Source organism: Ovis aries, chromosome X (assembly GCF_016772045.2).
Source record: "Ovis aries strain OAR_USU_Benz2616 breed Rambouillet chromosome X, ARS-UI_Ramb_v3.0, whole genome shotgun sequence".
Classification (NCBI taxonomy): domain Eukaryota; kingdom Metazoa; phylum Chordata; class Mammalia; order Artiodactyla; family Bovidae; genus Ovis; species Ovis aries.
In genome coordinates, this window is record NC_056080.1 from 76,719,111 (window position 1) to 77,007,468 (window position 288,358).

Sequence of the window (288,358 nt, forward strand, 5' to 3'; positions counted from 1 at the left end):
AGAGAAAAATCAAGTCAGTAAAATTAGAAATGAAAATGGAGAGATCACAACAGACAACACAGAAATACAAAGGATCATGAGAGACTACTATCAGCAGTTGTATGCCAATAAAATGGACAATGTGGAAGAAGTGGACAAATTCTCAGAAAAGTACAATATTCCAAAACTGAACGAGGAAGAAATAGAAAATCTAAACAGACCCATCACAAGCACGGAAATTGAAACTGTAATCAGAAATCTTCCAGCAAAAAAAAAAGCCCAGGTCCAGACAGCTTCACAGCTGAATTCTACCAAAAATTTTGAGAAGAGCTAACACCTATCCTACTCAAACTCTTCCAGAAAATTGCAGAGGAGGGTAAACTTCCAAACTCATTCTATGAGGCCACCATCACCCTAATACCAAAACCTGACAAAGATGCTACAAAAAAAGAAAACTACAGGCCAATATCACTGATGAACATAGATGCAAAAATCCTCAACAAAATTCTAGCAATCAGAATTCAACAACACATTAAAAAGATCATACACCATAACCAAGTGGGCTTTATCCCAGGGATGCAAGGATTCTTCAATATCCACAAATCAATCAGTATAATTCACCACATTAACAAATTGAAAAATAAAAGCCATATGATTATCTCAATAGATGCAGAGAAGGCCTTTGACAAAATTCAACATCCATTTATGATAAAAACTCTCCAGAAAGCAGGAATAGAAGGAACATACCTCAACATAATAAAAGCTATCTATGACAAACCCACAGCAAACTTTATCCTCAATGGTGAAATTTGAAAGCATTTCCCCTAAAGTCAGGAACAAGACAAGGGTGCCCACTTTCACCGCTACTATTCAACATAGTTCTGGAAGTTTTGGCCACAGCAATCAGAGCAGAAAAAGAAATAAAAGGAATCCAAATTGGAAAAGAAGAAGTAAAACTCTCACTGTTTGCAGATGACATGATCCTCTACATAGAAAACTCTAAAGACGCCACCACAGTTACTAGAGCTAATCAATGAATATAGTAAAGTTGCAGGATATAAAATCAACACACAGAAATCCCTTGCATTCCTATACACTGATAATGAGAAAGTAGAAAAAGAAATTAAGGAAACAGTTCCATTCACCATTGCAACGAAAAGAATAAAATACTTAGGAATATATCTACCTAAAGAAACTAAAGACCTCTATATAGAAAACTATAAAACGCTGATGAAAGAAATCAAAGAGGACACTAACAGATGGAGAAATATACCATGTTCATGGATCGGAAGAATCAAAATAGTGAAAATGGGTATACTACCCAAAGCAATCTATAAATTCAATGCAATCCCTATCAAGCTACCAGCGATATTTTGCACAGAACCAGAGCAAATAATTTCAAGATTTGTATGGAAACACAAAAAAAACCTCGCATAGCCAAAGCAATCTTGAGAAAGCAGAATGGAACTGGAGGAATCAAGTTGCCTGACTTCAGGCTCTACTACAAAGCCACAGTCATCAAGACAGTATGGTACTGGCACAAAGACAGAAATATAGATCAATGGAACAAAATAGAAAGCCCAGAGATAAATCCACACATATATGGACACCTTATCTTTGACAAAGGAGGCAAGAATACACAAAGGAGTAAAGACAATCTCTTTAACAAGTGGTGCTGGGAAAACTGGTCAACCACTTGTAAAAGAATGAAACTAGATCACTTTCTAACACCACACACAAAAATAAACTCAAATTGGATTAAAGATCTAAACGTAAGACCAGAAACTATAAAACTCCTAGAGGAGAACATAGGCAAAATACTCTCCGACATAAGTCACAGAAGGATCCTCTATGATCCACCCCTCAGAATTCTGGAAATAAAAGCAAAAATAAACAAATGGGATCTAATTAAAATTAAAAGCTTATGCACAACAAAGGAAAACATAAGCAAGGTGAAAAGACAGCCTTCGGAATGGGAGAAAATAATAGCAAATGAACCAACTGACTAACAACTAATCTCAAAAATATACAAGCAACTTATGCAGCTCAATTCCAGAAAAATAAACGACCCATTCAAAAAATGGGCCAAAGAACTAAATAGACATTTCTCCAGAGAAGACATACGGATGGCTAATAAACACATGAAAAGATGCTCAACATCACTCATTATTAGAGAAATGCAAATCAAAACCACAATGAGGTACCACTTCACACCAATCAGAATGTCTGCAATCCAAAAATCTGCAAGCAATAAATGCTGGAGAGGGTGTGGAGAAAAGGGAACCCTCCTACACTGTTGGTGGGAATGCAGATTAGTACAACCACTATGGAGAACAGTGTGGAGATTCCTTTAAAAATTGCAAATACAACTGCCTTATGACCCAGCAATCCCACTGCTCTGCTGGGCATACACACCAAGGAAACCAGAATGGAAAGAGACACATGTACCCCAATGTTCATCGCAGCACTGTTTATAATAGCCAGGACATGGAAACAACCTAGATGTCCATCAGCAGATGAATGGATAAGAAAGCAGTGGTACATATACACAATGGAGTATTACTCAGCCATTAAAAAGAATACATTTGAATCAGTTCTGATGAGATGGATGAAACTGGAGCCGATTATACAGAGTGAAGTAAGCCAGAAAGAAAAACACCAATACAGCATACTAACACATATATATGGAATTTAGAAAGATGGCAATGATGACCCTGTATGCAAGACAGCAAAAGAGACACAGATGTGTACAGCGGACTTTTGGACTCAGAGGGAGAGGGAGAGGGTGGGATGATTTGGGAGAATGGCATTGAAACATGTATACTATCATGTAAGGACCGCCCCCTGGATTGAGTTTTTAAAACATGTAGTTGATAGGCATAGGTCCAAGGAATGAAGAAAACATAATAAATGATCATAAAAGTCAGATCAGCTGCTTGGGCAAGCTATCTACTTCTGATGTCATCTTCTTCTCATCCACTGTAGTTTAGTTTCCTCTGTTTGAGCATTGTTTTAAGGTGAGTTTGAGGTCATCATACCTCTCTATGGACCAGTCCAGCTTAGGGGCCTTTGGAAGTGGCAATTAACTGAAGAGTCAATTTCCCTTCAATTTCACTGGGCATGAACTAATTAAGACTACCTGATAGAAAAGTTCTTCCACACAGGTTAGAGACAGTTCCTTAAATTATGTCTTCTTCCAGTCTTGACTGAAGGTGATGTGTGAGGCATCTGGTCTTCATCCAAAGAGAGATTACTGAGATGAGTTTCAGAAACAACCCTAGAGTGTCCTTTAATAATTCAATTAAATTTTACATTAATATACCCTAACAGCAAAGAACTATCCGGGAAATGAGTCTTAGTAGATACAGACCTTCATTAACAAACTGGGATTTAACATTCATTGAAATATATTTTTCTCCCTAAAATCACCATCATTTTTACCAAATATAACAAATTAAGACTTGTTTGTAATACAGGTCTGGTAGCAATAAACTTGACTTTATGATTTATATAACCATAATTGATCATAGACTTTTTTGCTTTGCTGAGACTATAAAAGTCTCATACTGATCTTTTAAAATAAAGCTTTTCAGGGCGAGGAAAGTCATGCCAAAGGTTTATCACAGATTTTGTCTAACATATCTAAGTAAATTCTTCCCTTCTCAAGGTCTCAGATTCCTTCAAGTTCCTTCAGATTTCTTGCCTGTTAGTGTGATAACCTTCCTAACTTTTCTGATAAAGTTACTGGAAACAGAGTTTCCAATCTCTGGAGGGTTCAGATAGAAAAGATAAATGTTTTGATTTGTTTATAAAATATAATTTTACCAAATTACCATCATAATTAGTTTGAGGGGAAGGTTTTTCTTAAACTTGGAAAACTAGAAACCATAAAAGTAATAAGCATGTTCAGTTATAAGCATTCATTCAGTCCTTTTGTTAACCCTTGTGACATCATCAGGTTTTTCATTAGAATCTTTACCCAGTTCAGAAACTGGTGCTTATCCAAAAGTCCTTTTTATAAATCTTGAAGAGGAAGCATTTTTTTGAAACTTGGTTAATGCTATGACAATATTTTGAGATAGCATCTAGAATTATGCCTGATAGCATTTTACCCAAACATCAAAATTTTAGGAACTCCATACAGTTTCTAGGATATATATATATATTCATAACATTTACCATACAATATAACCTGAGACTTATTACTCACTTGACAATATCCCCCATGTAATTTTGGACACAAAATGAACCTAATTAGTGTAATATCTCTCTTTGGGATGTTTCAGGGGCCCTCTGAAGCATCCCAAAGTTAGCTAGAAATCTTTATTAGAATGATTTAGGAAGCTTTGTCAGCAAATATCAAAAACGTTTAGAACACTCAGTCAGATAGGACTATAGGTCATTGTGAAACAATAGCTGTTCACCTAGCCGAAGTCACAATAAAGAATTTCAGAACAGATCATTTAAGAGATAAAGAAACTTAAATCTATTATCAAAGGCAGTCCAATATCTGAAGACAAAGTGTCCTCTTAACAGAGAAAAGCTAAATTCAAGTTTTTGCACCAGCTTACTTTACTTAAAAGGTAAACAATTAACTTTATTTTAAACTTAGTCCTAACCATATACAAAACTCTTTCCTCATGTTTCACTTTTTACAAACATTATCACTTTCTGTACCCATTACTGTGTTCTTCCATCCTAAAAAGCCACCTGTAAGGCAGGCTTACTTCTTTTTTCCTTTAACAAAAAGGTAATTCCATTCCTCATACCTTCTTTACCGAAAAGACACTTCCTACTTCCATTAAGCAACCAAGAAATGACTTTTACATCAGATTTTATAGATTGTTGAGCACAAATACCAGTGATAATTTCTAAAACCTTTGTTTTCTTGGAGATAACATTTTAGGATGGCACCAAACATCTCTTTTTGATCCCAAATCTCTTTAGTTTCTCTGTAAGAGGTAGTGTTTAGTGTTTAGTAGTAAATGTTTCAAAATCTTAATATTTATTTTATTTGTAAATGACTTAGCTATTCAATAGGCTTCCAACACTTAATTTAGCACAACCCTTAGAAGTTCAAGTTACCCCAATCTGGATAGACTATTTTAGACAGACATTCCTAAAGTATAATTATTCTTAATAGAGTTTGTCTAAAGGCTCATATCTCATTTACGGTTTTTTTTAGAAGTTTCTTCACTCAGCAAGGTAATTTCCTTGCTGACAAACTTGTAACAGATATAATACTTAACTTATATTAAACCTAGGTACAATAAAAATATTCTGCTTAATGTTAATTACTCTTAGACATGTCTACATTACTCAGATCAACAAATAAACATTAATATCAGGTGTTTAACAATGAATATTTTCCAATTCACATGAACCTGAAATTCATTTAGGTAAATTTCTCTTGTATTTAGAATTATTTGATTTGTAAGCATTTACTTTTTTTAAGGCCAATTAGATTAGAGCTCATTTACAAACTTATCCCAGCAATCAGCAATATTATCAAAAGAAATAAAGACACACACTGAGACATAATGGAGTCTAAGAATATTATGACCACATTGTCAAAAATTATGTATTTTTTTGTGTGTGACCATAGTTTTATAGCCAAAATTTAGACCAGGTAGTACTCAACTTGGCCCTGAAAACAAGGGCAGATTGGTCCCAGCATGGATTGTCCCTCTGAAGAAGTAGGGGTCTTAGTTTGATCAGCCCCAGGCTGTTGATTACAGGAGGAAGTCCTGGACAAAAGGGAACTTCAGTTCATTTTCCTATCCTATGTCAACAGAGATCTAATAGTTTTAGGCCATTTTCCTTGTCATTGGATCATAGCTATAGATTGACCAATCATCTAAAAGAATTTTCCAAAGGGATTCCCGGGTAGAGTGTGGAACCTTAGAGAGAAATTCATGTATTAACTCGAACAGTTTTTACCAGATGTCTGTGCACTCAAACTAAACCAACAAACCAAACCGAACCAGAATTTCACCAGCCAAGAGTCACTTCAAATGAAACAAAAGGTAAAGAGATGCCCAGAAATCAAAAGCCAAAAGGCATAAATGCCAAACGTGACTTCCCAGTTCAATTAGACCTGTGACCTGGCAAAGTCACTGCTAGCAGCCTTGTTTTAGTTTTGATATAGTTTCAAGCAATTTCTTGTTGATTTTCTGCAAAGTCACTCTATCATTTTCTGTTTTAGAAGCTTCTAGATACCAGTCAAACATGGCCGGCCTTTTCTAATTGTACACACAAACATATCAATTTTAGAACATCAAAAGAACTTAAAAAAATAAAAAATAAAGATATACCCAGGAGGTTTCTCTTCTGGCTTAAAACAAACAAACAAACAAAAGAACCCAAATTTGGCCATTTTAGGTTGAGATCTCTTGTAGTATAATTTCTCCAATTAACTAGGTACTTGCAAGTGTGAGCTCCATATGTATTTTGCATGAATCTGGCTAGACTGTTAGTCAGAGGCTGGCTTTCTGACACCCCTTTATGTCTTGTTGAGAGATTCTGTTTCCCATTTTAAGCTGAATTTGTTCAGGGATAAAAATCACTAGTGAAACTGTGTAGTGGGCCAGTGTGCTGCTTGTGAGCTTAACTCCTCCAGGAGTCACTCCAGAGTCATTTCATCTCGTCTTATGTGTCTCGGACTCTGCCTCTGGCACTCTAAGACCACCATGGCTGCTCAGGTCACTGAATGGCCAGTTCTTACGTGCGACACCCAGATGAGCAAGTGTTTTAATTGATGAGTGTGTTTCCCTATGGGACCACTGCACTGCATGAGGACTAGGCCTCCACTACTCCCGTAAATTTCTCAGTCACCTGAGAAAACTGAAACCAGCCAGGAGTCTTGTCCCTTTTCTTCAGACCAAAGCTCTCATGTATTTTCCTCACTTTTATCCTGACAAATTCTATAATGGCAGTCAAACTGAGGAAAAGTGTCAGATCAGCCTCTTACTTAACCACTCAGCCAAGACCATTCAGTCCCCTACAACGGAACAACCTTGGCATCTTTCAGCTGAGCCCCAGCTATTCTTCATCTTATTTTTTTTTCCAATGGAGCAACACCCCCCCCCCCGCCCCACACCCACACCCAGTACTTTTCCACTGTATGGGCAATTCTCCTGGCATCTTTCAGCCAGCCCCCCACCCAGCATCTTTTAACTGGGTGGGAATTCCACGAGTCCCACTCAGTGTCTAGGCCATGAATGTGTATGCCCCAGATGTTTCACCGAGGTCCCCCCTAGTATCTTTCCTACTAGGAGGGGGCAGGTAACCTTCTCCACTGCCAAATAAAACTCACAGTCTCAACCAATATGGGAGATTCAAGAACCAGGAGAGACTTACCCAAATTCATCTGCCCTCCCCAAGGAGGCAGATGGGCACAAGGGGCCACTGCTGATACCAAAGCTCCAGTTCCTCTTGGAGTCCAGTTGAAGGAAGGAAGTCCACTCTGGGTCACTTCATCGGTCGCCATAACTGTCGACTAATAAAGATGTACAACTTAAGAGTTGTGAGTTAAGTTTTATTTGGGGCAAAATGAGGACTGCAGACCAGGAGGCAGCATCTCAGATAGCTCTGACAGACTGCTCCAAAGCAGCACTGGGGGAAAGTCAATATATAAGGTTCTGGTGAAGGGGGAGTTCAATAACATGAAGCACTCAACTTACAAAAGGCTTTTTGTTAGTCATGAGGGTCTGATGTCACCATGAAGGGATTTAGTGCTTCTTTAGATATGCGGAGATGCAAGGATTGAGGTCATAAAATCTGCTCCTAAAAACATCCAACTATCTAAAGACCTGTCCCACAAGATTCCCTGGAGCACAGAGTGCCTCACTACACTCTGAACTCCCTCAGGGGTTATTGAAGGTCACCAGCTATAGCAGCATGGTGTTCAATCTCAGTAGATGTAAATGTGAAATACCTTGTTGTTCAGTCATTGGCAATGCTCTTGGTAATTGCCAATTTGTAGTTGACAATGGCAATTCCATCCTTTCATTTGCTTAGGCCAAAAACCTAAAGTCATCCTTCAGTCCTCTTTTTAAAAATACAATCTCTTTCTTGTCCATCAGGAAATCTTGTTGGTTCTGCCTTTAAAAAGATAAGCAGAAATCAACTGCCCTTTCAGTTCAGTTCAGTTGCTCAGTCGTGTCTGCCTCTTTGCGACCCTATGAATCACAGAATGCCAGGCCTCCCTGTCCATCACCAACTCCCGAAGTTTACCCAAACTCATGTCCATCAAGTCAGAGATGCCATCTAGCCATCTCATCCTCTGCTGTTCCCTTCTCTTCCTGCCCCTAATCCTTCCCAGCATCAGGGTCTTTTCCAATGAGTCAACACTTAGCATGAGGTAGCCAAAGTATTGGAGTTTCAGCTTTAGCGTCAGTCCTTCCAATGGACACCCAGGACTGATCTCCTTTAAGATGGACTGGACGAATCTCCTTGCAGTCCAAGGGATGCTCAAGAGTCTTCTCCAACACCACAGTTCAAAAGCATCAATTCTTTGGCACTCAGCTTTCTTCACAGTCCAACTTTCACATACATACATGACCACTGGAAAAACCATAGCCTTGACTAGATGGACCTTTTTTGTCAAAGTAATATCTCTGCTTTTGAATATGCTATCTAGATTGGTCATAACTTTACTTTCAAGGAGTAAGCGCCTTTTAATTTCATGGCTACAATCACCATCTGCAGTAATTTTGGAGCCCCCCAAAATAAAGTCAGCCACTAATTCCACTGTTTCCTCATCTATTTCCCATGAAGGAGATGGCAAGAGTGAATGTCATCATTCTAGGAATCAGTGAACTAAAATGGACTGGAATAGGTGAATTCAACTCAGATGACCATTATATTTACTACTTTGGGCAGGAATCCCTTGAAGAAATGGAGTAGTCATCATGGTCAACAAAAGAGTCCAAAATGCAGGACTTGGATGCAATCTCAAAAATGACAGAATGAAGTCTTTTCATTTTCAAGGCAAACCATTCAATATCACAGTAATCCAAGTCTATGCCCCAACCAGTAACACTGAAGAAGCTGAAGTTGAACAGTTCTATGAAGACCTACAAGACCTTTTAGAACTAACACCCAAAAAGATGTCCCTTTCATTACAGGGGACTGGAATGCAAAAGTAGGAAGTCAAAGTATGAAGTCAAGAAACACCTGGAGTAACAGGCAAATTTGGTCTTGGAATATGGAATGAAGCAGGGCAAAGGATGAGTTTTGCCAAGAGAATGCACTGGTCATAGTAAACACCCTCTTCCAACAACACAAGAGAAGACTCTACACATGGGCATCACCAGATGGTCAACACCGAAATCAGATTGATTATATTCTTTCTAGTCAAAGATGGAGAAGCTCTATACAGTTAGCAAAAACAAGACTGGGAGCTGACTGTGGCTCAGATCATGAACTCCTTATTGCCAAATTCAGACTGAAATTGAAGAAAGTTGGGAAAACCACTAGACCATTCAGGTATGACCTAAATCAAATCCCTTATGATTATACAGTGGAAGTGAGAAATAGACTTAAGGGATTAGATCTGATAGATAGAGTGCCTGATGGACTATGGAATGAGGTTTGTGACATTGTACAGGAGACAGGGATCAAGACCACCCCCATGGCAAAGAAATGAGAAAAGCAAAATGACTGTATGGGAGGCCATACAAAAAGCTGTGAAAAGAACAGAAGTGAAAAGCAAAGGAGAAAAGGAAAGATATAAGTCTCTGAATGCAGAGTTTCAAAGAATAGCAAGAAGAGATAAGAGAGCCTTCCTCAGCGATCAATGCAAAGAAATAGAGGAAAACAACAGAATGGGAAAGACTAGAGATCACTTCAAGAAAATTAGCGATAACAAGGGACCATTTCATGCAAAGATGGGCTCGATAAAGGACAGAAATTGTATGGACCTAACAGAAGCAGAAGATATTAGGAAGAGATGGCAAGAATACATAGAAGAACTGTACAAAAAAGATCTTCATGACCAAGATAATAGAGCCAGGCATCCTGGAATGTGAAGTTAATGGGCCTTAGAAAGCATCACTATGAACAAAGATAGTGGAGGTGATGGAATCCCAGTGGAGCTATTTCAAATCCTGAAAGATGATGCTGTGAAAGTGCCGCACTCAATATGCCAGCAAATTTGGAAAACTCAGCAGTGCCCACAGGACTGGAAAAGGTCAGTTTCCATTCCAATCCCAAAGAAAGACAATGCCAAAGAATGCTCAGACTACCACACAATTGCACTCATCTCACACGCTAGTAAAGTAATGCTCAAAATTCTCCAAGCCAGGCTTCAGCAGTACGTGAACCAAGAACTTCCAGATATTCAAGCTGGTTTTAGAAAAGGCAGAGGAACCAGAGATCAAATTGCCAACATCTGCTGGATCATTGAAAAAGCAAGAGAGTTCCAGGAAAAAACATCTATTTCTGCTTTATTGACTATGCCAAAGCCTTTGACTGTGTGGATCACAATAAACTGTGGACAATTCTGAGAGAGATGGGAATACCAGACCACCTGACCTGCCTCTTGAGAAACCTATATGCAAGTCAGGAAGCAACAGTTAGAACTGGACATGGAACAACAAAGTGAGTCCAAATAGGGAAACGAGTAAGTCAAGGCTGTATATTGTCACCCTGTTTATTTAACTTATATGCAGAATACATCATGAGAAACTTTGGGCTGGAGGAAGCACAAGCTGGAATCAAGATTGCCAGGAGAAATATCAATAACCTCAGATATACAGATGACATCACCCTTATGGCAGAAAGTGAAGAGGAAATAAAAAGCCTCTTGATGAAAGTAAAAGAGGAGAGTTAAAAAGTTAGCTTAAAGCTCAACATTCAGAAGACTAAGATCATGGCATCTGGTCCCATCATTTCATGCGAAATAGATGGGGAAACAGTGGAAGCAGTGTCAGAATTTATTTTTGGGGAGGCTCCAAAATCACTGCAGATGGCGATTGCAGCCATGAAATTAAAAGATGCTTACTCCTTGGAAGGAAAGTTATGACCAACCTAGATAGCATATTCAAAAGCAGAGACATTACTTTGCCAACAAAGTTCTGTCTAGTCAAGGCTATGGTTTTTCCAGTGGTCATGTATGGATGTGAGAGTTGGACTGTGAAGAAAGCTGAGCGCCGAAGAATTGATGCTTTTGAACTGTGGTGTTGGAGAAGACTCTTGAGAGTCCCCTGGACTGTAAGGAGATGCAGCCAGTCCATCCAAAAGGAGATCAGTCCTGGGTGTTCTTTGGAAGAAATTATGCTAAAGCTGAAATTCCAATACTTTGGCCATCTCATGCGAACTGTTGACTCATTGGAAAAGACTTTGATGCTGGGAAAGATTGGGGACAGGAGGAGAAGGGGATGACAGTGGATGAGATGACTCGATGGCATCACTGACTCAATGGTTGTGAGTCTGAGTGAACTCCGGCAGTTGGTGATGGACAGGGAGGCCTGGCATGCTGCAATTCATGGGGTCGCTACAAGTCGGACATAACTAAGTGAACTGAACTGAACTGAACTGAATTTCAGTATTGACCATCTGGTGATGTCCAAGTGTACAGTCTTCTCTTGTGTTATTGGAAGAAGGTGTTTGCTATGAACAGTGAGTTATCTTGGCAAAACTCTGTTAGTCTTTTCTCTGCTTCATTTTTTACTCCAAGGTCAAACTTGCCTGTTACTCCAGGTATCTCTTGATTTCCTACTTTTGCATTCCTGTCCCCTATGATGAAAAGGACATCTTTTGGTTTTAGTTCTAGAAGGTCTTGTGGGTTCTCATAGAACCATTCAACTTCAGTTTCTTCATCATTAGTGGTTGAGGCATAGACTTGGATTAATGTGATATTGAATGGTTTGCCTTGGAAACGAACAGAGATCATTCTGTCATTTTATAGATTGCACCCTATGACTGTATTTCAGACTCTTCTGTTGACTGTGAGGGCTCCTCCATTTCTTCTAAGGGATTCTTGCCCAGAGTAGTAATATAATAGCCATCTGAATTAAATTCCCTCATTCCAGTCCATTTTAATTCACTGTTTCCTAAAATGTCAATGTTCAGTCATGCCATCTTCTATTTGATCACTTCATATTTACTTTGATTCATGGACCTAACATTCCAGGTTCCTGTGTAATATTGTTCTTTACAGCATCAGACTTTACTTCCATCACCAGTCACATTGGCAATCAGGCATTGTTTTAGCTTTGGCTCCATCTCTTCATTCTTTCTGGAGTCATTTCTCCACTTTTCTCCAGTAGCATGTCAGGCACCTACCAACCTGGGGAGTTCATCTTTCAGTGTCATATCTTTTTACCATTTCATACTGTTCATGGGATTCTCAAGGCAAGAGTATTGAAGCGGCTTTCCATTTCCTTCTCCAGTGGACCATGTTTTGTCATAACTCTCTGCAATGTCCCATCTGTCTTAGGTTGCCCTACATGGCATGGCTCACAGTTTCATTGAGTTAGACAAAGGTGTGGTCCTTGTGATCAATTTGGTTAGTTTTCTGTGATTGTGGATTTCATTCAGTCTGCCCTCTGATGAATAAGGATAAGATTTATCTTATATTTATCTCAGTAGCACACATCCTCTAAAACAGAAGACTTATATGGATCTCTTTAATTCACTGTACCTTAAAAAAAGTTCTAAAGTAAAAGGTCTGGATATCACAACAAACCACAGGTATAAAAAGAAGCAGAAATGCTTTTATTGTTTTAAATATAACAAATAGCTTGTAAGATACTTCAAGATCATCTTTTTGTTATGGTATATTAGACCTAGAATATGCCCAGTTATGGGCTTCCCTTGTGGCTCAGCTGGTAAAGAATCCTCCTGCAATGCAGAAGACCTGGCTTCAATCCCTGAGTTGGGAAGATCCCCTGGAGAAGCGAAAGGCTACCCACTCCAGTTTTCTGGCCTGGACAATTCCATGGGCTCTGTAGTCCCTATGGTCCCAAAGAGCTGGACACAATCGAGCGGCTTTCACCCACTCACTCATGCACAATTATGATCTCTATATTTTAAGGAAGACCTACTTTGAGACTAAAGAACATAAGTCTTAGTACAATTCTACATATGTTCTTGATTTGGTATCTTCTAAATAGTATCAAGGTCAGTGAAAATTAAAACTCATGAAAAAGTTAAGACAAAAAGTTGATAAAGGATAGATAAATGAAGGAGAGTGGTCAGAATATTTTTATTTTCTATTAAAAATCAGAACAATTGAATATTGGGACTTAAAAGTACTTTGGATGAATAGACTATAGTGAATAATGTTGATATTATAAAAGGCTAACTCTACTGTTGTTGCTGTGGTTCAGTCATGAAGTCATGTACTCTGTGACTCTGTGGACTGCAGCACGCCAGGCTTCCCTGCCCTTCACTATCTCCCAGAGTTTGTTCAAACTCATGTCCGTTGAGTCCGTGATGCCATCCAACTATCTCATCCTCTGTCACCCACTTCTCCTTCTGCCGTCCATCTTTCCAAGTATCAGGCTCTTTGGCAGTGATTCAGCTCTTCGCATCAGGTAGCCAAAATATTGGAGCTTCAGCTTCAGCATCAGTCCTTGCAATGAATGTTCAGAGTTGATTGCCTTTAGGATTGACTGGCTTAATCTCCTTGCTATCCTAGAGACTCTCAAGAGTCCTCTCCAGCACCACAGTTAAAAAGCATCAATTCTTTGTCACTCAGCCTTCTTGATGGTCCAACTCTCACATCCATACATGACTACTGGAAAAATCTAGGTTTGGACTACACAGACCTTTGTCAGTAAAGTGACCTCTGCTTTTTTAATATGCTGTCCAGATTTGTCTTAGCTTTTCTCCAGAAGAGCAAATGTCTTTAAATTTCATGACTGCAGTCACTGTCTGCAGTGATTTTGGAGCCCCCCAAAATAAAATCTGCCACTTCTTCCACTTTTTCCCTATTTGCCATCAAGTGATGGGACCAGATGTCATGATCTTCATTTTTTGAATGTTGAGTTTTAAGCTAGCCTTTTCACTCTCCTCTTTCACCTTCATCAAGAGGTTTCTTAATTCTTTTTCACTTTCTGCCATTAGAATGGTATTATCTGCATATCTGAGGTTTTTGATATTTCTCCTAACAGTCTTGATTTCAGCTTGTTATTCATCCCGCCCAGTATTTCACATGATGTACTCTGTATATAAGTTAAATAAACAGAGTGACAATATGCAGCCTTGACATACTCCTTTCCCAATTTTGAACCAGTCTGTTGTTCCATGCCTGGTTCTAAGTGTTGCTTCTTAACATGCATACAGGTTTCTCTGGAGATAGATAAGGTGGTCTTTTACCATCATATCTTTAAGAATTTTCCAGTTTGTTGTGATCCACAGTCGAAAAGGCTTTAATGTAGTCAATGAAGTAGAAGTAGATGTTTTTCTGGAATTCCCTTGGTTTCTCTATTATCCAATGAATGTTGGCAATTTGATCTCTGGTTCCTCTGCCTTTTCTAAATCCAGCTTGAACATCTGGAAGTTCTCAGTTCACATACTTTTGAAACCTAGCTTGAAGGATTTTGAGCATTACCTTGCTAGCATGTGAAATGAGCACAATTTTATGGTAGTCTGAACATTTTTCAACATTGCCCTTCTTTGGGACTGAAATGAAAACTGACCTTTTCTAGTCCTGTGACCAGTGCTGAGTTTTCCAAATTTGCTGGCATACTGAGTGCAGCACTTTAGCAGCAACATCTTTTAGGATTTAAAACAGCTCAGCTGGCATTCCATCACCTCCCACAGCTTTATTCGTAGAAATGCTTCCTATGGCCTTCTTGACTTCACGCTCCAAGATGTCTGACCCTAGGTGAGTGACCACACCATCGTGCTTATTCAAGTCATTAAGACCTTTCTTTGTATAGTTCTTCCATGTATCCTTGCCTCCTCTTCTTAGTCTCTTCTACTTCTGTTACGTCCTTCCCATTTCTGTTCTTTATTGTGCCCATTTTTGCATGAAATATTCCCTTGCTATCTCCAATTTTCTTGAAAAGATCTCTAGTTTCTCTCATCCTGTTGTTTTAATGCTGTCAAATTGTTTTAATTGTCAGTTTTTCCTTTCAGGTGCCCGATTAGTCTGTAGATGAATCCTATGTGTTAGAAAAAGTGAGCAGGGAGATGATGCCTTTTCACTTCTAAGGACTCACTTGTTCTTAGCCTCCATAGTTACTTCAGCTACCCACCTGTTTTTCAGATCTCCTTCTCTCCTCACATTATCCCCTTTTTACTTAATGGTGTACAAGCTCTATTAGTGGGTACAATTCAGGAGAGCCAAATATAATGCACATCATTTAGGCTATATTCAATTAATGTTTCTCTCCCATTTCCAGGTCTCATATTCCCAAAGCTAAATCCCTACTTAGTTTCTGTTATATCTATCTGAATACTTCCACTGTAGACACTTTCTCTTCATTGCTGTGACCATCTCCTAAATTTCCCTTTACTGGGGATGCCACAAGTGAACTGCTATGCCTCGTGTCAATCTACCATTTTCTTCTCTTCCTTATGGTAGAGTCGGGGAATTAGGAAGAAGAAATGGACTGCGGTGGACAATTTAATAGAGGACTTAGGAAACTTTCTGACTGAGTTAAACTTTTTAGAAAGGTGTACAGATGTACTGTGCTCTGAATGTACATATAAAATATTGACTTTGACGTGTGAGACTTTTCAGAAGCTAAGGCCCAAATCAGATTTCCACAGAATTGAATAATGCTTTTTCATGCAAAGTCATCACTATATTCTTTATGCAGGTAGTTCACACACAGAGAACCAGGAACTAAAAGGCAGAGCCTGAGTTAATTCTTGAGTTGTCAACATTAATCTTTTCTAATCGACTTAACAATTAGATTTGAGGGACTGGAGGTTAGACTACTACATACTAGCTACCTCTTCTTCACTTCCACCCACTTTTACTTTTACCACAGAATAGTTTGTGGGTTTCAAAGCTGTTACAATCCTAGCATAAGCATATACCTAGAAGTCCTAATATATTCTGTGAATCTCTAGCAGGAAAGTATGTGGCATAGTTTAGTCCTGTGAGAATTCACCATTGCCTTTGTTGTTTATTTTTGGCTGTTGTTCTGATAATATTTTTTTACGTTTATCTGCCTTTAAAGCCAAGCTTATATGACATGATTCAGCGACATCACCTTGTGAAAATATACAGCAACTATGTCAAGAGAAAAAGAAACAAAACAACCCTACATTTGTTAAGAAACTCAGGGATAGTCTGAAGAGCATAGAAATAAATACTGGTATGTAATTAAAATATTCTTTAGACACATGAGAATATCATTAAATAATTTTTCATTAGAGGTTGTTAATATCATCTTGAAACAGCTAAATGTTATCAAACTCTACTACAGATAGCACTGGGCAAACTGATAATCTCCAGACCATTGTTACATTTTCAGTCTGCATTATCATTGAACATGTTATATTCAATAAGGTATATTATTCTACCTTATCAGTAAATGATTAGTCACAGTCTTCTGAATGTTTACATAGTTAAAACCTTATATTGTGTCACTATCCAATCCATGAAATTAATTTGTTCAAGACAACAAATAAAATTTAAATGAACTGGAAATCAGCAAGGTAGAAATAATACGATTGTGATTAGTTTTTTCAACAATCCAATAATCTGGTAATTGGCTAGAAACACTAAAGGAATCTTAGTAATTGAAAAAGGAATATTATTTTGAGCATTTTAAACTTTATTTTATTTTTACTTTTTATATGATTTTAAGGATTACTTTCCATTTACAGTTATTAAAAAACATTTGCTATATTCCCTTTGTACAATGCATCCTTGAGCCTGACACTCAATAGTTTTTATACCTCTCTCTCTTACCCTTTTATTGCCCTTCCTCCCCCATTGGTAACCACTAATTTGTTCTCTATATCTGTGAGTCTACTTCTTTTATGTAGATTATTCAGGAATTTGTTGCACTTTTTAAATTCCACATATAAGTGATATCATACAGCATTTATCTTACTCTGACTTGTTTCACTTAGCATAATATCTTCCAAATCCATGAATCCTGCTACAAATGGGAAATTTTTATTCTATTTATGGTTGAGTAGTATTCCATTGTATATCACATCTTTATCCATTCATCTGTTGATGGACACTTAGATTGTTTCCGTGTCTTGGCTATTGTAAATAACGTTGCTATGAACACTGAGGTTCATACATCTTTTTGAATTAGTGGTTTCAAAGAAAACTATGTTTTGACTAAACTCATAAGCTTCCTAAATTTTTGTTTCTGTTTCTTTGCCGTTTTATTTAAGACTATCAAGCATCCATATTTTCTGGAATTTTTTAAAGTTATATGCTTTATTGAAGATAAAGTGTTGTTCACTCCATGTAAGTGATTGGAAACTGTAGATGGGATAGAAATGATGCTCAGGTCCAGCATCATCTCCTCTAGAAAGGATTGATTTCCCCTCCTTGGTTAGTTTCCTCCTACTGGACTTCCACAGTCCGCTCTGTATTTACCTTAGTTGTTGCACTTGTACCACTTGATTTTAAAAGTTTGTTTATGGGATTGTCTTTCCGCTAGGCATTGACTGACTTGAAAGCAATAAAATTTTTTTATATTGTTTTTCACTTTATTTCTCTTCCCATGTTTATATATATATACATATATATATAATTTTTAATGGAAGGATAATTGCTTTACATAATTTTGTGGTTTTCTGTTGTACATCAACGTTTTAAGTTGTCATACATCAACATTTTAAAAATTCGTTTCAAAAGGAAATCATCCAAGCCACAAGGGCAAGTAGCTAGATGAAATTTCCACCTTTACCAGTAGATGGCAATGATTAACCATTAAATACATCTTTGTAGGCCATCTGGTTTGGACAGGAAGAGGCTTTGTGAAAATTCAAAAGCAGAAAACCTGTAGTTAAGCATTCAGGACCAAATCATTGAGAGGATTTGCCATCAGTATCGAATCATGGCGATCCTGATAAAATCTTAACTGATTTGTGTCACACTAATAGCATTGTAAAGGAAGCATTAATCAAGTGAAAAATGGGAAGATAAAAATGTATTGCTGAAGGATTACAACTCTCCTTTTTCTAACGTATACATATATGATGGAAATACTTTAGCCAAAATATTAAAAATATTTTTCTTTATGTAGGAAACTATAGGTTAATTTTCTTTAATATATAAAAACTTCATATACATGAAGTGAAAGATCAACATTAAATGGAGAAATTAGATGAACTGACAATTCATTGAAGAGGAAATCCAAATGGCTCTTAAACACAAAAAGATGTTAAGCTTCCTTCATTATTGTGATAGAAATGTGACTACTGAAATACCACATTTGCCTATCATTTTAGTAAAGAACCAAAAGCTTGACAATATATTCTATTAGAAAGGCTCCAATTACAAATGCCATATATCATTTGACCTAGCAATATGCCTTCTGAGACTGTACATCCTTTAAATATATTCCCATAGGTGCAGACTGATACATTTGCAAGATTTTTTATTGCAGCATCAATTACCATAGGAAAGGACTGGAAACAACACAAATGCCTATCAAGAGAGGCTAGTTAAATAATCTATAGTATATTTATATACTGGAATGTTTAGGGGCTTTACAAAAGAAGAAGTTATCTCTGATATAAAAAGCCCTCCAAGAAAGGTATAGTAAAATAAAAGGTGCCAAAGAATGTATATGACCTGCTTCCTTTTGTATAGAAAAGAGAGGAAGTAAGAATATATATTCATGTTTGCTTATATTTACATAAAGAAACTTTGGATTAACACACAAGCAACTATAAAAATAACTACTGTTGGGGGGTTAAGGGGTGGGAACTTAGTGGTTAGGGGGACAGGGTGAGAAAAAGAAAATCATTGTTTAAATTACTAGCCATTCAAAAAGTTTCATTGTAATTTGCTTTTAGTGATGGAATAAATAAAACCTTATTTAGTTATATTTAGATAGTTATGTTAATTAGTTATAGTTATTAGTTAGTAATATTGTGCCATTATTCTTTTCCTGATTTTGATAATGTACTATAGTTATGTACATATAGTTATGTACAGTAGGCCTTATAAATAGCTGAGAAAAGAAGAGAAGCTAAAGGCAAAGGAGAAAAGGAAAGATATACCCATCTGAATGCAGAGTTCCAAAGAATAGAAAGGAAAGATAAGAAAGTCTTAAGCGAATAATGCAAAGAAATAGAGAAAAAAATAGAATGAGGAAGACTAGAGATTTCTTCAAGAAAATTAGAGATATCAAGGGAACATTTCATGCTAAGATGGGCACACAAAAGGACAGAAACGGTAAGGACCTAACATAAGTAGAAGAGATTAAGAAAAGGTGGCAAGAATACACAAAAGAACTGTACAAAAAAGGTTTTCATGACCTGGATAACCACGATGGTGTGGCCACTAACCTAGAGTAAGACATCCTGGAGTGTGAAGTCAAGTGGGCCTTAGGAAGCATTTCTAGAACAAAGCTAGTGAAGGTGATAGAATTCCAGCTGAGCTATTTCAAATCCTAAAAGATGAGGCTGTGAATGTGCTGCACTCAATATGCCAGCAAATTGGAAAACTCAGCAGTGGTCACAGGACTGTAAATGGTCAGTTTTCATTCCAATCCCAAAGAATGTTCAGACTACTGTACAATTGCACTCTTTTCACATGCTAGCAAGGTAATTCTCAAAATCTTATAAGCTAGGTTTCAACAGCACGTGAACTGAGAATTTTCAGATGTTAAAGCTGAATTTAGAAAAGGCAGAGGAATCAGAGATAAAATTGTCAACACTCATTGGATGATAGAGAAACATATCTGTTTCTGCTTCATTGACTATCCTAAAGCCTTTGACTGTGTGGATGGATGACAACAGACTGTGAAAAATTTGTAAAGAGTTCAGAATACCAGATCACCTTACCTGCCTCCTGAGAAATCTGCCTGTATGCAGGTCAACAAGCAGCAGTTAGAACTGGACATGGAACAACGGACTGCTTCCAAACTGGGAAAGGAGTACATCAAGGATGTATATTGTCACCCTGTTTATTTAATTTATATGCAGAGTACATCATGTGAAATGCTGAGCTGGAAGAATCACAAGCTGGACTCGAGATTCCCAGGAGAAATATCAATAACCTCAGATATGCAGATGGCACCACCCTGATGGCAGAAAGAGGAACTAAAGAGCCTCTTGATGAAAGTGAAAGAGGAGAGTGAAAAAGCTGGCTTGAAACTCAGCATTCAAAAAACTAAGACCATAGCATTTGGTCCCATCACTTCATGGCAAATAGATGTAGAGAAATGGAAACAGTGACAGAATTTTATTTTCTTGGGCTCCAAAATCCCTGCGGATGGTGACTGCAGCTATGAAATAAGGACACTTTCTCTTTGGAAGAAAGGCTATGACCAACCTAGACAGCAATTAAAAAGCAGAGACATCACTTCGCTGACAAAGGTCTGTGTAGTCAAACCTTTGGTTTTTCCAGTAGTCATGTATGGATGTGAGACTTGAGCCATAAACATGGCTGAGTGCTGAAGAACTGATGTTTTTGAACTCCAGTGCTGCAGAAGACTCTTGAGAGTCCCTTGGACAGCAAGGGGATCAAGCCAGTCAATCCTAAAGGCAATCAATCCTGAATATTCATTGCAAGGACTGATGATGAAGCTGAACCTCCAATACTTTGGCCTAATGGGAAGAGCCGACTCATTGGAAAAGACCCTGATGCAAGGAAAGATTGAGGGCAGGAGGAGAAGGGGCTGACGAAGAATGAGATGTTTGGATGGCATCATGGACTCACTGGACATGGGTTTGAACAAACTCTGGGAGATAGTGAAGGGCAGGGAAACCTGGCATGCTGCAGTCCATGGAGTGGAAAAAGTCGACCACGACTTAGTGACTGAACAACAAATACTTATGTAAGATGTGAACACTGGAGGAAGCAGAGTCAAAGTAATCCAGGACTTACTGTGCAATTTTTTCAACTTGTATGCAATCTGAGAGGTGAGAGGGGGATCCAGGATTGGGAACACATGTACACCCGTGGCGGATTCATGTTGATGTATGGCAAAACCAATACAATATTGTAAAGTAATTTGCCTCCAATAAAAATAAATAAATTTAAATTTTAAAAAATAAAATAAAATAATTTCAAAATAAAATGTTTTAAAATAAACATTGGTTGAAAGTCTTTTCAGTCCAAAATCTTTTTTTTTTAAGTGTCACAGTCTGGGTTTATTTTTTTATTTTTTTAATATAAATTTATTTATTTTAATTGGAGGTTAATCACTTTACAATATTGTATTGGTTTTGCCATACATCAACATGAATCTGCCACATGTATAAAAATCTTGATGCGATGTGTGAGAAGACAGATGAACATCATTATCCCTGGTATCCAGGGAGATTATAAAGATCCATGAAACAATGGACGGGTCTTAATCAGGTTCCTTTGCTATACCCTCTTTCAGGAAGTTGTGTCTCCCTCAGTAACACATCTGTGTTATATATATATATATAGTATATATATATATATGTATATAGGTATATATATATATGTATATATATGTATATATATAGTATATATAAGTATATATATGTATATAGGCATATATATATGTGTATATATATATATGTACTTTGCACCTATGTTCTCATCTGGGTGGTTATTTTTTTAATGTTTGCATCCCCACTAGGGGCAGGGAAATATATGTACATATTGTACATGATAGGTGTCTTAAAGCATATGTAGGGAATGTAAGTGGAAGAAAGATTATGTTTATTTTGCCTAGTTCCAAAAGACAGAACCAAAACCAATGGTGGAGATTAATGGAGGCAAACTTCAGTTCAATGTAATATATCTATTTTCTAGCAGTTAGAGCAACTAAATAATTAAATAGATTGGTCTAGTGAGGGGTGCATGCCTCAGAACTGGAAATATTCCAAAAGAGGGTAGGATGAGACAAGAGTGACATCTTCAGGTGGCATTAAAGACTGGATAACAGATAAGATTCTATGATAGTCACTGCTAAGATTTTATATCCTTTCTGGCATATTACACTTTTTTTTTTAGTTTTTTCTTTTTTAAATTTTAAAATCTTTAATTCTTACATGCGTTCCCAAACATGAACCCCCTCCCACCTCCCTCCCCATAAATTTGCTTCAGCTTCCTTTATATTTGAAGAATCAAAGGAGCTCTTACTTATTTTGCTATCCTTCAACTCTGTGTTTTCAGTATGTTAAATGCCAAGGTTATTGTTTGAAGCCCATTTTCTAATAAATAACATTTAGCTCATTGAAGCTTATCTGTTGAGTCCTACCCACTCACCTAGCCTTGGGAGATCTCCAGGCAGATTATCCTTGTCAGCTTGGCAGTTCATTTTCATGAAGGTCAGCATCAGATGTTAGTTTGGGAGGAATTTTTGAGACCAACTATTCAATGACAGACACTTTTAAATTCCTTTGATGTGGAAACTTATAGAAGTTTTTTGCAAGTCTAAACAAGTTATAACCATTTCAACTCCCTTACTAAAAATGCTCGAAAGACCCTAGTTGATTTTGTCAGTCATAATTTTCCTTATAGAAATCATGATCACTTTTACCTAGTAGGTTATGCTTTCTTAAGCATTTGATGATATTGCTGTTAATCTTCCACCTCACCCGCCATGTAAGAATAAGAATTATTGGTCTATAGTTCTCAGAATTCTATCCTTAGGGATTGGAGTGGCCATTTATTTAAAAAATATCTTACAATTTGTGGTTATCTACTGCACAGTTTTAACTGTGAGTTCCTTCAAACTAAGAAATATACTCTGGTTCTTATGATCCTCCTACATCTAGTACATTGACTTAGATTTGACAAGTGATTTCAAATATCTTTCTGCAATGACAGAAATGTTCTATAAATCTATGCTGTCCAATATGTCAGCCACTAGCTACATGTGGCTATAGTGGAATTAAAATTCAGCTAGTATGACTAAGAAATGAGCTATTTTATTTTAATGAATTTAAGTTTAAATAAATCTGGCTAGCAGCTACTATATTGAATAGAAAAGGCATAGACCATTTAAACATTTAAAATAATTTTTTCTGATACATTTGATTTGCTAAACACTTTCAGGAAAGCTTTATTATTAATTTCCCTCAGTAAAAAACAAAGAAAATAATTCATGTAATATTTTCTCTAATCATACTCTTAATTCTAAGACCTACTTTTATGTCTTCTCTCATTTGTCTCTTTGGAGGCATATGATCAGAGCATGAGAAATGATTCTGTGGTCTTTTTACATGTAGAATTTATAAAAAATCTGAACCTGTTGAATCATGGTAATCAAATAGTTCAAATGATTTTTTCCAACCTTTTATTTTTTATCTTTTATTCTTTATTTATTCTTTATTTTATTATTTTTATTTATTCCTTATTTATTTATATCTTTTATTCCTTATTTATTATTTATTCTTTTATTTTTTATCACAACAATCAAAACTATATTTGTAGACATTTTCAGACTCGTAGTGCATTTCCCTATCCTCTTTAATTTCTCTACTTTGTACACATACAAATGGCCCACAAGCACATTAAAAGATGTCCAATGTCACTAATTAATAGAGGAATATAAATCAAACCTACAATGAGCTACCACTTTACAGCAGTCAGAATGGCCATCATCAAAAAATTTATAAACCATAAGTACTGGAGAGGGTGTAGAGAAAAGGGAACCCTATCGCACTGTGAGTGGAAGTGTAAATTAATACAGCCACTATGGAGAACAGTATAGAAGTTCCTTAAAAAGCTAAAAAATAAAACTTCTATATGACCCAGCAATTCCACTACTGGGCATATACCCTGAGAAAAATCAAAATTCAAAAGACACATGTATCCCAGTGTTCATTGCAGCACTATTTACAATAGCCAGGACATGGAAAGAACCTAAATGTCCATTGACAGAGAAATGTATAAAGAAGTTAAGGTACATATATACAATGGAATATCACTCAGTCATGAAAAAAGAATGGAATTGCATCATTGTAGTGATGTGGATCAACCTAGAGTCTGTCATACAGAGTGAAGTAAGCCAGAAAGAGAAAAACAAATATTGCATGTTAACGCATATATATGGAATCTAGAAAAATGGTGTAATGAACCTATTTGCAGAGAAGCAGTAGAGATATGGAGATTCAGACATGGAGAATGGACTTGTGGACACAGTAGGGGAAGGAGATAGTGAACAAATGGAGAAAGTAACATCTACATATATACACTGCAATGTGTAAAACAAATAGCTGATAAGAAATTGCTATATAACGCAGGCAACCCAGCCTGGCTCTCTTGATCATTTAGAAGGGTAGGTTCAGAGGAGGAGACAGAGGCTCAAGAGGGAGGTGATGTATGTATAATTATAACTTATTTGCATTGTTATATAGCAGAAACCAATACAAAATTGTAAAGCAATTTTCACCCAAGTAAAAATAAATTTAAAAAAAGTAAAGTTAAAAAAAAATTAAAGAAAGAAAAAAACAAATAGTGTATATTAATGCATATATATAGAAAATGAAAAAATGGTACAGATGAACCTATTTGCAGGGCAGGAATAGAGATACAGACATAGAGAATGGACATGTTAACACAATGGGGGAAGTGTAGTATGGGATGAATTAGAAGAGTAGCACTGACATATATACACTATCAGGTGTAAAATAGATAGCTGGTGGGAAGCTACTGTATAGAACAGGGAACTCAGCTTGGCGTTCTGTGATGACCTAGAGGGGCGGGATGGGGATGTGGGAGGGAGGCTCATGAGGGAGGGGATATATGTATACTTATAGCTGATTCACTTTGCTGTTCAGTAGAAACTAACACAATATTGTAAAGCAAATATACTCCAATAAAAATAAAACCATAAAAGAGTCTATAAATAATAAGTGATAGGAGAAAAAGGAAGCCTCCTACACTGTTGATGGGAAAGTAAATTGGTGCAACCACCAAGGAAAACTGAATGGTTGTCCCTTAAAAAAACTAAAAATAAAGTTAACATAAGGTTCAGCAATTTCAGTCTTGGTCATATATCTGGAGAAAACCATGATTTGAAAGATCCATGCACCCCAATATCCATAGCAGCACTATTTGCAATAGCTGAGACATGAAAGCAACCTAAATGTTCATAATAGAGGAATGGATAAATAAGATGTGGCATTAAGCACTAAAATAATTTGTACCTTTTTTCTGGATTTTTTTAGTATGTTTTAAATGCATAACACTCAAAGCAAAAGTGTTTTTTAAAAGTTCTAGACCTTTTAGACTCTTCTAGAAATTTCTGACCCTTACTCTATTATTGTAAAAAGAAAGCAAACTAGCACAGAATTCTAATAGTTCTAATTTGCTCATCCAAAAACTACTATGAGTCTCTGAAATTCCTCACATATGTTTTTAGTATATGCTGCTGCTGCTAAGTCACTTCAGTTGTGTCCGACTCTGTGCGACCCCATAGATGGCATCCCACCAGGCTCCACCACCCCTGGGATTCTCCAGACAAGAAAACTGGAGTGGGTTGCCATTTCCTTCTCCAATGCGTGAAACCGAAAAGTGAAAGTGAAGTCCATTTATTATTTCTTTGGAAATAAAGTTTTACCTTTATTGCACCTAAAAATTGTAGTATAAAAAAGATATTTGAATAAACTCAAAATGGATTAAAGATCTAAATGTAAGACCAGAAACTATAAAACTCCTAGAAGAGAATATAGGCAAAACATTCTCCGACATAAATCACAGCAGGATCCTCTATGATCCACCTCCCAGAATACTGGAAATAAAAGCAAAAATAAACAAATGGGATCTAATTAAAATTAAAAGCTTCTGCATAACAAAGGAAAATATAAGCAAGATAAAAAGACAGCCTTCTGAATGGGAGAAAATAATAGCAAATGAAGCAACTGACAAACAACTCATCTCAAAAATATACAAGCAACTTATGCAGCTCAATTCCAGAAAAGTAAACGACCCAATCAAAAAATGGGCCAAAGAACTAAATAGACATTTCTCCAAAGAAGACATACGGATGGCTAACAAACACATGAAAAGATGCTCAACATCACTCATTATTAGAGAAATGCAAATCAAAACCACAATGAGGTACCACTTCACACCAGTCAGAATGGCTGCGATCCAAAAATCTGCAAGCAATAAATGCTGGAGAGGGTGTGGAGAAAAGGGAACCCTCCTACACTGTTGGTGGGAATGCAAACTAGTACAGCCACTGTGGAGAACAGTGTGGAGATTCCTTAAAAAATTGCAAATACAACTCCCTTATGACCCAGCAATCCCACTGCTGGGCATACACACCGAGGAAACCAGAATTGAAAGAGACACATGTACCCCAATGTTCATCGCAGCACTGTTTATAATAGCCAGGACATGGAAACAACCCAGATGTCCATCAGCAGATGAATGGATAAGAAAGCTGTGGTACATATACACAATGGAGCATTACTCAGCCATTAAGAAGAATACATTTGAATCAGCTCTGATGAGATGGATGAAACTGGAGCCAATTATACAGAGTGAAGTAAGCCAGAAAGAAAAACACCAATACAGTATACTAACACATATATATGGAATTTAGGAAGATGGCAATGACGACCCTGTATGCAAAACAGCAAAAAACACACAGATGTGTATAACGGACTTTTGGACTCAGAGGGAGAGGGAGAGGGTGGGATGATTTGGGAGAATGGCATTGTAACATGTATATTATCATGTAAGAATTGAATCGCCAGTCTATGTCCGACGCAGGATACAGCATGCTTGGGGCTTGTGCACGGTGATGACCCAGAGAGATGTTATGGCGAGGGAGGTGGGAGGGGGTTCATGTTTGGGAACGCATGTACACCCATGAGGATTCATGTCAATGTATGGCAAAACCATACAGTATTGTAAAGTAAAATAAAGTAAAAATAAAAGACAAAAAAAAAAGATATTTGGTCATAAAAATACACATGAAAGTACAAACAATATATATGTTTTAATCCAGTGGAAATATGGTACTCTCTTTTTCATACTTTCCATAAAATAATTAACTACTAAATTTTCAGGTTGATGTGGGTTTAAAGATAGTTTTACATGTCTGTGAGTGAGGTGGCATGTGGGGAAGTGGAAAGATTTCAGGAGATGGTTAGGAAGAGTTACGTGTGTGTCTTAATGTAAGGAATAAAAATAGTCAATATTTTAAAAGGGAATGTCTAAATGAAAATAATTGTTAATATAAATTAGCCACAGCCTTTTTAATGCTTTTGAACTGTGGTGTTGGAGAGGACTCTTGAGAGTCCCTTGGACTGCAAGGAGATCCAACCAGTCAATCCTAAAGGAAATCAGTCCTGAATATTCATTGGAAGGGCTGATGCTGAAGCTGAAACTCCAATAATTTGGCCACCTGATGAGAAGAACGGACTCACTGGCAAAGACCCTGATGCTGGGAAAGATTGAAGGCTGAAGGAGAAGAGGATGACAGAGGATGAGATGGTTGGATGGCATCACCAACTCGATGGATAAGAGTTTGAGTAAACTCTGGGAGTTGGTGATGGACAGGGAAGCTTGGTGTGCTGCAGTCCCAGCAAAAAGTCGGACACAACTGAGCGACTGAATTAAACTGAACTGAGGTTTTTCAAACACGTTTATACATGTAAAACAGTACATTTTAAAAGAAGATACTATAAAATATTGGAAGGAAATATCTTCACTACTTTTCCACTTGGATTGCAAATTTCTTAATAAACTGAATGTGGCAAAATTCATCTTGAATTTCCCTTATGCTTATATGGTTGCTATGTACCTCATGAATGCTCAATTAATATTATCTAATGATGTTAAAGGACAGATATTTAGTAAAAAGTGTACTTATCACTTCTAGCTCTCATACTGTATTAAAGGAAAGCATTATTTACATCAATAGTTACCCAGCTGGTCACAAAATTTTTGGATTTTGTATTTCAGTGTAAAGAACAAATTGTTGATCATGCAATTAATTAACTCACATATGCAGCAATAAAATTCAACCATTGAAAGTTAAAGTGTTATATGCTCAGTTGTGTATGACTCTAGGCTGATCAAGGTAACCATAGCAAATTCTTTCAGGCTCAAGTGATTTTTGTCATATCAGCCAAACATAAAAACTATGAAGCTTCATTTCTGTTAGCTTTGCTAAAATGTTCTATCTTTGAAAGTTTCTATCTCTGGTTCTATGGGCATGATGTCTCAGAAAACTTGCTATTAAGGGGATCCTTTTTGGAAGGAGACAAAATTTTGATGTGGAATTTTGTTGTATCCAAAAGTCTTCATCCAGAATTCAACATGGAAGCTTATGGAATTATGAATATGTGTAGAAATCATTTTAGATTCCCCACAGTCCAAGGTTCAAAATGTTGTTCTTCAGTTGCTAAGTCATATCTGACTCATTATGATCCCATGGACTGTAGCATACCAGGCTTCCCTGCCCTTCACTATCTCCCAGAGTTTGTTTTAACTCATGTCCATTGAGTCAATGATGCCATCCAAACATCTCATCCTCTGTCGCCCCTTCTCCTCCTGCCTTCAATCTTTCCCAGCATCAGGGTCTTTTCCAATGAGTTGCATCAGGTGGCCAAAGAATTGACGTTTCAGCTTTAGCATCATTCTTTCCAATGAATATTCAGGACTGATTTTTTTTTTTAGGATGGACGGGTTGGATCTCCTTGCAGTCCAGGGGACTCTCAAGAGTCTTCTCCAACACCACAGTTCAAAAGCATCAATTCTTCAGCATTCAGCTTTCTTTATAGTCCAACATTCACATTCATACATCACTACTTGAAAAATCACAGCTTGACTAGATGGACCTTTATTGGCAAAGTAATGTCTCTGCTTTTTAATATGCTGTCTAGGTTCAGTTCAGTTCAGTTGCTCAGTCATGTCCGACTCTTTGCAACCCCATGAGTTGCAGCACGCCAGGCCTCCGTGTCCATCACCAACTCCCAGAGTTCACTCAGATTCACTTCCATCGATTCAGTGATGCCATCCAGCCATCTCATCCTTGGTCGTCCACTTCTTCTCCTGCCCCCAATCCCTCCCATCATCAAAGTCTTTTCCAATGAGTTAACTCTTCGCCTGAGGTAGCCAAAGTACTGGAGTTTCAGCTTTAGCATCATTCCTTCCAAAGAAATCCCAGGGCTGATCTCCTTCAGAATGGACTGGTTGGATCTCCTTGCAGTCCAAGGGACTCTCAAAGGTCTTCTCTAACACCACAGTTCAATCGCATCAATTCTTCCATGCTCAGCCTTCTTCACAGTCCAACTCTCACATCCATACATGACTACTGGAAAAACCATAGCCTTGACTAGATGGACCTTAGTGGGCAAAGTAATGTCTCTGCTTTTGAATGTGCTATCTAGGTTGGTCATAACTTTTCTTCCAAGGAGTAAGTGTCTTTTAATTTCATGGCTGCAGTCACCATCTACAGTGATTTTGGAGCACCCCCCAAAATAAAGTCTGACACTGTTTCCACTGTTTCCCCATCTATTTGACATGAAGTGATGGGACCAGATGCCATGATCTTCATTTTCTGAATGTTGACCTTTAAGCCAACTTTTTCACTCTCCTCTTTCACGTTCATCAAGAGGCTCTTTAGTTCCTCTTCACTTTCTGCCATAAGGGTGGTGTCATCTGCATATCTGAGGTTATTGATAGTTCTCCCGGCAATCTTGATTCCAGCTTGTGTTTCTTCCAGTCCAGCGTTTCTCATGATGTACTCTGCATATAAGTTATATAAATAAGGTGACACTATACAGCCTTGATGCACTCCTTTTCCTATTTGGAACCAGTTTGTTGTTCCATGTCCAGTTCTAACTGTTGCTTCTTGACCTGCATACAAATTTCTCAAGAGGCAGGTCAGGTGGTCTGGTATTCCCATCTCTTTCAGAATTTTCCACAGTTTATTGTGATCCACACAGTCAAAGGCTTTGGCATAGTCATAGCTTTTCTTTCAAGGACAGGCATCTTTTAATTTCATGACTGCAGTCAAAATCTGCAATGATTTTGGAGCCCTCCCAAAATAGTCTCTCATTGTTTCTACTATTTCCCGATCTATTTGCCATGAAGTGATGGGGCTGGATGCCATGATCTTCGTTTTCCGAATGTTGAACTTTAAGTCAACTTTTTCACTCTCCTCTTTCACTTTCATCAAGAGGCTATTTAGTTCTTTGATTTCTGCCATAAGGGTGGTGTCATCTGCATATCTGAGGTTATTCATAGTTCTCCTGGCAATCTTGATTCTAGCTTGTGCTTCACCCAGCCCAGCATTTCACATGATGTACTCTGCATATAAGTTAAATATGCAGGATGACAATATACAGCCTTGATGTACTCCTTTCCCATTTTGGAACCAGTCTGTTGTTCCATGTCCACTTCTAACTGTTGCTTCTTGATCTGCATACAGATTTCTCAGGAGGCAGGTAATTTGGTCTGGTATCCAATCTCTTGAAGAATTTTTCACAGTTTGTTGGAATCCATACAGTCAAAGGCTTTGGTCTAGTCAATAAAGCAGAAGTAGATGTTTTCCTGGGACTCTCTTGCTTTTTCAATGATCCAACAGATGTTGGCAATTTGATCTTTGTCTGCTTTTTCTAAATCCATCTTGAACATCTGGAAGTTCACAGTTCACATACTGTTGAAACCTGCCTTGGAGAATTTTGAGTACTACTGTGCTAGCATATGAGATGAGTGCATTTGTGCAGTAGTTTGAGTGTTCATTGACATTGCCTTTCTTTGGGATTGGAATGAAAACTGACATTTTCCCATCCTGTGGCCATTGCTGAGTTTTCCAAATTTCCATTATACTGGGTGCAGCACATTCACAGCATCATCTTTTAGGATTTGAAATAGCTCCACTGGAATTCCATCACCTCCACTAGCTTTGTCCATAGTGATGCTTCCTAAGGCCCACTTGACCTCATATTCCAGGATGTCTGGCTATAGGTGAGTGATCACACCATCATGCTTGTCTGGGTCATAAGGATATCTTTGTATAGTTCTTCTGTTTATTGTTGCCACCTCTTCTTAATATCTTCTGCTTCTGTTAGGTCCATACCATTTACGTCCTTTATTGTGCCCGTCTTTGCGTGAAAAGTTTTTTTGATATCTCTAATTTTCGTGAAGAGATCTCTAATCTTTCCGATTCTATTGTTTTCCTCTATTTCTTTGCATTGATCACTGAGAAAGGCTTTCTTATCTCTCCTTGCTATTCTTTGGAACTCTTCATTCAATGAGTATATCTTTCCTTTTCTCCTTTGACTTTAGCTTCTTTTCTCAGCTACTTTTAAGGCCTCCTCAGAAAACCATCTTGCCTCTTTGCATTTCTTTTTCTTGGGGATGATCTTGATCACTGCCTCCTGTACAGTGTCTTGAACCTCGTCCATAGTTCTCAGGCACTCTATCATATCTAATCTCTTGAATCTATTTGTCACTTCCACTGTGTAATTGTGAGGGATTTGATTTAGGTCATAACTGAATGGTCTAATGGTTTTCCCTACTTTCTTGAATTTAAGTCTGAATTTTGTGTGATCATGATCTGAGCCACAGTCAACTCCCAGTCTTGTTTTTGCTGACTGTACAGGGTTTCTCCATCTTTGGCTGCAAAGAATATAATCAATCTAATTTCAGTATTGACCATCTAGTGATGTCCATGTATAGAGTCTTCCCTTGTGTTTTTGGAAGAGGGCATTTTCTGTGACCAGTGTGTTCTCTTGGCAGAGCTCTGTTAGCTTTTGCCCTGCTTCTTTTTGTAGTCCAGAAAGTAACAGTCCTAATTTGCCTCTTACTCCAGGTATCTCTTGCTTTCTAATTTTTGTATTCCAGTCCCCTATGATGAAAGGGACATTTTTTGGGGGGTGTTAGTTTTATAAGTTCTTATATGTCTTCATAGATCCGTTCAATTTCAACTTCTTCAGTATTACTGGTTGGGGCATAGACTTGGATTACTGTGATATTGAGTGGTTTGCCTTGAAAATGAACAGATATCATTCTGTCATTTTGAGATTGCATCTACGTACTGCATTTTGGACTCTTTTGTTGACTTATGAGGGCTCCTCCATTTCTTCTAAGGGATTCTTGCCCACAGTAGTAGATATAATGGTCATTGGATTTAAATTCGCCCATTCCAGTCCATTTCAGTTCACTGATTTTTATGTTGATGTTCACTCTTGCCATCTCCTGTTTGACCGCTTCGGATTTACCTTGATTCATGGACCTAACATTTTAGGATCCTATGCAGTATTGTTCTTTATAGCATCAGACTTACTTCCATCACAGGAAGTTCATATCCCTATGAATTATTATTCATATGCACTGCTCATATCCATTTGAATATTTTTATTCACATCTGCCCTAACTCAAAGAATGTTAAGGAAGGCTTCCCAGAGATAAGTACAAGTTAAACAGGCAAAGAAGCAGAATGTATAGTCCAGGTACAAGAGTCCAAAATAAGTCCAGTGAAATTGTGGCTTATTTGAAAAACTGCACGCAATATATGCATGTTTCAATATATCTAGAACATAGGGAACACAAGGGTGAAAAAAAGGCATGGTCTTTTTCAAAGACTGATCTAATTCATGTTGAAGGATTTTCTAGAAGTTTGTGACAGGGTGTAGAAAATTGGGGAATAAAACTGAAGAATTTTAAATAAAAGACTGTCATGATTAGATTTGCATTTTAGAAATATTATTGGTTATTGTGTGCAGAATGAATGGGAGTAAATAGTTGACAAGATTGGAGATAGAAACAAAAATTGTAATCAACACAAAATGTATCATAGCCTGAACTGATTTAGTAGTAATGAAGGTGAAAAAGATGTAAAACCTAGAACTGACAAGTCTGACGGGATGTGTGTGTTAAACACAAAAAGAGGACCTAGAATAAATCCTTAGATTTCAGATTTGGGTTGCTGGGTGTTTGGGCTACCTATTTGAATACTGGTATTCTGTTTAGTCTGGAGAAGGCAATGGCAACCCACTCTAGTATTCTTGTCTGGAGAATCCCATGGACGGAGGAGCCTGGTTGGCTGCAGTCCATGGGGTCGCTAAGAGTAGGACACGACTGAGCGACTTCATTTTCACTTTTCACTTTCATGCATTGGAAAAGGAAATGGCAACCCACTCCACTACTCTTGCCTGGAGAATCCCAGGGACAGAGGAGCCTGTTGGGCTGCCGTCTATGGGGCCGCACATAGTCGGACACGTCTGACGCGACTTAGCAGCAGCAGCAGCATTCTGTTCAGTAAGCCTGGGGCAAAGAAGGAGCAGATTTGGAGATAGTTTTGGCCCTATTAAATCTGAAGGAAGTGGATCATGAAAGTGGAGACATATTAGACAGTTGAATGCGTAGATCTGTAGCTTAAGAGAGAAGTCTTGACTATAAATATTGATTTGGGAGACATCACCAGAGAAATGATAGTTAAAACAATGGCAGGAAATGACTCCAAAATCTTTGCTTTTAGCTCAGGCTTTTTTTTCTTGTCTCAAGACTCAGAATAAGTCGTATTCTCAGTGGACTAGTGGAGAGAAAGCAGATTGTAATAGACTGAGAAGAGAGCAGGTAGTAAAGAACTAGAGGTACCATGGTCCACACTTTTAAGAAGATTGAATGTGAAGAGCTCAAGAAGCAATTTTATTCCTTGAGACAATTTAGGACCAAATAGTTGATGATAGGACTTGGGTTTCAGAAAGGACTATCTTCCATTGAAAGGGGGGCAAGCAGATAAGGATGTGTCATATGAAAATATTTTGGCTGTGGGTACTTAGAAAATCCAGGGCATGTCCAGAACCACATTTTGCAATACATTTGTGTATATTTCTCAAGGCTGAAGAAAAATAAAATAGAATTTTAGATCTTAAAAGAACAATCATAGCATAGTCAATATCTTCCTAAAAAACCCATACTAGTCATGAGATTGAATATAACTTCAGGTTATATTGAGCTTGTGGTTAAAATTGAGCAGGATACAAGATCAATATAAACAAATCAATTGTATATACATTAGCAATGAACAATCCTAAAATCAAATTAAGAAAATAATTCCATTTACAATAGCATACAAATAAAAACACTTAGAAATAAATTTAACAAAAGAAATACAAAATTATAAACTATAGAACCTTGTTGAAATAAAGAAGACCTTAATAATTGGAAAGAAATTCCATGTTCATGGATTGAAGGACCTGTTGTTGTTTAGTCGCTCAGTTGTGACTCTTTTGCAACCCCATGGACTGTAGCCCACCAGGGTCCTCTGTCCGTGGGATTTCCCAGGCAAGAATACTGGATGCAGTAGGCTGTCATTTCCTTTTCTAGGGGATCTTCCCATCCCAGGGATTGAACCCACATCTCTTGCATTGGCAGGCAGATTCTTTACCACTGAGCCACCTGGGAAGCCCAAAGACTTACTCTTGTTAAGACGGCAATATTCCTCAAATTGATATACAGGTTCAGTACAAGTTCTAGCAAAATTCCACTTATTATTGTTTTTTTGTTTGATTGTTTATTTTGGAGAAAGAGTAAGACCATAAAATGTGAAGAAGAAACTATGAAAATGCAAAGGAAACAGAAGTCAAAATAATAATGAAGAACAAAGCTAAAGTTCTCACTTTCCAACAAAGCTACTGTATAATCACGATGGTGAGGTACTGACAAAAGGATAGACATATCAGGGGAATAGAATTGAGCATTCAGAAATAAAACTTCACATTTCAGTCAATTGATTTTTGATAAGGGTACCAATATAATCCAATAAGGGAAAGAACAGGCTTCTCAAAAATTGTGCTGGAACAACTGACTGTTCATATGCAAAAGAACAGAATTGGACACCTATCTCACAACATATATAATAATCAACTCAATTATTAAAATAGATCAAAGACCTAAATATAAGAGCTATTAATAAAACTATACAACTCTTAGAAGGAGGAAACAGGTGTAAATCTTCATGACTTTGTTTTAAGCAATAGTTTATTAAATATGACACCAAAAGCACAACTGATGACACACAAAAAATAGGTAAATTCAAAATCACAAAAATATAAACTTTTGTGCTTCAAAGAACACCATTAAGAAAGTAAAAAGACAGCTCAGAAAATGTTGGTAAGTCATATATCTGATAAGAGACTTTTATCTAGAATTATATAACACGTTCCTCTAACTCAAAAGCAAAAATTTAATAACATAACTAAAAATTTGGCAAAGTATCTGAATAGAAATTTCTCTAAAGAATATATATAAATGAATAGTAAGCACATAAGAAGATGTTCAATGTCATTAGCCATCATGGGAAAGCAAAATGGGATTCTGCTTCACACCCACTAGGATGGCTATAATAGAAAAGACAGACAATAAGTGTTAGAGACGATATGGAAAAATTGGAACCCTCTTACATTGCTAGTGTAAATGTAAGATGGTGCAGCCACTTTGGAAGAGTCTGACAGCTCCTCAAAAAGTTAAACATAAAATTGCCATATGGCCCACAATTCCAGATATTTACTCAAGAGAACTGAAATCATATGTCTAATCAAAATCTTGCACGTGACTGTTTATAGCAGCCTTATTTACAATAGCTAAAATGGAGTTCAACTCAAAATGTCCATCAATTAATGAACAGATAAACAAAGTGTGGTGTATGTATAGAATGGAATATTATTTGGCTTAAAAAATGAATTAAATATTTATACACTCTACAACATGGATGTAACATTGTGCTAAGTGAAAAAAAAAAAGCCAGTTACAAAGAACTCTATATTGTATGATTTCATTCACCTGAGAAACCTAAAATAAGCAAATCCATACAGTCAGAAAGTAGACTGACGGTTGCTTAGGGCAGGGGTGGGAGAGCATTTGGGGAAAATAATGAATGGCTGCTAGTAGGTACAGAGTTTCTTTTGGGAAGTGATGAAAATGTTCTAAAATTAGAGTGATGGTTGTGTAACTCTGAATATACTAACATTGAGTTATACACTTTAAATGGATGGACTTTATGGTATGTAAATTATATCACAAAACTTTAAGTGAATAAGTGTAAATGACCAGGATCATCTTACTACACTGCTGCATTTCTCATTTTTTAAATATTTCATGCATGTTTTCCCACTCAATCCTTTATCATCCTTTGGAGACAGAGGCTAGACTATTGACTCTTTCTTTCCCCCAAACTATAAGGTCTGTGTCTTATCCCTGTGTCCAGATTCTTGACACATAAAAATTGCTTTATAAAAAATTATGGCACAAATAATTGAAGAAGGTGTATCTCTATATTAAAAATTTTCTTTCAGACAAACCCAGTGAAAAGATATGCCTTGGCAGGCATTGTTCTCAGCACTTTATACACATTATATCCTTTAATGCTTATAACAGAAACCTATTAAGCAGATATTATTAGTCCCATTTTTAAATGAGGAAATTGGGGCTCAGAGAGGATAAATAATATATATCTGGTAGTCAAACCCTAGGAGTAGATGTAATCACTAAAGGAGAGCAAGCACACGGATAAAAACGAGAGTAAAGATAGAAACTTCCCCTTGATCCTCAGTTCATTCCACTAAAATTGAGTTCTCTTATTCATCACTGATTCATGAAGGAATTTCTTTAAAATAGGGGAAAATACATAAATACTAATTATATTTTCTGATTTAAAGATAAAGACATATGGTCAGAAAAAGTTTGTTATTATTATTTTTTTAATCTGCTGTCAAAAGAACACACAAGGGCTATAGCCCAGGAGACAGCTTCTCAGATAGCTCTGAGGCACTGTCCCCAAGAGGTAGGGTAGGAATCATGATGTATATGAAATATTTTGGCAGGAGAATGTATGTGATCAAACGCCCATCTTGGTAACAGATTGCATACATGTGCAAGCTCAGTCACTTCTGTCGTGTCAGACTCTTTGTGACCCCATGAACTGTAACCCAGCAGCCTCTTCTGTCCATGGGACTTTCTTACCAAGAATACTGGAGTGGTTGCCATGCCCTCCTCCAGGGGATCTTCCTGACCCAGGACTGAACCCATACCTCCTGCAATGCAGGTGGATTCTTTACCAAGGAACCATCAGGAAAGCCCAGTAGGTAAAAGATTCAGTTCAGTTCAGTTCAGTTCAGGCACTCAGTGGTGTCCCACTCTTTACAATCCCATGGACTTCAGAACACCAGGTTTCCCTGTCCAACAACAACTCCTGGAACTTGCTCAAAATCATGTCGATTGAGTCAGTGATGCCATCCAACCTTCTCATCCTCTATCATCCCCTTCTCCTCCTGCCTTCAATTTTTCCCAGCATCAGGGCCTTTTCCAGTGAGTCACATCAGGTGGCCAAAGTATTGGAGTTTCAGCTTCAGCATCAGTCCTTCCAATGAATATTCAAGACTGATTTTCTTTAGGATGGACTGGTTGGATCTTCTTGCAGTCCAAGGGTCTCTCAAGAGTCTTCTCCAATACCACAGTTCAAAAACATCAATTATTCAGCTCTCAGCTTTCTTTATAGTCCAACACTCACATCCATACATCACTACTGGAAAAATCACAGCTTTGAGTGGACGGACCTTTGTTGGAAAAGTAATGTCTCTGTGGGAGAAGGCAATGGCAACACACTCCAGTACTCTTGCCTGGAAGATCCCCATGGATGGAGGGGCCTGGTAGGCTGCAGTCCATGGGGTCGCTAGGAGTTGGACATGACAGAGCAACTTCACTTTCAATTTTCACTTTCATGCACTGGAGAAGGAAATGGCACACCACTCCAGTATTCTTGCTTGGAGAATCCCATGGATGGGAAAGCCTGATGGGCTGCCATCTATGGGGTCGCACAGAGTCGGACATGACTGAAGTGACTTAGCAGCAGAAGCAGCAGCAAAGTCTCTGCTTTTTAATATGCTAAGTTGGTCATAGCTTTTCTTCCACAGAGCAAGTGTCTTTTAATTTCATGGCAGCAGTCACCATCTGCAGGGATTTTGCAGCCCCCCAAAAATAAAGTCTGTCACTGTTTCCATTGTTTCCCCATCTATTTGCCATGAGTGATGGAACCAGATGCCATGATCTTAAGGTTTTTGAATGTTGAGTTTTAAGCCAGCCTTTTCACTCTCTTCTTTCATTTTCATTTTCATCAAGAGTTCCTTTTCACTTTCTGCCACAAGGATTGTGTCATCTGCATATCTGAGGTTATTGATATTTCTTTTGGCTGTCTTGATTCTATTTGCACTTCATCCAGCCTGGCAGTTTGCATGATGTAGTTTGCATATAAGTTAAATAAGCAGGGTAAGAATATACATCCTTGACGTATTCCTTTCCCAGTTTGGAACCAGTCTGTTGTTCCACGTCCAGTTCTAACTGTTGCTTCTTGACCTGCATACAGATTTCTCAGGAGGCAGGTAAGGCAGTCTGGTATTCACGTCTCTTGAAGAATTTTCCAGTTTGTTGCGATCTACACAGCCAAAGGCCTGACTGTAGTTTGAACATTATTTGCCACTGCCCTTCTTTGGGATTGGAAAGAAAACTGATCTTTTCCATTCCTCTGGCCACTGCTGAGTTTTCCAAATTTCATGGACCTACATTCCAGATTCCTATGTAATATTTCTCTTTACAGAATTGAACTTTACTTCCATCACCAGTCACATCCACAACTGGGTGTTGTTTTCACTTTGATTCCATCTCTTCATTCTTTCTGGAGTCATTTCTCCACTTTTCTCCAGTAGAATATTGGGCACCTACTAATCAAACTGATCACATGGACCACAGCCTTGTCTAACTCAATGATGCTATGAGCCATGCCGTGTAGGGCCAACCAAGATGGATTGGTCATAGTGGCGAGTTCTGACAAAACATGGTCCACTGGCGTAAGGAATGGCAAACAACTTCAGTATTCCTCCTTTGAGAACCCCATGAACAGTACGAAAAGGTAAAAGATTACTGCTAATCATAAAACAACAACAAAAACAATCAGAAGTTAATGACTTTAGTGCTTTTCTATGTATAGGAGGATGTAAGAATCTAAGATCATAGAAATTCTTCCTTAGACATGCATTTTGACTGTCTAGGAGCCCTGTATATCCAAAACAGAATGCTTCCTGTTTGCCATTCTAAATTCCTCTCAAGGAATACTTCAGTTGAGATTGCAGTGGGTTTCAACCTAATCCTTATAGAACTGGAAGGTCAGGCAACATTATATGTTTACAGCATGTATTTATTTTAATCTACATAATTTTTAAACAGATATGGTGTCATATTTATGTAATATGTTTAGCAAATTTCCATTATTGGAAAAAAGTTACATGAAGTCAGTGTTGTCCCTATAAAAAGTAAAGACATATGGTCTCTCTGTTAGGTATAGGGCTGATTGAGGAACCTGTGACATGAATCATGCTCTCTCAGGATTTAAATTACTCAACCATTGTAAAATGTATACCTTTGGCAGATGCATTAACTCTTTCTGGTCTATAATACCTTGGGGCTCTATTTTGTAGCACTAAATAGAAACTAAAGGAAGTGAATGCACTTTAATGTAGCTTCCAATGCACTCACATGAATGTATGCTTGTTTGTGTATATGTGTGCATGTGTGTGCATATGTTATTTAGATCAAAAGAAAGAAAGATTTTACCCAGAACTTTAAAATACCTTAATTTCACTAGATTTCTGGCTAGAGAGAATTTAAACACAGCCTAGGAGAATGCTAACTAGTATGAATTTTTAAATTAATTAATTTATTTTAATTGGTGGCTAATTACTTTGCAAAATTGTGGTGGTTTTTGCCATACATTGACATGAATCAGCCATGGGTGTACATGTGTCCCCCATCTTGAATCCCCCTCAAATCTCCCTCCCCATCCTATCCCTCTGGGTCGTCCCAGTGTATCGACCTCGAGCGCCGTGTCTCGTGCATCAAACCTGGACTGGCAATCTATTTCACATATGGTAATATACATGTTTCAATGCTATCCTCTCAAGTCATCCCACCCTCGCCTTTTCCCACAGAGTACAAAAGACTGTTCATTACATCTGTGTCTCTTTTGCTGTCTTGCATACAGGATCATCATTACCATCTTTCTAAATTCCACATATATGTATTAATATACTGTATTGATATTTTTCTTTCTGACTTACTTCACTCTCTATAATAGGCTCCAGTTTAATCTACCTCATTAAAAGTGATTCAAATGCATTCTTTTTAATAGCTGAGTAATATTCCATTGTGTATATGTACCACTGCTTTCTTATCCATTCGTCTGCCGATGGACATTTGGGTTACTTTCATTGTTACTAGCTATTATAAACAGTGCTGTGATGAACGTTGGGGTACACATGTCTCTTTCAATTCTTGTTTCCTCTGTGTGTATGAACAGCATTGGGATTGCTAGGTCATATGGCAGTTCTATTTCCAGGTTTAAGGAATCTCCACAATGTTCTCCATAGTGGCTGTACTAGTTTGCATTCCCACCAACAGTGTAAGAGGATTCCCTTTTCTCCAAACCCTCTCCAGCATGTATTGTTTATAGACTTTTTAGTAGCAGCCATTCTGACGGGCATGAGATGGTACCACATTGTGGTTTTGATTTGCATTTCTCTGATAATGCGTGATGTTGAGAATCTTTTCATGTGTTTGTTAGCCATCCGTATGTCTTCTTTGAAGAAATGTCTGTTTAGTTCTTTGGCCCATTTTTTGATTGGGTCGTTTATTTTTCTGGTATTGAGCTGTATGAGCTATTTGTATATTTTTGAGATATATTCTTTGTCAGTTGCTTTGTTTGCTATTGTTTTTTCCCATTATGAAGGCTGTCTTACACCTTGCTTATAGTTTCCTTCGTTGTGCAAAAGCTTTTAAGTTTAATTAGGAACCATTTGTTTAGTTTTGCTTTTATTTCCATTACTCTGGGAGGTGGGTCATAGAGGATCCTGCTGTGATTTATGTCAGAAAGTGTTTTGCCTATGTTTTCCTCTAGTTTTATAGTTTCTGGCCTTACATTTAGATTTTTAATTCATTTTGAGTTTATTTTTGTGTATGGTGTTAGAAAGTGTTCTAGTTTCATTCTTTCACAAGTGGTTGACCAGTTTTCCAGCACCATTTGTTAAAGAGATTTTCTTTTCTCCATTCTATATCCTTGCCTCCTTTGTCAAAGATAAAGTGTCCATAAGTGCATGGATTTATCTCTGGGCTTTCTATTTTGTTCCATTGATCTATATTTCTGTCTTTGTGCCAGTACCATACTATCTTGATGACTGTAGCTTATATAGCCTGAAGTCAGGCAAGTTGATTCCTTCAGTTCCATTCTTCTTTTTCAAGTTGGTTTGGCTACTCAAGGTTTTTTGTATTTCCAAACAAATTTTGAAATTATTTGTTCTAGTTCTGTGAAAAATACCATTGGTAGCTTGGTAAGGATTGAATTGAATCTATAGATTGCTTTGGGTTTTATACTCATTTTCACAGTATTGATTTTTCCGATCCATGAACATGGCATATTTTCCATCTATTTGCACTATTTTTGATTTCTTTCACCAGTGTTTTATAGTTTTCTTGATATAGGTCTTTTGTTTCTTTAGGTAGATTTATCCCTAAATATTTTATTCTTTTCATTGCAATGGTGAATGGAATTGTTTCTTTAATTTCTATTTCTGTTTTCTCACTGTTAGTGTATAGGAGTGCAAGGGATTTCTCCGTGTTAATTTTACATCCTGCAACTTTACTATATTTACTGATTAGCTCTAGTAATTTTCTGGTGGGGTCTTTAGGGTTTTCTATGTAGAGGATCATGTCATCTGCAAACAGTGAGTTTTACATCTTCTTTTTGAATCTGGATTCTTTTTATTTCTTTTTCTTCTCTAATTGCTGTGGGTAAAACTTCCAAAACTATCTTGAATAGTAGTGGTGAGAGTGGGCACCCTTGTCTTGTTCCTGACTTTAGGAGAAATGCTTTCAATGTTTCACCATAGAGGATACTGTTTGCTGTGGGTTTATCATGTGTGGCTTTTATTATGTTGAAGTATGTTCTTTCTATTCCTGCTTCTGGAGGGATTTTATCATAAATGAATATTGTATTTTGTTAAAGTATGAATTTTTAAAGGAGATTGAGGCTCTATTATGCTTGTTTCAAATACCCATTTAAAGACTGTATCTTGTGTTAATATAGACATAATTTTAAGTTGTACTCTCAATGAATTAACTCCATTTATATATACTTTCTATATATTTATGGATGTGTGGCTTTTTTTATGGTTGTGAAACTTTTCTCTGAGTTTCACGGGCCAGTCTAGCAAGTTAAAAATTCATATCACAACTGACCCAAAAAAGCTCTAAGGGAGCCTAGAGTCACTATTTTTGGTGCACAAGGCTATTATTTGGGGGCAGAAGCCAGTAATGAAACAGTTCCTTTATGATTATTGGAGTAATCTCAGAGCGAGGGCTAAAAAATACTTAGCTCTTTCTCTTTCTTCCATTTCTTTGACTCACTTATTGCCTAGATAGGTGATTAGTGTTCACCAGATCTTAAATTCTCAATGCTTTTAATCGTCTTTACTCCTGATCAAAAAGTAAGCCAAAGGGAAATGTGGATATATTAAATCTTTAAACAAAAAATTAATCAAATATCCTTTCAGAATATTTTTCCTTCTACCAACTTTTGATTAATGCTGCTGATGTTTGACAACAAATTGATGAGTTTGAGGATCAAATTTTATTTTTCACTATTATTCACCTTAGGAGGGCATAAATGTCCCAACAGACAAGCAGTAAGGATAGAGAAGTAAAGGATCCTATGTAATCAATACACAGGTTCTGATTGGGAGCCCTCTATGCCTTATTATTGTTCAGATTATTCCTGATTTGGGCTTGATGCTCTTTCAAGATAGATATATTATGAAGCCTTTAAAGTATAAGGTCACAGCATAGGGATTGCAGATTTCAAACAGGAAGGATTCAATGTTTCATTTTGGCTCTTAGCATAAAAATGCACTCAGTAGTGCTCATTAGATATCATTATTCATTTATCCACTCAATGAAAAATTACCAAATGCCTACTATGTGCTTGGAATTGTTCTGTACTCTAACAATACAGTGGCTTTTGAGACTAAGTCTTGCCTTATTGATCTTGCATTAGAGAAGGGAGAGTAGGCAGGTAATAAACAAATAAACAAGTAAATAAGATAATATTATGTTCAATTCTGTAAGTACAATAAACAGAGTGATATAGTAGTGATTTGTATTGGGGTAACATTAGATAGGAAAGTTAGAGATAACTTTTTGAAGATTGGATATGTAAATTGAGACTGAAAGTTGAGAAAAACCCTTCCATACAAAAAGTCAGGGAAAGAACTTTCTAAGCAGAGAGAAAAACAAATACAAAAACCTTAAGGGAAAAACAGGCTCGATGTGCTCAAAGAGAAATTCAACATAGTTGAATTGATGAGGTAAGCACATCATATTGGGCTTTGTAGGATATGGTGAGATATTTAATTTTGTTATTAGTTCAGTGAAAAGTCACACTGGAAGACTTTATTCATGAGAATGATTCTGAATACTGTGCAGAGGATGATTTGGAAGGGTTCACAACTGGAAGAAAGAAGAGATCAAAATCTGACTGAAGTCCAAGAGAGAACTATTTCTCGAACTAGGGTGGTAACAGTGGAGATAAAGAGAAGTGATCTATTTTACAAGTATAACAACCAAAATTTACTGATAGATTATATATGGAGAGGGAGGTAAAGAGAAAAATGAAACATGAATTCACAGATTTTGATTTAAGCAACTGGGTGAATGAGGAATACTGGAGGAAAAGCAGGGTGTTTTTTTCAGTGAAGAAGGGATCACATTTTTGGTTTTTACATGATTAGTTGGATATGTCTATTAGACTTCTAAGAAGAGGTCTTGAGTGGGCAATTGGATATATGAATTTAGATCTCAGTGAAAGTGAAGTCTCTCAGTCGTGTCTGACTCTTTGCAACCCCATGGACTGTAGCCTATCAGGCTCCTCAATCCATGGGATTTTCCAGGCAACAGTGCTGGAGTGGATTGCCATTTCCTTCTCCAGGGGATCATTGCAGGCAGATGCTTTACCGTCTGAGCCACCAAGACAAGTACAAACTAGAGATATAAATTTGATAGTAACCAAGATATGGCTCCTATTTAAAGTCATGTTACTAGACTTAGAGTATAGATATTGAGGGAAACAGTCAGTAAAAAGTCCTCAGGTGTTCTAACATTTAGAGGTCAAGTTGCAAAGGAGAAGCTGGGCCAGCAAAATGGCCTGGGATAGATCATATAGAGCAATAGGAAAAAAGCCAGGGCAGTGTGATATCAAGGAAGCAAAGAGAGAAAAGAAAGTATTTCACGAATCAGGGAATAACTCATTATATTAAATGATATTGAGAGATAAAATCAGATGAACACAGAGAAATAAGATTGAATTTGGCAATACGAGGTGGTTGGTAATCTTGACAAGAGCAGTTTCAGTAGAGTGGTGGGGACAGAAGAAAGACTGACATGGACTGAAAAATGAAAGAGAGGTGAGGGAACGGTTACAATTAGGGTGACAAACTTCTCTGAGATGCTTTACAGTGATAAGAAGAAGAAAAATGAGGCAGTATATAGAAAATGATGTGGAGTTAAGAGAGTTTTGTATAATGCAAACCTGCATGTTAATAGGAATGATCCAGTTGAGAGGTGAAAAAGTGATACTGTAGGATAATAATAATAATAGCATGACCAAAAAAGCCATGGGAGGGCAAGAAGAGGGATCCTGAGCATATTTGGAAGAACTGTTTTTTGATACAAGAAGAGACACTTCATACAGAAGAAGGTGGGTTGATAAATTTGGTGGTTGGAAAATGAAATAGTTGTTAGCGAAATAAGATGTGAGGTCATTAACTGGGAATAAAGAACATGGAAGAGAAGTTGGAAATTTGTGGAGAGATGAGATGGTGAAATAGTTGTCTCAGAGAATAGGAGAATAAATTAGGGAATTGTAGGATTGCTAGCCAGTGCTATTGGGCTCTTTGGAGATTTTTAATCATACATTTTAAAATCTGAGATTTATCTGAGAAACTAAAATCTAGCCCTCCACTGGTGCCATCCACTCTTGTTCCATGTACCGCTGCCCTAGAAAGAGCTTTGATCTGTAACAACTGGAAAAAACTTTAATGGCATTGGAGAGGAAAATTAATATGACAACTGCCTCTCTCAATACATGGGGCCCCTAGTCAGGCTGTTCCAAATATATTAGATAGAACTGTGTGTCTTCCTACACACAAATTTTCTTTGGAATGTCATCAGGGAGTTCCAGAGACTTCTCTTGATTTCTTTAATTTTCCCAAACCTCAGATGATGTTTTGCTCTTTGATCATAGATTTAAATGAGAATCTGCTCACTTTTCTACATTTATTAGTGTTTCCCTCCATATGGCTTTTTCTTTGTCTTTTGAAGTTGTCAAGGTGGACCATGGCTTAATGCTTTGGTTCCACAATGGCTTAATTTGGAATATATCAGTCCCACACTCTCACAAGGTCAACCTCGTTGTGAGTACTGAGAAACATAATCAATGATTGTGCCTACATAATACCAAATGGGGTATTTCAAGGTTTCCTGAAGCAAGATATGGAAGAGGAATTTCTTTTGGTATAAAAAATGGAAGCTGTATTGACTGCATTTCTGAAAAAACAGTTTGGAGGCTCATTTTTCAGTCCAACAACTTGTGACTTCAAGGGAGGGTGATGAGGATAGTCTCACTTTCTGTTGGTTGTTCCAATGTAAACATGGTTTCCCCTGTCATTCTCATTTCTAATTGTTTTGGTTTGGGCAATAAATTAGACTACCTCAAGAGGCTGGTACAGCACTGTTTCTAGAGAAAAATGTCTTCATAGCTAGCTGCTATTCTTCTTTCTGGACCCCCATGGGCTCATAAGAGTAGAGTGTCATACTGCAATCACATAACCATCACCACTACCTCTAGTATCTGATCTTTAAACAAAGTCACCATGTCAATCTGACCCCACCTTCAGGATTGATTTCTTTTAGGATGGACTGGTTGGATCTACTTGCAGTCCATTGGACTTTCAAAAGTCTTCTCCAACACCACATTTCAAAAGTTCTCTATTCCTTAGGTTTTGCCTGAAACACTTTTATACATCTATCTAGTTGAATCAAGGCCCACGTCTGGCTTAATGAGTTTAAATAGGCCAAAAATGGACAAGTGGGAAATACAGAAAGAACATCCCTCTATGTGCTAAGACTCACCTACTGCTTCCTATGGGATTCTTTTCCCCAAATATATCTACACTGCTAAAGCTAGAAAATCTGGTTTGTGGTCCCCAAATCCAAAATTTAGATAGGTCTCATTCCATTGCTTCAGACATGCTATTCTCTCTAGCCTGCTAGAGAAAAAGTCCTGGACCAATGTAATTAAGACCGTGGATGGAAAAGGTAGCCCCTTTAAGAAATGATGCACAGAATAATCAGGAGCCCGTGATTCTGTCTACTATGACATCAGGCAGCAAAGACAAGAAGGACTTGCTATAGACAAAAGAGAAACTTTCTTGCCAAGCTTCACTGAAATCACACTTTCAAGAGTCATGGTTTTCTTTTTATGTTTTGTGGTGGCCTTTTATTTCATTTTAAAGAAGATTGCAAAAACAAAGCAGAAGAGGAAAGCCCAAAGACAGAAGAAAAATATTTAAACAACGGAGGAAAAATACTGGGTCTGTTTCGTTCTTCCTGTTTGTATCAGTTTCTCTTTCCAGATGATCTCATGTCTAATATTATTACCAAACCAAGATTCCCTCCTCTCCAGAGTGGTTGTGGATGGACATGTACTGAAACATAGGGATGAGTTTTGGTGTATATTTCACATCCAACTTAATCTTTTGTTAATCAGAAAGCACAGTGAATTATTTTTAGCCTGTATCAAATTTCCCCCATGTCAAAATACCTCTGTCAAAGTAGCTATGTTAAAATATTCTTGATTTCAGTATGGCTCATCAGAATGGCTATGTCACAATGTTATGAACCCACTCATAACTAGCATGGCTATAAGAATAGGCTCTGAGTAGATCTGGTCTGGACCCACTTATATGCCTCATGTCTGTGTTATAAGGCCAATTTCAAAGTCCATTATTTCTAGAATTTACTCTTTGCTTATGCACTTACTGAAAGTATGGTCTTTAAGAACAAAGTTTTTATCAGTTAAGGTTTATATGTATTAGCTTCCCTCCAAAACTCTGTTGTATATTGTATCTGTTTAATGCTGCAACTCTCTATATTCAGCTTCAGTATTCTCTAAGTTACTTTTTGTCAACTTTGTCTTCTCTGGGGATAAGCATTTTTCACACTATAACAATGGGAATGGGGGTTTATATTTAATTCTTTTGGCTTGAAAGTTCACTCATTTCTTACAGTAACAGCTGAAATGAATCTTCCATTTGCATTTCCCCTTCTATAAGCCATTCTATATCATAGGAAGATAGATGAATATAAATAGATGACAGATAGATACAAAGACCTGCTAAGTTACTATCATAATACCCAAACATTTGCTTTTTAATAATATCTTTGTTTATTTGTCATCATTTAGGGACAGGCCTAGAGATATCTTGATATTTACATATTTAGCATGTGGTATCAATATGGGTCACCTTCCCTGGTGGCTCATTGGTAAAGAATCTGCCTACCAAGCAGGAGACACAGATTTTATCCCTGAGTTGGGAAGATCCCTTGGAGAAGGAAATGGCAACCCACTCCAGTATTCTTGCCTGAAGAATTCCATGGACAAAGGAGCCTGCCGGGCTACAGTCCACAGGAGTCAAAAAAGAGTCAGACACAACTAGATGACTAAACAACAACAATCAATATGGGTCATTGTATTTCCAATCTCCTTAAAATCATGGCGGAACCTTTCCTTTTGCCCTTAAAAAAATCTATGTGCAGAATCTCTGGAGCTCATCCCTTCAAAGTGTCTTTCCTAGAAGTCCTGCATCTCCACCACAACAGCTCTCTGGACGAAATTACAAGTAAGCAATCCGTTAAAAGAAAAATTAAAGCTTGTAAATACTGCGGGCGGGGGGGGGGGGTGCGGTGGCACAGGCAGGGGCGCGAAGAAAGCAGAATCTTACTTGGAAATAATTTTAGTCGAAACTTTTATGTATTTATTTCTCAGTAGGAGGTGGGGTTGCAGAGAGGGAGGGGCATTGTCAGAGATAACAATGTTTCTAACTATGAATATATACATAATTTTGTTTATGCCGGAAGATAACTCTAATATATTTCCTGAGTAAAAAAGCATTGACCTAAATTAATCTGTAAGATTTTTAAAATTGTATTTTCTTCATATATCTAAGTATCCTAGTGATTTCTTAGATACTCTTAAACACAGTAAATAGTCCCTAACAAAAACCTTAGTTTTAGTGAGGAATAGAATAAAAGGAGAATGATTTCTTTGTTTTCTGAAAGATGCCATTATATCAATATATCTGTCATCTAATGTGCTTTCTGGATGATTTCATTCATTTGCTTCCTAGAGAATATATGATCGGAGAAGGCAATGGCAACCCACTCCAGTACTCTTGCCTGGAAAATCCCATGGACAGAGGAGCCTGGTGGGCTGCAGTCCATGGAGTCGCTAAGAGTCAGACATGACTGAGCAACTTCACTTTCACTTTTCACTTTTATGCATTGGAGAGGGAAATGGCAACCCACTCCAGTGTTCTTGACTGGAGAATCCCAGGGATGGCAGAGCCTGGTGGGCTGCCATCTATGGGGTCACACAGAGTCGGACATGACTGAAGCGACTTAGCAGCAGCAGGAGAGAATATATGATAACAGTCTAGGTGTGTTTGATATTTTTTAATATCCTAAAATATTTCATGTTCATTTTTTCATTTAAAATAGCATTATGACTCATGAACCCAAAGAGGACAATTGTTATATCTACCCGTCTTTTAACTGTGATGGCTTCCTGGAAACAGCTAAACCTGAAGCAAACTATGAGGGCAAGTACTCCTTGGCAATGCACACGAAGCCACTTTTTGTGTGTATCATGTATTTCAATTTCTATATATAACTATTATCACAATTCATATAAAAGTATTATAATAATACTAAGGCTTTGCTATAGCAAAAGTATTATGACAGAATCAGTTAAGATAAAGATATAGAAAGTTTAGCTTATAAGACTATCACCACTATTTCATTTTGTAAAATGGGATTAGGAAATATGAGTCCAAGGTATAGTATATGTAAGACTTAATATGAATTAATATGCTATATATATAACAAATTTGTAATATTTAGAAAGGAGATTTGAGATCAAAGGAATACTAGTTAAATTTCATAAGAATAACTCAGAGGTCAGACTGATATTATGATAATCATTAAACTGTCATAATTAAACAAGACAGCTGCTATTTGTGTTTTAGTGTTCATAATACATTAAATAGCACATTGCTCAAGCTAATGCTGAATACTAGCTAACTGCTGATCTCTAGTTACATGTTAACAACTAACATGAGGCGCAAACTGTTGCTTTGTGTGTGTTTAAAACCAGAAATCAAAAAAGATGAAACATTATCACCTGAAAGTTATCTTTATAAATGTTCTTGACAAATGCAATGAATCATATAAAACTGAAATTATTCATCAAAAATGAATATCTGATGTTTGTTGACATATTGAAGTGTTGCTTTTTGTGGGGATAGGGTCATTTTTAGTTGAGTGACCACTGACAAAATGACCTCCCCCAAGAAACCCACACTGGGGAGACTGATATCACCAAGATGGCAACATATGTCATTCTTGACTTCACTCCTCCTCAGAAGAGCTAATGTCTGTTTAAGAATATGGCACAACTGAGAGAATTCTAGAAATAGGGGTGAGATTAGAGCATCCCCTGCACCACAGAGACCAAGAGATACTGCATTAGAAGGATAAGAGGAGCTGCTCCACACTGACTGCATTGTCCCTCCTATTGCCAGTAGCACCACTCAGAGAGGTCTCTGTTTCCTCCAGTGGGAAAGGAGAGCCCAGTGAGTCAACCAACCTCCTAAGCTTCGTGGGTTGCTTTGTGAGAGCCCCTACTCTGGTCTCACCACATGGGGATGTCAGGGGAACTTGCAGGGTTCAACCACTGGGAATCTGACTTATGGAGAGGAGGGAAGGGGCTTTCAACAAGGATCTTGGCAGACCAAATTCATAGCTGCAGTGCCCAAGTAGTAACCCTAATTAAATGGCTTTGCTCATTTGCAGAACCGAGTCAGTGGTGCACTTTGACCAGGCTTAAGTGAACTGCTCAGCAGTTCTCATCAGGATGTAGATATGCCTGATTTGGGTACTCAGATGAGGAGTTTTTCTGGCCATAGTTCCTTGGCCAAGGAGTCTGAGGCAAGGAGCTGAGTCCACTGGGATCCATCCACTGGGGAGAGTGTCTCCCAACCCCATATGATCAGAGAGGCTGGTGAGAGCACCTGAAAGCTGTGTAGCCTAGCAACACTCCAGCTGAGAGACATGCAGAGCTGACTGCTTCCAGAGTAAAGTCAGTGGTCTTGGAGGGTTCCTTTGCTAAGCCCAGGCTAGGAGATTAACTCATAGCCAAGGCTGAGGGTAACTCCTAGTCCCTCCAATCCAGAAAACCTGCTTGGAAAAACATGGGCATTGCCTACAGTGACACTTCACTGTCCCACTCAGGCCAGTGACCTGAAACATAGCCCCACCTACTATGAATCCAGAGCTCCATCTGACCAGAAAAGCTGGCAAGAACACCTAGAAACTGTGTAATCAGCAATGCTTGGACTAAGAGGTGGGCTTGCCCAGTCAAGGGAACTGAGACATATCCCCACCCACTGTGAAGAGTATCTCCCACCTCATCTGATCAGAAAGGCTAGCAAGAATATCTGGAAGCTGTGCAGCCCAGCAACACTCAAGGCAAGAAGCAGGCAGACAGAGCTGATAGATTGCACAGCAAAGCCAATGAACCTGTTTGGCCAGAGAACTTGGAGTACGGGTTGGCTTAAGACAACAAAGAGCTTTACTAACTTTAGGGCTGCATCTGTCACTGCACCCAAGCAGAGAAACTAATTCATGGCCCTGCTCATTGCTGAATACAGCCTCTATCTTGCCTGATCAGGAAACCTAACTAGAGCACACAGGAAGCTGCATAGTCCACCCAACACCCCTGATTAGAGTGGCACTTGAACAAAAAGCATAATCCATATCTGTCTCTATTTTCAGAAAAAAAAAAAAACTGGTGTTCTCACCAGTGCACACTATTGCCTGATTTGGGGTCCCAAACAATAAAGCCTTACAGACTCTTGATACCCTCCCAAGGAGGGAAACTAATCAATAGGTCCATCTACTACAAAATATAGTACCCAGTCTCAGTCATCTAGTAAGCCTGACCAGAGAATCCAGGGAAGTACAGCACCACCTAACAGCCTTACTTGTGTAAAGAACCAAGAGTCAGTGGCACACCTCTCCATCCCCAAACTCAGAGCTTGCATACTTGCCTCCCTCCACCCTCAACATAACAGCAGACCACACTTGCCTAAGGACATTACCAACAGATATGCCTAGAAACCCAAACTGAGTTGATTGGTGAAGATCCGCCTCTGCCTAAATGTGCACTAAATGTGCCTAAATGTGCACTAAATGTGCCTAAATGTGCAGATACCAATGTAAGAAATCAAGGATAACAAAAACCAAGTAAATATAACATCAACAAGGGAAACTAATAAAGCTCCAAGAACTGACCCTAACAAAATTGAAATCTGCAAATTGTCACACAAAGAATGGAGAACAATCCTCTTGAGGAAATCTAGCAGAATAAAAGAACACAACATAGACAACTAAATGGAATTAGGAAAACTGCTTTTGTGGATGGATGAATGGATGGATGGAGGTCAGGCCTGCAGTCAGAGGGAGATGTTGTTCTGTGGAAAGGGTGCTCCACAGGAAAGTGAGGAAAGTGAAGTCACTCAGTTGTGTCCTACTCTTTGCGACCCCGTGGACTGTAGCCCTACCAGGCTCCTCCATCCATGGGATTTTCCAGGCAAGAATACTGGAGTGGGTTGCCATTTCCTTCTCCTGGAGATCTTCCTGACCCAAAGATTGAACCTGGGTCTCCCGCATTGTAGGCAGATGCTTTACCATCTGAGCCACCAGGAAAGTCCACAGGAGCACACCAAGATATCAGAAAAAGCTAGAGCTGAAAAAGTACCCTGCAGGTCATCTAGTCTAACCCTCTAATTTTACAGTAAGAAGCCTAATGTTCTAAGAGGAATAGGGCTCTCCAGGATTTAATTATTGGCAGAGCAGGAAAATTCCAGGTTTCTTAAGTCCTGCTTGACTTTTTTCTACCATTAACTTTGGTGAGTGCAAGGCTATCTTGGGGAAGACAAGCAGCTTTGCCCAAGTTATATAGCATATATCCAAAGCATATGCATAGATATATTCAAGTGTTGTAATTGTTATAAAGCCTTAATACTTTGACCACTTGATGCAAAGAGCTGACTCATTGGAAAAGACCCTGATGCTGGGAAAGATTGAGGGAAAGAGGAGAAGACAGCAACAAAGGATGAGATGGTTGGATGGCATCACTGACTCAATGGACATGAGTTGAGCGAACTACAGGAACTTCCAACTCTGTCTACAACTTAAATAGTACTGTTTTTTCATGGTTCCATCTTGCTGGTAAATTTCAAATCTAATTTCAACTCATAAAATTCTCTCTAGATCTAGACCAGTGATTCTAATACTCTATAGTATATTTGTGTGCTTATATTTCCAGCAGACTCCTTAAAGACCTATTATATTATCTCTTCACTCCACCCTAATCCTCTCCTATATTCTGTATTATAGTGAATGGTGCCACTGACCCAATCATCTAAGACTGGAGTCTGTGAACACAAGGAAGTTCTTTTCTCTCCTTTACTGCTCCCTTTAAGTCTAATCATGCATGAAGTCGTGTGTTGTTCTTTTTTCCCTTAAATCTAGGGTGACCAACTCACTACAATTTTCTTGGGACAGTCTTGGTTTTAAAAGTGAAAGGCCCACATTCCGGGAACCCCTTCAGTTCTGGGACAACTCATTCCCTGTCACTGACTTACTTCAGGTCTTCAGCATGTCTCTTCTAAATTGTTGGTGGTGATTTAATCACAATGTCCAACTCTTGTGATCCCATGGACTGTAGCCCACCAGGCTCCTCTGTCCATGGGATTTCCCAGGCAAGAATACTCCAGGGGATCTTCCTGACTCAGGGATCAAAGTTACATCTCCTGCTTGGCAGGTGGATTCTTTACCACTGAGCCACCTCTTCTAAATTATGGCCAACTAATTCCTTTGCCACCTCTGTCTCTATTTCAGGTTTACCTATCACACTGCTGCCTAAGTTATCATCTTAAAACCAAATATGATCTTATTGTAATCTAGCTTAAAAGACCATGCTTGATCCTCATACAAATAGGTCAAAGTTCCTCAAGTAAGCATAATATGAAGGAGTTTAGCCCTCCTCATCTCTCCAACTCTCTACCTCCATCTCTTGCTTATCTTAGTCTTCCACTCTATGTTCCAGCCATACCAAATTTATGACTTCCCAAATACAAATCCCATGGACGGAAGAGCCTGGTGGGCTACAGTCCATGTGGTTGCAAAGAGTCAGACACGACTGAGCGACTTAACTAAATACATGGTTCCCAAGCAATTATGGCTCTATGTCTGCAAAACTTCCAGTCATCCTAGTATATACTTTGGGTATCACATTCATGAAGCCTTTCCCAAATCTTTAGGTAGAGGTAGTGCTCTATTCTCTGCTCTCCCAACAGTACTATTACTGTCTTCATTCTTATACTAAGGTATCATGTTATAAATATTTATCTGCCTGTCTATAGTATATGCGTCTTTTAATTCATCCAGATCAGCAACCATCACTTATTCATTATTGTATTGAGTGCCAAGCAGAATGCCTGCTACAGAGTGATAGTCAACATGTGTGCATGTGTGTGTGTGTTTATCTTTGAACCATTTTCTTAAAAATGGGGAAGGTGATTAGTATAATGTTTTCCAATAAAAATAGAGAACTCTCAAAATAAAGGCCTACAGCATTCATTCCTTTCTCAGATCTGTTTTAAAATAGTATTTCTATTTTTTTTATTTTTTAAATTTTAAAATCTTTAATTCTTACATGCGTTCCCAAACATGAACCCCCCTCCCACCTCCCTCCCCACAACATCTCTCTGGGTCATCCCCATGCACCAGCCCCAAGCATGCTGCACCCTGCGTCAGACATAGACTGGCGATTCAATTCTTACATGACAGTATACATGTTTCAATGCCATTCTCCCAAATCATCCCACCCTCTCCCTCTCCCTCTGAGTCCAAAAGTCTGTTATACACATCTGTGTCTTTTTTCCTATCTTGCATACAGGGTCGTCATTGCCATCTTCCTAAATTCCATATATATGTGTTAGTATACTGTATTGGTGTTTTTCTTTCTGGCTTACTTCACTCTGTATAATTGGCTCCAGTTTCATCCATCTCATCAGAAATGATTCAAATGAATTCTTTTTAATGTCTGAGTAATACTCCATTGTGTATATGTACCACAGCTTTCTTATCCATTCATCTGCTGATGGACATCTAGGTTGTTTCCATGTCCTGGCTATTATAAACAGTGCTGCGATGAACATTGGGGTACATGCGTCTCTTTCAATTCTGGTTTCCTCGGTGTGTATGCCCAGCAGTGGGATTGCTGGGTCATAAGGTAGTTCTATTTGCAATTTTTTAAGGAATCTCCACACTGTTCTCTGCTGGGAGCCAGTGTGAGGAATCCCGCCCGTGACAAGGTCATGAGGAAGGAAGCTGACATACGCAAGGCATGCTCAGACTTCAGGGGCCCCTCTGGAAATTTTTAAGCATGTACCCCAACAAAAATCTGCCGGCTTTTGTGCTCTGCTTTTCCACTCTTCTGACATTTTCTGGAAAAAGTCAATTTAGGGCTTTAGTCTTCTGCATTTGAAAGAGTGTTTCAATCCAAAAAACCCTCTGATGGCTTTCTAGCCTGCCTGCAGGACTCGTACAGCTGCGCATGTGATTGTTTGAGGCCTCCTGACCGCAGGAGGCACAGGAAGCTTAAAACATCCTAGGAATGTAGGAGCTTCCAAGGAGTCAAAATCTTTAAAATAGGACTGATTAAAAGTTTCATTTGTTGAATCAATGCTTGCTGCCAAATTTTCACATCCTTTATTTGTAGATATAGTTGGTATACAGAAAAACAAGTAGTAGACCTTGTATTAGCAACATTAGATCTTTGAGTTAAGTACCTTCTTTGTTATATCCCACTGCACCTTTGTTCTATAGAGATGTAACTTTAATGCTTTAAGGAGATGTAGATTAAAGAAAAACACTTCAGGGGAAACAAAATTAACATTCATTAAGGAAGAGAGCCAAAAAGTGTTAACAAGCCTCTTGGCCAGAAGATAATGTAAATCACCTGAGACCTTTTGTATACAAAATGATATACGGAAACAATCTGGGTTGCGAACACTACATAATTTTGTGTTTCCCATTGATCTCCGTGTTTTATCAAAAGTATAAAAGGCCTTCTGAACAATAAAGGATGGGGCCAGCTTCTTGGACCAGTTTCTCGGACCAGCTTCTTGGACCAGTTTCTCGAACTAGTCTCCCGGCCTGGTTTCTTGGGACTCTGGCTCCCCCCATGCCTTTCTCTCTCTTTCTTCTTCTCTCCCTTTCCTTCTCTCTGCTCTTTACTTTAACTTCAGGCTGAATCTCTACCTGGAGCGCGGAGGCTCGCCAGGTCTACTTACTTGCCCTGGCTGTTAAGACCCGCACGAAAGGGAGCTTAAGGCGAGGCACCCTTAGATATTCAAGCGGGCGCCGGTGGCCCAACGTAGATGGTGCAAATTCCTTGTCTGGAATTTTATTGGCCTTCTGTGTAAACCAAGCTATTCAGCCCTCTTCCTCCACTTAATCTTCTTACTACACTATAGTTTCTTAATCTAATCTTATATTAATAAATAAACAAGTCTTTCCACGCCAACGCCGTCCACCCTTCAAATTCCCTGGATCCACCGGGGCTGGACCCCGGCAAGCGGCGCCCGAAACAGGCTATTCGAAGGTAGGTTCCTCAGAGCAAAAGCTCCCCCCGGAGCACTCTCTGCTGCTCCCCCCGGAGCACTCTCTGTTGCTCCCCCCAGAGTGACTTAATCACTCCCCCCGGAGTACTTTCGGGTACTCCCCCAGTGTTGAGTGTTCGGGACGGCTAGGACCCCACTCAGGGTGCCGCGGACCCCCCTGTAGGATAGACAGGGTGAGGAGGAGTGGGAAATGTTCAAGGGTTTAAGACAAACCTGGTGCTCTAGAGGTTAAAAAGAAACCTGCTCTCTTAGGGTTAAAAACAAAACCCCCCTCGCCAAAGGTAAAACCTTTTGTTGAGGTGGACTTTTCTATAACTCTTAATTTTCTGACACAGGTAACAGTGACTCAAAACAATGACACCTCTTTATACAAGTAATTTTGTAACTGTTAAACAAAAAAGACAAATTAAAGATTAAAAGGCTAGTGTTACGAGAGCAATGTCCTTGGTTTCCAGAAAAGGGATTTAGATACTTGGGTAAAGCTAGGAAAACAGCTAAAAACTTATTATACTTTGCATGGGCCTGTAAATGCTTTTGCTCTGTAAAACATGATTACAAATGTTCTGGACCCCCGTCATGAGGCTGTTAGTTAGATAACATATGGGAGAGGCTATAGCAGTTGATGGTAGTGGGTCTCCACCTTCTACGCAGATCATATTTTCTGCCATTGGCAAACAAAAGGAGACAGACTGTACTCTTCCTCCCGAGGAAGGAGGGTGCTTACAGGACGCAGTTCTCCATAGTGGCTGTACTAGTTTGCATTCCCACCAACAGTGAAGGAGGGTTCCCTTTTCTCCACACCCTCTCCAGCATTTATTGCTTGCAGATTTTTGGATCGCAGCCATTCTGACTGGTGTGAAGTGGAAAAATAAAATAAAATAAAAGAAGGGCAAAAAAAAAAATAGTATTTCTAAATGCTCATGAACATGTTTCTCAGGGTCTCTGCAATAGAAAAGAGTATCTGTGAGTAGAGATTTTTAATTGTTAAAAAGTAACATGTTATGCAGAGAAAGTGAGGTTTCAGTATGACCCCTATCATAAAACAATGTTATAGCACTGACAAAAGTCTGGGTTACTATGATATAAACAATGTTGTTATATTAATAATAACATATGATTTGGAAACATTAGTGATGTAGCTTAATATTTGTCAATATGATTATACAACAAAAGAATAGTGAGATACTTCATAAAAGCAACAAATTTAATTTGTAGTTATATAGTACTAACATTCACCCCTGCAAGATTAGAGTGTGGACTTTTTATAATTTCAGGAAAAAAAAAAGAGGTGTCTGTTTTTCTTAGGTAAATTTGCTCTTGTAATATTAGATTCTTCTTTACTATGGAGATTCTGGATTGCACTGTATCTAAACTTGTCTAGGGAAACTGTACTACAAGTACCGTATTTAATGGTTATTTAAAGGCAGCCAACAATTCATTTGCTAAAAAATTTTGTGTGCATTGTTTTAAATAATTAACATTTATAATGGTGATTAAACAAATTCTTAAAATGATTCAGATATTGCATGTCCAATTTTCTTATATATGAGTATATCTAAACAAGAATAGAGATTTTATTAAGTATCATTTAATTATGTTTGATATTTTTAACTTCCTTGCAGAGTTTGTCCATCCCAGGAGGTTCAAAATCAAGCTACATTCAAAGAGAGAGACAATAAATTGGAAATCCAAGCTCTGAGGATCCAGAAGTCCCTTATAGGATAGGATGCATGCAGATGAAACCCAACTATTAAGTTTCCTGCAGAAAAAATTATATAAAATCATCTGTTCAACCTCAAAGCATACTTGGAATATTTTAAGAAAGCTATGGGTATGAGTTTCCGATGCTATAAATTATCCTTTACCTTTCTTTCTCTTTTAATGCCATCAATTCTTATCTCTAAAATTTTTAACTTTTCCTTCCCCCCACCCCTCTCTATGACCACAGAGCAAAACTTTTATTTTCGGTTACCACCTTCATTAATTCACCAGGGATGGGAAGTACTTGTTATCTCCAAAATTTAGCTTAACATTTGCTTACTGATTTATGACATGTATCTTTATAACATGCTCAGTGAAATGCACAGGAACTTGGCTGCAAATTGCCTACAGAGAACATTTAATATATTTTAGTTACTAGATAAACATATAGAATTTCATCAAAGCATCAGCACATAAAAATGTATTTTCTTTGAAATGTGTGGCTTGATTATAAATTAGTCTCTTAAACTAAGAATTACTAAATAATTTCTGTAACTGAGTGGCATTGTGGAATGATTCCAAGATCTGGGTTCTTTCTTACCCTTTTCCTTTCTTGCATTATTCCTACTTCTCTTCCTTTATCCCTCCTTTATTTATTTTTTATGAATTTTTATTGGCGTATCTTGCTTAGTTGTTCAGTCATATCCAACTATTTATGACCCCATGGATTGTAGCCCTCTGAACTCCTCTGTCCATGGAATTTTTCAGGCAAGAAAACTGGAGTGGTTGCCATTTCCTTCTCCAAGGCAACTTCCTGACCCAGGGATCAGCCCACGTTTCCTGCATTGGCAAGTGTATTCTTTACTACTGAGCCACCAGGGAAGCTCTTATTATAGTTGCTTTCCAATGTTGTGTTAGTTTCTGCTGTACAGCAAAGTGAATCAGCTGTACTCATAATACAGCCCCTCTTTTTTGGATTTCCTTCCCATTTAAGTCACCACAGAGCATTGAGTAGTTTCCTGTGCTATACAGTAAGTTCTTATTAGTTATCTATGTTATACATAGTAGCATATACCTGTCAATCCCAATCTCCCAATCCAGCACAACTCTCCCCATCCCTGCTTGGTATCCATACATTTGTTCTCTGTGTCTGTGTTTCGATTTCTGTTTTGCAAATAAGATCATCAATATATTTTCTTTAGATTCCACATACATGTGTTAATGTACGATATTTGTTTTTCTCTTTCTGACCTACTTCACTCTGTATGACAGTCTGTAAGTCCATCTACAACTTTACAAATGACCCAATTTCATTCTTTTTTATAGCTGAGTAATATTCCATTGTATATATGTACCACATCTTCTTTGTCCATTCCTCTGTTGATGAATATTTAGGTTGCTTCCATGTCCTGGCTATTTTAAATAGTGTTACAATGAACATAGGGGTGCATGTATATTTTTTTAATTTTAAAAAATTATGTATTTATTTTCATTTTTGACTGTATTGGATCTTCGTTGCTGCATGTGGCCTTTCTCTAGTTTTGGCAAGTCAGGGCTACAATTTAGCTGCAGTGTGTGGGGTTTCTCATTGCAGAGGCTTCTCTTGTTGTGGAGCATGGGATCTAGGCACATGACCTTCAGTAGCTGCAGTTGATAGGCTTAACCACCAATATGTGAATCTTCCTGGACCAGGGATAGAACCTGTGTTGCCTGCACTGGCAGGCAAATTCTTAACCACTGGACCAACAGAGAAGTCCTGTATGTATCTTTGTGAATTATGTTTTTCTTTGGGTATGTGTCCAGTAGGGTGATTGCTGTGCCATACGGTATTCCATTTTTAGTTTTCTAAGGAACCCCTATAATATTCTCTACAGTTGCTGTATCAATTTACATTCCCATCAAAAGCGCAAAAGGGTTCCCTTTTCTCCACACCTTCTTCAGCATTTACTGTTTGTAGATTTTTTGATGATAGCCATTCTGACTGGTGTGAAGTGATACTTCATTGTAGTTTTGATTTGCATTTTTCTAATAATGAGTGATGTTGAGCATCTTTCTATGTGTTTATTGGCCATCTCAATGTCTACCCTCTTTTCTTTAAAAGGCACTTATTTCACACCAGTTGTGCGTCAAGCACTGGTTAGTTGCAAAGATACGAAGATGAATCTGAGATAGTCCCTGGAGCTCAGACTAATAGAAAAGCCAGAGACAAAAGCCACTTATTTTTATCCAATGTGATCTGTACAACAATAAAAAAATGTATATAAGAAAGTAGGAACCCAAAGAACAATTAACCAATAAACCATTAGGGAGAAGTGTGATAATACTGGTGAAGGAAGAAGGCCATAAAAGAAAGTGATGGCAAAGCTCTCATAAGAGGTGAGAGAGAGTTAGCTTTATAAAGTGAGCTTGGGAGAGTTTTTAAGACAGAGGGAAAGCAAAAAGTGGAGAAGTGAAAACCAACATGGAGTATGCAGGAAACTTCCACATACTGCTGGTGTGTAAAAGTGAGAAAGGGCATAAGATAAGAGATGAGGCTGGGGAGGTAGCCAAAAATTATGTCATGGAGGCTTTCATATGCCTTGTTAAGGAGTTTAGACTAAATTTTACTGGTTATGGGGATACTTTGAAGGATTTAAAATAATCATGACTGAAAGTTGCTCAGTCATATCCAACTCTTTGCAACCCCATGGACTATACAGTTCATGAAATTCTCTAGGCCAGAATACTGGAGTGGATAGCCTTCCATTTCTCCAGGGGATCTTCCCAACCCAGGGATTGAACCCAGGTCTCCCACATTGCAGGCAAATTCTTTACTAGCTGAGCCAAAAGGGAAGCCCTTAAATAATCAAAATCAGATTTAATGTTTAGATTGATCACTCTGATGGTTATGTGCAAGATGGATTTAAATGAGACAAGATGAGAGGCAAAACAACCAGTTAGAAGGCAGAGATGAGAAATCCTATCACTCGAGCAGTGAAAGAAAAAGATTGAGAGGAAAGGAAGTCTGAAGCAAATTTTAACAAGTAAACTGACAGCACCTGGAGGCTCGTGAGATGTTACAGATGGGAGGGAGAAATGATTATGGTTGAAAAGATATTGGCGGCATTCATGGAAGTAGGTTGTTAACAGATTAACAGGCCAATGAACAGACTGGGTGAGGGGTAAGAGAATGAAAGAGCTGGGAGGATCAGTTCAGTTCAGTTCAGTAGCTCAGTCGTGTCCGACTCTTTGCGACCCCATGAATAGCAGCATGCCAGGCCTCCCTGTCCATCACCATCTCCTGGAGTTCACTCAGACTTGCGTTCATTGAGTCAGTGCTGACATTCAGCCATCTCATCCTCGGTCGTCCCCTCCTTCTCCTGCCTCCATCCCTCCCAGCATCAAAGACTTTTCCAATGAGTCAACTCTTTGCATGAGGTGGCTAAAGTACTGGAGTTTCAGCTTTAGCATCATTCCTTCCAAAGAAATCCCAGGGCTGATCTCCTTCAGAATGGACTGGTTGGATCTCCTTGCAGTCCAAGGGACTCTCAAGAGTCTTCTCCAACACCACACTTCAAAAGCATCAATTCTTCAGTGCTCAGCTTTCTTCACAGTTCAACTCTCACATCCATACATGACTACTAGAAAAACCATAACCTTGACTAGACGGATCTTAGTCAGCAAAGTAATGTCTCTGCTTTTGAATATGCTATCTAAGTTGGTTATAACTTTTCTTCCAAGGAGTAAGTGTCTTTTAATTTCATGGCTGCAATCACCATCTGCAGTGATTTTGGAGCCCACAAAAATAAAGTCTGACACTATTTCCACTGTTTCCCCATCTATTTCCTGTGGTGTGATGGGACCAGATGCCATGATCTTCGTTTTCTGAATGTTGAGCTTTAAGCTAACTTTTTCACTCTCCTCTTTTACTTTCATCAAGAGGCTTTTTAGTTCCTCATAACTTTTTGCCATAAGGGTGGTATCATCTGCATATCTGAGGTTATTGATATTTCTCCCGGCAATCTTGATTCCAGCTTGTGTTTCTTCCAGTCCAGCATTTCTCATGATGTACTCTGCATATAAGTTAAATAAGCAGGGTGACAATATACAGCCTTGACGTACTCCTTTTCCTATTTGGAACCAGTCTGGTGTTCCATGTCCAGTTCTAACTGTTGCTTCCTGACCTGCATACAGATTTCTCAAGAGGCAGGTCAGGTGGTCCGGTATTCCCATCTCTTTCAGAATTTTCCACAGTTTATTGTGATCCACACAGTCAAAGGCTTTGGCATAGTCAATAAAGCAGAAATAGATGTTTTCCTGGAACTCTCTTGTTTTTTCCATGATCCAGCGGATGTTGGCAATTTGATCTCTGGTTCCTCTGCCTTTTCTAACCAGCTTGAACATCAGGAAGTTCACAGTTCACGTATTGCTGAAGCCTGGCTTGGAGAATTTTCAGCATTACTTTACTAGCATGTGAGATGAGTGCAATTGTGCAGTAGTTTGAGCATTCTTTGGCATTGCCTTTCTTTGGGATTGGAATGAAAACTGACCTTTTCCAGTGCTGTGGCCACTGCTGAGTTTTCCAAATTTGCTGGCATATTGAGTGTAGCACTTTCACAGCATCATCTTTCAGGATTTGAAATAGCTCAACTGGAATTCCATCACCTCCACTAGCTTTGTTCATAATGATGCTTTCTAAGGCCCACTTGACTTCACATTCCAAGATGTCTGTCTCTAGATGAGTGATCACACCATCATGATTATCTGGGTCATGAAGATCCTTTTTGTACCCTTCTGTGTATCCTTTTGTATCCTTCTGTGTATTCTTGCCATCTCTTCTTAATATCTTCTGCTTCTGTTAAGACCATATCATTACTGTCCTTTATCGAGCCCATCTTTGCATGAAATGTTCCCTTGGTATCTCTAATTTTCTTGAAGAGATCTCTAGTCTTTCCCATTCTGTTCTTTTCCTCTATTTCTTTGCATTGATCACTGAAGAAGGCTTTCTTATCTCTTCTTGCTATTCTTTGGAACTCTGCATTCAGATGCTTATATCTTTCCTTTTCTCCTTGGCTTTTCGCCTGTCTTCTTTTCACAGCTATTTGTAAGGCCTCCCCAGACAGCCATTTTATTTTTTTACATTTCTTTTCCATGGGGATGGTCTTGATCCCTGTCTCCTGTACAATGTCACGAACCTCTGTCCATAGTTCATCAGGCACTCTATCTATCAGATCGATGCCCTTAAATCTATTTCTCACTTCTGCTCTGTAATTGTAAGGGATTTGATTTAGGTCATACCTGAATGGTCTAGCAGTTTTCCCTGCTTTCTTCAATTTAAGTCTGAATTTGGCAATATGGATTTCATGATCTGAGCCAGTCAGCTCTTGGTCGTTTTTGCTGACTGCATATAGCTTCTCCATCTTTGGCTGCAAAGAATAAAATCAATCTGATTTCAGTGTTGACCATCTGGTGATGTCCATGTGTAGAGTCTTCTCTTGTGTTGTTGGAAGAGGGTGTTTGCTATGACCAGTGCATTGTCTTGGCAAAATTCTATTAGTCTTTGCCCTGCTTCATTCCGCATTTGAAGGCCAAATTTGCCTGTTACTCCAGGTGTTTCTTGACTTCCTACTTTTGCATTCCTGTCCCCTAGAATGAAAAGGACATCGTTTTTGGGTGTTAGTTCTAAAAGGTCTTGTAGGTCTTCATAGAACCATTCAACTTCAGCTTCTTCAGCATTACTGGTTGGGGCACAGACTTGGATAACTGTGATATTGAATGGTTTGCCTTTGAAACGAACAGAGATCATTCTGTCGTTTTTGAGATTGCATCCAAGTACTGCATTTCAGACTCTTTTGTTGACCATGATGGCTACTCCATTTCTTCTGAGGGATTCCTGCCCACAGTAGTAGATATAATGGTCATCTGAGTTAAATTCACCCATTCCAGTCCATTTTAGTTCGCTGATTCCTAGAATGTCGACATTCACTGTTGCCATCTCCTGTTTGACCACTTCCAATTTGCCTTGATTCATAGACCTGACATTCCAGGTTCCTATGCAATACTGCTCTTTACAGCATCGGACTTTGTTTCTATCACCAGTCACATCCACAGCCGGGTATTGTTTTTCCTTTGGCTCCATCCCTTCATTCTTTCTAGATTTATTTCTCCACTGACCTCCAGTAGCATATTGGGCACTTACAGACCTGGGGAGTTCCTCTTTCATTATCCTATCATTTTGCCTTTTCATACTGTTCATGGGGTTCTCAAGGCAAGAATACTGAAGTGGTTTGCCATTCCCTTCTCCAGTGGACCACATTCTGTCAGACCTCTCCACCATGACCCCCCCGTCTTGGGTTGCCCTGAGGGCATGGCTTAGTTTAATTGAATTAGACAAGGCTGTGGTCCTATTCTGTGAGTATGGTTTCAGCGTGTCTGCCCTCTGATGCCATCTTGCAACACCTACCATTTTACTTGGATTTCTCTTACCTTGGGCATGGGGTATCTCTTCACGGCTACTCCAGCAAAGCTGGGAGGATAGGGGCAGATTAATGCCACTGGTTTACATGACCAGACTCAACCGGGCACATTAACACTGTCCAGCCATTTGAACACAAGATAGGTCACTCTCCAACTCCCCACAGTGATTATTTTATGCCTTTCCTTGAACTCTGACCCACTCTCACACTCATACTCCCATTCTCAGGAAATGACCTCAACTTGTAATGTTTTTTCCAAACTTTAACCTTTTTTTTTTTTTTTTTGTATTGGGGAATAGCTTATTAACAATGTTGTAATTTAAAGAATAAATAGAAACCATGAGATTAGAACTCCCAAACCAACAAATTCTCCTACATCCACCCTCTTCTTTCAGAGCATCTCACATCTCATCTAAGGGCAATAAATTTTACTCTGACAGATCCTGTCCTCCCCAGCCTTTACTTGGACCTTGCTGCATCAATTATCTTCCTTTTATCCTGGGTATCTTCAATCTCTCTCTCTCTCTCTCTCTCTCTCTCTCTCTCTCTCTCTCTCTCTCTCTCTCTCTCTCCCCGCCCTGGCTCCATCTAATAAGCTTAAATATGCATGAAATTTTTTTAAAAAGCCATAAAAACCCATCTGTGAAATCCGTGAAAAATGTGTCTCATAGATCTCTAACCAAGGGTCCGTATTACTATGTTCTGAAATCCATTCCTACATTTTGCCTGGAGACTATGCTTCCCCCATGCTACTCCAGCTTATGCCAGAGACAAAGAAGAATGCTAATGTGAGTTCATTTCTGAAAGTCATGGGACTACTATGATGACTGACTTTGGCTTGAGCACTCCCTAATGGCTTTGTTGAACCTTCCTTAGACTTCACAGCAGTCCAAGACATTTCTCCCAACTATCCTTCCCTCTCTCCTTCACTCAGGATCATACTTTTTCAGCCTTTTCCATATTTCTCCTCGTTTTCTCTCAACAAATGTTTCCTCTAATTAAAAAAACAAACAAACAAACAAAAAACCTTGCACAGTCTAATCCCATCTTGATGCTTGCTTCTGGGAGGGCCTACTTAAACACACTCCCTTAACAACATTTTCCCCTGCAACTTCTCTGTTATTTCCTTCATTGTTCAAGTTTCTGGAATGAGTTGTCATTACTCCCTGCCTTCATTTCTCTCTCTTTGCTCATCCCTCAGTTCACATCAATTTAGCTTCAACACCTAGTACACCTACTATTTCACCCAAAATGCTCTTACTAGTATAACCAATTACCTCTGTCACAAAATCTAATATATAATTTATAGTCTTTATTTTACTAGTCTAACCATCAGCCTTGATTACCAATGACCCTCCTTGAAACACTCTCTTCCTTTGGTTTTGTGAGGCTTGCTCTCATTTTATCATGCCTAACTCTGCTCCTTCTCAGCCTCCTCACTGGCTTCTTCTCCTATTCAATTCACTAACTATTGGAGTTAAGTCCTTTCTTCTAAACTTATTCATTCCCCATAAGCAATTTAATTTGCTCCCATTGTTCTAATTATCATCTGTAGTAACTCTTAATTCTGCATCTGTAGTTAAGACATCTTCCTGACTTTTTCATGTGGTCATTTGCCTACTGTAAAAGCATTGAAAACTCAATATTTGTAAAAGTTAGCTCATCTATCATGTTCCATCTTAGTTTCCTATGGCCACTATAATAAATCACCAGGAACTTAGTTGGTTCATAACACTCACTAATTTATTATCTTAAGATTCTGTAGGTCAGAGTCTGAACGTTATTCTCACTGAGCTAAAATCAAAGTATGGACATGGCTGCATTTCTTCTGCTCTATGGAAAAATATGTTTCCTCTACTTTTCCAGCTTCTAATATACTCACATCCCTCTGCTTATGGTCTCTGTCAAAGCCAGCATTGGTGGGTTGAGTCCTTCCTACACTGCATTACTCAAAATACCTTCTCTGCTCTCCTTTTCTACTTTAAAAAAATAAAATAAAATAAATTGGACCTACCCAGATAAATCCAGAGCAGTGTGCCTATCTTGACATTAGATATTACCAACCTTTATTTCATCTGTAACTTTAATTTCCATTTGCTATTTAAGGTAATATTCACAAGTTCCATGGATTATGACATGGATATCTTTGGAGGAAGGCCTTATTCCATTATTCAAGACTTTGATCACATTGCTTTGATAAAAATGAAGGTTTTGTTGGCAAAAGGAAAGGAGAAAATGGATATTGGACTGGCAACTAAAAGTGTCTGTCAGATTCTCCAAATGCAGTTCTAACACATGCAGCACTCTTTTTCTCTTACAGAAAGGCAGATGGGGATGGGTAGATGAGAGACTGGCTTAACTGTTTCTCCAGTTAAATTGTTATTCAAAAACTGGAGAGAAGGGATTCATATGATTATTCCAAATTTGGGAGAATTTAGCAAATTCCATGATATCTAATGTTGAATGTAGAATCAGCTCAAATTCTGTAGATGCAGTGGGGAGGAAGAAAATACAAAGGTCTTCCAGTTGAAGTTGCAGTGAGGCAAGTTCTTTAGATTACCTAAAATCAATTTCTTCACCCAAACTAATATTGTATAAGGGTGCAATTGCCCCCCCCACCATGAATTTAAGATATACTGTAAAGATACTAAGAAAAAAGAAAATTATAGTCCAATATCATTTATAAACATAGATGTAAAAATCTTTAACAAAATATTCACAAACCAAATTCAACAATACTTTTAAAGGATCACATATTATGATCAAGTGGTATTTATCCCAGGAATACAAGGATGGTTCGATATCTGCAATAAATCAATGTGATGCACCACTTTGACAATTGAAGACTAAGATGCAGAACAAAGCATTTAACAAAACTTAACATCCATTGATGATAAAAAGAAACTCAACGAAGTGAGTATAGAGGGCACATACCTCAATATAATAAATGTCATATATGAAAAACCCGCAGTTAACATACTCAAGGGTAAAAAGGTGAAAGCATTTCCTCTAACATCAGAAATGAAGCAAGGATGCCCACTCTTGCCACTTTTACTCAACATTGCATTAGTAGTCTTAGCCATAGTAACTAAACAATAAATAAATAAATAAAAAGAATCCAAATCAGAAAGGAAGAAGAAAAACTGTCACTCTTTATAGATGACATGATATCATATATAGAAAGTCCTAAAAATACCATAAAATATACTAGAATTAATAAATGAATTCAGTAGTTATAGGACACAAAATTAATGTACAGAAATTCATTGCAATTCTGTACACTAACAATGAACTATCAGAAAGAAAAATTAATATTAGAGAAATGCAAATGGAAACTATAATGAGATACCACCTTACTTCTGTCAGAATGCCTGTCATCCAAAAGACAACAAATAACAAGTGTTGGCAAGGCTGTGAAGAAAGGGAACACCATACACTGTTGGTGAAATTGAAAATCAGTGCAGCCATTATGGAAAACAGTATGGATATTCCTCAAAAAAATAAAAATAGAACTGCTATGTGATCAATTAATTTCACCTCTGGATATTCATGACAAAAGAACAAAAACATTTTGCAAAGATATATGCACTCCAATATTCACTGCCGCATTATCCACTATTCATAATAAAAAAGATTGGAATCAACCTAAGTATTCATTGATAGAGAAATGAATAGAGAAATGTGATACTGTGTGTGTATATATATTGCAATACACAATGGAATATTACTCAACCAAATATAAAATGAAATCTTGCCAATTGCAACAATATGGATGGATCTAGAGGGTATTATGCTAAGTGAGATAAGTCAGACAAGAAAAGACAAATACTCCATGATCTAATGGATATGTAGAATTTAAAAATGAAAACAAATAAACAAAGTGAAAATAGACTAATAGATAAATAGAACAAATGGGTGGTTGCCAGAAGGGTGGGGGATGGAGGTAGGTGAAATAGTTGAAGAGGATTAAGAGGTACAAACCTCCAGTTATATAATACATAAGTCGACAGGATATAATATGCAGCATGAGGAATACTGTCAAAATATTGTAAAAACTTTGTATGAAGACAGATGATTATTAGACTTATCAAGGTGATCACTTCATAATGTATGCAAACATGAAACCATTATGTAATACACCTGAAATCAACATATTTTATTTCATCTATATTTCAATAAAAAGTACAAATTAATGTTGTTACTTCTCTTCTTAAAAACATTCAATATCCTTCAAATACCCTAGAACAAAGAGTATTCAAATTCTTACCATAGTTTACAAGGCCCTCCAAGACTCTAAGATCTAGGGTCTCTGTCTGTCTTTCTATCTACCTATCTATCTATCTACATCTGTATCTATCAAGTATGTGTTCATATTTAATATTTATAGAATACTTATTATGTAATTTTATATGCATTTTTATAGAGTCCTCATAAAGTCCCTATGAGGTAAGTGATCTTATCTTTCCAGTTTTACAAATAAGGAAATTGAGTCAGTCAGTTCAGTCGTTCAGTCATGTCTGACTCTTTGCCACCCCATGGACTGTAGCATGCCAGGCTTTCCTGTCCATCATCAACTCTCTTCAAGTAGTTTAGTAATTTGCCCAGACCACATCATTAGTATCAGAGCTGGGATTCAAACTTATATTCTTCCCAGTTTCTTCACACACCACATTCCAGAAGACTCTCTGTTTTGATCTCACTGACTTTCGGGTTCTCTTTGAGGGCCTTCAAACATATAGTTGGTGGGTTACAGTCCATGGGGTCTCAAAAAGTCAGACACTACTGAGTGACTAAGAACAGAAACAAAACAAAACATGTAGTTTCCTCTACCTTGATAACCTAATCAGAAGTAAGTCCCTGGCACACAGACACTTCTGTGGAAGATGTGGCCACAACCTAATTTAGAAGCTGGTCCTGAAAGAGTTTCTGAGAGGTTTAATGTTTTGTGTCATATGCCACATAGTCCTGAATATCAATGGGCTTCAGGTTGTTGAAAACCTTCTTTAGTCAACCTGAAAGTCTTGTAGGAGTATACCCTGTAGGTGTTTAATACCACATAAGAGTAGATTCTAGCTGACTCCTATAGTTCTCAGCAAAAAAAAAAAAAAAAAAAAAAATCTGATCTCTTCATGAAAAGTCTGGCATAAAAACGTCATCTGTGCAGTTAGAGATTTTGTCTGTATGCACTGACACATTCCCAAATTGTCAGAAGCTTCTACTGCAAGTGCTAGAGTCAGAGCAGGAAAAGACCCAGGATAATTAAAGGCATGGTTTATATACTAGAGATAATATAGCACAGTGGTTAACAGCCTAGATAACTTTGTAGTCAGCCTCTGCATTAAAATCTTAGCCTCTCCACTTATTAGTTATGGAACATTGAACTAATGACTTATCTTTTATGCTCTTGGCACTTTAAGGAACAAATATCACATTTCAAATTTCGATATGTCCTAGATTATACCTTCCTTAGCTGATTTTGCTGAACTTTTTATACAAACATACATACACACATAAAAACTTTACTCTTTCCAATTCTGTTTATTCCCTTGGTATATATGACCGGGATTGCCTGAATTATGAAATTATATTCAGGTCTTTTTTTTGACTCCTACATCTACCTCACAGTGACAGAAGCAATTTGTTCTTTAATTGCTTCCTGCTAGGCACAAGGATGATTTTGGTTTGCCTTTCTGAAACTCAAGCAATGAAAAAGTCCTTATATCCTTTGTTCCTCATGACTGAAAGAGACAAAAAATAACACAAATAGCAATGTAAGAAAGCTAAGTACCCCTATGAATAGGTTCTCCTCAGGTAGGACAGAATATTTTTACTGAATTCTTATGGAATAAAAGAGTCTATTTTACATTAATTTTCTAACTAAAAGTCTCTAGCAAAGATTATTTTTAAGTTATACACAATAGCTTTGTTTTAGCTATCCTTGAAATGTCTACAACTTTATGACCTTGTATACAAAGTTATTCATTCTGTTTTCTAAAGGAATATTCATCCCTTTGGTATTTTTAACAGTTTCAGAGGAATTTTTTTTTAATTTTTCCTCTACTGTTAAGCTCCTATCTTAGTAGATGTTTTGAATACATTGTATATTTAGTTATGATTTGTCTAGGTAGTACACATTCAAGGTTCATGCCTTCATATCATGTGGTTGAGATATTATCACAATAAAATATTTTACCTTAAGAATTATCTCATGTCTTTGCCCACAAAGTTTGTGTTATGACAGTTGTAATTCAGAGACTTGAAAGGATTGGGAGAGTACCTGGCTGGGAATTTTATTAGACTGTAAGAGTGATAATATTTTGAGTAAGGCAGAAGAGAATTTCAAGGAGGTCATCTAAGACCAAGAGAAAAAGACAGATATGACATTGCCAGAGAGGAAAAAAAAAAAAAAAAGAGGTCAAGTATTTAGTTTACCCCTCTATAAAATGAAGTTAGACTAGATGGCCTCTCAGCTCACTTCCAGACATTAAGTTGCATCATCCAAATCCTGCAGGATGAACAAAAATAAGGTCCAGAAAGTGGATTAGATCTAGGAAAACAATTAGCAGAGATCAGAAACCCAGGCTTGCTGACTGGGGAACAAAAATCCTAGACCAAAAATATCAGGGCCACAAAAAGCGGCTATTTAAGGGATCTGAGTGATATACACAGGGCGTCAGCAACAAAAGGGACACTTGATACTGAGCCAAACACATTTTCAGGAGGAATTTCCTACATAGCTCTTGCCCAGGGTCACTCAGAACAGTTTGCAACATATGTGCAGACTTGAATCTATAGACACAAAAATAGGAGTGATTGTCTGAAGTAATGGCCTACAGGAGCAGGGGAAAGAATAATTCCAGATAAAAGGAATCATAGCAAATATCTTTGCCAGGGATTGGGGATGAATTCAAAAGGAAAATTCCTACTTAAAAATTAAATCCTGCAAAATTATCTTATTTCTAGTAAGAAAACAATTTCCTTTCTTTTAGCAATAACATTCTATTGAAATACATTACAAGATGCTCTGTATTTTCATGTTCTTAAAGCTGCATCCAATCTTGTGGTAGGCCATTATGAATGGATTTGAAAAGACTGGAACTTTCAACATTAGTAAAGAAATAAGAGGATATTTTGTCTTTTCAAAAAGTTCTTTGAAACCCTGAAGTCTTGATAAACTTACCAGGATTTCCCTTCAGTGTTAAGTAAGACAAAGGTCCAATTACAGTCCTCAGATGAGAGTCAAAATCTGTGTTAGTCAGAAGCCTGCAATTCACAGAATTGTTTTCCTTTTAAGAAAGCTGACATCTGGCAATATCTTGTTTACTTTCCAAACACAGGACTGGAGAATATGTTAAGATTTCTGATGGAAACTCCAAATTTTAATAGTTTAGTATCTGATTAGGTACATCCATTTGACATCAGCTATAATACATGTATATTATCTGTTTTTGAATCATATAATTAAAATGAAGTATGATACTATATGGGGCTTCCCTGGTGACTCAGTGGTAAAGAATTCGCCTACCAATTCAGGAGATGCAGGTTCAATCCCAGAGTTGGGAAGATCCCCTGGAGAAGGAAATGGCAACCCAATCCTGTATTCTTGCCTGGGAAATCTCATAGACGGAGGAGCCTAGTGGGCTGCAGTCCGCGGGGTTGCAAAGAGTCAGACAGAATTTAGTGACCAAACAATAATTATACTGTATATTAAATTATCTTCTTGCATAAGGCTCCTTGAAATAATACTAACTCTTATTGGTGAACTCATTACTGATATTGAGGAGCTCCCTTGGTAGCTGCAGTATTTGTAAACTAGTATTTCAATGCTCAGAGACTTAACTGAACAGATATCAGATCTGTCACTACATTAACCTTGTGATATTTTCCCTGTCAACACTGGAAAACTATGTATTCAGGCTGAGAGTAAAATAATATATTCTTGGGGCTTCTCTGGAGGTCCAATTCTTAGCTTAAGAATCCACCTTCCAATGTAGGGGAAGTGGGTTTGATCCCTGGTCAGGGATCCCAACTGCTGCAGGGCAACTATGGCTCGGCACCATTAACTACAGAGTGCATGTGCTCTGGAGCCCATACCACTAGAGAGAAGCCCATGTGCCGCAATAAAAAGGAATGAGCTACTGATACATGCAACAACCTGGATGAATCTCCAAAGAATTATGTGTGAAAATGTGAATCCCGAAAGGTCCCAAATTGTATGATTCTATTTTAATAACATTTTTGAAATGACAACATTTTAGAAATAGAGAGCATATTCATGGTTGTCAGGAGTTGCTTTGCAGGAGGTAGAATAGAGTTTGCTATGGCTGTTAAAGAGCAACAAGAGGGATCCTGGTGGGATCCTGGTGGTAAAGGAATTATTCCATATCTTGACTGTGGTGGTGGACAGAAGAACCTACACATATGATAATATTGCACAGAACTAAACACACACACACACACAAATACAGATAAAACTGGGGAAATCTGAAAAAGATAGATGAACTATACTAATGACGACATTCTGGTTGCTATAGTGTATTATAATTTTGCAGGATGTTACCATTGGGGAAAACTTCTGTGTTATGTCTTAAAACTACAAGTGAATCTACACCATCCTAATAAAATATCAATAAAAGTTTAATGTTATGATGGTATATTTATAGAATGCTAAGGAACACAGTGGGAGGAAGTACTTAAAACTGCCTCAAATACAAGGGATAAGGGAAGATTTGTATTAAAATAGATGCCTAAACTGAGTCTTGAAAAATGAGTAGGAGCACTCCAGTTAGGTGGGGAAATTTTAGAGAATACTCCAGGAATAGAGACTTCTATAGAAGGCAACAAAATCTGAAAAAGCATACCAGACTGAGAAGCAAGTAAAAGAAGTATGGCTGAAGCATAAAGAGCATATGCAAAAAATATCACTTTTCCTTTTGGAAGTAGTCAAAAGGGATCCCTGGAATTCAACACTATGATACATAAGAACTGAAAGGGAATCCTAGCACCCCTTGTTCTCCAGGAGTTAGGAGGGGGCCATAACCCTACTCTGGTCGCCATCTTTCCATTACATAAATAATTTGCCCCATATCTTTATGTGTTCCTTGCAGGATTCCCATCTCTTCCTCACCACCAACACTCGCAACCTCACAATCATTATCTGCTTTTATATCATTAGGATCATCTCTTTATACCATTTATCTCTGTTTACTTCAGTCACCTAAAGAAATCCAGAAATCCCAAATCTCTAATCTGCATATAACTTTGCAAATTATCTTTTGACGCCCTTTCCCCACCTCTCACAACCTCCTGAACTTTTTCTACATTGTCTACTGAAGCTTACAATCCATTACCAGAAAAACTACCTATATTCTCAACTTCTTTTCTGAGTATTCATTTTACTTTTTTTTTTCAAAGATACATTCTTAACCTCTAAAGTTTAACATTATAACCTAAAATCTGGTAGAGACAGCCCTCTATATTTTTTTCAAAACAATCTTGGCTATTTTCATAGCCCTAGGTCAATGATTCTCAGTTAGGGGTGATTTTGCTCACAGTGGGATGTTTGTTGATGTTTCCAGATAAGTTTGATTGACATGAAAGATAACTTGAGGACACACACCAGAGATGCTGCTAAATATCTAACAATGCATAGAATGGCATTGTTACAATGCTACAATAAAAGCTAAACTGGCTTCAAGTGTCAATAGTACCAAAGTTGAGATGCCCTGCTCTAAATGAATTTTAGAATCTGTGTGCCTGGTGACACAACCAAGTTGGAAATTTGATTTCAATGCCACTAAAATTTTGGAGATATTTTTCACTCTTGATATTAAATATTTCTATTCTAAGCTAGCATATGTGTCCCAGGTCCTTAGGCACATAACTTAAGATCTTAAAATGTTGAGACTGGTGTTCAACATTTCATTAAATAATCATCAGTATCAGCCACACAATTTTTATCAGATTCTTCCTATGGGTTTATTATTTTAAAAAAAAATTGTGAAAGTTATTCATTTAAATTACATTAGCTACATTTATTTTTAGAGGATGCATTTGAATTTTAAACTTACTTTTAAACACCAATCTTTATACATGAACTTATAAATTCTAATAATTTATCTGTACATTCTATTAAATTTTCTGCAAGATTTTTGTCCTTTCCATATAGGTAACTTAATTTTTTTCACACTCATATGGTTATAGGTATTTTCACAATATATATTTGTTTCTTTAAAAAATTATATATTTTAATTGGAGGCTAATTACAATATTGTACTGGCTTTTGCCATACATTAACATGAATCAGCCATGGGTGTGCACGTGTGCCCCATCCTGAACTCCCCTCCCACCTCCTTCACCATCCCATCCTTCAGGGTCGTCCCAGTGCACTGACCCTGAGCACCTTGTCTCATGCATCAAACCTGGACTGGCAATCTATTTCATGAATTGTAACACACATGTTTCAGTGCTATTCTCTCAAATCATCCCACCCTCACCTTCTCCCACAGAGTCCAAAAGACTGCTCTTTATCTCTGTGTCTCTTCTGCTTTCTCGCATATAGGGTCATCATTACCATCTTTCTAAATTTCATATAATGTGCTAATATATTGTATTGATATTTTTCTTTCTGACTTACTTCATTCTGTATAATAGGCTCCAGTTTCACCCACCTCTTTAGAATGGATTCAAATACACTCTTTTTAAGAGCTAAATAATATTCCATTCTGTATGTGTACCACAGCTTTCTTATCCATTCATCAGCCGATGGACATCTAGGTTGCTTTCATGTCCTAGCTATTGTAAACAGTGCTGCAATGAACATTGAGGTACACGTGTCTCTTTCAATTCTGGTTTCCTTGGTGTGTATGACGAGCAGTGGGATTGCTAGGTCATATCACAGTTCTATTTCCAGTTTTTTTAAGGAATCTCCACACTGTTCTCCATAGTGGCTGTACTAGTTTGCATTCCCACCAACAGTGTAAGAAGGTTCCCTTTTCACCACACCCTCTCCAGCATTTATTGCTTGTAGACTTTTTGATAGCAGCCATTCTGACCAGTGTGAGAAGGTACCACATTGTGGTTTTGATTTACATTTCTCTGATAATGAGAGATGTTGAGCATCTTTTCATGTGTTTGTTAGCCATCTGTATGTTTTCTTTGGAGAAATGTCTATTTAGTTCTTTGGCCCATTTTTTGATTGGGTGGTTAATTTTTCTGGAATTGAGCTACCTGAGCTGCTTGTATATTTTTGAGATTCATTCTTTGTCAGTTGCTTCATTTGCTATTATTTTCTCCCATTCTGAAGGTTGTTTTTTACTTTGCTTATAGTTTCCTTCGCTGTGCAAAAGCTTTTAAGTTTAATTAGGTCCTATTTGTTTATTTTTGCTTTTATTTCCACTACTCTGGGAGGTGGATCATAGAGGATCCTGCTGTGATTTATGTCAGACAGTGTTTTGCTTATATTTTCCTCTAGGAGTTTCATAGTTTCTGGCCTTACATTCAGATTTAATCCATTTCGAGTTTATTTTTGTGTATGGTTCTAGTTGAAATGGTTCTAGTTTCATCCTTTTACAAATGGTTGACCAGTTTTCCCAGCACCACTTGTGAAAGAAATTGTCTTTTCTCCATAGTGTATTCTTGCCTCCTTTGTCAAAGATAAGGTATCCGTAGGTGCGAGGATTTGTCTCTGGGCTTTCTATTTTGGTCCATTGATCTATATTTCTGTCTTTGTGCCAGTACCATACTGTCTTGATGACAGTAACTTTGTCGCATAGACTGAAGTCAGGCAAGTTGATTCCTCCAGTTCCATTCTTCTTTCTCAAGATAGCTTTGGCTATTCGAGGGTTTTTTAATTTCCATACAAACTGTGAAATTATTTGTTTTAGTTCTGTGAAAAATATCGCCAGTAGCTTGATAAGGATTGCATTGAATCTATAGATTGCTTTGGGTAGTATACTCATGTTCACTATATTGATTCTTCCAATCCATGAACATGGTATACTTCTCCATCTATTTGCATCATCCTTGATTTCTTTCATCAGTGTTCTATAGTATTCTATATATAGGTATTTTATTTCTTTAAATAGATTTATTCCTAAGTATTTTATTCTTTTTGTTGCAATGGTGAATGGAACTATTTCCTTAATTTCTCTTTCTGCTTTTTCATTGTTAGTGTATAGGAATACAAGGGATTTTTTATGTTAATTTTATAACCTGAAAATTTATTATATTCATCGATTAGCTCTAGTAATTTTCTGGTGGTGTATTCAGGATTTTCTATGTAGAGGATCATGCCATCTGCAAAGAGTGAGAGTTTTACGTCTTTTCCAAACTGGATTTCATTTGTTTATTTTTCTTCTCTGATTGCTGTGGCTAAAACTTCCAAAACTATGTTGAATCATAGTGGTGAGAGTGGGCACCCTTGTCTTGTTCCTGACTTTAGGGGAAATGCTTTCAGTGTTTCACCATTGAGGATAATGTTGGCTGTGGGTTTATTATATATGGTTTTTATCATGTTGAAGTATGTTCCTTCTATGCCTACTTTATGTAGGGCTTTTTATCATAAATGAATGTTGAATTTTGTCAAAGGCTTTCTCTGCATCTACTGAGATAATCATATGGATTTTATCTGTCAATTTGTTAATGTAAAGTATCACATTGATTGACTTGCAAATATTGAAGAATCTTTGCATCCCTGGGATAAAGCCCACTTGGTCATGATGTATGATCTTTTTAATATGTTGTTGGATTCTGCTTGCTAGAATTTTGTTAAGGATTTTTGCATCTATGTTCATCAGTGATATTGGCCTGTAGTTTTCTTTTTCTTTTTTTGGCATCTTTGTCTGGTTTCAGTATTAGGGTGACAGTGGCCTCATAGAATGAGTTTGGCAGTTTACCATCCTCTGCAATTTTCTGGAAGCGTTTGAATAGGATAAGTGTTAGCTCTTCTCTAAATTTTTGGTAGAATTCAGCTGTGAAGCCATCTGGTCCTGGGCTTTTGTTTGTTGGAATTTTTTTTATTACAGTTTCAATATCTGTGCTTATGATGGGTCTGTTAAGATTTTCTATTTCTTCTTGGTTAAGTTTTGGAAAGTTATACATTTCTAAGAATTTGTCCATTTCTTCCAAGTTGTCCGTTTTATTGGCATATAGTTGCTGAGAGTAGCCTCTTGTGATCCTTTGCATTTGTGTTGTCTGTTGTGATTTCTCCATTTTTATTTCTAATTTTGTTGATTTGATTTTTCTCCTTTTTTTTTCTTGATGAGTCTGGCTAATGGTTTGTCTGTTTTATTTATCTTCTCAAAGAACCAGCTTTTAGTTTTATTGATTTTTGCTATAGTCTCCTTTGTTTCTTTTTCATTTATTTCTGCCCTGATTTTTATGATTTATTTCCTTCTACTAACTCTGGGATTCTTCATTTCTTCTTTTTCTAGTTGCATTAAGTGTAAGGTTAGGTTATTTATTTGATTTCTCTTGTTTCTTGAGGTAATCTTGTATTGCTATGTACCTTACCCTTAGCAGTTCTTTTAATGAATCGCATAGGTTTTGGATTGTCATGTTTTCACTTTCACTTGTTTCTATGCATATTTTGATTTCTTCTGTGATTTGTTGGTGATTCAGAAGTGTGTTCTTTAGCCTCTATAGGTTTGTGGGTTTTTTTAGTAGTTTTTTTTTTCCTGTAGTTGACATCTAATCTTACTGCATTGTGATCAGAAAAGATGCTTGAAATGATTTGAACTTTTTAAAATTTACCAAGGCTACATTTATACCCCAGGATGTGATCTGTCCTGGAGAATATTCCATGTGCACTTGAGAAAAAGGTGAAATTCATTGTTTTGTGGTGAAATGTCATTTAAATATCAGGTCTAACCAATCCATTTTATCATTTAAAGTTTGTATTTCCTTGCTAATTTTCTGTTTGGTTGACCTATCCATAGCAATGAGTGTGGTATTAAAGTCTCCCACAATTCTTGTGTTACTGTTAATTTCCCCATCCATACTTGTTAGCATTTGCCTTACTTCTTTCACTTTCTTGATCTAGGAACTCTAGTTGTCCCATGAAGATACTGCTTTACCTAAAATCCTATCAAGTGGCAGCTGTTTCCTTTTCCATATCCCCCATATCAATGTTCCTAGAAGTGGGTGAGATGTTCTACTTACAACACTTTTACTCTCTCTTCCCTAAAAGCTCCTCAGCTTTGAATTTCAAGTCATTCATTAATTTGCTTATTAATTCATATAATATTAACTTATTGTGCACCCTACTATGTTCCAGGTATTATCCTAAGACTTGAGGATAGAGTGATAAAAAAAAATATAGACAAAAACCCTTGCCCTTATGGAGTTTATATTTTACTACCTCTACTTATTGAGTTATACCACTCCTTCCTTGAGGAGTTTAGCTTCTGGCCCACTAACTGTCATTATGCTTAATAATGTCAATATCTATATTAATGAAATTTCCAATCCTTTGGCCTCTTTCCCCTTGACCTCCTCTCTTTCAGGGATCATTTTCCTTGTTCCACCTTAGCCACTTACTCCCATAGTCTTTCCCTAGCCAGAGTCATTCATTACTCTCTTCATAATCCCAATTTTAAGCTTTCCATTATCTGATCAAAACTTCCTATCCCTCTTGCACACTCTTCTTTTTAGCTCCTTGACTTCTTTAAATTCAACTGTTATAGAATGTACACTCCTTTGATTATATCAGCTTTTCATTATTCCTCATCATTCTCATGCCCTCTCTTTCCCCTTTACCTAGTTCAAATTCCACGGTTTATTATAATCATTCCCTTGTACATACCCTCAATATTCTTATCCTTTTCTTGCTAGTACTCATACTCCAAAACTCAATCCTGATTAAATCCAGTTCTTTATGAAATTAAAAGATGCTTACTCCTTGGAAGGAAAGTTATGACCAACCTAGAGAGCATATTGAAAAGCAGAGATATTACTTTGCCAACTAAGGTCCATCTAGTCAAGGCTATGGTTTTTCCAGTGGTCAGGTATGGATGTGAGAGTTGGACTGTGAAGAAACCTAAGTGCAAAAGAATTGATGCTTTTGAATTGTGGTGTTGGAGAAGACTCTTGAGAGTCCTTTAGACTGCAAGGAGATCCAACCAGTCCATCCTAAAGGAGATCAATCCTGGGTATTCACTGGAAGGACTGATGATGAAGCTGAAACTCCAATACTTTGGCCATCATGTGAAGAGTTGACTCATTGGAAAAGACCCTGATCCTGGGAGGGATTTGGGGAAGGAGGAGAAAGGGACGACAGAGGATGAGATGGCTGGATGGCATCACTGACTCAATGGACATGAGTTTGAGTGAACTCCAGGAGTTGGTGATGGACAGGGAGGCCTGGCATGCTGTGATTCATGGGGTCACAAAGAGTTGGACACAAATGAGTGACTGAACTTAACTGAACTGAACTATCTACTTCTACCTGAATCCAAGCAGCTTCAGGTTGCTTGAGTAAAAGCACACAACCACATCTATTAGTCTTATACCACATTCCTGATCATGAACCTCATCTGTGCTCTTAGTATGATTTCCTTAGTCCAATCATGTTCTCATTTTCCTAGATGTCTATTTAATACCTTCTCCTCCTCAAATCTCCAAATATCTCCTCTCTCTCCTCACATTAGCTGATGACATTCCTTCCTATTTCCCTGAGAAAACTAAAACAATAAAAATAAAACTTCCAACTGTATATTAGTGTAATTTTATCAGGAATGAGGGGAAGCTTCTTATTTTAGATGTATTCCAGCTAATTCTAGCAAGCCTTAATGAATTCATAGATCTAAGTAAAATTCATCTATTGCTGCTAACATCTTAACAAGAGAGACATCTAGACATATGTGCCTCCAGATGGTAGTACACAATGCCATCTATGAAATATTTTTGCAAAAACTTGAACCCATATTTCATTAAGCCTCTAGAATGCAAGTTAGAGAGAATAGAAGAAAATGTTAAAAGTCACCAAGAGGATACAAACAGAAAATCTAGACTCTGGGGGACTCTGTAAGACAAATAATTTAGTTGATCAACAAATTAAGGAAAACAGATGGAAAGAGATTCTATAGATTAAAGGGACTTAAGACACACATTGTTCAGTTGCATTTCATGGTCCTCCTTTGTATCTTGTTTCAAGCAAACATTGCTAAAGAGCAAATGGGGAATTTTGGATACTGACTGGATACTTAATGCACACGTGTGTGTTTGTTCAATTGCTCAGTTGTGCGCTCTTAGCGACCCCATGGACCATAGTTTGCCAGGCTTTTCTGTCCATGGGATTTTCCCAACAAGAATACCAGAGTGGGCTACTATGCCCTCCTCCTGGGGATCTTCCCAACCCAGGGACTGAACTCACGTCTCTTTTGTAGGCAGATTATTTTTTTACCACTGAGCCACCAGGGAAATCCATACTTAATGCTACTAAGGAATTATTATTAGTCTTTTAATCGGGGCAATGTGCACATGTTTTTAAAAGATCCATCTTTTAGAGACCTTAAGTGAAATTGTTATGGTTCATAAATCATAATATTTATAGTTCATATGGAACATATTGGGCCTGATGGCTCAGACAGTAAAGAATCTGCCTGCAATGCAGGAGACCCAGGTTCAGTCCCTGGGTTGGGAAGATACCCTGGAGAATGGAATGGCTACCTACTCCAGTAGGTAAGCAAAGGAGAAAAGGAAAGATATACCCATTTGAATGCAAAGTTCCAAAGAATAGCAAGGAGAGATAAGAAAGCCTTCTTCAGTGATCAGTGAAAAGAAGTAGAGGAAAACAATAGACTGGGAAAGATGAGAGATCTCTTCAAGAAAATTAGAGATATCAAAGAAACTTTTCATGCAAATATGGGGACAATAAAGGACAGAAATGGTATGGACCTAACAGAAGCAGAAGATATTAAGAAGAGGTGGCAATAATACACAAAAGAACTATACAAAAAAAGATCTTCACCACCCAGATAATCATGATACTGTGATCACTCACCTAGAGCCAGACATCCTGGAATGTGAAGTCAAGTGGGCCTTAGGAAACATCACTACCAACAAAACTAGTGGAGGGGATGGAATTCCAGTTGAACTATTGCAAATCCTAAAAGATGATGCTATGAAAGTGCTGCACTCAATATGTCAGCAAATCTGGAAAACTCAGCAGTGGCCACAGGACTGGAAAAGGTCAGTTTTCATTCCAATTCCAAAGAAAGGCAATGCCAAAGATTGCTCAAACTACTGCACAATTTCACTCATCTCACATGCTAGCAAAGTAATGCTCAAAGTACTCCAAGCCAGGCTTCAACATTATATGTACTGTGAACTTCCAAATGTTCAAGCTGGATTTAGAAAAGGCAGAGGAACCAGAGATCAAATTGTGAACATCTGTTGGATCATCATAAAAGCAAGAAAGTTCCAGAAAACCATCTATTTCTGCTTTATTGACTATGCCAAAGCCTTTGACTGTGTGGATCAGAACAAACTATGCAAAATTCTTAAAAAGATGGGACCACTTGACCTGCCTCTTGAGAAACCTGTATGCAGGTCAGGAAGCAACAGTTAGAATTGGACATGGATCAACAGACTGGTTCCAAAGTGGGAAAGGAGTACATCGAGGCTGTATATTGTCACCCTGATTATTTAATTTATATACAGAATAAATCATGAGCAATGCTGGACTGGATGAAGCACAGCCTGGAATCAAGATTGCTGGGAGAAATATCAATAACCTCAGATATACAGATGACACCACCCTTATGGCAGAAAGTGAAGAGGAACTAAAGAGTCCCTTGATGAAAGTGAAAGAGGAGAGTGAAAAAGTTGGCTTAAAACTCAGCATTCAGGAAACTAAGATCATGGTATCTGGTCCCATCACTTCACGGGAAATACTTGGGGAAAAAGTGGCACACTTTATTTTGGGGGGCTCCAAAATCATTGCAGATGGTGATTGCAGCCATGAAATTAAAAGACGCTTGCTCCTTGAAGGAAAAGTTCTGACCAACCTAGACAGCATATTAAAAAGCAGAGACATCACTGTACCAACAAAGGTCCATCTAGTCAAAGCTATGGCTTTTCCAGTAGTCATGTATGGATGTGAGAGTTGGACTATAAAGAAAGATGAATTGATGCTTTTGAACTGTGCTATTGGAGAAGATTTGAAAGTCCCTTGGACTGCAAGAAGATTCAACCAGTCCATCCTAAAGGAAATCAGTCCTGAATAATCAGTGGAAGGACTGATGTTGAAGCTGAAACTCCAATACTTTGGCCACCTGATGGGAGGAACTGACTCATCAGAAAAGATCGTGATGCTGGCAAAGAGTGAAGGTGGGAGGAGAAGGGGACTACAGAGGATGAGATGGTTGGATGGCATCACTGACTCAATGGACATAAGTTTGAGTAAGTTCTGGGGGTTGGTGATGAACAGGGAAGCCTGACATGATGCAGTCCACGGGGTTGCAAAGAGTCAGACATGATTGAGGACTGAACTGAACTGAACTGACCCATCCCTCTCACCAATGCAAGGATGTCATTTTAGTGTTTCTCCTTCATCACACCTGCATTATTAATTTTCCCCTTCTGACTGGATCAGCCCCAATCAGAATTTAAGCATGGTATAATTTCTCATATTAAAGAAAAATGTCCTCTTCAGACACCCCATGTTCTCCTTCCAGCTATTGCCACATTTTCTGCCCCATTTAGAGTAAAACCCCTTGAAAGAGTTTTCTACATTCATAGTTTCCAACTCTTCCCATTTCATTCTCTCTAGAGTCCATTCCATTCTCTCTAGAGTCCATTTCAACTAGGCTTTTACTCCTACCACTCCACTGGAACTTCTCTTGTTAAAGTCACCAATAACCCTGATGTTGTTAAATCTAGTGGTCAGTTTCTCAGTCCCCTTCTTACTTGAACTATCAGTAGCATTTGGTGCAGTTTATCACTCCCTTCTCAAAACACTTTCTTCACCTTGCACCCAAAATAACATACTCTACTGGTTTTCTTCCTTCCTTGGTATTCTCTCCTCAGTCTCCTTTGCTGGTTCTTTTTCACTTTTCTGGTTTTTAAACAATTCACTTGTCTAGATTTCATTCATTTCTTTTGTATCTATACTTTTTCTTGATCATTTCTAAATTTTATATTTCTATCCTGGACTTTTCCCTTGAAATCCACACTACATTTGGATATTTAACAAGCATCATAAACCTAACTGGTCCACAACTCAACTCACTAAAAACATGCTTCCCTTCTATAGATTTCTCCATTTCAGTTGTAGCAACTCCATCCTTCAGTTATTCAGTCTGAAAGCTTTGCAATCATTCTCTCTTTGTTTTAACCCCCTACCCAATCTATCAGTGAAATATATAATGTCTACTTCAAAAATATATCTAGAATCATCAGCCGCTGTTAGCACCATGGTCAAAGTTATCATTATCTCTCATCTGGATTGTTGTAATTGCTTCCTAAAGTTTTCCTTGCTTCATCCTTTGCACTGCTATAGTCTACTTTCAACACAGCAGCAAAGATGATAAACCATATGCTAAATCGTCACTTCCATAGTTGGAACTCTCCATTAAGGTTCCCATTTCCCTCAGAGAAAAAGTGAAAGTTATTATAATGATAAAATGCCCATGATCCAATCTAATTTATCTCTTACTCCAAGGACACTGTCTTGGCATTTAGTGATACACTAGCCAAATTCCTATCTCAGGATCTTTACATTTACTGTTCCCTCTATTTGGAATCAGAGAAGGTGATGGCACCCCACTCCAGTACTCTTGCCTGGAAAATCCCATGGACGGAGAAGCCTGGTAGACTGCAGTCCATGGGGTCGCGAAGAGACGGACACGACTGAGCGACTTCACTTTCACTTTTCACTTTCATGCATTGGAGAAGGAAATGGCAACCCACTCCAGTGTCCTTGCCTGGAGAATCCCAGGGACGGGGGAGCCTGGTGGGCTGCCTTCTATTGGGTCGCACAGAGTTGGACACAACGGAACCGACTTATCAGCAGCAGTAGCAGCTATTTGAAATATTTTCCTTTCAGATATCCACCGAGTTCACTCCTTCATCTCTTTCAGGTGTTAGCATAAATAATATATTATCAGTAAGGTTTTCCTTGAATATTCTATTTTAAATCGCAAATCGTCCCTGAAATTATTATCTTTCTTCCCTGTTGCATCACTGCCTATCACAGTGCCTATCACTCTACACATTTTATTTAATCATTAACCTTTAATGATATAACCTTTATTTAATCATTTAACCTTTTGTCCCTCTCCCTCCTCAACAGAATGAAAGCAATATAAAGTCATGGCTTTTTGTCTTTTTATTTTGTTCACTGATGTACTCCAAATTTCTAAAACAATGTCTGACATACAGTAGATACTCAATAAATAGTTTTCAAATTAATCACTGCAGGACTATAGAGTTATCCTGGAGCTAGATCATACGAAAAGTGGTGACATACTCATTAAGTAAAACAGGTACCATGCCTAGGGCCCATGATACCTATAAAGGTCATGAAAATGTTTTAACTGTATTTTACAATCAGAAGAAAAGAGGAATAATAATGAATATATAATAATGATTCCAGCCTGAATTATATTAGTCTTTATAACAACTCAGTCAGAAAATGTAAATTTTAGTACATTTTTATGGAGGAAGGAAGAAGTGCCTAGGGCTCATGAAAGTCATGATGTGGTCTTGCACTAGGTTTTATACGCCTGGTTAAGGAGTTGAACTTCACCTTGTAGAAAAAAGGGGAAACATGGAAAAACTTAAATAGGACAGCAGAGTGATTAGATTTGTATCTTAAAAAGATCTCTTTCATGAACATGAAAAGGATAAACCAAAGAAAGGGGGCAGACCTGTTAGGAAATTATTGCAGTAATCCAAGTAAGAGATGAATGATAGCGTGGAATATGGATGGAGAATACAAAAATTATTTAGAAAATTGAATCAATAGGATCTTTTAATGACTTCTCATTGTGAATAAAATAAAATATGAACTCACTACAGGGCCTTGAACAATCTAAGATATGCATGCTTTCAACTTCATCTTCCACTGCTCTCCCCTTCACCTACAACAATCCAGCCACATTAGCCTTGTTTCAATTTTTTAGGTGTATAAAGATTTTTCTGGTCTCAGGGTCTTCACATATGCTTGTTCTCTCTGGGATGCTCTTTCCTCAACTCTTCTTCTGACTAAAATTTTCTCAAATTTTAAGTCTCAGCCTAAATATCGCTTTCTTGGAGAGGTTTTATTTACCTGAACACTCACTCCTTTTCTCTCATAGCAGGTTCAACAAATTATATGTATTTCCTTGTTAGCTTGTTTTGTTTATTATCTGTATCTTTCAAGTAGAATGTAAGCTACAAAAGGTATCAAACACATAGTAGGCACTCAAAGAATATGAATGAATAAATGAATGAATGAATGATGATGACATTTTATTTGTTTCCAGTTTGGGGCTATTTTGAATAATGCTGCTATAAATGTTCTTGGATATACTTTTGTTGCTGTTATTGTTGTGCTTACATATGCATTTCTGATGGGTGTATACATCGGAGAGGAATTGCTAGCTATCAGGGTATTCATATGTTCAGCTTTAGTAGATAGTGACAAAGTATTTTCCAAAGTGGTTGTCACATTATGGAAAATAGTATTTTATTTTTTATTTATTTTTAAAATTTATTTATTTTTTATTTGAAGGATAATTGCTATACAGAATTGTGTTGTTTTCTGTCAAACCTCAACATGAATCAGCCATAGGTACTGATGATCACAAGTTGCCTAAATTTTACCTGGTCTGAAGTGGAATGGATTCCTATATAGGGATTCAAGATATGACAGGAAAATTTCAATTGTGTGCTAGAGCTATATGTACCGACTCACTAAGGTCATCTTTGGTACATTTCTTTCAAATCTGCATTCAGTAATGTCATACAAGGTTTCTATCTTCCCCCAGACTGTTTACCAGAACACCACTGGTGAAGCACAAAGTTTAAGCAAGTGTATGGCCACTCACAGATATTTAGCTTTGAATAAATCATTTCCAATTCCCAGAGAATGTAGGGTAAGGACATATTCAAATTGTTCTATTAGTAAAGATGTTAATAAGATTAATAAAAATAGCTAATATTTATTGAGTTCTAACTGTGTTTCAAGCATTGGACTGCAATTTATAAGGATTCTCTTTTAGTTCTCACATCAATTTCCACAACCCTATGAGGTAAAATACTATTTAAATCCACATTTTACAAATGAGGAATCTTGGCACAGAGTTTAAAAATTTTGTCCTTAGTCTCTAAAGTGGTAAGTGGTCCATATGAATTACTCCTCCTTAGGCTTAAATAGTGGATCTTTATAATCATGGAAGCTCCATGAGGGCAGAAACTGTCTTATACATATCTCTGTTGCCAGTGTCTGGAGATGCCTAGTACAAAATCCTTATTGAATAAATAGGTGAATAAATGTGTAAATATCTGCTTGACTGAATGAATGACTAATATTAGGCTTCTATGAATTAGGTTATTAAAGAATTAACTTAGTAATCTAATAGTTGTCCCTAGTAATTATATTTACTTGTTTTTTCATCTAATTCTGTCTTGAACCCATTCTAACCAGGCTTTTGTCCTAACCACTCTCACAAAAGATGATTGGTCAAGATCACCAATAACTTTCATACTGCTAAATCCAATCATCACTTACTAGCTTTTATCATAGTCAAAATGTCTGTCAAAAGCATTTGATATTGATACAGTTGAGCATTCCTTGCATTTTCTGTAATTTTTTAAAAATAATTTTTAAATAAATTTCAAACAATTTAAACATTTTTCTTTTTTTACCAAACTTCTGCTTCCAGGTAAGATGGAGTCAACACATTCTTTCATTTACCTCCTACTATATTAAAACATAAAATATGGACAGACAGCACAGAAAGCTGTTTGAGAACTCTGAAAAGCAAACAACAGCAAGAGGACCAGGGAAGAAAATCAGAGTTCAAAGTACCAGTGAATCAGTGATTAATTTACCCATTTTTACCCTCTCCCATATTCCCTGGCCTGCAGTTACTATAACTTGAAACTCAAAAGTGAGACCTGGGGATGCAGAGATAGAGAGCCATGAGCAATCCACCAGTTCTAGCTGGAAAGAGAAAAAGAGAATTCCTAAAGCTCAAAGAGAGTAAGGTAAAACACCATTTGTTTTCTTCTTTCTCTCATTTTCTTCATTCTTCATTGATCCTACCAAATCAAGTCTTTGTTAAAACAAACATGTCAGTGTTCTATAGGATATAAATAAGACCCAGAATCTCAATGTAGTATCACTCAAATGTACAGGACACAAACTATTCAGGATATGAAGATCCATGAATATCTCCATTTGCGTGGGAAATGAACATGTGCTACTCATGAGATGAAGATGTTGGAATTATCTAGTATTTGAAGCATCTTTAACAAAAATGTTCAAATAAGCAATCATAACACTCCTGAATCAAATATTAAAACAAGGCATCAGCAAACAAATAGAATGGGGCTTCTCTGGTGGCTCAGACAGTAAAGAATCTGCCTGCAATGCAGGAGACCTGAGTTTGATCGTTGGGTCAGGAAGATCTCCTGGAGAAGGGAACAGCTACCTAATCCAGTATCCTTGTCTGGAGAATTCCATAAACAGAGGAGCCTGGTGGGCTATGGTCCATGGGATTGCAAAGAGTCTGACATGACTGAGCAACTAATATTTTCACTCTCAAAGAAGTATAATATACAAAGAAAAACCAAGTGGGAATTTTTGAACTGAAAAACTGAACTGAACTGAAAAAGACATTAACCAAAACAATTACAAACCCACAAAATTTCAGTTTCTGGATTTAATAGCAGAATAGAGATGACAGAGTAAGGAGTTAGTGAACTTGAAATTAGACTAATATAAATTATCCAATTTTAACAAAAAGAAAAAAGATTGAAAAAAAATGAATGAAGCCTTAGGGACCTGTAGGACAGCACAAAGTGTCTAAACTTTATATAATCAAAGTTTCATCAGGACAAGAAAAAATTATGGTGCTGAAAGAGTACTCAAAGAAATAAAGACTGAAAATGTTCCAAATGTGGCCAATTATCTGACATAAATATACAAATAAAAAGAAGCTGAGTGGACCCCAAACAGGAAAAACGCAAAAAATCCAAGTCTGGTCACATTATAATCAAAGTGTTTAAAGCTAAATACAAAGAACAATTGGAAATCAAATTTAAAAAGACACAACAGTTCCTCCAAAGGACTTAAGTATATATCTAATAAGGTATATATCTAACAAGACATGTATAGAAGTTGAATTCTGAAAAACACAAAATGCTGATGAAATAATCCAAGAAGATGTCAATAAATGAACATACTGAGTTATACGAATTAGCAGAATCAATGCAATAAAGATGTCAGTTTTCCTCAGAGATCTATAGATTCACAAAATACCAATCAAAATCCCAGCAGAATTTTTTATAGATATAGACAAGTTAATGTTAAAATAAAGGAGAAAAGTAAAAAATATATAAGAAAGGAGCCTATCTAATATCATTTTGAAAAAGAAAAACAAAGAAACAAAGTTGGGAAAATTACACTACCCAATTTTAGAAAATATTAAAAAAGCCAAAGTAATCAGATCAGTGTGGCATTGGTAAAGAACAAGATACAGATCTATGAAACCTAATAAATAGGACAGATATAAACCTACATAAATATGGCCATTTGATTTTTACAAATGTCCAAAATCTCTTTGGAGAAAGGATAGACTTTTTAATAAATGTTGTTGGAATCTTTGGTTGTCAATATGCATAAAAATGAACTTACAAGTCACACTTTATCCAAAGACTAACCCAAAATAGATCATAGATGTAAATGTAAAGCCCAAAACAATGAAACTTCTGGGAAAAAAAAAAAAAAACCATAGGAGAAAATGTCTGTGAGCTGAAATGAGGCAAAGAATTCTTAGAATCCAAACTAAAGCACCATCTCTGAGCACCGAAGAATTGATGCTTTTGAACTGTGGTGTTGGAGAAGACTCTTGAGAGTCCCTTGGACTGCAAGGAGATCCAACCAGTCCATTCTGAAGGAGATCATCCCTGGAATTTCTTTGGAAGGAATGATGCTGAAGCTGAAACTCCAATACTTTGGCCACCTCATGCGAAGAGTTGACTCATTGGAAAAGACTCTGATCCTGGGAGGGATTGGGGGCAGGAGAAGAAGGGGACGACAGAGGATGAGATGGCTGGATGGCATCACTGACTCGATGAACATGAGTTTGAGTGAACTCCAGGAGTTGGTGATGGACAGAGGCCTGACGTGCTGCAATTCATGGAGTCACAGAGTCAGACACAACTGAACGACTAAACTAAACTGAACTGATACAAGAAAATATTGATAAATTGGACTTTATCAAATTAAAACATTTTTGCTCTGCCGAAGACATGGAAAGACAAAGAAAAGACCAGGTGACAATGGGTAGAAAATATCTGCAACACATATCTGATACAGGACTTATATCCACAAATATATATATATTGAAAAATATGAAACTCAACAGCATGAAAAGATGGGTAAAGAACTTGAAAAGACACTTCACCATAGAGATTATGGCAAATGAGCATATGAAAGATATTTAGCAATATTAGCTATCAGACAAATGCAAATTAACACTGCAGTGAGATATCAGTACACATCTATTAGACCAGCTGAAATAAAAAACAGTGATGGACTTTCCTGGTGGTTCAGTGGTAAAGAATCCACCTGCCAATACAGGAGACATGGGTTCAATCCCTGATTATGGAAGATCCCACATGCTGTAGAGCAACTAAGTTCGTGTGGCACAGTTAAGCCCGTGTGCCGCAACTATTGATCCTGTGCTCTAGATAGAGCCCAGGAGCTGCAACTGCTGAAGCCTGCATGCTCCAGAGCACGTGGTCCACAATGAGAAGCTAGCGCAATGAGAAGCCTGCTCATGGCAACTAGAGAAAAGCCCATGCAGCAACGAAGACCCAGCACAACCAAAAATACATAAATAAATAAATATTTAAAAATAAACAGTGATAATACCAAATGCCAAACATGATGGGGAGAAACTGATTAGAGGGTTCAGGTGATGACAACCTGAACTAATTTATAGTTTTCCATCCCGTCTTTCATCTAATATTTCACCCACTGATGATTACTTCCTGAATCTGTGACTTCACTAAAGGTTGTAAAATGGTGATTTTCTGCATTTATTTCTATGTTTATTCTATATTTATTATATTTCTTATGAAAAAGAACTTTCCCTCATCAACCTAGAGTTATTTGGTTGTACTGAAATAGTCTGTATAGGAAAAGCAGAATAAAATACTGAGTTCCTTTCTTTTGATAATTGTCAGAGTAAGGGGTTGATGTTTTATTTACTTAAAATGGTATCGAATGGGATTTTTATCTTTGATGGGGTTTGGCAGGGTGATCTCTCTTTCTCTTTCAGTATCTTTAATAAACTCATGAGTTTTTACATATTCTACATGTTTCAGTCACTTAGTAATCATGCGGTTACTATCATTATTTGATGCTCATGTATTTTTGACATGATCCCATTAGTCTTTAGTGGCTTTTTTGCTCACTAACACAATATAACACAGTTTCATCTTATTTATTTCCTTTCAAATATAGAATTAGCTATTACCCTCAAGAAGTCTTGATACTTTTTTTGTAGCATAGTATTTAGAGATTTTGTGCATCATTTTGTATATTTTTAATCACGTGTGTTCAGTCGTGTCTGACTCTTTGCAATTTTTATCATAGATTAAAGGAAAATATTTGTAGTCAAAGTTGATTTAAGCTGGTTTTCTTATAATGTTTTTGTTTAGCCGCTAAGCCATGTTTGACTCTTTTGGACTGATTGACCCAATGGACTGTGGCCTGTCAGGCTCCTCTGTCCATAGGATTTCCCAGGAAAGAATACTGGAGTGCGTTACCATTCCCTTCTTCAGGGGATCTTCCTGACCCAGGGAGTGAATCTGCGTTTCCTGCACTGCAGGTGGATCCTTTACCACTGAGCCACCAGGAAGCCCCATTATAATGTTACTTAAACATAAATAATAGTAGAGCTCTGTATAAATAAATTTCTTAAGCTAACAGTCCTGATACAATTATAAAACCAAAATGATAAACAACAAAACTAATAAATTAACAGCATTAATTTAATTTTATGCATTAGATTGTTGTGCTGAAACTAAATTACTTTTCATAACACGACTATGACTCTGCAATGGCATATTGAGCATAGCTTATCTTATTGTATGCTGTGGGATGACTCACTTCCCCTAGCACTTTATTCTGACTACCAAGAAATTGTATTATGTACCACATACCTGGTATAGGACCTGACCACATAGTTTACAAAGTCTGATTTGTTCATTGCATATCAAACCTGAAACAACTAAAGTGGTACATTGATGTGCCTGTAAATACAAATACAAGTGTGAGTGTTGATGATGTATGATAGTGTTCATTTACAAAGTGGTCTTCTAGATGATCCTGAATATGCTTATGTTAATTTATTTTAGATTATTTCCTTGGGAGATGGTCAGGTGCCAGTTAAAGCAAGAAGGCTGAGTTTTCATAGAACAAGTTGAGGTTAAAGGGAATATATCTGATGACAAACTGTGATTCCAGAAGCACATTAGAAAGAAGAGACAGCAACACATAGTTTCTAAATGTACTATAGCAAAACACTATTAGTTGGCCACGGCTACCAAAGAAAGTAGAGGGAGTGAAGTGAGCAAGTTATAAAACAAAGTAAGCTACAAAGTATTTATAGTACCTAACGAATATTATTGGTTAATGTGAAACAGTAAAAAGCTGAAGCATGAATATAAAAGCAGTACTTATTTAAAATAATAGCACAAACAGCCATCCATAATGTAGCATTTAATTTACCCTTCAAATAAACATTGACCAAAAAGCTAAAAGACATAACTTGGATGGTCTTCAACATTGTTGCCCAGCTGTGAGTCTTACAAGTCTCCTTCTCTCCTTGCTTGAATGTCATCCTTGACTTCTAGTGGGAATTTTACAGCAATGTTTAAACAGGGGAGTGAGATATCAGGTTTTTTTGTTTTGTTATGCAAGTGATCTCTGTGGTGATGTAGATTCTACATAGTAAAAGATATGACTTTTAGCTGAGACTTGTAGCATATTTCTGAAATGAGTTAGGGGGCTATTGCAGAGTCCTATTTGTTGAGGGTCTCAATTGAAGTGAAAAATGGAGTTGGGAGGCTTGATCTGAGACATTTTTTTTTTCTGATTTGGTTATTTCTGATTTCAGGATTTGATGAGCAAATGGAAAAGATGAACAAGTTAAGAAGGTGTTACAGTAATCCAGGTAAAAAGGGATGTGAACCCAAACAAGGTAATGAGATTAGGAATGGAAAATTTAAAAAAAACCAGGATAAACTACACAGATATTAAGGAAGTAGAAGTCTCAGGACATTTTGATGGAAGAGATACTTGGAGAAAGAGGGAAGAGCAAGAATGATCTTCAGGTTTTAAAAATTATCTACTACAAGTTACTGTTCGCAAAGGTTATTGATGTAAAAACCCCCACATCTTTCTCAGATTCTTCCATGTCCTATTAGAATTGTCACTGGGAGAAGATCTTTCAAATAGTATTTACCAGGGAACCCAATATAGAAACACATCACCTACAGGAATATACTCATAAAAAACAACTTTCTTTATCTAGGAGGGAAAATAAAAGTAAACAAATAACACCTACAGGGTCAGCAAACTACCATGCACAGGGCAAATCTGGATGGCTGCCTGTATTTTTAGTGGATTGAGATTAAGAATGATTTTTACATTTTTAAATAGTTTTTAAAAATTCAAAGAATAATAATTTTTCAAGACACTTTAAAATGACCAAATTCAAATGTCAATGCCCATAAATAAAGTTCAATGGGAACACAGCCATGCTCATTTGTGTACATACTGTCTATGGCTGCTTTGGGGCTACAGTTGCAGACTTAAATAGTTGACAGAGACCTTATAATCCTCAAAGCCTAAAATACGTATTACTTGGCTCTGCAAGTAGACAGTTTGTATACTCCCTGTCTTCTATTGCCCAGATACTGTGCCAGGGCTTTCATAGTGTGTCTCCTTTACGTTTCTAAAAACCTTTAATTGTATATTAGGTTATAGAGACCTGGAGAAATTATCTAGCTGACGGAGAAAAATAACATTCTTTGTTTGTAAAAATATTCAAATTATTTAGGCAAATGTATTGTTACCTTCTCTTTCTTTTTAAAGGAGCGTATCCTTTCCCACCTTAAACACTGTTACTCCAAATGCTCAAGGTACCAAAGCTAAATTTTCAGAACATAAGGCCCTTTGCAAATGTATTCTTTTAGTCACATCGCATCACTCTTTTACCCACCCGTTACCACTGAACTTCTCCCATTTTGTTCAGACACAAGCTGAAAGTGACATAATCAAGAGACATTCGGTATTCACTTCATTTTGGTCCCTTGTCTACTCTTCCTTTCTATGCTTTTCTTCGCTTTACTTTCTAGATCGAATTGTCTACCACTAGGAAATAGAAGAGAAGGAAATGGCAACCCACTCCAATATTCTTGCCTAGAAAATTCCATGGATGGAGGAGCCTGGGAGGCTACAGTCCATGGGGTCACAAAGAGTCGGACACGACTGAGCGACTTCACGAGGAAATATAAAAAGAATGAAGGAGGGAAACTGCAAAATACGTAAGAGTTTCATTTCGGGGAAGCATACTTCTTATCACTCAGGTCAGCCTAACTGGTCAAGTCCTCGAGGGTAGGACTGTTTGTTTTTTTTAAAACGTTATTCAACATCTACGAGAGGTTCAGTGGATGGCCATTCGGATACTGATTTCCCCACTTCCCCCTCTTCTTCTCCTTTAGAAATCCTGGAAAACAGAACATCTCCCCACGGAAACACCTCAGGCTCGCGCCAAGATCCAGGCTTGCGCACTGAGACTCGCCCAGCGCCGCAGCCTCGACTCGCAAGTCCGCGGGGTCTCCGGGCAGAAACCCAGCGCGGGCTTCTCGATCGATCGCGCGCGCGTGCGCGCTCCCCCCGCGGCCCCCTACCCTGCAGCAAGGGGAGCGTGACGTAATGCAACCTCAGCAAGTCAGGCGCGGTATAAAAGAGGACTAGGCGGCGCGCCTCCCAGACGCAGAGTAGCTTGTGATTGGCTCGAGCTGCGGAACCTCGGAAACCCGAATGTGAGGAGCTCGCTGATCCACAGCTGCCGCCCCCCCCCCCCCCGCAGAAAACCGGAGCGCGGTCAGAATCCATCTGGCGGCGGCCGCGGCAGGTAAGGAGACTCCTGAGAGAGTACAGGGACTTGAGTCGGCTGCTCTCAGTGTCGCTCGGTTGAGTTGAGGAGAGGCTCACACCCAGAGCGTAGTGTAGGGCGACAGGAACAATGGAAGTGGCGTCTAGTCCCTAAGCGTTCCCTCCCCTCGGCAGACAGTGTTTCTCCTCAGCAGCGGATGGCTGGGGGAATTGAGAGAATTACTTCTCTTTCAGCTGCCCTGTTTTCCCCCCAGGCCACAGCCCCCGGGGGCTAGAGCCGTCGTGGAGGCCGTCGGTGGTTTAGGGTGACGGGAAAATGGCGGAAAACAAAACGGTGAAGAATGCGGCGGCCCCCTGGCATTTTCTCTCGGCAACACTACCCCCCCCCCCCACCCATTGCTCTCAGCTGCACTTCCCCCATCTCGCTCCCGCCCCCGTCTCCGCCAGCAGCGGTTGGTAACCTTGGAAAGCTCGGGGGATAACGGCGTTTGCGAGAGGGTGGCACCGAATCTGGCATTTTAGGGGCTAGGGAGCCGTCAGAGCCTAAGGTGGGGGTGGAGGCTGTGTGCGGCAACTGTCGCCTTCGCTAAAACACCACCATTTTGGTTCCCTGCCGCCGTCTCCCTTATAGCGGGGCAAAGGGAGCAGGATGGTGAGGGGTTGGGCAGCACGGCGTGGGTAGTATCGGTGGCGACTGCTGCACCAAGTGAGGGAGGAGGGGAAAGGGTATTCTTGTCTCTTCGCTTTCTGCCTTTCCACTGCGAAGGTTCTCATTTGGTTGAAGATCCAGGGAGATGGGTAATGTATGGGAGGGCACGTGTGTGCGTTCTGTTCAGAATGATTGAAACTTGGCATGGTCGTGGGAAAGGGAGACTGATGCGGGAAGAGGGTTGCGTCCAAAGCTGCAATACTGCTAGTTGCCAGGGCTCCTTTGTCTCCTATCTCTGCTTATACTACTTTCACATTGTCTTGTTCTGCCGCCTTAGTATTTTTCTCCTGTCCCTCACCCTATTTACATCATCTAGAAGCTAGGCCCTGAAGAATCTGTTTAGAGGAGACGAATGAGAGTAAAATGTGTGTGTGTTGGGGGGGGGTTGTTTTTTTATTTTTGTCTTGCTTTGATTTTTGTTTTGTGATTTCTGCTCCACATAAACTGAGGGCAAGATGTTTTCTTGAAGAGTATTTGGTGGTTACTTCCATTCAATAAGGATGTGAAATATACTCTTCAGAATACTGAGAAGCCTAGCTATATTGGCTACTGAATCCTTAATACACTGCTCTCATACCCCATTCGTTATTGATCTTATTGAAACTTTTTATATGGGGAAAAAAAGGTGCTCCAGTTTATTTGATATTCTTACAGTGTGATAATTCCTGTAAGAGTTGCGCTATGTGTTAAAATTTTTACACTTCATTGAGCACTAGTGCAGATTTTTTTCCTATGGATTTGGCAAGAATAAAGCTTGCCCTTGGTTGGTTCTCTTACTTTCCAAAATAAAATGTTCCTAGTGATTTTTTAAATATGCTTTAGGAAAGATTTTGGTTTAATCAGATGGTCGGATTCTAAGTGAAGTAACGTTGTAGGTAGTTATTTCTGTTGGAATCCCTTTGGTTGCTTTTTAGGTTAATAGTTTTGAGCCAATCTCATCCTGTACATTAAAGTGTAAAGAAAAATTCTTAAGTTGTGTCAGAGATTTGGTTTAAAATGTTTTAAGATATCTAATTGTGAATGTATTTTTACAATAGGTAAAAAGAACGTTCTTCCAAAGAAAATAACGTAGTTCAGAAGGAAAAATAACAAAAACAAAATGCTGCAGATTTTATTTTACAATATGTAAGAAAATCTACAGTTTCTTCAGGATACTCATATTAAGGTGATTAACAAATTACTTCATGTTTTATTTAATAATTAAGCAAAATTAACTGTTTAAAACATTTTAAAGACATTTGTAATTGTTCTGTTGGTTATGTGATAAAGCAGTTATTCTAATTAAATTTAAAATAGTACACTGTTTTAAATGTTTGAAATAAGTCATTATGGCATTTTAATTTATCTCTCTGAAGACCCAGGTAGTTTGTGAACTCTCTTGACTTCATTTTGAAGGCAGAAAACAATGTGGTGTTTAAAAAAGATAACAAAAATACAGCTCAGAATGTGCTCACACATAAAGTAATTTTGTTTGAATCATTGTAATATACAGAGATGTCACCTACTGCTGTAGGATTTTGAGATACATGACTCAAAGGTTGATAAAGATTACTCTGTGAGACTTTCCTGCCTTCTGTACACCTATAGAACTTTGAGGCAAGGAAAAAAAAATCTTAGTGATCTCCTGTACTTAAGAATAGATTAAGCCAAATCTATTAAACATTTCTAACTAAAAATGAGGAAATGTTCTATAAAATTGACAGATTTTTTGGTTGATTTGCTTAGAAGCTTGTATCTGAGAGTAAAGTATACATATAGTTTTAAGAAATAACATTAAGGTACAACCTAATTTTAGGTTCCATACTATTTGGTGATCTTAAATATAGTATAAGTCATTTGAAATGAAATAGGTTGAGCCCTTGCTTCCAAAACTAGCATGAGGCTAGCATGGCTTTATTAATTATTAATGAAAAAATTTACAAGTTACAGTTACAAGTAAAAGCTATTCTGAAAGAACCAATTTGCTAAATGTTTGTATGTGATTGATCTTATCTCTACTACATTTAGGAAGCAGTCATGTTTCATGAGCCCTCAAAACTGTGAGCCAAGAGATTGTAGTAGAGTAAGGCAAGAAGTCCTTACTGGCTCAAAGAACTCCAGGGAAACTGGGATAGAACATTTTTCATTATAAGTAGAACCCCGGGAGCCAGAGGTGAAACACAAGTTTATCTGCAGAGCTACGCTGCAGAGCTGAGCTGGGTCTGGAAGAAATGGATGAGAGCCACTGGATGAAATGCACTAATACTAGACACCTGAGTCCTCTAGTAATGTATAAATACCCCAACTATTGTCTGTTGTCATCTTGTTCTTTTTCTTCCTATTTAATAACCTATATTTTAACTGGAACCTCAATACTACAATTTTGTTCTTTTGCTTGCGTCTATCACTTCCCTGTGGCTCATCACCCTTTGTGCTTCTTCTCCATTATCTTTGGTTTACTTCCACTGACCCTTCTTTTATTTATGGTTGTCACATAAAGCATAAAACAAGGTTTCTTTTGTTTGTTTGCTTTGTTTTCCTTTGTAATGAGATTTGCACACCTGGTTGAGAGGCACATTTTCAATTGCATTTTTCTCAAAACAATTGACTTTGACCTAAATGCATTTAAACTATTTTAAAAAAACACTTCTTTTACAGAGATTTGTGAATGAACTTTACTAAGTATGGATCCAGGTGGTGGAAGTCTTGGATTGCACACATCAGACTCTAGAATGGCCCATACCATGATTATGCAGGATTTTGGTAAAGCATTTTCTTTGTTGTATTTTTTTCTTTGTAACTAAATATCAAAACTCTATTGGGGAAGGGGATAATTACAATGAAAAATTGTTCCTTTACCAGGAAAATACATTTGTAGGGCTTATTTAAGTAAATCTATGTGCCAGTAGTCTAGTTAAAATCATTCTTATAATTTTGTGGGTAGATTGAAGTAAGGAAACTTGGAATATAGGGGCAATACATCATTAGAAATGAAAAACAATTTATATAAATATAGCAGTTCTCATGTTAGAAAATGTTAAAATATAAAATACATTTTAAGTTGCATTGTTAATAAAGCTGGAAATGGAAGTACTTTCATCATTTCAAAGAAGTTAGATGCTTATATAGTGAGAGGAATATCTTGCACTAGGTGATTAATTATATTCTGATGCCATATACTTAGAAAGTTCTCATTGATAGCATTACCTTTTTCTTTTCTTGAAAAAAAAAAAAAAATCCCTGTTTTTTTTGTGACCAGATTTTTCAGCGGCCTCTTAACAGTAGTCATTTTGATGAAAATGATAAGGCACCCTTAACAGCAAATAATCTGAATTTGGGCAAAGTCAGTCTGAATGATAGAAGAGAGAGGTATCTGAAGTATAAGTGGCAGTGATAGGGTGGTAAGAATTACAGAAAAGATCAAAGTGAGAGTAGAAGAGACAAATGGTAAATTGGGATAAAAAGTAAACAGAAACATGAGATATTGTGGAATGTTAAAGATATAATTAGAAATGGGAGACTACAAAGAGTGATACTTTGCTCAATTAAGAAAAGACTATACTATTTTTAGATAATATGGTTGAATATGTTATTTTGTCTCATGTTGTAAAGCCCATTGTAATGAGACTCAGAACTAGATTCTAGTCTTGGCAGTCCTATTAATTATCTATGTAAACTTAGGCAAATTACTTAATTCACTTTTATGAGTGGGTTGGGCTAGATAACATTTACTGTCCTCTCCAGATTTAATGTGGTGGTAGTTGTAGTTAATTGACGATACAAAAAGGAATCATGGATTTACTCTGCTTAAAGAATTAGAAATGAATTGTTTGACTATAGATGACCTAGAAGTGATTTTAGGTGGAAAAAGTATGGGAATGAACTCTAGAAGAAGGCAAAAGCCTGAGGTATAAGAAATTTTAAAAATAATTTTGTGAATTCCTTGCAAAGAGATAAGTTTTTCAAATTGTAGAACACTTGAAATTCAGTATAATAAGTTTATAATAATTTTCGGTATAATAAGCCTAACTTTTTACCTTTTAAAAATAAGGTATTTTTTAATCTTTTTGTTTTGGGGTATAGCCGATTAACAATATTGTGATGGTTTCAGGTGAACAGCAAAGAGAATCAGCCATACCTATACATGTTTCCATTCTCCGCCAAACTCCCCTCCCATCCAGGCTGCCAAATGGGCAGAGTTCCATGTGCTTTACAGTAGGTCCTTGTTGGTTATCCATTTTAAATGCAGCAGTGTGTATATGTCTATTCCAAACTCCCCAACTATGCCTTGCCTCCGTCCTTCCGCCCGCCCCAGCAGCCATAAGTTCATTCTCTTAAGTGTGTGAGTCTCTATGAGTGAAGTCAGACAGAGAAGGAGAAATATTATATGACATCTTTTATATCTGGAATCTGAAAATAAATGATGCAAAATAAGATTTTTTATGGAAGAAATACAGTATTTTGTCCATTTTATACAAAATCTTACTTACCCTGTGGCATCTGATAAAGTGCCAGAAACCCCTCCCATCCCCACTCCTGAAGAAGTTGCCTATTAGCAAGCAAAGCTTGATTCCTTTCAAAGATTGCAAAAATGTCTGGTGCTGGTAAATTTTTACTTGGTGTTCCTCTTAGCTTTCTTTCCATTGTTCCATCAGTTAATTGAGGCTTAATTAATCCCTTATATCTAATACTAAGGTTTCCAAATTCTAAAATTTGATTAGAAATTAGATACGTTCTCTTTAAATTTTTGCTAGCTTAAAAACTTAGATATCTACAAACCTAGAAATTAATGATACTTGTGAAACATGAGTGTAGCATACATAGATAGAGCTAGCTAAGTAAACACACAATGTGGTATAGGATCTCTAAATTCTCTCCATTTTTGGTTGGTATGAAATGGCTACTATATTAAGAGTCTGAACTGTTAATTTAATTCAGAAATTTATTGGACCAGTTTCTTTTCAAGGATACTTTAAATTTTACAATAGTATGCTTTATGTGATAACTTGTGCATGTCTCAGTATAATAGTTGTCCTTGGAATCTGTGCTGTTGAATCTAATTGTTTAGGATTTTATTGCTAAAAACAGTCCATACTGCTTTGGGCATGAGTGTGCATGTGTATTCAGTTGCTAAGTTGTGTCCAACTCTGTGACCTCATGGACTGTAGACCACCAGGCTCCTCTGTCCATGGGACTTACCAGGCAAGAATACCAGAGTAGGTTGCCCTTTCCTTCTTGAGGGAATCTTCCCAACCCAGGGATCAAATGTGGATTCATTACTACTGAGCCACCTAGGAAGCCCATACTGCTTTGAGACTTAGTAGCAAAATAGCGGTATATGGTGGCCAAAGACAAACCCCCCAGATACTAAATATTATGCTTTCTGGTGAAATTCAGCTATTCATATTTAATTTAAGCAACTTTAGTAAGAAGGGAAATGCTTAGAATAATGACTTGTTTCTTACTGTTATCTGGTCATCTTAATTGATTTCACACTTTTAAAAGATTTTTTTTTCATATTGTTTATAGTTTGCTACCTAGTAAGATAAAATTTTAATGCCTTTTAATGCTGCTTACTAAATGCCTTGAATTTTAAATAAGTCACTCTATGGTAGGTCTTTTTATTCTTTCTCTTTAATCTATTCCTTTAGTAGTGACTCACTTGATTAGCCCTATAAATTTCTTAAAAATCAGTCCCTAGGGTAAGTAAATTCTGTTCTCATTTAAGCAAGTTAAAAAAGCGAGTCTAGAGTAAAAAAAAAAAAAATGCATTCAGTTCCCAGCTTGAACCTTGGGCAAATTTATTTAATCTCTCTAAACCATCGTTTGTTTATGTTTAAAGTGGAGACAATAATACTCCCTTATTTCGAAGTTCTGGGGCTTAAATGAGATATTATATGTAAAATACTAGGTTGCTTGGTGCATAGTATTCAATAATAAATATAGCTAGTGTGTAGCTAAAATAAATAACTTTGTCTAGAAATTCAGTAGAATTTCAAATGAGTTGATAAGAGGAAAGAGCAAAATTTAATGAAAAGCATTTTGGATCATGGGCTTAGTTTCTGCCAGTACCCTGTGGGAACTCATCAATTCTTGGTCTAAGATTCTTAAATTATTTAGTTCAGGGTAAACAAGCATGTTTGTATTTCTTTGGTTTAGATCTGATTTATTTTGACATGTGAGTTCCTGCTAGGTAAACTGAAAAGCACTTATTCCATCTTATTAGAATCCTCCCAAACAGGTTAATCTGAACCCAAGCCAGCACTAGCATTATTCTGTCCTTCCATCCTTCTTTAGTGTCTACCTTTAGGAAACAAACTATCTTCTAGCTGTGTTCTTAAATAAATAGAATTTCCCACACTTTTAAGTCTAATTTATGAAAAAAATTTATACTGTATTAATGTTGTTATTCATATACATAGAATTTCAATACTGTGAATTTTATAGGCTTAGCATTTAATTTTTCCTTGCTAAAAATCACATTTTCAGTCTGGTTGAATACTAAATTTGAACCCTCACCATCTCCCTGTCTACAAAAATGACCAGTGGAATAAAAAGTGAGTAGAAAGTTCTTATTGTATACACACTCCTTTTGTCTACTGATTTTCAAGGCTGAGGCTGTGTCCTTTGGGTAATGTGGTTTCGGTGAGAATCTGAGAATAGTGAGAAAACTTCAGAAGGGTTGAAAAGTAACTTTCCCTTCTCACCTTATTTTTTAGTGTGTTTACTGGTCTCCATCCTAATTTACCAGCAAACTTCATAATGAATTGGTTAATAATAATGAACCATGTAACAAATTGCACTCTTTCAGATTATTACTGTATAGAAAGTAATCATTATGTAGAAAAGGCTTTGTACTGGATTCATGGAGTAATTTTCTTATAACTTGGTACATAAACTCTATTAATTTGTTTACTGCATCACTTCAGAGAGGCAGAATGTAACAGAATTACTCATGAAGGAATTTTACACTCTTATAATATTTACAAGAGGGTAGCAGTTGGTGTTTACCATGCTGCTCAAGATAAATGTTATTTAAAGCTTTATTCTTATAATTTACTAGATTAGAATTTAATACAATTCAGAGTCTATATAGTGTTTTTTTTAATAAACCAAATCTTTATCTAAAGTGACTTGTTTTCTTCTCCCCAAATCAGATGTTAAAAGATGCTTTACATTTTTGAATATAGTAATTCTTATAAAGAAGTTCAGAGACTTTCATGTTTATAATATGTATTGTCTAATGTATTAAGCTGTAATATTTTATTAACTCAATTTAACATATTGGCAACCTTTCATGGTTTTGTGTCCTTTTTATTTTAACTTTAACTTTTGAAATGCTAGACTCACAGGAAATAGAAAAAATAGTGTATAGGGTCCCATAAACCCTTTACTCATGTTTCTGCAATGTTGACATCTTAGTACAATATTAAAAACAAGAAATTAACATTGGTGCATTACTATTATCTAAACTACAGACCTCATTCAGTTTTCACCATTTGTGTATGTGTGAATGTATATGGGTCTGTGCAGTTTTGTTCCATATATAGATTTGTATAGACATCACCACAATGAAGATACACAGTGATCATGTATTTATGATGTCCATCACTGTGTATGTGCTATGCCAAAATAGTCACATACACCCCCATCCTTGGCAACTGCTATCTGTACTCCATCTCTATGCTTTTAGAATTTTGAGAATGTTATATAAATGATTCCAGTTATACATTATGCAGTATATTGTATGTTGTAATTGAATTTTTTCACTCAGCACAGTTTTCTGGCAGTTGATTCAGGTTGTTAATGTATCAATCGTTTGTCCTTTTTTATTGCTGAGTAGTATTCCATAGTGAGGATGTGCCAAAGATGGCTTAACCAATCATTTGCATGCTGTATACATTTGAGTTGTATTTTTCTTTTGCTACTAGAAATAATATCTACTATGCATTGTTATGGATATTCATGTATATTTTTTTGTGTGTAAACATATTTTAGTAACTGGGAGAAATGCTGCAGAGTGCAATTGTTAGGTTGTATTGGTAAGTACATGTTTTTCGTAAGAAACTGCCAAATGATTTTTGAGTGGCTGCTACATTATATATGAGAGATTCAGTTTCTCTGCATCCTCACCGACCTGTGGTGTTATTTATTTCTTTTTTTTTAGCTGTTCAATATCTCACTGTGGCTTTTATGTTTTACTTCAAAATAAAGATTATTATTTTTAAGGTTTTAACTTAGATTTTACTAACATTATTTTCTTCCACTTCCCCCTCAGTTCCTAGTTGTTAGGGGTTTTTACTGCAGTTTAATTATCAGTAGTTCTTTAAAATTCTAATTTTCCCAGGACTATTTCTAAAATAAAAACTATTTTATATCATCTGATATATAAATACTTTTAATTAATAAGATTACTTTCTTTGGATAATTTGTATTGTAGTTGCTGGAATGACTGGTACTGCGCATATCGATGGAGACCATATTGTTGTTTCAGTTCCTGAGGCTGTATTAGTTTCTGATGTTGTCACAGATGGTGGGATAACTCTTGATCATGGCCTTGCAGCTGAAGTTGTCCATGGGCCTGATATCATCACTGAGACTGATGTAGTAACAGAAGGTGTAATTGTTCCTGAAGCTGTACTTGAGGCTGATGTTGCTATTGAAGAAGATTTAGAGGAAGATGATGGTGATCACATCTTGACGTCTGAGCTAATTACAGAAACTGTTAGAGTACCTGAGCAGGTTTTTGTGGCTGATCTTGTTACTGGTCCTGATGGACACTTGGAACATGTGGTCCAAGATTGTGTTTCAGGAGTTGACTCTCCCACAATGGTTTCAGAGGAGGTTCTTGTAACTAATTCAGATACAGAAACTGTGATTCAAGCAGCTGGTGGTGTTCCTGGTTCTACAGTTACTATTAAAACTGAAGATGATGATGATGATGATGTCAAGAGCACTTCTGAAGACTACTTAATGATATCTTGTAAGTGACATTTAAGTTCCATAATTACTTGGTAGAAATTGATTTATGTATAACATGAACAGGTTTTCTGGGATGGGGGATCTGTTCAATAAAAGTCATGGGGGTAATCTTTTTGAAAAATAATTTTTTTCAAAGCTTCATTGTTCAGATGGTTTTTTGAATTTGCTCATGTTTTTAATTTACTCTGAAAATTCATACCTACAGTAAACTAATGCAATTTACTGATATCTTAGAATAAAAATATGAATTTGGAAGGTTCAAAAAGAATATTAAATGACATAAAATTTTAATAGTAAATATATGTATTTCAAAATGGGTAATTATGCAACCACCGCTTTCTCTTTAATTTGACAAATAGTGGAGTTGTCATTTCAGTTTTGCTTAGGAATTTAAGCATAACATGTTAAAAAATGTATAATTAGTTTTTCTAATTAAATACTTGAAAAGTAAATAATCAATTCAGATTGTATTCTACAGTTCTGCCTGTGTTTATTTTCTGTTGTTTAGGTGTGTGTATAGTCTGTGCAAAATACTTAAAACAAATTTATATCAGACTGACTTTATGATGTTCTTAAGACATTCTACCTGAATGAAGAAGATAGAAGTATCTTGTTCTCATTTCAAGTGGTAGGTTTGCCTGAATAGCAGCAATAATAAAAATGTTATGATAAGTTATTGGTGGAGCTTGAGGAAGAAGTGGATCTATTCCTTATAAAATTTGAAGGCATCATGCTAGAAGGAGTAAAGATTACATGACGATTTCACTTTTCAAGGGAGGATTTTTGTTCTTTTATTTTTTTAAATAAAAAATGGTTGATTGAGAAGTGAATTAACAGGTAGAATATGTGTATGTAAAATGATTGTACATTATGTATGTGTATCAGTGAACTTAAAACTAAAAACAAATTAGATTTAATTTGTAATTATGATTCTGAAGTCTGATGTGTTAATTTTTTTCTCTCTATAAGCACTTCAAAGTAAATATTTATATTGTTTTGAAGTGAATAATTTAAGCCACTAAAAGACTGTGCAAATGTTATTATTCTTTTTCAATTGATGTGGATTACTAAAGGAGCTCCATATTTACATTTTAACCTGACATTTTTTTCTTTTAAAAAGCAAAACTGTGATTATGGTTTTCTAAAACGGTATGGCAAAAGTCGAAAGTCTTTCTGTACCAAAACAAATTCATTATGCCTTTAAAAGGATACTTGTCAAATTAAACTCTTTGGTATTAAAACGGTCTAAAATTTAGACATTATATGTATTGTGAATAGTCATATCTCAACATATCTTCTGTGATTTGATTCTGCAAAAGTTCTTTTAAGTTTCTAGAATATTTTAATTTAAAATATTTATCTTGATGTTACCATATGTGTCAGGTGCCAAAGACTTCTGTCCTTCTAGTCTAATAGAATTTGACTGATAAGGAACATTAAGGAACTGATAAGGAACTATAAGGAACATTGTGTTACTCAAATAATACTGGAACTGCTGTGGGGTCATTTCAGGGGAATTCAGACTGGAGATTGATTACCACCTTAATCATTAGTAAAGAAACAAACAATTTTTAAATAAATACCTTTTAAACTTAAATAATTTTTTATTGTAGAAAATAGGATATATAAAAATGAAATATTTTATATAATTTATTTTCTTTCCACCCAGATCCTTTTTTGTAATGGTTAGAATATTCAAATTGGGACTAATTACTCTATCTTACCATTTTCATTTATTTTATTTTACTCTAGTTTGATTTAGTTTGTCCTTTGTTTTCTTCATCTCTTAATTTTAATTCATGTTTTTACCTCTTGGGTTTTGTTGACCTTAAATCTTCAGAAGTTCAAGAATAAATTGCCTTGAGAGGCCGCAATGTTAATTTTAAAAGTTCTCTGGTTTTTTCCAAGATATCTTCAACTACTCTAAGAGATAAAATTGAGAACTTAAAACAGACTTTAATCTTGTTCCTGAATCCCTATAAGGAAATCTCATCAGCAGTTGGGTTTTAGTGGTAGGGAGTTTGTCTTCTCTCAGTCACTGAGATACATCTTAAGTTTTTTCCACTTTCAGACCAAATGTCACAATTTCTTTATCTTAACAGATAGTTAGGCTATTCCACTTGTGCTAAGTAACTTGGAAATTAATATAGGATAGCTATCTGTCTAAAGTTGTCCCAGGTGTTCTTTTCTTTAAAAATACCTAGCACCCATAAGACACTTGTGGGTGATGATTTCCTTTATGAAAAACTTCACTGGAGAAAGGAGAGTCCTTTAAATAATCAACCAATATAATGCATTCAGTGTTTTCTTTACCAATAAAATCAGTTTTTATTTCTTTCAGGAAAATAGTTTTGTGTAAAGAAAAATATATTGGTAGGGTCATTACGGGAGATATCATGAAACCTCACCAATTTCAGGGATAAAAGGGAAAAGTTAACACTGTTGTATTTTTTAATATAACAACTTTATTGAGATATTCACATGCTATACAATTCTCTCATTTAAGGTGTTCATCAGTGATTTTTCATATATTCACAGAATTGTATCACCATAATCAATTTTAGAATTTTTTCTTTCCCCCAGATTTTTTCATGCCCTTGAGCAGACACTCCCCTAGTCCACTCACCCTTCAGGCAACCACTAATCCAGTTTCTGTCTCTATAGATTTGCTGTTTTCAACATTTTATGTAAATGTAATGGTATAATATATGGCCTTTTGTGCGTGAATTCTTTTACTTAGTATAATGCTTTCAAGGATCATCCATGTTGTAGCATGTGTCAGTTCTTCATTTCTATATATTGATGAATATATCCATATATTTCATTATATGGATATATATTTTATCAGTTCATTGGTTAATAGACATTTGGGTTGTTTCCACTTTTGTGCTGTTGTGAATAATGCTGCCCTGAACATTCATGGACAAGATTTTATGCACATAGATTTTAGATCTCTTGGATATATACACATAGAAGTAGAACACCTTTGTGATTTAAATATTATTCATTTTTGTTTGTTTCATCATTGTGTAATGAAGTGAAATCACTCAGTCGTGTCTGACTCTTTGCGACCCCATGGACTGTAGCCTACCAGGCTCCTCAGTCCATGGGATTTTCCAGGCAAGAGTACTGGATTGGGTTGCCATTGCCTTCTGGATCCATTATACATTGCCTCATCCCATCCCTGTGGTACATCAGTATATAGTTGACCCTTGAACAACACAGGTTAGAACTGTGTGGATCCACTAATACGAGGATTCCTTTCAATAAATACATACTATAGTATTACATAATTTGAGGTTGATTGCATCTGCAAATGCAGAACTACAGATATGGAGGGCCAACTCTAAAGGTATATATAATTTTCGACTGTGTATAGACTCAGTGCCCCTAAGCTCTGCATTGTTCAAGAGTCAGCTGTACTTTATACTAATAATATCATATTCACCATATTAATTTTTTGATAGATGTAACAAGAAGGGGGTGCAGTAAAAAGCCTACTTAGTTTTTTAAAGGAATATTATACATTTTACTAAAATGAAATTTTAATCAAATTGTACCAGTTGTCTATAGAAGAATGTTGAATGCTACCACACTTTGTGGGGGCTGGTAAATAATGCACCTTACTATTTTAATGTTATACTTAGCACCAGTAGAATTCTGTGCTGTATATAATATTACCCACTTATTACTAGCTGGGATGACATGTAGATTGAGAAACAACACTGTGGGACTTGAATGTTGTAAACCTTATAACAAACAAAAAGGTTAAGCTTGAATTTTAGATATTTTGAGTATTATCTGCATTAAGAAAAGACTTAGAATCTATCTCTAAAGCCTGTTGATTGCCTGTTAAGTCTTTGTTAACTTTGTACTTTCTATAATGAAGAATATAGAATAAATCTTGGAAGTTGGTAATTTATCTCTAAAACTAAAACTGTACACTAACATATCTAATAACTTTATCATCTTCTATGAACATAAAATACAGAACAAGTTTACTCAGTTCATTTCAAAATTGTTCATTCTGAGAAGTCTAAGTACAAAATAAGGTACACATTAAACTGTGGACATTAAGGAAAGGTATGAATGGAATCAGAGTCAACAGTAATTTCAATACTTAAAGTGAAATTCTGTTGAGAAGTGAGCAAACAAATGTCTTATTTCATTTCATGAGCTTTAATTCTGAGAATTACAGTTTTAATTCAGTTGATCATAGGAGAAACTGTGGTCACTTTAAACCACTAAAGTGTATAAAATAGTATTTATCATATGAGACTATTTTTTTCATTAATCTACTATAAATTATTCCAACCTAAGAAATTCATATTTTGGACACTTTTAAAATTTTTAATATTCTATGTCTTTATTTCTAAGAATGAGAAAGTACTTTTTTCTGAAGACTTATTACTTGACTCTTGTAATGTTTTTAAAGATCTCATTGTTTTATTCAACATATTTTAAAAGAGAGATTGTTAAACCAATATTGGATTCTTCATCTTTTTTCTTTCATTTGAACCTGCCCCATTGTCAAAAAAACTGTTTACCAAAAAAGTGGGAATAGAATTAGGGTCTATGATAAAATGAAAAAAAAATTTTTCTATTTATTTTGATAATGTAGGTGCTCTCTTTCATAGACAGTAAACTATCTGAACTCTTAAATATTGTGGAATCATTTATATTTAGTCACAAAGTTAAAGTAGCTTTGCATTGTAGGAAGAATTTCTGAAGTGTGTTGTTTTTCACCATTGTGAAAGACCAAAAGAATAGTTTTGAATTTGTACATATCGATTTTGAAACTGAGATAAAGGCTAGACTTTGACCCATGTAGATCTTAACTGAAATACATATATTTAAAAGTACTGAGTTAAAAACTTTTAAATGTCACTGTTTTCAGTAGTTCTGGAATTGATTAGATGCAGTCAAGACTTCATGATTTTTTATTTCATATGTGATACTATGATATATATAATAGGGAGGAGCAGATTCTCAACTTAGATTACATTTCAGTTTTTATAGGGACAGAAAAAGCATTGAAATAAAAAAATGGTAGGCATATGATGTTAATATTTTGGGGAATATATTGTTTAATATTTATGTCCAAAGAATAAACTCTATGAATATAATATATTCATTGCATTGTTTGTGCACGATATTTACTTGAAACTAAACACCATTCTTAAAAAATCAAAAATTTTGAGTATACTTTAAGTGTAAGTAATTGTTGTTGCTTTTATGATGATTTTGAAGCAAAGCATACAACGGTTAAGTCTAGAAGAATACACAGTTTCTGATTTGAAGTTGTCTTCCATTGACTCAACAGGAGTTAAAAGTATTTACTAAGGTTTTATTTTTGTGATTTCTAAAAGGCCCTTATAAGATAATTCAGGTGTTTTCTCTTTTTTAGATACTAGATTTCTTATGCTAATTGGTTTAGACAGGCTGCTACTTAATTTGGAAACTGTTGTTTATGTCAGCTTATTTTATGAGTACTATATGTTTTATGTTCTAATTTTTGTTATTAATTTTGCTGTTAGGATTTAGCTTAAAATGTTGAACATGATGGAAGATTATTTAATTTTTTCACAAATCATTTTAATTAAAGCTGAAATATAAGAGTATTATCTGTGACTAGATTTTTATACAGTTATGATCATGTAGTCTATCTGTCTTGAATTCTTTTTTCATGAACTATACCACTTTTAATGGTTGCATAATAGGTTATTAATTGAATACAGTGGGTAAGTTGTTAACACATTATTTCACATTGCACTAATATTAATGCTTAACACCCACTAAATGTCACTGGTACTTTTTGGCTGAAATAGTTTCCTCTTTATATTTTACAGTAGATGATGTTGGGGAAAAATTAGAGCATATGGGGAACACACCATTAAAAATCAGCAGTGATGGTTCACAAGAAGATGTTAAAGAAGATGGATTTGGTTCAGAAGTAATAAAAGTGTATATATTTAAAGCCGAGGCTGAAGATGATGTTGAAATAGGTATAAATACTAAGTTTATTGTTATAATGGTTAGGAATTAGAACTTATCTTTTCTGGAAACTATTCTAATACTGCCTTCAAAGTGCAACTTTTTAATAGGTTTCTTTGGGGATAGAATATTTTAAAATTATATATATATATGTAATATATATATAATTGTATATAAATATGGTACAGAACAAGTCATTCTCAGATTCTTTCAAACGTGTAGAAGATTCCAGTTGAGATTTCAAAACATGAGTGGAGGGAGTTTGGTTTGGAATAGGAAATGTGAGTATTTAAGGGTATTCTAGAGGCAGGCTGCTTGGATTTTAATCCTAGTTCTACCATTTAAGTGGCCTTTGGTGAATTACTTAACCTTTTTCTACATCAGTTTCCTCATCCATAAAATGGTCATAATGGTAGTAACTACCTTATAATACTATCATGAGGATTAAATGGATAAATACATGTAAAAGACAAAGTGCTTTGCACATATGTTGTTATTTCTTAGTAATGACTGATAATTTAAAGTGAAATTTATATGATAATTCTCTTGACACTTAAAATATATGGGGGGAGTATTTTTCTAAAAGAAAATATTTTAATATATCTTCCTTATTATAATATAAAGTGTGCTCAGTCATGTCTGACTCTTTGTGACCCCAGGGGCTATAGTCCACCAGGCTCCTCTGTCCATGGGATTTTCTAGGCTAGAATACTTGAGTAGGTTGCCATTTCCTTCTCTAGGGGATCTTCCAAATCCAGGGATCGAACCTGGGTCTCCTGCATTGGCAGGCAGATTCTTTACCACTAGAGCCACCTGGGAGGAAATTATTCTATGATGCTTACTGATTTTGATACATGTTTTAACTTTTAAGGTGGAACAGAAATTGTCACAGAGAGTGAGTACACCAATGGACATTCTGTAGCTGGAGTGCTTGATCAGAGCCGAATGCAGCGGGAGAAGATGGTTTACATGGCAGTTAAAGATTCTTCTCAAGAAGAAGATGATATCAGTAAGAAAAAAATGGCACTGTAGTGACTCATCCATAGACATCATGCATTCTTTTCTTAAAAAAGCAATCTCAGATTTAAGCACTACATAGTAGCAAATATCAATAAAATCAGTCTGACCATTTGCTATAATTAAGAAGGAAGGGTCCTTTTGACTATTCACGGATACGTGTATTGTTCAAGTGAGCAAACATAGATATTGTGTTTCAGATACTTGGGATACTGAGATCAGCAACATATGGTTCCTGACTTTACTAGAGCTCACAAATACGTAGGTAATTACTGAGAATCTACTTTGTGTGTGTATTGCATATGTTGCATATATTATCTCATTTAATTCTTATAACTCATTTCTGAGTTAGGTGGTATTATCCCTGTTTAATGGAAGCAGAAAATGCTCAAGGAAGTTAAGCAATTGCCCACGGTCATCTAATATTAAATGAGGAACATAGGATTTGAATTCATGTCTGCCTAACTCTGCTACCAGTGTTCTTTGCACATGGCAGTGAGCACTGTTGACCTCTTTCTGAGTTTAGCAGTGGAAGGGCTAACTGGTTGTTTCCTTCTGCTACTGAGGCATTGGCTGAGTAAGTATTCTTCCAAGTCAAGCCACCAGGATTTTTACTTATTATGCTGTTGATCATCTCCAAGTAGTTGCTGCTTAAGGTTTCTTGGAGCTGAGTACCACACAGGGTGAAAAAAGCTCCTGACATTTGCTTTCCTGCCATAGTACACATTTCCTTATAAAGACATTTTACTTTCTTCCTACTTTCTCCTCACCTCAGTATAGGAATGCCCTTCCCTAAGGCTTTTTCTGTCTTCTTGCCATGCTGAAACAAAAACTACTTTGATTTACCCTAGAAGAGCAAAAGCCTCCCCTTGACTGCATTACCTTGACAATACTTAGCTTTACCTATACTGCACTATGATCCCCACTCCTCAAATTCCCTTCCCCAGAATTCATAGGGAGCTGAATTCCCATCCCAAACATGAATAATATACCACAGCTGAAAATGTCAAAAACAAATGAGTCTAGAGGACTTTATTAGAAAAAGAATCTCTACTTGATCTCTAAATTCTTTACTTTTTTACTCATTGGTCAGTAAGAAGGGGCACAATGGAAGGTGGGAGATTGAAGCTTAGGTTAGCTGATGCCAGAATTCCATGGGGATGTATAAAATTTAGACCAGTGTCTCTTTCTGGTTAATTGAAAGAAAGGAAACCTAGGAGAGGGATACTTTTGTCCCATATTTTTTCCACATTTTTCAAATGAGTAGAAAATACCACTGTGTAAATTAAAGGAAAAGCATAAATTCAAGCCAGTTTTCTGTTTAACAGATTAAAGCTAAGTGGATTATTTCACATAAAATAAACTTATTGACCCTCTAGGTTTAAATTCTTTTATACTAGCGATATTTTTTAAAGTGTCTAACTTAATGTTTTTGTCTTCAGTAAGGTCTCTGAAAGTCCTGCATCTTAATTGGTGTCCACATAGCTTTGAGCACCAGCATTTTATATTATAACCATGTGTATATATGGTTTTACTTGCTTTAATTTTTAATGCTTTAGTTACTAGTATTTTTGACAATTTTTTCATTGCATGTACAGTACTGCATTTAAGTTACAATATGTAGGATAGCATGGACCGCTTTCTCGTAATTGATTCTATGGGAAATGCTTCTGAGTTCCAAAGAATTATCATCCAGAATTATGGAATACAATTCTTCTTATAAATTTGCAATGCCCAATGTACTGTAAAATCAGTCAGTATATTTTAAGCACACGTTTTATATAAATGGAAAATCATTTTCATAGGATTAGGTTCTAAGAGGAGGATAAGAATTTTGATGAATTATTGTCTCCTGGTGGCACTAGCCTCCCAAATGCCTAATATAATTTTTAAATTTACCAAATTGAAATCTTGAAAAATAATCATTTGGAAATTTTTACCCATTTAGTAAATATTTGGGGTTATAAGCAAGCAGTTATTTCTAAAATTTAGGTTGTGCTGAAATAGCAGATGAAGTATACATGGAAGTCATTGTAGGGGAAGAGGAAGGAACTTTCCCTGAGACTCAACTTGAGGACTTTGATGTTAATAAAACAATTGTCCCTATTGTCTGGGCTGCGGTATATGGTCGGACACTGTCATTTTTTTAACCTAATAAGTACATAACATATATTTCATCAGCCTTTAGGTCATTAAATATGCTATGCTAATGCCCACCATGAGTTGGCTAATACTATGTTTTGCTGTGGACTGATTCATCTCAAGTTACTTACATGATTTTTATACCACATATCTTGTGTTATTTAAAATGAACTTTGCTTAATGCATTTTTTTCAGTAGGGTTTATTTTATATCCTACCTGTATAAGTGAGTAGCTTGAAAGTTTAATTTTTCTTAAAATAGAAATGTCCTTTGAAAATTGGTCCTTCCTCTTTTGTACTAACACCATAAAAATAAGATATTGGGGTTTGAAAAGGAACAGAAATTCAGGTGTGCTCTTATAGGAAGTATATGATGAAAGGTAAATTAATCAAGTTATTTTTTCCCTTTCTATTTGATCTCATTTCTACTTTTCAGGATGATCCAGATATATTTTTTATTTTGAAAAATTTTGTTGTTCAAATGTGTTAATTTATCTTGTTTTTTTCAAAGTTTCATTCATTGAGCAGTCATTTGTTGAGCATCTTCAATTTTGAGGGTGTTCTGCAGAAATATCTACTCTTTTTTTTAATTAAAAATATAATTTAATTATAAATCAAGGAGTCTTGTTTTCATTTGCATAGTAAGAACAGCTCCCATTTCCAATCTTTTAATTTACTTTTTATTTGGAGGAAAATTGCTATACAATATTGTGTTGGTTTCCGCCATACGACAAAGCAAATCAGTCATAATTATACATATATCACCTCCCTCTTCTCCCTCCCATTCCCCCACCCCACTCCTCTAGGTAATCACAGAGTACCAGGCTTGGTTCCCTGTGTTATATAGCAATTTCTCACCAGCTATCTCTTTTATACATGGCAGTATATATATGTCAAGGCTACTTTCTCTGTTCATCCCACTCTTTCCTTCTCCCACTGTGTCCACAAGTCCATTTTCTATGTCCGTGTCTCTATTCCTTCTCTGTTAATAGGTTCATCAATACCATTTTTATAGATTCCATATATACACATGAATATACTGTATTTATTTTTCTCTTTCTGACTGACTTCACTCTGTGTAACAGGCTCTAGGTTCATCCACCTCACTAGAACTGACTCAAATTCATTTCTTTTTAAGGCTGAGTGATATTCCATTGTGTATATGTACCACATCTTTATCAATTCATCTGTCGATGGGCATCTAGGTTGCTTCCATGTCCTAGCTATTGTAAATACTACTGTTGTAAACATTGAGGGTACATGGGTCTTTCTGAACTGTGGGATTGCTGGGTCACATGGTAGTTTTATTCCTAGTTTTTTAAGGAATCTCCATACTGTTATCCATAGTGGCTGTATCAGCTTACATTCCCACCAACAGTGCAAGAGGGTTCCCTTTTCCCCACATCTCTCCAGCATTTGTTTGTGGATTTTCTGATGATGCCCACTCTGACTGGTGTGAGGTGATACACTTACTGTAGTTTTGATTTGAATTTCTATAATAGTGATGTTGAACATCTTTTCATGTGTTTTTTGGCCATCTATATGTATTCTTTGGAGAAGTATCTGTTTAGATCTTCTGCCCATTTTTTGATTGATCACTTTTCTAATATTGAGCCATATGTGCTGTTTATACACTTTGGAGATTAATCTTTTGTCAGTTGTTTCATTTAAAATTATTTTCTCTTATTCTGAAGGTTATCTTTTCATCTTGTTTATTGTTTCATTTGTGGTGCAAGAGCTTTTAAGTTTAATTAGGTCCCATTTGTTTGTTTTTGTCTTTATTTCCATTACTCTTGGAGGTAGATCAAAGAGGATCTTGCTGTGATTTATATTTGAGAGTGTACTTCCTATGTTCCTCTAAGAGCTTTATAGTTTCTTGCCTTACCTTTTAAGTCTTTAATCCATTTTGAGTTTATTTTTGTGTGTGGTGTTAGGAAGTATTGTAGTTTCATTCCAAGTAGCTGTCCAATTTTCCCATTACCACTTATTAAAGAGACTATCCTTTCTCCATTGAATATGCTTGCCTCCTTTGTCAAAGACAAGGTGCTCATAGGTTCATGAGTTTATCTCTGTCTGGACTTTCTATCTTATTCCATTGGTCTATATTTCTGTTTTTGTGCCAGTACTATACTATCTTGATGACTATAGGTTTATAGTATAGTCTGAAGTCAGGAAGGTTGATTCCTCCAGCTGTTTTTCTTTTTCAAGATTGCTTTGGCTATTTGGGGTCTTTTGTGCTTCCATGCAAATTGTGAAATTGTTCGTTCTGGTTTTGTGAAAAATATATTGGTAGTTTGATAGGGATTACATTGAATCTGTAGATTACTTTGGGTAATATAATCACTTTCATATTGTATCTCTCCATCTGTTTGTGTCATCTTCGATTCATAGTTTTCTGCATACAGGTCTTTTGCCTCTTTAGTCAGGTCTATTCCTAAGTATTTTATTCTTTTGTTGTAGTGGTGAATGGGCTTGTTTCATTAATTTCTCCTGATTTTTCATTGCTAGTACATAGGAATGCAAGGGATTTTTGTGTATTAATTTTATATCCTGCAACTTTATTATATTCATTGATTAATTCTAGTATTTTCTGGTGACATCTTTAGGGTTTTCTATGTGTAATATCATGTCATCAGCAAGCAGTGAGAGTTTTACTTCTTTTCCAATCTAGATTCCTTTTCTTTCTTATTTTTCTGTTTGCTGTGGCTAGGTCGTCCAAAACTATGTTGAATAATAGTGGCAAGAGTAGGCACCCTTGTCTTGTTCCTGGTCTTAGAGGAAATGCTTTCAGTTTTTCACCGCTGAGATTAATGTTTGCTGTGAGTTTGTCATGTATGGCCTTTATCATGTTGAGGTATGATCCTTCATTACTTTCTAGAGAGTTTTTATCACAAATGAGTGATGATTTTTGTGAAAAGCTTTCTCTGTATCTACTGAGATGATTATATGATTTTATCTTTCAATTAATAATATATATCACATTGATTTGGGTATATTGAAGAATCCTTGCATCCCTGAAATCAAGCCCACTTGATCATGGTGTATGATCCTTTAAAAATGTTGTTGGGTTCTGTTTGCTAGAATTTTGTTGAGGATTTTTGCATGTATGTTCATCAGTGACATGCTTAGTCACTCAGTTGTGTCTGACACTTTGCAAACCCTTGGATTTTACCCGCCAGGCTCCTCTGCCATGGGGATTCTCAAGGCAAGAATACTGGAGTATGTTGCCATGCCCTCTTCCAGGGGATCTTCCCTACCAAGGGATTGAACCGAGGCCTCCCATATTGCAGGCAGATTCTTTACCATCTAAGCCACCAGGGAAGCCCAAGAACACTGGAGTAGGTAGCCTATCCCTTTTCCAGGGGATCTTCCCAGCCCAGGAATCAAACCAGGGTCTCCTGCATTGCAGGTGGATTTTTTACCAGCTGAGCTCCCAGGGAAGCCCATCATTAGTGACTGGCCTGTAATTTTCTTTTTTTGTGGTATCTTTGTCTGCTTTTGGTATCAGGGTGATGATGGCCTCATAGAATGTCTACTCAGGTTTTATATAGAAAGTAAGGTTTTCCTATAAGTTAGTTCCAAGGATACTCACAACAGCCCTTACTTTCAGTGTGTGAAATTATCTAATCTATGGGAGTGGAAGAACTCAACAACAAAAAGTTTAATCCAAGGAATGGTGATTGATGTAAGGTTTTGTAGATGTGATCCAATGATAATTGTTGATACTCAGCCTATCAGTTTTTAATTTGTTGTTGTTTTTCTTAAGGAGATGAAAGAAGAGTTTCTCGAAGGTATGAAGATTGTCAATCATCAGGTGAGAGAGCATTATATGTGAGATGTAAGTTAAATAGCTGGTTTTGTATATTACTTGGTATATAAAGAGTTATTAGTTTGTGTGTACAGACCCATTAGACTCTTATTTGCCTAGTCATATCTAGTTAGTTATAAGTTTATTTCTTCAAGGAATTTTATTTAGAGACATAATGTGTGTTATTCTGTGAATGCAGTTAATTTTAGCTTTACCTCAGGATTTCCCTTGAGGTCCACTGGTTAAGACTCCATGTGTCCCCTGCAGGGGGTGCAGGTTTGATCCCTGATTGGGGAACTGAGATCCCACATGCCACATGATGTGGCCAAAAAGTAAAAGTAAAAAAAAAATTCTTTTTCAAGATACAAATGTCAGGCCACTTACTGCATGGCCATAAAAGGTTACTATGGAAAAGATTATAAAATATAAATTTTTCTGACATGAAAGTAAAAATTGTCCATGATATCAACCATTTGTTAATGTTCTCCTTGGGATGGAACTATTTTCTTAATTTCTATGCAGCCAGTAGATTATATAGATGTTACATAAAACTCATGTGTCAGCTTAAGTATTTTTTAGTTTTAATATATTTCATATAGTGTTTTTTATTCCATGCTTGATAGTTCTTTTTATTTTCTTACACAGGGAGAATAAAGTATCTGACTATCTTGTTTCTAACCTTAGGAGGTTTTCACTCTCTAAATTTAAATATAGATTTCAGGTGAATTAATGAGAGACATACATATCCTAGCATTTAAGCTAAACAGTTTCTTGGGCTACGTTTTTAAACTGAATTGCATAACACAAAAGATTGTGAGAACGGATATTAAAGTATTTTGTATATATTGATTCCATTGAAATTTTGGAAAATTACCTGTCACATTTATCTTAACTCTTAAAAAGTCAGTCTTACTACTTTTAACATTAAGTAAACCATTTTGAAGCATAAATACAAGAAGTTGTTGTTTGTCATGTATTACACAGTTACCATGATTGTATTGGTTATCTGACATGTATAAATTAATTCTTTGCTAAATCTCTTTAATTTCATCAGCCTTCATTGGTGGGAAAGTTGAACTGATGTCAAGATTTTGTTCATGGTCATAAAATTCAGTTTCTTACGTTTCATTTACCTGATCAGTTTGTTCCTTTAGGGTAAATAAGCTGGATATTTTAAAGTTAATTTTGTATGGTATATTTTTGCGTATTCACTTGAGAAATGAATGTAACTTCGTGAAATTTAGCACTTCAGTGGCAACTGAATGCTAAGTTTTTTTCTAGTAATTTAATCAAAATGAAAAGAGTATAAATATATATAGTTTAATGGTGTATTGATTTTTTTTCAGGAAATACTTTAGACTCAACATTAGAAAACAGAAGTAATACAGCAGCACAATACCTTCAAATCTGTGATAGCATTAACACAAATAAAGTACTTAAACAAAAAACCAAGAAGAGGAGAAGGGGAGAAATGAGGCAGTGGCAAACAGGTAAAATACTAATACATTGCTTTATGAATACTATAATTACTTGAAATGCAGTAGTATGTTTTGTAACTCGAGAATATAAGTCAGTTGTTTGTAGTGTAGTTAGTCCTACTCTCATATACTTGTGTTTGATCTAAGTAGTTGGGTTTTTTAAAAAATGTTTTACTGTTACTTAGCAAAACTGTGCTTGTTTGCTTTTTACCCAGATGATGTTTTTTAAAAGAGAATTTTCAGGTTGTTACAAAGTATATGTGATATAACATTTTGGCAGATGAATGGTCTATAGTAGAGTGCTGCTCATTATATTTTAGTGTGCTCAGTTCATTAGCTCAGTCATGTCTGACTTTGTGACGCCATGGACTGCAGCATACCAGGCTTCTCTGTCCATCACTAACTCCTGGAGCTTTACTTTATTATAAATTGCTTTTAATCTAAATCTTGTCTTACAGGGTTTTATTCCACTAGTATAGTTCTCACATTGTGAATGTCAGCTAATTTTGCTGCATTTGTTGTAAAACCCTTTTAAAACAGTCTGGCCAAATGTTACAACTTCCTTTTTTTTTTTTTTAAATCTAGCTGTTATAATAGGCCCTGATGGACAACCCCTGACAGTGTATCCTTGCCATATTTGCACAAAAAAGTTTAAATCCAGAGGATTCTTGAAAAGACACATGAAGAATCATCCTGATCATTTAATGAGAAAAAAATATCAGTGTACAGATTGTGACTTTACAACTAACAAGAAAGTGAGTTTCCATAACCATTTAGAAAGCCATAAGCTTATAAACAAAGTTGACAAAACCCATGAATTTACAGAATACACACGAAGATACAGAGAAGCTAGTCCATTGAGTTCAAATAAACTTATATTAAGAGACAAGGAGCCGAAGATGCACAAGTGCAAATACTGTGACTATGAAACTGCGGAACAAGGACTGTTAAACCGACATTTACTGGCTGTTCACAGCAAGAATTTTCCTCATGTTTGTGTTGAGTGTGGGAAGGGCTTTCGACATCCTTCTGAACTCAAGAAACATATGAGAACCCATACTGGTGAAAAGCCATATCAGTGTCAGTATTGTGTCTTCAGGTGTGCAGATCAATCAAATTTGAAAACTCACATTAAGTCTAAGCATGGTAACAATTTGCCATATAAATGTGAGCATTGTCCCCAAGCATTTGGTGATGAGAGAGAACTTCAACGCCATCTGGATTTGTTTCAAGGACATAAGACACACCAGTGTCCTCATTGTGACCATAAGAGCACCAACTCAAGTGACCTTAAGAGGCACATCATATCTGTCCACACTAAGGATTTTCCTCACAAATGTGAGGTCTGTGATAAAGGTTTCCATCGCCCTTCTGAGCTCAAAAAGCATAGTGATATCCATAAGGGTAGGAAGATTCATCAGTGTAGGCACTGTGACTTTAAAACATCAGATCCATTTATTCTTAGTGGTCATATCCTTTCAGTTCATACTAAGGATCAGTCATTGAAGTGTAAAAGGTGCAAAAGAGGATTCAGACAACAAAATGAGCTCAAAAAGCATATGAAGACTCACACTGGAAGGAAGATTTACCAATGTGAGTATTGTGAATACAGCACCACAGATGCATCTGGCTTTAAACGACATGTGATATCAATACATACGAAAGACTACCCACACAGGTGTGAATTCTGCAAGAAGGGATTCCGACGACCATCAGAAAAAAATCAGCATATTATGAGACACCACAAGGAGGCTCTTATATAGTAAGATTAATATAAAGAAAGAAGCTATTTAGAAAATATGACATGCTACATGGGAAGATAATTTCACAAACTCTTTCACCTGGTTACATAGCTTGATATTATAAATTTGCATTCTTTTTATTAAAGATCTTCAAGTATTTGAATTGAGAGGGGATCTCATAGCCCTTTGAAATTACTTAAATAATTTAAGGAGCACCATAGAATGGTTGCAGAAAACCTTATTGTCTATTTAATGGTATAAACATAATTCAACCACAGAGGGGAAGAGCAAAGACAACCACTTTATTTGGCTGATCATACTAGAGACAAATCTTTCTGAAAAAATCATATCTAATTAAGGCCTAACTGCATAAAAGGCCTCACTTTTATGCAGTTTTATAAATGGGGTGGTAAAATAAAATGCAATCATCCATCAGTCACTTAGTCACTGAATCTTTATATGGTACCTGGAAATTGAATTCCAGAAATGGCAAAAGTTTTGTGTATTCATTGAAAGAAATTTCACTGGAAAACAGGTTAGATTAGTTCAATACTATTTAGAAGGATTTCAGAGCTACTAAGGTTTTATTACAGGATAGGATGTTTAAAATACAGCATTCTGTACTAAAGTCTAAAGATTCAAGTTCCCCTTTTTTCTGATGTTCAAGTTGATTGATATTCAGTATGGCATATATGACAAAAGTATATTTGAGTCAAATGTGGCTTTCTAAAATGCATGCAACAGTAATGTTGCAAACAAAGCTAGCACTATATTTCTTAATGATACTAAGATTAAATTGAGAGAACACAGTTTTCTTAAATATTTAGTTTTTTTAGGACAGTCATAGCAAGTATGATTGTTCCAGTCTTACTTGCTCTAATGTTTAAAGGTGCAATTTTATGCCATTATTGAAATTTTTGATTTTTAAAATCTATATACCATATTATTAACATACATTTTCAATGTGAGGCAGTATTTATGCAGTATTTAACAAAACACTATGCTGCCAATAGAGCTTAGAGGTGGATATTCAGTTTACAGTGTATAAAATATGCATCCTTTTAACAACACTTTATGTTAGCATGCTGCAGATCAACATGGCGCTTAATATAAAAAGCTGGTTTAGGGAAATTTAATGAAAATCCTGTTCATAAATGTAATGCATATGATGTGTACTTTTAAGTTTTAGTTGCTTCATGTTTACACTCAGCTGTTCAGCATAATTAAAATGTAATTTTACTTCATGCTATATTGTGGCTTTGTGTTTTAAATAATGTTCACCTTTCTGTTTTTGCACCAGGTAAGAATCAGTTCCTTGAGAATAAATTTTTTATCTTTCTTAATTCAGAATATTAAATTTGGAAAATCTAAAGTTGTGTGTCATGTGGTTGTAAATGATGTACACGCTGTAAGATAAGATTGTCACTGTTAATGTGGGATTATTATTTCTAAATGTTACTCATTGAAATGAGCATACAATAAAAAGCATTTATTGCACTTAAAGGCTTTATGAGTTTGTTTAAAGTTGTGTTTAATGTCCATTCTTAAAAGACTTTTTACTTAAAATTGCTCTTAGGCATTTTTTGCCTGCAATTTGATGTTTTATAGAATTTTGTGCATTAACAACATGAGCTAGGAATTTCAACAGTTACGATGGTATAGCATGATTATTCCTCAATTTTTTTTTGTTAAAACCATGATGGAATGCTTTAAAGTTGCTCATCTTAAGACTTGAGACTTAGTATTATAGAGAAAACTAAAAATTCTTGGCCTGCTTAAGTAACAAGATCCTGAAAAATGAATCTAATTATGTTTCCCGTAGGCCAACATACATTCATTAAATCAAGGCTTTGGGAAAGATTCTGCAAATGAACTTAGTAGTCAGTGTTCAGTAGAATTCATGTACCTAGATATATAGCACTGTTGCTTAAGACTCTTTGTCAGTTGGGTTAATTATTCTTTAATGATCACTAAGAGAAAAAGCCATTACATGTTAGACCAATGCTTTAAGCTTTAATGTCTATGGAGTTTGTCTAGGGATAGTGTTAAAATACATATTCTAATTCTATAGGTGTGGACTGGGGTCTACTATTCTGCATTTCTATCAAGTTGCCAATGTGTTAACCACCGTAGAAATAGTGAGGTGTTAGGCAAAGCCCCCAGTGTAATTCTGGTACACTTCGGCAGCTTTGCTTAAACAACTACGAGTGAGTATAATGAGGAAATCCATACTGAGGACTTGGCATTTGAGCTGAGACTTGAGTGCCAAGAAAAAACCCGTCATGAAGATCTTGTGCAAGAGCATTCAAGGCAGAGAAATATACGTGCAAATACAGACAACCTGAGATGGTACAAGCTTTGGCTGCATCATGGTGAAAGGAACTGATAATTGATGAGACCTGTGGGAATTTGAAATAAGAAGTCATTGGAGGGTTTTAAGGAAAGGAATGATGTGATTTACATTTTGAAGATCATTTTGGAGGCTGTGTGAAGAATGTATTGTAGAGGAGCCAAGGGAAGCAGGGAGCCATGTGAAGAGGTTATTCTACTCATTCATGGCTACAATGGGGCTGAAGAAAAGCAAATAGATTCTCTTATTAATTGGATCTAGAAAACCTCAGCCAAGATAATACAGATAAGAATTCAGCCCATGTTACAAACAAAAGATTGCTCTTAAAAATGCAGATTTTACCTGGACAGGCTTATTTTATATGACCCCCCCCCCCAAAATGTAAGTCAAAGTACCTTCACAAGAAGGAGGAATCATTTTGCAATTACTAAAAGAATAGGCACTTTTCTAGAACAGTTCAGGGTCATTACATGGAAATGGATTTGTCTGATTGTCACTTCCAAGTGGCCTATACCGTGATAGCAAAATATTAAGAATTATTCAGGTAGAGCTCTCAAATTCAATTCATGTCTCATACAGGAAAACCACCAGTTTGAACCTTGACCTTCCCTTAAAGATATCTATGACATAACTTATATTGCAGAAAACTTTTGACCATATACAATATAATGAACCCCTATATAGCCATTACCCAACTTTAGCAATCATTACTTACATGGTCAATTTTGATTCATTTTTTACTTTTCCTTACTCCTGCTTTAACCCACCTATACCTCATTGGTTTATTTTTATTCCCTATTGTCTTACTGGCTTATTTTGAAGTAAGTCCCAGGCATAGTTTTAAGAATTTTTGAAGGAAGATATCACACAGTTTTTAAATACACTTCCAGAAAAAGAAGACATCTCACATGAAGGCAGGGGAACTAAACAATTTTCTTGGTCAGTACTTTCTAGTTTCCTTTATTGTGAGAATTGGTTAGAACTGGAATTCTATCAAATAAAACTTTTAGGACTCAAGATTTCATTTAGAGAAAATGCAGAACTAGATTAGAACCCTAGAATATCACAAGGTAATTCCACCCTGTCTTACCAAAAGAATTAGCTTGTAAATTTGATACTGGTAAACAAAGTTCTCTTAGAACCTTGGAACCTCTTAGATAGGAACTGCCTATTGTTATTGGCAATCTAGAGGCCCTATAGAAGAACTTCTAGATTTTGTAGGGTCAAGGCTCTAACACTAGGTATCAAAAATGTTTTCACCTGACTTGTTCCAGTTGCTAGGCCTCTCATTTTTTTTTTTTAATTTTACTTTACAATACTGTATTGGTTTTGCTATACATCAACATGAATCCACCACGGGTGTACATGAGTTCCCAATCCTGAACCCCCCTCCCACATCCCTCCCCATACCATCTCTGGGTCATCCCAGTGCACCAGCCCCAAGCATCCTGTATCCTTCATCGAACCTAGACTGGCAATTCGTTTCTTACATGATACTATACATGTTTCAATGCCATTTTCCCAAATCATCCCACCCTCTCCCTCTCCCACAGAGTCCAAAAGTCTGTTCTATACATCTGTGTCTCTTTTGCTCTCTCACATACAGGGTTATCGTTACCATCTTTCTAAATTCCATATATATATATGTTAGTATACTATAATGGTGTTTTTCTTTCTGGCCTACTTCACTCTGTATAATAGGCTGCAGTTCTCCATAGCTAGGCCTCTCTCTTTGAGCATCACCCAAGTAACTATTCCAAAGGGAAACCCCCATTTTAAAATTTGGACCAATTGGCAGTATTAGAACTATTTAACCCAGAATGTAACTCGCAGCCACCCAGTCTAGATCCCAGCCTACCCATCATAACATAGCTGGCACATCAGACCCCTTTAGGAAACTACTTTAAAAAGCTTATATAATGTCCCATTTTAAGAAATTGGTCTGATTTATTATATTTGGCACACTTGGGGAAGGAGTATTCAATACTGATTGTGTTAGCAAACCAGCTATTAAAGTAATATGTCATAAAGTCTATCCCTTGACATAAAGAATGTCTGGAACATAAACTTTAATAATAAAAAAATGGGAAGGAAGCCAAACATAAAGACCCTGGACTTAATATTTCATATACAAGAGACTGATCCAAGACTACCAAGACTGCCTGGCTATCATGTAATTATGTCATATTACTATTCCAGTGTTCCTCTGTAGGCTCAAAAGTGTCTTGTTTTGTCACTAAAGATTAATGGTTTTATAAGACAGATGTGGTTTATTCTGGTATTTATTTTTAAAATTTATTTATCCTAAGATGGATAGAAAGTACTTTTGCATTTCTTTACTGGACGAAAAAGTACTATGGACATCCAATAAATTTAGTAATGGTGTCTGGTGGGGGAGAGAGACCTTGCAGGGAAGTCTTTTCACAGCTTATTTACTTTCATGGGTACTATGGCTGCACGATGTTATCTTTGTGGATTATAATAATGAGAAAGAAATGAGAATGGCTTTTTGTTAAAGTGATCTAAATTGAGTGGTAGCATGTAATTTTTTTAGCTTTATTTTGTTCCTTTTGTACTGTTTCTGTAGACAGTATTACAGTTAAAGCACAATTACAAAAATGGGAAGAATGTTTTATGGCATCTAGTTATGAACTTAACTGAATTATGAAATTTAGAGGACTAGGTTTGTAAGTGAAGAAATTCTCATTTTAAGCAGAAACATGCATCAATGAGAGGTCCAACTATGTTAAAGTGTTGCCTCTAGTAATCCACATCAGAGTTTTCTATTGTGGTGCTTATTAGCCTAACATAAACATTCATGTGAATAATAACTTTCTGACCAAAATGTGCAGCTAAGCTAAACATCCATACTGCATGTTTCCTTCTAGGACTTCCACAAAAACCATATAGATACATATTTTATTTATACACAAATTAACTTTGCATGTCATTGCACAATCTCCCATTTTATTCAACATGTAAAGTAAAATATGCTGGAACAAAAATTAGATAAACAGGCATTCCTCACCTGACAATATCTGCAGTTTTCAAAGATAAGCTGTGTGAAACTTAGGAAAACAATCACATGTTTCTATTGAACTTGATCAAAAATTAGAAAAGAAATACATACATATAACTTTGTTAAGTGTAATAATCTCCTTGTTATAACTCCCATTCTCTCGCTATGCATGGATCAAATGAACCCAAATTTGGGGCACTGTTATTTTATATGAGTATTTTAGGAAAATCACATTTATTCTAATTTTAAAGCAGTAACACTTTTCTATCAGGCTACTAAAAACTTCCACTTACATAATGTATAATGGGGAGATAACAAGGCATTATTTTGTTACAGTTATGTATATGAGTAGTTAGCAGAGGAGAAATCTCCATTGTTCCTATACTAAGGGAAAAAAAGTAAGGACTATATAGCTCATTCTGTTACAAAACACTAATAAGATTAGAATTGTACCAACCCACATTACAGACCTTAACATTTTAGTCAGAGTATTAAGAAAATAAGGCTTTTTGCTTCATATCAAGGCTAATTTGGATATTTATATAAATATTAAAAACATTTTTCTTTTCACTTGTGGTTTGATTCAGTATGCTGCTAAGTCACTTCAGTCATGTCCGACTCTGTGTGACCCCATAGACGGTAGCCCACCAGGCTCCCCCGTCCCTGGGATTCCCCAGGCAAGAATACTGGAGTCGGTTGCCATTTCCTTCTCCTTCTTGATTCAGTATAGTGCCTCATATGTTCCTATCTTAACAGTTTCTTAGTATAATGGATAATTATTAGAATATAATTATAAAGAATGACAGAATTATATATAGATATTTGCAAAGACATTTCAGTGCAAAAACTCATTCACATATAAATCCAAATTTATTTGTTACCTGAATCTATACTTTGTCAAATATAAACATTTTAATTTTTGCTAATTCTTAACTTTAACCAAAGGGGTTGAAATTTTAAAAGTTCATTCATATCTACTAATATATTTAGAAAATACTTTAGTTCACTTTATATGATCATTAGATCCCAGTTAATCAACCAACTTCAAAGTACATTAAATATTTTATGATAAGATCCCTTTCTCCCAAGTAGAATACAGATATCAAGTGTTTCAGTTTTATACAGTATTTCAATGTTGTTTTGCCTACCACTATTTTTTTAAAAAAGACCACCTTCCTTCCACTCTCTACTGCAATATAGTGTTATTTGTTTTTAAGAAAGTGGGTGTGATCATTTGGGGATGATATGTTTCAGAAGACAGATTTGCCAAGCCACTGACAAGAACTTAGACCCATAATACCATAATGTACAATCTAGTAGATTTAGGTATTTTTAAAAATATTATCCCATTTCCCTAATAAATGAAATTAACCATCACCTTTGATTTAGTTTTATCTCAAAGAAGTATAAATATAACTCCTTTGTACATGTAATAAATTATCTACTTTTATCACAAGGTTTAATATGAAAATAGCAAATATATTCTGTATATACCATGCATTAAACTGTTTTTTTAAATTCAATAATATTGCTTTTTGTTGTTGTCATTAAAAAAAGTATTTACTCCTGCAGCTAAACTGCATTCTAATGTCATAGGAAAACTTCTAGTGAGATAACTTGTAAAATCTCTACCCCAACAAAATTAACTCTGTCTAGGAAGCACCCTATTGAAAAAGAGTGGATTAAGTCCTACAGTTTGTAATTGAGTTTTTAAAATTAGTATGTTGCTATACTGAATACAAAAATGTGATAGAAAGGATTCAAGCCTTATAAATGACTGGAGAAACTCATCTGTATAACTAATTAATTCCATTAGACTTGCAGGTTTGTAGCATAGTTTAAAATAATGATTGGCTTTTGTTATGAAAAAAAAGTACTAATAAAGACACAAAAAAATTCCTTTGAGCTGGAGATTCATTCATGGCTAGAAAAGAAAAAAAAATATTTTAGAACTGGCTTATAATTAAGTTAAGACATTATATGAACAAAGTTATAAAAACTGTGTACATTGATATGAATAATACCAAAGGAAATGCATGGCACTGTTTGGCACTTTTTTATGTGTATAGTCAATGACACAATGGTTTATCTGACTTTAGTCAAGGTATAGTTTTCAAAAGACTTTAAGCACAGGGGAGGAAGATTTAAGTAGATTTACTCCTTGGTGTCATATTTAGAGGTTAAATATATCCAAAAGTCTCCGTTGATAAATACACATCTATCATCTGTGAACTTAGATATATTTTGAACTTGCTAGTAGTATCTAGTACCTTCAGATATCAAATTTGATGTTCATTGCCATATACTATTAATGAAGGGAAAAGTAACTACTATTATTCTGTAGACCCTTTATTTGGCAGGTCCTCACATCCCAGGGACAGAGGAGCCTGGTGGGCTGCCGTCTATGGGGTCACACAGAGTCGGACACGACTGACGCAACTTAGCAGCAGGAGCAACAGCAAATTTATGCCACCTCTGGGGAATAATAGTAATAAGTAATTCTCAATAATTAATGACCTAAGAAATTCAATATATTAAAATATATTTCAAAGTTCAAATTATTTTTATTTTAGGGTTACTGAATGTTGGTTGCTTCCACTGATGATAGATAATCATATATACATGATTAATGATTTGACCATAGTTAGAGAAGGGCTTCAGAGCTAACAGCTTTCTGAATTTTTTTTTAGTTTATTCAAATATTTGAGCTTGTTCAACCAAAAGATAATTGTTCAAAGTGAGTTAACAGATGTTTAATTTTATTAATTATATCTGCAGTAATTTATTAATTATGCACCTGCAGTCTACATTTAAAATTTTCCTTGAAAGGTTCTACAGAAAAGTTGATTGATACATACTTATCTGTTGCTCATCATGATATACTTAGGCATTTTAAGACTTTTATTGAAATATAATAAACTTAGAAGTAGTACACACATAGGTGTACAACTAAATGAATTTTCCTAAACTCAGCACATATATACAACCATCAGATCAAGAAAGAGCATATTATTAGTACCCCAGTAGTCCTCCTTATGTTTCCTTCCAATCGGGTGCCAACCCTCAAAGAAAACCAACCACTTCCTGACTTTAAAAACCATAGATTAGTCTTACCTGCTTTCAGTACTTAAGATTTTAACATAAGAAAAAGGCAGTCATTATCATGGTGTTAAAAATCAGATTCTATATAGTTTTACAATGTCCTACAATGTGCAGGGCAGTCCCCCACATCAAATTATCCAGTCCCAAATATTAATAGTGCTGAGGCTGAGAAACTGCTAACAAAACGTAATGGCCTTAGGATTTTTTTCTCCCTAATTATATACTCTAGAAATGTCCCATGAACTTACACAAGTCCATTTGTCTTCTGTTTTCTCAATCACAATAGTTTGTGTATCACTACCTGGTGGTATATATTCATAGTCATCATACAAGAGGCCTAGGATTGGATACTGTGTCCTGTACCTATATAGAAAAACAAAAGTTAGTTTACAGGCTGGACAAGAAAATAATTTCATTGCTTTTTAGTCACTCCTACTTTGACTTTCCTTATTTAATTTGGCTCTGAATGACTTTTAACTTTTTCTAAAAACAAAGTCTCCTCTTAGATTTATTACTATTATTTTCAAGAGAATAAGAGGGAAGTATTTCTGCTTCTGGCAATGATGGACCACTGGCAGCATAAGACAGTGATCCCAAAGGGAAACAAATGACATGAGCCCTACAAGTGCCTACCACACTGCCTGGAGTGAGAATTTGTAGAACAGAATACCAGACAGGAGAGAGCTATATAGTTGGAGAGACATGAAGGGATCTGTAGAGAATTCCCTTACAAGTCTTTGGTGAGTACTGATCAGTATAGGCGTGTGAAAAAGCTGCTGAGGCTGGGGTAAGAACCACTGAAAAGGAACAGTCTTAAAATTCCTGGAATTCACTTGGTGGAGGGAACTCTAGTCTGTGTTCCACTAACCAGAGTGAGAAGATTTCCTAATACTAGAGTGAAGTTAAGTCGCTCAGTCGTGTCCGACTCTTTGTGACCCGTGGACTGTAGCTCACCAAGCTCCTCCATCCATGGTACTCTCCAGGCAAGAATACTGGAGTGGGTTGCCATTTCCTTCTGCATAATACTAGAGGGCATCAGGGAAATACTACAAAACACTACTACTGCCTTAGTAGTGGGATGACCTGGTCCTAGACTGCAAGTTGTTCTAAGTGTTTAAAAACAAAACTTGAAATTATTACACTTTCCAAATAGCCTAACCTCATCTCAGAACAAACCTCCTAAATTCTTAGTGTCATAAAAAATATCCAGAACTCAAGTATGTAAAATCAAAATATATGACATTCAATAAGAAATTAGTAGGCATGGAATGAAGCAGGAATATGAGTAATGAAGAAGAAAAAAGTGAATTAGTAGAAACAAACCAAGAAATGACACATAAGCAAGGTTTCATCTACTAGAAATATAAAGAAATGTATAAAGTATATAATAAGTTGGAGGAAAGCATGAATACAGTGAGAAAGATTGAGAATATGATGATTTACATCAGATTTATAAAGATGAAATTAATGTTGTGTGGGATTAACAACAGATTAGGCACTGCAGAAAAAAAATACTACTAAATTTGAAGACATCAGGACAAATTATCCAAAATCAAACACAAGAGGAAAAAAAGACTGAAAAAGCTATACAGAGTATGAGTTAGCCATGTAAAATATCAGGTGCCCTCATATATGCATAATTGAAGGATTACAAGATATAGGATTATATATTCTAGATTATAGGTTTAGCAGGAGACAAAAAAATAATTGAAGAAATAACGATCTAATTCTTTCCAAATTTGATAGAAACTAAACACAGAGATCCAAGAAGCTCAATGAAGAACAAGAAAATTAAAGATGAAGAAAAACACACAGAGGCACATCATTATCAAATTGCTGAAAACCAGTGATAAAGTATCTCATAAACAGAAAAAAAGCATTACTCAGAGAAATAATCATAAAATTAACATCAAACTTCATAATAGACATAATGAAAGTCAGAAGACAGTGGAATGAGAGCTTTAAAGTACTGGAAGAAAAAAATTTCTCCAGTTAGTATTCTACACACAGCAAAAATAACTTTGGATAATAAAGGCAAAATTACAACTGTTTTCAGACATAAAAAGCCAAGAAAAGTCTTCACCAGCAGAGCAGTATAGTGAGAAATAGTTCTAATGAGGTGGATGAAACTGGAACCTATTATACAGAGTGAAATAAGCCAGAAAGAAAAACACCAATACAGTATACTAACGCATATATATGGAATTTAGAAAGATGATAATGATAACCCTGTATGCGAGAGAGCAAAAGAGACACAGATGTATAGGACAGTCTTTTGGACTCTGTGGGAGAGGGAGAGGGTGGGATGATTTGGGAGAATGGCATTGAAACATGTATAATATCATATATGAAATGAGTCGCCAGCCCAGGTTTGATGCATGATACCCGATGCTTGGGGCTGGTGCACTGCAACGACTCAGAGGGATGGTACAGGGAGGGAGGAGAGAGGGGGATTCAGGATGGGGAACACGTGTATACTTGTGGCAGATACATGTTGATGTAAAGTAATTAACTTCCAATTAAAATAAATAAATTTATTAAAGAAATTAAATAAAGGAAGCATGGAAAATGATTATCAGGTGGTAATTTTGGATCTAAGCAAAAGAATGAACAGCACTAGAAATGATAAATATGTGAGTAAATTTAAAACATTGTTTTTCTTGTTTTAATATTTTAAAAATAATTTTACTATTTAGAGCAATATAATACTGTATTTGAAGGTTTATAATATATGTAAAAGTAAATATAGATAATAGAAATAGCAGAAAGATCATGGGAAAATGGAAATATACTACCATAACATTTCTATGCTACATGTGATGAGATGCATTATTTGAGGACAAACTGTGATAATATAAAAAAGAATAGTTTAAAACTTAGAGCAATCATAAAAAAAAGAAATATACTTAATAAACCAATAAAACAGATAAAATACAATAATGAAAATAACTTCAAGAATATTACTAAAATTGATATAGTTCTAATCAGATTGGTTAGCAAAGAAAGAAAGAGCACACAATTTAAAGATATCAAGCAAGATATCACCTCATACCTGTCTTAGAATGGCTATTATCAAAAAGACAAGAAATAGCAGATGTTGGCAAGTGTGTGGAATAAAGGGAAACTTTTGCACTGTTGGTGGGAATGCAAACTGGTACAGCTACTATAGAAAACAGTATTGAGGTTCCTCAAAAAAATTAAAAATAGAACTATCAAATGATCTAGCAATTTAACTTCTGGGTATTTAGCAGAAGGAAGTGAAAACACTAAAAGATATCTGCACTCTAATGTTCATTATGACATTATTTACCAATAGTCAAGACACGAAATCAGTGTAAGTGTCCATCAATGTTGGAATGGATAAATAAAATATTATGTATTATATATTCAATACACATACATACACACACACTGGAATATCATTCAGCCAAAAAATAAAGGAAATCCTACCATTTACAACAGAATGGATTGACCCTGAGGGCATTATGCAAAATGAAACAAGGCAGACAGAGACAGACAGATACCATATTATCTCACTTGATAAAATATATATATATGTGTACATATATGTATATATATATATATATATAGATAAAGAGAACATATTGCTGGTTGCCCGAGGTGGAAGTAGGGGGTGAGCAAAATGGGTGAAAGTGGTCAAAAGGTACAAACTTCCAGTTACAAAATAAGTACATTGGGATGCAATGACCAGTATGGTAACTATAGTTAATACTGTATTGTATATTTGAAAGTAGCTAAAAGATTAGATCTTTAAAAGTTCTTATCACAAAAATTTGTAACTATGGATGGTACTGGGTATTAACTAGACTTATTGTGGTGATCACTTAGAAATATACATATAGTGAACCACTGTTATATACCCAAAAGTAAAATAATGTTATATGTTAATTATATCACAATTTTTAAAAATTTAAAGAAAAATCTTTTGTCTTGAAAACATAAGAAGGAGTATGATGACAAAAGAACAGTCACAGAAGACCTCAGACATCCCCCCAAAAGACTTAAAAAAAACCCTCTGCATACTTGGGTAGAACTAAAAGAAAAGGAAAAAGAAGAATTCAGAATGAGGCCTGCACCCTTGGGAGGGAGCTGTGAAGGAAGAAAGTTTCCCACACCTTTAGAAGTCTCCTCACCAGTGGAGAGATCATACTGGACAGAGGGAGACTATTGGAGCCTAAGAGGGAGAGAGCAGCAACAGGTTTGTGGAAGGCAAAATAGAGAGTAAACCTGCACAGAGGGTTGGCACTGCCAATCTATGTTCCCCAACCTGAGACACTCTTCTGTCAGTGAGAGTGGGGCTCGGGTGCTGAAGTTCAGATTCCAGAGCTCAATCTCAGGGAGAGGACCAGGGTTAGGTGTGGAAACTACACCTAACTAGGTCTAGGTGTACTAGGAAGAGCCCTGAGCCCACCAGAGAAAGAAGGCACCATTATTGGGAGGCACATGAGGAGAGGGGTGGGACCACCATAAAAGCTTCTTTCCCTGTGAGTGCTCCCAGGCACAGGACACCGCCTAGAGGAGGCCTGGGGACTGGCATCAGTCACCATCACCATCTTGGGCTCCAAAGGCAGACACTGGCCACCTCTTCCAGACCTGCAGGCAGATGCTGGAACTACTCTGCTGTCCCAGGAGAGCACGGATACCTCTTGCTACTAGGAAATCCACCAGTGAGTTCCAGGAGCTGTTCCATTGTCCTGGGAGCATATAGGTAAATTTGCTCCTCCAGAAAATCCATCAGTGGGAGTCAGGACCTGCCCATGCTGTCCTAGGAGGACACGGATAGCTCCCCCTACTAGGAAATCTGCCCAAAGGGGCTGAAACTAGGGGATATGTGACTAAGGAAGAAGTGGTGAAATCTCTCTTAGCAGCTGTGTAAACTTTAGTTACACCTCCACTGATGGCTTCCTAAATTCAGTGCATGTGAAACATCTGAAAGGACAAGTGTTCTTGTAACTGGGAGGGGTCTAACTTTAGCAGCTGTGGGCTTTGTGGGCACATACATGTGAAGGTTGGGGCAAACCAAAATATGAGCTGCCTGTGTAGTTCCCATGGTGAGTCCAGGTGCATAGCTGATGCAGTCCTAGGACCTGACTTTAGTGGATCTGAGCCAATGGCCTGATGAAAACAATGCCTGGGAGTCACCAAGGCCAATTGCTGGCATGCCCACAGTTAAGGTGGGACCAAGAACACCAACAACAATATTGTACTTTGTAAGCTCATTAACAGGCAAAAGGGGACACAACAGAGCACATTGACAGGTGAACACCTGTAGAGGAGGAATACTCAGTGGCTTCTCTCCCAGTGGGAGTGCTTCAATCCTACCTATCTTATACCACAGACCAGAAACACAGCTAAGAAACAGATCTGGGGGTCTCTACTCTGACAACTAGGGAACAGACCCCACCCCTGACAGGGCAGTGACAACCAAATAGCAATATCTAGGGCATGCAACATGTAGGGCAAGCTCTGATCACCCTATCAAGGGGATAATGGAACAAGCCTCTGGACCAGCCTCACCCACAAGAAGGCAAGCACCAGAGCAAGAGGAACCATGATCATGCAGACTTTGGGAAGGAGACCATAAACATAGTAAGTGACAAAATGAGATGACAAAGAAATATGTTACAGATGAAGAAGCAAGATAAACTTCTACAAAAACAACTAAATGAAGAGGAGACAAGTAATTTATCTAAAATAGAATTTGGAGTAATAATGATAGTAAAGATGTCCCAAGATCTCGGAAAAAGAATTGGGGCAGAGATCAAGAAGATGCAAAAAATGTTTACCAAAGACCTAGAAGAACTAAAGAACAAATAAACATAGATGAACAAGACAAGAACTGAAATAAATACAGTAGAAGGAAAAAATAGCAGAGTAACTGAGGCATAAAAACAGTTAAGTGACCTGGAAGAGAGAATGGTGAAAATCTCTGCCACAATGCAAAGAAAAAAGAATGAAAAGAAATTAGGACAGTCTCAGAGACTTTTGGGACAACATTAAATGCACTGACATTTGAATTAAAAGGATCCTGGAAGAAAAAGAGAAAGGGCCTGAGAAAATATTTGAAGAGAAGAGATTATAGTTGAAAACTTCCCTAACATGGGAAAGGACATAGTCACCCAAGCCCAGGAAGTGCAGAGTCACATATGGGATAAACCCAAGGAAGAACACACCAAGACACATATTAATCAAACAAACACAAATTAAATACAAAGAAAAAATATTCAAATAAACAAGGTGAAAGTAACAAATGACGTATAAGGGAATCCCCATAAGGTTATCAGCAGATTTTTCAGCAGAAACTCTGCAGGCCAGAAGGGAGTGGCAGGATATATTTGTAATGAAAGGGGGAAAAATCCTACAACCAAGAATACTCTACCCAGAAAGGCTCTGATTCAGACTCAACAGAGAAATCAAAAGCTTCACAGACAGACAAAAGCTAAAAGAATTCAGCACCACCAAACCAGCTTTGCAATAAATGCTAAAGGAAACTTTCTAGGCAAAAAACACAAGAGACAAGAACAAAGGAGGAAAGGAAGGAGGAAAAGACCTACAAAACAAACCCAAAACAATTTATAAAATGTCAGTAGGAACATAAAAGTTGATTTTGAATCAGTTCTGATGAGATGGATGAAACTGGAGCCAATTATACAGAGTGAAGTAAGCCAGAAAGAAAAACACCAATACAGTATACTAACACATATATATGGAATTTAGGAAGATGGCAATGACGACCCTGTATGCAAGATAGGAAAAAAGACACAGATGTGTATAACGGACTTTTGGACTCAGAGGGAGAGGGAGAGGGTGGGATGATTTGGGAGAATGGGAATTCTAACATGCATACTATCATGTAAGAATTGAATCGCCAGTCCATGTCTGACGTAGGGTGCAGCATGCTTGGGGCTGGTGCATGGGGATGACCCAGAGAGATGTTGTGGGGAGGGAGGTGGGAGGGGGGGTCATGTTTGGGAACGCATGTAAGAATTAAAGATTTTAAAATTTAAAAAATTAAAAAAAATAATTAAAAGCAAAAAAAATAAAAAAAATAAAAGCAGAGACATTACTTTGCCAACAACAACAACAACAAAAAAGTTGATAATTACCATAAATGTAAATGGATTAAATGCTCCAACCAAAAGACATAGACTGACTGAATGGATACAAAAACAAGACCCATATATATACTGTCTACAAGAGACTCACCTCATACCTAGGGACACATACAGACTGAAAGTGAGGGAGCAGAAAAAGATGATCCATGCAAATGGAAATCAAAAGAAAGCTGGAGTAGCAACATTCATATCAGACAAAACAGACTTTAAAATAAAGACTGTTACAAGAGACAAGGAAGGACACTACAAAATGATCCAGGGATCAATCCAAGAAGACATAACAATTGTATATATTTATGCACCCAATATAGGAGCAACTCAATATATAAGGCAAATGCTAATGGCTATAAAATGGTGCAGCTACTTTGGAAAAATTTAGGAGTTCTCCAAAAAATTAAACAGAGTTACTATGAGCTAAGCAATTCTACTCCTAGGTATATACTTAAAAGAAATGAACATATATTTATACACAAATTTGAACACAGATATTTGCAATAGCATTGTTCAAAACTGAAAACAGCCCAAATTTCCATCAATTGATGAATGGATAAATAAAATGTTATATATATCCATAAAATGGAATACTATTTAGTAACAAAAATCAATGAAGTACTGACACATGCTAAACCACAGATGAATCTTGAAAACATGCCAAGTGAAAGATTTCGGTTTCCAAAGATTACATTTTGCATTATTCCATTTATATGAAATATCCAAACTTGATTGTTGCTGAATGTATTCATAAAGAGTCACTTTCTATTTGATTTTGCTAAATTGCTGCGATGTAAATTATGGTCATATTAATTACACAAGAGATGCTGCCTAAGAATGATGATGCAGGAAAGAACAGAGCCAAAATATAAAGACAGATTTCTGAAGACATATTTTGATCACACAAATCCACTTGGACAACAAGCAATCCCAGTTAAGTGGATTAACCAATTCCCAGTTTAAGCTGCCTTTCTGGCATGTGCAACTGAAAGAGTCCTGACTAATATGGTTGGTTAAACAACGAATTATTTGCTTTTTGCTTTCACTGTATTTAATGTATTATAAATACAGTGAAAGTGTGCTGTTGAATTTTATCATCTTTTTTTGAACATTCATTCCTCAGTAGAATTACTGGCCAGCAGAAAACACCAAATTCTGTCTAAGGGTGTATATATCAAGTAAACATGCTATAACTTGGATTATATCATAACCAAAATTATATCCAAATTTCATTAAAAATACATTACTTTCTAGTTGTAATAGTTGTCCTTCCACCACTGGAGGGTTGGTTATGAGATGAATATATTTCTTGTCTCAACTTTGAGAGTTCCTTACAAATAAAAAACAATATAACCATTTGAAAACAGTACAAACATGAGGTAAAAGGTATTTCTGATCATTTAACAAGGTTCTAAGAATAATTTTTCCCTTCCTTTTTAGCCTTGAGGTAAGAATATTCTAATCCTACTTGTTGAATTCCATATAGTCTTGCTTCATGATACCTAATTAAGTTACATTATAAGTCTCTGCAAGAATCCACTAACTGGTATATTTCTATACTTAAGGGATAACATGAGATAGAATGGGCATGATTCTCAAGGTGAATATGTGAAAATTTCTGTTGCAAAAGATTAAAAAGTATAACTATAGCAGAAAAGTATTGAAACTGCAATATGGGAACAGATATTGTTTCCTAAAATATAATCTATTACTGAACATTACTACAAGTACCATTTGTTCAATAACAGCAATATGATATTAGCCACCATTTTGGATACTTTCTTCCTTCAGTACCTATTTTATAACAGAACTTGGGCTATATACTATAGTCATAGAAAGGAATATAACACAGTCCCTTACTGAAGCAACTCAGTCTTATTGGAAGTTTCATTGCTAATGAGGTAGAAAATCAACATTTTAAAAAATATTAAAAGCATAACATTTTTTGCTTCAATTCTATCTTTCCTTTGAATTATTTCTCCTGAAATACAGCCTTCTACTTTTTCATAGTCATTCACATTCTTTTTTATGAATAAACTAAGTCTTGGAAATATGTCTTTTCTTAGTTTGTGGGAAGTATTTATCCCACATGGTTGAGTTGTATGGTTCCTCTCCACCTTGACCCGTTCTCTGTTACCTCTGACTGACGCTTTATAAGGGAATCCTTCTCTTCCAGCAAACTTGTCAGTTCATGAATCTTGAATTGGAAATCACTGCAGCTTCCTTCTCTTCTTGAAACATCTTTTTGGTACTGATTTAATTGAGTCTAAGGATTTAAAAAGAACTTAGAACAATTATAATTCTCATTTAACAAAATGGATAACTGAGTTCCAAAGAAGTTAAGTGAAAGAAAGTCATAAAGCTAGTTATGAAATGAGTAAAATACCAATAGTTATAAACATTTGGAGATTTATGAATGTTGAAGATGAATTGAAATACCAATTAGGAATTTCTCACTTTTTAAAGCTGACTTTACTATTTAGGCTTAGGCATTATGTAAGTAAAAATCCTAGGCAACAGAATTAAAATGAAGCTAAGAAAACAGGTACTTTATATTCCTTCAAATACTAATTAAGGAAAACTCAGTAACTAATATTATATCATGATTTGCACTTAACAACATATTCCTCCTGCCTGCATAACTTCTCTCAGTCCTCACAGCAGCCCTCTGAGATAAGTGTTATTATAAACCTTATTTACAAAACAGATAAATGAGATCCAGAGATGTTAAATTATACAAAGGAGCAACAGCTAGTAAGCAACACAGCTGCAACTCCATGACAGGTCTTCTGACTCCAAATCCTGTTCATTTCCTTCTTTACTGTATTATGTATGCAGAGATGACTGTTATGTTAAAGTGTTATTAGTAACATTCTGATGTAAAAGAAACCAGTGGAGGAAATCTGCAAGAAAAGTCGATTTCCTTTTGAACAAATTCTATTTTGTTTCATTTTGATTTTTTTACTTAATTTATTTTTTTAATATAAATTTATTTATTTTAATTGGAAGTTAATTACTTTACAATATTGTATTGATTTTTGGTAAAGACTATACATTATATTTGGAAAAAAAAACTCTGTGGTCAGTTTTTATATTAAAATATTTGAGTTATATAACTACAATTAGGTATCAGTAATTTAAGGGTTAGTCAATTTTACCTAGAATGACAAAATAAGGCAATGTACAATTATTCTCACAAATACCACCTTGATTTTGATGCCAATTACAGGTACATAATTCAACAGTTTTATCCTTGTACTTCACAAAGCTGTTGCTATGTATCACCCCTCAAAGTCAAAGAAAGATTTTTATGAATTCAAATGTGGCTTCACTGGACAATCTTGAAAGTTGTTCTTGCCTGCATAGAGCAAGCTTCAGGTAGGATCATAAAGTGTTCCCTCTCCTCCATCACCAAATAAATAAATTGAAATTAAAAAACCAACAACCCCAACTTAATGTCTTCTTTTTTCTTTCCTAGAAAAGATGAAGCTAAATTACAAAACAATTTAACAATATTCTTTACACAATGATATGTATTTCGCAAAAAATTCTACAACATAGTCCTATCACTCTACCCTCAGTTGATTTTTCTTTGTAGCTTTAAACTTGAAAATAACATTATCTTATTAGAAAATCTGTGCTGACCTGTACATTTATGCAGTGTAGGATCTACATACCCTTAGTTTGCAGATCTCTCTGTCTTTCTCCATTCTTAAGTTTTTTACCATCTCCATGTAATGGTTGCCAATCTCATCCATTTTAGCCTGCAGCATCGGGCCTGTGCAAGTCTCAGAAACCTACACAAGGCAAAATAATTTTCTGTAATTAGACTGTTATGAAGGAAATGCATATTATATTATAAAACATTAATAGATAAAAAACACATAATTAAACAAAACATTGAAATAATCAGAAGGATTTTTTTTTGTAAGTTCATTATACAGCTGAAATGGCATGGCAGTGAGTTAAGACATAACTTCATGTAAAATCATGAGAAAGCAGTCTATGTATTTTCTCGCATTGAATTGGATACACACAAACACACACACACACACACACACACACACACACGGGCTTCGCAGGTGGCACTAGTAGTAAAGAACCCGCCTGCCAGTGCAGGCTAAAAGACACAGGTTCAATCCCTGGATCAGGAGGCTCCCCTGGAGGAGGGCATGGCAATCCACTCAAGTATTCTTGCCTGGAGAATCCCATGGACAGAGGAGCCTGGGGACTATGGTCTATAGAATCGCAGAGAGTCAGACACGACTGTAGCAACTTAGCACAGCACATAGATGTATATATAACCAATGGTATAATTAAGGCAATAGCACATGCTTAAAACAAAATTTGAATACCTGCATTCTAAGATTTTTATTCTCTTGCTCTAAATTACGCTTACAGTATTCCAATTCTTTTAGTCTATATTCCATGTCTGATAGCGTATGCTGAAGAGAGAGATTGTTTTCTTCCAATGCTTGGCATTTTGAGGTTGAGTCTTGACATCCTTGCTGTAAAGAATACATAATAAATAAGACAAATGGATTTTACTTTTTAGGAGAGAGTGCTTTTAGTTGATTAATTCAATGAAACAAAGCAAATATTTTTCCATGCCAGTTTGCTTATATATTTATCCTTAAATGGTAAGTTAAGTCAGCTATGAAATTTATTACTCTCACTTACCTTCTTGAGTGAGAAGGAATCGAGATTAGATGAATTTTCAGTGTACCAATTTAGCAAACTCTTGCTACTCCTTGGCAATATGATTACCTATATTCCAGTAGGCACCAAAACAACCTTATGCCTGATTATGTAACAACTAGAAACTCAACCCAAATTTGGGATTGTCACAGGAGCCAATTTTAGGAATGGATCAGCCTCAGAGATTTATTATGATTTCCAAAGAATCATCTCTGCTCAGATATCTGTAGAAAACTTTTAGAGTTCATTCATTCAATTACTCATTGCACAAATGTGTTAAGATCTACAAAAACCTTTTTAGCAACACACTAGACCAAATGAGTGAGTGAACTTAGATATTCAATATTTATACAATTTTTGTCACTTAACAACATAGAAAATTGTGAATTATTTATACTTCATACCTAAAATACTTAAGATATATATATACATATATATATATATATATATATATATATATATATATACACATACATACATACACCCATATATTTTTCTGAGAGGGCTTCAGTAACTGGAAATACCCAAGGCCTCTCAATTCTCAATAATATGAACAAATTATTTCATCATATTTTAATTGTCTGGATTGTATCTCATAACTCCAATGTGCTAACTGTGCATATGAAAAACTATCAATCTAAATTATTATCAATGAAAATGTCAATTTACCTGCTGTTGGCGATTATCAGCTCTCACTGATGCCAAGAGATCTTCATACTCTTTTATTTGATTTTCTTTGAATGTCAAGTCTTTCTCAAGCCTTATCTTATCATTTTCCAGTGACTAGAACCAAAATTATTTGTTATGACTGAGAATTACAGAAACTTGTCAACAGTTACACAAGAAAAAGGTCTGTTTTCATTTAAGTGTTTAAATAAGTGCTTATTTCATTTGCAGTTGTTTAATAAAACAGAATTCTAAAAGTTAATCAAAATATGGGATACAAAATGATTGAAACTTTAAAATCTGCATTGATAGACATTTTGATGAACTGATGAATCCTAAGTGCAATGAAGCAGAACCTTCTGAATTATTTAACATTTTTTCTTACATCCACAAAGACTCCTTGTTAATCCCAGTAGGTTTTGAATTTTCAAATTAAGAGTCTGAATGTATTCATCAGAACCCAGAAACAAAAAACCCACTCCAAAGTCCTCAAGGAGTAATTTACTGTATGGAAAGTCTTCTGAATGTATCTAGCTGATGTCATGAAGAACACCAATTAAAATAGAAATCAGAAAATGTTAGTTCTTAAAGATAGAAATTTTCAAACATTCAAAAAAATGCAAAGTATGCTTTATTATTACAGAAAAGGGGAAGTTCCCAATCATTGAGTCAGACTATTCTAATTTTACAAACTACCCCCTGGCTTTAAGCATTAAATCACCTTAGTGGTAAACTAAATAATAAATGTGCACCCAAGTTTCTTTCATTTTCACACTGGACAGCTCTTTACTTCTCTCCTCCAACCCCAATTAACTGTTATAAGAAAATAACTATATCTGGGTGAGCAAAATATTATTGTATTAAATTTTTAAAAGGCAGACTGAATGCCTTGATTTATATGTTGGGAAGCTAAGAACTAGAAAATCTTTGGAAAGAAAAATCAAAGTAAATGTTACTGTCAAGTCATTCTGAAGATGTCCAAGCTCTTCCCGTATGTTGCTGAATGTGGACAGCACTAGTCGAAGAGATTTATCAGACATATCCCTCATCTGGGGGAAGAAAACAATTGATGATTTATTTTTACTAGCATTTAAAACAAGCAATGTAAGTAATAGTAACCTAATTTTTCTGCTCTACAAGCAAACTTATTTACAACTTCATTTTTAATATGGCAATATTAGAATAGTGATGCAGGGCATTTGGTCAATAACGTGCATAAGTAATCCAAGGAATATTCCTGAAGAGATCATAGCTATGTTATTTGAAAAGGGTCTCTTTTTACCCATGATGAAGTATCACCTTTTTCATGATAGAAATATATCAGCATATTCTCAAATTTACTTTTTTTCTCTAAAGATTAGAAAAGATGAGACAGTCAATCTTCAAATAATAAATTGCATCTCCCTAAGTGTGCTGCCAAATGCATTGATTTTGGCTGAGTTGAGAACAATATAATACAAATTAAGTTTAAGCTTGAAGTATAAAAATATTTCAAATTTTAAAGAGGAAGAACAATCCTTTCACTAGGTTAAACTCAGTTCTTCAAAGAAAAATGATTTTAAAACAAGCAACTTCTGTTTCTGAATAGATGGAGCAGAAATACTTTTCTCTATTCTTCTTGCTAAATATAACTGAAAGCCCTGGAATTTATGCATAAAACATACATAAAAAGACTCTGAAAGGCGAAAAAAAAAAAAAGAATGAACTCTGGTTTAGAACATTGGGAGCTAAGGAAAAATACAGAAGTGATTTCCTAGGCTTTCTTTTTGCTTCATTTATCAGAGTGATGTTGGGGAAATCAGTAACCCAGAAACACCAGAGATATGGACAATAAAAGTCCCTAGGAAAGCCTGCTCTCTCTAGCCAAAGGACCATAAAAAGGGCAGCCTAGCAAGGCAGATAGCATTTAGATAACCACTCTACTCCAGCCAAACATCACAGAAAAAAAATGCAACTATATTCTACTCTACCCAAAGCATCAAAAGCCAAGAAGGGAAATTAGACTATCTCTCTTTCAATCTCCCTGCTTAGTCACTTAATTGGAATTAGTGAATTCTTGGTGGCTCAGATGGTAAAGCGTCTGCCTGCAATGCGGGAGACCTGGGTTCAATTTCTGGGTCGGGAAGATCCCCTGGAGAAGGAAATGGCAATCCACTCCAGCACTCTTGCCTGGAAAATCCCATGGGTGGAGGAGCCTGATAGGCTACAGCCCATGGGGTCACAAAGAGTCAGACACAACTGAGTGACTTCACTTTCACTTTCAGTGAAGAGTCAAGACTTTCATCATTGTCCAATAGAAGTGAAGCTACTCACCTTACAGTGTTTGTAGAGGCCAAGAGAGCAACATTACTACAACACTCTTTCCCATCGAAACCAGGGTGTTATCAGTAAGGACCTCCCTTCCCAAGAAGAACAATGAGATACTCCCCCAACCAGTGTCAACAGAAGCAGAGTAGGGAACCCTGGACTTTCATTCCCACCTGGCAGTAATAAGCTTTTGCCCCACTTCCTCTGTTTCTCAGTATCAGAGGAAGCCTGCTACAAAAGAAGATTTGAGCAGAATAAAAAGTCATAACAATACTCAAAATATCCAGGTGTCAATAAAAAAATCACTTATTCTTAGAACAGGAAAATTTCAACTTGATAAAAAATAAAAGAGTTAATACATGCCAACATCAAGATACCAAAAATGTTAGAATTATCTGACAAGTATTTTAAAATAGCCATCTTAAAAACGGTTCAATACGAATTTGCAAAGATTTATAACAAAAAATAGAAAGTCTCAGCAACACAATGGAAAGTCTGAGAAAACAAATTAAGAGTAACTAAATGGAAATTTTAGAACCTAAAAGCAATAACTTAAAAAAAAAAAAGCCCAATGGATGGACTAAAAAGCATAATGGAAAGGACAGAGCAAAGAATAAGCAAACTTGAAGATAGAACAACAAAAAATACTTAATTCTGAACATCAGAGAGAGAATAGATTAGAAGATTGAACAGGGCCTCAGTGTCCAATGGGAGTATAACATATATCTAACATTCATGTCATCAGAATCCTAGAAGGGGAAAAGAAAGAAGGTGGAGCTGAAAAAGTATATGAAAAAATAATGGCTGAAAATGCTTCCAAATTAGCAAAAAAAAAAAAAAACCAAACATACACATTCAAGAAGTTGAGAAAACCTCAAGTAGGATAAATCCAAAGAAATCCACGCCTGGACATATCAGCCAAACTTTTTAAAACTGAAGATAAATTTAAAAATCTTAAAAGCAGCAAAAGAAACCTTAACTATTGGGAATAGCAATTCCAATAACAATCAATTTCTTATGAGAAACCACAGAAGCCAGAATGTTTAAGTGATGAAACAAGAGAACTGCCAACTACAAATTCTGTATCCAATGGGAAAAAAACCTTTAGGAATGAGGGGAAATCACAGATTAGATGAAACGAAAAATAATTTTTCACTAGCAGACCTACACTAAAAGAATGATTGACGGAAGTTTTCTGAAGAGAAAGGAAAAGATAGAGGAAATTTGGAACCTGGTGGCTCAGATGGCAAATAATCCACCTACAATGTGGGAGACCTGGGTTCAATCCCTGGGTTGGAAAGATTCCCTGGATAAGGCATCAGCTACCCACTCCAGTATTCTGGCCTGGAGAATTCCATGGACTGAGGAACCCGGCAGGCTACATTCCATGGGGTTGCAAAGAGTCAGACACGACTGAGTGACTTTCAATCACTTGGACTATCAAGAAAGAAGAAGTAACACAGTAAGCAAAAATATGGGCAAATACAGTAGGTTTTCCTTCTCTTTTTGCATTTTCTAAATTAAAATTGATTCAAGCCATAAAAATTATAATGTTGTCTGACATGGCTTTCAGTGTACTTAGAGGAAATATTTTAAAAGTCATAAATATGGAGGCTAAAAGAAAGATGAAATAAGAAAAAATGTTCTGTAGTTAACTGATACCAATAAAATATTGACACTAATACATGGGGATAAGTTATGGATATATAATATAGTGACCACTAAAAAATGTATACAAAATGACACACTTAAAAGCACTAGAGATTAATCAAAATGGAATTCTAAAATATACTTAGGTAATCTATATGAAAGCAAGACAAAGAAAACAAAGAAGCAAAAGACAGAATGAACAGAAAACACAATGGCAGGTCTAGCCCTAACATACCAATAATTACAACTTGACCTAAATACACCAGTTAAAAGACAGAGATTGACTTGACAGAGTGATAAGAAAAAAAAAAAAAACATAACCTAACTATGTGTTTTCTACAAGAAACTCATTTCAAAGATAATGAAAATTAAAATATATATAATGAAAGGAAAAGATATATCATGCAAGCCTTAAAAGAAAGCAGGAGGGCTATATTGACATTAGATAAAAATGACTTTAGAGCAAAGAACATTACCAGGGACACAGAGAGACATTACAGAATAAGAGTCAATCCACCAAGAAGACATAGCAATCCTAAATGTCTATGCACCAGACAACAGAGCTGCAAAACGTATCAGACAAAAACTAATAGAACTGAAAGGAGAAACCAACAAATCCACAGCTACAACTAAACACTTTTACACTCCTTTCTCAGCAACTGATAGAACTACTTAGCAGAAAATGAGCAAGAGTTTATAACAATTCAACAATATCATCAACCAAAGGATGTAATCAGCATTTACAGAATACTTTATCCAACAACAGATACATGTTCCTTTCATGTTTTCATGGAACATATACCCCAAATAGACCATATTCTTGACATAAAACTAAACTTAACCATTTCAAGAAAATTGATCTCATATCAAGTATATTTTCTGACCATTGTGGAATCAAACTAGAAATGAATAACAGAATGACAATAGGAAAATCTCTACACACTTGGAAACTAAACAATACACTTCTAAACGTTAATAATCCACCATTCAAAACAGATATCAAAGAGAGATAAAAATACATAAAATTTAATGAAAATGAAAATACATATCATACTTTGTGGGACACACTAAAGCTATGCTGCGAAGATATTTATAGCACTAAATGCTTACATTAGAAAATAGAAAAGATGTGAAATCAATCATCTAAATTTCCATATCAGGAAACTAGACAAAGAAAAGCAAAATAAACAAAAGCAAGCAAAGGAAGGAAATAATATAGATAAGAGCAAAAAAAATTCAATGGAAATTTAAAAGGAAAAAATAGAGATCAATAAAACTAAAATATAGTTCTTTGAAAAAAATCAATGAAATTGATAAACCTCCAACAAAACTAACAACAAAAACAGAAGACACAAATCACTAGTGTCAGAAATTAGAGGAGAGGAAAACAGACCCTGCAGATGTGAAAAGGATAGTCAGGAAATACTATGAATAATTATACACATAAAAATTTGACAATTTAGATGAAATGGACTACCTCCTTGAGAAACACGGGCTAACACAACTCATCCAATATGAAACAGATCATTTGAATAGATCTATACTATTAAGGAATTGAATTTAGAATTTTTTAAACTAAAAAAATATACATCCATGCCCAGATATTTCACTGAAGGATTTTACCAAATGTTTCAAGAACGATTAAAACCACTCCTTATACAGTTTCTTCCAGAAAATAAAAGAGACATTTCCGAATTCATTTCATGAAGCTAAATTATCCTGACACCAAAATCAAAGAGAATACAAAGAAAACTACAGACTAATGTCTCTCAGGAACTTAGATGCAAACATTCTCAGTTTTTCAAGGAAACAGGCCTTCATTACACTTTGGATGGACCTCGTGCCACCAGAAATAATATCAAGGATATAGCCAAGATTCAGATTTTGCAGAGCATAAGTGTTCCCTATACCCCTGTTTGTTTCTAATACACACTTATATTTCATTTAAGTTGCACAGATAAGATGCCAGGTCCAATATGTGAATGATCAATAAAGGCTTGAGATCAAATATCAAACTTAGAAATTTTCCTCACTAGACAAAACTGGATTATCTTTAGAATCTTTTCTTGCAAACACATACACTCTTCTTTTTAGCTCTATTCTTTAGCACCTATTTTGATCTATCTTGATCTGTTTCTCCCTTTAAATGTAGGGGAATTTATTGCTGCAGTGGTCTCTAACTTTCCACAATTCAGGAAAATCAATGCAATGGCCTTTCCATCTGCCAAGGGTAGGGTAGGGAGGTATAGAAAGTATAATGGAGAAGAGGAGGGTGAAGTCTGTAAAGTTAGAGTCAGGTTGTGCTACAGCAGCGAGGAGAGAATAAGGGCTTTCTTTAGGAATAATATTTCGATAACAATTTCCTGAATGTTAGTCATTCAATACTAGTCTTTGATAGTCTGACCAAACTATAATTCAGCCCTTGTTTAATCAAAATGTAATTAACTCTTGTAAAACAGGATTTTTACTTAAATCTTTCTGTTATTAATTAAAGGAAACATCCTAGGCTAGGGGTTTTTCAGTTGTAAATTCACAGGCACTCTTCACCCCATCTCACCTGCAGAATATAGCGAATTTGCTGTTTTGTAAATTCTGACAATCCTTTTGGAATCAATGATTCAATGTCTTCTGACTGTAAGAAAAGAGAGACTTATCCTTTAACAAATACAAATTAGTGTTTTAATCATAGGATCAGCAATCCACAGACTTTCATAGAGAGGGGCTTATTTTTAGAGACATCAAAAGATTATTTCACTTTTTAGGCAATAGTTCCTACAAACTTTAGTAGCCTTGGCAGTTCTTACTTGTAAAAATTGATGGTACTACATACACCATGGAAAGAACTCTGCATTCCAGGGATTTTAGAGGAAAGTTTGGGGCAATCAATCAGATGTTCCATTTCTATTTTTTAAAAGAGTAACTTAAAACAAAAGTGTAGTCACTTAAATCCCATTAACACTTTATTCCAGTGTATCTTTCAACAACTAGAAGTTTTGTTGGGTGTTATAACATTCTAGAGGTGGATTTTTTTTAATAATAAAAATTTGGGGAAATAAAAACAAAGGTTTATTGAGAATCTGCAAATTGCATGAATTTTGCATAATCTTTTGAAAGGTTATGATGTTGCCATAACAACATTAAGAAGCTTCAACAAATTTAAAGTGAGAAGGTAAATTGAAGTCAGTACTTCATAAAAGCAATTTAGGGCTACTGAATTATTGTAATGAATGCAGTTTATCAATCCTGGAAACAAGGATGAAAATTAACACAAAAGAAGCCATTGTGCTTTTCATTACATTGAAATCAGTTCTTTCTCTATTTGATGATTTATTCCATTAAAAGTAATTATTAACAAGATGTGTGTATATAATAGAATTGATACTTGAAAAAATTTACTTCAATTCTCTGGCTATTTGGCAAGAGTAGCCAATAGTCGGAGAAGGCAATGGCATCCCACTCCAGTACTCCTGCCTGGAAAATCCCCTGGTAGGCTGCAGTCCATGGGGTCGCGAAGAGTCGGACACAACTGAGCGACTTCGCTTTCACTTTTCACTTTCATGCATTGGAGAAGGAAATAGTATCCCACTCCAGTGTTCTTGCCTGGAGAATCCCAGGGGCGGGGGAGCCTGGTGGGCTGCCATCTATGGCAGTGTCGCACAGAGTTGGACATGACTGAAGCGACTTAGCAGCAGCAGCAGCAGCCAGTGACTTAAAGTAAATTTTTCGTTAAAAAGGTTTAGTTTTTTTTTTTTTTAATTTTTAGTTTTTTATTTTTTACATTTTAAAATCTTTAATTCTTACATGCATTCCCAAACATGAACCCCCCTCCCACCTCCCTCCCCATAACATCTTAAAATTTTGTTACTGTAGATTTTAATTTTCTAAAACAGAGAGTATGTAGTCAATGAATTTTTAAATGTTCTCATAAGGAAAGACAATTAAATCATAAGGTGACAGCTGATAAAACATTTTTTGTGTGTGAATCACTTTTTTTAACAATCATCACCTTTACAGCCATTACAAAGATATAAATGATTATATCATTTCAAAGGCAAAAGGATCATTGTATCTTTCACTAACCTGTGTGTCCAGTCTAGTAAAGATACCAAATTAAAACAATATTTTTAGTGTAAATATCAGAATCTGCTTTGTTATCAACTATATTTGATTTTCAGCTCTTAGCACTTACCTCATCTATAGACTCAAAGTCCTGTTTGCTGCAAGAATTAATAAAAAATAGACAATCTTAGGAAAATATATACATTGATCATATATAAATGTTAGTGTTATAAATATTTTATCTTACTTTTTGATGTCATAATATATTCAAATGAAATTTATAATCCAAATGAAAAATTTAAAACTAACTAAAATGGCACTTGACAAAAATAAAGATAACTTTCATGGAATTAGCTGATCTATTAAATATAAACAATAACAAACCAATAGAATATGCAGAATTAGTTAGTACTATTCATTAAACCAGTCTATTTGTGACTAGATGTAGAAGTCTTCAGTGTTTGGCAACAAATAACATCTGAGTGAACAATAACAATAATAGTCAGTCATTGTCTATTTCCAACTCTTTTTCTCCTTGTATTGCTCCCTTTCAATGTTGATTTCAGCTTTTCCCTACAGTCTCTTTAAGCTATTCATACCATTTTAAGCAAAACCAAAACTTGTAAGACTACCTCATTCAATTTATACTACAGTGTGTATATATATATATGTATATCAGTGACAAAGCTTAAAGGATATTCAAATGCTTATATAGGGACATAGCCTTAAGCAACATGACCAAAATTTTAGTGAGATAATAGAATTTCCGGAATCAAAATGAGGGTTTGTCCATGAGTATTGGAAGGCCCTTTGTGGAACCATGTGAGGTAGACAAATGCTGCAAGATAATTATTAGTGGTTATACCAGTCTAGCACTGGCTTCTTGGGGAAATGGTGAAAGCTGGGATGGATACAGTTCTAACATTGTCAGTGGCAACAGACAAGACCTTATTCTTGCCTACTTGTTCCTTCTGCCCTTAGTGGAAATGTTGGACCCAAAATACACATGGTGAACATACTTCTCAAACAAACAAACAAAAAAACAAGTATACACGTTCTGATAGCAAAACAAAATATTTTAAAGTAAAACAATCTTAGGAAATCATAGATATACAACTGCCATATTGTCAAGTACAATAGAAAAGTATTTTAGACATATAAGCTAGTAATGTTAGCTCCTACCTTTACCTTCTATGTAAGTGTTTATGAGTATTCCTTACAAAGGTAAGTGGATCCCTCACTGTGCAAAGCCTCTTGCATACATTTATAAAAATACATAAGCTAATGTGGAGAATGAGACCTGAAGACTTCATTTCCCAAGGCATGACTGCCTATGTATGTATTGTACATATACAAAACTGTCTATGTATATATATGTGGTATTTCCTGGGTGGCCAAAATAGAAATTGTGGGGAGTCCCTAGTGAAAAAAATGAAATATCTTCTACTTTGTTGTTGTTGTTGTGTTGTGTTAATCTCTCAGTCATGTCCGACTCTTTGCTACCCCATGGGCTGTAGCCTGTCAGGCTCCTCTGTCCATGGGATTCTCAAGGCAAGAATACTGGAGTGAGTAGCCATTCCCTTCTCCAGGGGGTCTTCCCAAGCCAGGAATCGAACCCAGGTCTCCTGTATTATAGACAGATTCTTTACCATCTGGGCTCTCAGGGAAGCCCTTCTACTTTTCTTTTGTGTTACTAAAGCAGCTGCATGCATATGGAAGATTAAACAAGTTAAAATATGAGTCACAATGCTAACTGGAATTATCACAGACGTTTTGTGTTTAAAACTATAATTCCAGTGCCAACTTAGTAAACATGTCTCTAGTCACTTCTTACTATAAATAAGGAAACAAAACAAGGAACAATCAACAGCAAATAATACTGAAATTTACAAATGTAACCAAAATGGTTTCATAAGATAATCTTTCTTTATCCTGACCCTCCAGCTTACTCATTGCTGAATTACAATTTAGAAAGAGAAGAAAAGTGGAGACCAAAGGGGTGGGAAAAAGAGAGAGTGGAAACAAAGAGAACAGAGCTGGGAGGTGGAAAGGTCAATGTGTATTACATTTCCATTTAGTACAAGATAATAGTGGCTAGAATTACAATGGGCAGAAAAAAAAAAGTGGCACTCATTGTATGTCATCTCATTTCCTAGGATGGAAGGAATCTAATAAGGAAAAAACAAAGAAAGGAGAGGAAGAAGATCAAGAGGATGAAAGGAGGGAAAGGAATAAAGAGAAAGAAACTGACAACCTTCTGACAAGCAAACACTCTTAAGCCCCCAAATTTTATGAGATCCTCTCCACTCTGGAGTGTTTACTAATGTGGAGACACTAACTTTCTATTTTCTTTTTGATATTTTAGCCACTCTAGGAATTAAATTCAATGTTTTGAAATGTTTAATTACATATTTAGGTCACCCATGTATATTTATCAAAACCTTCAATGAGAGGAAGTTATTTCAAAACTCCAGATTATACTTTTAGCTGGAAGATCATTATAAAATATTTAACTTGCTTGCTCAGTTATTTTGTCTACTTCTAATTTGTGTGAGACTAATAAGTTTGTAATTTATTTATTTCTCATTCTATAAGCCTTTATTTAGTAACAACTTTGTCAAGGCCATGACCTCTGGATGGATATTGGACAATCTAAACACAAATGTTAACTTGTCCTATCCTTCACACAAACATAACTGATCTAACAGAAAATTTGACCAGTGTAAAATTGGTCTAAATCCTGCAACCTTTTCAAATTTGATGATTCAAAAAGTTGGTAATTTCTTTAAATTGTCTGCAATATATCTAACAATTCAGAGACACATAGCTAGTATAAAAGTGATTTGCCTAAGGTAAAAAGGTTCTCCCATATGTTCTAGTCCCAGATTTTGTCACTTTTGTAGCCTTAGGTCAGTGATTCTCAAACCTGAGCATGTATTAGAAGTCTCTGGAGGGCTTGTTACTCTGCCTTACCCCAGAGTTTTTGATTCTGTATGTCAATTTCCAAGTTCTCACATGATGCTCTTGTTGCTTCTAAGCACATGTCTTATATAAATCATTTATGGCTTACAACAAATCTATGAAATGAGTATTATTATTATAATCCCTATTTTACAGATGAAGAAACGGAAGTACAGAGAGGTTAAACAAGTTGCCTGATACTACACATCTAGTATATAACAATAGCTGGGACATGAACCCAGGATACGAACCCTAGATCTACAATCAGGGTACTTAAGAATGACTCTATCTGCTGTTGATTTCACAATGTGATACTCTAACAGAAATATTCACAGGGCATGATTAATACACAGAAGAGGAACACCTCATTGTGGTTTTGATTTGCATTTCTCTAATAATGAGTGATGTTGAGCATCTTTTCATGTGTTTGTTAGCCATCCGGATGTCTTCTTTGGAGAAATGTCTATTTAGTTCTTTGGCCCATTTTGGTACCACTTCACACCAGTCAGAATGGCTGCGATCCAAAAATCTGCAAGCAATAAATGCTGGAGAGGGTGTGGAGAAAAGGGAACCCTCCTACACTGTTGGTGGGAATGCAAACTAGTACAGCCACTATGGAGAACAGTGTGGAGATTCCTTAAAAAATTGCAAATAGAACTACCTTATGACCCAGCAATCCCACTGCTGGGCATACACACCGAGGAAACCAGAATTGAAAGAGACACATGTACCCCAATGTTCATCGCAGCACTGTTTATAATAGCCAGGACATGGAAACAACCTAGATGTCCATCAGCAGATGAATGGATAAGAAAGCTGTGGTACATATACACAATGGAGTATTACTCAGCCGTTAAAAAGAATTCATTTGAATCAGTTCTGATGAGATGGATGAAACTGGAGCCGATTATACAGAGTGAAGTAAGCCAGAAAGAAAAACACCAATACAGTATACTAACACATATATATGGAATTTAGGAAGATGGCAATGACGACTCTGTATGCAAGACAGGGAAAGAGACACAGATGTGTATAACAGACTTTTGGACTCAGAGGGAGAGGGAGAGGGTGGGATGATTTGGGAGAATGACATTCTAACATGTATACTATCATGTGAATTGAATCGCCAGTCTATGTCTGACGCAGGATGCAGCATGCTTGGGGCTGGTGCATGGGGATGACCCAGAAAGATGTTATGGGGAGGGGAGGTGGGAGGGGGGTTCATGTTTGGGAATACATGTAAGAATTAAAGTTTTTAAAATTTAAAAAATAAAAAACTAAAAAAAAAAAAAAAAAAAAAAGAAGAGGAACACCTAAACCAAACAGTATCTAGGGAAGGCTTTGCAGAAAAGCCAAGTCATGGCTTATAGGTATAAGAGTACTCAAAAATCTTTGAATCCATCTCAAGCACTTAGTAGCTATGTGATTTTAATAACTTATTCTCTTTGGGAATTCAATTTTAAACTTTCTATGGTTACTGTGCAAAGTAGGTAATATTTAAAAAGCACTTAACACAGTGTCTGGCACAACAGTGAACACGCAATAGACTATTAATAACGAGGGGGAAGCTTTTAAGGTAGTGGCCTTATGCAAATGAATGAATGTGTGAAATAATTGGATAAAGGGAAAAGATATTTATTAGCATAAAACCTTGTTGAACTTAGCAAAAGATGGAAACCAATAATGATCCCAATTTAAATAAATAGCTGTGCTTGTCTCTAACTGTGCTCAACTGCATGGATGTAGCATAAAGAAAGCATTCTTTCATTTATTCATTCAAAAAATATTTATTAAGTGCCACGGTAGACCAGTCATCACACTAAGCACCAAGGAAACAAGGGTAAATAAAACATCCTTCATGGGGTAGTGTTTGAATTCTAGGAGTAGTGGGCAATGAGCATTGAATAGAGGAAAAAAGAAGACAGTAGATAAGGCAGAGAACTAGACTATCCAGAGTTGGAATTTTGCTAAGTCAGGGGACAATATAATAAAGAAGCAAGGCAGTTGAGGGTCAGGGTTAAGAGAATGGTTGCAATCATAAATATAAAATCAAGAAAAGTTGGGGAGGAGAAAGCTAATAAAACAATATTGTAAAGTAATTAGCCTCCAATTAAAATAAATAAATTTATATTTTAAAAGTTGTAATAGTAGATAGAGAAGAGATTAAAGATTTCTAAGAAGTAGAAGAATCTAAAGTTGGTGGAGTCTGAACTAGAAAAAAATTCTACTGACTTTCTTTTGTCCTCCAGGTTTTTTGGAATTTATGAAGCTTTCCTAAGTTTTGCCTGACAGATGACCACATATATGATGTGATTATGTAGTAAAGGCAACTTTTGGAGTATAGTTCATGAAATTCATTCCATGACATAATATGCTCTCATCTACACATGAACAGTTGATAAAATTGCTCATGTTTATATGCCTAAATATCTATTATTGTATAATATTATGCTATAATATCAATTTATAAATAAATATTTGTACATTTATATAACATTTTAAAATAATATGTAATATTTATAAGAATATATAATCCTAAATGTATATTAAACTCTGGTCTTCATATGTTGAGCACACATCAATGGAAGATAAACAGTAGTGTGTTAGCAATTGGATTGAATCTTATATCATCAGTGTAATATCTTAAAATGCCATGCATTTTTTGAGCTCCTTGTGCAAGTGATTGCATTTGACATCAAAGAACATTAGAAAAGAAGGTCCACTTAATTCTATTTTGACCCTAAAAGAGCTGGTATGATCTCTTCGATGATTTTCATAAAGTCCATTAACTCTTAAAATGAGGTATTTCCTGATATCTGCTCATATAAATAAAGCTAAGTGCCGAAGAATTAATGCTTTTGAACTGTGATGGTGAAGAAGACTGTTGAGAGTCCTTGGGACTGCAAGGAGATCCAACCAGTCAATCTTAAAGGACATCAGTCCTGAATGTTCATTGGAAGGACTGATGCTGAAGCTGAAACTCCAATACTTTAGCCACATGATGCAAAGAACTGACTCACTTGAAAAGACCCTGATGCTGGGAAAGACTGAAGGCAGCAGGAGAAGGGGATGACAGAGGATGAGATGGCTAGATGGCATCACCGACTTGATGGACATGAGTTTGAGCAAGCTCCGGGAGTTGGTGATGGACAGGGAGGCCTGGTGTGCTGCAGTCCATGGGCTCGCAAAGAGTCGGACATGACTGAGCGACTGAACTGCTCATATAATTATCTTATTATGCCATTAAAAGTACTCAAGTTTTGCTGTGAACCTAAAGTTGCTTTAAAAAATAAAATCTATTAAAAAAATACCAGGGTATTGTAAAGTTTTTGAAAGCTACAACATAAAGGCAAATGATATGTTTATAGTACCTTCCTCCAATTCTCTGCAAATGTTCTAATAAACAGTGATATAGATCCATATTTTTGCGGCTTAGGTCAGCAAGCAATTCTCCAAAGTATTTCGGGTCCAATTTTTCAGGGCTGTCATCCTGAATTATCACCTAAAGAAAACATCAGTCACTATTATAAACAATATTGTTTCTAAGTTCACAGATATTTTGATGTCAAATAAAAAGAGTGAAATAGACTATTAATACAAGTAACATCACAAAGTCATCACATAAATGAAGCCACTAAAATTTCTTTGCAGTTGTCATATGTATTTTTCAATATGGGAGGAATATGGGAGAAAAAAACAACATTGTAATGGCACTTTCAGTTTTTCAGTCAAGTCTAAGTGATCTAATGAATGCAATATGAATAATCTACATGAAAATTCTTGAATATAGATGCTTAAATAAAAAGTAAAACAAGTAAATCAAAATCCCTGAATGGCTCAATATTATCACATGGCTTATTCATCTGTCCCTTGTTGGAAAAGAAAATGTGACTTATTTTAATTATACTGACTACAGATGAATTAATCTCATTTGGATTTGAATATGTGAATAAAAATCTATTTGATTACTAGCACAGCTAAAAGAGTAAATAAACTTTCTCAATTCAATGTGTTTTTATTATTTCTTATTGGATTCACTACATTTATTATTTGAGCTGAATATCTAGTCAACCTGACATGGGAAAAACTAGCTCACAGCCAAATGTAGAAAATTCATAGACCTCAGAGAGATTTGAAATCCTAAACACAAATTATTATCAATAGGGTCATGGATAAGATTGTTTGGTTTTCTCAGCAACCTCTGCTACCCAAAGAAATAAACTTAAGAGTAAAGAACGAATCATACTTTCTGGTATATTCCACAGTATCTAGCACATTGCTGATTGAACACCCTATAGTTGTTCAGTAAGTATCTTTGAAATGAAAGAAGTCATCTACTTGGTTATGAGACCCAAATGCCAAATGATTCTCAAAATAATTTTTAAAAGTTTCTATCTTAAAGTAACTAGATAAGAATGGCTAAAAAAGCCTAAAAGAGTATAAGCGGCATCCTCAAGAACATAATGGTGATCCCTTACAACCTCTTCCTAAATTTAGGTAAGTCTAATTGCAGCAATCAAATTGAACTTGTAGTAAGAGTTGGAGACAGACTTTTGAGGTCTACCTAGATTTCCAAATCTTGGCAGTGAGCTCTTCAGTGACAGACCCCTCTCAGGAAGTAAGGGTCAAAGTTAGGCAAGTTTTTATTCAGAATAATTGCTAACTTTTGATTTCATGTTTTATTCATGCATTTCTCCCTTATGGACCTTATGTATTCATCAAACTGGGAGTGGCCTAAAAACACAATTTCAAATATGATTTTAAAGATCAAAGTTAACTGGATAAAAGGAAAATTTAGCTGTCGTGTCAATGTCATTCCATTGACCCTCAGGTTATTTCATTGCTATGGCTAGCTAGTGAGATAACACCTTCCTGCCTTACCTCTCTGTGTCCCTCCCAAACCCGTCAGCATTCCCAAGTAGAAAAGGGAATTTCTTTAGCCAAGAATATTCAAGTACTGAGCTCCTTGTTAAAATCTGCAAATTAATTTGATACACCTAGCATTTTGCCTATTTTTCTCTCTTAGCTGATTATAATGACCTAACAATGCTGTGAAAGCCTTGGAGCTTTTTTTCCTTTCCATTTTATTTTAACTGATTTTATATTTCAAATTATCTTAAAGTATTTATTTCCTTTTTATTTTTACTCAAATATTCTCTTATCATTGCCTTGTATACTAGTAAACATGCTGGGTATAGAATTATTTGCCCACATTAGTAATTAGTACCATTACTAAAACTTTTGCTCATATGATTTCAGTATGAAATCAAAATAAAGAATCACAGAGCCCAGGACACAGAATTACTACACAGTATTACCTCTCCAGAAGACCTCTAGTGTTGGTGTTCTCAACAACTTGGCAATTACATTGTCCCTAACTGCATTATTTTGGAGGTTAGTTGGGCTAGGTATGGAAACAGTCAAGAATTTTATTTTCATATTGTGAAACTATGAAAAATATGACTCAAGTTCAGGTAATAAATTTTAATCAGCTTGAGAAAAAGTGAGAGCATTAAAATTGTAGAATGGTTCTTTTGACAAAACAGCTGTCAGGGTAGAAAAGCAGGAATCAAAATTTTACTCCTTTGTGGGTATATTCCTCCTTAGTTTTATACAGTACACAAATTATGATAACTTTTAAGTAACACAGTTAAAACCAAAACCCAGTTGGTTTCAAAAGTATGGAGGAGAGGATAGAGAGAAGGCATATTCTTATCTGCTATTAGGTTTTTGATGGAACTATGCTCAATAAAATGAAATTGCCCAACCAAAAACTATGATGCACCAGGTAGCAATATTTTCATCACTAAGTCACAGGTTAGTAGATATTAGTTTTATTGGAACTGCTTGTTTTGCCATTTCCTTTAGAGTTGGCTCATAACCATGTTTTTGTTGACTTGAAAAAGCCAAGATGGAAAGCCTCCCAATGAAACAGGAATGTTTTCAGTCAGAATAATGGTAGCTCTAATGGATGGAGGTTTTCTCTCTGGGACAACATTGAGTTGATAAGATACTTGAGATAAAAGTATCTCACACCAACTCTTCTGCCTGAAGAATGTTGAGTTTTAAGCTAACTTTTCACTCTCCTCTTTCACTTTCAACAAGAGGCACTACTCCAGTGCCTACCATCTTGCTGGGGCTTCTCTACCCTTGGACACAGGGTATCTTCTCACAGTCACTCCTGCATCGCACAGAGGGCAGAACTATACCAGAAGTGGCCCCCATAGAGGTCATCCTCAGGCAGGGAAGGAATGGATACCTTTCCAACCTTGAAGCGGTGTGATGAGAAAAAGTAGACACCTCTCCATACTAATGACCCAGACGGGTCATACTTCAGAGGCAGCATCCTGCACTTTGTTTTTAAGTGCAGGGAAGAGAAGAAGGGTTGGTGTTCTGAGCAGAATCCCCATGATTTACCATAGGAAATGGTACAGACCAGACAGCACAAGTGCCAGCCTTTCCATGACATGTAGGGCCACCTAAGATGGACGGGTCATGGTGGAGAGTTCTGACAAAACGTGGTCCGTTGGAGAAGGGAATGCCAAACCACTTCAGTATTCTTACCTTGAGAATCCCATGAACAGTATGAAAAGGCAAAAAGATAGGATGCTGAAAGATGAACTCCCCAGGTCTGTAGGTGCCCAATATGCTACTGGAGATCAGTAGAGAAATAACTCCAGAAAGAATGAACAAGGAACCAAAGCAAAAACAACACCCAGCTGTGGATGTGACTGATGATGGAAGTAAATTCCGATGCTGTAAAGAGCAATAATGCATAACAACCTGGAATGTCATGTCCATGAATCAAGGCAAATTGGAAGTGGTCAAACAGGAGATGGCAAGAGTGAACATCGACATTTTAGGAATCAGCGAACTAAAATGGACTGGAATGGGTGAATTTAACTCAGATGACCATTATATCTACTACTGTGGGCAAGAATCCTTTAGAAGAAATGGAGTAGCCATCATAGTCAACAAAAGAGTCTGAAATGCAGTACTTGGATGCAACCTCAAAAACAGAATGATCCCTGTTCATTTCCAAGGCAAACCATTCAGTATCACAGTAGTCCAAGTCTATGCCCTGACCACTAATGCTGAAAAAGCTTAAGTTGAACGGTCCTATGAAGACCTACAAGACCTAGAACTAATACCCAAAAAAATGTCAATTGGAATGCAAAAGTAGGAAGTCAAGAAATACCTGGAGTAACAGGCAAAGTTGGCCTTGGAGTACAGAATGAAGCAGGGCAAAGGCTAATAGAATTTTGCCAAGAGGATTCACTGGTCATAGCAAACACCCTCTTCCAACAACACAAGAGAAGACTGTACACATGGACCAGATGGTCAATACCAAAATCAGATTGATTATATTCTTTGCAGCCAAAGATGGAGAAGCTCTATACAGTCAGCAAAAACAAGACCAGGAGCTAACTGTGGCACAGACCATGAACTCCTATCGCCCAATTCAGACTTAAATTGAAGAAAGTAGGGAAAACCACTATACCATACAGGTATTTAAAATGGTTGCTTAGCAGATTCAAAAGCCCTTAAAATTCCATATTATATAAAAGGAATTATACATGATTGCCTAACCCTCTAAAAGGTCATTAACATGTTAACAAGGTCTTCTGTGCTTAGACCCTCTTGTGTAGTAACTTTTTGCTATGTGACAACAGAAAACGTCACTATTAAGAAAAGCTTACAATGTATACATTACTATCCTGCAAACTTTATAATGATATGGTGACACTTGTAGATAAATAAGGTTACCACTTCATTAATTTTGCTTTGATTTGAGACATTTCATAGTTGTCAGACTGAAACTGTGACGTGAAATTCATTTTATGTACCATGCCATATGGCTAACAAGGCAAGAAAGAAAACAGTAATTGTTCTCTTCCTATTTTGTAGCACAAAAAGAAATCCTAGCAGGAAAAAGTGTGTCAGGATTTTAGGTCCTGAAAATCCTTAGTGCTATTTTAATCTCCACAGATATTTTAGTAAAGAAATGTTGCATTTATAGTACCTGGTAAATAGAAGATTTCCAATAAATGTTGTCATTGAATTGAATGTACTATACAACAATCACAACTCTAAAATGAAGTCTTGGCTTATAACAACAATCCTGTACTTGAAATAAAGATTTAATTTTCTATGAGTAACCCTAGGCAGCAAAGTGTTGCAATGAAAAAAGAATGGAAATTTGAGCCCAAAGTGGAGCTCCCATTTCCTAGTTGTAGGCTAAGTGTATGTATTGCTTAATGTCTCTGAACCTCAGTTTTCTCAACTGTAAAATGTAGGTAATTTACTACCTATTTTGTAAAGTTGCTGGAGGTATTGCTTTAGTGGGGATGAGTAAATTATTAAACTCTCATGTAAAAATCATCATAAAGATAATATCTTTAACCTAACACATATGGACAACTGGCTATTTGAATAATGATTATAAAAAAAAGGAGCAGGAGATGGTTATAAATTATTTACAAACTCTCAGCTACCAGAGAGTAGAGACTCAGTTTTAATATCTTTATTTAATTCCAGCTCCTACGATAGCAACTGAGCATAGTAGAGGCTCAGTAAACATTTGTTGCATGAGGAAGTTGTCATAAAATATGCCATTGGGGCTAAATATTAACTATAGTAGATGGAAAAACACTAGTTGAAAGAGGTGCTTTAACAAAGCAACTAAAATTAACTTTATTGAAAGCTAGTTGATGTTGTCCTTGCCCCTCTTTTGGTGTATATGTATAAGCTGGGCTTTTTTTTTTTTAATGAAATAAAATGATTCTTCCACTCCTAACCAGCTAAAATAAAGTAGATAGTCTGGATTGTCATTTTACAATGAATACCAGTGATTGAATTTGTAACATTTGTAACAGCTTAAATAATTTTGAGTGGAAAATAAATTTTCCTATGATACGACTACTGAAAATTTATTAAGCTATTTCTTGTGAACAATGGGAATTTTGTCACTAATCATCTTTTTCTTTTTTTCCCTCCCTGCAGTTTCCAGAAATCTCAGAGCCAAGATTTTAGCCCACTTTTACTAATGGCATGGAACTCTGTGGCCTGCATTTCTGTGTGCTCTTTTCTTTCTGGAATTATTGTTCCTTTATATTTATACTGTTCTTGATATTTCTTTTTCTGATCTATTACAGCTTATTTGTTCTTTTAAGCCACTCTAAATACTTCTTGCAATGAAATGGGAAATACATATCCCAAAGAAATTAATTTTAAATGAATATGTATTTTTAATGCATAACTTCTTGGAACCATCTTTATTTCGACTTTTTCTCTTCTCCACCTCTCTTTCATTTCTTTATTCTGCCATTCCTTAGTATGTAATTTATTCAAGGAATGGAACCACTTCTTTATTATGTAAGCAGAGTCAGTGGAGGAACTCACTACACATATGAAATAGCTCTTTCAATATAATTTATCTTACATTCTAACTTTTTCCTTAACCCAAAGGCTAAAAGCTATACCCACAAGACACAGGAAGTACTTAAAATGTCTCAGTGGCATGATGCTTTCATTCATTCAGCACACATTTATTGAGAACTTACTAAGTACTGTTTTAAGGTACAGTTTTAAGTGCTACTGAAAAAAAGACATAAGATACTCTCTCAAGGTCCTTATGGTCTTTTAGAAGAGCTAAGATATGTGTCTAAATAACTTTGATGTATATAATAGATTGACCAGTTGATAAGAGCTATAAAGCAAATCAAATGGTAAAAGAGTTATATAAAGGAAACACAACTTCAGCTATGTAAGAGTGATTTTATGTAGGAAGAATCTTGACAACTGATTAGTTGTGAGATGGCAAAGGAGAGGGAAAGTAAATTTTAAGTCTTATAATTAGAGCACTGAAGATATCATTAATAGAGGGAATAAAATGAAAAGCTATATGTGGTTAACTGGAGATGACTGTGGGACAGCCAAGTCGAGAGATCAATTAGTAAAAAATAATGGATTAGGCTGACTTCCCTGGTGGTCCAATGGTTAAGAATCTGCCTTGCAATGCAGGGGAAACCAGTTTGATCACTAATCAGAGAAGATCCCCCATGCTTTGGGGCAACTAAGCCTGCAGTCCACAACTACTGAGTCCATGTGCGACAACTACTGAAGCTCACATGCTCTAGAGCCCATGCTCCCCAACAAGAGAAACCACTGCAATGAGAAGCCTGCACACAACTAGAGTAGCCCTTTCTTGCCACAACTAGAGAAAGCCCAAACACAGCAATGAAGATCCAGCACAGCCAAAAACAAATAAATAAATAAATTATGGATTAGAGTTTATCAGGGAAATTTTGACAGTTGTCCATGTAAAGGTGATCATGTAAAAGTCATAGAAGTCAAGATTTTATACCATATAGTCAAAGGAGAAGAGGTAGAGAAAGGAAAAAAAGGCCAAGGATGGGTTTCTGGGGAAGATCTGATGAAAGAAGGAAGAAGAGTTTGAGAATTAGAAGCAGCAGTATAGTATAATGGGAAGAAACAATATCAAGAATACAATGGATCAACAGAATCACTTATCATCAAATTGGAGTAAGATGAAAATGAAACCAAAAAAGAAAGTGAAATTTGCAACCTAGAGATCAATAAAAGCAGTTTCAGGAGAAAGTTGAAACCAAAATCTGGTTTTCAAAGCATTCAGGAATGTGTGAGTAGTGAGGAAATGGCAGGCAGTGAGTATGCCTTCCTGCTTCAGGGTTTTTGCAGATGAAGGGAACAAAGAGTGAGATCATAAATCAATAGATTGGTAGAGTTGCTAAGGGAGTCACTTGAAGATGAAGTTAGATTCTTAAAGATCCAAAGAATCAAAAGTTTGCTCCAAGTACAGAGAAATTTTTCAATGAAGTAGTGTTGAAGGAGCTCACATAGTGAACTCAAATCATGGTACCCGGACCAAGTAAACTTTGGATAACCATTGAACTTGGAAATGCAAATTGTCAGGTCTCACCAATCTTTATTTAAACAGGCCTGCCAACTGATTCTAGTGCACAATAAAATCTTACTTCCACTGCCCATTCTCAGTAGAAGGCAAGGCCACCTGCAGAGAGTAAGAGAATAGCAGTGGGACCTGGAGTATGAAGAGGGTGGAAAAAGTAAGGATTAGGTATTGAGGACCATGGTGGCAAAACAATTAAAATTAACTAAAAGGACTGCCTAGCAACAGAAGGCGGAGAAGAAAATGGCACCCCACTCCAGTACTCTTGCCTGGAAAATCCTATGGATGGAGGAGCCTGGTAGGTTGTAGTCCATGGGATCGCGAAGAATTGGACACGACTGAAGCAACTTAGCAGCAGCAGCAGCAGCAGCAACAAGAGAAGGAGTCCAGTAAGATAGAGACAATATATATGAGATTAAATTGGCCTAGTTTGTGAACTTTAACACATGAAGCAGTCAAAATCTAGGGGCAAAGAAAGTGGATGGCAGTTTATCCAAAGTAAGGGATCAGTGAAGTGAGGATTAATCAGAGAAGGCAACAACAATGTTAAGGTTTTCTAGCAAGAGCATTGTTGAATCAGCTGACAAGGGACACCAGCCTGGTTTGGAACTAAGGGTGAGAAAGCTTGCTAAGGGCAAGGTTCAATGGGAATTGGGGAGTAGGAGATGCAAGAAAGTGATGGGACCTTCAGAATTCCAAATGAAATACAGTTTCAAGTGATGAGGAGGTTCAAGGAGTGGCCAACGTCTATGAGAGTTGAAGATGTAGTAGAAATGAAGAAATTAACAGTGATGAATAATCATGAGGGCAGAGCATGGGAAAGATCACATGGTGATCTTTCATGGTGGTGAAGTTCTCACAGATGATTCCAGGGCAGGGGTTAGGCAAAAGTGGGAAGAAGCCTTATAAGCCTGCCAGTGAAACTGTTGAAGGATCGAAAGAGTGACTAGAAAATCAGTAGTAGTGACAATATGAGCAAAGAGGAGCAGTGTATATGGATTGCAGGGTTTTAAAGAGAGGAAACGGTCGATCACTTAGCTGTATAAAATTGTACTGAGAAAAGAATTAGCAATAGATACATAGAAAACCAAACAAATGAAAAACTTAGGGAATTATTAACACCAGCAAATAATAGTTGTACTAATAAAAATAGCAAAACAGTACACAAATTGGTTCAGCAGTAAATAATTTTTTCATAAGCAATAATAGAATAATATAAACATTGAATAACGATTTAGTCCCCCAAATGGCAGTTTAACTATATTGAGATGATGAAAGGGATAGAAACAGGTAGATGGGGGATTTATAGAACTAAATCCTTATGTATCAGAATTACCAACAGATAATATACAATATTGATAAATTAAAAAACAGCAGCATTGGTATATTCATACTACTTAGCTATATGAAGGTAAACACCAGAAGAAAAAAAGCTAAGAGTTGAAAATGGTTCTCTGGGGACCAGGCAGGCATGGAAAGAGTTGGGACAGGGAATTGCCTTTTTTTTAATGCCATTTAATACTATTTGAACTTTTAAGCTATCTATATGCATGCTCTGATTTTAAAAAAAAAAAACATATTTTTAAGAGTAAAACTAAAAGAACAATTTTTGTTTGTCACAGAACAAGAGTTCAAAAGGGCACAAGAACAAGAGGTAACAGGAGATAGACAAGGCTGGTATTGGAGAAAAAAATGAGTCCAAAACAGACACCAGTTAAATTTGGGGAAAGGATAGCAGTGAAGAGAATTTTGCACAGAAGATGCTCATTTTCAATAATGAGATGAAGAAGGCAATAAATATGGAGAAGGACTGGAACCACATGTGACTGAGTGAGGGAACAGGCAGAACTGCTGAGTTTATTGAGCTAAGCAGCCCTAAATTTGCATCATTAGTGAATGACTTATGTTAAATAAATATTGTAACAAGCTTCCTGGACACTTGTCAGAAACAGGAGAGAGAGTGGGATGAATTGAGAAAGTAGCATAAACATATATACACTACTATGTGTAAAACAGATAGCTGTAAGAAGTTGCTGTTTCACACAGGAAGCCCAGCCAGGCTGCTCTGTGATGATCTAAAGGGGTAGGATGGGGGTAGGGGAGGGAGGCTCAAAAGGGAGGGGAATATAAGTATAATTGTGGCAGAAACCAACACAACATTGTAAAGTAATTTTCCTCCAATTAAAAAAATAAATTAAAAAGAAAGTACCTGACACTAAGATTTATGCAGTCCTGATGTTGACAAAAATTAAATTTTTAAATGATGGAAGAAAGACACTAGAGGTTGGAGAGTTTTTCTTTGGCAATAGCACTAAGTGAGCAGGACTCTTCCCTTTACATCTTCTCATGACTCTAAAAGTTTCCTTGGAAGTCTCAAGCCAAGTGCAAAAGAGTTGTGTGTGCTATATATATAATTATTTGAGCCTTTCTTTAAACACCACCTGTATGACAACTTCTAAAAAATAATAATAAAATAAAATAAAAAACAAGTTCAGCTGATCTTTTTCCTGTTGCTAACATATGTGGAATTATCTGTTCCTTGCTAATGGCAGGAAAATGATCACAGCATGTTATTCTCAATGTCCTCGAGAAAGGAAATGTGATCAGCGATGTTCTGAATTTGAAACCAAAATGATGATGTTTCTAAGGAGAACCATGGAAAACACACAAAAATTAGTTTTATTTGAAATATTTTGAAGCCAGGTTTTTGGACACCTGATTTTTAAAAATATTTTAATGCTTCTTAGAACACACTTTAAAGGTGATTTAGTCATGGCAAATAGATGGGGAAACAATGGAAACAGTGACAGACTTTATATTTTTGGGCTCCAAAATCACTGCAGATAGTGACTGCGGCCATGAAATTAAAAGACACTTGCTCCTTGGAAGAAAAGGTATGACAAACCTAGACAGTATATTAAAAAGCAGAGACATTACTTTGTCAACAAAGGTCTGTTTAGTTAAAACTATGGCTTTTCCAGTAGTCATGTATGAATGTGAGAGCTGGACTATAAAGAAAGCTGAGCACCAAAGAACTGATGCTTTTGAACTGCGATGTTGGAGAAGGCTCTTGAGAGTCCCTTGGACAGCCAGCCAGAGATCCAACCAATCCATCCTAAAGGAAATCAGTCCTAAACATTCATTCATTGCAAGGGCTGATGTTGAAGCTGAAACTCCAATACTTTGGCCACGTGATGCAAAAAACTGACTCACTTGAAAAGACCCTGATGCTGGGAAAGACTGAAGGTGGGAGGAGAAAGGAATGATAGAGGATGAGGTGGTTGGATGGCACCACCAACTCAATGGACATGAGTTTTAGTAAACTCTGAGAGTTGGTTATGGACAGGGAGGCCTGGCGTGCTGCATTCCATGGGGTTGAAAAGAGTCAGGCACAACTGAGAGACTGAACTGAACTGAAAACTATTAAAATGGGAACCAATTTCCTATTTTGATGCTTTGAAGGATTTGGGGCCTGAGTTTGAGGAGGGAAAGGTAAAGATTCAAACATTCGTTTGAACATCTACTATTTGCTTGGCACTAAGCTGGATACTTTACATATTTTATCTCATTTAATTCTATTGTAGATACACTGCACGTTAAGTGTGATTCTCCCTGTTTATAGATATGGAAACTGATGTTCAGTCCAGTTAAAGTCAATTACCTAGGATCACACAGCTCAGCAGAATCAGGTTTTATCAGTTCAGTTCAGCCGCTCAGTCATGTCTGACCCTTTGCGACCCCAGGCCTCCGCATGCCAGGCCTCCCTGTCCATCACCAACTGCCAGAGTTCACTCAGACCCACGTCCATCGAGTCAGTGATGCCATCCAGCCATCTCATCCTCTGTCGTCCCCTTCTCTTCCTGCCCCCAATCCCTCTCAGCATCAGAGTCTTTTCCAATGAGTCAACTCTTCGCATGAGGTGGCCAAAGTACTGGAGTTTCAGCTTTAGCATCATCAAGTTTTATAAACCCAAATAATTTTATTTAGTCTGTGTTCCTTGACCTCTGAATTGCAATTTAACTCTAAACACAAGCTAAAAATGGGTCAACCTTTAGTATAAGAAAAAAAGCCTAACTGACATCTGCTCTATTACTCTTCAAAGACTCTTCCACTCATGTGAAAGACTAATGTGTAAACACCAAAGAGCTTAGGTAAGACAATTAGTTTTCTGCCCTGCTTTGGCCATGGGATCTGCACAATGAGGTTACCCCATCCTCACTTTGACCAGAAATGGAACCAATTCTATATTATCCACATAGGTGAAAATTACTAGCTCTAAGCTTCCCAGGGCTATTCTGTTTTCAGCAGCACTTCAACTTTATCCACATAAAATACTGAAAAAAAAAAAAAAAAACACAGAAAAAAAAAAAGTATACAAAAAGCCTCCAGCCTTTACCAGAGCTAAATCCAAATCTCAAACTGAAGGATGAATAATAATAGAAACTAATATATTAGTTACCTAACTCTGCCCATTTTCTAAATAGACAATATCTGCTTTGGTCAAATATATTATTATTTGCACTAAGCTGATAAAAGTATATCATAGCATTACCATTGCCTTTGGATAAGATGCTTAATCCTGTGATATTGTTCCCATCTCTGATAATTGTCCCTCACTTCATTCCTACTGTCGTTATCTTAGCTTAAGTTTTACACTTTGTATGGCAAAATATTACAATATCGTAAAGTAATTATCCTCCAATTAAAATAAATAAATTAATTAAAATCAAAACAAAAACAAGTTTTACACTTTGCTGACATATCTTTTAATAATCTTCTCTCTGCAAATCCTTCTCTGTGGTATTTTTCATGTTGTAGACTTATAGTTTATGAAGCACATCAAATATATTTTCATTTAGTCTTTATATCAACTCTGTGAGGTAGACATTGCTAACAGAATTTTATGGATGAGGATATTTCTGAGAGATTTAATATTTATTAAGAACACACAGCTTGAAAAGACATAGCTGGGACTTGAACTCAGATCTTCCTACCCTGAAGCTAGTCCACTTTCTGTTATAACACTAAAGCCTTTCCAGTGGCAGACTCTTAATCCATTGGCCTACTCATGTTTACATTATTGACCAAGGACTCCCCACACTGCTGACTCAACTTTCAGAAGGAACTCTCAGTAAGCTCTGGAGTCAAGATAACTATGTACAAATCCTGGCTCTACCACATGCTAGCTATGCAAAGCCTTTGCAAGTAACAACTTCTGAGAACCTCAGTTTTCTTCTCTTAACAATAAAGGATGCTTGGGGCTGGTGCACTGAGACGACCCAGAGGGATGGTACGGGAAGGTAGGTGGAAGGGCGGTTCAGGATGGAGAACACGTGTATACCTGTGGCAGATTCATGTTGATGTATAGCAAAACCAATACAATATTGTAAAGTTATTAAATTAAAAAAAAACAATAAAGGCAATAATGATATCTTCTTCATTCTGATCACTGTGAAGAGAAAACTAATCAATATTTCAATTTATCTTACACAAAGCTTCCAGAATTAATCTAATCATACCTATCAATATTTTCCTACTTAGTAACCTTCAATCATTCTCCATTGCCTGCCAAATAAAGTTCAAAATTTTAAACTTAACCTTCAGAAATTATCTGGTTGTCCAGTGATTATGTTTCCATGATTTCACAGCTGAAGGCCCAGGTTCAATCCTTGGTCAAGAAACTAAGATTGTGCCATGGCAATGGCCTCACGATCTGGCCTTAATATATCATTTAAATCTTACACTCTAATAGTCTTCATCCCATGTCTCCTTTGTCATACAAACCAAACCACTATTCCTGAAACCCAAAATGTACTTTCCAAAATATATCAATTTTTCATGTGACTCCCTGTTCTTAGGATGTCCATGTCACACACCACCATACCACATATGGAAATTCTATTCACTCTTCAATACCCAGGTCAATCTCTTCCTCCTCAACAAAGCTTTCCTACATCTTCCTTTGAAATTAATTTCATGTTTCTTCTATTCCCAAAGCTCATTGCATGTTCCTTTTATAACAGACATACTTTGCTTTGTATAATATTTTATATGTTTGCCACATTCCCCTATTATACAATAAGTACCTAAGAGAAATGTGACAATGTCTTACTGATATTTGTATTTTTCATAGTACCTGGTGTGAAAATTTAATGCTTACAAATAATAATTATTACTGTAAACTAGTAATTACCATTTGTTAAGTACTTACAGTCAGTACTCAACAATCGTTAAGTTCTTAACATACAAGACATGATTTGTTCTTACAATAACCCTGTAAGAAATGGATGATGAATCTTATGATGAGGAAACAGAAGCAAAGCAAAGTAATATATTGAACTGATGAACTTTGACCTACAAAATGAAAATTTCAAATAATTTAACCTAGAAAAATGTCTTTCTAATTGTCATTACTAACCCATTTAAGAAATTCAACATCATCTGGACCATGTTAGAGTAATTCTAAAGCCAGTATTTCCATACATGATATGATATTCAGGGAAAAGATAATTTTAGGCTTTATCAGTTGGAAAAAAAATGTGTTTTAAATCTTTCATGGTTCTTATAGGCAAAACACTCTCAGACATAAATCACAGCAGGATCCTCTATGATCCACCTCCCAGAATTCTGGAAATAAAAGCAAAAATAAACATATGGGATCTAATTAAAATTAAAAGCTTCTGCACAACAAAGGAAACTATAAGCAAGGTGAAAAGACAGCCTTCTGAATGGGAGAAAATAATAGCAAATGAAGCAACTGACAAACAACTAATCTCAAAAATATACAAGCAACTTATGCAGCTCAATTCCAGAAAAATAAACAACCCAATCAAAAAATGGGCCAAAGAACTAAATAGACATTTCTCCAAAGAAGATGTACGGATGGCTAACAAACACATGAAAAGATGCTCAACATCACTCATTATTAGAGAAATGCAAATCAAAACCACAGTGAGGTACCACTTCACACCAGTCAGAATGGCTGCAATCCAAAAATCTGCAAGCAATAAATGCTGGAGAGGGTGTGGAGAAAGGGAACCCTCCTACACTGTTGGTGGGAATGCAAACTAGTACAGCCACTGTGGAGAACAGTGTGGAGATTCCTTAAAAAATTGCAAATAGAACTACCTTATGACCCAGCAATCCCACTGCTGGGCATACACACCGAGGAAACCAGAATTGAAAGAGACACATGTACCCCAGTGTTCATCGCAGCACTGTTTATAATAGCCAGGACATGGAAACAACCTAGATGTCCATCAGCAGATGAATGGATAAGAAAGCTGTGGTACATATACACAATGGAGTATTACTCAGCCGTTAAAAAGAATTCATTTGAATCAGTTCTGATGAGATGGATGAAACTGGAGCCAATTATACAGAGTGAAGTAAGCCAGAAAGAAAAACACCAATACAGTATACTAACACATATATGTGAAATTTAGGAAGATGGCAATGACGACCCTGTATGCAAGACAGGAAAAAAGACACAGATGTGTATAACGGACTTTTGGACTCAGAGGGAGAGGGAGAGGGTGGGATGATTTGGGAGAATGGGAATTCTAACATGTATACTATCATGTAAGAATTGAATCGCCAGTCTATGTCTGACACAGGGTGCAGCATGCTTGGGGCTGGTGCATGGGGATGACCCAGAGAGATGTTGTGGGGAGGGAGGTGGGAGGGGGGTTCATGTTTGGGAACGCATGTAAGAATTAAAGATTTTAAAATTTAAAAATAAAAAAACTAAAATAAATAAATAAATAAATAAATAAATAAAAATAAAACCTAGACAGCATATTAAAAAGCAGAGACATAACTTTGTTAACAAATGTCCGTCTAGTCAAGGCTATGGTTTTCCCAGTAATCATGTATGGATGTGAGAGCTGGACTATAAAGAAACTGAGCCCCAAAGAACTGACGCTTTTTAACTGTGGTGTTGGAGAAGACTCTTGAGAGTCCCTTGGACTGCAAGGAGATCCAACCAGTCCATCCTAAAGGAAATGAGTCCTGAATATTCATTGGAAGGACTGATATTGAACCTGAAACCCCAATAGTTTGGCCATCTCATGAGAAGAGCTGATTCATTTGAAAAGTTCCTCATGCTGGGCAAGATCGAGGATGGGAGAAGGGGATGATGGAGGATGAAATGGTTGGATGGCATCACCGACTCAATGGACACAATTTTGAGTGAATTCCGAGAGTTAGTGATGGACAAGGAAGCCTGGCGTGCTGCAGTCCATGGGTCACAAAGAGTCGGACATGACTGAACAGATTGAACTGAACTGAACTGAATGGCCATCATCATTTCCTCAGCCCTTCATGCACATATGGAAAACTTGTTTATCTCATTCCTCCCCCCCTCCCCCAGGATGACAACACTGATTGTGATCAACCATCTATGTGAACTTTTGCCTAGTTCTGAAGTGGTCATCCTGAGGTTCAGGATGAATTAAGTGTTATACATAAGATCACCTGACTCAGCAAGAGTAAAGCTGGAATGTCTTCTGAAAAAAAAAAAATAAATAAATAATAAAATAAATCTTTCATGGTTCTTTTTTGTTTGTTTTTTTTACCAATATTGCCAAAGTGCATATCTCAAAGTTTCAGTCTTTAGAAATAACCTCATGCATATCTCACATAAAACAATCATATTTTTATATAGGCAAGGTCCTTTATTTTTTCTTATTCTTTTTTATTTTGTCTTTCAGTTGCATATGAGTTACCTATGAGAGAGATCAGTTGAACAAATTATTTTTTACTGGGAAAAATATGAAAATATACAAATTATTTATTTTCCATAGTTCCAGTTATTATTGCTAGTTTTCCCAAGATTCAAGACCATCTTTTTCTCCTTTAACACCTATATAACAGATGTTTACAAAGTTCCAAAGTATTCAGAACATAAATTAGTCACTGATGATTGCATTCCAACAGATTTCTTCTTAGCAACTTTTAGTTTCTGTCTTGTTAATGAAACACACAATAAAATGTATTCCTATTATAACCTGAGTTAATATACCAAATTTGCAAAGAAAACATAAAAGTTACCAGCTTGTGAAATGTGACCATTACAATCATCTTAGAAATATCAACTCTAATTCATTTTTCATTTAAATATCATATCTCATAAAAATATTTAATGTTGTACAACTGTTGTATCAATTCAGCTAGAAATTAGATATTCATTTATCAGTTCCTAACTTCCCTCATAGATTTAATGTATTAATATACCTGAATTATTTTGTGTTCTGAGAAGAGATAGAAAATTTTATTTTAAAAATGCCATAATAAAACACAAATCCCCATGGTATAACCCCTCAATATTTTGATGAAAATTTAATGTAGGTATCTTTACAGAAGTGTGAGAAGGGTTTAAGAGATTATTTCAATTTTACAAGGAATCATTCCATTAATCTTACCTGCTCATGTGTATGGTTTGAGCCACCATGACACAGTTCAATTCCAGTGTTTGTAGAAACTGAATCACTTCCTGTGATGGTTTGGATTTTCTGACTAGAATGGGATTGTTCACAGTGTGGAGAGCGGATGATCTGGGGCTGTTGAACAATGTGATGATTGCACTGAACCTGAGGATAGCATTCCTAAAATACATACACAAGTCAAAAATATTTAGAATAAAAATTATTAATAAAAGAAAATCCATTTTAAAAAATTGAATGTGTTCTTTCACAAGATAAATTAAGCCCTAGGATTTATAGTTTTAATAAGTGATATATTAGTTTTCCAATTATTCCATTGGAAAAAAGTTGTACTGAACTCTATTTTTATTTGATCAGGTGGCTGTGACAATCCAAATACTTACCTAAGTTGGCCATGGAATTGCATGTTCTGATTAAGTTAATATTCGTTATACTTAACACTAAAACTAAAATGAATATTAATTTTAATTAATATTAATTAATATTAATTAATTAATATTTAATTAATTAACCCAATATTCATGATTCAATAGGCACTTCAGGATCTAATTGCATAATATTATAATACTGAAGATATTGATGGATATAAATTAGAAAATAAAATAGTGTAGTGACTTTCAGTGTCAGAAGCATAATAGAGTCACAGTGGGGGCAAGTGAAGTTCTTACACTTATGAAAATCAAGCATAAATTAAGAAAAGATTGGAAAACAGTAACTGAACCTTCAGATCCAGAAAACATAGATTCTAACTCTGATTCTACCATTAACTCTGTGATCTTGAGAAACTGTATATGCAATTTTATAAGCCTCAGTTTCCTCATGTGTGAAAGGGGAGATAGTATGTACCTCATTGGGTTGCTGTGGGGAGTAAATTAATGTTTGCAAAGTGCCAAGTATAAAGTAGGTGGTAATTAACGTTTACTATTATCATTATCAAATTTTATCATTGTCACCATCATCATCATCAACTTAATCATCAACCACCCATTAGTTTTGCAGGTAAAAAAAAAATAAAATAACCATGAGATCCAGAGAGGTAGGATAATTTACTTATGATGGTATAATTAATGGCAAAATTGGGTCTGGAACTTATGACTTCTTGCTCAGAGTTCATTCAGACCATTAGACTGAATTTGTACTGTCTTCAAAATATTTTGGAACTTGTTTTTAAACTAAATCTTTGTTAGCTGTTTGCTTATTTACTGTGATTTTGCTTCTGGTAAGTGTTGAGCACACACTAAGAAAAGGTATCTGGTTATTTCAGTTTTGAAGATTTCAGGTATGTTTGAATTTTCTATGTTATTTTGTTCTATTCTACTTTGGAAACAGATACCTTAAAGCCAGTTTTCAAAAAAAACTTTCACCCAGAATAAAAATACTCTGCTTGAACCATAATGCTACATTCATGCACATAAAATTAACCTTGAAAGTATAAATTCAATGCTCTATTTCCTTTTGACTATGGAAAGGTGAACTATGTTAATGAAGTAAGGCACTTCAAATTTTAAAATTTTTATATGGAACAATTTTCAACCTGTATTAATTGAAGAAACAAGATGCATAAGAATGAATATAGTATACTCCTTGTGTATAATATTTTTAATGTACACACATGTATACTTACAAACATATACAATTGCTTTTAAATATATGCATGGAACAAAAACACTGAGAATGACTGCTTCTAGGAAGAGGAACTAAGGGAAAAGAAGAACAGGACAGAGAAGATTTTTTGCACTCTTTTTGTACCTTTTATATTTTTATGCTTTGAAATTTTTATCATGTATACAAATATCTTTTCATGTATATAAAAATATTTTGGAAAAAATATGTATTAAGAGATACATTTTACAAGTAGGAACTGCCTTGTTAAACATATAAATAAAGGTCACAGAATCAGTTCATAGAATAATTCTCTCCAAGCTGATTTCAAATAGAATCTTTTTTTTCTCTCTCTCTCTTTTTTTTCTCTTCTTCTTCTCTACAAATATACTAGCACTAAGTAAGTTCTGCACAGCTTAGAAGTCTGACTGTGTATTATCTAGCTTTTGTACGAATTTTTGGTATGAAAATTTTGTTCTTTTCTGTTACAAAATACCTTCATACACTAGATTAGGAAAAGTCAGGGTGATAGTTGGAGAAAACTTTCACCCAATGAGGAGCTAGTACATTACTGAAATAAAATTCCTTCTGGGGGGGGGGGTAGGGGAATGCATCCTTTAACAGATGAGGAAAAACTTTGAAATGACAATAAAGAAAACAAAACCCATTTCTCAACCATCTTTTCTTATTAATGTATCAGTTGACTCTTGAATGGAATGCTGACAGTCTCTCCATCTGAGATGTCTTGTGGTTTTCCTAAACCCTATTTGACCTGTGAACCACTAACTGGTACCACTGAAGTCTTAGCAGGTTTTCAGTTTTCAGTCCTCATACCTGACTGCTAAAATTATTTTTCTGAAGCAAGATATTCATGTTTCTCATACTTTTGTGACATATCACAAGCTGAGTTTTTAATGTACAAAGTTCAAACATTTCTGATTTACCAAATATCTTACCATATATTTCTCTTCTTTGCTTAAGAAAAATATACACAGAGTACAATTTATAGACTTTCCTTGTGGCTCTAATGGTAAAGTATCTGCCTGCAATGCAGGAGACCCAGGTTTGATCCATATGAATTGGATAATTATCTTGCCACTGGCATTACTTTACCATCCTTCTACTATAAAGACCTCTTTTTTGGACAGGTTCCATCCCCTAAAAGCTAGTCCTATTTGAATTAGTCTCATGATGACATTTTTTTTTAAATTAGTCTCATGATGACATTGGCTTCCCTGATAGCTCAATTTGGTAAAGAATCCACCTGCAATGCAGAAGACTCAAGTTCAATTCCTGGGTCGGGAAGATCTGCTGGAGAAGGGATAGGCTACCCACTCCAGTATCCCTGGGCTTTCCCTGTGGCTCAGCTGGTAAAGAATCTGCCTGCAATGTGGGAGAAGTGGGTCAGATCTTTGGATTGGGAAGATCCCCTGGAGAAGGGAAAGGCTACCCACTCCATTATTCTGGCCTGGAGAATTCCATGGACTGTATAGTCCATGGGCTTGCAAAGAGTCAAACATGACTGAGTGACTTTCACTTCACTTCATGATGGCATTAAGCAGGTTCATCCAGACTCTAGCTTTATCCAGTTCATCCCATTATGTTTCTGTCACTGAGGAAACTAAGCTAGGTCAGAGCAATTGTATTTTAATATGCATGGTTCCTTTAAACCTTAGGCAGTCTCCTATGGCAGTTCCCAAACTCCCAAATCATTTAAGTTATTAATAAGAATAGTGGACATATAAAAGTAAATAGTCAAGTTAATAGTAATTTAGCTATTGATATTATAGTAAATAGCAGCAATGTTCACTGAAAACATCTTTAATTGTTACAAATATGTAGCAACAATAATGTACAGGATATTCAATATTTTCCTAGGGCCAAGATTTAGAAAGCTGTTTGCTCTCTTTGAAACAAGAAGTTGGAAGCAGTGTGAAATGATGTATCTCAAAAATTCCTTACTATTTAAAACTGTCAAGCTTACTGTTTTGGGAGTTCAGTTAGATAAAGGACAGATGTTATAACCTAGTAGCTTGAAGAAAGTGTCTTTTGAAAAACTGACATTTCATGAAGTTTTTCTATTTTGTATCATAATGTACAGAAACTGGAAAATATGTGTTTAATATGTAGTATACTAACTCCTTCAGACTATATCCAATTTTTGAAGCAGACCAGAATCTTAAAAGATTTGGATGTTTATGATTCTGAGAGCTTACTCTATTTCGTTATTACTGGGTATCAAATGAGTAAATAATATATTAGTTCCAATGAACTGGGTAACAACTGCCCATAAATACTAATAAAAATAAGATATGTTCTCATGCCAAGAAAAATGAAAAAGGAGAATTTAGTATGTTTTAATGTTTCATTTGCATATGAGAAAAAATGATTTTGTGATCAAAATTCGTTTGATAGTATTTAACTATCTGTTCTAGGTTGAATTACACCTCCCCCCCCCCAAATCACTTAAGTCCTAACTCCCAGTACTCCCACTACTTCAGAATGTGAACTTACTTGGAAACAGGGTCTTTACAGAGGTAATCAAGTTAAAATGAGGTTATTAGAATAAATCTTAATCAAGAATGAATGGTGTCCTCATGAAAAGGGGAAATTTGGACACAGAGACAAACATGCACAGAGGGAAGACCACATGAAGACACGCAGGAAGGAGGCTATGTGACAATGGAGAATTAAAATCATGCATTTACAAGCCTGAGGCCACCAGAAACTAGGAGATAGGAAGGGAAGAGTTCCTTCCATAGAGGTTTTAGAGGAGGCATGGCCCTTCCAATATGGTTATTTCATAGTTCTGGCCTCCAGAACTGTGAGACAATAAATTTCTGTTGTTTCAAGCCACTCAGATTGTAGTACTTTGCTACCGAAGGCTTAAGAAGCTATTGCACTAATGTAGTTCAAGAGATAAATCCCAGGCTTTGTCTGGCCTGAGCATGCTTGTACCCATTGAGCATGTCAATGTGAAACGTCTACTGGTTTCAGTAACAACTCTGTTTGAAGGATGGAAAGGCACAAGGAGGGAGGAGCTCTAAATGTCATGGAATTACCATCACCCTGCTGTAGTTTTGTACTCTGTACATGGTCTCAGCTAAGCTTAATGGAATTTCAAAAACCTGACTTCAAGATTTCATTTTCTAGATCTTTTACAGTATAGAGTATTTTGCCCATCTGCTCATAGTGTTCATTTAGAAATTCATTTCATATTAAATTAATTAAGAAAAAATTACAATGTTTTAAACTATTATTTTTGTGAGCTTAGTTTAAAAGAAATGTACAAAACACTGAGATATCTATATTAAGTTCAGATTCTACCATTAATTTTCTCCATGACTGGGCATCTCTTCATTTCAATTTCTCTTTCAGTAAAATGGGGACAATACTTCAAATGAAGAAATCTAAATGAAATTGTTAAGGATGATATGAAGTGCTGTAAATATAAAGAAGTATTATTATGACTCATAGTGGTCTCACCTGACACTTGAAAATTGAATGTCATTTTAACTCTATTAAAATATTTATAATTCAAAAGCATACACTTATAAACCTTAAAACAAATTTCACATACCTGATCCATATTTAGTTTCTCCACTTTTCTTATGGTTTTTTCATAAATAACATTATTTCCTGGAAAGAAATGGCCTCCTCTTAGGAATGGTGACAGAGGTTCCTACAAAGACAGTAAAAGTTGCATTTTGCTTTGCAAGTTAGCTTTTTGGAGGAAATTGAACTTAAGCAAATATGCATTCTCCAATAAACACTGAGGTAGTGGCAGACATTAGGAAAAAGGAAATGACATCCCAATAAAGTTCTGAGAAATATAAGGATGCATTAATAAAAATAATATATTTTCTCAAACAGAATAATCTGTATTTCCCACTACATTTTACTAACCCTAACAGTGTTTGGGGGAAATTAGAAAGGGGTGGGAAAGACTTTTTTCTGTTCCTAAGGAGAAATATAATGTTTCCTATAGAGGTAGACAGGCATGAGGTCAACCACACCTAAACTGGGTTTACTGGAAAGTTTCTTTTGATGTGAAACTATCATTGGGGAAATGTAAAATAAACATAATTTGGTACCACTGAGCCTATATTAAAGATTTTTTTTTTTTTTGTAATTCAATCTGGGTGCCCTTGAAATGAAGTGCAGTATACAATTCTTTCTTATGATTACAATGTGTCAGGCAATGAAATAATGGCTGGTGACATGTCCAAGATCTGAAAGAAACCAGGGAAGGGCTAATAAAAATCAGACCAGGAGTCCAAAATAATTGTAATGTGTACTATACGCCTCTCTTTTCTTTTGGTTTTCATGACTTTTCATTTATATGGGGGGATGGGTGAGTGTGGTTATTTTGTTACAAACCAAAAATTGCATTCTTCTTCTTCTTCTTTTTTTTTTTTTTTTGCAATACAGAGGAAAAGTATAGAAGGGGATTGGCTAAACTATTACCAGTTAATGTGTTTAGGACCATTTCAAAATCAACAAATTATGATTGCATTTTTGTAGTCGGCTACTTAAAAAATTTTTAGAACAATTGAACTAAAATACTGGTTATTCTGGTTATTGAGAAGCAAGGCACTCCTGAACCCAAAATATATATTTCTTGTATTCAAGTTTGGATAAAGAGTGCTCTAACTAAATGTTCCTGAGATACTTTGGCAAAACAAACATAAGTGATTCATTTTGGCTAACTAATGAATTATTAAATCTAAAAATGGATATTATTAAATAAAAAAATGGATATGGTCCGACACAGCTGGTGCAGGAGGGCCAGAGGGGTGGCTGTGAGGAGATACCCCTTGTCCAAGGTAAGGACCAGCAGCTGTACTTTGCTGGAGCAGCCATGAAGAGATATCCCATGTCCAAGATGCTGCAAGAGGCATCAGACGGCAGACACACAAACCATAATAACAGAAAACTAGTCAGTCTAATCACATGGACCACACAGCCTTGTCTAACTCAATGAAACTAAGCCAAGCTGTGTGGGGCCACCCAGGACGGGTAGGTCATGGTGGAGAGCTATGACAGAATGTGGTCAACTGGAGAAGGGAATGGCAAACCACTTCAGTATTCTTGCCTTGAGAACCCCGTGAACAGTATGAAAAGGCAAAAAGATAGGGTACTGAAAGAGGAACTCCACAGGTCAGTAGGTGCCCAATATGCTACTGGAGATCAGTGGAAAAATAACTCCAGAAAGAATGAAGGGATGGAACCAAAGCAAAAACAATACCCAGCTGTGGATGTGACTGGTGATAGAAGCAAGGTCTGATGCTGTAAAGAGCAATATTGCATAGGAACCTGGAATGTTAGATCCATGAATCAAGGCAGATTGGAAGTAGTCTAACAGGAGATGGCAAGAGTGAACATCACCATTCTAGGAATCAGCGAACTAAAAGGGACTGGAATGGATGAATATAACTCAGATGACCGTTATATCTACTACTGTGGGCAGGAATCCCTTAGAAGAAAAGGAGTAGCCATCATGGTCAACAAAAGAGTCTGAAATGCAGTACTTGGATGCAGTCTCAAAAATTACAGAATGATCTCTATTTTCAAGGCAAACCATTCAGTATCACAGTAATCCAAGTCTATGCCCCAACCAGTAATGCTGAAGAAACTGAAGTTGAACGGTTTTATGAAGACCGAAAAGACCTTTTAGAACTAACACCCAAAAAAATGTCCTTTTCTTTATACGGGACTGGAATGCAAAAGTAGGAAGTCAAGAAACACCTGGGGTAACAGGAAAATTTAGCCTTGGAATATGGAATGAAGCAGGGCAAAGGCTAATAGAGTTTTGCCAAAAGAATGCATTGGTTATAGCAAACACCCTCTTCCAAAAACACAAGAAAAGACTCTACACATGGACATCACCAAATGGTCAACACCGAAATCAGATTGATTATATTCTTTGTCGCCAAAGATGGAGAAGCTATATGCAGTCAGCAAAAACGACCAGGAGCTGACTGGCTCAGATCATGAACTCCATATTGCCAAATTCAGACTTAAATTGAAGAAAGCAGGGAAAACTGCTAGACCATTCAGGTATGACCTAAATCAAATCCCTTATGATTATACAGTGGAAGTGAGAAATAGATTTAAGGGCCTAGATCTGATAGATAGAGTGCCTGATGAACTAGGGATGGAGGTTCGTGACATTGTACAGGAGACAGGGATCAAGACCATCCCCATGGAAAAGAAATGCAAAAACGCAAAATGGCTGTCTGGGGAGGCCTTACAAATAGCTGTGAAAAGAAGAGAAGTGAAAAGCAAAGGAGAAAAGGAAAGATATAAGCATCTGAATGCAGAGTTTCAAAGAATAGCAAAGGGAGATAAGAAAGCCTTCCTCAGTGATCAATGCAAAGAAATAGAGGAAAACAATGGAATGGGAAAGACTAGAGATCTCTTCAAGAAAATGAGAGATACCAAGGGAACATTTCTTGCAAAGATGGGCTCGATAAAGGACAGAAATGGTATGGACCTAACAGAAGCAGAAGATATTAAGAAGAGGTGGCAAGAATACACAGAAGAACTGTACAAAAAAGATCTTCACGACCAAGATAATCACAATGGTGTGATCACTTACCTAGAGCCAGACATCCTGGAATGTGAAGTCAAGTGGGCCTTAGAAAGCATCACTACAAACAAAGCTAGTGGAGGTGATGGAATTCCTGTTGAGCTATTTCAAATCCTGAAAGATGATGCTGTGAAAGTGCTGCACTTAATATGCCAGCAAATTTGGGAAACTCAGCAGTGGCCACAGGACTGGAAAAGGTCAGTTTTCGTTCCAATCCCAAAGAAAGGTAATGCCAAAGAATGGTCAAACTACCACACAATTGCACTCATCTCACATGCTAGCAAAGTAATGCTCAAAATTCTCCAAGTCAGGCTTCACCAATATGTGAACCGTGAACTCCCTGATGTTCAAGCTGGTTTTAGAAAAGGCAGAGGAACCAGAGATCAAATTGCCAACATATGCAGAGTACATCATGAGAAACGCTGGGCTGGAAGAAGCGCAAGCTGGAATCAAGATTGCTGGGAGAAATATCAATAACCTCAGATATGCAGATGACACCACCCTAATGGCAAAAAGTGAAGAGGAACTAAAAAGCCTCTTGATGAAAGTGAAAGAGGAGAGAAAATTTGGCTTAAAGCTCAACATTGAGAAAACTAAGATCATGACATTTGGTCCCATCACTTCATGGGAAATAGATTGGGAAATAGTGGGAACAGTGTCAGACTTTATTTTGGGGGGGCGGGGGTGCTCTAAAATCACTGCAGATGGTGATTGCAGCCATGAAATGAAAAGACACTTACTCCTTGGAAAGAAAGTTATGATCAACATAGACAGTATATTAAAAAGCAGAGACATTACTTTGCCAACCAAGGTCCATGTAGTCAAGGCTATGATTTTTCCAGTGATCATGTACGGATGTGAAAGTTGGACTGTGAAGAAAGCTGAGCACCGAAGAATTGATGCTTTTGAACTGTGGTGTTGGAGAAGAGTCTTGAGAGTTCCTCGGACTGCAGGGAGATCCAACCAGTCCATCCTAAAGGAGATCAGTCTGGGTGTTCTTTGGAAGGACTGATGCTAAAGCTGAAACTCCAATACTTTGGCCATGTGAAGAGTTGACTTATTGAAAAAGACTCTGATGCTGGGAGGGATTGGGGGTATGAGGCGAAGGTAACAGAGGATGAGATGGCTGGATAGCATCACCGACTCGATGGACATGAGTTTGGGTGAACTACAGGAGTTGGTGATGGACAGGGAGGCCTGGAGTGCTGCAATTCATGGGGTTGCAAAGAGTCAGACATGACTGAGTAACTGAACTGAACTGAACTGAACTGAAAAATGGATATATTTTTAAAAATTACCCTAGGAACTATTTTGTGTTTGTTTTTTGTAAAACAAACAAAAAAACCTCTTTGGTAATACACATAACACATGTTTACATTCATGTAACACATGTTTCAGAGCTTACTCTGCACAATATACTTTGCTAAGTATTATAAGGAATGAATCAAAGTTAGATTATTGCTAGGAGGATTGAATATTGATCAGGGTTCATACTATAGCCAGCAGCCTATATTTGTAATGGGCTTCCCTGGTGGCTCAGATGATAAAGAATCTGCCTACAATGCAGGAGACCCAGATTTGATCTCTTGGTTGGAGATATCCCCAAGAGAAAAGAATGACAACCCACTCCAGCATTCTTGCCTAGAGATTCCCATGGAGCCTGGTGGGTGACAGTCCATGGAGGTGCAAAGAGTCAGACACGACAGAAGTAACTTAGAGTGCATGCATGTAAGTTAAAAATGTTATTTATATTTTAAACGACTATGAGTAAAAAGAAAGAAGACCAAGACCCTATGTGGGCAACAAAGCCTGGAATACATACTCTATGGCCTTTTACAGGAAAAGTTTGCTAATCCCTGGTCTAGATAATATGTGAGCACAAATATTTATAATATAAGGTAAAAAGAGACAAGTGACAATAAAAAGTACAGATAAATAATATGGGATGGAATTCAGGAGAAGAAAAATCAAGTTGCATCTGGTAGTGGTTATTTGGATCAGACAGCATTTGAGAGAAGGTTTAGGTGGGCTTTGAATATAAGGAGATGAAAGAAAATGGTATTTGAAATGAAGATAACAGAGTAAGTCAAGACACCAAGGTTGGAAAAGTGTAAATTTACATGTAGGGGATATACTTGGCAGATGAAGCATGGTTCTGCAAACAGTGAGATACCTTTAAATGTTTTTAAACAGGGCTGTGATTTGAACAGGAGAAGGAAATGGCAACCCACTCCAGTATTCTTGCCTGGGGAATCCCAGGGACAGAGGAGCCTAGTGGGCTGCCGTCTATGGGGTCGCACAGAGTCAGACATAAGTCCACTTTAGAAAGAGTAATTGGTAAATGGAAAGAATACAGGTAAAGATATCAGTTAGAAAATTATCCTACATAAGTACAGTACTTTTCAACCATGACTCCGAGATCTTGAACCTGAGGAATCTACTATATGGCCAACAGTCTCAACAACAACAACAACAACAACAACAACAACAACAAACAGTAAATGTGGAGACATATGGAGTTTTACGTGCTCCAGGTAAGAATCTAGGTCTGATTCATGTTTGTATTCCTCATATGCGCGTGCGTGCTAAGTCGCTTCGGTCCTGTCCAATTCTCCAGGTAAGAGTACTGGAGTGGGTTGCCATGCATGCCCTCTTCCAGGGGATCTTCCCAACTCAGGGATCAAACCTGCGTTTCCTGCATTGTAGGCAGATTTTTTTTACCTCTGAGCCACAGGGGAAGCCCAAACACACGTTAACTTACTGCGAATAACTAGTAAAAAGACTTTTTTACAGCACACAGTTGAAAACACATGTCTGGAACTGGGTGGGGATTTCATGACTACTGTTCTAGATTTCAGAATCATATGCATAGAAGTTGTAGTTAAAACCATGCAATTTCTGAGAAGGCAAAAGAATATCAAGGACAGAACTAGACAAATCTTCAGAAGTATGAGAATCATAAGTAAAAAATGCCATATAGTCAAAAGAAGAGAAGTTTTCAAGAATCAGTAAGGTGAGTGAAGGTATAAATGCTTCATGGAGGTCAAGAATTACAAAGTAGGTTGGATTTGAACTACTACAAATCTATTGGATTTGATTATTAAAATTAGTGAAAATATCCCTGGTAGCTCAGACTGTAAAGAATCTGCCTACAATGCAGGAGACCCGGGTTCAATCCCTGGGTTGGGAAGACCCCCTGGAGAAGGGAATGGCAACCCACTCCAGTATTCTTGCCTGGAGAATTCCATGGGTAGAGAAGCCTAGCAGGCTCTTTTTGCAAAGAGTTGGATGTGACTAAGTGACTAACACTTTCACACTTTCGCTTTCAAAGTATAATAGAAAAAATTCTGGACTAATAAAACATGTATTCAGCTCTGCTTCTATTACCTACATTACCTTCTCTGAGGCTCAGTCCCTTTTCCATAGGGATCGTAATGCAGGGTACTTTATGCTAAACAAAATAATGTGTGCTAAATTACCTTTAATCAGTCATTGCAATGTACAAAAGCATTGATTTTGATTAATACAGTAATATTTGAAATCAATATTGAATTTTAAAATAATTTATGAGAATCTTGATAGAACTTTTCTAGGATATCAAGTTTAAAAATATACAAAGTAAGCTTGTTGAGGGTAGGAACTTTATCCATCTTGAATACCCTATAGTGAATGAACAAATGATTAGATGAAAAGGGATGATATGAACTTCTATCTTAAGAATATAAGCATCTGCTAAAAGGGGGAAATTTAGCAAAATTATAAATTTTCTTCTCTGTGAACTAAAATTTACTCTGAAAGCTGAGCCATTATTATTTTTTAAGAAGAAAAATGACTTGGGTGCTAGCAGTGTTGAGTCTCCCTAAACTGTGAGTTGGACTTATTTTAAATGACATACTGAAAGAAAAACTTCTAAATTTTTGGAAATATATTTTCGTCAAATCAATCAGAGTATGTGCATGCATGTTCAGTCATTTCTGACTCTGTGATCCCATGGACTGTAGCCTGCCAGTCTCCTCTGACCATGGGATTTAACCTAGCAGTGATACTGGAGTGGTTGCCATTTTCTTCTCCAGGGGATCTTCCCGACCCAGGGATCTAAGCTGCATCTCCTCAGCTCCTGCATTGGCAAGCAGATAGATTCTTTCCCACAGAGCCACCTGAGAAGTCCCAATCTATCAGAAAAACCAAATATTAACATGGATAAATCACTTTGCATAAAACAGGTATGCAAAATTAATCAAAAGTCTTGGATTTTTAACAGATGAGCTAATAGTTTTACTATTTGGGCAGCTTTTTTTTTCCTACCTGTACATTTGAATTGGTGTCAAATCCACCTGAAAAATTAACAGGTGTTTTCAAAGATGGCTGATCTTATAATTTAATTGTTACTTTTAGAACCTCTGAGAATAGTTCTCACATCTAACAAAGTACATAATCCCCAGCATCTACTTTACTGTTCCCAGGCCATCAAACCTTGCTGGTGAACATTTTAAAAAAGGTTTGCTGATGTGGCTCAGTACAAAGTTATCCAATTTAAAAGGCTCTCCAATATTCATGGCCATACTTGTATTCACTAAGTTCTCTGTAACTATGGTTACAAATCATTTTCTTTTCCTCAGTGCCTCATGTTCATGTTCCTTCATTCTCCTTATACTCACTGAGAAAACCAAGACAATCTATCTGTTAGGGGAAGCACACTGAAACCGCCCACCCTGGCCAGGCACCATAGTAACCATTTGCATGAGCTGTTTTACGACAGGAGGTCCTGGTAACGAACATGTAGCTAATAAGCCACCACCAACTGTAAGAATTCGGAAAAGGTCAATAGGAGACAAAACATGTCCGACCAGCTCCCAGAATCCTTCTTGCTGGCATCCATCTTAGCTGCATCACCAGGAAGGACTCAGAGTTAGAATGATGGGCTAAAGACAACCAGGAAACTAATCCCATCATCATAAAACCCGAGACTGTGAGCCACGTGGCAGAGCTGTTCTTCTGGGTTCTCCTGCTTTCTACCTGGGTGCCCTTTCCCAATAAAATGTCTTGCTTTGTCAGCACATGTGTCTCCTTGGACAATTTATTTCCAAGTGTTAGACAAGAGCCCAGTTTCAGGCCCTGGAAGGGGTCCCCCTTCCTGCAACATATCCAGTGAAATTCCTCCATTTTCTGCCCCACTTCAAAATCTGTTTCTGCTCCTTATGTAATAACATATGCCTCTTTTATCTGAAAGTCACTTCTCTATCTGTACCTGGAATCCTATCCAATCTTGACTCTCCCAGAATTGTATCACCTTTCTTCCCTTTTTCTGTTGCATCTTTACTTTTCCTTCCTATTAGTTATTTCTTTCTGTCTATAAATCTCTTAGGTCTCCAAGATTATATTTACTCCTTTAGCTACCATCTTGTCTCTTACTTTGACCAATATCCTTTTTAGGAAAGTAACCTCACTTATTATCTCCATTTCCTGATTTACTCACCCACTAACATTTTGCATCTCGACCTTGCCTCCATATATGTACCAAAACTGCTCTCTCAAAACATCACCATTACTTTCTTAATGGTCATACTCTATTTTCAAGCTTCACCCTTCTTGGTCCTTTGGTCATTTGAGATGGTCGACCACTCATTTACTCTATTTGTTTCAATTATTCAGAGTTCACATTCTTCTCTGACAGCTTCTCTGCCTGTGAAAGTGTCTCCTTCCTTCTGTTCCTTTAGAGTAGACATTTTAGGTTCTGACCTCAACCCTTTCTATTACCCCTCATTGATATCACTTATTCCCATAGCTATGAAGGCAACTTTAAGAGGAATAACTCCTATGTCTCTATCACAAATGTGACCTTTCTCAAGTCACTTTTTAACTGTCTGTTGGGCATCTTCCCTGGCATGCACCTCAAATGCTTCTAGTCCAAACAGAGCTGACAATCTTCCCTTTTTCCAAACCAGATTCTCCTCTCCCATACTTCTTACTTTTTAACTGGGCTACCATGTTCCCAGTGTCTCAGACTGAAAAACTTGTCATATTTGACTTTCTTCTTTTAATCCCAAATCCAGTATCAGTTATCAAAACTGCCTTGAGTATAACTATCAGAAAAGATATTTAGTCAGAAGACCTAAGCAAGTCACATTTACTTAAGCCTTTGTTTCCATATAGTAAAATGATACTAATAATAATGCTCATTGTAATAATTCCATAAATACCACAATAAACCCTTCTCTGACTCCCCCCAAACAAATATTACCTCCAGCCTCTGAACTTCAATAAGACGTCATTTGTATTTCTCTCATGGAATCTATCATACACCCCACCATATACTTTATGGAGTTGTATATGGACATATCTTAGTCCCTTTCTGAGAGGAAATGTAAGTGTCTTTTGTTCAGGAACAATGTTTTATTTCCTTGTATTTTCCAATTTGAAGTCTATATAAACCTTTCCCACAGTAGGAGCTCTGCAAGTGGAAAATTAATGAAATTGATTAACATCAATTGGATTCTATATACTGACAGAACAAACATATCCCCCCATTTCTGAGTCATGATATATACCAGAATAGATAAATCGCTTGACTAAAATGACAAGAAATGGAAAATAAGAAAGATCAGGTACAATCAAAAATAAAAAGGCTGAACAGAATTAAAAGGAACTTATGAGACAACCAATTGATATCAGTTTAATTACAGGGAAAAGAAGTAAAAATTAGACAAACCAGAAGGTGAAAGAGAATGAAGTTGCCATTTAAGAGGCTCAGATCATTATAAATATTGTAATTAAGCAAGAATCTTCTCCTGAAGGAATTTAAAAGAACAAACAAAAAAGTATATACTTAGATAAATAAAATATATCTAGACAGGATTTTCACGCTGCTCTGCAAAACCAGTTAGATTATTTTTGTATACAAAGTATGGGGATTAAAATTTTTTTATCTCTCAATAATGGAAAGAGTTAAAACTAAAATGAACATTTTTATTTAACCTGCTGCTGTATCTTCTCCCTGAGCAACTATTTACTTCTTTACAGTTGAACACAACCATAATGAGAGGCAGGCTTCATGTTACAAATATGCACTTGCATACATTCTTTGAATTTATCTGCTTTTTTGATTATGCTGTAGCTGGGGAAGATGGGGGAGGGAGATGGTACATGTGTGGGTCTCTGAATCTTAATTCACTTAGATCATCAACGGTCTTTAATTTGCAAATGTTTCTTTGTATTTTCTTTTATCTTTTTAAAAAATTTATTTATTATTATTATTTTACTTTACAATATTGTATTGGCTTTGCCACACATCAACATGAATCTGCCACGGGTGTACACATGTTCCCAATCCTGGACCCTCCTCCCACCTACCCCCCGACACCATCCCTCCGGGTCATCCCTGTGCACCAGCCCCAAGCATCCTGCACCCTACATCGAATCTAGACTGGCGATTTGTTTTTTATATGATATTATACATGTTTCAATGCCATTCTCTCAAATCATCCCACCCTCTCCCTCTCCCACAGAGTCCAAAAGACTGTTCTATACATCTGTGTCTCTTTTGCTGTCTTGCATACAGGGTTATCATTACTATCTTTCTAAATTCCATATATATGCATTAGTATACTGTATTGGCATTTTTCTATCTGGCTTACTTCACTCTGTATAATCAGCTCCAGTTTCATCCACCTTATTAGAACTGAGTCAAATGTGTTCTTTTTAATGGCTGAGTAATACTGCATTGTGTATATGTACCACAGCTTTCTTATCCATTTATCTGTTGATGGACATCTAGGTTTCCTTTCCTACATCTTCATTGTTCAATTTCAGTTGCAATTCTGCTGTTCTCTAACTAATGGTTTGGGTCCAGTTAAGAACTTTAGTTCTAAGAAGGTCGAGACCTTGTTTTGTTCGCTGCTCTATCTCCAGGGCTTGGGGCAATTGTTGGTACATACTAGGCAACTGATAAAAATTCACCAAATAACCGTCAACCTCTCTGCTTCTGTCTTCTCACTTTTTTATGACCAAATGGGATAAAATATGTAAATTGCAGAGCATGGAATGTATAGCCAATAAATATTAATTCTTTAAAGAACAAGAATACATTCAGAGTCACATAAGAATTGCTGGCAAAGAGCGTTGGAATTCAAATGATTCAATATTTAAAACCTCTCTGTGGCTATGTCTTAGGCAAACACAACAAATCTCACATCATGAAAAAAAAAAGTGCTATCTAGAACTAATTCTTTGAGAACCAGGGATATCAAGTATAATATGCATCGAAGTATGCATATTACCCAGTTTGTTTGTGAAAAGAAAATAGAGAGGAAAAAGAGGAAAGCGTAAAGTGATTGGCCAATTTGTAGAAAGAAGCACAGTCTAATCTCCAAGACCCTCCTTTCCCCACACATATTTTTCAGATTTGTTGCTTAAACACTTGATTCTGCAAAATGAGAAAGCAGATGCTTTACTGTAATCACATTCTCTCTTGATATTTACATAGATATTTGAAAACTCAAGCAAATATCCAAAACAGTCACCCCTTCCAAAGCCTGTATGCTGGTAGACTCACACAAACACACATGCACAACTAACAATCTGTCTAGCTAAAGAGACATGAAAAGATGATTTTTAAATGAATAAAGAAGAGAGGAGATAGAAACAAGCAGAAGAGTAGTACATTCTCCCCTCCCAACTAGACTAGTACCAACTGTATTACCTTGATTTAACCCCTTGCTTTCCACAGCTGAAGCAAATGATCAGTTTTATTTTGTGAGAGAATTATTTCCCACAGTAGTAGGAAAATAAAGAGAAAAGCAAAAAACTCCTACAGTATTATCTGGGTCACTCTGTTTCTAATGTGAACCTTATGCCCTTATAACTCTATAGTAGAACTCCCTGTTGCAGCTAAAGTAAGGCTGTGTGTGTCTGTGTGTGTGTTGAGCAAGGTTTGTTACTGTGGGGAAATTTTTTTCCTTAATTTTCTCCTCAAAATGAGACTGAAAATAATATCCTAGTTTGTATAATATAAGGTTATATATCTTTATAGAAAATATAATAATGTAATTTTCAGAAGACCTCATTGCTAGGCACAAAAGTTCATACACCATAAAAAACAAACACATGGAGATATTTTTGAATTTTTGAATTTTCATTTTCTTCTTCCTAGCAAATATCTCAATGGCAAATCTAATTAGACTAAATACTGCAACCCCCAATGCAACCGGTGATAGTTTTATATGAAGCCTGTGAACCATTTCATCCCTTTTTACTTTGGTTCAAAGTGCACAAAAACCCTTAGTAATACAATAATATAGAATATAGAAGCAGAAAACTTTATAACCCAAGAATTTCCATGCTATTTGGAACTGTTGCATCTCTGAGGCAAATGGTTGTCTGGAACTAATGATGGATTGTTTATAATAATAATTAGAAATTATAACTGAAAGAAAGCCCAACAATCTGATTTTAGGAATCTAGTAACTAACTCATCCTTCTTGTTTAAGTTATCAACTTCTGAGGAATTACAGGTTGGGATAAGAGTTTGCATGATATAGTTTACCTGTTCAGGATTTTGCACTATATATCGCCTTATAGTGGTTTGAGGATATGTAGTAACTTTCACTGTTGGAGAATGGATTTCCTGTGAAGAAAAGATAAAAGCTGCATATAATCAGAGTTATTTAGTGACCTTGGAGCCATGAATAATAATAGAGAGCAATTTTCAGAGTGAAATTTTAAAAATTGCTTACACAAATAATGACATATGAATTCATATTTTGGTTAATTTTGGTCTCAAAAACATACATGAAAGCAAATGTTTATGGGCTCAGCAACATGCTAGGTATTTCTGCTATACTTACTGCATAGTAATTCATCACACATTTCAAACTGTTGATATGTTTGATGAGAGTTTTAAAATATTCTTTTCATTGTAAATGCCCCCATATGATTAGAAGAAAATATAGTTTAATATGATCTTCTGTTTGGAAAGGACATGAAAGGAGACACAAAGAAAAAACTGACTGTGTGTACTCTGAAACAAAATCTTCAATGTGGTGACAAGGGAGGGCCACAAATAAAGTTAAAAGGGAAACAAAACACTAGAACAAAGTAATTTGTAAGCTTTTGAAGGAAAAAGAGTTGGTATCAATATAAAGAAAGTTTTTATACCTTGGTGAGAAAAAAATCTTCACACTATTAGAAAAATGAACAGATGGTATGAAAACAGAAAAGAAAAAAGCAAAGGATTAACAAACAACAAAATAAGCTATACTCCAAGCTATAACAAACAATATTCAAACAAGCTAGGAATCAAATAATCATAACAAAAGAGTATCATATTTTAACTGGAAATTTAAAATAATAATGTTGATGAGAGTACAGTAGAAGGTGCATTTTCCTAACAGGAAAGATTAAATAATCATTCTCAAGCTGAAATATGTAGCCATCAAAATTATGGTCTTGATAATACAAATTTACATTAAAAAACTCATGGTTTATAAAGCTAAGTGAGAATGAAGATATAAAACTACATATAAGGTATGATCTTAATTTTTTATTTGAACAGAAGAAAACACAGCAAAATACTGAGAGTAGTATCTCTGAACAGGGGAGGGAATCATAAGTGAATTATATTCTTTCTTTATATACTTTTGTTATTTCCTAATTTTTCTACCATAAACATTTTTGTTATCAGAAGTAAAATAAACAGCAAACCTAATACTAAAGTCCTTCATTATGAAAAATAACAATAAATGCAATCTTATGACTGGGTTTGAGTGTAGTAAACAGCTCTGTTGGAGAAGGCAATGGCACCCCACTCCAGTACTCTTACCTGGAAAATCCCATGGACGGAGGAGCCTGGTAGGCTGCAGTCCATGGGGTAGCGAAGAGTTGGACACGACTGAGTGACTTCACTTTGACTTTTCACTTTCATGCATTGGAGAAGGAAATGGAAACCCACTCCAGTATTCTTGCCTACAGAATCCCAGGGATGGGGAAGCCTGGTGGGCTGCCATCTATGGGGTCGCACAGAGTCAGACACGACTGAAGAGACTTAGCAGTAGCAGCAGATTTAAGTGGACTTAGTTTTCTGAGCTAATCCTATCTTGGTGGTCCTGTGGGGCTAAACTTCTAACTCAACTGTGGCCTTTATTCCACTGCTATATGTTTTGTTAGATGTGTGACCCATCCTAGTCTGTGAGTTCTTTGAGAATAGTGACTGGTTCTAATTCATCTTTGTGCAGTATTTAGTACATATTTGGCACTCAGCAAATGTTCGCTGAATAAATACATGACTCTAACTGACCTACGTCTAAGCTAGACTGAATTGGGACATGGTAAGAAAACTTTTCCTCAATAATCTTATGTGTTCTGCATAATATCACCTTTTCCATACTGTATCCCAGACCTAGAGACCAGTTTTTGTCTATTTGTCCCTTTACTATTCAAGTTCACATCGTGATACCTCAAGCTGGGTAGGCATGTTTTTTAGAACAGTATCTTTCTCCTTCCTATCTTCCAAATCCTGAAAGCTTTATACTCCCCTCCTATATACTAACAAACTTAGGATCTTTTATAGTTTATTTACTTAGAATTTACTTTTTAATATATGGGACTCACTAGTTAAACACATATTTGTTAATACAGTATTTAATTATTATTACAGATACCTTTTGCAGATATAATATGTACATTCAAAAATAATCTTAAAAAGTATGATTATTAGGTCATAAAGATTAAGGGAACTTGATCTTGTGTCTTTCAAATCATGCACCTTGGAGAAGGGCAAGTTCTGATCCTGTGAATTATTCTCTCTGGATGTCAAGGTACAGTAGTATCATTCACAAAGCCACACCCTCAATCAATCCAACATCTAGGTACTTTATTTCTGCTCAAATCAAGGATCCTTAAAATATACATAACCAATGGAATATCATTGGCTAAAAATAAACTTTGCTCAAACCAAAAGCAATCAGATTGAGTAGACAATAAAGTTGAAAAATATCAATTCACGAATTTTTTAGCACTTGTTTCACATTTCTTTAAAATAGGTTGAACAGATTTTCATATGTAACTCTCCTTTCCAGTTTATGCTTCTGATTTTTGGTGAATGTGTAAAGCTTTATAGAGGCCTAAAGATCAATTAAACATTCAAGCAGGGTTTATGCAAAAAGAAAATAATCTAACATAATACATAATTTATTTTACCTGTTCAGTATTTGGGGTTATATGTAGAGTGCCTGGGACACCAGTGGATATTTTCAGAGTTGGAGAATGAAGTTCCTGTTGAGAGAAACAAAAGAGGGTTCAGAAATCATTACTGAGCAGTGCCATTTAAACGTCTTATCTTTTTAAAGCATTATTATTTTTTCCTTTATTTTTACAATAACACAGTTTGCCAGAAATAAGAACTTTATTAAGTGCTTAGACGATGTCTATCTTTACAAAAGCACATTACTGAATTCCTTTGTCAGTATTGCAAGTAACCTAATGAAATATAATTTCTAGAATGCTTTCATAACAATACACACTTCTTGCACTTTTAGTTTGCATCCTTTTTTTGCTTTTTTGAGAACTCTGCTGATACATCCATTGAGGTTATTATATGTCTGCAATTAACAACATTTAAAATTTATCAAAAACATTAAATGTAAAAAAATCCAAAAACCAATATAGGAAATTATCTTTGAAAACGCAACTAAGACTACTGCTTTTAGAGTACTTCAAGCTAATTTTAAATTATGCTTTGCATGATCTGCTTCTAGTTTAATCTCAAAGAGTAGGTTCTGATGTTAAAAAATGATCCATAAAAATAACAGTATGATTTTAAATAATGATTAGATAAAATTGTCACTCCATCGATTATGCTGGTATTCATTACATTTTTCCCAAGTCAATAAACTGCATAACTTTATCAGTGTGCAAAGAATTGATAGCATTACTCGATTTCAACTAATTGACACAACTCCAGGATATATTCCTAAAATGATTAAAAATACATATTTTTTTCAGATCAGGAGGTATTAAAACTTAGAATCACAGACTTACAAGGGGAAAACTGACAAACTCATACCAAAGTATAACTATATTATATATTGGAGCTTCTCTGGTGGTTCAGAGGTTAAATCATTTGCCTCTAATGTGGGAGAACCGGGTTTGATCCCTGGGTTGGGAAGATCCCTTGGAGAAGGAAATGGTAACCCACTCCAGTATTTTTGCCTGGAGAATCCCATGGACGGAAAAGCCTGGTAAGCTACAGTCCATGGGATCGCAGAGAGTCGGACACAACAGAGTGACTTCACTCACTATATAATATATATAATGTATATATATATATATATATATATATATATATATATATATAAACATATGCTTTTCTTAAAACAAAACTATGTTATATATACCATGCTGTTCTTAAAACAAAACAATGTATTTACTCAAAGGGCCAAACTTTCCACACACTATGGTTTTTCTTTTGGTTCAACTTGTAACATTTTCATCCCTCCTCCCTCTGTTACATCAACAGCAATACTGTTAGCTTAATGCTTCAAGGAAGCCTTTGAATATATTCCCAGATTTCCTGCTGGTAGCTAAGGATAATTGCTCAGACAAATGCTGAGAATTAAAGATTGCAGATCAAACAGGTACATGGTCTTCACTTTAGGAAAATGGTTACAAATACAACCAAGTACAGGTGGATGTGGCACACAGATCAAACAGGAGCAGGTTCAGAAAGACAAAAAAAGGTGATTTTCAGTTATACAATAGTACATGAAAATATTCCAACATAAAAATTATACAAATAAAGTCAAAGATCTTCCCTTAACCATCCTCCCTTCATTCAAATTTCTTATCCAGATGCAATTATTGTCAGGTGTATGCTTATATAAATATATATGTATAAATAATATTTACTGCTTTTATTATTCTGCAATGTAAGCCAAACCATATATCTTATAGATTAGATGTGTCTTAATTCATTATTACTCAGCTACTAAAAAGAATACATTTGAATCAGTTCTAATGAGGTGGATGAAACTGGAGCCTATTATACAGAGTGAAGTAAGCCAGAAAGGAAAACACCAATACAGTATACTAATGCATATATATGGAATTTAGAAAGATGGTAACAATAATCCTGTATGCGAGACAGTGAAAGAGACACAGATGTATAGAATGGTCTTTTGGACTCTGTGGGAGAGTGAGAGGGTGGGACGATTTGGGGGAATGGCACTGAAATATGTATAATATCATATAAGAAACGAATTGCCAGTCCAGGTTCGATACAGGATGCTTGAGGCTGGTGCACTGGGAGGACCTGGAGGGATGGTATTGGGAGGGAGGTAGGAGGGGGGTTCAGAATGGGGAACACGTGTATGCCCGTGGCGGATTCATGTTGATGTGTGACAGAACCAATACAATATTTTTAAGTAAAAAATAATAATAATAATAAAGATTTTAAAGTCTTAAAATTTAATTAATATATATATATTTATTATAGTGTTCCATAATGTTCATTTGATAGTTTGTTTACCTATGCATCTTCTTAAAATTGTGCTCTGGTGAGTATTTCTCTAGAATCCCACAAAGTGGGATTGCTAGGACACAGAGTATGTGCATTATTCATTTTAATATGTATTGTCCGAGTGATTTCCCAAAAGGCCATGCCAATTACACATCCATCAGCAGTGTAGAAATGCTCTCATGTCTGAAAGATGCTTTTGTGCCAACTTTTAGTGTTTTTAGGCTGGAGCTAATAATACTAGAATCATTTTGAGAATATGGTTAGTGCACACTGTCTTGTTCCTGGTTCTGTATATAGGCTAGTATTTTTCCCCTTCCCTTTACCTTATTCAAGTCTGATGACATCAGCAAATGAAACAGAATGAAACTTACTAGGTAAATGGATTAGCGTTTAAGATAAAAGAGTGTACTGAGAAGTTTTATAAACTGGCTGAAATTCACCCAAGTAGGAATATACACACACACATACACACATGTATCTTACATCTTTAGGACCCGTATTGATAGTAATATAGGCAGTTACTTGATTCAGATGTCCAAATGGTAGATATTCAAAAGGAAAATTGGTGTATTTGCATAAAGACTTGTCTGGTGCTACCATAAATTATTCAGTCATTATATTTGGAAGACTGGTAAATTAATTTAATAAATTATGCTTTATTTAGTTGCTTTGAGCCTTCATTATTAGAACTGACCTAGGCAAATATGGCTTTCCAATACAACCCTTATGGAAACAAAGGGAAAATGGAATAACTATGAAAAGTAAAATATTAAAGTGGTAGCTTGCTGCTGCTAAGTCACTTCAGTTGTGTCCGACTCTGTGTGACCCCATAGACGGCAGCCCACCAGGCTCCCCCGTCTCTGGGATTCTCCAGGCAAGAACACTAGAGTGGGTTGCCATTTCCTTCTCCAATGCATGAAAATGAAAAGTGAAAGAGAAGTCACTCAGTCGTGTCCAACTCTTCGCTACCCCATGGACTGCAGCCTACCAGGCTCCTGTGTCCATGGGATTTTCCAGGCAAGAGTACTGGAGTGGGGTGCCATCACCTTCTCCGGTAGCTTAGTATGGGTCAAAGAGATTAAAACATATGGTAGTGATCAGTATAAATTTAAATTTCAGCAGTATTAAATTGTCATAAAGGGGAAAAGCCTATCTGAATATAAGGTTTATTAATTAAAGACTTGCTAAAGAAAACCCTTTCCCCTTGAAAGTCTATAGAATTAGGTAAGTCTTATGAGTAAATGTCCAAAATGAACATTGTCTTGATGATGAAAGTTATTTTCAGTGGCATCTAGCTCTAGGCAGAATTGCAACAAGTCATTCCACTGGTGGTCATTGCCTATTTTAAAGGAAGTAATCAAAAATGTTTATAAATTAATGAATGAAGATGTCAATTTTAAAGGCATCTCAGGAATAGAAATATAAATCTCTCTCTTGATAGCCTACATTAATATTTGATTTTCAATATCACTTATTTGTATATAGTTAACATAAATCCTTCAAGTTGGAATCATTAAATTCAATGAATAGTTACATCTTTAGTGTTTATGTCCTCTATGCCATAACCCCGTGTTCCTTAAAACAAAATAATTGAAAGCTGGGGAAGGAGTGGTGGTGATTATCACAATATATTGAAAGGGTCCTGGACTTGGGGCTTCCCTGGTGGCTCAGAGGTTAAGGCGTCTACCTCCAATGTGGTAGACCTGGGTTCGATCCCTGGGTTTGATCCTTGAGTCAGGAAAATCCCCTGGAGAAGGAAATGGCAACCTACTCCAGTATTCTTGCCTGGAGAATCCCATGGATGGAGGAGTCTGGTAGGCTACAGGGTCTCAAAGAGTCGGACGTGACTGAGTGACTTCACGTCACTTCCTGGACTTGAGAAACCCTGCTCTTCAAGTAGACTTCTATTATAACACTGTACCATTAGTTAGCTGTGTGATAATGAATAACTCACGCTGTGTGTATGTGAAAGTGTGGATTAGAGGATCTTTAAGCTCCTTTATATTTCTGATACTCTGTGAATATAGGAGGTCACTCTCAGTTTATTTTTCCATACAGACAAAATAACTTCAAATCCTTTAAACTTGTCTTATTTTCTTTTGATGATGATGATAATGACATCACTTATTAAGAACTTTCTATGTCAAATATGTTACATAGATCATCTTATTTAACAGTCAGAAAAACTGCCATCAGAAATCTACTACTATAACCCCATTTAACATATGAATAAAGTGGTCATGTATAGATGTGAGATTCAGACTATAAAGAAAGCTAAGTGCCAAAGAATTGATGCTTTTGAACTGTGGTGTTGGAGAAGACTCTTGAGAGTCCCTTGGACTGCAAGGAGATCCAACCAGTCCATCCTAAAGGAAATAAGTCCTGAATATTCATTGGAAGGACTGATGCTGAAGCTGAAACTCCAATACTTTGGCCACCTGATGCAAAAAGAACTGACTCATTTGAAAAGACCTTGATACTGGGAAAGATTGAAGGTGGGAGGAGAAGGGGACAACAAAGGATGAGATGGTTGGATGGCATCACTGACTCAATGGACTTTAATTTGAGTAAACTCTGGAGTTGGCAGACAGGGAGGCCTGGCGTGCTACAGTCTATAAGGTCACAAAGAGCTTGACACAACTGAGCGACTGAACTGAACAGAACTGAACTGAAAGTTAGACAAAGATGATTGAGTAACTAGCTGCAGATCATACAGCTAATACTAACGTGTTGGGATTTCAACTCAAGTAGCATGATCCTATTTAATCACTTACTCCAAAACTTATACTCTTAATCACTATACTTTGCCACACCTATAGTCTGCATCATTATATTTTGTTTTTCAAGTTGTAGAACATAATTCTACTGTTATATTTGACTAGTTTTTATAAAAGAAGGCTAGATATTTGTCTCTTTTTATTATTTACCATCAAAGGCAACTTTTTGTTGCCTGAAAACAAGAAATGTGCCCATAACCGACCATGTGAGAGAATAGTCCAGATTAATTACCCTGTTGGCAACATTCTTTACGTAAACTTTTGTCAGAAAATAATTATGTTTATAATTAAGTAGGTTCAGGCTTAATATGAAAGCCAAGACTGTTTTCCCCACAAAGTCTAAAATTATTTTCTACTTTGGGAAAGTTGTAGCAGTTCTCTTCCCGTTCCTGCTCCTCCTTACCCTTTTCCTTTTCCTTCTCTTCCTCACTCCTCCCTCTTCCCCTCTTTCTTCTCCTCCTCCTCTTATAAAGTACACATGGGATTACCAATTTTTGATCAGAGTGGATTAAAATCAATCTGCTCTTTTGGAGCTTTGTAGACAAGCAAAAGTTAAAAGAATTCAGCAAGATCAAACCACTTTTACAGTAAATGCTAAAGGAACTTCTCTAGGCAGAAAATAAGGAAAAGCCCTACCTACAGAAAATAAACACTAAACAATGGAGAAAATGGTAATAAGATCATAGTTGTCGATAATTACCTTAAATATAAATGATTAAATGTGCCAACCAAAAACACAGACCAGCAGAATGGAAAAAAAAATGTGCATGTATGCACTTCCACATACCACATTACCCTGCTTGACCGCCCAAATTGTATGTAATTATTTTATATTGTTAGGTGAATCATGTTCCCACTATGGCTTGCAATTGTAATTTATCTTTTATTTTTTATCTTGTCATTGACTGTGAAAACAGATAAACATCTTTTACTATTGTGAATATGTAACTGTTACTCACTTAATACCACTGTATCATGATTGGCCAACAGAAAAATTACAGAATTCTATAACTCCAAAATTACCATTTAATAGAAAAATCCATAATAGAAAAAACTTCTTAAAATTCATATGTATATCAGAATTATCTTGGAATTTTTTGAAAAATACAAATGCCCAGGTAATACTTTTCTTTGGCCAGAACTCCAGGTATATTTCTAATGAGCAGTGATGTTTAAAAACAATTGGACTATATGAGCATCTTTTACTTTCATCTAGTTTGTTTAACTTTTTCTATTTCATAGTCAGTGCTCCCATTTCACTTAGTTTATGTTCTCTAATTTCTCCAACTCTTTTTTTAATGTTATTTCTCAAATCTTTATCAACCATAGTAGAAAAGTTTTTGTATACAAATGTATAAATAATATGTATAATATATGTACTTTAGAAAAGGTATGAATTTTTGCCTAATAAATGTGACATTTGATTCCGCTTGTTTGACTTCATATGAAAATAGTGCTACTTTCTTATTTCTAATTTTAAAATATATATAGAGGGGGCGATCCTAAGACGGCAGAGGAATAGGACGGGAAGACCACTTTCTCCCCCACAAATTCATCAAAAGAACATTTAAACACTGAGTAAATTCCACAAAACAACTTCTGAATGCTGGCAGAGGACATCAGGCACCCAGAAAAGCAACCCATTGTCTTTGAAAGGAGGTAGGAAAAATATAAAAGACAAAAAAAGAGACAAAAGAGGTAAGGATGGAGCTCCATCCCAGGAAGGGAGTCTTAAAAGAGAGAAGTTTCCAAACACCAGGAAACACTCTCACTGCCAAGTCTGTGGTGAGCCTTGGAACCACAGAGGGCAACATAACAGGGAGGACAAATAAATAAATAATTAAAACCCACAGATTATGTTCTCAATGGTAAGCGGAGAAACAGTGCAGATGCTTGCACCTGTCACTAGCAAGTGGGGGCTCGGCAGGGAGGCACCGGCTGCATTGCTTAGAGTAAGGACCGGGCCTGAATGCCCCGAGGGCAATCTGAGGGAACTAACTTGGGCTAGCAAAACCAGACTGTGGGATAGCAACCACATAAAAAGCCCTAACCTAAGACAGCGCCAGGCCCACTCACAGAACAAAGGACTGAACAGAGCTAGCCCACTGCAGACCATCCCCCTCTGCTGACAGGCAGCCAGAGCTGGAAGGGAGCAATTGCAGCCCCAGAGAGACATTATCTACCAAACTGCAAGCAGGCTTCTTTGCTAACTAAGACTTCTTGGATTCTGGACAGTCAACATCCGCCTGATGAAGGTGTGCTGGTTGTACACCCAGAAAACCGAGCTGCAGGGATGGGGCAGGCGATAAGTCACAGCGACCACACTCACCAAACACCTCATCATCTGAGCTGCTCAGACCTGGGAAGGGCACAAAACGTAGGTCCAAGCGAGTCTGCGCCTCTGAGGACTACCTGTGTTTCTGAACCTGAGTGGCTTAGACCTGAGAGGTGCATGCAGCCCAGGGCTGGCATCAGATGGTTCCTGGTGGAGCAACCTAGAGCCTGAGCAGTGTGGGAAGGGAGTGCACACACACCGTGAGCGGGGGCAGGCTCAGTGTGGCTGAGGCACTGCGAGCACACGCCAGTGTTATTTGTTTGCAGAGTCCCTCCCTCCCCACAGTGCGACTGAACAAGTGAGCCTAAAAAAGTGTCTACCACCGCCCCCTTGTGTCAGGGTGGAAATCAGACACTGAAGAGACCAACAAAGAGAAGAAGCTAAAACAGAGGGAACCACCTTGGAAGTGACAGGTGCAATAGATTAAAACCCTGTAGTTAGTACCAACTACATAGGAAGGGGCCTATAGATCTTGAGAAATATGAGCCAGACCAAGGAACTATCCAAAAATGAACTGACCCCACACTGCCCACAACACCACCAGAGAAAATCCTAGATAAATATTTTACTATTTTTGCTATCATTCTTTTTTTTTTTTTTTGCTTTTATGTCCTCTATTACTCCTCTAATTTTCTTTCCTTTTTAAAATTTATTTATTTATTTATTTTTACTTCACAATATTGTATTGGTTCTGCAACACATCAACATGAATCTGCCATGGGCATACACATGTTCCCCATCCTGAAACCCCCTCCCACCTCCCTCCCCATACCCTCCCTCTGGGTCATCCCAGTGCATCAGCCCCAAGCATCTTGTATCCTGCTTTATAACCTACTATTACTTTGCAAAAAAAAAAAAAAAAAAAAGAGAGAGAGAGAGAGAGACCCTATTTTTTTAAAGCAAACTTCATATATATGTATTATAATTTTTCTGACTTTTTTTTCTTTTCTTTAATATTGTATTTTTGAAAATCCAACCTCTACTTTAGATTTTTAATCGTTGCTTTTTGGTATTTGTTATCAATTTTGTACATTTAAGAGCTCAATCTTCATACCCATTTTTAATTGGGAGCAAGATTACTGGCTTGACTGCTCTCTCCCCCTTTGGACTCTCCTTTTTCTCCACCAAGTCGCCTCTATCTGCTCCCTCCCCCTTCTCTTCTCTACCCAACTCTGTGAATCTCTTTGTGTGTTCCAGATGGTGGAGAACACTTAGGGAACTGATTGCTAGCTGTATCTGTCTCACTCCTTTTTATTTCCCCCTTTTTATCCTTCTGGCCACCTCTGTCTCCTTCCTCCTTCTTCTCTTTTCTGTATAACTCTGTGAACATTTCTGAGTGGTCCAGACTGTGGAGCGCACATAAGGAAGTGGCTAGCTTGCTCTCTCCTCTTTTGATTCCACCTCATCTCATTCGGGTCACCTCTAACTCCCTCCTCCCTCTTTCCTTCTCCATGTAATTCTGTGAACCTCTCTGGGTGTCCCTCACTGTGGAGAAACTTTTCATGTTTAACCTAGATGTTTTATCAACAGTGCTGTATAGATGGAGAATTCTTGAGACTACTGAAAAAATAAGACTGAAAACCAGAAGCAGGAGGCTTAAGTCCAAATCCTAAGAACACTAGAGAACTCCTGATTCCAGGGAATATTAATCGACAGAAGCTCATCAAATGCCTCCATACCTACACTGAAACCAAGCACCACCCAAGGGCCAACAAGTTCCAGAAAAAGACATATCATGCAAATTCTCCAGCAACACAGGAACACAGCCCTGAGCTTGAATATAGAGGCTGCCTGAAGTTACTCCAAACCCATTGACATCTCATAACTCATTACCGGACACTTCATTGCACTCCAGAGAGAAGAAATCCAGCTCCACTCACCAGAACAACGACACAAGTTTCCCTAACCAGGAAACCATGACAAGCCAATGGTACTTACTACTCCACCCACAGCGAGGAAACTCCACAATAAAGAGAACTCTACAAACTGCCAAAATGCAGAAAGGCCACCCCAAACTCAGCAATATAAACAAGATGAAGAGACAGAGGAATACCCGCAGGTAAAGGAACAAGATGAATGCCCACCAAACCAAACAAAAGAGGAAGAGGTAAGGAATCTACCTGATAAAGAACTCCAAATAATGATAGTGAAAATTATCCAAAATCTTGAAATCAAAATGGAATCACAGATAAATAGCCTGAAGACAAGGATTGTGAAGATGCAAGAAAGGTTTAACAAGGACCTAAAAGAAATAAAAAAGAGTCAATATATAGTGAATAATGCAATAAATGAGATCAAAAACACCGTGGAGGCAACAAATAGTAGAATAATGGAGACAGAAGATAGGATTAGTGAAGTAGAAGATAGAATGGTAGAAATAAATGAATCAGAGAGGAAAAAAGAAAAACAAATTAAAAGAAATGAGGACAATCTCAGAGACCTCCAAGAGAGTGGTAAGTGCCCCAACATTCGAATCATAGGAGTCCCAGAAAAAGAAAACAAAAGAAAGACCATGAGAAAATACTTGAAAACTTCCCCAAAATGGGGAAGGAAATAATCACCCAAGTCCAAGGAACCCAGAGAGTTCCAAACAGGATAAACCCAAGGCAAAACACCCCAAGACACATATTAATCAAATTAACAAAGATAAAACACAAAGAACAAATATTAAAAGCAACAAGGGAAAAGAAAAAATTACACACAAGGGGATTCCCATAAGGATAACAGCTGATCTTTCAATAGAAACTTCAAGCCAGAACGGAATGGCAAGACACACTTAAAGTGATGAAAGAAAATAACCCACAGCCCAGATTACTGTACCCAGCAAGGATCTCATTCAAATATGAAGGAGAAATCAAAGCTCTACAGACAAGCAAAAGCTGAGAATTCAGCACCACCAAACCAGCTCTCCAACAAATGTTAAAGGATCTTCTCTAGACAGGAAACATAGAAAATGATTATAAACTTGAACCCAAAACAATAAAGTAAATGGCAATGGGATCATACTTATCAATAATTACCCTTAAACGTAAATGGGTTGAATGCCCCAACCAAAAGGCAAAGACTGGCTGAATGGATACAAAAACAACCTATATATGTTGTCTACAAGACAACCATCTCAAAACAGGGGACACATACAGACTGAAAGTGAAGGGCTGGAAAAAGATGTTTCGCACAAATAGAGACCAAAAGAAAGCAGTAGTAGCAATACTCGTATCAGATAAAATAGACTTTAAAACAAAGGCTGTGAAAAGAGACAAAGGACACTACATAATGATCAAAGGATCAATCCAAGAAGAAAATATAACACTTATAAATATATATGCACCCAACATAGGAGCACTGCAACATGTAAGACAAATGCTAACAAGTATGAAAGGGGAAATTAACAATAACAATAATAGTGGAAGACTTTAGTACCCCACTCACACCTATGGATAGATCAACTAAACAGAAAATTAACAAGGAAACACAAACTTTAAATGATACAATAGATCAGTTAGACCTAATTGATATCTATAGGACATTTCACCCCAAAACAATGAATTTCACCCTTTTCTCAAGCATGCACGGAACCTTCTCCAGGATAGATCACATCCTGGGCCATAAATCTAACCTTGATAAATTCAAAAAATTGAAATCATTCCAAGCATCTTTTCTTACCACAATGCAGTAAGATTAGATGCCAATTACAGGTGAAAAACTATTAAAAATTCCAACATATGGAGGCTGAACAACACACTGCTGACTAACCAACAAATCACAGAAGAAATAAAAAAAATCAAAATATGCATAGAAACGCGTGAAAATGAAAACACAACAACCCCAAACTTGTGGGACACTGTAAAAGCAGCACTAAGGGGAAAGTTCATAGCAATACAGGCCATAACTCAAGAAACAAGAAAAAAGTCAAATAAATAACCCAACTCTACACCTAAAGCAACTAGAAAAGGAAGAAATAAAGAACGCCAGGGTTAGTAGAAGGAAAGAAATCTTAAAAACTAGGGCAGAAATAAATGCAAAAGAAACAAAAGAGACATAGCAAAAATTAACAAAGCCAAAAAGCTAGTTCTTTGAGAGGATAAATAAAATTGACAAACCATTATACAGACTTATCAAGAAACAAAAGCAGAAAAATCAAACCAATAAAATTAGAAATGAAAATGGAGAGATCACAACAGACAACATAGAAATACACAAGATCATATGAGACTACTATCAGCAATTATATGCCAATAAACTGGACAACTTGGACAGAACGGACAAATTCTTAGAAAAGTACAACTTTCCAAAACTGAACCAGGAAGAAATAGAAAATCTTAACAGACCCATCACAAGCATGGAAATTGAAACTGTAATCATAAATCTTCCAGCAAACAAAAGCCAAGGTCCAGATGGCTTCACAGCTGAATTCTACCAAAGATTTAGATAAGAGCTAACACCTATCCTATTCAACCTCTTCCAGAAAACTGTGGAGCAACTTAAACTTCCAAACTCATTCTATGAGGCCACCATCACCCTAATACCAAAATCTGACAGAGATGCCACAAAAAAAGAAAACTACCGGCAAATATCACTGATGAACATAGATGCAAAAATCCTTCACAAAATTCTAGCAATCAGAATCTAACAACACATTAAAAAGATTATACACCATGGCCAAGTGGGCTGTATCCCAGGGATGCAAGGATTCTTCAATATCCACAAATCAATCAATGTAATACACCACATTAACAAATTGAAAAATAAAAGCCATATGATTATCTCCATAGATGCAGAGAAAGCCTTTGACAAAATTCAACATCCATTTATGATAAAAACTCTCCAGAAAGCAGGAATAGGAGGAATATACCTCAACATAATAGAAGGTATATATGACAAACCCACAGCAAACATTATCCTCAATGGTGAAAAATTGAAAGCATTTCCCCTAAAGTCAGGAACAAGACAAGGGTGCGCACTTTCACCACTACTATTCAACATAGTTTTGGAAGTTTTGGCCACAGCAATCAGAGCAGAAAAAGAATTTAAAGGAATTCAGATTGGAAAAGAAGCAAACTCTCACTGTTTGCAGATGACATGATCCTCTACAGAGAAAACCCTAAAGACTCCATCAAAAAATTACTAGAGCTAATCAATGAATATAGTAAATTTGCAGGATATAAAATCAACACATAGAAATCCCTTGCATTCCTATACACTAATAATGAGAAATAGAAAGAAAAATTAAGGAAACAATTCCATTGACCATTGCAACGAAAAGAATAAAATACTTAGGTATGTATCTACCTGAAGAAACTAAAGACCTATATATATATATAGAAAGCTATGAAACACTGGTGAAAAAAATCAAAAAGGACACTAATAGATGGAGAAATGTACCTTGTTCATGGATCTGAAAAATCAATATAGTGAAAACGAGTATACTACCGAAAGCAATCTATAGATTCAATGCAATCCCTATCAAGCTACCAATGGTATTTTTCACAGAGCTAGAACAAATAATTTCACAATTTGTATGGAAATACAAAAAACCTCAAATAGCCAAAGCAATCTTGAGAAAGGAGAATGGAACTGGAGGAATAAACCTGCCTGACTTCAGGCTCTACTACAAAGCTACAGTCATCAAGACAGTATGATACTGGCACAAAGACAGAAATATAGATCAATGGAACAAAATAGAAAGCCCAGAGATAAATCCATGCACCTATGGACACCTTATCTTTGACAAAGGAGGCAAGAATATACAATGGTGAAAAGACAATCTCTTTAACAACTGGTGCTGGGAAAACTGGTCAACCACTTGTAAAAGAATGAAACTAGACAACATACACAAAAATAAACTAAAAATGGATTAAAGATCTAAATGTAAGACCCCAAACTATAAAACTTCTAGAGGAGAACATAGGTAAAATACTCTCTGATAAATCACAGCAGGATCCTCTATGACCCACCTCCCAGAGTAATGGACATAAAAGCAAAAATAAACAAATGGGACTTAACTAAAGTTAAAACCTTCTGCACAACAAAGGAAACTCTAAGCAAGGTGAAAAGAAAGCCTTCAGAATGGGAGAAAATAATAGCAAATGAAGCAATTGACAAACGACAAATCTCAAAAATATACAAGCAACTCCTACAGCTCAATTCCAGAGAAATAAACAACCCAATCAAAAAAAAAAAAAATGGGCCAAAGAACTACATAGACATTTCTCCAAAGAAGACGTACAGATGGCTAACAAACACATGAAAAGATGTTCAACATCACTCATTATCAGAGAAATGCAAATCAAGACACAATGAGGTACCATTTCACACCAGTCAGAATGGCTGCAATCCAAAAGTCAACAAGCAATAATGGTGGAGAGGGTGTGGAGAAAAAGGGAACCCTCTTACACTGTTGGTGGGAATGCAAACTAGTACAGCCACTATGGAGAACAATGTGGAGATTCCTTAAAAAACTGGAAATAGAACTGCCTTATGACCCAGCAGTCCCACTGCTGGGCATACACACCGAGGAAACCAGAATTGAAAGAGACAAGTGTACCCCAATATTCATTGCAGCACTGTTTATAATAGCCAAGACATGGAAGTAACTTAGATGTCCATCAGCAGACAAATGGATAAGAAAGCTGTGGTACATATACACAATGGAATATTACTCAGCCATTAAAAAGAATACATTTGAATCAGTTCTAATGAGGTGGATGAAACTGGAGCCTATTATACAGAGTGAAGTAAGCCAGAAAGAAAAACACCAATACAGTATACAAACGCATATATAGGGAATTTAGAAAGATCATAATGATAACCCTGTATGCGAGACAGCAAAAGAGACACAGATGTATAGAACAGTCTTTTGGACTCTGTGGGAGAGGAAGAGGGTGGGATGATTTGGGAGCATGGCATTGAAGCATGTATAATATCATATAAGAAATGAATCACCAGTCCAGGTTCAATGCAGGATATAGGATGCTTGGGGCTGGTGCACTGGGATGACCCAGAGGGATGGTACAGGGAGGGGGGTGGGAGGTGGTTTCAGGATGGGGAACACGTATACACCTATTGCAGATTCATATTGATGTATCGCAAAACCAGTACAATATTGTAAATTAATTGGCCTCCAATTAAATAAATAAATTTAAATTAAAAAAATAAAAAGAAAATATATGCAACAAGCCACAAAAGTTTACTGTATAGCACAGGGAACTATAGTAAATATCCTGTAATAACATAATGGAAAATAATTTCAAAAATATTATATGTATATATATAAAATTAAATCACACACACAAAAAGAATTCTACTTTTTAAATTTAGTAATATTTATCTTTTTACTAGTTTTTCTAAATACCCTTCAGTTCAGTTACTCAGTCATGTCCGACTCTGCCACCCCATGAACTGCAGCCTGCCAGGCCTCTCTGTCCATCACCAATTCCCGGAGTTTACCCAAACTCATGTCCATTGAGTTGGTGATATCATCCAACTGTCTCATCCTCTGCCATCCCCTTCTCCTCCCTCCTTCAATCTTTTCAGGGTCTTTTCAAATGAGTCAGCTCTCCTCATCAGGTGGCCAAAGTATTGGGGTTTCAGCTTCAACATCTGTCCTTCCAATGAACACCCAGGACTGATCTCCTTTAGGATGGACTGATTGGATCTCCTTGCAGTCCAAGGGACTCTCAAGAGTCTTCTCCAACGCCACAGTTCAAAAGCATCAATTCTTTAGCACTCAGCTTTCTTTATAGTCCAACTTTCACATCTATACATGACTACTGGAAAAACCATTGCCTTAAATATAGGGACTTTGTTGGCAAAGTAATGTCTCTGCTTTTTTATATGCTGTCTAGGTTGGTCATAACTTTCCTTCCAAGGAGTAAGCGTCATTTAATTTCATGGTTGCAATCGCCATCTGCAGTGATTTTGGAGCCCCCAAAAATAAAGTCAGCAGCCACTGTTTCTACTGTTTTCCAATCTATTTGCCATGAAGTGATGGAACCAGAAGAAGTATAAGAGAAAGAAAATTATAATCATAGTGAGACATATTAACATTTCTCTGGGAATATTTTATCAAGCACAGATAAAATAAGAATAGGAGCATCTTGAATGATGTCACTAATAGTTTAAATATAATGGATTTATATTTAATTAACTATATTAATCATATCCTACTCAAGTACTTTTTAAATTTTGTATCTCATACTTTCTTATTAGATGTCCATAAGGCTTATTTAACTTACATGCAGACTACATCATGAGAAACATTGGGCAGGATGAAGCACAAGCTGAAATCAAGATTGCTGGGAGAAATATCAGTAACCTCAGATATGCAGATGACACCACTTTTACGGCAAAAAGTGAAGAAGAACTAAAGAGCCTCTTGAAGGAGCTAAAAGAGGAGAGTGAAAAAGTTTGCTTAAAGCTCAACATTCAGAAAACCAAGATCATGGCATCTGGTCCCATCTTCTTTGTGAATTGTACCTTTTAGCATTAAAAATATTCATCTTTGTTTCATTTAAAATAAATAAATTTTTTAAAATAAAAGACAAGAAAAGAGAGGAGAAAATTCTAAAAAGAAAATTAAATTTCGAATGAGAAAGAAAATATTTAAAAGCATCAGAAATGTAATAAAATATTCAATACTCTTAGGTAGTACTCTAAGATAGCAAATTGTTTAAATAAGCTATTGGCATCTGAAAAAAAAAAAGATCAGTCTGCTTTTGAGGTATTATTTCTCTACATCCTTGGATAATTGTTCATACCTAAATGAGAGCTGGGAAACTAGTCATCTTAGGGAGAATTTGTGAGTCAGAAAACATGTATTTTATTTCTGTATGTTAAAATAGCTATTAATTTAGAGTTTAAAAATCACATGAAATGCAAATAGTGCTGATTTCTTACTTACCTCAATGAAATGGCTTCTGAATATTTCAGTGCAGTGGAGATAAAAAGGAAAGCAGAAGCTGGAGAGGTGTTATTTTCTTTAAGGTTAGAAGGGAAACTTTAAAATCTTAAAACATACTCTGAATTCCCATTCATGGAACACTGCTTTGTCTTGGCAAAGGGACTTGAGTAACTCAATGAAGCTATGAGGCATGACATGCAGGGCCATCCAAGATGGATAGGTCCTAGTCAGGAGTTCTGAAAAAATGGCCCATTGGAGGATGGAATAGCAAACCACTCCAGTATTCTTGCCATGAGAACACCATGAACAGTATAAAAAGGCAAAAAGATAGAACACTGGAAGATGAGACCTAAGATCAGAAAGTGTTCAATATGCTACTGGGGAAGAGTGGAGGGAAATTACAAACAGCTCCAGAAAGAATGAAGCATCTAAGCCAAAGTGGAAACAATGATCAGTTGTGGATGAATGTTAGGTCCATGAATCAAGGTAAATTGGAAGTGGTCAAATAGGATATGGCAAGAGTGAACATCAACATCTTAGAAGTGAGTAAACTAAAATGGATGGTGGTGGTGGTTTAGCTGCTAAGTCATGTCTGACTCTTGTGAACTCCCTGGACTGTAGCCTGCTAGGCTCTTCTGTCCATGAGATTCTCCAGGCAAGAATACTGGAGTGGGTTGCCATTTCCTTTTCCAGGGGATTTTCCTGACCCAGGAATCGAACTCAGGTCTCCTACACTGCAGGCAGATTCTTTACAAACTGAGCTATGAGGGAAACCCAAAATGGATGGGAATGGGCAAAATTTAATTCAGATGACCATTATATCTACTACTGTGAACAAAAATCCATTAGAAGAAATGGAGTAGCCCTCAGAGTCAACAAGAGTCTGAAATGTAGTACTTGGATGCAATCTCAAAAATGAGAGAATGAGATTGGTTTGTTTCCATGGCAAAACATTCAGCATCACAGTAATCCAAGTCTATGCTCCAACTATCAATGCCAAAGAAGCTGAAGCTACCTGGTTCTATGAAGACCCAAAACATCTTCTAGAACTAATATTAAAAAAAAAGATATCCTTCTCATCATGTGTGTGAAGTCGCTCAGTCGTGTCCGACTCTTTGTGACCCCATGGACTGTAGCCCGCCAGGCTCCTCTGTCCATGGTATTCTCTAGGCAAGAATACTGGAGTGGGTTGCCATTTCCTTCTCCAGGGGATCTTCTCAACCCAGGGATCAACCTGTGTCTCCTGCATTGCAGGCAGATGCTTTATCCTCTGAGCCACCAGGGAAGCCTTTTCATCATATGGGATTGTAATGCAGAAGTAGAAGTAACAGGAGTAACAGGCAAGTTTGGCCTTAGAGTATAAAATGAAGCAGGGCAAAGGCTAATAGAGTTTTCTCAAGGGAACACACTAGTCATAACAAACACCCTCTTTCAACAACCCAAGAGATGACTCTACATATGGACATCACCAGATGGTCAATATTGAAATCGGATTGACTATATTTTTTGCAGCAGAAGATGGAGAAGCTCTATACAGGCAGTAAAAACAAGACCTGAAGCCAACTGTGGCATAGATCATAAGTGCCTTATGGCAAAATGCAGGCTTAAACTGAGAAAGTAGGGGAAACCACTAGGCAATTCAGGTATGACCTAAATAAAATTCCTTATGATTATAGAGTGGAGGTGACAAATAAGGGATTAGATCTGGTAGACAGAGTGTCTGAAGAACTAAGGACAGAGGTTCCTAACATTGTACAGGAGTCATTGACCAAAAGCATCCCAAAGAAAAAGAAATGCAAGAAGTCAAAATGGTTGTCTGAAGAGGCTTTATAAATAGCTGAGGAAAGAAGAACAGTGAAAGGCATGGGAGAAAGGGAAAAATATACTCAACTGAATGCAGAGTTCCATAGTACAGCAAGAAGAGTTAAGAAGGCCTTTTTAAATGAACACTGCAAAGAAATAGAGGAAAACAATAGAATGGGAAAGACTAGATATTTCTTCCAGAAAACTGGAGATATCAAAATAACATATCATGTAAAAATGGGCACAATAAAGGACAGAAACAATAAAGACCTAATAGAAGCAGAAGAGATTAAGTAGAGGTGGCAAGAATACACAGAACTATATTAAAAAGTTCTTAATGACCCAGATAACCACAATGGTGTGATCATTCACCTAGAGCCAAACATCGTGGAGTGTGAAGTCAAGTGGGCCTTAGCTTCCTAAGTATTACTACGAGCAACACTAGTGGACATGATGGAATCCCAGTTCAATTATTTAAAATCCTAAAAGATGATGCTGCAAATTAGGAAAACTCAGCAGTGATCACAGGACTGGAAAAGGTTAGTTTTCATTTCAATCCCAAAGAAAGGCAATGCCAAAGAATGTTCAAACTACTGCACAATTGTACTCATTTCACATGCTAGCGTGATAGTGCTCAAAGTCCTTCAAGCTAGGCTTCAACAGTACATGAACCAATAATTTCCACATGTACAAGATGGGTCTCGAAGAGGAGAGGAACCAGAGATCAAATTGGCAAAATCTGTTCGATCATAGAGAAAGCAAATGTATTCCAGACAAACACCTACTTCTGCTTCATCAACTACGTGGAAGCCTTTGAATGTAGAGATCACAACAAACTGTGGAAAATTCTTAAATAGATGAGAACATCAGACCATCTTACCTATCTCCTGAGAAACCTGTATGGGAGGTATGAAACAACAGTTAGAACTGGACATGGAACAACGGACTGGTTCCAGATTGAGAAAGGAGTACAACAAGGCTGCATATTGTCACCCTGCTTATTTAACTTATATGCAGACTACATCATTGGAAAAGACCCTGATGCTGGGAAAGATTGAAGGCAGGAGGAGAAGGGGATGACAGAGGATGAGATGGTTGGATTTCATCACCAACTTGATGGACATGAATTTGAGTAAGCTCTGGGAGTTGGTGATGGACAGGGAAGCCTGGTGTGCTGCAGTCCATGGGGTCACAAAGAGTTGGACACAACTGAATGACTGAACTGACTAACTGACTGAGAGACATCATTCAAAATGCTGGGCTGGATGAACCACAAGCTGGAATTTAGATTGCCTAGAGAAATATCAACAACCTTAGATATTCAGGTGATACCACTCTAATGGCAGAAAGTGAAGTGGAACTAGAGAGTCTCTTGATGAGGGCGAAGGAGGAGAGAGAAAATGCCAGCTTAAAACTCAACATTCAAAAAACTAAGATCATGGCATCCGGTCCCATCACTTCTTGCAAATAGAAAATGAAAAAGTGGAAGCATTTACATGTTTTATTTTCTTGGCTCCAAAATCACATCAGACGGTGACTGCAGCCATGAAATTAAGAAAGCGTTATTCCTTGGAAGGAAAGCTATGATAAACCAAGACAGTGTGTTCATTGCAGCATTGTTTATAATAGCCAGGACATGGAAACAACCTAGATGTCCATCAGCAGATGAATGGATAAGAAAGCTGTGGTACATATACACAATGGAGTATTACTCAGCCGTTAAAAAGAATTCATGTGAATCAGTTCTGATGAGATGGATGAAACTGGAGCCGATTATACAGAGTGAAGTAAGCCAGAAAGAAAAACACCAATACAGTATACTAACACATATATATGGAATTTAGAAAGATGGCAATGACGACTCTGTATGCAAGACAGCAAAAAAGACACAGAGGTGTATAACAGACTTTTGGACTCAGAGGGAGAGGGAGAGGGTGGGATGATTTGGGAGAATGGCATTGTAACATGTATACTGTCATGTAAGAATTGAATCGCCAGTCTATGTCCAATGCAGGATACAGCATTCTTGGGGCTGGTGCACGGTTATGACCCAGAGAGATGTTATGGGGAGAGAGGAGGGAGGGGGGTTCATGTTTGGGAATGCATGTACACCCGTGGTGGATTCAGGTCAATGTATGGCAAAACCAATACAGTACTGTAAAGTAAAATAAAGTAAAAATAAAAATTAAAAAAAAAATAAAAGAAAGCAGAGATATCACCTTGCCAACAAAGGTCCATGAGGTGAAAGCTGTGGTTTTTCCAGTAGTCATGTACAGATATGAGACTTGGACCAAAAAGAAGATTGACCACTGAAGAACTGATGGTTTTGAACTGTGGTGCTAAAGAAGATTCTCGAGTCTTTTGGACTGCAAGATGATGAAATCAGTCAATCTAAAGGAAATCAACCCAGAATATTCATTGGAAGGGCTGATGTTGAAGCTGAAACTCCAATACTTTGGCCACCTGATGAGAAGAACTGACTCATTCAAAAAGACTCTGATGCTGGGAAAAATTGAAGACAAAAGGAGACGGGGGTGGCAGAGGATGAGATGGTTGGATGGCATCACCAACTCAATGGACATGAGTTTGAGCAAACTCTGGGACATAGTTTAGAGCAGTGGAGCCTGGCATGCTGCATGCAGTCCATGAGGTGGCAAGTCATTTACGACCTAACAGCTGAACAACAATATAAGGGAAACCTTAAAAAGTTAAAACATACTCTAAATTCCAGGATTATTTCAGGGCAACACCTTGAAAGTCAGAACAAAATCTACTTTGTCTCCTAATATATTTTTGATACTTTCCCCTCTGATAACAAAACATTAGAATGGAAAAAATACAGTAATGGTAAGTATGAAATGATCTGCTGAAACTAAAAAATATTAACTTGTTTTAACTAAAAATTCTTTAATATCTGACCAAGGTTAATTAAGGGAGATCGCTGATAAAGAGCTGATATTTAAACTCAGGGCATCCATTAACTAGTTTTTCTAAATTGGACAAGTTATTCTGAGCTGTTTACACTTCAATTTTTTATTTGTACAACAAATAATACCCAATGTATGTTTTCATTTGTACACTGTACAATTTGCACAATAGATGGAATAAAGCTTTTTCTATTTATTTTTTGGAGTTCTAATAAATAATGTATATAAAATTTTTGAAAAATAAAATATAGCATCTATTAATATGAGGCATTATTTTTAATAGATTGGTAACATATGTAACTAAGATATTTGTTCATTACTTGTTATGTAGTGGTAATGAAAGAGACAGAAAAGACAGAATATACTTTCTACCATCACCAAAGTTACAATCAGTTAGGGGTAAATAACAATAAAGTATAATATCATAAGAGCTACAAGGAACTTACTCTGGGAGCTTCCATGGCTAAGAAGTAACTTCAGCCTGGGACAACTTAAGATTTCATCACAGGTTACACTTCAGGAAAACTTATTGAAAAATTACTATAATTTCAACATATCTAGATTGGTGAGAATAGAGAATAGGGACATTTCAAGTGTAAGAGTATCATGCACAAAGACATAGTTGTGGAAAAGGAGAGGCTATATTTAAAGAACAATAGTTTACATTTTGGCTGAAACATAGAACAATAAAAGAGGGGTTCCCAGAAGTAAGGTCCCTGAGAGCCAAATAATTGGAGGGCTTTGAAAGTCAGACTAAGAAATTCATAGACACTGAGTGTCATTGAAGTTTTATTGAGCAGTAGAGTAGTATGAGGTGTTTATAGAGAATTTAAATAACTAAAATATTCTTAGGTGCAATAGAGTTTGTGAAGATTTTAAAATAATTTTATTCAGAGATGTATACATCCAAGCTGAAGTCTATGCTAAGGAGAAATGAGTAAATACTATGCTTGAAGATAAAAATATTTCCTTGGAGAGTTCTAAATGTATTTTCATATGTGGATGAGTACTGAACAGTAGTAGTAGTTTTTATGAAACAGTCTCAGGGCACATAACTGATATGCTAAACAATTACAAGGTCATTGAGTAAGATTCAGTAAATAAAAACATTTCCCTTAAATATACAGGAGAGGTAGAAAGAATATTTCTATAAGCAGTGTAATTAACAGCTCTAAGTTAAGTTGGTTAAAGGAAGAATCACAACAATATTCCAGGGAAATTACATGACAAATCAGAATGACAAACCCTTCAATAACATTTGGCATATTAAATAATGATAAATATTTGTCCAAAGGGAAAAAGTTTTAACTAAATATAAACAAGTCAAATCCAGATGCTTAATAAAATCCAAGAACTAAAATAGAAAACTGATTGACTTATTAAATAGCTTTCTTATATTTCTGTGTTGTTCATGTTTTCAAAGAGGCAATTTGTTCCCTACTTTCCATTTTCAACTCAAAGAGAGGGCATTGAGGAGTGAAATCTATGAAACAGTGCCAGTCATGTATCTTATTAAAACCACTGCTGACAGCCACATTCAGGAATTTTTGTGTCATAATCACAAAGAGAGAGGGGAGAGAGGAGAGGAAGTATTTGAAGTTTCATTCTATTCCCCAAAACACTTTTTTTTTGGATTGACTTTGAGTTTTGGTTAAAAAAAAAAAAAAAAAAAAAACTCAACCATCAACAAGTGTATAGTCCATGGTGGAGGGGAATAAGAAATAAAGAAATAATATACTACTCAGTATTATGCTATCTTACAATACTTTAGCTAAATGATGAAAAGTGATACTGTATTTAAAAGGAGACCACACCTGGGATGGAGGTTGGGGTGGAGTACTACATTGAGGAGAGAGTAAGAAGATCCAGGGTTGAAGATGTTTTGGTGGAAGAAGACTTTCCAAATGCATATTGATGGATAGGTAGGAATCCAACAGAAATGTGAGGGAAGGGTAGATGTTGCCAGAGCAGGCAATGGAATGAACAAACGAAGGGGTGGGAGGGAAGCAAAATGTTCAAGAAACAGACAGCAGTGAAGTGCATCTGGAATACAAGACGTAAGGAGGTGGGTAGTGACAGATAAGACTACAAAAATAGGGTGAGGCTGTCCTAAAGAGTGTCTTTAATAACATCAAAGTCTAGGAGTTTGACCTAACTTGGGAACTCGATTATCAAAGTTTTTAAAAAGATTCTAAATTGCAAATTAAATGCCATTTTATTGCTGAGTTAATATATTCCATAAAAAATTACAAGCCAACATTATTTGTTCATGATACTTCTATCAAAGCATTTATGAGTTTTTAAATAACTAAAATTTAATCAACTTATTACCCAGTGCTGGAGGTTTATATGTTTTGATACAAAGCAATCAATAAAATTTATGAGAGAAATGTAAAAAAGAATTCTGGACAGTAACAAAATATATCTGCCTCCTTGGTAAACAACATGATGTTTTAAAAGCATTGACATGTTTATTGACATTATTTATTTATGCCCTGGATTGTGTCCCAAAAAATTTCGGGTGGTTCATAATGGAGTACATACAGGAAAATGATCATGAAGCATATACAGGAATCAGGTATCAGAGACAGTATAACACAGATAAGAGTCAAATGTGTAGACCAGGAATATCCAGTATAACATGGTGGTGATAAGCATAGACTGGAAACTAGACTGTTTAGATTTAAATCCCAAAAAAGAAAAAAAAAAGAAAGAAATCCCCCAAAAGAGGGGATATATGTATACATATAGCTGATTCACTGTGCTGTACAGTAGAAAGTAACACAACACTGTAAAGCAATTATACTTCAATATTTTTTTAAAATATTCAAACCCCAGTTCTACCACATACTAGCCGTATGAACTTGAGCAAGTCTCATAGCACCCCTGTGCCTTGGTTATCTCATCTGTAAAAATGGAAATGATATTTGAACTTTACTTGCTATTGTTCAGTTGCTAAGTTGCAGTCACTGAGCTGCAACACACCAGACTCCTCTATCCTTCACTATCTCTCAGGGTTTGCTCAAACTCATGCCCATTGAGTCAGTAATGCCATTCAACCATCTCATCCTCTGTCGCCCCTTTCTTCTTTTGCCTTCAATCTTTCCCAGCGTTGGAGTCTTTTCCAATGAGTCAGCTCTTCACATCAGGTAGCCAAAGTATTGGAACTTCAGCTTCAGGATCAGTTCTTCCAATGAATATTCAGGGTTTATTTCCTTTAGTAATGACTGGTTTGATCTTGCAGTTCAAGGGACTCTTGAGTCCTCTCCACCACAATCTGAAAGTATCAATTCTTCTGTGCTTAGCCTTCTTTATGGTCCAACTCTCAGAGCCATACATGACTATTGGAAAAAGCATAGCTTTGACTATATGGACCTTTGTCAGAAAAATGAAGTCTCTGCTTTTTAATAAGCTAAGTTTGTCATAGCTTTTCTTCCAAGGAGCAAGTGTCTTTTAATTTCATGGTTGCAGTCACCACCCACAGTGATTTTGGAGCCCAAGAAAATAAAGTCTGTCACTGTTTCTATTTTTCCCCATCTATTTGCATGAAGTGATGGCACCAGATACCATGATCTTAGTTTACTTTACTTACTAAGGTTTAAAATTAATTCAGTAAGCTAAGGGAGATAGGAAGTTCCAGAGAGGCTATGAAACCCAGATCATGTGCTAAAGAAAGGAAGATGCATTTTGATTGAGGGGGGTTATTTTTTCATCTTTTTTCCTCTTAAATATTTACTGGACTTCCTTCGTGGTTCAGTGGTTAGGAATCTGCCTGCCAATGCAGAGGACACAGGTCAGTCCCTGGTCTGGTAAGATTCCACATGCCATGCTGTGGAGCAATGAGGCCGGTACACCACAACTACTGAGCCCACACTCTAGATGCCACACACCACAACTAGAGAAAGCCTGCACACAGCAATGAAGACCCAGCACAGCCAAAAAATTAATAAATAAATAATTTTTTAAATTTTTCTCTCAAAAAGTAAGGTTCTGGGGAAATTATATAAAAGATAGATACAGTCAGCCCTCCATATCCATGGCTTCTGCATCTGCAAATTCAACCAACAGAGGACTGAAAATATTAGAAAAATAAAAATCTGGAAAGCTTCAAAAAGCAAAACTTGAATTTGATGTGTTCTGACAACTATTCATACAGCATTTATATTGTATTTACAGATCTAAAGATGATTTAAAATACATGGAATGCTATGCATAGGTTATACGTAAATACTAGGCCATTTTACATAAGATATTTGAGCATCTGTGGATTTTGGTATCTGGAGCGGGGATCCAGATACCAATCCCCCTTGGATAACAAAGGATGACTGTATATACATATATAAATAAAAATATTTCATTTCACCTTTTAAAGAAGGTTCATGAATTTAATTCTCCTTCTACTGAAATAGTCTTTCTAAACATATACTTTGAAAGTTCATGGCTTCATACTCTGTTTCATTCCTATGTGTCCATTAAAGCTGATCAGGTACTTTGGCAGCAGTTTGATAGCACATCTGCACCACCATGAATTTCTTTGAATGTGAGGATTTTAGATATATTTTTATATTTTAATGAGTAGCTTGAATATATATATATCTGCAGTGTCCAGTAGAACTCTCTGCAGTGGTGGAAATACCTTATATATTTGCTGTACAGATAGTAGTCATTAGCCACCTGTGGCTGTTGAGCACTTAAACGTGGCTATTGTGACTGAGGAACTGAATAATTTGTTTTAATTTTAATTAATTTAAATTTGAAAAGAAAAAGAAAGAAAGTGAAGTCACTCAGTTGTGTCCGACTCTTTGTGACCCCTATGGACTGTAGCCTACCAGGGTCCTCAGTCCATGGAAATTTTCGAGGCAAGAGTACTGGAGTGGGTTGCCATTTCCTTCTCCAGGGTATCTTCCCGACCCAGGGATCAAACCCAGGTCTCGAGCATTGAAGGCATACATTTTACCGTCTGAGCCACCAGGGAAGCTCATATTTATGATAGACTATTCATATATTATTTAATTTATTATTGTATTTTATCTGTGCAGCTAGTGGTTTTTGTTGGCTATATTTTTATAAATCAACAATATGAATGGCAAGAATTATAAAGTGATAACTCTGTGCTGGACACCTTCACGTGTTCTCATTTGGTACTCATTACAACTCTGCTTGCTTCCCTGGTGGCTCAGATGGTAAAGTGCCTGTCTGCAATGCAGGAGACCTGGGTTTGATCCCTGAGTTGGGAAGATGCCTGGGTTGGGAAGCTACTTATTTGTAGCTCTCCCTGAGACATTACACATAGATTCACTTGTACAGGCATTTTCTCCACACAATGTTCTCTGTGACTGATCTTTAGGCTCCACAAAATATAAACATCTTTAGTCAATACCTACTGGCTTTTATTTTCCTATTGATAGGTCCTATCAAATAGTTCAAGACTTTGGTGCAATCAGTGCACAAAGGAGAGACAGCAAGACTGTTGGGATGAGAATTAAATAATAAAAATTACATGCATAGTACAGGACTTTGTTCGCTAAATATTGGAAACTTATTGAACACAACTCTTTAATGTTACCTAATTTGAATTTTAAAACTTTACTTAAAATTAATAAGTAATACACTGTTCCAAGAAAGAAAACCATGGGAGCCTTATATGTGCTTCAGTTTTAATGACTATGAGAATCACTGACTGTAATAATGGTGACTGAACAGTCTCAAAAGAAGTAGTATCTTTAAAAACCACCTGACATTTATGCTGACAGAATTTTCCAAGGCAAACCACCATTTGAATAAATTTTCTGAATAGTATGGGAGATGCTTTACCTAGAACCTTTTAAAGCCAGCAACATGGTTAAACACCTGCCTTAGGTTATTGTTGAGATGCTGTTCTGAACTTTGTACAGAAAGAAACAGGTTAAGTTGTAATGATCTCTCCTTAGATGAAACAAACACTTCCTCAATCTAGGATAAAATTTGTGATTCTGTCCCATGTAAAGAAAGCTATAGAATGTAAGGGTAATGGAACTCCTTCCTCTCACCGCTTCCCTCCAAGGAAACCCTCTCACTCAAGAGACCCATTCTTGGATTCTTTCTCTTTTACTGAAGGAAAAACTAGGAGAGAAAATAAAGTATCCAGTCACTTTGCAGTGCATGATTTTTGTTTTTAAGAATTAGAGATGTATCTGTTCCATTGGAAGTAAAAAAGGGATGCTATTAAGATGGCTTCTGTTGTGAAGAAAATGTTAGCTCAAATATACTTGTTTAGAAAGGTTTTCACTTTTAAATAGGGTTTAAGAGCATGGCAAATCTTGCAGTTATTTTACCAAGAATTTTCAAGAAAAAAAAAAATTGAATCACAACAGTTAAAACAAAGTTCACCTCCCTCCCCATTTCCCCCACCACCTTCACACACACACACACACGCACACACACACACACACACACACACAATTATAGCTTGTTAGTGCTATTGACTGAAAACAGGCCCAGCAATTTATCAGACTTCCCTTAAACAAAAGACAATTGGCAAGGGCATTTTCACCTAGTAATTAGTTGCACTCAGTTTCTATAGCTTCATTTAATTATAAGCACAAAAGGGATGACTAAAGCTGAAAACTCAGGGTTCTTTATCCTATGACCTTATTCGTTTTTCAGGCAACCTACTTCCCTGAACAATCATTCACTTTAGTGACCACGCCTTTGAACAACAATTTATCAAAACAACACACCCATCCCCACAGAACAGGAAAATTTTCTGATAGTGTACAGAAATCCTGGCATAGTAAAGGAGCTATCAACAATCTTTGTAACCAAAGAAAAAGAAAAAAAATCATGTAAACAAAGAAAAGCCCAAGCTGATTAATTCTGAGAGCAGAGATCATTCATAAACTTATATTCTTCCCCAGGTTGCTTTCTGGAGTTAAATTTTGTTGTGAGCTTAAAATTTAAAAGAATGGTCATCCATATAACACAATCTCTAAGAGGTCTCTTCTTCCATCAGAACATTTTATTCAGTAAAATATTGATGGCTAAAGCACACAATCATATTTTAAAATGAAATATAGACATACAGAACACCTACAGACTAGATCATGTATGCATGCATGAATGCTAAGTTGCTTCCGTCTTGTTCGACTGTTTGTGACCCTATGGAATGTAGCCGGCCAGGCTTCTTTGTCCATGAGATTCTCCAGGCAAGAATACTGGAGTGGGTTGCCATGCCCTCCTCCAGGGGATCTTCCCAACTCAGGGATCAAACCCACATCTGTTATGTCTTCTGCATTGACAGCAGGTTCTTTACCACTAGCACCACCTAGGAAGCCCCCAGATCATGTTTTGCTGTCCTCAATATGGACTCTCCCTAGATAAGCAAATGGGTATTTAGATAATCATGGTGCTTCTTACATAACAGGCACTTAATAAATATGTGCTCAATGAATGATAGGTATTAAGAATATTTTATTTTGATCAATTTCTCTGTTATAACAGAACTGTTCTGTATGCATGGAAAATAACTTGAACATCATAAAAAGCTGAAATTAATGAAAGAGAAATATTCATGTCCAATGTGTATTAATATCAATGCTGTTCATTTGAGGCAGCATTTCATTTTGAATTAATGATGGGTGTTTAACAGTCAGGCTTTTTAAAAGGTTGAGCCAAAAGGTTTTTGTTCTCTTTAGTTTCATGTAGTTTCTAGAACATCATTTATTTATAAGACGACATTCAGTTCTAAAATTCACCTATGACCTTGATTATAACTGTTTCTAATTCTTCCAGTTCATATGAATAAACAGTAATTTTAATTCTATCATCAATTTAGATAATTTCACCTGCAACTGGTTTCTATATTCAATTTTCTCTGAGAAACATTCTATCAGTCAGAAAAAATAATACTGAGAGAATCATAAAATATATCTAATCAATTGTAGACAAGAAACAAAGAAACATTATATCTGGAGAAATTTAAAATATGTTTATGTCTATAAACACTATTTTAGTTCATAAGAAAGCAATAAAGGAAAAACATGTGCTAAAAAGCCAGAAATAGAAAATACTAAAGTGCTGCACAAAGCATTTGTTTAAATCTAAAATGTCTACTACACAAACTAAAAAAGAAAAGCCGTGCAATATCATTTCAGTTTCTCAAAGAGATCATATTTTACTACTGGAAATGATATATATTTTTAATCTTATGAATTCTTTTAATATCATCCAAACACAAAAATGCTAAAAACAATTAAAGTAAAAGTTTAATTTAATTCATGATAACCAATCCATTTTCCTAGCTGCCATGGTCACAAACTCAAGCATCAGAATAATTGCTATATACCAACTCAAAATATCTTTGAAACATGGCATATTAAGGAGAGAATTTAAAAAATAAAGCTAAATGAAAAAGGTATTAAGTAATGTGTACTTCTTGCTTGTGCTAGGCATGGTATATAATAAAGCTGCTACTACATCTTACCCATTTCATTAACATGAAGGTAATTTCAGATCAATTTTAGGTCTTACATTATACAATGCCATCCTGCCACTAAACAGAGAGAAAGTAAATAAAATAATAGTTTCTTAGTCACATTCTTTGTGACAGCTATCTTAAAGCTTTCTTGCCAAATTATCTTTTTGTAGATTTATGAACGCCCTTTGATATGTAACTCAGTTTGAAATTTTACCCCCCTCTTCTTCACCCAGCCCTTTTCTTTCTTGTCAACTGTTAATAACTTCAGACTTCACCTTCTATTCCAATCTCTTTTCCCAGTTTTTGTGGTGATACTTTCTGTCCTTAAGGCTCTTTGTAAATTCCTTTGGGGAACTACATTTCAGGATGGATCTAGTCCTATGAGGATCACTTAGCAAATATCTGGTAGAAAGAAGGTGATCCTTGTAAAAAGCTCAACCAGCATTGTCCAGGTTTATTTAAAAGGAAAGTTGAACTATGGAGTATACAATAAAGTGTGACCCTAAAAGCTCTTCTGTGGTCAATGTTTATAACTTGCAAAATTTCAGCTTTAATTTTTTTTCCTATTTATTTTTCTTTTGGTAGGAAATTGATAAGAGGTTAATAATAATGTCAGGGTAATTTTAGCATACCCATGATAATGGTAACTTGCTGTTTCCAACCTTTGCATTGTTTTGAGGCTACTCAGGAACATAGGTGACAGCTACTATTGTTGTTCATTAACATCCTAATGCTTAATATTGGAATGCACATTTGCATTATTATTATCACAAACTAGTAGTTTTGACTTTTTATTTTTCTTCCCTTAGACTTCAATGCAGGTGGCATTTTTCTCAAATAGGTAATTATTGCCAGTAAATTCTTGAGTTTTTCTTCTTAATGTTCCCTTCAATTTAAGCTAGGAGTGAAGTAAAACAGTAAAATTGTGGCCCTTATAGTTGTTCACTTCCCTATGTCTTTAAAAAATTCTTTTTAAAACAGCTTTATTATATCCCTTATACATGTTGCTTCATATCCAACTTAAAATTGTTATTTTGGGGAAAATAATCCATATTATTCCAAATCAGCATGACAATGCAGCATAGGATATCATTCCGAAGGTTACTTTCTGAGCTGTACTTTTTGATACAGTACTACTTATATCTTGAAGCATAATTTCAGTTTGGACAGAAGTTTCCAGAAAGCTTTAAGACATGCAAATTTAATGTAAAGACAGTCAAAAATGAAAACAGACATAAAGCTGTTATTTTTATATTGTCTTTCACTGTTCTTTCACATTCATTGGCAAGATTATTAGCACAGATACTAAACTAACCCCTTTACAAACAAATTTATTTTATTTTAAAGGGTGTCTTAGGCTTCCACTATTTTTAGCTTTCATATAACAACTGCTTATATCTTGCCTTCCTCAATTCTATATTCACTTTCAATATTCCTTCTACTAAGACATAAATTATCCACCTTGACTATACAAGAACCAGTGTGTCATTATCAGAAGACTAAACGCATATAACAATTCAAATAGACATTTGTGCCTGTCACTTATCCTGGAGCAGTATACTATTTGCTAAACACAAATAACTGCTTGTCACTCTGTACATACCATTTTCCCTGCACCACCATATTTGATTTTTTAAAAAAGCTGTTTACTTTGGATATGAAGTGAACCAGTGAGAATTTATTTTATAAAAAGTTGAGGATTGCTTTATGGTAGGAGTAAAAGAATACCTCAGATTAGATATTCCAATCTAATTCCACAAAAATGAGCCATCCTATATTCTAGTTAGATTGTGAAAATCATTGAAACTGATAAACAAATGGTTACAAGCATTAGTAAACTGATAAACAAATGGCTACAGCACTAGAAAAGGACAGTCAGGAGATGGAATTTGGAAGACCTTATATTGCATATAAAAGTGCGATCCAAGAGATAATATTCTGTAGAATAGAGCCAGAGAAGCAGGAAGAAAATAAATGAGTTTGACATTTCCCCCTCTTTGACATAGCTGCCTTTGTGGTACCTGGGAATGGTCACTCCAAACCAAGCTTTGGTACGAGGAGGCAGTTTTGAGAGGGGAGAGCACTTCTCCTGAGCCGACAGGGTCCAAAGCCTGAACCACCTTGTTCATGGGCCCACTGTAAGTCCTCACTCGCTGGTACACTACAGCTTTTTCTGGAGGCTGCTGGGCTTGGCTTGACTGACGGTAACAGTGGTAATGCTGGGGCTGGCATGGCAGCACCTCTTGGGACTGCTGAGTCCCACAGCTGCTGCTGCTCATCTCACTCCAATAGCTTGAGCTCATCATCTTCCCAGTGGTCTGCAAGGTAATCCCCAAGATGTTCTCCCTAAGGAACAAACAGAGAGAGATCATGAAAGAAAGGGGCAGGAAAGCAGACAGGCAGGCACATGTTGAAGCCTTTTATTAACCACTGCGGCCTATTCTGGTGCCAACGAGAGACTAGAGTTACCTGAGCAGCAGCAGAAGCAGGACAGGCAGCTGCAGAGGAGGTAGCAAAGTAGTCGAGTGCAAAAGCAAAGTGGAGCCACCCCAGTGAGATTGCTCCAGGAAATAGTACTGCCACGCCCCTGAGGGGCGGAATCACCAGGCAGGTTTACCTGCCAGGAGAGGCCCTGCTTTGCTACGGAGATAGCTACAAGCCGGCTCAGTAGGCTAGGAAGTCTAGGAAGAGCAGGAATGTGGAATTTCAGGGCTAAAGTCAGAGCTTCCAAATTCCACTGTCTTGGAAATTCACTTGAACTGTAAATAGGTAAAGACATATCCATGCCAAAATTTACTACAGAAAAAAAGTCACAGAAGTCACATGAAGGTGACTTTCCCATGGTTCTTAACCTTAGGAAAGCTAATTACAAGCATGAATACTACCATTCCAGAGTCTCAGACCAAAATAAGGGATATTAGCATAGGCACCATACTAGTTTTTCCAGATAAATTTGCATTCTTTGTAAAACCCAGCTGGTAACTGCAGTTAAGGGGGATTGCTGCGGGGTCTCCTTCTAGTAACTCTCTCTAATTTTGGACCTGTTTAATTTGCTCCAGGCCTCATGTGGTTTTCTAATTTAAATTGAGGAAGATTTGTCTAAATGATGATATCTGTCAAGAAAAATCTAACCAGTACATAAATGCTTTGCATTTTAGCATTTATATATTGTTTTGCATTTTTAATATAAATTTATTTATTTTAATTGGAGGTTAATTACTTTACAATATTGTATTGGTTTTGCCATACATCAACATGATGTATAAAACAGTTTTTTGTTTTGCATTTTTACAAAGAACTGTATCCTGAATTTATGCTTTTTAAATATCTAGTTCTTAAGGGAGCTGCAAGTCTTAAGAGGTGTCTTAATTGATACAATGAGATTTAAATATCTTTAGCACTTATATTTATCACTACTTGAAATCACAATCATATTGCCTCCTTATCCACCAGATTTTGCCTTGCAAGATATTTCAGCACTACAGAATTCTAGAATACTCTCACTGAGGATGTCTTCAGATAATGGATGTCTTCATAGTGTGTATATATACCATAGAACCCAGGACACCACCACCATTCTGGAGAGGAAGAAAATATCATCAAACTGGCTAGCCAGATTTTTAACTGCTGAGTGTACAAAAGGCAGTGATTTATTGGTCATTCACTCTGACTATGTGAGTACGTGGAATATCTTCATTCTCACAAATGTATGAGAGCTTAGAGGGGAGGAAATGAGGCAGAAACATAGAGCGGCTGAAAATCTTCCCAAAGTTAAACTATTAGTAAATAATGAGTCTGTGATTTGAGCAGACAGCTAACTTTAAGCTCTTAGCTACTGTATTATAACGCTAAGTTAAATTTTAAATTATGTTCTGTATCTGGACATCCAATACATCTTCCAAGTAGAAAAATAAAATAGTTTTGAACCATTAGTACATAAGTGATTTTAAAAATAATCTTTGTTTTTTATGGGGGAGAGGTAAGCAAAATGCTGAAAATGGACCTTAAAACTTTAAAATAATTAAAATAATTTATTGTATATTTACATTTATATTTATATGCTGTGTGCAGAGCTTTCGAATCTAATCCTTGTTCATTATAATGCTGTTTCTCAAGGCTTAAATTTTAATTAGGAACACGTGATCTGCCAAACAGCCTGGCAAAATGTCATAACAATAACTTGTTAATATCATTAATAGTATCATTTTGAATCAGCTTTATATGTGAATGGGGAATGGATATTACATAAGGTCATCCAGTCAGCTCTGATTGTTGAAATCTGAATTTGAAATACACACAAACACATACACACAGTGCCATTAATGTCTGCATCCAGTGCTGCTAATATCTGCATTCTAATAACTAAAGTAAGAGATTGAAATGAAAAATAAAAATGCTTTCATCCATACCTGCTCCCCATATTTCTTGGATATATGGCATTTTGAGGCAGCCACCTTAATGCAATCAGTAAAAATTAATGTGTGAAGTTGACACCTTCTTTTAATTCCTGAGCCTCATCCATCAGTTTTCTACATGCTTGGGTAAGAAGAAGAGAGAAGGTCAGGGATAGTATTAATACAAAGAAAGGAAATTAGACACTCTCTGGCAGACAAACCACATCTAAGTATGAAACAGATGTTGACCACCCTTGCTCACCTCAGAGAGGTTTATCAATCATTCTCACCAAAGTTTCTGCTCCTTTTCTGAGATGTCATTGTGCCTTCATTGATCTGCTTCTACAATTGTTTTATTTCTCCTTTATGAAGATAATGTTAAAACTCATTTATTTTGATTAATAAATGCATATAAATATATTTGACCATTTACTAACAGTATTTGTTCTGTTTTATACTGGCAAACCCAAGGAATTAAAACTTAAGCTTCATGACTATGCTATGCTTCTTACATTCAGTTCAGTTCAGTTCAGTTCAGTAGCTCAGTTGTGTCCGACTCTTTGCAACCCTATGAATCGCAGCACTCCAGGCCTCCCTGTCCATCACCATCTCCCGGAGTTCACTCAGACTCATGTCCATTGAGTCCGTGATGCCATCCAGGCATCTCATCCTCAGTCGTCCCCTTCTCCTCCTGTCCCCAGTCCCTCCCAGCATCAGAGTCTTTTCCAATGAGTCAACTCTTCGCATGAGGTGGCCAAAGTACTGGAACTTTAGCTTTAGCATCATTCCTTCCAAAGTAATACCAGGGTTGATCTCTTTCAGAATGGACTGGATGGATCTCCTTGCACTCCAAGGAACTCTCAAGACTCTTCTCCAGCACAACAGTTCAAAAGCATCAATACTTTGGTGCTCTGCCTTCTTCACAGTTCAACTCTCACATCCATACATGCCCACTGGAAAAACCATAGCCTTGACTAGACAGACCTTAGTTGGCAAAGTAATGTCTCTGCTTTTGAATATATTATCTAGGTTGGTAGTAACTTTTCTTCCAAGGAGTAAGTGTCTTTTAATTTCATGGCTGCAATCACCATCTGCAGTGATTTTGGAGCCCAAAAAATTAAAGTCTGACACTGTTTCCACTGTTTCCACATCTATTTCCCATGAAGTAATGGGACCGGATGCCATGATCTTCGTTTTCTGAATGTTGAGCTTTAAGCCAACTTTTTCGCTCTCTTCTTTCACTTTCATCAAAGGCTTTTTAGTTCCTCTTCACTTTCTGCCATAAGGGTGGTGTCATCTGCATATCTGGGGATATTGATATTTCTCTGGCAATCTTGATTCCAGCTTGTGTTTCTTCCAGTCCAAAGTTTCTCATGATGTACTCTGCATATAAGTTAAATAAGCAGGGTGACAATATACAGCCTTGATGTACTCCTTTTCCTATTTGGAACCAGTCTGTTGTTCCATGTCCAGTTCTAACAGTTTCTTCCTGACCTGCATACAGATTTCTCAAGAGGCAGGTCAGGTGGTCTGTATCCCCATCTCTTTCAGAATTTTCCACAGTTTATTGTGATCCACACAGTCAAAGGCTTTGGTATAGTCAAGAAAGCAGAAATAGATGTTTTTCTGGAACTCTCTTGCTTTTTCCATGATCCAGCGGATGCTGGCAATTTGATCTCTGGTTCCTCTGCCTTTTCTAAAACCAGCTTGAACATCAGGGAGTTCATGGTTCACGTATTGCTGAAGCCTGGATGGAGAATTTCGAGCATTACTTTACTAGCATGTGAGATGAGTGAAACTGTTTGGTAGTTTGAGCATTCTTTTGCATTGCCTTTATTTGGAATCGGAATGAAAACTAAAGTTTTCCAGTCCTGCGGCCACTGCTGAGTTTTCCAAACTTGCTGGCATATTGAGTGCAGCACTTTCACAGCATCGTCTTTCAGGATTTGAAATAGCTCAACTGGAATTCTATCACCTCCACTTGCTTTGTTCGTAGTGATGCTTTCTAAGGCCCACTTGACTTCACATTCCAAGATGGCTGGCTCTAGATTAGTGATCACATCATCATGATTATCTGGGTCGTGAAGATCTTTTTTGTACAGTTCTTCCATGTATTCTTGCCATCTCTTCTTAATATCTTCTGCTTCTGTTAGGTCCATACCAATTTTCTCCTTTATCGAGCCCATCTTTGCATGAAATGTTCCCTTGGTATCTCTAATTTTCTTGAAGAAATCTCTAGTCTTTCCCATTCTGTTGTTTTCCTCTATTTCTTTGCATTGATCACTGAAGAAGGCTTTCTTATCTCTTCTTGCTATTCTTTTGGAACTCTGCATTCAGATCCTTATATCTTTCCTTTTCTCCTTTGCTTTTCACTTCTTTTCTTTTCACAGCTATTTGTAAGGCCTCCCCAGACAGCCATTTTGCTTTTTTTGCATTTCTTTTCCATGGGGATGGTCTTGATCCCTGTCTCCTGTACAGTGTCACAAACCTCATTCCATAGTTCATCAGGCACTCTATCTATCAGATCTAGGCCCTTAAACCTATTTCTCCCTTCCACTGTATAATCATAAGGGATTTGATTTAGGTCATATCTGAATGGTCTAGTGGTTTTCCCTACTTTCTTCAATATGAGTCTGAATTTGGTAGTAAGGAGTTCATGATCTGACCCACAGTCAGCTCCTGGTCTTGTTTTTGTTGACTGTATAGAGCTTTTCCATTTTTGGCTGCAAGGAATATATCAATCTGATTTCAGTGTTGACCATCTGGTGATGTACATGTATAGAGTCTTCTCTTATGTAGTTGGAAGAGGGTGTTTGCTATTACCAGTGCATTTTCTTGGCAAAACTCTATTAATCTTTGCCCTGCTTCATTCCGCATTCCAAGAACAAATTTGCCTGTTACTCCAGATGTTTCTTGACTTCCTACTCTTGCATTCCAGTCCCCTAGAATGAAAAGGACATCTTCTTTGGGTGTGAGTTCTAAAAGGTCTTGTAGCTCTTCATAAAACCGTTCAACTTCAGTTTCTTCACTGTTACATTTGGTGCATAGACTTGGATAACTGTGATATTGAATGGTTTGCCTTGGAGATGAACAGAGATCATTTTGTCGTTTTGAGATTGCATCCAAATACTGCATTTCAGACTCTTTTGTTGACCATGATGGCTACTCCATTTCTTCTGAGGGATTCCTGCCCACAGTAGTAGATATAATGGTCATCTGAGGTAAATTCACCCATTCCAGTCCATTTTAGTTCGCTGATTCCTAGAATGTCGATGTTCACCCTTGCCATCTCTTGTTTGACCACTTCCAATTTGCCTTGATTCATGGACCTGACATTCCAGGTTCCTATGCAATATTGCTCTTTACAGCATCGGATCTTCCTTCTATCACCAGTCACATCCACAACTGGGTATTGTTTTTGGTTTGGCTCCATCCCTTCATTCTTTCTGGAGTTATTTATCCACTGATCTCGAGTAACATATTCGGCACCTAATGACCTGGGGAGTTCCTCTTTGGTATCCTATCATTTTGCCTTTTCATACTGTAAATGGGGTTCTCAAGGCAAAAATACTGAAGTGGCTTGCCATTCCCTTCTCCAGTGGGCCACATTCTGTCAGACCTCTCCCCCATGACCCTCCCATCTTGGGTTGCCCTGCAGGCATGGCTTGGTTTCATTGAGTTAGACAAGGCTGTGGTCCTAGTGTGATTAGATTGTCTAGTTTTCTGTGAGTACAGTTTCACTGTTTCTGCCCTCTGATGTCCTCTTGCAACACCTACCATCTTACTTGGGTTTCTCTTACCTTGGGTGTGGGGTATCTCTTCACGGCTGCTCCAGCAAAGCACAGCCGCTGCTCCTTACCTTGGACGAGGGGTATCTCCTTACCACCTCCGTTCCTGACCTTCAACATGGGATAGCTCCTCTATGCCCTCTTGTGCCTGCTCAGCGGATGAAATAGTAAGAGTTGAGTTCTTTTCTCAGCTGCAGACTTATTCAGAGACTACTTAATTATATTTCTAGCAGTTATTTTTTTTTCACTCAGTAATATAGATGCTTTATATTTAGTACTGAAAAAACTTCATTTATCATGATGGATTCGATTTCCCCTTAGAAGCTAATTTTGTTCTAACAGATCTTTAAAAATCTTTAGTGTTTTTTAAATTATAAAGATAATATATTCATTCTTTATAAAATAAAATAACTAAAGATGTGAAAAAGTAGAAAATGAAACTTCCCATATTGATGGTAAGAGCTAGGGATAGAGTAAGGATGGAGAATGTCTACTTTATGTATTATTGGTAGTAAAGAAAGTGATTTACATCTTGACTAAGCTGTTTTGACAACCATTTGAAAATTTCCTGATTTTACCTTCTGCATAAAATTGTTACTAGATTTTAATACCTGCTAACTATAATATGCTACCCAGATATAAAGTTTTAAAATATATTATTCACAGTCTATGTGGTGTGAATTTTGTGAAATAGTAGTCATGGAAAAGCAAGTATGAATGTCCCGAGAGGTTATAGGTCTGATTTCTTTAAAGCTTAGCTACCTAAAACCATTATGATAAAATAGTTCAGTAATTTATCAAAATTGATGTACAGAATTATCTTAGAATATTAAATATTAAAACTAATTATAAATTTAACACCAAATGAGTTTAATCAGCATCAGCAGTGGGGTTTTTGTGTGTAAAACTAATCCTGAAACTCCTGTTTCATGGGGCTGGCGCTCAAGTCTATTTTTAGTACTGGCCCATTGCTTCAGGCTAATGTTGTAATGGCAAAAGATAGAGTTAAAAGCAAAGTTATTTAGGTCTTTTTACTTTTGGTTACTCTATGATTAGGGAGAAGTATGTTCATAAAGGGTCAATGAACAATGATCAGTGGAAGCTAAAGGCCAAGGTAGTGAGATGATTGTGGGAAAGCACCTATGTTTTACTAAATGGGTCCAAGTCACTTGATTCAGCAGAACTCTTTTCCACCCTTTGACAGACCTTACAGTAGAGCTTGCTTAACTGCTGTTGGGAAGCTTTAGACTAGGTAATATTTCAGAATATCAGATAGGAAAGATCATTTTCTTGATTTTTTCTCATTGTCTTGGATTAAAGACAGAGTAAATAACTCCTCTGTATGATTTGAATGCTGCTGAACAGGCATCAAACCTCTATGATTCTGGCAGATCCCCAGCGATACCTGACCTTTCCTGTAAAAAAGATTACTTTAGAGGAGCATTTCTCAATGTGTCCTAAATAACACTAGTCTACTGTGTTATATCTGGAAAAGTGATTTATGACCAAGTAAGTTACTAGGATCCAGCCCCGGTGGATCCAGGGTAATTCGAAGGTGAGGATGGAATCGGCGTCCTAGGAAAAACTTATTTAATTACAGATATATAGAGAGATTAGAAACAGATAGTGTAGTAGGAAAATCAGTGGAGAAAAAGAGGCTGAATAACTTGGTTTACGTGGAATACCAATCACCACCTATGTAGGCCACAGACGTTTTCCATTCTCCTGAAGGAGAAGAGGCACTGAGGCCTCCCCTGTCCGATCTTAGAAGCCCAGGCAGAATTAGCAGGGTTGGTGAGTACCCACATTCCAGATGGAAATTCAGCCAGAAAAATGGGGAGCAAGAAAGAATGACATGGGGGAATCAGTCTTTTCAGAAACTAATCCCATTTCTTTATTTTTTAGGTTTGCTTATATACCTTTTGTTACACATAGAGAAAGTCATGAGGGGGTCAGCAGTCCTGACCTTTATCAAAATCAGGTGCTTCACATAAATGTATAAAAAAAGGTCTTAGGGGTTTTACATCATCTTCTGGCCATTGAGGCCTGCTGACATTTTATGATCCTTTCTTTCTGATAACCAAAAAACTTATTTTTTCCAAGGGTGTTTTTTCTTAAACCAGCACCACCCTCTGAAGGTACCAGATAAAGTTGCATTCCTATAGGGTGAGGGTGTAGTGGGTTACAATCAAGAAAGGAATTTATTTAACCTAAGGTTAACATGATCAATCTTAAAGGTTAATATTATTTCTCTTATATGCTAGTTATATTCATTATAAGGGCAGGGAATATGGAGATTTAGCAGCAAACATCAGCCCAACAAATGAAAACCCTTCACCAATGTTCCCCTTAAGATCTATTTAGTCTTAAGACAGTGATAAAGTTACATTTTTACATAGCAAGGACACAGTAATTTATAACAAAGTACAGTGATCTATAACAAAAGAGAAAATTCATTAACTCAAAAGTTCTAGTACTGCTAACATCAAAAACTACTATATTTCCTTTTCTATATTCCAAATACATTGATTAACATATTCCCAGGTGCCTAAGGATATGGAGGCCTGGTGGCGATCATTGACTCAACAATGAGAAAAGCCCTATGCTAATTAAGACTGAGAGGTAGTAAACAATCATGTGCTAGTGGCAGGAGTATGGATAATCCTGTCACACAAACTAGTCTGCCAGCAGAGAGGTTTGATCTGAAACACCCTTGTCACACCCAGGAATTTTTATTGACTTAGAGCTGTAAGTTAACTCCTTCTCCAAGAGAGATAATGGGGGTCAGCCCCCTTAAAGTCAGAGGTATAGGTGAGAGCATAAAACCGTAAAGTAGGCAGACCCTGGTTTTGGGGGTAGATGCTTGGGAACAGGGGGCTTTTTGAGGCTGGATCCTGCCTTTGCATATGCTGAAGCCTCCTTCCTCCTTGACCTTTGCCATGGGCGGAGTTCCTCACGCTGGCTTCCGGCAGTAAGTCTAAGAAATACTTGATGTAGGGAAAGAGCAAATTAGCCAAGATAGTGTGATCAGGCTCTCTCACCCCGCAGCTTCCTGCTCTTGCCCCATATTTTGTAAATAATGTTTATCTAACAGCTAAGATCACTTATAGAACTGTGCATGCACATTACTATGTACTCAGTTGACCATGAGCTGCTTTGTGTGGTATGCCTGTATGATCTTCACCATGAAAGCACTGGCTACTGCTCCATTGGGGCTACATTGGATGACATCATGATTATGTTATATAAGGTAATGTTATGGCTCCGTTATGGTTATACTGTGGCTGCTGCTACGGCTGCGGGGTCAGCCAAAAGAGAGGCTGTGTAATGGTTGCCCTGCCAACCAGGAGAGAATAAATGTGTCTGCAGTTCCTACGGCTCTTCAAGTCTCCTTCCAGCCTCTTAGCCTGCACTTTGCCTACCCTGGGTTCAGCAAACAGTGCAAACAGCATGAACAGAGAGACAATCAGTGTCACGAACAGGATGAAGAGCAATGATACACTTGGTTAACTATAATTTGAGAAGTAGCTTTACTGACATGGGCTTCCCTGTAGCAGTGTGGGAGACCTCGGTTCAATCCCTGGGTTGAGAAGATCCCCTGGAAAAGGGAACTGCTACACACTACAGTATTTTGGCCTGGATAATTCCATGGACTATAAACAGGGGTTTCAAAGAGTCTGAAATGACTGAGTGACTTTCACTTTCACTTTACTGACATTATTCTTATAGCTTTTCATTAGCTAATGGACATTGTAATCTTTTTAGTGGATCAATGATACATAGAAAATTTCAAGTTTTGTTGGCGATGAAATACATTTTGTGTGGAATAACTTTACTGACCAGTGCTCTTCAGAGTTTTTCCTTCCATATGTTTCAAGCTAAGCTCATTAAGTGGGAATTCATAACTAGCTTATAATTATACAATATCATGAAAACATACAAAGACCATTTGATCAGTCATATAACTATACCAGTGATACTTGAACCAGAAGCAGCAGCTTCCCTGGCAGACTTTTTAGAAATGGAAATTCGTTTCTTTAAAATATATTTATTTTAATTGGAGGTCAATTACTTTACAATATTGTAGTGGTTTTTGCCATACATTGACCCCACCCCACATCTACTGAGTCAGAGATTCTAGGAGTATGGCCCAACAATCTGTTTATCTGGTGATTCTGGGCTTCCCTGGTGGCTCAGATGGTAAAAAAATATGCCTACAATTCTGGAGACTTGGTGTGATCCCTGGGTTGGGAAAATCCCTTAGAGAAGGGAATGGCTACCCAATCCAGTATTCCTGCCTGGAGAATTCCATGGACAGAGAAGCCTGGCAGTAGGCTACAGTTCATGGGGTCACAAAGATCTGGACACTATTTGGACACTACTGAGTGACTTTCACTTTTTCACTTTTTCTGGTGATTCTGTTGCACAATACAGTTTGAAAATCCCTGAATTATATCAGTGTGTTGGGGACAGGCTTGGACAAAAGAGGAAGGTGATAGTGCCAGAGAGATGAGACTTCCTATGTATTGGATAAGAAATTGTAAACATCTCAGGAGTGAGTGACATAGAGGTGAACTACAACCCTGGGTAAGGGTTACGTTGTTCTATATATAGGAAGAAGGTAGGATGAGAGTGAACTACAATGTAGTACATTAATTATAGCTAAGATGTTTTGATATTAAGAATATTTTCATTTTAATAAAAAGAGAATATTGAAGGCTAAGTGGTATAGTATCAATGAGCATAGCTTAGCAGTCAGACAGACCTGGATTTAAATTTTTACTCCATCACATTTTAGCTCCATGGCCTGGAAAATTATGTTACTTTTCTTAGCTTTTATGATTCTCAATGAAATGGATAATAGCCCCTAATAACTTGCTTGTAGTGTAGATTAGATACAATGCATGTAAAAAGTTTAGCATGCTGTCTGGTATCTTGTAGCTACACAATAAATGGGAGTTCTTAACATTATGCTCTAGATTTGGCTTGGGATAAAGAAAGGACTTGCTGTGGTTTTGCAGATATAAATCTGCCTATAGTAGAAACTATCATATGAAACAGGTCTGACTTGAGAAACGGGAAAACATCAGAAGTGGGGCAATGTCAGATGACACAGTTACAGAGAAGCCTCAATCAAATTAACAAGAAGAAAAGATAGAATGAAGCTTGATTGCAAGGCTTTCACTTATAATTTTAAAAGCTTGGCTAAGATGGAAGAGCTTAGTTAGAAGGTAAAGTCCCGTGGTGTCTGCTCTAGGTATCTGTGTTGTAATGTAGAGAAGTTTTAAGGAGTAATTTTAATGTAATTGAATTTAAAAATAAGTTACAAAAGTATCTAAAGCAAATATAAGAAGGGAAATAATAAGTATAAGAACTGAAATAAATGAGATTGAGAACAGAGAAAGAATAGAGAAAATAAAAAAAATAAAAGATGGTTCTTTGGAAAAAAATCAATAAAAATTGATAATCTTCTAACAAATGAAGGGGGGAAAAGCACAAATAACCAAAATCATGAATTAAAGAGGAAAATCACTACTGATTCTACAGCCATTAATAGGATATTAAACTACCTTATGAACATGCACATACATCCTCCAACTTAGATAAAATGGACCAGTTTCTTGAAAACTGTAAGCTACCATGATGCACACAAGGTCAATTCTATATCTATAAAAGAACCAGAATTCATAATACTAAACCTTCCAAAACGAAAAGTGCTGAGTTTCAACAAATATTTAGGGGGAAAAATCAATATATTTTCTATACAATCTCTTCAGAAAACAGAAGGGGAAGGAACTAATGTGTTTTAAGACCAGCATTAAAAGCAAAATACAAAAATAACTATAAAATATTAACCAACATGAGCATAAACTCAAAAATCCTCAATGGAATATTAACAATTCAAATCCAACAATAATATAAAAACAATAATATATTATCAACAAGTGGAATTTATCTCAGGAATGCAAGACTTTTCAACATTTGAAACTCAATCAATATAATTCACCATATCAACAAATCAAAAAAAAAAAAAGAAAAAAATATGTATAATCGTTTCAGTTGATGAGATAAAGCAGTTAACAGAATCCTACATTCATGACTGATGATAAATCTGATGGCGGACATCTGAAAAAAAAAAAAAAAACAGCAAATGGTGAATAACTGTTTTCCACTACAATCAGAAACTAGGGTTTCCCGGGTGGCACTAATGGTAAAGAACCTGCCTACCAATGCAGGAGAGGCTGAAGACAAGTGTTCAATCCCTGTGTTGGAAAGATCCACTGGAGGAGGGCATGGCAACCCACTCCAATATTCTTGCCTGGAGAATCCCATGGACAGAGAAGTCTGGCAGGCTACAGTCCATAGGTCACAAAGAGTCAGACACGACTAAGGTGACCTATGCACACACACAATCAAAAACTAGCAAAGATATCTGCTCCTACCACTTCTTGAAGCCCTTGACAGTGAAAAAGGGAATCAAACAAAATAAAAGGATTTCAAATTTGAAAGGAAAACAATAATAAAATACCCTTATCTGCAAATGACATGTTTGTCTATGTACACAACCCCAAGTAGTATACAAAAAGCCTCTGGAACTAATATAAGTGAGTTTGGGATGGCTGCAGGTTATAAGATGGACATGTAAAAATAAATAATATTTCTACACACCAATATCAATACACACCAATGAACAAATGGAAATTGAAATAAAAATAAACAATATCTTTCACAATATACCCCAGGAAAATATTAAAGTATATATCAAAAAATACATGAGCTGTATGATAAAAACTACAAAACATTGATGAAAGAAATCAAATAAGGCAGATTCTTTACTGTTTAAGCCACCAGGGAAGCTCAAATAAGGCCTAAGAAAACAGAAAACACTCCATACTCATGGACTGGAAGTTTCCATACAGTGATAATGCCGATTCTCTCCAAATTTGTCTGTGAATATAATGCAATACCAATAAAAAACCCCTAAAAGATTTTTTGTATATATAAACAAGTAGTTTCTAATCATTACATTGAAGGATAAGGGTACTAGAATAGCCATAGTCAAATTAATTTTGAAAAAAAAAAAAGCAAATTTGAAGGCCACACACTACTCAATATGAAGATCTACTGTAAAGCTACAATAATCAACACTATGTGGTATTGGAGAAAAGATCGATACTTAGATCAGTGAAATCAGAAGAGAGATTCCAGATACAGCCAGATATAGACCCACACAAATATGGGCATCCAACTTTTGACAAAGATGTAAAGACAATTCAATGGAGAAAGGCAAGTCTTTACAACAAATGGTATTGAAAAAACTGAACATACACATGCAAAAAAAAAAAAAAAAGATTAACTTAATCCTAAACATTTCACCATATACAAAAGAGCCCATAATAGAGCATAGTTGTTGTTCAGTCTCCAAGTCATGTCTGACTCTTCACTACCCCGTGGACTGCAGCATGCCAGGGCTCCCTATCCCTCACCATCTCCCAGAGTTTGCCCAAATTTATGTCCATTGCATTGGTGATGCCATCCAACCATCTCATAGATCATAGACCTAAATTTAATACTATAAAACTCATAGAAGAACACATAGGCACAAATTTTCATACCCTTGGGTTAAATAAAGATCTCTTAATTATGACATCAGAAGCAAAATTCATAAAATCCTCACTAACTTGTATTTCACCAGAATTAATTACTTTGCTCTGCTATGGACACCATAAATAAAATTAGAAGACAGGCTACAGTCTGGCAAACAATGTTTACAAATTGCTTATCTGATAAAGGGGCTTCCCTGGTGTCTCAAATGGTAAAGCATCTGCCAGCAATGTGGGAGGCTTGGATTCGATCCCTGGGTTGTGAAGATACCCTGGAGAAGGAAATGGCAACCCACTCCAGTACTCTTGCCTCGAAAATCTCAAGGATGGAGGAGCCTGGTAGGCTACAGTCAATGGGGTTGCAAAGAGTCTGACACAATTGAGCGACTTCACTTTCACTTTTATCTGAAAAAAGACTTGTAATCAGAATAGACTTTTAAGACTCCCAAACCTAAACAATAAGAAACCAGCCAATTTCTTTTTAAAAAATCTGTTTTATTTATTTATTTTACTTTACAATATTGTATTGGTTTTGCCATACATTGATATGAATCCACCATGGGTGTACATATGTTCCGCATCCTGAACCCCCCTCCCACCCTCCTCCCCATTCCATCCCTCTGGGTCATCCTAGTGCACCAGCCCCAAGCACCCTGTTATCATGCATTGAACCTGGACTGGTGATTCGTTTCACATGTGATAATTTACGTGTTTCAATGCCATTCTCCCAAATCATCCCACCCTCACCCTCTCCCACAGAGTCCAAAAGTGTTCTATACATCTGTGTCTCTTTTGCTGTCTCGCATACAGGGTTATCATTACCATCTTTCTAAATTCCATATATATGCGTTAGTATGCTGTATTGGTGTTTTTCTTTCTGGCCTACTTCACTCTGTATAATAGGTTCCAGTTTCATCCACCTCATTAGAACTGATTCAAGTGTATTCTTTTTAATGGCTGGGTAATATTCCACTGTGTATATGTACCACAGCTTTCTTACCCATTCATCTGCTGATGGACATCTAGGTTGCTTCCATGTCCTGGCTATTTTAAACAGTGCTGCAATGAACATTGGGGTACACATGTCTCTTTCAATTCTGGTTTCCTCGGTGTGTATGCCCAGCAGTGGGATTGCTGGGTCATGAGGCAGTTCTATTTCCAGTTTTTTAAGGAATCTCCACATTGTTCTCCATAGTGGCTGTACTAGTTTGCATTCCCACCAACAGTGTAAGAGGGTTCCCTTTTCTCCATATCCTCTCCAGCATTTATTGAACAAGCCAATTTCTAAAAACGGATAAAAGATTTTGACAAACACATCACCAAAGAAGATAAATGGATCACAAGTAAGCATACAAAATGTCTCTGCTTTTCAATAGGCTGTCTATGTTTGTCATAGCTTTTCTTCCAAGGAGGAAGTGTCTTTTAATTTTGTGGCTGCAGTCAACATCTGCAGTGATTTTGGAGCCCAAGAAAATAAAGTCTCCAGGGGCGGTCCTAAGATGGTGGAGGAATAGGACAGGGGGACCACTTTCTCCCACAAAAATTCATCAAAAGGTCATTTGAACGCTGAGAAAATACCACAAAACAACTTCTGGACACTGGAGGAGGACATCAGACACTCAGAAAGGCAGCCCATTGTCTTTGAAAGGAGGTAGGACAAAGTATAAAAGATAAAAAGAGAGATAAAAGAGTTAGGGATGGAGACCAATCCCAGAGAGGGAGTCTTAGAAGTTTCCAAGCACCAGGAGACCCTCTCACTGGCCAGTCTGTGAGGAGTTTTGGAATCTCAGAGGGCAACATTACCAGGAGGAAAAAATAAATAAATGAAACCCACAGATTATACGCCTAACTGCAACTTCCAGCAGAGAAGCAGCCCAGATGTTCATGTCACCAGCAAGTGGGGGCTGAATAGGGAGGTGCGGGCTGCACTGCTTAGGGTAAAGACTGGGCCTGAATGTCCTGAGGGCAATCTTAGGGAGCTAATGTGAGATAGCAACCCAAACCGTGGAATAGCCAGAGAGGGGAAAAAAAAAAAAAAAAAAGGAGTTAGAGAGAGAGAGAACTTTCCCGTGAAAAGCTCTAACCTAAGGCACTTCCCTGGTGGTGCAGAGGTTAAAGCGTCTGCCTGCAATGTGGGAGACCTGGGTTCGATCCCTGGTTCAGGAAGATCCCCTGGAGAAGGAAATGGCAACCCACTCCAGTATTCTTGCCTGGAGAATCCCATGGATGGAGGAACTTGGTGGGCTACAGCCCACGTTTTGCAAAGAGTCGGACATGACTGAGCAACTTCACTTTCACTTTCAAGGCACTGCCGGCCTGCTCACAGAGCAAAGGACTGAGTGAATACCAGAGGAGAGCTAGCAGGCTACAGACTGGCCCATCCCTTACCGGAGGTAGGGAGGCAGGCGAGAACCACCAGAGCCAGAAGGAAAGAGGCAAACTTGGCCCTAGAGATGGCATCCCCTCACCAACTGCGAGCAGGTTCTCAGTCGCTAACCAAGTCTTCCTGGGATCCTGGATAGTTGACATCCATCAGGAGGGTCGCAGCCAGAGATCAGCTCCCCAAAGGAGACACAAGGCACACCTGAGATGAAGCTGCACACCCAGGAAACCAAGCGGCTGGGACTGGGGAGGTGATAAGATGCACTGCACCTGGGGAGTATGTGCTCGCCAAGCACCTGGTTGCCTGAGCTGCTTGGACCTGGGAAGGGCACAAACTGTGCGCACAAAACGCAGGGCCAACTGAATCTGTGCCTTTGTGGAGTACCCAAGAACCTGAACCTGAGCGGCATAGATCTGGGAAGTGCACACAACCCAGGGCCCACCCCGGAAAGTTCCCTGGCAGAGCAACCTGAAACCTAAGCAGTGTAGATCAGGAAAGCACACACACCATGAGCGGGGACAAACCCAGTGTGACCCAGACACTGCACGCACTCCCCACACCCGCCAGTGATATTTGTTTGCAGTGTTCCTCCCTCCCCGCAGCACAATTGAACAAGTGAGCCTAAATAAATGACCACCTTCGCCCCCTTGTGTCAGAGCATAAGTTAGATGCTGAAGAGACTTGCAAACTGCTGCTGCTAAGTCGCTTCACTCGTGTCCGACTCTGGGCGACCCCATAGATGGCAGCCCACAAGGCTCCTCTGTCCAAGGGACTCTCCAGGCAAGAATACTGTAGTGGGGTGCCATTGCCTTCTCCCTTGCAAACTGAGGAAGCCAAAATAAACCAAGAAGAGGGAACAGCTCTGGAAGTGACACGTGCAACAAGTTAAAACCATGTAGTTAACACTGATTACATTGGAAGGGACCTATAGACTTTGAGAAGTATAAGGTGGAGCAAGGAACTATCTGAAACTGAACTGACCACACACTGCCCTCAATAGCTCCAGAAAATTTCCTAGATATATTTTACTATTATAATTTTAAAATTTATTTTAAATTGTTTTTATTAATCCTTTAATTTTCATTTTTAAAACCTACTATTACCTTGAAAAAAACTACCCTATTTTAAAAAAAATTTATATTTTTTAATATAATTTTTGTTATTTTGTCTTGTTTTTTATTTTAATATTGTATTTTTGAGAGTTTAACCTCTATTCTAGATTTTTAGTGTTTGCTTTTTGGTAATTGTTATCAATTTTGTACCTTTAAGAATCCAATCTTCAGTACCCATTTTTACTTAGGAGTGTGATTACTGGCTTGATTGCTCTCTCCCCTTTTGACTCCACTTTCTCTCCCCCAGGTCACCTCTATCTCCTCCCTCCCACTTTTCTTCTCTATTTAACTCTGAATCTCTTTGGCTGTTCTGGGCTGTGGAGAAAACAGCGAACTGATCACAGGCTAGATTGGTCTTTCTCCTTTTGACACCCCCTCCCCTCCTCCTGGTCACCTCTATCTCCTTCCTCCCTTTTCTCTTCTCTATGGAACTTCATGAACCTCTCTGAGTGTTCCAGACTGTGGTGCACAAACAAGGAATGGGTTACTGGTTAGACTTCTCTCTCCCCTTTTAATTCCCTCTCGTCTCTTCCTGGTCACCTCTATCTCCCTTCTCCCTCTTCTCTTCTTCATGTAACTCTGTGAACCTCTCTGGGTGTCCCTCACCGTGGAGAGTCTTTTGACCATTAAACTAGATGTGTTGTCATTGGTGCTGTATGGATGGAGAAGTCTTGAGGCTACTACAAGAATAAGACTGAAAGCCAGAGGCAAGAGGCCTAAATCCAAAACTTGAGATGACCAGAAATCTCCTGACTCCAGGGACCATTAATCAAAAAAAGCTCATCCAAAAGCCTCCATACCTACACTGAAACCAAGCTCAACCCAAGAGCCAACAAGTTTCAGAGCAAGACACACCAAGCTAATTCTCCAACAAAGCAGTAACATGAACCCGAGCACAAAAATGCAGGGGATCAAAAGTCACACCAAACCCAAAGACACCTCAAACTCACTACTGGACACTTCATTGCACTCCAGAGAGAAGAGATCAAGCTCCACCCACCAGAACACCGACACAACCTTCCCTAACCAGGAAACCTTGACAAGCCACTCGTCCAACCCCACCCACAGGGAGCAACCTCCACAATAAAGAGGAACCACAAACTTCCAGCACACAGAGAGGCCACCTCAAACACAGCAACATAAACAAGATGAAAAGGCAGAGAAATATTCAGCAGGTAAAGGAACATGATAAATGTTCACCAAACCAAACCAAAGAGGAGATAGGGAGTCTAACTGAAAAATAATTCAGAATAATGATAGTAAAAATGATCTAAAATCTTGAAAACAAAATGGAGTTACAGATAAATAGTCTGGAGAGGAGGATTGAGAAGATGCAAGAAAAGTTTAAAAAGGATCTAGAAGAAATAAAAAGAATCAATCAATAGTGAATAATGCAATAGCTGAGATCAAAAGCACAGTGGAGGGAACCAATAGTAGAATAACTGAGGCAGAAGAGAGGATAAGTGAGGTGGAAGATAGAATGGTGGCAAAAAATGGCAGAGAGGAAAAAAAAAGAATTAAAAGAAATGAGGACAACCTCAGAGACATCTGGGACAATGTCAAACACACCAACACTCGAATCACAGGAGTCCCAGAAGAAGAAGACAAAAACAAAGGCCATGAGAAAATACTTGAGGAGGTAATAGTTGAAAACTTCCCTAAAATGGGGAAGGAAGTACCCACCCAAGCCCAAGAAATCCAGAGAGTCCTAAACAGGATAAACCCAAGGTGAAACACCCCAAAACACATATTAATCAAATGAATGAAGATCAAACACAAAGAAAAAATATTAAAAACAGCAAGGGAAAAACAACAAATAACACACAAGGGGATTCCCATAAGGATAACAGCTGATCTTTCAATAGAAACTCTTCAAGCCAGAAGGGAATGGCAGGACATACTCTTTCATCCCTTTAAGAAAGAGAAAAACCTACAACCCAGATTACTGTACCCAGCAAGGATGTCATTCAAATATGAAGGAGAAATCAAAAGCTTTACAGACAAGCAAAAGCTGAGAGAATTCAGCACCACCAAAACAGCTCTTCAACAAAAGCTAAAGGATCTTCTCTAGACAAGAAACACAGAAAAGGTTTATAAACTCGAACCCAAAACAGTAAAGTAAATGGCGATGGGATCATACTTATCAATAATTACCTTACATATAAATGGGTTGAATGCCCCAACAAAAAGACAAAGACTGCTTGAATGGATACCAAAAAAAAAAAAAAAAAGACCCCTATATATGCTGTCTACAAGAGACCCACCTCAAAACAAGGGACACATACAGACTGAAAGTGAACGGCTGGAAAAAGATATTCCTTGCAAATGGAGATGAAAAGAAAGCAGGAGTAGCAATAGTTAGACTTTGAAATAAGGACCATGGAAAGAGACAAAGAAGGACATTACATAGTGATCAAAGGATCAATCCAAAAAGAAGATATAACAACTATAAATATATATGCATCCAACATAAGAGCACCACAATATCTAAGGCAAATGCTAACAAATATGAAAGGGGAAATTACCAGTAACACAATAAGAGTGGGAGACTTTAATACCCCACTCACACCTATGGATAGGTCAACAAAACAGAAAATTAGCAAGAAAATACAAACTTTAAATGATACAATGAGCCAGATAGACCTAATTAATATCTATAGGACGGTTCACCCTAAAACAATGAATTTCACCTTTTTTTCAAGTGCAAATGGAACCTTCTCCAGGACAGATCACATCATGGGCCATAAATCTAGCCTTGGTAAATTCAAAAATTGAAATCATCTCAAGCATCTTTTGTGATCATAATGCAGTAAGATTAGATGTCAACTACAGAAAGAAAAAAAAAACTATGAAATATACAAATATATGGAGGCTAAACAACACATTTCTTAATGACCAATAAATCACAGAATAAATCAAAAAAGAAATAAAAATATGCATAGAAACGAATGAAAACGCAACAACCCAAAACCTATGGGATTCAGTAAAAGCAGTGCTAAGGGGAAGGTTCATAGCAATACAGGCCTACCTCAAGAAACAGGAGAGAAATCAAATAAATAACCCAACTCTACACCTAAAACAACTAGAAAAAGAAGAAATGAAGAAACCCAAGGTTACTAGAAGGAAAGAAATCACAAAAATTAGGGCAGAAATAAATGCAAAAGAAACAAAAGAGACCATAGCAAAAATCAAAAAAGCTAAAAGCTAGTTCTTTGAGAGGATAAATAAAATATACAAACCATTAGCCAGACTTATCAAGAAACAAAGGGAGAAGAATCAAATCAACAAAATTAGAAATGAAAATAGAGAAATCACAACAGACAACACAGAGATAAAAAGGATCATAAGAGACTACTATCAGCAACTATATGCCAATAAAATGGACAACTTGGAAGAAATGGACAAATTCTTAGAAAAGTATAACTTTCCAAAACTGAACCAAAAAGAAATAGAAAATCTTAACAGACCCATCACAAGCACAGAAATAGAAACTGTAATAAAAAAAGTCTCCAACGAACAAAAGCCCAGGACCAGATGGCTTCATAGCTGAATTCTACCAAAAATTTGAGAAGAGCTAGCACCTATCCTACTCAAACTCCTCCAGAAACTTGCAGAGGAAGGTAAACTTCCAAACTCATTCTATGAGGTCACCATCACCCTAATACCAAAACCTGACAAAGATGCCACAAAAGAAGAAAACTACAGGCCAATATCACCAATGAACATAGATGCTAAAATCCTTAACAAAATTCTGGCAAACAGAATCCAACAACATATTAAAAAGATCATACACCATGGCCAAGTGGGCTTTTATCCCAGGGATGCAAGGATTTTTCAATATCTGCAAATCAATCAATGTGATATACCACATTAACAAATTAAAACATAAAAACCAAAAAGATTTTCTCAATATATGCAGAGAAAGCCTTTGACAAAATTCAACATCCATTTATAATAAAAACCCTCCAGAAAGCAGGCAGAGAAAGAACATATCTCAACATAATAAAAGCCGTATATGACAACCCCCCGGCAAACATTATCCTCAATGGTGCAACACTGAAAGCATTTCCCCTAAAGTCAGGAACAAGACAAGGTTGCCCACTCTCACCACTACTATTCAACATAGTTTTGGAAGTTTTGGCCACAGCAATCAAAGCAGAAAAGGAGAGAAAAGGAATCCAGATTGGAAAAAAAGTAAAACTCTCACTGTTTGCCGATGACATGATCCTCCACACAGAAAACCCTAGAGACTCTACCAGAAAATTACTAGAGCTAATTAATGAATATAGTTAAGTTGCAGGATATAAAATTAACACACAGAAATCCTTTGCATTCCTATACACTAACAATGAGAAAACAGAAAGAGAAATTAAGAAAACAATTCCATTCACCATTGCAATGAAAAGAATATACTACTTAGGAATAACTCTATCTAAAGAAACAAAAAGACCTATATATAGAAAACTATAAAACACTGATGAAGGAACTCAAAGATGACACAAATAGATGGAGAAATATACCATGTTTATGGATTGGAAGAATAAATATAGTGATAATGAGTATCCTACCCAAAGCAATCTATAGATTCAATGCAATCCCTATCAAGCTACCAACGGGAGTTTTCAGAGAACTAGAAAAAATAATATCGCAATCTACATGGAATTACAAAAAGCCTCAAATAGCCAAAGCAATCTTGAGAAAGAGGAATGGATCTGGAGGAATCAACCTGCCTGACTTCAGGCTATACTACATAGCAACAGTCATCAAGAGAGTGTGGTACTGGCACAAAGACAGAAATATAGATCAATGGAACAAAGTAGAAAGCCCAGAGATAAATCCATGCACCTATGGCACCTTATCTTTGACAAAGGAGGCAAGAATATACCATGGAGAAAGGAAAATTTCTTTAACAAGTGGTGCTAGGAAACTGGTCAACCACTTTTAAAGGAATTAAACTAGAATACTTTCTAACATCATACACAAAAATAAACTCAAAATGGATTAAAGATCTAAATGTAAGACCAGAAACTATAAAACTCCTAGAGGAAAATATAGGCAAAACACTCTCTGACATAAATCACAGCAGGATCCTCTATGGCCCACCTCCCAGAGTAATGGACATAAAAGCAAAAATAAACAAATGGGACCTAATTAAACTTAAAAGCATTTGCATAATGAAGGGAAATATAAGCAAGGTGAAAAGACAGCCTTCGGAATAGGAGAAAATAATAGCAAAGAAGCAACTGACAAAAAATTAACCTCAGAAACATAAAAGCAGTTCCTGCAGGTCAACTACAGAAAAATAAGCGACCCAATCAAAAAACTGGACCAAAGAACTAAACAGACATTTCTCCAAAGAAGGCATACAGATGGCTAACAAACACATGAAAAGATGCTTAACATCACTTATTATCAAAGAACTGTAAATCAAAACCACACTGAGGTACCATCTCATGCCAGTCAGAATGGCTGCTATTAAAAAGTCTAAAAAAAATAAATGCTGGAAAGGGTGTGGAGAAAAAGGAATCCTCTTACACTGGTGGTGGGAATGCAAACTAGTACGGCCACTGTGGAGAACAGTGTGGAGATTCCTTAAGAAGCTGGAAAGAAACCTACCATACAACCCAGCAATCTTATTGCTGGTCTTACACACCGAGGAAACCAGAATTGAAAGAGACGTGAACCCCAATGTTCATCGCAGCACTGTTTACAATAGCCAGGACATGAAAGCAATCTAGATGTCCATCAGCAGACGAATGGATAAGAAAGCTGTGGTACATATACACAATGGAATATTACTCAGCTATTAAAATAATGAATTTGAGTCAGTTCTAATGAGGTGGATGAAACTGGTGCCTATTATACAGAATGAAGTAACTCACAAAGAAAAACATTCAATACAGCATATTAACACATATATATGGAATTTACAAAGATGATCCTATATGCGAGATAGGATGATGATCCTATATGTGAGACAGCAAAAGAGACACAGATGTAAAGTTCAGACTATTGGACTCTGTGGGAGAAGGCAAGGGTGGGATGATTTGAGATAATAGCATTGAAATATGTATATTAACATATGTGAAATAGATCATCAGTCCAGGTTTGATGCATGAGGCAGGGTGCTCAGGGCTGGTGCACTGGGATGACCCTGAGAAAAGGGATAGGAAGAGAGGTCGGAGGGAGGGTCAGGATGGGGAACACAGGTACACCTATGGCTGATTCATGTGAATGTATGGCAAAACCACTGCAATATTGTAAAGTAATTAGCCTCCAATTAAAATAAATAAAAAAAAATAAAGTCTCTCACTGTTTCCATTGTTTCCCCATCTATTTTTCATGAAGTGATTGGACCAGATGCCATGATCTTAGTTTTTGAAATGTTGAGTTTTAAGCCAGCTTTCTCACTCTCCTCACTCATTTTCATCAAGAGGCTCTTTAGTTCCTCTTTGCTTTCTGCCATAAGGGTGGTGTCATCTGCATCTCTGAGGTTATTGGTATTTCTCCCATAAGTAAGCAGAGACATTACATTGCCAACAAAGGTCCATCTACTCAAAGGCATGTTTTTTCCGAGTCATGTATGGATGTGAGAGTTGGACTATAAAAAAAGCTGAATGCCAAAGAAATGTTGTTTTTGAATTGTGGTGTTGTACAGATTCTTGTGAGTTCCTTGGACTGCAAGGAGATGAAACCGCTGCTGCTAAGTCGCTTCAGTCATGTCTGACTCTGCGTGACCCCGTAGACAGCAGCCTACCAGGCTCCTTCATCCTTGGGATTCTCCAGGTAAGAACGCTGGAGTGGGGCCCCATTTCCTTCTCCAATTCATGAAAGTGAAAAGTGAAAGTGAAGTTGCTCAGTCGTGTCTGACTCTTCGCGACTCCATGGACTGCAGCCTACCAGGCTCCTCCATCCATGGGAGTTTCCAGGCAAGAGTACTGGAGTGGGTTGCCATTGCCTTCTCTAAGGAGAAGAAACTAGTCAATCCTAAAGGTAATCAATCCTGAATATTCATGTAAGGACTGATGCTGAAACTGAAGCTCCAATACTTTGGCCACCTGATGTGAAGAACTGACTCATTGGAAAAGACCCTGCCTGGGAAAGATTGAAGGCCAGAGGAGAAGGGGATGACAGAGGATGAGATGGTTGGATGGCATCATCGACTCAATGGACATGAGTTTGAGCAAGCTCTGAGAGTTGGTGATGGACAGGAAAGCCTGGTGTGCTGTAGTCCATGGGGTTGCAAAGAGTCGGACATGACAGTGAATGAACTGAACTGAACCAAAGAGCATGAAATACACTCAGCATCATAAGTCGTCAGGGTAATTTAAATTAAAGCCATGCGATGCCATTAAATACTTATTAGATTGGAAATACACAGTTATAAAAACCTGAGACTAAAAAGTACTGGTAAACAATACAATGGGAAAGACTAGAGATGTTTAAAAAAAAAATGTAAGTATTAAGGGACCATTTCATGCAAGGATGGGTACAATAAAGGACAGAAATGGTAAGAACCTAAAAGAAACAAAAAGAGATTAAGAAGGGGTGGTAGGAATACACAGAAAACTGTACAAAAAAGATCTTAATGAGCAGCATAATCACGATGATGTGGCTGATCTCCTAGAGCCAGACATACTGGAATGTGAAGTCAAGTAGGCCTTAGGAAGCATTACTACAAACAAAGCTAGTGGAAATGATAGAATTCCAGCTGAGCTATTTAAAATTCTTTTTATTTTAAATTTTCCCATTTTATTCCAAATACAAACGGTCACAATTTACTTATTCACCTACTGAATAAGTGAAATTTTTATCCTTTACAATTTTTCTACATTACAATAAGGAAATGACTCCTCCAAACAATTATACATTCAGACTTGTGATTATATTTCTGGGAAATACAAATGTAAATTTTTAGAAAAATTCTCCAAAGAGCAAAAAGTGAACAGAAGCCTGAGCCTCCCATTCAGAGGATGACATTGCCTTGACATTACAGTCCAGTGATCACAGTGGGCCAAAGGCAACAGGGAATTCCACTATGAACTTATTCTAGATAAACACCCTTGAAGATGCTTAGTTCCTGTGATACCAGAAAATCAGAATAGATAAATGCCTAAAATTATTCTTGACCCGAGCAAGTTTTTTTCTGGGAGGAATCCATATTAGTCTGTAAGGGACCAGGCTCACTCTTTCCTACTTTTCTTTCTTTTAAATATTTTTTCAATTTTATTTATTTTTTTCTTTACAATATAGTACTGGCTTACCATACATTGATATGAATCTGCCATGGGTGTACATGTGTTCCCCATCCTGAACCACCCTCCCACCTCCCTCCCCATTCCATCCCTCTGGGTCATCCTAGTGCACCAGCCCCAAGCACCCTGTATCATGCATCAAACCTGGACTGGTGATTCGTTTCACATGTGATAATTTACATGTTTCAATGCCATTCTCCCATATCATCCCACCCTCATCCTCTTCCACAGAGTCCAAAAGACTGTTCTATACATCTGTGTCTCTTTTTCTGTCTCACATACAAGGTTATCATTACCACCTTTTAAATTCCATATATATGCGTTAGTATACTGTATTGGCATTTTTCTTTCTGGCCGACTTCACTCTGTATAATAGGCTCCAGTTTCATCCACCTCATTAGAATTGATTCAAATGTATTCTTTTTAATGGCTGAGTAATATTCCATTGTGTATATGTACCACAGCTTTCTTATCCATTCATCTGCTGATGGACATCTAGGTTGCTTCGATGTCCTGGCTATTATAAATATTGCTGTGATGAACATTGGGGTACACGTGTGTCTTTCAATTCTGGTTTCCTCAGTGTGTATGCCCAGCAGTGGGATTGCTCTGTCATATGGCAGTTCTATTTCCAGTTTTTTAAGGAATCTCCACACTGTTCTCCATAGTGGCTGACATAATCTGCTCCCAAGTGAAAACGGGTACTGAAGACTGGGTTCTTAAAGGTACAAAGTTGATAACAAATACCAAAAAGCAAAGATTAAAAATCTAGAGTAGAGTTTAGATTCTCAAAAATGCAATATTTTAAAAAAGCCCAAAAATTATAAAATATATGTTTATGAAGTTTGCTTTAAAAATAGGGTCTGTTTTGTTTTGTTTTTTTTTTTTTTGTAAGGTAATAGTAGGTTATAAAAATGAAAATTAAAGGAGTAATAGGGGACTTTAAAATAAATTTGTTTTTAATTAAAAAATGATAACAGTAAAAATATATCTAGGACTTTCTCTGGAGCTGCAGCGGACAGTGTGGGGTCAATTCATTTTCATATAGTTCCTTGGTCCAGCTTGTACTTCTCAAGGTCTGCAGGCCCCTTCCTATGTAGTTGGTGCTAACTACACGGTTTTAATCTATTACACCTGTCACTTCCAAAGCAGTTCCTTCTGTTTATCTTAGGTTCTTCTGTTTGCTGGTCTCTTCAGTGTCTAATTTCCGCCCTGACACAAGCAGGGCTGTGGTGGTCACTTTTTTAAGGATCACTTGTTCAGTCGTCCTGTGGGGAGGGGGGAACACTGCAAACAAATATCACTGGCATGTGTTCACAGTGATTCAGCCACACTGGGTTTGCCCCACTCACAGCCTGTGTGCTTTCCCAGTCTACACAGCTCAGGCTCTAGGTTACTCTGCTGGGAACTGTCTGAAGCTGGCCCTGGGTTGTATGCACTCCCCAGGTCTAAGCCACTCAAGCTCAGATTCTCAGGTACTTCACAAAGGTGCAGACTTGGTTGGACCTGCGTTTTGTGCCCTACCCAGGTCCGAGCAGCTCAGGTGACCAGGTGCTTAGCGAGCACCGTCGCCCCCAGTTGAAAGCTGTGACTTATCTCCTCCCCCGTCCCAGTGGCTCGGTTTTCTGGGTGTACATACAACAGGAGCGTCTTCTCAGGTAAGCCGTGTGTCTCTTCTGGGGAGCTGATTTCTGGCTGTGACCCTCCCGGCAGATGTCAACCGTTCAGAATCCCAAGAAATCTTGGTTAGCAATGAAGTCTGCTTGCAGTTTGGTACAGGATGCCTCTCTGGGGCCACGTTGCCCAATTTCGGCTCTGGCTGCCTTCGCCTACCTGTCTCCGGTGGGGGATGGGCCTGTCCTCAGCTGGCTAGCTCTGCTCAGTCCTTTGTTCTGTGAGCAGGCCTGGTGGTGTCTTAGGTTAGGGCATTTCATGGGATACCTATCCCACTATCTAGGTTGCTATTTCAAGCTAGTTCCCTCAGATTGCCCTCGGGGCATTCAGGCCCGGTCCTTACCCTAAACAATGCAGCCCGTGCCTCACTGTCCAGCCCGGATGTGAGCCTCTGGGCTGCTGCTCCGCTGGGAGTTGCTGTTAGGTGCATAATCTATGGGTTTTAATGATTTATTTATTTTTCCTCCCAGTTATGTCGCCCTCTGAGATTCCGAGGCTCGCAAAAGACCTGCTGGAGAGAGTGTTTCCTGGTGTTTGGAAACTTCTATTTTAAGACTCCGCACCCCTCCCCCCCGCCATGGGTCTCCATCCCTAACTCTTTTGTCTCTCTTTTTATCTTTTATATTTTGTTCTACCTCCTTTCAAAGACAATGGGCTGCCTTTCCGGGTGACTGATGTCCTCTGCCAGCATTCAGAAGTTGTTTTGTGGAATTTGCTCAGCGTTCAAATGTTCTTTTGATGAATTTGTGGGGGAGAAAGTGGTATCCCTGTCTTATTCCTCTGCCATCTTAGAACTGCCCCCCCCATTTAAAATTCTGAAAAACAATAGTGGATAGTGTTAAAGTGCTGCACTCAATATGACAGCAATTTTGGAAAACTCAGCAGTGGGCACAGGACTAGATAAGGTCAGTTTTCATTCCAGTCCCAAAGAGGGGCAGTGCCAAAGAATGTTCAAATTATGACACAATTACACTCATTTTGCATGCTAATAAGGTTATGCTAAAAATCCTTCAAGCTAGGCTACACCAGTGTGTGAACCAATAATGAAATTATAGATGTACAAGCTGGGTTTAGAAAAGGCAGAGGAACCAGAGATCAAATTGCCAACATCCATTGGATGATAGAGAAAGCAAGGGAATTCCAGAAAAACACAAACTTTGGCTTCATTGACTATGAAAAGCCTTTGATTGTATGGATCACAGCAAATTGTGAAAAATTCTTGAAAACTTAAGAATACCAGACCACCCTACCTGTCTCCTGAGAAATCTGTATGCGTGTCAAGGAGCAATAGTTAGAAATTTGCATGGAAAAACTGGTTTAAAATTGGGAAAGGAGTGTCAAGACTGTTTATTGACACCCTGCTTATTTAACTTATATGCAGAGTACATCATACAAAACGCCAGGCTGGATGAAACACGAGCTGGAATCAAGATTGCTGGGGAAAATACCAGCAACCTCAAATACGCAGGTGGAGTCAGTCCAGTTCAGTTCAGGTGCTCAGTCATGTCCGACTCTTTGCAACTCCATGGACTGCAGCACACCAAGCTTCCCTGTCCATCATCAACTCCTGGAGCCTACTTAAATTTATGTCCATTGAGTCGATAATGCCATCCAACCATCTCATCCTCTGTCATCCCCTTCTCCTCCCACCTTCAGTCTTTCCCAACATCAGGGTCTTTTCCAATGAGTAGATTCTTCTCAGCAGGTGGCCAAAGTATTGGAGTCTCAGCTTCAGCATCAGTCCTTCCAGTGAATATTCAGGACTGATTTCCTTTAGGATGGACTGGTTGGATCTCCTTGCAGGCAATTGTGGAGTACATCATGCAAAATGCCGGGCTGGATGAGCCACAAGCCGGAATCAAGACTGCCGAGAGAAATATCAATAACCTCATATGTGCATATGACACCACTCTTACAGAAGAAAGCAAAGAGGAACTATAGAGCCTCTTGATGAAGGTGAAAGAGGAGATGGAAAAAACTGGCTTAAAACTCAACATTCAATAAACTAAGATCATAGCATCCAGTCCCATCACTTCAGGGCAAATAGATGGGGGAATAATGAAAACAGTAACAGACTTTAATTTATTGGTTTCCAAATTCACTGCAGATGGTGACTGCTGCTGTTAAGTCGCTTCAGTCGTGTCTGACTCTGTGCGACCCCATAGATAGCAGCCCACCAGGCTCCTCTGTCGCTAGGATTCTCCAGGCAAGAATACTGGAGTGGGATGCCATTTCCTTCTCCAATGCATGAAAAGTGAAAAGTGAAAGGGAAGTCGCTCAGTCATGCTCGACTCTTAGTGACCCCATGGACTGCAGCCTACCAGGCTCCTCTGTCCATGGGATTTTCCAGGCAAGATTACTGGAGTGGGGTGCCATTGCCTTCTCCAATGGTGACTGCAGCCATGAAATTAAAAGATGCTTGCTCCTTGGAAGAAAAGCTATGACAACCTAGACAGCATATTAAAAAGCAGAGACATTACTCTGCCAATAAAGGTCCATATAGTCAAAGCAATGGTTTTTCTAGTAGTCATGAATGGATGTGAGAGTTGGACCATAAAGAAGCCTACACACCAAAGAACTGATGCTTTTGAACCGTTGTGTTGAAGAAGACTCTTGGGAATCCCTTGGACTGCAAGGAGATGAAACCATTCACTCCTAAAGGAAATCTACCCTGAATATTCATCAGAATGACTGATGCTGAAACTCCAATACTGGCCATCTCATGCAAAGAGCTGACTCACTGGAAAAGACCATGATCCTTGGAAAGATTGAAGGCAAAAGGAAAAGGAGGCAGAAGATGAGATGATTAGATATTGTCACCAACTCAATGAACATGAATTTGAGCAAACTCTGAGAGATAGTGGAGGAAGAGGAGTCTGGAGTTTTCAGTCCATGTGATTGCAAAGAAATGGACACAACTTAGTGACTGAGCAGCAAGAGCAGGTGCTGACAAGGATAAGGAACAATTGAGACACTGTACCGCTGCTGGTGGAAGAATGAAGTAGGTGCAGCCACTTTGACAAACATTTTGGCAGTTTCTTATGAAAGTTAATATAGAGTTGCCATGACATCCATCAATCCCATTTCCAGGTATTTATCCTAGAGAAGTTAAAACTTATGTTTACAGAGAAGAGTACACACAAATATTTATTACAGTTTTAATCATAAGTGCCCCAAACAGAAAACAGCCCAGATGTTTTGCAACAATTACACAGTCATACAATAAAATTCTACTCAGCAGTAAAAAATGAATGGATTGTGTATTTATATATGGATGAATGAAGCTTAAGTGCGTTTTACTAAGTTAAAGAATGCAGACCCAAAAGATACATGATATGTTATTCTGTTTATGAATTTATGGAAAAGATAAGTCTATAGAGACAATGAATATCATGCATTAGTACTGAGAAGAAGGTGTGAATACAAAGTGGGTAGCATTGGAATTGTTCTTTATCCTATAATGGTGGTGATTTCAAGAATTCATTCATGCATTAAAATTCATAGACCAGTTCACAAATAAAAAACTTAATTTTAATGTATGTGAACTAAAATTAATAGTGATGAACAATTTTTTAAAAAATTCAGATAAGCATTAGCACTGGGATTATGAATTCCTGATGGGCAGGTCAGGCATATGCATCCCAAAAGAAGCCTTCAGTCTCCTTGATGAATACACTCTTGGGACATTCTTGAAAGAGAGGGTTAGAATTAACTGTCAGGCCATGAACTACTAACAGGTTTTATCCAAAGAAAACAGTTATCTATTTTCAAGTAGCCATTCTTACTCTTATGATAGGGAGAATCATTGGGAGGGTATTTCCCCTGGTTCTCTATCCTATCAGATCTTTGTTCAAGACCCACCAAATGTGCATTTGTGTAGCTATACAAAAAGCTTGATATTTGTCAATGTCATTCTTTAGTAGAAATTAATTACTTGTGAGTAGAGTAACCATGACTACCTTTCTATTTTGTTCTCCCTCTCCTTTTTAAAAACAAAACCAAAATATTAAAATTTTCATATGCTTCTGTATAGGTAATTCTGCAGAAGATTTAAAAAGACTATAAATACACATATGAATCAAAGGTGTTACAGTTCATCTGTAGTATACCCTGCTAATTTTTATGATTTAAACAATGAAAAGCATGGTAATTAGTCACTTTCTATTTCTGGCAATGTTAAATAAAGCAGACTAGTTAAAATCTAAAATAAACAGGTTTATTTTATTATAAATCAAAGTCAAATAGACCTTCCAAGTGGGCTAACACCTTTCTTTTTAAGCATGGCATTTGCAACACCAAAATTTTATATCAGCTTTATTTATATTTAAATTAGATAAAATTTGAAGTGACTCCCTTAGAAACGGCTTTTTTTTCTCCTAAAACAGATATTTTCTCTGACAGTCCAGATAGTAAATAATTTAGGATTTACAGGCCATAGACTCTCTTACTCAACTACTCATAATTGTTTTGTACTACAAAAGCAGCCATAGATAATGTGCAAAGAAATGAAAGTGGCTGTGTTAAAATAAGATTTTGTTTAAAAAAATTGTGTTGACTATAGATTGGCAACTCCTGCAGTATAGGTGATGATAAGTTTTCTGTGATGCATTTCTATTCATTTCCACAGCTATAATGGGTAGAAATGCTGAACAATGAAAATGAGTCCTATTTCACACCATTCAGAAAAATTAACTTGAAATGGGTCAAAGACTTGAACATTAGACATGATGCCATAAAACTCCTAGAGGAAAGTCTAAGGAAATTCCTTGACATTGGTCATGGCAATGATTTTTTAGATATGACACCAAAAGCACAAACATCAAAAATCAACCAGTGGGACTGCATCAAACATAAAAGCTTTTGCGTAGCAAAAGAAACAGTCAATGAAATAAAAAGGCAACTTGCAGAATGGAAGAAAAATTTGCTAAACCATATATCAAATAAGGGGTTAATATTCAAAAAAGAACTCGTAACACTCAATAACAACAACTAACAGTCTAATTAAAAATTGACGGATGAAATAAATAGATATCCTTCCAAATATGATATTCAAATGGCTAACGAATGAAAAGATTCTCAACATCACTAATCATCAGAGTAATGCAAATCAAAACCACAATGAGATATCACCTCTTACCTGTTAGAATGGTTATCATCAAGAAGACAAGGGGGCTTCCCTGGTTGCTCAGTGCTAAAGAATCCGCATGCAAATGCAGGAGACACACGTTCAATCCCTGGTTCAGGAAGCTCCCACATGTCATGGAACAACTAAACCTGTGCACCACAATTATTGAGCTTGTGCTCTAAAGCCCTGGAGTTACAACTACTGAGCCCACACACCACAATGACTGAAGCCCATGCAGCCTAGAACTCATGCTCTGCGACAAGAGAAACCACCACAGTGAGAAGCCTGTGCAGCACAACTGGAAAATAGCCCCCACTATCCACAACTAGAGAAAACCTGCACAACAACGAACACCTAGCATAGCCAAAAATAAATAAATAAAATTACTAAAAAAAAAAAAAAAAAAGACAAGAGAAGGACTTCCTTAATAGTCCAGTTAGACAAAGAGGATTAGACTCCCCTCTTCTACTGCAGGGGGTTCAGCTTGATCCCTGGTTGGGGACTTGGAAGCCGTGTGGCACAGCCAAAAAAAAAAAAAGGAGAGTCCTCAAAATTTTAAAAATTCATCTACCATATGATCTAGCAGTTCCACTTTTGAGTAATGATCAACGCAAATATCCAAGAATGTATTACTTTATCCAGACCCCATGGACTGTAGCTTATCAGGCTCTTCCATCCATGGGATTTTCCAGGCAAGTGTACTGGAGTGGATTGCCATTTCCTTCTCCAGGGGATCTTCCCTACCCAGGAATTGAACCTGGGTCTCCCGCATTGCAGGCAGACGCTTTACCATCTGAGCCACCAGGGAAGCCCAATTTACCCATAATGTGAACTAATTATGCAGCCATTAATATTAAAACATAGATTTAATGTCATGTCTAATGTTCATAAATTAACAAGCGGAAAAGCAGGTCATGAAAGAGGTGATTTCATTTTTGTAAAAAATATGCCTACATAGAAAAAAGACTAGAAGAACACAACAAAAAATACATTTTGAAATAATGTATTTATAAGAATTTTTATTTGTTTTGTGTTTTACTGTTTCCCATATTTCATACAATGACTATATGCTTATTTTATAATATGAAATATTGTTTTAAAGGAACCTTTATTTTTCTTTCCTAATTCTGGCAGCAGTTCATCTCTGCTGTAAAACATTTGGAAAAGCTAGCAAGTTCTAAAAAAGAATTAAAGCCTCTATAATACCACTACTACTAAGAGACTGCTTTGCGCATTACATTTATATATCAGAATGATTTTACCAACAGGTAGTGGAAAACTTGACTCAAAGAAGCATAAACAAAACGGATATTTTTATCTTAATAAGGATACTAGAGATAGGAAGAGATTCAGAGTTGGTTGATTCAACAGCTCTAAGATACTATTAGGTTGTTAATTTTGCAGGGGCGGGGGTTTCTCAAATCTGTTCTCCACAGCATCCTAAAGCAATTTCCTCCTATTTTTATATGATACTTGCCAGTAGCAACCTGGGTTACAGGCTTCATTTTTCTCATCCAGGGACTTGAAGTCCCTGTTCTAAAACAGAAGATCCAATATAAGGGATATTTCATTGTGGCTTTAAATATACTTATATATCAGTTCAGTTCAGTTCAGTCACTCAGTCGTGCCCAACTCTTTGTGACCCCATGGACTGCAGCACACCAAGCTTCCCTGTCCATCACCAACTCCCAGAGTTTACTCAAACTCATGTCCATTAAGTTGGTGATGTCATCCAACCATCTCATCCTCTGTCTTCCCCTTCTCCCGTCTTCAATCTTTCCCAGCATCAGAGTCTTTTCAAATGAGTCAGCCCTTCATATCAGGTGGCAAAAGTATTGGAGCTTCAGCTTCAACATCAGTCATTCCAATGAATATTCAGGACTGATTTCCTTTAGGATGGACTGGTTGGATCTCCTTGCTGGCAAAATAATGTCTCTGCTTTTTAATATGCTGTCTAGGTTGGTCATAACTTTCCTTCCAAGGAGTAAGCATCTTTTAATTTCATGGCAGCAATCATGTATATATTTATATATACATACTGATAATTTTTCAGCCATAATGATTTTCTCTCTTAATAAAGGATTGACACCCAAGAAAGTCAGGCCTGTTATTGAAGAAAAATAGACAATTAAACTATTATGGTACTAGAACTAAAAGTTTCTAACTACTAGAAGCAACCGCAGACACAACCTTCTCAGGAGAATCACTAGGAACTAGGTTATTTGCCACCTTTGTGATTTCAGGAAGGGACAAAAACATAACAGGTCTGTGTTTGGTTAAAGCTCATAGATACAGTTCAGTCTATCAGTCATGTCTGACTTTTCAACCCCATGGACTGCATCAGGAAAGGCTTCCGTGTCCTTCATCATCGCCCAGAGCTTGTGCAAACTCATGTACATGAGTTGGTGATGCCATCCAAACACCTCATCCTCTGTCGTCCCCTTCTCCTTCTGCCTTTAATCTTCCCCAGCATTAGGGTCTTTTCCAATGACTCAGCTATTTAGATCAGGTGGCTAAAGTATTAGGGCGTCATTTTCAGCATCAGCCTTTCCAATGAATATTCAGGGTTGTTTTCCTTTAGGACTGACTGGCTTGATATTCTTTATTGTTATTATTATTACACAAAGTTTTTTTTTTAATTTTTTAAATATAAATTTATTTATTTTAATTTGAGGTTAATTACTTTACAATATTGTATTGGTTTTGCCATACATCAACATGAATCCACCACGGGTGTACACATGTTCCCCATCCTGAATCCCCCTCCCACCTCCCCTCCCCATACCATCCCTCTGGGTCATCTCACTGTACCATCCCCAAGCATCCTGTATCCTGCATTGAACCTGGACTGGCGATTCGTTTAATATTTGATATTATACATGTTTCAATGCCATTCTCCCAAATCATCCCACCCTCTCCTTCTCCCATAGAGTCCAACAGACTGTTCCATACATCTGTGTCTCTTTTTCTGTCTTGCATACAGAGTTATCATTATCATCTTTCTAAATTCCATATATATGTGTTAGTATACTGTATTGGTGTTTTTCTATATATAGAAACTATAAAACACTGGTGAAAGAAATCAAAGATGACACTAATAGATGGAGAAATATACCATGTTCATGGATCGGAAAAATCAACATAGTGAAAATGATTATACTACCCAAAGCAACCTATAGATTCAATGCAATCCCTATCAAGCTACCAGCGATATTTTTCACAGAGCTAGAACAAATAATTTCACAATTTGTATGGAAATACAAAAAACCTCGAATAGCCAAAGCAATCTTGAGAAAGAAGAATGGAACTGGAGGAATCAAGCTGCCTGACTTCAGGCTCTACTACAAAGCCACAGTCATCAAGACAGTATGATACTGGCACAAAGACAGAAATATAGATCTATGGAACAAAATAGAAAGCCCAGAGATAAATGCATGCACCTATGGACACCTTATCTTTGACAAAGGAGGCAAGAATATACAATGGAGAAAAGACAGTCTCTTAACCAAGTGGTGCTGGGAAAACTGGTCAACCACTTGTAAAAAAATGAAACCAGAACACTTTCTAACACCATACACAAAAATAAACTCGAAATGGATTAAAGATCTAAATGTAAGACCAGAAACTATAAAACTCTTAGAGGAGAACATAGGCAAAACACTGTCCAACATAAATCACAGCAGGATCCTCTATGACCCACCTCATAGAATATTGGAAATAAACGCAAAAATAAACAAATGGGACCTAATTAAAATTAAAGGCTTCTGCACAACAAAGTAAACTATAAGCAAGGTGAAAAGAGAGCCTTCAGAATGGGAGAAAATAATAGAAAATGAAGCAACTAACAAACAACTAATCTCAAAAATAAACAAGCAACTCCTGCAGCTCAATTCCATAAAAATAAATAACCCAATCAAAAAATGGGCCAAATAACTACACAGACATTTCTCCAAAGAAGACATACAGATGACTAACAAACACATGAAAAGATGCTCAACATCACTCATTATCAGAGAAATGCAAATCAAATCACAATAGGGTGCCATTTCATGCCAGTCAGAATGGCTGCTATCCAAAAGTCTAAAAACAATAAATGCTGGAGAGGGTGTGGAGAAAAGGGAACCCTCTTACACTGTTGGTGGGAATGCAAACTAGTACAGCCACTATGGAGAACAGTGTGAAGATTCCTTAAGGAACTGGAAATAGAACTGCCTTATGACCCAGTAATCCCACTACTGGGCATACACACCAAGGATACTAGAATTGAAAGAAACACGTGTACCTCAATGTTCATCACAGCACTGTTTATAATAGCGGACATGGAAAGCAACCTAGATGTCCATCAGCAGATGAATGGATAAGCAAGCTGTGGTACATAAACACAATGGAGTATTACTCAGCCATTAAAAGGAATACATTTGAATCAGTTCTAACGAGGTGGATGAAACTGGAGCCTATTATACAGAGTGAAGTAAGCCAGAAAGTAAAACACCAATAGAGTATACTAATGCATATACATGGAATTTAGAAAGATGGTAAGATAACCCTGTATTCAAGATAGCAAAAGAGACACAGATGTATAGAACAGTCTGTTGGCTTGATATTCTTGCAGTCCAAGGATTTCTCAAGAGTCTTCTCCAACACCACAGTTCAAAGCATTGATTCTTCAGTGCTCAGCTTTCTTTATGGTCCAACTCCCACATCCATACATGACTACTGGAAAAACCGTAGCTTTGACTATACAAACCTTTGGTGGCAAAGTAATGTCTCTTTTTAGTTTACTGTCTAGGTTTGTCATAGCTTTACTTCCAAGGAGTAAGTTCATAAACACTGCAAATTAAGAGCAATATGTCAGGGGCTCCAACCTGCCCACAGACAGTTTCCATTCAACTATCTCCATTTTAATAAATACTCATCTTAATGGCTGGAAAAACACTAAATTCTAAGTAGCAATCCTAATAATGTGCTGAAATGAAAACTTCTCCTTTATAATGGTGATACAGATGATTGATTACTTATTGAAACTATATCAAATAATTTACAGTATTATAGTGAAATATTGAGGCTATTTTTTTCATGTAAAGATGGACTAGAATCAAATATTATTAGAAGGAAGAATAATTAGGCAATTCATGACACTGATTGTAGTTTATAGTTCTATTGTAAAAAAAATCATCTATTAGCTGAAGACTGTCTAGGATTGAAGATATTTTATGGCCTATTCAAGGCGACTAACAGAGAAATAAATATCAAGGGCATATAAGTAGCTAATTAATCACCTGTTTATTTTTTAATATGATACAGTAAAATTGAATTTTTCTTTCAGTATACAGTTCTATGAATGTTTTTTATTGAAGTTTAGTTGATTTACATTATTATATTAGTTTCAGATGTACGACATAATGACTCAATATTTTTAAAGATTATACTCCATTTAAAATTATTATAAAATACTGGTTATATTCCCTTTCCTGTACAATATATCCTTGTAGCTTGTTTGTCTTATCCATATTAGCTTGTAACTTTTAATCCCCTACACTTACCTTGCCTCTCCAATTCTCCCTCTCCTCACTGGTAACCACTAGTCTGTTCTCTGTATCTGTGAGTCTGTTTATGTTTGGTTCTGTTTCATTTTATTTGTCTCATTTTTTAGATTCCACATATAAGTGCTAACATAACATATGTATGTGGGCTTCTCTGGTGGCTCAGTGGTAAAAAAAAAAAATCTGCCTGAAATGCAGAAGACCCAAGTTCGATCCCTGGGTCGGGAAGATTCCCTGGAGAAGGTCATGGCAACCCACTCTAGTACTCTTGCCTAGAGAATCCCATGGACAGAGGAACCTGGCGGGCTGCAGTTCATAGGGTCGCACAGAGTCGGACACGACCAAAGTGACTAAGCAGCAGCAGCAGCAACAACACATGTATATATTTGTGTAACCACCACAACAGTGTACAAAACTATTCCATCACTTCCCAAAATTCTATTGTGTCACTTCTTTATAGTTACACCCTCGCCTACTTCTGAATTCCTAGCAACCACTGATCTGTTTTCTGTTTCTATAGTTTGATCTTTTCAACAATGTTATTAAAATAGATTCATATAGCATGCAATTTTTTGAGACTGGATTTTTTTTTACTCAATATGACATTCTCCAGATTTATCTAAGTCGTTCTTTCCTTTTTATTGTTGAGTAGCATTTTATTGTATGAATGAACTGTTTGTATGTCAATTTACCCATTGCAGTACATCCTAGTTGTTACAAACTTTTGGCATTTATAAATAGAGATGCTGTAAATACTTATGTAGGTATTTGTGTGAACATGGCTTTCATTTCCCTAGAATAAATACCTAGTAATGTCCAGAATTGGGTCTACCATTTAATTATTTATTTTCTGTTTGTACTATCTGTCTTTTTTTTTTTTTTGCTGACAAAGCAAGAGAATTTATTGGGAAGGGGTGCCCAAGCAGAGATCAGCAGGGTAAAGGAACCCGGGAGAACTGCTCTGCCATGTGGCTTGCAGTCTTGGATTTTATGGTAATTGGATTGATTTCCAGGTTGTCTCTGGCCAATCACGCTGACTCATGGTCCTTGCACTCTGATTGTGTGCCTGTCTCAGCCAAGGTGAATTCCAGCGAGAAGGATTCTGGGAAGTTGGTAGGATATATGAACTGCAGTCCCCTCTCTCCTTTTGACCTTTCCCAAATTCTTTTGGTTGGTGGTAGCTAGTAAGTTCTGCATTTCTTATCAGGGTCTCCTGTTGAAGGTAACTCATGCAAGTGGCTGGGCTTTCCTGGTGGCTCAGCGATAAAAACCTGCCTGCAGTGCAAAAGATGCAGGTTTGATGCCTGGGTCAAGAAGATCCCCTGGAGGAAGGTGTGACAACCTTCCACGTAGCCAACCATGGCTACAGTTTGTAGGGTTGCAAAGATTTGGACAAGACTGAAGCAACTGAGCATGCATGCACACATGCACGTGGCTACTATCTTGCCTGGCCAGGGTAGGTGGTTTCAGTCAGTGTTTCCCCTAACAGTTTTAGGTCAATATCAACAATGCATGAGATTTTAATTTGCTCCACATCCTTGCCAGGAATTGCAGGAATTTTTATTTGAGTAATTCTTATCAGTGTGCAGTGATACAGTTGCTTCCAAAATTCACAGAATCTTTTCATCTGATTCATATTAAAATTTTAAATTTTATTTTAATAGGATAATTACTTACAATATTATGATGGTTTTTGACATACATCAACCATACATATACATATGTCCCCTCCCTCTAAAACCTTCCTCCCATCTCCCTCCCCATCCCATCCCTCTAGGTTATCACAGAGCACCAACTTTGGGTTCCCTGTGTCACACAGCAAATTCTCACTGGGTCTCTACTTTGCATGCGGTAGTGTATATGTTTCAGTGCTCCTCTCTCAAACCATCCCACCTTCTCTCTCACCCACTGGGTCCAAAAGTCTGTTCTTTATGTCTGTATCTCTGGTGCTGCCATGCAGATAAGTTTATCATTACCATCTTTCTTGATTCCATATATATGTGTTTCTATACAGTATTTGTCTTTCTCTTCCTGACTTACCTCGCTTTGTATAATAGGCTCTAGGTTCATCCACTTCAGAACTGACTCAAATGCATTCCTTTTAAGCTGAGTAATATTCCTTTGTGTATATGTACCACAATTTCTTTATCCATTCATCTCTTGTTGGATATCTATGTTGCTTCCATTTCCTAGCTATTGTAAATAGTGCTGCAATGAACATTGGGGTACATGTGTATTTGTCAGTTATGGTTTCCTCAGGGTATATGCCCAGTAGGGGGATTGCTGGGTTATATGGCAGTTTTATTCCTAGGTTTTTAAGGAATCTCCATTCTGTTCTCCATAGTCATTGTATCAATTTGCATTCCCACCAAAAGTGCAAAAGGGTTCTCTTTTCTCCACACCCTATCCAACATTTATTGTTTGCAGATTTAAAAAAATATGTATTTATTTTAATTAGAGGATAATTGCTTTACATATTGTGGTGTCCTCTGCCATACAACAACATGAATCGGCCATAGATATACATGTGTCCGCTCCCTCCTGAATCCCCCTCCCTCCTCATCCCATCTCTCCAGGAGTCACAGAACGCTGGCTTTGGGTTCCTTGTGTCATACGTTAAACTCCAACTGGCTATGTATTTTACCTATGGTAATGTATATGTTTCAATGCTATTCTTTCAAATCATTCCACCCTCTCTTTCTCCCACTGTGTCCAAAAGTCTTTTCTCTATGACTGTGTCTCCTTTGCCTCCCTGGACATAGGCACATCAGTACCATTTTTATAGATTCCACATATATATGGATTAATATACAGTATTTGTCTTTTTTTTCTGACTACTTCACTCTATATAATAGGCTCCAGGTTCATCCAGCTCATTAAAACTGACTCAAATGTGTTCTGTTTTATAGCTGAGTAATATTCCATTGTGTATATGTACCACAACTTCTTTATCCATTCATGTACCAGTGGACATCTAGGTTGCTTCCACGTCCTAGCTACAAATATTGCTGCAATGAACATTGGGATGCATGTATCTTTTTCAATTCTATATATGCATCGAACTGGATATATATGCATGTATCTCAGGATATATGCTCAGTAGTGGAATTGCTGGGTCATATGGAAGCTTTATTCCTAGATCTTTAATGAATCTCCATACTGTTCTGCATAGTGGTTGTATCAGTTTGCATTCCCACCAACAATGCAAGAGTGTTCCCTTTTCTCCACATCCTGTCCAGTGTTTATTGTTTGCAGATTTTTTGATGATGACAATTTGATGATGGCCATTCAGTGTGAGATGGTACCTCATTGTGGCCTTGATTTGCATTTCTCTAATAATGAGTGATTTTGAGCATCTTTTCATGTTTATTGGCCATCCATATGTCTTCTTTGGAGAAGAAGGTCTTCTTCTTTAGGTCTTCTGACCACTTTTTGATTGGGTCATTTATTTTTCTGATATTGAGCTGCATGAGCTTCTTGTATATTTTTGAGATTAATTCTTTGTCAGTTGCTTCATTTGCTATTATTTTCTCCCATTATGAAGGTTGTCTTTTCACCTTGCTTATATCCTTCATCATGCAAAAGCTTTTACATTTAATGAGGCCCTATTTGTTTATTTTTGTTTTTATTTCCATTTCTCTAGAAGGTGGGTTGTAGAGGATCTTGCTGTGATTTATGTCAGAGAGTGTTCTGCCTATGTTTTCCTCTAATAGTTTTATAGTATATGGCCTTTCATTTAGATTTTTATTCTGTTTTGAGTTTATTTTTGTATATAGTGTTAGGAAGTGTGCTAATTTCATTCCTTTACATGTAGCTGCCCAGTTTTCCCAGCTCCACTTACTGAAGAGACTGTCTTGTCTCCATTGTATATTTTTGCCTCCTTTGTCAAAGATAAGGTGCCCATAGTTGTGTGGATTTATCTCTGGGCTTCCTACCTTGTTGCATTGGTTTATATTTCTATTTTGTGCCAATGCCATACTGTCTTGATGACTATAGCTTTGTAGAAAAGTCTGAAGTAAGAAAGGTTGGATTCCTCTAGCTTCATTCTTCTTTCTCAAGATTTCTTGGGCTAGTCAGGGTCTTTTGCGTCTCCAGAAAAATTGTGAATTTTTTATTCTAGTTCTGTGAAAAATACTATTGGTAGTTTGATAGGAATTGCATTTATCTATAGATTGCTTTGGGTAATACAGTCATTTTCACAATATTGATTCTTCCAGTCAAAGAACATGGTGTATCTCTCCATCTGTTTGTGTTGTCTTTAATTTCTTTCATCAGTGTTTTATGGTTTTCTGCATACAGGTAGGTCTTTTGTCTCTTTAGGTAAGTTTGTTCCTCAGTATTATTATTACTTTTTGAAATGGTGAATGGGATTGTTTCCTTCACTTTCTGATTTTTCATTGTTAGTGTATAGGTGTGAAAGGGATTTCTGAGAATTAATTTTATATCGTGATTTTACAATATTCTTTGATTAGTGCTAATAATTTGCTGGTGGCATTTTATGGGTTTTCTATGTAAAGAACCATGTCCTCTGCAAACAGTGTTTTATTTCTTCTTTTCCAATCTGGATTCTTTTTATTTCTTTTTCTTCTCTGATTACTGTGGCTAGGACTTCCAAAACTATGTTGAATAATAGTGCTGAGAGTGGGCACCCTTGTCTTGGTTCTGGTTTTAGAAGAAATGCTTTTAGTTTTTCACCACTGAGAATAATGTTTGCTGTGGGTTTGTTGTATATGGCCTTTATTATATAGCATTAAGTTCCTTCTATGTCTACTTTCTGGAGAATTTTTATCATAAATAGGTGTTGAATATTGTCAAAACTTTCTCTGCATCTATGTGTGTGTTAGTCACTCAGTCATGTCTGACTCTTTGTGACCCCACGGAGTATAGCCTACCAGGCTCCTCTGTCTGTGGAAGCCTTCAAGCAAGGATACTGAGTGAAGTCGCTCAGTAGTGTCTGACTCTTTGTGACACCATGGACTGTAACCTATCAGGCTCCTCCATCCATGGGATTTTCCAGGCAAGAGTGCTGGAGTGGATTGCCATTTCCTTCTCCAGGGGATCTTCCTGACCCAGGGATCAAACCCAGGTCTTCTGCATTGCAGGCGGGTTCTCTACCATTTGAGCCACAGGGAAGCCCACTGATTCTCTGCATCTATTGAGATGATCATATAGATTTGTCTTTCAATTTGTTAATATATACAAATCACATTGATTGATTTGTGCATATTGAAGAGTACTTGAATCCCTGGGGTAAAGCCCACTTAATCATGATGTGTGCTCCTTTTATTATGTTGTTGGGTTCTGTTTGCTAGAATTTTATTAAGGATGTTTGCATCTATGTTCACCAGTGATATTGACCTTTTTTTTTTTTTTTTTTGGTGGCATCTTTGTCTGGTTTTCGTATCAGGGTAATAGTGGCATCTAGGAACCAGTTTGGGAGTTTTCCTTCCTCTGCAATTTTCTGGAAGAGTTTGAGCAGGATAAATTCTTCTCTAAACTTTTGGTAGAATGTGCCTGAGGAATCATATGACTCTGGGTTTTTGTTTGTTGGAAGCTTGTTTTTATTAGTTTTTCTGTGTTTGTGATTCTGTTCATATTTTACGTTTATTCCTGGTTCAGTTTTTTTTTTTTTAAGAATTTGTTTCTTCTGGTTGTCCATTTTATTGGCATAAAGCTGTTCATAGTAGGCTCTTAGGATATTCTGTATGTCTGTGTGATCTGTTGTTCAGTTCAGTTCAGTCACTCAGTCGTGTGCGACTCTTTGCAACCCTATGAATTGCAGCACGCCAGGCCTCCGTGTCCAGCAGAATCTCCCGGAGTTCACTCAGACTCATGTCCATCGAGTCTGTGATGCCATCCAGCCATCTCATCCTCGGTCGTCCCCTTCTCCTCCTGCCCTCAATCCCTCCAAGCATCAGAGTCTTTTCCAATGAGTCAACTCTTCGCATGAGGTGGCCAAAGTACTGGAGTTTCAGCTTTAGCATCATTCCTTCCAAAGAAATCCCAGGGCTGATCTCCTTCAGAATGGACTGGTTGGATCTCCTTGCAGTCCAAGGGACTCTCAAGACTCTTCCCCAACACCACAGTTCAAAAGCATCAATTCTTCGGTGCTCTGCCTTCTTCACAGTCCAACTCTTACATCCATAGATGACCACAGGAAAAACCATAGCCTTGACAAGACGGACCTTAGTAGGCAAAGTAATGTCTCTGCTTTTGAATAAACTATCTAGGTTGGTCATAACTTTTCTTTTAAGGAGTAAATGTCTTTTAATTTCATGGCTGCAGTCACCATCTGCAGTGATTTTGGAGCCCATAAGATAAAGTCTGACACTGTTTCCACTGTTTCCCCATCTATTTCCGATGAAGTGATGGGACCAGATGCCATGATCTTCGTTTTCTGAATGTTGAGCTTCTTTTTTTTTTTTTTTTAATGTTGAGCTTTAAGCCAAGTTTTTCACTCTCCTCTTTCACTTTCATCAAGAGGCTTTTTAGTTCCTCTTCACTTTCTGCCATAAGGGTGATATCATCTGCATACTTCTCCCAGCATTCTTGATTCCAGCTTGTGTTTCTTCCAGTCCAAAGTTTCTCATGATGTACTCTGCATATAAGTTAAATAAGTAGGGTGACAATATACAGCCTTGATGTACTCCTTTTCCTATTTGCAACCAGTCTTCTCCATATCCAGTAACTTCTCCTTCTTCATTTCTAATTTTATTAATTTGAGTCTTCTCCCTTTTCTTCTTGATGATTCTGGCTAATGGTTTGTCAACCTCGTTTATCTTCTCAAAGAACCAGCTTTTAGTTTTATTGATCTTTGTTATAGTCGCTTTCATTTTTTTTTTTTTCATTTATTCTTGCTCTGGTCTTTACAATTTATTTTCCTCTATTAACTTTGTGTTTTTGTTGTTGTTGTTGTTGTTCTTTTTTTTCTAGTTGCTTTAGGTGTAAGGTTAGTTAGTCACTTAGTCATGTCCAACCCTCTCCTATCCCATAGAATGTAGCCTGATGCAAAGAGCTGATTCATTGGAAAAGGCCCTGATGCTGGGAAAGATTGATAGCAGGAGGATAAGCGGGCAACAGAGGATGAGATGGTTGGATGGCATTACTGACTCAATGGACATAAGTTTGAGCAAGCACTGGGAAGAGATGGTGAAGGACAGGGAAGCCTGGTATGCTGCAGTCCTTGGGGTCACAGAAGACCGAAGGACTGAACAACAAGGTACATAAAAATGAGGAAAGCCTGTAACACCCCCCAATTCCCCAAATAACAAATCAAATACAAATTTAAAATAAGATCTTAAATCCTCCCTATTGAAAACCTATACCACCCATCATTCTCTCCTCTGTTTCCCCTTTCATAACTTCTTTTGGATTATTTGAATGTTGTTTAGTTTTCCATTTTGTTTTATCTATTGTAATTTTGACTATATTTTTTGTGTAACTTTTACAGTAGTTACTTTAAGGATTACAAAATACAGACTCATCTATTTCACAGTATATCTAGAATTAATATTTTGCTACTTGAAGTGGAATGTGGAAAACTTACCACCATACATGGACTCTATACTCCCCCTTTCATGTTGCTGTTTTCATATATATTGCATCTATTTACATCAACAGTAGCATCACATAATTCTATATTTTTTGCTTTCAACAGTCAAACATATTTTTAAGAACTCAAGAAAAGAACTGTCTATTATATTTTCCCATTGTTGTTCAGTCGCTAAATTATTTCTGGCTCTTTGTGTCCCTATGGACTGCAGAATGTCAGGCCTCCCTGCTCTTCACTATATCCTAGAGTTTGCTAAAACTTATGTCCATTTAGTTGGTGATGCCAACTAACCATCTCATCCTCTGTTGCCCTCTTCTCCTCTTGCCCTCAAACTTTCCAAGCCTCAGGAACTTTTCCAATGAGTCAACTCTTCACATCAGGTGGCCAAAATATTGGAGTTTCAGCATCAGTCATTTCAATGAATATTCAGGATGGATTTCCTTTAGGATTGACTGGTTTGATCCCCTTGCTGTCCAAGGGACCTTCAAGAGTCTTCTCCAGCACCACAATCTGAAAGCATTGATTCTTCAGTGCTCAGCCTTCTTTATGGTCTGACTCTCACATCAGTACATGACTACTGGAAAAAACATAGCTTTGACTATATGGACCTTTGTCAGCAAAATGATGTCTCTGCTTTTTAATATGCTGTCTACTTTTGTCATAGCTTTTCTTTCAGGGAACAAGCATCTTTTAATTCTGTGGCTACAGTCACAGATTGCACTGATTTTGGAGGCCAAGAAAATTGTCACTGTTTCCACTTTTCCCCCATCTATTTGCCATGAAGTGATGGAACCACATGTCATGATTTTAGTTTTTTAAAAGTTGTTTTAAGCCAGCTTTTTCACTCTCCTCTTTCACCCTCAATCAAGAGACTCTTTAATTGCTCTTTACCTTCTGCCATTAGAGTGGTATCATCTGCATATCTGAGGTTGTTGATATTTCTCCTGGAAATCTTGATTCCCACTCGCAACAGTTAAAACTGGACATGGAACAATGGACTGATTCAGATATTTGCCCATAATTTTGCTCTTTTTGTTGTTCCTTCTTTCTTCATAGTGTTCAAAGTTTCCTCATACCATTTCTTCTCTGTTTCAAGAAATTCCTTTAGTCATACTTTCAGAGCAATCTGCTGGCTGTGAATTCCTTTAGTATTTCATCTGAGAATACCTTTATTTCTCCTTTATTTATGAATAATATTCTAGTCAGATATAGAATGCTGAGTTAATAATTCTTTACCTTCTAGCACTTGAAAAAAAAAAGTGCCATTTCTTAAGCCCTCAATAGTTTCTAATGAGAAATCTGCAGTTCTTTGAATAAGTTTTCTCCTGTAACCAGTATGTCATTTTTCTCTGACTGCTTTCTAGTTCTCAAGTTTGATTATGATGTATCTGGACATAGATTTTTTTGGTTTTATCTTGTTCAGAGTTTTCCCAGTTTCTTGACTCTGCTTGTTAATATCTTTCATCAAACTTAGTAAGCAGTCAACCATATTTCTTCAACTGTTTTCATTACCACACGGTTTTTTCTCCATTTCTGGGACTCCAACGGTATGAGCATTAGCTCCTCTTTCTGTTTTACAGGTTCCTGAGGCTCCATTAATTTTTTCTGTCTTCTTGCTTTCTGTTACTCTCATTGGATACTTTCTATTGATCTATCTTGAAAATCACTAACTCATTGTTATCTTCATATTATTGAGCCTCTCTGGTAAGTTTTTAAATTTTGGTTATAGCATTTTATGTTTTAAATTTTCCATTTGGCTTTTCTCTGTTTCTTTGCTGATTCTTTCTGTCTTATACTGATTTAAGAATATTTAATTTTTTGTTTGAGCACCATAATAATAGCTGCTTTAAATACCTTGTCAGATAATACAAAAATATGTTTTACCTTGTCATTGGCATTTTATTTTTCATGTCTTTAATATAAACATATTTATTTTAATTGGAGGTTAATTACTTTACAATATTGTATTGGTTTTGCCATACATCAACATGAATCTGCCACAGGTATTTTAAAATTGTTTTTCTTCATATGAGTTGAGATTTTTGTGGTTATTCGTTTGCTGAGTAACTGGTTTTATTATAAGTATTTTTATTAATACATTATGTTATTTTGGCTCTTATGTATATTTTATTTATAATATTTATATATTTTTTCTTTTTTTAATATAAGTTTCTTTATTTTAATTAGAGGTTAATTACTTTACAATATTGTATTGGTTTTGCCATACATCAACATGAATCCACCACAGGTATACACGTTTTCCCCATCCTGAACCCCCCTCCTTCCTCCCTCCCCTTACCATCCCTCTGGGTCGTCCCAGTGCACCAGCCCCAAGCATCCAGTATCATGCATCAAACCTGAACTGGCGATTCCTTTCATATATGATATTATACATGTTTCAATGCCATTCTCCCAAATCATCCCACCCTCTCCCTCTCCCACAGAGTCCAAAAGACTGTTCTATACATCTGTGTCTCTTTTGCTGTCTCACATACAGGGTTATTGTTATTGTCTTTCTAAATTCCATAGATATGCGTTAGTATACTGTATTGGTGTTTTCCTTTCTGGCTTACTTCACTCTGTATAATAGGCTCCACTTTCATCCACTTCATTAGAACTGATTCAAATGTATTCTTTTTAATGGCTAAGTAATACTCCATTGTGTATATGTACCATAGCTTTCTTGTCTATTCATCTGCTGATGGACATCTAGGTTGCTTCCATGTCCTGGCTATTATAAACAGTGTTGCAATGAACATTGGGGTACACATGTCTCTTTCAGTTCTGGTTTCCTCGGTGTGTATGCCCAGTAGTGGGATTGCTGGGTCATAAGGCAGTTCTATTTCCAGGTTTTTAAGGAATCTCCACATTGTTCTCCATAGTGGCTGTACTAGTTTGCATTCCCACCAACAGTGTAAGAGGGTTCCCTTCTCTCCACACCCTCTCCAGCAGGCACTTCGTTAAGTCAAGTGAATGAAGGAAAACGGAGAAAAAAATCAAAGGATTTTCCAGCAGTGTCTGAATTTTACTTTTTGAGCTAAAACTAGTGGGTTTTTCCTGGATCTCTATCTCTATCTGTTTATCTCTCTCAGTACTCACTTTTGTTTCAGGCTTCATTGAATTCAAGCTACAAGATACCAGAGGAAAACAATGGTAAACTCATAATCAGTTCAGAGACATTTCAAATTCAGATGTTCTTTCCTTTTGCTCCTGCTGATATTTACTTTTCAGAGGCTTCAAATATCTGCTTCATGTATTATGCGCAAGTTTTATTGTTGCATCTATAGGAGGAAACGTGTTTATATGTTTAGTCCATCTTACCTGGAACTGGATTCCTTGACAGTTTGTATTGTATTTATAGGACAAGCATGAAGTATTGTGGTATAATGAAAGTGTTCCACGATTCAAAATCAGACTACCTATGTTTTGTCAATTGAGTGACCTTGGTAAAAGTTAAAACCCTTCCCCATATCTTGTTTTCTCAGCTGTAAAATTGAAATAACAAAAGATATATCTCAAAGTAGTGTTGGTAGGTTAAAGGAAATAAATAACAGAGGCAGAAGCTATATTGAGAAGCATAGAGTACAGATATTGAGAGACACAGATGAAAAGGAGACAAACAGAAATAAGTTGTAAGAAATGAGGGAAGACAGAAGCTACAGTTATAAAACATTCCTTTTCCATTTTCTACTAAACACACACATGTGCACACCCAGTGCAATAAAGTGTAGGTAAAAACAAAAAGAGAATAAATGAGTGATATGGGGCCCAGGTGGCTTCCCTTAGAGCTCAGTTGGTAAAGAATCTGCCTGCCATGCAGGAGACCCGGGTTTGATTCCTGGGTCTGAAAGATCCCTTGGAGAAGGAAATGGCAACCCACTCCAGTATTCTTGTCTGGAGAATTCCATGGACAGAGGAGCCTGGTAGGTTACAGTCCATTTAGTCACAAGAGTTGGACATGACTTAGCCACTAAACCAGTACCATGGGGTCCAGAATGAGTATTTCTCTAGCACTCTTTTGAAATATAACAGCCTATATATATGACTAAATTACTTTGCAATATGGGTATTTAAAAGGTTCCTCTTGCCTTTGGGTTAAGTAAGTCTTTCATCTTCATTCCATTTCTGAGTGTAATTAAAGTTTCATGAACCTTCCATACTAGAATGTAAGTTCCATGAGGACATGAATTTTTTGGTTCTCTATAAAATGCTTATTTTGTTTATTTACTTATTTTTAATTGAAGTATACTTGCTTCACAGAATTTTGTTGTTTTCTGTCAAACATCAACAAGAATCAGTCATAGGTAAACCCATGTCCCCTCCTTCCCTCATTTCCCTTCCACCTCTCTCCCCATCCCAGCATTCTGGATTGTCACAGAGCCCCTGTTTGAGTTCCCTGAGTAATACAGTAAATTCCCATTAGCTATCTATTTTACATTTTGTATTGTGAGTTTCCAGGTTACTCTCTCCATACATCTTGACCTTTCCCTCCTTTCTCCCTCCTCCCCCTCCCTGTGTCCTTAGGTCTGTTTTCTATGTCTGTTTCTCCATTGCTGCCCTGTAAATAAATTAATTGGTACCATCTTTCTAGATTACATATATAAGTATCAGTATAAGATATTTATATTTCTCTTTCTGACTTATTTCACTTTGGATAATAGGTTCACCCACCTCTTTAGAACTGACTCAAATGCATTCTTTTTCTCAGTGCCTTTCTTTTTTTTCTTCTTCCTTTGGGATCCCTATACCTCAAATGTTAGTGCATTTAATATTGTCTCAAAGGTCTCTGAAGCTATCCTCAATTCTTTTCATTCTTTATCCTTTATTCTGCACTTCAGCAGTTATTTCCACCATTTTATCTTCCACCTCATTTATCCATTCTTCCACCTCAATTATCCTGTTATTTGTTCCTTCTAGAGTATTTTTAATTTCAGTAATTGTATTATTTATCTCTGTTTGCTTATTCTTTATCTCTTCTATGTCCTTGGTGTTTGTATTAGCTGTGTTAATTGTTTCTTCCATTTTCTCCCTTCTATTTTCAAGTCTTCAGAGTATCTTTACTGTCATCATTCTGAATCCTCTTTCAGGTAGATTGCTTATTTCCTTTTTGTTTATTTGGTCTTGTGAGTTTCTACCTTGTTCTTTCATTTGTGCTATATTTTTCTGTAAGGAAATGTTGGTTCAGTGGTTTATGTTGAGGTGACTTGTGCCTGTGTTCTCATTCCAGGTTTCTTAGCCTGCCTCCCTGCAGGCTTGGTTGTTCTGCTCACCTAGACGTTGCTTTGTAGGAGTTGGCCCATATCTTGATGAGTTTTTGATGTATTTGTGTTGAGGCTGGCAGTCTCCCCATTATACTCCTCTGCCATCTTCTTCCACTCTAAAATGCTTATTGCATGCATCATTAATTCAGTTTATCTTAATTTAGAAATTTTTACAATTGGCCTTTGTTTACTTTCTTGATGTTTATGGAGGCTATCTTTTGTTGTCCAAATTAATTATGTAAATACATTTTTTAAATGTTTATGCTACCCTCAGAGACCAAAGTAAGACATAAAAGTCTTAAATATGTTTTAAGGATTTGCTATGCTAATTTTAAATGCTTTATTTAAAAATATATTCACTTAAATAAATGTTATATGAAGTCCTTTATAATTTGTAGCTTAATATATTGGCTATAAAACTACAAGTCATAAAACTGCATTTCTTTTAAAATAATTTTATATATATAGTCTTTATATCTTCAGATTCATGTCTCCAAGTAGTTAGAGAAGAACTTATTTATTATCTATCAAAAGAAAATTATGGAATGAACCTCAATTATAGCTGTAAAGTATAGCATGGTCTACTGTTTATGTGAATATGCAAATATATTTTTTATTCATTGACAATATGAATTATTTAATATTCCATTTACTCAAAACCAAAGTTCTTAATACTACTCAGAAAATTTAGCTTGTGAAATTTAATTTAACACCTACTTTTATTTTGTTTTGCATAGTTGTTAATCAATTATTTGAGGCTGCATCAATCCTTTCTGCCCAAGCTAATTCTTAAATTTCTTTATAAGATTGATCCAGTCACTGTTTTATCTTGAGTCTTCCATGCACCTCTTTCAAGTCTTGATTCAAAGTAGTTTTTCAATTAAATTTATATTAATTGATCAAGCCCATCAACAAATATTTATTAAGGTCTTCAACTTTGTCATAGTTATTTTTCTCAGTATTATATGAAAATTAGTGACTAAAGTCCTGCAAACATGTTAATAATACACTAATGGATTATCTCACTCTGATTAGAAACCAATTTATAGTTTCCAAAGTGGAATAGCTGATTGTGTTTCCTCTAAATGAGAGGGCCTTTACACAGAAAACACAAACTTACACTGTATTAGTGAAATAAAAGCAAATTCTAATTTCACCTATCTCAAAAGTAAATATGGAATCCTAGTCTTTCATTACTCCAAGAAGGTAAAACATATTCAGACAGCAAAAAAGGAGGGTGGGCATCTTTACAGGAATCTTCAGTTTGGAAGAGAATTTGGCCTGCTTTGTAGAGTTGGTCCAATCAGGGGAGAAACAACAATCCTTCCAGTGGGCCTCAGTAAGCATATCCATAAAAAATAGACTTGGGCCTCCGTAAGCATATCCACAAAACATAGACTTGGACCTCCAAGGGGAAAACAAGCCACAGGATCGTTTTCTTAAGTCTGAGAGTACTCATACTTTTTATATGGACTGCACATGCAAAATTCTTTTAACATTATTGTAAAATTATGTTGCTAAGTCAATCGTATTCCTACATTTAAAACATAGCATTTGCACCTAAGTTCATATCATTCTCTCATAATAAAAGTAAACTCAGCCAGATTTGAAGGACTATGGTCTTAAACTAATTTATATTAGGTAACAGGCTTCCCTGGTGGCTCACAGGTTAAAGCGTCTGCCTGCAATGTGGGAGACCTGGGTTCGATCCTTGGGTCGAGAAGATCCCCTGGAGAAGGAAAAGGCAACCCACTCCAGTACTCTTGCCTGGAGAATCCCATGGGCGGAGGAGCCTGGTAGGCTGCAGTCCATGGGGTCGCAAAGAGTCGGACATGACTGAGCGACTTCCTCCTTTATAATAACCGAAAGGAGAAGGTAAAACAGTAATAAATGAAAGAGGTACCCAGGTCTTAAAAAGGGATTATTCCAGAGACCAGTACCAATATTTGCTTTAACTTGTTATTTCTCTTTCTTGCTAAACACATTGATGACTATTCCTTCTTTAGCCATAATTACAGAAAGTATCCTATTCTCATGCTCCCCAAGTTAGTTATTCTGTTAAGAGCTGATGTAGAAATTATTTTTCGGTAACTGAAATCTACATCTTAAGTTTTTTAACCAGTTTGTTTGATTATTTTTTGGAGCCACAGGAATAAAAGAATGCAGGAATTACCCAAATTAAGCAAAACTAACTTTCAAATCCACTAATAAATTAATAAATTAGCAGGTCAATCAACTTTCAATTTGAAATGTGATCAAATATTGAGTATTTTGATGTTTGCTGCTTTAGTTGCCTTTCCACAGTAGCAAGTTTGTTAGTTACCAAAACCCCAGCCTACAACAGTGTATTATGATTTGGGGAATCTATAGTCAGACTATATGGGTTCAGAGTTTGGCTTTATAATGGCCTAATTGTATAATATTGGAAACGTTTCTGGAGTTCTCTAAGAACAATTATAAAAAGTTCAGAACAACTTATTCATAGTAAACCCTCAGTGAATGCTAATCATTCTCCCTCTTTTCCTGGCAAACTCTGATTCCTTTTTCAAGATCCACTTAAATGTAATATTTGTAAAGTTTTCTTCAGACTCCCGGGTAGACTTGGTGCTCACATTGCCTTTTGTGAATTATTACACTTTAGCAATTTCTAGGAATTCCCTGTGTGTCCAGTGGTTAAGACTCTGAGTTCTCCCTGCAAGAAGCATGGGTTTCATCTCTGGTTGGGGAACTAAATAAGATCCCACAAGCTATGTGTTGCAGCAAAAAAAAAAAAAAAAAAAAAGTTGGCAGTTCTTATGATACTGTGAAGGGTTAATAGGGTAGCAGAGATGTGCCTGCAAACGGGCCTCTCTGCTAGGGCTGGACGTCCTTGCAAATAAGGCGTTCTGCCAAAGAGTCTGGGCACAGACTTGAGTTTAATGGTCCCTTGCAAACGAGGGAGCATTCCCTTCTTGTGATAAAGAAGGAATAAAGGGTTTTGTACAGACTCTGCAGTAGACTAGGATTTTACTCCCCTTTGCTATACGATAACATGTATGCACCTGCGCTGTGCTGAAAAGGCTTATTCATGCAGTCTGGAATTCTGCCTAGGGGGCTTTTATAATAAATGGCAATTAGTTTTTTTGCCCAGTTCTGTTCCTCTGGCTGGAGTGTGCGTGTCGTCTGTCTCTTGTGTGTCTTGTTCTGTGTCATTTCACTCGTAATCTCCAACAATACTATGCTTGAATTATTTATTTGCATATCTGCTTTATCATTTGACTGTAAGTTGTTAGCAGCATATGTGGACTAGTTAATCATGCCTTCCCTGAACTTAAGAAGCTAGCATATACTTCAGATACCCTTTATCACATTATATGGCAATTTGTTATTTATCTATCTCTGTCTATTCCATTAGAATATGCACTGTATCTCCACTGATCATATAAGAACCTAGCACACAGTAGATGCTTAATAAATCCTGGTAGAATGCATGAATGAACTATATGTAAGCAGCAAGTGGGGTGAGATGAGGGCGTAATACTAGTGATAGCAGCAGGCATTTTACAAGCCATAAAATTTGCCATCTTTAACCCAGAAGCCATGATTTAAGACAATGGTTCTAGTTGCACATTATAATTACCTGGGGAACTTTTAAAAACTAATGGTGGCCAGAACTTACCCCCAAATGTTCTTATCTAATCAGTTTAAGAGGAGACCAGATATTCATAACTTTTTAAAAAACATTTTTATTGAGGTATAATTTGCATACCATAAAACTCACTCATTCAAAATGTACAACTTCAGTAGTTTTAATAAATTTATGAAGTTGACAGCTACTACCACAATCTAATTTTTGAACATTTCCATCAACCCACCCAAAAATCTATCCATTTGCAGACAATTCCTATCCCTACTCCCAGCCTGGGGAAACACTAATCCAATGTATCTATATAGATTTTCTTTTTAATATGATATAATTCACATACCATACAATTCATCCATTTAAAATGTGTAATTAAGTAGTTTTTAGTATATTCTTGGGTTGTGCAGGCATCACCACTATCCAATACCAGAACACTTTCATCACCCTGAAAAAGAAGCTCATACACATTGGAAGTCATTCTCCATTGTCTTTCCACCCCTTAGAAACTATGAAGCTATTTCTATATTCATGGATTTGCCTATTCTGGACATTCCATACCAATGGAATCTTTCAAGCCTTTTTTGTCTAGCTTCCTTCACTTAGCATATTTTCAAGGTTCACCCATGTTGCATCATGTATCAGTACTTCATACATTTTTATGGTTGAATAATATTGCTTTGTATGACTATAACACATTTGGTTTATTCATTCATAAGTTGATAATTAATTGTACTGTTACCACTTTTGAGCTAGCATGGACTTTTGTGTATACATTTTTGTGTGAATATTCGTTTGCATTCTCATTCTTCCTGAGTAGAGATTTGGGGGTGAAATTCCTGGGTTAAACAGTAATTCTATACTTAAGTTTTTGTGGAACCATCAAAATGTTTTCCAGGGTGACCATGCCATTTTACATTCCCACCAGCAGTGTAGGTTTAGTCGCTCAGTTGTGTCCAACTCTTGGCATACTGTGGACTGAGCCCACCAGGCTCCTCTGTCCATGGGATTTCCCAGGCAAGAATGCTGGAGTGGGTTGCCATTTCCTTCTCCAGGAGATAGTTCCTGCCCAGGGATCAAACCCGGGTCTCTTGCATTGCAGCAGACTCTACTGACTGATCCATCAGGGAAGCAGTCTGAGAGTGTTCCAATTTCTCAACATCCATGTCAGCATTTGTCATTTTGTTTGTTTTTTTTTTTTTTTTCTTATAGCCATTATAGTGAGTGTGAAGTTGAATTTCATTGTGTACTGATTTGCAATTCCCTAGTGACTAATAATGTTGAGTATCCTTTCTTATATATTTTTAAGCTTCAGAAATGTGTATTTTCTTCAGCCAGAAGTCAAGAATAACTTACTTAGAAAACGTAGTTTCAAAATTTGAAGGAAAGCACTGTGAGCCACTGCCTCTCTGAACTGGAGTTTGTTGGGATAAAGATCAACAATCTTCATGTGTGACGATAACTGGATGAGCTGCGATAAATAGATGCCTCCTTAGATTAAAAACATATGTAGTGAAAAAGAATAAGGGTGATCTCTTATACTCTTTCAGAATGTTGACTCAATAATGAAAGCATTGATGTACTTTGAAGAAAATAAGAGTAAGATACTAAAACTTGGTTTAGAAGTCTGGTGGGGGTAGCAGGTGAAGAGGGCTTGTAAGTGAAATAATGTGTGTGCCAGTGAGGTCCATGTGATGGGGATGACTTCTGGTCATGTCCTGGGAAATAGTGACAGATCCTTAGGCAAGATGACATGTAACTGACTCAAGGAGTAAATGAAATGAAAGCTATACCCAAGTTCTTAATGCAGATCAGAAACAACATGAAGTGCCTTTGCTGTGTGGTCCTGTAATTGAGCAAATGATGGGTAAGAGATGAAAGAGGAGTTTTTCTCCCACTTCAGTGTCATGATTGTTAAATAAAATCTTGGCTACCCATCTAAATGAAGCATAAAGATCAGTGGAAAGGTATCAATATCCAGGAATGGTGATTTCATGGGCTATTATAGAAATTTCAAGTGACCGAAAAGCCAGAATAAGAATGGCAGACAGAATGGTGAGAACCACTCATAAATGTGGGCACTCATGATTTATGAATGCATGCAAAACACCAAAGTCTCCTTGCAAGACAGATACTAGAAATAAGACACTTCCAAGACTATATTTTTAGTTAATGATCCATAGATTATTTTGTTACAAAGTCGCCCTCTTTTACTACCATGCTGATACCACTTGAATAATAGCTATGCTGTTTTATTTCAATTCATTTAGTCAAGGCAGATAGTCTACCTTCTAGTCTGTTAATCAGTAAGAACTATTTTCTTTCTCTTTGCTTCTTCCTTCTGTCTTCCTTGAAGTATTTCTATCTTAAACATCTGAGGTTAATTTAAATTTGTCTTTGCCTGTTGGGCTTTATCTTCCTGGTGCCTATTAGGTAACTCCCAATCATAAATACCACTCCAGACCACTCGTGTCTCCAAATCCAGGCTTTGATTAATTTTTTTTCTGGTTTTCAACAGACCTTTTCTGGACCATTCCCCCTAAGTATTCTCTGCTACAATTTTAAAGAATCTATTGATAATATACTTCAGCCACATCATGAATGAAATTGACTGTTGTGTGCTTGCTGGAGAATATAGTTACCATTTCTGTCATTTTTCCTGGTAGAAGGAGTTGCACTATTAATTTTAAATTTGACTAATAAGGAATTTTTTTAGAACAGCATTGTTGAAGGTTGAGATTTTCCAATATGAAAAATATAAGACCAACAATAAAATAAATAAACTGTAAATAGTGCTGATGACTATGTGTCAACCCAGGAAAATAAACAATCAGAAAGAAAACTTTCAAATACAAAGGACAACCTTTCAGATAAAGATTTTTCCTTCTCTAGTTGATTGTAGCCCATAAGGATAAAAATCTACCAAAGTTGATCTATCTATTGTTTGAAGTGAGTAGATATATTCTTGTGTAGGTGTGGATTGGCTTAATCATTCTTACTTTGTATTCTTATTCTGTTGACAGAAAATCATCCAAATATGTGAATTGAAGGAAAAGTTTAAATTCATTCTTGCATTCTATCTTATGTTTGATTGATTCATTTTCTGAATTCTTTGCTGAATCATATTATTTGAAAATTTTAAAAATACTTTTCACTTTCAAGGAGACATACATTTTGCTCATTAAGAGACTGAGAACTTGGGACTATCCAATAGGTGGGGACAATGTGTCTCCCTACTACTAAAGTATTTAATAAATATGGAAGCAGGAGTCCTTGATGAAATTACTCAACTGAGGAGTAAAGAGATCCCAGGTGACTTCCTCAAGGTCATATAGCTAGTTAAGCAGCAAAGCTAGTGCTAAGAACTGTGACATTCTTGACCCTTAATTAGAGTTTTCTTCCACAGTACATTGCCTATGTGCCTCCACATTTGTGAAAGATACTTAACTAGGTGGTGGTGCATTATCAGGCCTATGGTGAAAAAGTGAGCAAACTCTTCCATGTCTGAGCAGATAATCAAGTATGAGTTTCATTGTGGACAAGTAAGAATAAATGAATTTTCAAGAAAATTACCCAAAGTCCAAAATATTAGATATTATCATGACAAAAGATTGTTGTTCAGTCACTAAGTCGTGCCTGACTCTTTGTGACCCCATGAACTACAGCAGGCCAGGCGTCCCTGTCCTTCACTATCTCCCGGAGTTTACTCAAACTCATGTCCATTGAGTCGATGATGCCATTCAACTATCTCACCCTCTGTTGCCCACTTCTCCTCCTGCCCTCAATCTTTCCCAGCATCAGGGTCTTTCCAATGAGTCGGCTCTTCAAATCAGGTGGCCAAAATATTGGAGCTTCAGATTCAGCATCAGCCTTACCGATGAATATTCAGGGTTGATTTCCTTTAGGATCGACTGCTTTAATCTTCTTGCAGTCTAAGGGACTCTCAAGAGTCTTCTCCAGCACCACAATTCAAAAGCATCAGTTCTTCAGTGTTCAGCCTTCTTTATGGTCCAACTCTCACATCCACACATGACTACAGGAAAAAACCATAGCTTTGACTAGACAGACCTTTGTCAGCAAAGTGATATCTCTCTTTGTGTGTGTGTGTGTGTGTGTGTTTTAAATTAATTTATTTTTTATTTAAAGATAACTGCTTTGCAGAATTTTGCTGGTTTTTTTTTTTTTTTGTCACACCTCAACTTTTTAATACACTGTCTAGGTTGGTCATAGCCTTTCTTCCAAGGAGCAAGCATCTTTTAATTTCATGGCTTCAGTTACCATCCCCAGTGATTTTGGAGCCCAAGAAAATAAAATCTGCCACTGTTTCCACCCTTTCCCCATCTATTTGCCATGAAGTGATGATGCCATGATCTTAGGTATTTGAATGTTGAGTTTTAAGCCAGCTTTGTCAATCTCCTGTTTCACTCTCAATCAAGAGACTAGCTGCTCTTCACTTTCTGCCTTTAGAATGGTATTATCTGCCTATTTGAGGTGGTTGATATTCCTCCCAGCAATCTTGATTCCAGCTTGTGATTCATCCAGCCTGGCATTTTGCACAATGTACCTTGCATATAAGTTAAATAAGCAGGGTAACAACACAGTATCGACATACTCTTTTACCAGTTTTTAACCAGTCCTTTGCTCCATGTCTGGTTCTAATTGTTGTTTCTTGATCTGCATACAGGTTTCTCAGGGGATAGGTAAGGTCGTCCGGTACTCCCATCTCTAAGAATTTTCCAGTTTGTTGTGATCTACACAGCCAAAGACTTTTGTGTAGCTGATGAAGTAGATGTTTTTCTGGAATTCTCTTGCTTTTTTTATGATCCAACGGGTGTTGGCAATTTGATCTCTGGTTCCTCTGCCTTTTCTAAATCCAGCCTGTATACCTGGAAGTTCTTGGTTCATATGCTGGTGAAGGCTAATTTGAAAGATTTTGAACATAATTTTGCTAGCATGTGAAATGCATGCAAATGTGTGGTACTTTGAACATTTTTTGGCATAGCTTTTCTTTGGGATTGGAATGAAAACTGACCTTTTAAAGTGCTGTGGCCACTACCAAGTTTTCCAGATTTGCTGATATATTGAGTGCAGCACTTTAACAGCATCATCTTAACCAATACAATATTGTAAAGTAATTAACCTCCAATTAAAATAAATTTATATTTATATTTAAAGATTTAAAATAGCTCAGCTGGAATTTCAACACCTCCACTAGCTTTGTTTGTAGTAATGCTTCCTAAGGCTCACTTGACTTCACATCCAGGATATCTGGTTCTAGATGAGTGACCACACCATCATGGTTATCTGGGTCATTAAGAGCTTTTCTGTGTAGCTCTTCTGTGTATTCTTGCCACCTCTTCTTAATTTCTTCTGCTTCTGTTAGGTCCTTGCTGTTTCTGTCCTTTATTATTCCCATCTTTCCATGAAATGTTCCCTTGGTATCTCCAATTTTCTTGAAGAGATCTCTATTCTAGGGAATCATTATAGAAATTTAGACATTATTAAGAAATATTGGGGCTTCCCTACTAGCTCAGTGAGTAAAGAATCTACCTGCAATGCAGGAGAACTGTGTTCAACTGCTGGGTCAGGAAGATCCCCTGGAGAAGGAATCCACTCTAGTATCTTTGCCTGGAAAATCCCAAGGACAGAGGAGCCTGGCGGGCTACAGTCTACAGGGTTTCAAGAGTCAGACATGACTTAGCAACTAAACCACCACCAAGAAATGTGTGTCAGAAACCAACACAATATTACAAAACAGTTATCTTTCAAATAAAAATAAATTTTAAAAAAAGACTTGAGGGAAAAATAGAAATGTATTAGTTGGAAACTAAGTGTCCATCAATGGAAGAATGCATAAAGAAAAGAAAATGTTGTATACATACATATACCACAATCAAATATAAGTCAGCCATAAAAGAGGAGGAGGTTTTGTTATTTGTGACAACATAGATAAGCTCTGAGGGCATTGCACTAAGTTAAATAAGTCAGGCAGAGAAAGACAAATACTGTATGGTCTCACTTATATGTGAAGTCTAAAACAAGAACAACAACAAAAGCAAAACAAACAAACAAAAAAACCAATCTCATAGATACAGAGAACAGCATTATTGTTAGTTACCAGAGGCGGGAGGTGGGGGTGGAGGTGAGTGAAATGAGTGAAAGAGATAAAAAATTACAAACTTTCAGTTATAAGATAATTCATGAGAATGTAATGTACAGTATTATGACTATCATTAATAATACTGATATGTATGTTTGAAAGTTGAGAGTAGATCTTAAAAGTTCTCATCATAAGATAAAAATGTATATCTATATGTATTGACAGATGTTAATTAGACTTATTGCAGTGATCATTTCGCAAAATATACAAATATTGAGTCATTATGTTGTACACTTGAAACTAATAATAATAATGTTTTGTGTTAATTATATCTCAACAAAAAATCTGAGAATAGATTGCTTTAAAAACATAATAAATACATTGGAAAAAACTGCAAAGAATTAATATCATCTAATACAAAACCATAATGTAAATACCTGGAACACTGTGTCTTAGTTTAGTTACTCTATGTCAAGAAAAACAGAATAGAAACTTCCAGGAAAAGTTAGAGGGTAGATAAAAGAAAATTATTTAAGGAATAGAGACTACCATAAGAAATATTTCCAGGATAGAAATATACATTATGGGTAGAAATAAGACAAGTATTTATTAAATTTTATGAGTTTATAGTTTAGGTGAACATATTCTATTAGAACTGGAAACTTGAAGATATAGTTTTAGGATTCCTTTTTTTAAAACCAGATATTTAATATGTTGAATGAACTATTTCCTGGCCTTATATTCCCTGTCCTTGCTCCAGTCCCCTCAGGGGCACATTCATTGAGGACTTAAAAAGTAGGCAGCTTTAAAGAGCCACCATAGTAATGAGGTATAACATGAGTGCAAACATACCATTTGGAGGATCAGAGAGTAACAGACGGTCCCTGACTTTCACACCCAACTTCCTCCGAAAGTTAGTATGACACATGATATGTGAATATGGGTTTTATGGTATGATGACACATGTGTGACTTAGCTAAAACGGATAGACTGATTCCACAGATGTAATAGTGCTCAGATTTTATGCTCTATCTATTGAAAATGATAATTTCACACTGTAACAGTATAAATAGAAATGTGATTCACATTAAGTACCTGATTTCAGGTACTTTTGGTAAATCCATCACATTTGCAACAGTTACAAAATTTTTGCCCTCTGGAAAGTGGGAGGAATGGGATGTGGTGTGGCCACCTCTCATCCCCATATTTATGGTAAGAGCAGTAAAATAATTATAAAAAGATTTATCCTTCTACACTATTTGTTCTCTTAGTGATAATACAGGAAAAGGCTAATTTGGTGGCTAGGGGCATGGGGGGGCGGTGGTTATTCTGTCTCCTAAGTGACTAATTCCCAGAGAGGGGAGGGAGGATCTAAGAAGAAAAGTGAGGCTTTCGTGTTAGAGTTCTCCTTAAGCTCTAGAGGCTTCAGGAAGGACAGTAGAGGGAATTTTATTGACCAGCTCTGTTAAACAGAGCAGAAAAACAGACATAGTTTAAGACCAGGATCCCTATCCAGGAATAGATAGTGCAAAGGTGGAGAGGTGGAGAGGTGGAGAGGTGGAGCCAGTGAGACATTTATCAGAAGCCTGACTTGAATGAGGGAATAAGAGACTTAGGGTATCAACACTCCAGTAGATTTAACCCACTTCCTCTCCCCCAGTCCACCTAATGCTCCTCTGCACCTTTCATAATACAGAGGAAGGGAGGCTGAGGAATCATAAAGCTGGAGGAATAACTTTTCCAGGCATCTTCCATGCACATGTTTTTACTCGTAAAGGGGACCAAATGCTATATTTCCCCATTTAATTTATAAAATAATAGGTCCTTATTAAAGAAAACTGGGACAACACAGGAAAAAACATAGACAAATCATCCATAATTCCTCTGCCTAAAGACAAATGTCACTTCAGTCATTTTTCATCCACATGCATAGGTATTTAAAACCATATAGTAATCTGAACATGCTATCTTGTTCTTTGCTTTTTCAATTAACAATAGTTCATAAATATTTCAATGCCAATACATATTACATTTCAAGATTTTAATAACCATGTAATAAAACTATATCAGACTTTTGTCAATAGATTTCCTATTGTTAAACATTTACTAAGATATTATAAACATAGCTTTTATAAATATTCCTATAAAGAAGTCTTTGTGCCTTTCATAATTAAGCCCTTAGAATAAATTAACTGATGTGAATAAAATGGTATATATTATTTTGTTAAAAAGATTTTTAGTTTATCCTTTGGAATTACACAAAATTAAAACGGTATATACTATTTTGTTAAAAACGATTTTTGTTTTACCCTTTGGAAATGCACAAAATTGCACATCTACTATTAATGTATGAGTGTGCCTACCTCACTGTACCTTTCCCCAAAATACAGATTTTGTTCTTTGAGGAGAACATACAGATTTACTGAATTGGACACTACCCCATTAGATGTTAGTACTACTAACAATAGCTACCATTTGTTGAATGTGTTTTCTAAAGAGCATATTTTTCTCCTAATTTTAGAAATCATCTTAAAGAAGAAGACAGATTAATGAGATACTACTATACACAGATGTATCGTGGTAAACATATATCACAATGTATACTAATTATATATGTTCACTACGAGAAATGGCCCAAGATGGAAGCTGAATTTGAAGGTTAAAGTTACTTCAGGGAAAGCTTCCTCCATAAGGAATAGTCATTATTATCATCACCTTTACTAAATAGTCACCAGGCACATTCTGTTAAATTAAGTGCTTCATATGCTTTATTTAATGAGAAAGGAAATAAATGGCTATCTATTAGTTTTTCTACACCATGGAAATTGCTGTTTTTAGGAACTGCTGAAAGAACTCAATTCTAAAGACAGTATTTATCTAGTCTCTCCTTTTTCCTAGTGCTTTATCTCTAGCATAATTTTATTAACTTCTTAAAATCACTGCAAAGGCAATTACTTTGAAAGAGGTCAAGGCTTATTTGATTCATTTCAGCACTGACAGTTTTAAACACATATATAAATATAATATAATATAAATATATATACACACAATACACACAAATATAATCAAATGTTGGGCTTAGTCAGAAAAAGCTTGAAAGAAATCTATTCTAAAAACTAAAACTCAACCTCACAAATGGGTGAAAGGTATTTTTATTACCATCTCTATTTGGTTTGTAAAAGCTATTTGAGAATGATTCTTATCTGT

General features: G+C 36.7%; 2 protein-coding genes and 1 non-coding gene across 13 annotated transcripts; 1 reads left to right on the forward strand and 2 right to left on the reverse strand.

Annotated features, from left to right (window-relative positions):
* Window positions 1–94,535: 94,535 nt before the first annotated feature.
* On the forward strand, window positions 94,536–122,009 carry ZNF711 (zinc finger protein 711). Of its 10 annotated transcripts, none has more exons than XM_060407525.1 (10): window positions 94,536–94,681; window positions 96,409–96,536; window positions 97,379–97,640; window positions 98,009–98,113; window positions 103,791–104,333; window positions 110,182–110,337; window positions 111,198–111,335; window positions 117,251–117,298; window positions 118,639–118,782; window positions 119,356–122,009. In XM_060407525.1, the coding sequence occupies exons 4-10, from the start codon at window positions 98,035–98,037 to the stop codon at window positions 120,531–120,533; spliced, it is 2,286 nt and encodes a 761-aa protein (XP_060263508.1). In that variant the 5' UTR covers window positions 94,536–94,681; window positions 96,409–96,536; window positions 97,379–97,640; window positions 98,009–98,034; the 3' UTR covers window positions 120,534–122,009. The 10 variants fall into 10 exon arrangements, with proteins under 10 accessions (XP_060263508.1, XP_060263505.1, XP_042098469.1 ...); XM_060407522.1 differs by having other exon boundaries at window positions 97,379–97,635; XM_060407528.1 differs by lacking the exon at window positions 94,536–94,681 and adding an exon at window positions 95,087–95,210.
* Window positions 122,010–125,809: 3,800 nt separating this feature from the next.
* POF1B (POF1B actin binding protein) lies at window positions 125,810–225,281 on the reverse strand. 2 transcript variants are annotated; one of them, XM_060407529.1, is made up of 18 exons: window positions 225,211–225,281; window positions 224,763–225,087; window positions 193,229–193,303; window positions 191,189–191,212; window positions 190,578–190,658; window positions 178,025–178,126; window positions 172,822–173,004; window positions 155,823–155,953; window positions 149,621–149,648; window positions 147,989–148,063; window positions 142,431–142,523; window positions 141,478–141,591; window positions 140,466–140,618; window positions 139,788–139,907; window positions 138,248–138,376; window positions 137,358–137,440; window positions 129,232–129,346; window positions 125,810–127,805 (listed from the first exon to the last, which is right to left on the reverse strand). In XM_060407529.1, exons 2-18 carry the CDS (start codon window positions 225,045–225,047, stop codon window positions 127,800–127,802), a joined length of 1,797 nt encoding a protein of 598 aa, XP_060263512.1. In that variant the 5' UTR covers window positions 225,048–225,087; window positions 225,211–225,281; the 3' UTR covers window positions 125,810–127,799. The 2 variants fall into 2 exon arrangements, with proteins under 2 accessions (XP_060263512.1, XP_004022280.2); XM_004022231.5 differs by lacking the exon at window positions 191,189–191,212.
* A 32,531-nt stretch (window positions 225,282–257,812) lies between these two features.
* TRNAC-GCA (transfer RNA cysteine (anticodon GCA)) lies at window positions 257,813–257,884 on the reverse strand. The gene has a single exon. It is a non-coding gene; the product is annotated as a tRNA-Cys (tRNA).
* Window positions 257,885–288,358: the final 30,474 nt, after the last annotated feature.

Excerpts from the sequence above, each read along its gene's own strand:
- POF1B (XM_060407529.1), bottom strand. The coding sequence starts at position 225,047 with ATGATGAGCTCAAGCTATTGGAGTGAGATGAGCAGCAGCAGCTGTGGG. Across the intron at positions 148,064-149,620 it reads ACTTTGAGTCTATAGATGAG|TCAGAAGACATTGAATCATT; the intron begins GTAAGTGCTAAG and ends CTTTTCTTACAG. Across the intron at positions 139,908-140,465 it reads ATAAAAATCTTAGAATGCAG|GTTTCTGAGACTTGCACAGG; the intron begins GTATTCAAATTT and ends TGCCTTGTGTAG.
- ZNF711 (XM_042242535.2), top strand. The coding sequence starts at position 98,035 with ATGGATCCAGGTGGTGGAAGTCTTGGATTGCACACATCAGACTCTAGA. Across the intron at positions 111,336-113,335 it reads TCAAGAAGAAGATGATATCA|GTTGTGCTGAAATAGCAGAT; the intron begins GTAAGAAAAAAA and ends TCTAAAATTTAG. Across the intron at positions 118,783-119,355 it reads AATGAGGCAGTGGCAAACAG|CTGTTATAATAGGCCCTGAT; the intron begins GTAAAATACTAA and ends TTTTAAATCTAG.